Source organism: Enoplosus armatus, chromosome 21 (assembly GCF_043641665.1).
Source record: "Enoplosus armatus isolate fEnoArm2 chromosome 21, fEnoArm2.hap1, whole genome shotgun sequence".
In the NCBI taxonomy this organism is placed as follows: Eukaryota; Metazoa; Chordata; class Actinopteri; order Centrarchiformes; family Enoplosidae; genus Enoplosus; species Enoplosus armatus.
Window position 1 is genome coordinate 16,681,433 of NC_092200.1, and position 288,358 is coordinate 16,969,790.

The 288,358-nt window shown below is 44.3% G+C and overlaps 4 protein-coding genes across 6 annotated transcripts; 2 read left to right on the forward strand and 2 right to left on the reverse strand.

Moving 5' to 3' along the window:
* Positions 1-7,358: 7,358 nt before the first annotated feature.
* Positions 7,359-43,967, reverse strand: odad2 (outer dynein arm docking complex subunit 2). Of its 2 annotated transcripts, none has more exons than XM_070928404.1 (20): positions 43,744-43,967; positions 43,265-43,422; positions 42,659-42,866; positions 42,359-42,465; positions 41,795-41,931; positions 40,274-40,390; positions 35,902-36,119; positions 35,208-35,351; positions 34,061-34,214; positions 27,719-27,865; positions 27,179-27,388; positions 25,919-26,152; positions 25,276-25,386; positions 25,001-25,155; positions 20,379-20,559; positions 20,213-20,274; positions 17,682-17,796; positions 14,146-14,334; positions 13,688-13,909; positions 7,359-7,475 (listed from the first exon to the last, which is right to left on the reverse strand). In XM_070928404.1, the coding sequence occupies exons 1-20, from the start codon at positions 43,965-43,967 to the stop codon at positions 7,359-7,361; spliced, it is 3,210 nt and encodes a 1,069-aa protein (XP_070784505.1). The 2 variants fall into 2 exon arrangements, with proteins under 2 accessions (XP_070784505.1, XP_070784506.1); XM_070928405.1 differs by lacking the exon at positions 35,208-35,351 and adding an exon at positions 35,731-35,765 and having other exon boundaries at positions 35,883-36,119.
* Positions 43,968-60,065: 16,098 nt separating this feature from the next.
* mpp7a (MAGUK p55 scaffold protein 7a) lies at positions 60,066-183,650 on the reverse strand. Its single transcript, XM_070927967.1, has 17 exons — positions 183,563-183,650; positions 153,663-153,831; positions 140,386-140,504; positions 130,120-130,197; positions 121,745-121,825; positions 114,473-114,604; positions 100,270-100,351; positions 99,651-99,736; positions 98,928-99,002; positions 96,707-96,903; positions 95,951-96,015; positions 80,826-80,996; positions 74,344-74,424; positions 70,551-70,644; positions 67,991-68,099; positions 66,482-66,625; positions 60,066-60,428 (listed from the first exon to the last, which is right to left on the reverse strand). The coding sequence occupies exons 2-17, from the start codon at positions 153,697-153,699 to the stop codon at positions 60,249-60,251; spliced, it is 1,731 nt and encodes a 576-aa protein (XP_070784068.1). The 5' UTR covers positions 153,700-153,831; positions 183,563-183,650; the 3' UTR covers positions 60,066-60,248.
* A 2,813-nt stretch (positions 183,651-186,463) lies between these two features.
* Positions 186,464-201,248, forward strand: waca (WW domain containing adaptor with coiled-coil a). Of its 2 annotated transcripts, none has more exons than XM_070928188.1 (13): positions 186,464-186,614; positions 186,810-186,840; positions 187,701-187,893; positions 193,762-193,853; positions 194,240-194,355; positions 194,483-194,598; positions 197,114-197,368; positions 198,733-198,855; positions 199,117-199,268; positions 199,600-199,724; positions 200,573-200,768; positions 200,898-201,025; positions 201,141-201,248. In XM_070928188.1, the coding sequence occupies exons 1-13, from the start codon at positions 186,574-186,576 to the stop codon at positions 201,208-201,210; spliced, it is 1,638 nt and encodes a 545-aa protein (XP_070784289.1). In that variant the 5' UTR covers positions 186,464-186,573; the 3' UTR covers positions 201,211-201,248. The 2 variants fall into 2 exon arrangements, with proteins under 2 accessions (XP_070784289.1, XP_070784290.1); XM_070928189.1 differs by having other exon boundaries at positions 199,120-199,268.
* Positions 201,249-209,154: 7,906 nt separating this feature from the next.
* bambia (BMP and activin membrane-bound inhibitor (Xenopus laevis) homolog a) lies at positions 209,155-213,818 on the forward strand. Its single transcript, XM_070928098.1, has 3 exons — positions 209,155-209,690; positions 211,504-211,800; positions 212,681-213,818. The coding sequence occupies exons 1-3, from the start codon at positions 209,615-209,617 to the stop codon at positions 213,097-213,099; spliced, it is 792 nt and encodes a 263-aa protein (XP_070784199.1). The 5' UTR covers positions 209,155-209,614; the 3' UTR covers positions 213,100-213,818.
* Positions 213,819-288,358: the final 74,540 nt, after the last annotated feature.

Genomic DNA, 288,358 nt, shown 5'->3' on the forward strand with positions numbered 1-288,358 from the left:
AAATATTGTAGTAAGGAGGCAGCAGAGGGCCCACGGTAAAGATCCACATCGTACAGCCTCAAATGGAAGCCTTGTGTGTCTCTTTTGAAGCAGTGAATGTAAAATTGAAAAGCAGACATTCATTACACATCATGGATCCAGCCGGGAACACCCTGTTTTTTTTTTTGCTTTCGGGTACTTCATCATTCAATGTGTATTAAAGGATCTGGCTATGAAAGGTGGCCATTACTTGAAATCAGTGTTAGCTCAATGTCAACACCATACGCCATTACAATCCAAATTATTTTTTAAAACCCCAGCCTCTGCACCCATAATCTGCCCCTCATTTAAGATGATGTTTTCACTCCAGACTTGGACTTAATTTCGCCATGTAAACCAAGTTGGAATTACACACTGCAGCACACGGACTACTTGTAAAGCCACAGACATATTTGTACAATAGTTTGCCAGCTTTGGTGGAAAATATGACTGACGAGAAAATTTGCAGGTTGTTTAAAATGACCCAATTACTGTTTTCAGAGGGGTTTTAAACATTTGGGACACTAATCAGCCAGTTTAAACGTGTGCTGTCTGTCCCTGTCTACTGAAAGCAATCAAGAGTCCAAACCAAATGCCATTAGAAGTCACTGGGATTGCTCCTTGAAATTACAGTGCGGAATAATTGCAACTTGGAACACCCAATGCTCTTTAAAACCTCCCATCCTCTGTTGTGTCTCTAAATATGGCATTCCAGGAACACACAAATGGCTACTAAGTAGGCACATACAGGGAGGAGATGCCAGTTTAGTATCCAGTGTACATGGAGGTGATGGATACATCTGTCAAAGAACATGCTTTCATTGTGAACCGGACCCCCTGATTTTCTTGCATTGTCGATCCAAGTTGAATTAAGTCAGACAAAGCGTGCTCTTTGTGCGCCTAAGCCCTGCCAGAACTACTCACTCATGTTAGAATAACAAAGAGGCATATTTGGCCGTTTCATGTATAATGCCAGTGTGAAAACTTCAGTGAAACGTTTCGGTTATTCGAGCATCATCACGTCTATAATTCTGGTCATACTATCTTTGGTTGTTGAGCCTCCAGGTATTTTTCTTTCTGAGCAGACAGTTGCAAAGCTCTGAAGTATTTGGGAGTGCTTGGGCAGACTGACAGACAGCAGTGAGCTAGACTGGAACAGGGGGTTATTTATGCATCGCGCGGAGGGAAAGGACATTTATTAATGTCAAAATTGAAGCAGGACCAAAAAAAAAACCCCAAAAAAACATTGGAGTTGAGGGGCCAAATAGAAGAGAATGCCACATAAAAAGGATACAACACCACACCAAAGCCGAAAAATGCATTTTGAACATTTGCCTAATTGACCACTTTTACAAATATTACTCTTAATTCTGTGGAGAAACTCAAGCCGGCAGACAGCATGTCTCAAAGCGCGCAATCAGTTACAGATTTAAATAGGATGTTCTATAATGCCTTGCTGATGATTTGTTGATTTGGTGCTATTCCCCTCAGTTGCATGTCTTCCCCTCAGGTCCAGAGTTGTGATAGCTTGATGAAAAGACTGTGATGAAAACTCTGGGATAATATAATTTTTGGTGGGGTGCCATACGGAGCTCTCAGGTTGGTTCATGATCCAGCAAGGGAAAACCTGGCCGGGGCTTATGGTTCACAGCTGTGCAGCTGGGAGCGTGTGCCAACTCATCACTGTCTGCTGTGTGAGGCCATTTTTTTTTTTTTTTTTTGAAGCATCTTTACTTGACATTATCCTTTGTCTGCAAATGAATTTAACTGCATGCTGGCTATCAGTATCCTCTCCTCTCCAGTTTGGTGTAAGTGCAAGAAGAAAAGGTCCAGAAAGGCTTCGGGTCATGCAAAAAACGTCGGCGAACACAAAGCTGAAAAGCCCACCAAACATCATCATCACATGTCACATTACAAAGAAGGTTGCAGATTGAGAAAGACAGTAAATCAGTATACAAAAAAAAAGAACTGCTAACATGTTGTTCCTTAAAGAAAAGATGCAGTTACCTTTTGAGGCCAATCAGTGTGATTTTATTAAAGCTAGAGCCGTACCTTCCAAGTTTCATCAAATCAGAGCAGTGGTGTCTAAGATTTCATAATTTCCTCAATTTCAAGGTCAGGTACAGAAAAAAAAAAGCTATGATCTGTTAATGTAGTTGACAGGCATATCCTAAACCACAGGCCCCCCCTCCTTCTACCTTGCGCCGACTACAATAGACCGGCAGACATCAGATCCGGTGAGTAAAGACTGTTGCATTAGAAATGCTTAGATGTTGAGTGCCGTAACAGTTCAGGATGAGCCAGGATGACTAATCTAACAGGGGTCCTGCACAGAGCCTCCTCCAGTCTGCTCTGTAGTCTAGAACCTTAAAGGCCACAGTTCAGTCAGTATCACAGGGAGTGGCTGCAGAGTGCATCAAAGACGTGTCTAAAACCACATTTCTGACTGCAGAACGGGGGTACGCTGCGTCCAACACTTTTCAAAACCTTCCAAAACAGACAATTCCGCTAATCATGCCCACACCAATCATACAGAAACTCCCCAAATATCTTCAAGGTGAGATGGTCCAGAAGTGTGCACTGTTGTCCCCATGTAATGCACAGATTTGAGCACAGAAACGCAGAAAATGTACGCCAGTAATTAACACACACGACCAAAATCCACAGCTGTCAGGACCAATGACGGTATTATTAATATTTCTGAGACCTTTATGGAGACATTACGCCTCCAGCCTTGAAATCTGACCCAGACGCTGTGGTATTTGCCCACCCATTTCTCTGTTTATTTATTGTCATACCAGCTTGTTATTTACACTTTATGGAAGGGAATGTCAGGATTTATTAGTGCAGTGGAAGCCCTCTAACAAATGTTAAGAGGAGTATAGAATCGGGAGATCTTGTGAGCGACTGAAGGAAAGGAAGCGGATGCAGAGAGGCAGGCCGCTGAGCAAACAGCGGGTGGGCATGACACGCGAGGCTCCCTCCCGACAGACCTGGTGGTGTGAGCATGCTGTAACGATATAAAAGCGAATTTACGGATCGAGAAGAGAAGCTGTGTTCACCCCACGGCCCCTCGGCTACCAGAGAGCGCTGCTCTCTGTTTGGACGGAGCTCTGAGAGGCCGTTGTGTACACGCATGTTATTAATGGCAACATCGCAAGCAAACCACGCTGCTGCTGCTGCTGCTGCTGCTGCTGCTGCTGTGCAACAGTTTGTGATTTTATATTAAAAATGGTCCTTGGACACGGAAAGAGACGGAAAGCCACTTCTAATATTTGGAAAGAACTTTTACTGTTCATTAGTTTCTTTTATGAAATATTGCCGCAAAACGCCTGGGGAGATGTGGGATCTTTAAAAAAAAAAATTCAAAAGGGCAGTTCCATTTGAACACAATTGAGCTAGTATCACAATACACAGCACGCTCTCTGAAGGACTGCCTGACTATAAAAATAAGCGATATATATATTTATTACTCTGTCCACCCAAAATGCGGACAGACAAATTTCACGACTGCAGAGAGGATATTTCCACACATAAGTCTTGTGTAATGTGTAATAAAGTTCTCAAGTGTGGTTTGCATCCATCACCCTGACCCTATGGGAAACCTCTGCTGGAGTCTGGATAGGGGTGAAGGTCAGGCCAATGGTGAGACACACCAGTCGAGATACAGGGGTGTGGCAGATGCCGGGGCCCACATGTTCCCCTCAAAACAGGAGCAACATCATCAGGGATATCCCTCCACTATTTCCATCCCTTTCCGTGAAGCGATGAGTAGCATGGGATCTCGAATGGTGACCAGAGCGGCCAGAGCCGGACGTAATTGCTAACTCTGCCGAGGCGTGGAGGCATAACCTCTAATTTCCCGTGAATAATGTCCCTGTGCAGGACGGCGAGCCAAAGAAAGTGGCAGTTTCGTTTCTCAGAGGGTTTGTGGACTCGACTAATACACTCAACTGTGGCTTTATGACCAATGCGTCCTGAGGGCCAGGCTCCTGAAACCACCTCACTGCTTCCTCTCAGTCTCTCCCCTGTGCCCTGCAAGGTTTAACATCAGGTCCAGGGCGGAAAGCAAAGCGCTGTTCAAATATTGCAAATCAAGGCTCATCAAGGTCTGAAGACATGACGGGAAGCCAATGTGCAGAGGAAGAATCCATTGTTCTCTTTTTATTACTAAACATCTTGAGCTGTCCTGTCAACCCCAAAGCCAATTGCATGTATACAAAGGAAATCATGGCAAATAAATAAGCTGAAATGTCTGTGTGTTATCTACATTTTCTGTAATCCATCACCCCAATTACAGACACTGGGTTTCTTGTTTACATTACGTTTGCAAAATCAGGTTGCTGCAGAAAGCCAACAGTAATCCCGAATGACTAAAACGGAGTGGGATTGCACATCTCGTGAATTCTTCAACATGCACAGTTGGACATTTTGGGGAAGCTTTCTTTCCATGAGCGAGAGGAGAAAATCAACATTATCTCATGTTTGTGCATTAAGCATGGAGCTGGAGTAAGGCTGTGTTTACCCTAGCTTAGCATAAAGACTGGAAGCAGGGGGAAACAGCTAGCCTGGCTGTGTTACAAACTGAGAAAATATGCCTCCAAGCCTCTAAAGCTATAAATTTGCATTTTGTATTTAGATTTTTTTTTTTATTGTATCAAATGTACAAAAAGAAATGCAATCAAGACAAAGTGTGGTTTTAGAAGTGCTGGGTGGAAGGAGAAACAAGACAAGAAATAGTTCCAACACGTAACTTCCCCTAAAACCACAAAATGTTTTTTTTTTTTATGTTTGTGCACAGATAAACAAAGGAGATACAATGTGCTATTATGTTAGCTTTAGAGATGATGCTCGGTGTATATTTTCACTTTGGAGAGAGGGAGGCTAGCTGTTCAGTTCACGCTTTCAGTCTTCATGCTGAGCTAGCCTAAATACATCGATTCCAGCTGCGTACTTTACGCACAGATGTGAGATTGACATCGATTTTCTCTTCTCCATTCTGGAAAGTAAGCAAATAGGCTATTGCCCAAATGGTTGAACTATTCCTTTAAGTTATAAAAAGGAGAGCTAAAAAGGACAATGAACTCAAATTAAGAGAAAATAGAAAGCATGCAATAAAATCAGCATGAGAAAAGGAAAGCCTAAGCAGCCACACAAAAAGGGAGAAAAAAAAAAGAAAACAATATGTTTCCCTTTTTGTTTGTTGAAGTGACTAAATGCTTTTTTCTTGAGAATCAGTTTTGACACTGGGCATGCTGCAGAGGCCATGGGGCTTGCTAGCGTGGAATTAAAGAGCTCATTGTGAATTTATTTGCTCTGAATGCTTCTCGAGACAGTGGCTTCCTTCAGCTCCTAGTTTTTTCGGAGGAAGTTGCTTCTTCAGAGTAATAAGTTCAGTCATCTACTCTCCCCCATCCGTGCTCTTCCAGTGACCCCCGCCAACAGCTGGCAGCATTTAAACTTCAAAGGGTGACGCCGATTTTCAACCACATATTTTCAGTGTTTTGCTAATTTTCTATTTTAGCACGTGGCTGATATTAATGATGAAAGTCCTAGGAGATTTTGCGGCAGCCTCTGCGGTTGAGTGCTGAGCATCTCGGCTAACTGGGACCAGGACGGTTGGATCAGGGAGACGGGGAAGCTGACAGACATGCGAGGGAGGGCAGCAGTGGTGGAGGCCAACAGTCTTCCACTGAAATCTGCTGTGCAAAATGCTGTCAAGCCTGTCATGGCCTGTTTATAATAAACAAGAACAGAGGACAAAAGAATCAGCTCTCACACACACACACACACACACACACACACACACATTACTGCAGCAGTGTCTATATATGTACAGTACAGGAAAAGACTGCATTATAATTATGGAAATAGCCTTTTAAAAAACAGATATTCAGCAACAAAAACAACAAATAATAAGTACTTTTGGGAAAAAGCGGCGCAATTTGCTGCGTTTTCCCAAAAATCCTTCATTAGATTGTTTTATAGTTGGTTCCGTGCAAGTGCTTTGGTGCGGAGATGATCCCAACTGGCAAAACGTGGACAACATTTTTGCTTTTACTGACTGAAATAATGAGCTTGTTTGTAAAATATATTTTATTATTTGTAATAAATACCCCTACAAAAATCTGAAATTACTGTAAATAAATTGTGAGTAATGTGGAAAATCATGATTGAAATTCAGTCTTGTACATAATATCTGTGGTGGAGACAGGACTCACTATTGTATTCCTAATTGTTAGACATTTCTTACCCACTTATGATACCAGTTCTTGCGTTTAACGTGTTTATACTATTGTGTGGTACTTCAACAGAACATTTGTGCAGACTCTGGTGTGACATAACCAGCAGTGAGTTGTCTCACTGTGTGTTTTTCTGATTTTGGATGTGTTACAGATATTCATATTTGCACGTATCTGTGTAAGCGCAGAAGTATTCAGACTGTATAAGAGGAGGTTGAGCAACCCGAGCAGATGTGGGTCTTTGTTTAGATATTGCGGTCTCGTGCGGATTACTCAACGAATGAAAGAACGACTGCGGAGAACACAGCTTCAGACGGTGTTGGGCGCACATGAAAAAGAAGCTTCTTTTTTTTTTTTTAATTGATAAAAGTTTGCAGGAGCACAAATAAATACACACTCATCCATCAAGATAAAACATTTCATTTGAAACCTTTCTCAAACAATCTGAAACACTTGTGGAACTTTGTAACACTTTTCTCACACTTTCTATTTGAAACTATTTTCAAACACATCTGAAACAAACTCTGAAGTTAGTGTACAACAACACAGATGCTAAGGTTAATATTGCCAGCGCCGTCACAGCCGGCCAATTCGTACTTGTAAGGGACCGTATAAAAATGACTGAGGGTGGGATCAGAAAAGGGGGAGGGCTGTGTATTTTATTCTTTCATTTCGTTTTTATTTCTTGCCTTACTTTTATATATTATTTCTTCCCTTTCTTGCTAAATTTACGGTAAAAAAAAGAAACACTTATGTCAAAAACAAGTCTTTTGTGTGCGCCATGGATGAAAGCTGCACGCTGCCATATGCAGTTTTGAGAAACAGCAGATGTGGGTCATTACAGTTAATAGGGATTTAACATTTTTTCACTCGCCAACGGTGGCCTTCACTTTAGCATTGACAGAGAACAACAGTTACACTCATCATGCAAAGTTAACCCATAACATAGCACAAACCCAACCTGGTTCACTAATGGGCTAAAACGAATGAAAATGCTGCCGTGCTGCCTGTGCCACGCTCCCTTCCTCCCCCTTCACACCCAAGTCATTTGTGTACAGTCCCTATTTGATTCCCAGGGGTGCTGTGATCATTTGATTGTCAATAAAATAGCTGGGCCTTCCTATTAGCCAGGGCCAGTAGCCGGATGTTGCGCACACAGCCAGCAGCAGCTTCCTGGAGCATCTCGTCATCGGAGCCCATGATGTGGATAAGGGGCTGCGGGGAGTACAAAGGATGGGAGGTTACAGTTGGCAGCAGGAACAGATTCCCAAATAATCATTATTTTCCAACCCGCGTACAAACACACCTTTGGAAAAACGTTGAGCACCCAAACAGGTAGCTTGCCTGTAGTCACTGCACACGCTACCACTGGCGAGGGCTGCAAAGATTTACAGTGGCTGTGCAGCGACAGTCTCCGGCTGCACTGGCACGTGTCCCTGTGTGTGTGTGTGTGTGTGTGTGTGTGCGTATATTCAGTGCGTGTGTGTCCCCCTTTACCCTTCCAAACCATGCCTCAGCAAAGGGCTTACAGCTGCGTGCACACATGCTCCTGTAAGTTTGTTCAGATGAAAGTCGTGCGGGACAGGCTCGCCATTAAAAACCTGAGCATGAACCACACCACTTGACAGCCTTTCCGCCGTTCCAAAGGTCAGATTATATCCGACTATTAGTGGCTTGTGTAATGGATCTCGTTAGATCTTATTGCAGAACAAGGTTTTTGCGCTCTCCAGAAATCTCTGGCGTTCGAAGTTTTTTTTTCTTTGGGGTTACATAAAACTGAACATTTCAAAGATTTTCGAACGTTCAAAGAGTGGCGTTTTATGCAGAAATAAGCAAAAAGGAACACACTGGATATATGGAACACCACTGAGTGGCATGTGTTTTGGAGGGGGTGAGCTTATTTATTTTTTTTCTCTTATTTTATCTGCAGCAAAATCACTACATTATGTTTGTGGGCGGCTGTGGGGCGGAATCAAAATAAAAGTGAATGTAAGCACAAATACTCTGGTGCATTGGATGGATCTAAATTTGTTCAATGTGTGCTCGTTGGTAAAATCACAATGGTGCGCCACTGAGGTTTCCTAAGCCACACTTGCAATTATTCCGGATCGTCTTGTTTACATCCATAATGAACCAACGGCAGCATTACATCCCTCAACTAAGCACTTAAGGACTCCCTGCTCCTAAACATAATGACGCTTTGATAAATACAGCAACTGCTGAGATGCGCGAGGCACTTCTGAGCCCTGTATGTCGAGGCCTTCTCCTCCGCTGAATGAAAAAGAGGTTTTGAAAAAGATTTCTTTAACTGAGATCGTGCTGCAGCAGGCTTACAAGTGGTGTTTGAACATTGTTTCCCTGGTTTCAGTGCAGCAATGTTACATCCCTGTAGATCCTGAGCAACACAGAGGACAATATCTCGGCTGTCACTCTCAAGGGAAATGACCCAAGAGCTGAGCCTCTTTAAAACTTACATCCAGCCACTGACTTAGATGTAGTTTAAGGCAGCAGAAGGATTCTAAAAGCTACTCTCTAACCTCCCGTTTCTCAAATGTTCTCCTCTTGTCTCCCTCTCATCCTTTTCAGCACTGGCTCCACATATGGGATTCCTTCCTTGGTTTAACAAAAAATGATTATTGTTGTGTTCATAATGCATGTCAGAGCGGAGCTGAGGTTGATCCTGACCCACTCTCCATGTTACTATGCAAACTTAAAGAACCCAGCTCCGCAGCATTTGTGTGGTTAGCAAACAGCCAAAGAAGTCCCGGGAGCGACTGAATGGGCTGTGTGTGTGTGTGTGTGTGTGTGTGTGTGTGTGCACCTTCTTATAGTACAGACTATGCGCCACCTGTTGTGGGCCTTATAGCATGTTACCCGCCCCTTGGTTACATTCTGCTTATTGACACACCAATGTTTCTTGTGTTTTCCCGCACAATGCCTTTTTTTGCGAAAACAACGGTATCTACGTCATCCTCCTACTCCATGAGAGTGCGCCCCCTTTTTGCCTCAGAGCTCACTAACACTCCACGAATTCAGACACTTTTATTCATCATCATTTTTATCATGTTTGATTCAACGAAAACAACTGACTTCATGATACATTGGCGTATTCCTCAGGCGTCATCATGTGCACTGTGTCCTTGAGTTTTTCCATTCTCACTCACCATTATGTTTCAGCTATAATGAATGTAAAACCATCTTTAAAAGTGATTCAATCTTTATTTTATATAAAGATTGAATCTTTTAAAGATCATAATGCATAGCAAAAATATCCCACAATTCCCAGTGCAAAAGATCAACAGCGTGAGGAAAACAGATGAAAGACGAGGTGAGTGTGTGTATGTAGGCCTGCGAACCTACAGTGTAAGTCCAATTAAAAAAAAACGGAGAAAATAATATCCTTCCTCCTGATTAGAATCACATCATGTTGTGGGAAAGGGCACACAGCAGTACAGGATGTCAGCTCCTCTCAATGCACCAGTGTCGAAGGAGCATAGGTGAACGATTTTTAAATAGCGTCCAAAACACCTCCAAACTCGACATCCACGGGCTCCAGAAAACACGCAGCTCCCTAAACAAGTCTCTTTTGTGAGAAGAGAGGATGCCTGAGAAGTGCCAGAGGCAGCGTTTTTGCCAACCTCATAGCATGTTATTCAGACGCCGCCAAATAAGGTCTCCTGAAGCGCGCAGCTAGGCTAAGATAAGCGCGTCTCTCTTTGCTGCCATTTTTTTTCCTAGCTCGCTCTTTTCCCTCCCAGCTGGGATTCTCTGGGAATATAATACACCACTTGTTAGATATTCCCTGACTGCGGTAACGTGAACACTTGCCCCGCGTTTGAAAACTGAATCCAGAGTTTTTAAGGGGGGGGGGGGATTTTTTGCACTTCAGAGAGCTCCAGTGAGTCCTGACCTCCAAGAAGGGAGCTGGGGGAACATGCTGGCTGAGGAGGGGGGAGGGGGAGGTGTGCAGTCTGGGAGGGCTGGACATATAGTTGCATGTGTACACACACAACCTATCGCACATGGAGGTGTCATGGTGTTAAGTGCGCTCTGTTGGACTGCGTCTGCCTGCAGGGGTTCAGGTTTAAATCCCCCTCTGCCAGGTCTGACAGCCATTATGGCTCCATCAACCCCCCTCTCCATCCCAGCATCCCCATGTTTTAGACTCCGCCATGGAGGCAAACAGCACAAACAGACAGCAGTGTTTAGCTGGGCTGAGGGGAAGCTGGTGAGGGAAGTCAAGGTAAACAACATTCCCTGCAGCCTCCAGCGAGCCAGAGACTGTTAAGCTGCTTTTTCTGTGTCTCTGAAGAGGAAGAGGAAAAAGGAGGGAGGGCAGCTTTTTAAATCAATGACTTTAAGGACCAAAGTTTCAGCACGAACTAGAGGCCTGCTCAACCTGGAGAAGTGAGAGTGGCTTGGCATTTCTGGTCCAGGCGCGAGGGAGAGAGGGATAAGTCAAAAGCAAAAACACGGTAGTCATAACAGAGCAGGCAGCACACAGCGCCTGTATCATCTGCTCGCCACACCCTCGACCTGAAGTCATGTCACGGGCAAACCAACAGGAAACTGTAGAAGTAAACCTGCAATGCTCTGCTTGGTTTCTATTCCTTACCCTCACATTTGGTGTCATTTGTGCCCCCCCACAGCCTCCCTGCGCACTCTCACTCCTGAAGTCTGAATGTGTAAGACAGGAAAAAAAAAGTGAAAACAAACACTAACCGTGCCGGGGCAGAAGTTTGCTCATGGCAACAAAAGTGCAAACGTTTTTCTCATTTAGATTAGCAAAAGCCTAAAATACATACCAGGATCTGGCAAAAGCTACGCTCTGGAATACCTTCAGTTGGAAATTACCAATAATTACCATCCGCATTTTGTAATTTTCATCAATTTACTTCACAAAGCCTTTCTTATGAAAGAGCCTCTTTAATACAAATAGCTGGCTGAAGCTGTCTACAAGGATTTATGGTTTCAGCAAACAATCCCCAGTCCTTTTGGAAGCAAATGTAAAGCTTCAGGGGCGAGGCGTGTTGATTTTAGTACATGACAAAAATGGAGCGCATCCGTATAAAACTGCGAGATACCAAGAGTGGATGTCAAATCAAACGGCGAAGGGCCATTTGATTCATCTCTCGGGCTAGAATTCTCTTTGACCCTGGTATGCGGTTTTCCTGTGAGAGCGAGCACCTGAATCCCTTTTCTTGAGCGAAGGTCTGATCCGGATTCCAAGGAAAACATGCTGTAGGAAAACGTAGGCAACAAAATAGCAGAGACTAAAAGAAGTTGTGAATGGCAGCAGCTTGTGTCCAAAACAAATCAAAGTGTTTTACTGAAAGATGTTTAATACTTATATATTTACACTAAATAATCAAATTGACTCTGGACCAAATTGGAAGGCATAAAAGGGGTCAAATGAAAAGACTAAGACGGGTCACTAATGTGTTTTCCAGTGTGAAATACTTTCTTTTGCTTGTTATGCTTGATTTCCCCTGTGGATCTTCAGGGACTGGGCCGTACACCATTAAGTGTGCAAGAGAGGAAAGTTACTTTCGAAACCAACTTTGGAGAGAGAGAGAGACCTTCGCTCATTCGAAATCATATACTACACGTGGGTGAACATGTTTTGAGAGCTTCTCAACGGCACAGAAAAGCTCTCTGAAATACGGTTGCAATAATACAAGAGGCAGTCCAGAATTTCACACGGGCCCGTAAATTAGACGCGGGGCACTGTATCAATCCCCGATACAGAACCATTCAGAAATGCTGGAGATATTGTTTTAACACGTTCTCTCTGCCGGCTTGCTTGTATATCACGAAGCAGGAGCATTGCAGTGCGCGCGCTGACCGGAGGAGATTGACAAGCTCTCACACTGTAATGTTTCCTCCGGGGTCAGGCAGGTGAGTATCAGCCTCCCTCCCAGACTGGCTGAGACCGAGGCCAGACTGAACAATGAGGCTGCCTGTGTTGTGTATTTCCATGTCTGAGATTAAGAACAAACGCAACGCTGGGTTCAGTTACGCGGCCTTTGGTAATTAAGCTCTTTAAAAGTCCAAAAATACGCTATGGAGTAGTGTTGCAACTCTTAACTGGTACATTAATAAGGGCAAACACAGAGACAGATTAAAAAGGGTGGCATGTCTTGCATTTACCCACACACACAAACTCACACTAGAATTTCAAATATAGACACACACACACACACACGCACACAAACACTGAGAGCAAAAAAAGGGCTTGTCCAGTTTTTGTCGTGGCTCAAACTACAAAAAGCATTCAGCTTAACGACTTTTGCAAATTGGACATAACTCTTTCGGAACACCCAATGTTCAGTCCAGCTACCAATTATGGCTAGTGTTGAACCACATACACTGCAACAGCAGATCAAGCTAAAGTACACCATTTAATGAACATGGGAAAAAAATATCTGGCTGCAATGGCGTAACCACTTCATAATTTATATCGCAGTTGTTATTTAGGGGGGGAAAAAAGGGATTTAAACTCACTGTGGCCCACAAAAAAAGATTTCTCATGTGAAAGTCTTTCTTTCTGTGTGAAACATGATTGAATTAGAGTATAAGATAGCAGTGCTTTCCCAAAAAGAACCCTGAAATATGGGTACATGATCATCTGTGACAAGACATCAATTACAGCGTAATCTCAACATTAAAATCTCCACATCACTGACAGAGACAAACATAAACAGTCTCTGGAGCTGAGCATGGAAACAGCCCGACAGGCTCAAATGTTAGACAAAACAATGCTTGTTTCTTTTTTGGACGAGTGCTACACAACTGCAACGATGAAGAAAGCTGGCGGATGTAGCTTTACAGAGTTGCGGGAGAAAAACCCAAAACATTGTTTTCTTTTCGCCTTGAACAGCTCTGACCCCACTCTTTGGACTGAACCATATCGCTGCTGCATTCTACCCTGATGTCCAGGAACAGCCCTTAGCAACAGTTACCCCCAGCTACAGCCCTTTGACTTGTGTTGTAATGGCATCTAGGGTCTACCGGAGAAATGGCACTGCGCACACACTGAGCTGTTTGCTTTTCTGAATTCCCATGACGGCTAGAAAGCGGAGTCATGTTTCCGCCGCCGAATAAAAACCACTTTGTTTCTGCTCCATCGGTCAAAGGCTCTGAAAATAGTCGCAGCTTTTCAAAGTTTATTACTTTGTGTTTTTCACACATCGCTAAAACAAGGGCGGTGGGAGGCCAAAGCACATTTTCCTCAATGTAATTATGCCAGATTTAGTCTCAAAAGCACCAAATAAACCAGAGGAATAACTACTTTATCTCTTTCTATTATCTATATACATATATATACATATATATATATATATATATATATGTATATATATAGAAATACTATAAATTATCTTCAAAAAAGCAGAAGTAAGGAGTAATTCAACAGCACTACAACTGACCTTGACCACCCCTTTCCCATGCATGGTGATGCAATTGTTGGGGTCCTTGGACAGCTGGTACAGAGCCATAGCTGTGCTCTGGTGGACTGCCTTGTCTTTTGACTTGAGGTAGCGCACCAGGGGGGCCACGGCTCCGGCATCACCGAAGGACGACCTGTTGCTGCCCCACATGCAGCAGTGGCCGATGGCCTCAGCCAGGTGGCGACGGAGCCTGTCGTCAGTCTGTGGAGAGGAGAACCGGATGCTATTGGTCCCCAGAGACAAGTCTTTACAATGCAGAGAACAACAAGCTCTGCTGCAGCTCTGCAACAGACTCTTCTCATTAGCTGGATTTATGCTGCACTGAGTAGGAAAGGAAAGGGCCAAATAAAATCCATTGTACAGACCGTTATTTGTATTTTGACAGAAACTGCAATGTAAAACTTTGCTGTTTGTCTCCAGCAGTGAGGTGTACTCACTGTGTTAGTCAACTTGGCCAGCAATGGGACAACCCCGTGATCCGTAAGGACTGCCAGGTTCTCCTTGTCTTTGGCTATTTTGGCGATGGCGGCGCAAATGCTTGCCAGCACCTCGTTGTTTGTTGACTTCAGCAAATTAACAATCAGTTCCAATCCACCGACGAGGGAGCGCACCATTTCCCCTGCATCCTACAGTCAAAGAGTCTGTTATTAGCTGGTGCTCTGTCAAAGTGAACAAGGGGGATGATGAAGAGGGAGGTAGTGTAATGACTAAGGATAGAGGAGAGGAAGGCAGGGGCATTTGAGCAAGACAGACAAAACAAAGGACACTCAATAAGAAAAGACAAAAGTATTTTCATCAGGCAACAATCAAAGTCCCATCAGTGTGAACAAACCAGTAAACAACGGATGCTTTCAAAAATAACAATGGCCTCTCTCTCTACGGTAGAACTGTGCTGTGGATCTGGGCGAACAAGCAATAAGTTTGACGTGTTTGTCAACCTCTCCCGCTCTCACCCTAACTTGTCATAATGACAATGGCACATAGAATTTAGAGCTTAGAAGTTGCCCCTGGCTGACACACAGCGTAGACTCAAGGCTTCATGGTTTGAGTTCATGGCACCAGCTGGTACCACAGGACTCTCAGCCACTTATGGGGCAAAGCCTACCAAACCAAGACGGCTGGTAGGGAGCGCTGAGGGAACCACAGCGGAAGAGCTGGCAGAGACACTGGCTTAAGTATGGCTTGGCACATCAGGCCCGCTGTTTAAAATCACAACTCGCCGTATCGCCAGCCACGGGAGGATACATCAAGGTGGCCGAGTCTGTAATGTTCAGCGCTTTGAAAATAGAACCAAAATTTCCCCCCAGAAAGCATACAATTATGGATGACTAGATGCAAATCACAAAGCACGCTTAATTTGAGTCCATTTCAACATCAATCTACATGTCCGGAGCTGATGTATGGCACAGCACCGTGGAGTATAGTAATGACAGAATTTATTATGCGCTCTGCACTGTTGTTCTTCATTCCATAAATTAAGGGATTTCATCAAATTCAGCGCAGAGAAAAAGCAGTAGCTGATTTACAGTTTTAGTCTACTTGGGGGGAGCTGGCTGCACTGTTGTGTTCTCCTCTCTAACAGAGAGCTCACAGCTGAGATCAGGCCAGGGTGCGGTGTATGGGCCCTGTGATGCCGTGCCAGAGGATGAGCCATGTGTGCAGAGCAGGGCAGGGAGGGGGGGGGGGGGGGGTTTGCCGGGGCCAGGAGCTGACCCCCCGACACACAGGAAGCCCTTCCTCAGGAATACTGATGACGGCTGGCCGGGAGTCGCTGCGACAGAGGAAGCTCTCTCAAGCCACCAGCTGCGATAGACTAGAGCTAGAATCTCTTTCATGGCCTGGACGGGCCCCCAGATTTGAAAACCGCAAACATTATGAGGCTGCACACGGAAAGGCCTTTTTCTCGCTATCCTCCCTTTCTCTCTCTCTCTCTCTCTCTCTCTCCCCCCTCCTCTTACCCAGGATGAAATGAAATAGAAAACACATTATCTGCTGTGCGTGATCTCAAGCTGAGGGGAGCAAGCCAAGCTCAGAATGGCAGAAGCGTGCCCTGACCCCTTCTCTGGAGCAATCAGGCTTCTATAACATACACGGCTACCATGCAAAGGAAAAATAAATCAAGCATCTAAATGGGCCTCTGCGTCCAGGCAAATTAATGATACACCCCATTATTTGCGACTGGGAGGGTTCTACATCCTTTATTGGAGAAAAAAGATAATTGAATGGTTCCCTACTAAGTCTCTATAGTACTGGTATGGTACTAGGTCTGTTTAAGTTGTGGACCTGTGTCTGTGAAAGGGCAGCAGTACTATATGGAGCATCCAGCAGATTCATTTATACCACGGCTCTCTCATAAATCCACTATGGAACTGCTAACACAAACCACATGGGGTTTTTTTATCTAAATAACGGCTGCGCCGAAGCAGCTGTATCAGGTTCCTCAACTCGATGGGCAAAGAGCACTATTTAGGTCTTGTCATTGCCCCTGTCCCAAAAGAAAAAATCCCCCAAAAAGCATGTTCATGAATTTCCCTCAAAATTGGCAAACTGACGTTCAGACAAACATTGTCAAACTTTGTTAGCGCTCAACAGCGGGTCCACAGTCCCCCTCTCCCTCCATATGGTTGCCATGCATCGTTTTTGCTACACTGGGCCAGAGAAATTCCAGCCAGCAAAAAAAAAAAAAAAAGGGCTTCACCCCCAACACACCTGTCTGGGCCCAATATATCTGTTTAAACTTAACCAGCTTGTCCCACTGACAAGCTGTTTACCTTAATCACAGCGATAATCTAATAGAACAACATTACGTTTGGAGTTGGAGCTGATACTAGTGCTCAATGGATCAAAGGCCTGCTGATGTGTAACCGAAATTAGAGTTGACTGACAACACTGCTGTGCTTTAGTCTAGGCTAAAGGCCTGAGACGATGGGTAAAAGAACTAATAATGTCTTACTCCACCGATTTAGCCTTGCACTCCTATAACACTGCTCGACTCATGACGGACAGTTTTTAAAAAAAGTAGCAAAATCAATGCAGCAGAACCAGAGATTTTGTCTTAATTTACACCAAGTTTTTCTTATTCCTTGTCAAAAACCTGGCGCCTACATTACCCACAATGCAACTTGACCATTACGCTAGTAGCAGCTAATGTATCCTCGAGATGAGGAGCGGGCTACAGAGATCTGGTAAGCTCACTTCTTTCTAACTCTCGCACTCGCAGATTTTTTTCATTTTCAAACTTGTAGCCTTCAGTTCCAACCGACGCTGACTCAAGCCACATCACTTGAGGCCATTGATCAGACTTCACACAGCTCCCTCTGGAGACACAAAAAACTTTTACACATTATTTTTCACATATGCAGTTGTGCTCCCCAAGACCTATAAACAGACTTCGATGCGTAAAAGTTTGTCATGTTTATGGTATGCATAGTCATAACGTCAAGTCAAGTAGTATTCGTGAACATGTTGTGGGTTCTTATGCAAGCCATTTGTGCAGTGTTTTCATTAGAGAGGTGGGTTCACAGAAACCGTCTGGTACCCTATGCTCTATGCATGGATTGTGTGCCTCTGTAACTAGTAGCATGTTGAGGGAAGATTTTCAGCTGGGAAATCAGAAGCCATGCCACAGGATATTACTCAGTCTTTCTCCCTGCCTGCTTCCCAATTCACCAATCCCACTGTGCCAAGGAGGCTTCTCTGCTTCATATTAGCCCGAGGTTCATGTAAGCCTCCTCTGACACAGATCTGCCCCTGCTAACCTCCCAGCAGCAGCAGGTTGGAGGGAGAGCTTAGGAGACAAGCATGGTGATATAAGCAGGCTTCTGTTTGGTGAGTGGGATAACACTTTTATTCAGAAATGACACGAACTCTGCAGACCTCTTTGATTTAGAGGCAATTTATGTGCCTTTGGTGTGCTTAACTCGCACAGTCACAGGGCAGAGGCAGAAGACGAATGTACTTCACAGTGCTGTACCTTTGCATTCTTAATGCATGGACAAAGGGCCCATGCAGCGCTGGACTGAACATCTGCACTGGGGTTTTTCAATAAGGACCACACCAGGCGGACTCCATCAAGCTGGTCAATGATTCTGGAGGGAGAGAGAGACAGAAAAGCAGTGTGAGAAGGGAGAGTGGAGAAGAGGGAAAAGGGAGAAAGGAAAGAATAAACAATGCAGAAAAAAAACTGTTGTGATTTCAATCAGATCTTTCATTAAGCATCATTTTCTGCTTGAAAGATTTAAGAGTGTAACTTGTTTTGATCATGTTTGTTGTCAGAACTCTGGCTGCATCAGCCTGGCCAGCCAGCAGGCTCAACACAACTGCAGCCAAGTAGGATCAAAGCATCGATCGATTTTCAGCATTGGCCTCTCATCACATATTTCTTCGGTCCGGCACAGTTCCTCTCCGGGCCTGAAACCCACCCACTGTCTGCTCACTCAAATCGCTCTCCATGGAAAAGCTCGGCGACGCTAGGGCCAGAGGTTAACTTGCGTACATCTGTGTATAGTGCTTCATACATGGATTTATAAATAGAAACTGAGACAAACTTACACTTTATGTCGGTGGCTTGTTTTTCAACCAGAGCCAAAAAGACGACCTCTTTCCAAATCAAACAGAGCCAGAGACAGGTTGCTCTATATTTCATAAAGTCTGAGTGAAGTTTACTTAGGCATGAGCTGTATTTCATGTCGTATACATGACTGTAGTCAAAACTGCAGTCAGGGTCTGGGAACCCAAAGAATTACGCCACAGTGCCCCCGTTGTCTGGTATAAATAACATGTAACGTGTTCCCCATGTGTGCTTCCACCAACAAGGCCGACATTGAATGCTGTCATAATTACTTAAACACTCCCTAATCACAGTATCTCCGTGACTGGCAACGAGCGAACACTCATCAGGGACGTCCCCTGCGCCATCTGTCTTCCGTTTGCACATAAATCAGTCTAGAGGGATCATAACATCAGATTCCAGTCTGCGGGGCCTCTTAAATCCGGACCAAAAACAAAAGTGAGGCGTCATATCATCCGCCAAAACAACTCCGTCTTCTCATGAAACAGGTATGAAACAGATTAGCGACCAAGTCGCAGCTGACAGTGATGGATTAGAGGAGGCGACCACAAACCCTGGAGGCATTAAACAACGTGTGTTCACTCTTGTAGCTACACAGGATTCACTGGAGGAAGTGCTATGTCATTAACCACACACTGCCTACTGGTTGAGAATGAAAACAAACATATGAGTATTTCATGGAAAATTTGAAAGTGATCGGTGTTTGTTTTGGGCTTTCAGTAGTTGTGGATAACCTGCATCAGAATGATGATGAGAGAATGATTGCACTGATCAGCAGAAGGTGGTATTTGAGAAAAAAGCGTCTGTTGGTTGTAATTAAGTCATGTTAACTGACATGAATGTTGTAGTGAACTGTGTGGTATCATGCATACATCATCATCATATTTGTTAGCTCGCCAAACACCGTCTAATCACGGGGAAACAGCTTCGGCAGTGTTGGGTTGGAGCAGGAAACAATCAAATGTGAGTTATGTTAATTACTCAGCAAACTACTGTACACATACATGTCTCAAAATAAGCCATCGCCACAAAACATACAAAAAGTGGCTGTTGAAATAAGAACTTTCTGTTTACAGCGAAGTGTGAAGGCTGAAAAATTACAACGCCTGGCCTAAATATACACACCGTGAGAAAACATGGAGAACATGATGAACTGAGGTAAAACACTTCTCCTCTTGTGTGAAGTTCACCACAGTTAGTGGCTTTATTTTGACATGCTCCATGCTTTTTCCTCCAAACAAATGTAATAGGCTCATATGATAGCATTAACAGCTAACTAACAATTTAAAATCAGTCATTAAGTTGTATATGTGTCCAGTGCTAATTAAGACGGGTCTCATAGTCCATAACAGCCTTGTAAAAGCAACGAGGCACAGATGGAAGCTCCACAATGTTCTGCAGTATTGAGGGTGAGGTTAAATGAACACAGAACAAAGACTGCTCTGGACTGTGGTTCACTGTGTTTTCCCAGCCATGTAGTCTTGGACAGGGTAGGGATTTACGTATGTTTGTCTGACCAGCTCAAGTCCCGGCAGTGACCACAAAGCTATAGTAAAGCACTGGGAATTAAACCACAACCATATTTAACACAGCAGGTACAATAAACAAAGCTTTTAGAATCTGTCATTAAGCTGAGGATGAAAGAGAAAAGTACCTGCGTAATTACAAATCAGAAGAACATAGATTTCTCTAAGCATCAGCCCATGACAGGTTAATGATACATGTGTTTGGATCCTGGAATTGGTGTCATTCCCCTGTCAAAACATATGACATCAATACACGGCCAAGAATACGTGTTTGGAGCAAATTCAGTAATGACAGCGAGTAAACCGCTAATCACATTTTAAGAGACACCTCACATGGGGTTGTTTGCCTTGTATAAACTGTAAGACCATGTTAGCTGGTTGGATGCCCTGGAAGACACCAAGACTTACGCCATGTTATCCATATCTGTGGCACAGGCGCCCACTGCCTTGGTTACATTCACAAGCAGCGCCTGGAACAATGACAGACATAAAAAAAGAACATGCACGAATCAATATAAGAGCATGTTTTAAAGATGAGATGACCCTTTATGCAGCAAGAGAAAATTCAACATGCCTGGTTTGTTCCAGTGAGAAGGTTAACGAGTGACTTGATGCCTCCACACTTGCGGATGGTGGCCTTGTTGGCAGGTATCTGGGCAAATTCTCCCAGGGCTCCCACTACATTCACCAGCACTTCTTCAGGCTGATCGGTTAGGAGGCCAACCAGGGTCTCAAGGGCTTTGTACTCCTGAAACCTTTCAAGGTTGGAGAAGAGAGAGGAAGAGGAAGATTGTTTTGTTATATTTATTACAGCAACTGATAGAGAGATCAATGAACAACAAACATATGGATGAGGAGTCTGCAGCTCTGAGAGGCTGTGCTTAGGCACAGCATGCTAACATGCACACAATGACAATGCTGCTGTTGTTAAGCAGGTATAATGTATAGACTGTATAAAAGAAGTGGACGTAGCCACCGTGACATTACCCATTGGTTTATGGACTGCCGTTTTGAAGCCCCTGGTTTGGCATTCGCCATCGTTTTTTGGAACCAGAAGTGACCATATTTGGATGGGAGGGTAGGGTACACCTCCAGTGTGGCTAAAAATGCTGTAAGTCGTATAAGTGACAGGTAGCAGCTACAGTGCCCTCAGCCACATGGGCATAGATCTCTTACTGTAACCCAGCAGTACAGGCAGTTTTCCCACGACTGCTCACAGTTGTCCCTTGCACGTAGTTTGCATAACCAAAGCTTTGCTGTGGCTTGGAAAGCCTCCCTCCCTCTTTTGCTGTGATTTTGCCTTGTTTGCCAGTGCTATAGAGTGGTAAACTATAGTAAACATTTAAAAGGGATATAATGCGGTTGTGAAAAACCTCAACAAACCTCTGATGTACAGTTAAGTTCTACGACTGTTTTTATTCACAGTTACGGTTGCTGGCATCATGGTCCGTAAGCTATTGTAGATGGCCAAGGTCATTTGGTTTTGGTCAGGGTCCACCAACACACAGCCTATTCTTGCAAGTGAAAACACTGCTAATGAACAGAGGAGCTGCCAAAGTTAACTTCAGTGAAAATCACCATAAAGAAAAACAATGGTTTTCCTATCCCATCACTGAAGTGTCACCTGCAGTTGACTACAACGGAATTATCTTGTAATCACAGACATAACTTTTGATAAATGAACGGTAAGTCATGCCTATTTTTGTTAAGCAAATCCCAGCTGTAGTAATTACGTGATGGCAAGAGTAACATTACACAAGGCTGCCTGAAGCGGCTTCTACTGCAAACACGAGGCTCCACACAACGGGAAGCTTATTAAAGCCTGTCAGAAGACACAGTAACCACAGTGGGGCTTCTGTGCAGCAGATTTTTTATGATTGATGGCCTTCCTTTTCCTTTTCTCATTCTTCTACACTAGTCACACATTCAACTAAGTACAGAAAGCTTAAACGCTGCCTTTTATACTAATTAGCGTTTTTTGGGAGGGCCCAAGTGAAGGCAAGACATTTCAGGGACCCAGAGATGCTTCGTAATGACCATGAAGAGAGAGATAGGTGCATGTTCAACTTGAAATTTAACAGGTCTATTTAATTTGAAAGGAAACAGCAGAGCAGTGAAAAACTTGGGTGAGCACAGAAGGAGAAGTATCATTTGGAGGGGCAATTATGGTGTGCTCATCATAGGGCTGGAACAGAGGTAAGATGGAGGGGTAGTCAGTAATTGGAAGCGAACCCCACAATCTTGACCCAAACATTACAGAGCTGGCAAATACAGAGACTTGGCAGTTGTGACTTTCCATTGCAAAGTTATTCCCTCACTCTTTTGTTAAGGCTTTTTTACAGCATTTTTGAGTGTCCCTAACACCTCGGTATACAGGCTCAAGGGGCCACATATCGATGCATCCATAAATCTGCACAAAATAGCGTTTCAATGTTTCCTAGCATGGACTTTTGCAAAAGGCATTTTCCTAGTAACATATGGCCCATGTACAGCCCATCTCTGTAATATTGGGAGTCCTATGAAGAGCATAAGCTCATGTGATCTTTAAACAAACACACTTAAGTTATGAATGTAGTTATATTTTGCGGGCATCAATCATCTCTCATTTTGATGCATCATTAATCAGGGAAATGGCTAACACATGCCGCTACTTGTCTTGAGTGGAGGTCCCCCCGACCTCTATACTGTCCAGACCACGCAAATCATCAGTCACATAAAAGAAAAAATCATGCTGCTTGCAACAGGCCACAAGGTCTGCTTCAGTTGACCATGTACTTAATGAAAGAAAAGAGGAAAAAAAAATCCGCTCTCTGCCTGTCATTATTGCTGTAGCGAAAATATATTCCAAAATGATTTTCATTTCAGTACACCACTCAGCCTGTGATTGATTCTGAAATGAGCGCATGCCCTAAAACCCTGTTACCATTAGCAGCCTTTCCTTTTTGACAGTAATGGCTCGGTCACTTGCCTGACCTAGACATTTTAAGTGATTCAAATAAGCCAGAGAGAGTATGAAAAAAAACAGCACCACTTACACATTCAAGTGTGCATTAAAAACATTTGCTGTGTGCATCATGCTGGTTTCCTCCTGAAGAGGTGGCCAGATTTCACATTCATTCACAACCCAGCTGCCCACATCGTCCAAAATAAAACATAACACACACACACAGGAAAGAAACCACCAAATGAGAGCTCTATTAATATTATGGCCCTTTGGTAATCTCACTAAGATACCTTTGTGACGTGTTAAATTTAGAGTGAGGGCAACCAAAGTGTTTTTTTTAGTGTTTGTAAATGAAGTGTCACTAAATGTGGTTTACGTGTGATTAATGGCACCATTATAATTATTTCTATTATTGTTATTATCAGTAGTAATACAAGCATTTTACATAGCAACAGTGTGACAAGTCATTACATGTGGCAGAGAGCCTGTGCTGGCAGCAAGCGTATGAAGCTGCCACATTACTCATGACTAGTGCAGTTAACTTGTTTAATCATCATGCCAAGCTGTAGTCAAGAGGGTTCCCGATCTGTGCCAATTTTGTTGTTTATTTAAGACGTTTTTTTCTGTTAAAAAATGATTAAGAAGCCAGTTTAAACGCTTCATTTGTACCATGAAAACAGAAGTGTCTGTCTATAGAGAAACAGCCATGCCACTATCTTTATTCACTGAATGATAACAATCATTTGAATGCATTTAAATCAATTAAATTCCCTCCAAATGATTGGCTGTCACAACGTGGGTTAAATAGACACCGATCTGTCCATCTTGGTCTAAAAGAATGTTATTGTCATGCCTCTGCTCCTGTAAAGGAATCAGCGCTTAACTCGATGTGGCAGCAGACACTCAGTTCCAGTTGGGAGGACTTAACTTAGACTTTAAATGTAGGATATCATTCTGTCAGTTATGATATATGAAGTGAAGAAAGAGCCATGTGACTGCTACTGCTCCTTCTTCTTGTTATTTTTAGGATTCCACTGCAGTTTGAACTATACAGCCTGAGTCAGAAGAAAAGCATTTTCACATAATCTCACCTCAGTGAAAAGCCTTAAAACTTGAATTGTAAAAATGATTCAAAGACAATGTCTTATCAGTTTCTTGGCTACACTGGAGAGAATAGGTTTTGAATTGATTAATATGTTACCACGGAATTAAATTACAACATGTGGGATATATATTATGCCCCCCGGCCTCGAACTGAATAAGAAAATAAATACAGCTAAATCATTCTTTCAAGGGAGCACTAGTGGAAATGTATGGGGCTGCCAGGGCACGGTCTTTGGGCATTATTTATTTTAGAGGGAAAATTACTGACTTAAAAATCATCTGACACTAAAGTACAAGTCAAAAACCAGTCCAGAAATGTCACAGCTGAAGGATCCAGGCTAAATGACACTTAAATAAACCTCTGCCTTACATGACAAATGATTAAAGGCTGTGTCAGCCCGCGTCTTCTGACATTAGAAAATCGCCATCTCAAAGGCTGATTCTTTCAGTATGCCTACGTTTGGTTCAATACAAACAGGCCTTGACTAACACATCACTGGAGCCTATAAAATCAGCACATTGACTCAAGCCTTTGCTAACGGGGGGGGAAAGAATTGAATTCTAGCGTCAAACGCTCACATAAAAGATCAGAGCTTACAGAATCTGTGCAAAAACTTTACATTTTACGCAAATAATCACTTCAGCCAGACACAAGCGTAAAGGAAAGGGAAATATGACAACAGCATGTGAGTGGAAAAAGTGACACATCTAGTCGTGAATGAATTAGAGCCCCCCCCCCCCCCCCCCATAAAAGTAACATATGTGATGATGGCATGATGACCATAATGCACGCAAGTCAGCTGAACTCCTTATTGGTGTTCTGTATTCACCTAATGTAAGACTGCTGTTAACCACATTATCTTAGCAAACATATTTTACAAAAGTTACGGGCACATGTGAGTGAAATGCCTAATTGCTATCAACCCCCTTTTGCACTGAGACTCATTCAATTGCGGTTTCTATGTACAATGAGTGATTTATCAAAGTCCTGCTAATCTGTTACCACTAATTACAAGCACATAGTCATACATCCCAAAAGACATGGCTACAATGTGTTTCTGTATCTCTGGTATGTTAAGTTTGTGTGTGTGTGGGGGTCCATGTGTGTTAATGAGAGGTAATAAAGTGAGACCCTGAGTCCGGCATACTTAGCCACATTCTCCATGCTGATGGAACACTTCCAGATGGCTCCGGTGGCAGCGGCCAGGAGCTGCTTGTTGTCTGCCTTGCTCAGCAGCGAAACCAGCGGCTGCAGACCTTTGTACTTGCGCACCAGGTCGCGGGTTTGTTTGTCCTCCGCACACTGCAAAGCAAAAGAGAGGATCAAAATCTACATGAATTCCTCTAGAGGCTGGATTCCAATTCTGATAATTGTTCCACAGGCTATGCGCATGACAAGGGCAGAAGTGTGGAAAACAGGTACCTTGAAGATTGCACTGGCACAATGCATTTGTAGCTCATCATTGTCACTGCTTAGGTTTTTGACCAAATCCTTGATCATGCCCTCAGTCTGAATGGCAATCCTGTAGCTTTCCTGTGGAGACACATCAAATTAACAGACCGCATGAACAGCATGAACTAATCTTTAACTATGTCACATGTACTGGATCTTTTATTTTTCCAATGTTTCTCATCTGTTTCATATGGTGAGTATCATACTTTTACCTATTTTCTACCCTTAAATATTTCATAATTTTGTATATTTTTATGTTAAACACATGTTTAGGAGACAATTTGCCCCTTTACAGATTGTAAATCTTTACAAACAGGTCAATCTTAACAAATGCAGTTTAATTTTTTATGTCTGAGCATTTCTTAAAACAGCTGGGCGCTGTAGTTGGTAGCAATCGGGGATATAAAGTGCATTTGTTAGGAACTAATTTCACCTGCAGAGGAATACAAGTTTGGTGCTCTGGCGAGTATTTCCAGCAGCAGGACAGTGTATGTGATATATGCTCATTGACGTGTTTTTAGACAACCATGGAGCTCTATGGCACAGAGGAGTAAGACATAGCAGGCTTTGGAGTACAAATATAGTACAACATACAGTATGTGGACCCCCTCACCTCTGAGGCACACTCCTGCAGGGTGCCCACCACTGGAATAAGCATGTTCTCATGTGGGGACTTGAGCAGGCGTCCCAGCAGAGGGATACCCCCGGCCTTACGGATGGACTCCTTGTTCTTGGTGCTCTTGCTGCAGCTCCACAGCGCCAGGGCTCCACAGCGAGCCACCTCTACATCCTTCTCCTGGTTTGCAGTCAGGTTGGCCAAATTAGGGACGCAGTCCAGCAGCTTCACCTGAGCAGAGAGACAAGAGACCCAGGCTTACGCGTAGATAAACACAAACATGAAAATGTGTGCAAACAAGCGGGCAAGACCACACGTGTTTAAGCAGAAAACTTCCATACACGCATTTACACAAACTCGGTGAACTTGACATAAATTCGAGCACTCTGAAAAGTTGGAGTGATAATACATGGTTCCAGATGGGAATAGCAAGTTGTTGGCTGTGATTAAGGGTGTAATTAAAATTCTATTACCACTGGGTCTGCGAGGATGAAAAAGCCAGAGATGCTAAGAGTGGAAAACTGTCAGGATAGATGTTGATGTTAGGCCTGAAAAGCCCAGTGTGACGGTTTATGGCCATCATTCAGTGTTCTAATCCATAGTTCCTGGCCAGTGAGACAGAGCAGGCAAAGCTATTACACACAGCATAGTTCAAAGGTGGTCTCGTAGCGTAGCGTGAAATTAATCTGCCTCTGTGAGTGACTTGCACATGAGAACATCCGATTTGGGGCTGAGGAAAATATACAAGGCACGGAGACTTTAATCACAGGTTGCTCTGTCAACAAACATGAATGCAGGTCAGGGGATGTAGGGGACATTCTATCTGTTTTTACCCCAGCACCCACTCTGCTGTTTTCAAAGACTGGGTGGAAAAAGGATAGATGGGCCACTATCTGGCAATTGCATACAGTGTGAAAAGGGCATGAATGGGTGATTGATTTCAAATCATCAAAACGTAGCTCAGCAAAGTCTGGATATGTGTTTTACGCTTTAAACACAACAGTAAGGGTAATATGTGGATCACATCGGAATAAGGCACCATCCTGTTTTTCCAAAGGTTCCAAGGTGTCTGTGGTTTAGTGCAAAAACAGTTTGTATTAAATCACAAACTAGCTGACACATAAATAAACAGACGTGTTTTAATGGAAAATCTGCCACCATAGGACATAAAATGTTTTCATTAACGCCAGTACAGAATGATCAGGCTCTTTTTATGTTACACTAATCTGAATTTACACGTTTCTGTATTATACTCACCAGTTTTCTTATACCGCCATATTGCCTGACGGTTCTCCTTGCTCTGCGGAACCTGGCCACGTGGGCGACCGTCTCAGCAGCTAAAGCCTTGAGGTCCTTGACCGGGGAGCCCAGAATCTTCACGATGCTCTGCAGGCCTCCCATGTCAACGATGGTTCGACGGATTTGCACGTTGTGACTTATCTTTCTCAGGATTTTCAGAGATCCAATCTAAAAACACACACAATAAAGTTTGTTTTATGGAAACTGCTGACTATGCCAACATGAAGCCTCCATCTGCACTAAGAGTACATACAGCGAAATCTAGTAGCCAAACATCACCCACATTTCTACTAAAAATAGACAGGGCAAAAAGCCGTAATAAAATCAGGTTAAAAAGAACCCACATGTCATTAGGCACACTGGAGAATAATTGCTACCCTGTGTCTTTAAAGGCACGCTTCTATAGTGTTTCTGTAACTGAAACACAGGCTGGCACACACGGCCGGCTCTGTTTATGCCTGCAGGCCATCCAGGTCCAGCTTTGGCACAGCCACTCACTTTGCATTTGACTTCATCTGTATCCAGCAAGTTAATGAGGACTTCAAGGCCACCTACATCCCGGATGGCCAGTTGGCACGTCTCCTGCATCAAATTAAAGTCCATCATGGCGCACAAAGTGAGCACAGTGGCCGTCTGGTCCCCTCCCTGAAATGATAATGCCAAATGTGAATGAATGAAAAAGGAAAGACAAAAAAAGGAAGAAGAGGAGGAGAGAATGAAACATTAAGCAGACATTTGGAAAAAGGGAGGAGGATACAAACCTTCCCCCATTCCAACCACCCTCCCTCCCTCTCCTTCTGTTATTTCCTCCCATAATGACACTCCTGCTGGGGTTGTTTTGTTTCCCACAACATTGTAAGTGTTTAGCTTTGTGGTGGTAAGAAATTATTTGCTAACAGAGCACTGAGATCTGACAACAGCACCAACCCCAGAAACCATTAGACATTGCCCCTAAGACACTATCAGAACTGAAACCCTGAAACTAATGATGAGTTAGCATTTCAAAAGGAGAATATGTTTTGACAGTTGCTATATACACACATATCATTTTAGACCTGCAGCCCAGTGATTAGCAACTTAGTAACTACAACACTACTAAGTGCTTTGAGGGGAGGGGGGGTATCCACTCTTTGATTTAAATTCAAGCCCCTCTGCACACATGTGGCACACACAACTGATTGCCACTTCACTGCAACGTGTTCACTAAAAAAAAAAACAATACAAAAACAATGCAGAGATTTAAAATTAGGCATGTGTGGTCAAATCCTGACATGTGCGGCAGTGGCAGAACCAGACTCTATTTTACTGTTTTCCCCTAAATTTTGCATCCAAATACTTGTTGTTTGTCTTTTTTTTTTCAGATTCTCCACACACTGCATAAATCCACATAATGTGGACGGATGTTGACAGCATTATGGAACTTAAAATACCAGTCTTAGGGCTGGTGCTTTGAGATTGTTAAAATACCGTCCAGGAAGGCAGCAATGGTGTTTTTTTTTTTATATTACCATATTTAGTCTTTTTCATATGCAATTGCATAACAAACTTTGTTGACATGCAATGGTTTTGATCATGAGACGGGGAAAAAAAAATCAGTAGTCAGATAAAACAGAAGTTCATGGCACAAAAATGTTAACAGTTAGCTGCTGTAATACTAGACCTGCTACATGGCTTTGATGTGTGACACTGAAACACCCAGTCCAAAATCTCCTGGCAACTGAACAATCAAATATTATTCCTTTTTTTGCAGTGGTTTCAATGTGCCACAGATAGAATTCTCATTTAGGGGGTTCAAGGCCGCCTCTACCGTTCCAAGCTTCATAAGCCTTTATTAGTTGCACACCTCCCAAACAATGTGAGACTTCAGGGCCACCGTAAATAGATTATTTCAACCAAACATAAGAATGTAACATGCCCTGCTATCAGCTACTCATATAAGTAGAAAATAGCCTATCACTACATAGAAGGCTGGGGCAGTAATCTGTTTCATGCCGCTGTTGGAGGGGGCCGGCTCATCAGTGTAGGCCTATACCAGAGTCTCAAGTGGTGTTTGATCATATCTCCCTCACAAAGCAGTGCTCTGACACAGCGGGATAACGGCCACATGTGTTCTCCATATCATGATGCTAGCCTAAATGTGAACCATTTGCCCATTAACAGCAGTGGATCTACTGCTTCCTTTGTCTCCTCCATTCTCACTCTTCAAAGGATTCGGGCAGGCGAGCTTCGTACCTTGTAAAAACAACACCAAAAAAAAAAAAGCTATGTTTAGGAGTGATAGCTGGGAGAACAGAAAACAGATCATGTGCTTTCACTTTTGTTAGCTTTGGTCTTGAAGTATTGTCGACATTCTTTAAAACATTGACAACATCTGACAATCTTTTATGGTGAAAGATCTTTGACTCTCTGAGCATGATATGGGCAGATGCTCAAAAGTGGAACCAATTCAACCACTATTCGACCTCTGAACAAGAAAATCAAAGGGTAGTTTTAATATCTGTCCAGTGTCTTGGTGGAGATACTGTATATTACCTTTGCCTAGATACGGTATGCCATGATCGACTGGCTTGGCATTTCAATAATCAACATCAATACTAAGTTAAATTTCTTTTAACATACAAGGTATTAGGAAACATAACCTGTGATGTGTTCCATTTAGTCCTTGAACCAAATGAAATCTTTACGGGTCCGTTTCAGAAACCCTAGTGAGCTTCCACGGGTCGAGACATTTGCTAATGCTAACAGCAGTAATGAATGTCTTGGTAAACCTGAAGGCTAAGAGGCTGCAGTCACGCTAGCAGCTGGTGCTCCGTGCTCTGAGCTAAACGCTACCATCAGCATGCCAACATTCTCACAGTGACAACATGCTGGTGTTTAGCAGGTAATATTTACTAGGTTCGCCATCTTAGTTTAGCCTGTTAGCATGCTAACATTTGCTAATTAGCACAAACCACAAAGTGCAACTGAGGCTGCTGGGGATGTCATTAACTTTGCAGGGACAGAAAAAACAAATTATAGGGCAAATTGACATTAGCCTGTTGATGGAGCTGGATGAAAAGTCAAAGGATCATCAAAGGCAGCAGGATTCATCCTCTGGAAACCATGAATGACTGAACAGAATTGTGTACCAATCCAAATATCCCTAAATAGTAATACTTGCACCACTAGTCACCTCTACAATAACACATCCCATTAAGAGAATTTATAAGAGTACCACTCTGGAATTTGCAGCATGCTGTTAAGGTAGATAATAGTCATTAATCAGCAGTTTAATGGAAGCTCTTCTAGTAATGATTAAAGACAGCTGTATAAATACTTTATCCCTTTGTCTGATGGAATGACATAATCAAAAAAGGATTTTGAAGAGATTAAGCAGTATGAGGGATCAAATTCCATTCATGAGGTGAACTCAATTTCAGCCACTTAAAGATGCTTTACACATTTTGTCTCTTCCTTCACTGCAGGTGTCTCGGCCTGAGCCACTAAATGGCTGATGCGTTCACACTACTGAATGGAGGTTTTATTCTAGTCTGGTTCCTCTGTAGCAGCAGACTGGATTCTGCAGACACAGACTGCCCTGCCTGAGCCACTCCAGGCCTATAAATCAGAGCACTGAGCATGTGGTAGCAGGGACAGGGTTAATAGGGCTGTCAATGATACCCTGTTGACCTCAGGCCCTTTTCTTAACACTGTTTTGTTGCATATATTTTGTGCATGACTGTGCATAGTGAGTAGTGCTCAGTTTAAGAGAGAAGTCTTGGCACAGGTCGAGACATAGAGGATGCATGAGGTTTCATACTTCTCTGCAGTCTAGAGCAGACTTAGAGGGAAAGCTACTAATGACAAGAACAAACCCAAACTCCTGCTCTAGTATGGGAAAGGTACTGTAGGGACAGAATGAATGATTACTGGTTGATTCTTGCTTCACATTTGACATAGGATCTCCTATCTCCATAAAACTTGATCACTTAATAGGCCTTGCTGTCATAAAATGAGTGCAGTGAGCAAACGTCTAGTCAGGTCTTTGAATTGAAAAGTTACTTCATTCATGAGAATGAAATTATGCAGTTATTCTTGTAAGTACATTCTCCAGCTTAGACATCATGTAAATGCATTACAGGCAGTGAAAATGTATTAATTGAGTGCAGCAGTTGTTAAAAAAAAAAAAAAAGGCATCAAAAATGCTTAACTACTTAGAGCATAATTAGCTACAAAATCACTTCTGTTGAGAAAATGAGCTGATACTGGCTCGTGTACACCGGAGACAGGATTGATTTTAGTGTAGCAATTAGTAGAATGGTTCTCATGAGAGAAGAGCAGAGCGGCAGTACTGTGGCTGTCCAGCAGAGGGGGAGCAACCTTAATGAGGGCTGAAAACAATACCATGTGTCAAGGACCCAGCTCAGCTTGATAATCTTCAGCTCTTTTACACTTAAACTAAACTCATAGTCGTAGAAAAAAGCCATTTTAAAGCCATGGAGAAAGGCTGCACTAATAGTGACAATTTTTAAAAGCTGGTCCGGTGAATTATCCTTTCGTTGTGACTGCACAGAAAAGAAATTATGAATTTTATATAAAGTAAATTATGAAAATGTTTACAACACACAATATTGAAATGTTTATATGTTAACTAGTAACAGATTGTATATTAGACACAATATTTATATCTGTGAAAATATGAAAATTGTCTTATGTTTACAAAGCCACAGGCCAACCTAACTGATAGCAGCTGGTGAATTTTGTCTTCATTTAAACAAAGACAAATTATTTTATGGCTTAGCTGCTGAACTTAAATTATTCAGTCCTGACTAGTAAAACAACCCTTTGGTCTTTTTAGCAAAGTTGTTACTTAGCTTGTCTTGTTTCCTGTCTGGTTTCCATAATTTGCTGAAGCTCTATACGCTGTACATATAACTATATATATATATACAGATACATATATACAGAATACAGCCTTCAAATATATATATATGCTTAAATTTAAAGTATGATAAATGTCTGCTTATGCTGTCCCACTGAAGCATTACAGGCTGGAATAAGGAAGGCGAATTATGTTAAAACTCGTTTTCCATGTCAGCGTGCTACAGACTCCTACAGCACATACATACACCCGTACAAACACACACATGCTGTATAAACCCATGCTTGCAAGACACAAGACTTAAATCTGCATTCTGGATTTTGTGAGAGACCATGTAACCATTTTACGGGCACAGACCTCCAGTCATACGAGTATAAAAACAAACACATCGGAACCCCAGGCAAATATTACCTACGTAAATATCATTAAAACACAAAACAGAACATCCATGTGTCGCTTTATAAAAGTGTTCAACTTCCTCGAGTACAAACGGCTGTCTATAGTGCAAGGGAAATGAGGGGGGGGGGGGTGGGGAGAAAAAAGATCTCCTCCTAAAATAAAACAGATATTTAACTTGGCTCGTGGCAAGTTTCAGCGTCTGATGGTAATGATATTATAAAATGACTACTGGACAAACCCCATAAATAACTGTGCTGTGTGGTTTCCAGACAGATAGAACGCCGGGACATGGTTGGTTACTGCCGTGCTGCATCTCGTTGAAGCAGGAACACACACACACACACAAACCCTAAAGCTCACACCACAAACCCCGCTGAAAAGTATAAAATATACACACCAGTGAGGGGATTTTATATCTGAATTTGCCTCTTTCATATCATTTACATCTTCTCTTTTTTTTCTGTCTGGAAAGGAACAGCAGCCTGCTTTTAGAGTGGGAATTTCCTTCTATTATATTCTATTTTGCTAAGCTAAAAATATCTACCTACAGTTGAACTTTATAGCAGTGTTTTCTATAAAAGATTTAGTCCGGTTGCGCTGTGAACGATCTTATTTAGCACCAAACCCATAATCCCATACCGTGTTAAAATATGTAACGCCATTGCACATTGAAATAACATGAACTCATTTAATTTTCTTGAAGTTGAAGCGGCATTTAAGGTATTTTTGCTGTTAAATAGAAGGGGACAGGTTTGCAACGTGCAACAAAACAGATTCCTGTCAAAATAAAGTAACCACAGTCTGTTTTAATATAATCTGTCTGAATGATACTGTCCAGATAAATAGATAATAGGGGACCACTGAGTGAGGTAGGGCGATCTCTGAAGTCAAGTGGTCGGAGGTATTCCCAGCCAGTCTGGGTCACTGGCGTTTCTATCCTCTTTTCTTTTCCTTCCATGTTTTGACACATTAATATTCACCATATGCCCTGTCAGACCTATCACAGGCGCGCTTCATTTTTATGCTTCTGCGGTGTGGGCAAACAGTGCGTACAGCTGCTGCCGTCAGACAGCTCTTTCCCCTGTGTCTTGGCTCACATGTGCAACCAAACAGGCCCGTGTCAGAAACCAGGAATCCACGAGCCGAGCCAACCACTTCAATGAGCGTCTTCCTACAAAGCGCCGCTTTAAATGGGACCAATCCATACTTTATTTCATCTGACGTCCTCTTGTTTTGTACGGAGTGGCACCTTGATATGACTGAGGCAAAACAGACAGGTGGGATTATGTGATTGGAAAATGAGCGTTTGTGATACCAGCTATCCTCAGTTCTCCTACACCTCCATGACTAAATGTTATTTTCCAAGCATCGCAACGCTGAAGACATTTTTGAAATTCGAATACCGACTCAGGACAGCATCAAAATTCTTGTGTAGATGACAGGAAAAGAGCATGGACTTTGTTTCCTGTCAGTTGTGGCCTGCACTCACCTTCAGCAATACAGCAGTACAAGTCACTATTTTGGGTGGAAATCCATCAGAGGGAGTAAACAGTATGGTGTGCAGGGTAACGTTCCCATACCTTGAGGTACTTGACCAGTTTCTGAATCTGCCAGTATTCCGAAGGCAGGTCTGTGTTACTCTCTGGACGGCGCTCTGGCTGCTCCTCCTCCTCCTCACTCTCAGATGAACTCTCACTGAAAGCCTCCATAGCCATACCTCCTGCTGGGGTCTTACTGAACAAAAAACGGCAGATAAGAGTGCACTTTAGACCTCAGATAACAATCTACAAGGGTGTGGGACAGTGTAACAACTAGACAATACACAGCCAGAAAAAAAATGGATGGAATATAATATCATGAAATCTCTTCCTGCATTTTAAATGGCAAAAACAGCCTGCTCATCCCACACAAGGAGACACATTAAAGATTTTGAAATTCAAGTGTCACGTTTTAACTTCCTCGGGATCTAAGCAGCAGGAAAATAAGGATTGGAATAATGTCATGGGAGGACTGGAGTCGTCATCATATACAGAGCGAAGGCTCTTGCTAAGGCTATTGATGCAAACAGAAACGCAGATGGCTTTTTAAAGTTGCTCGGGCCACTTGGATAACTGTATCATGAAAATTGGGCACTGTGGAGCAATGAAATTTGGTACACATTCGAATGGGGCCGCTGAGAGACAGTTCCCATGTACGTACAAATAGCATTGCCAGGGGAGCGCATTATCCGAAGCAGCCGGATGACATGAGGGAGCGTTTTCCAGGAAGCAACATGATAAACAACGAACGAGACCTTCACAAAGCTGCCAGGCCGTACGCAGCATCCTGGGTGGTGTGCAGTCATGACTGTGACTGAGTGAATGCACCCTGGGGGTCTTTATTGCATGTACACGAACTGATGAGCAGTAAAGGATGCTATCAGTGAACAGTGGCGAGCATCAATTTATGATGCTAGCAGTCTGTATTCATTGGCAGCCGCAAGCATGTAGACAGCTGAGGAAGTATGGCTGCCAAGAGCTGAAGAAGGAAAAAGCTTTTACATAGGTTCTTGTTCGGTACAATGGCTATATATATATATATATTTGCAGGTCACACTTTTTCCCCAGTGGTAAAACAGCGCTCAGCTCCTCTTATCAGTTCCTAAATCTTGTATAGGTTTCTCCACCTGCAGAGAAAGGAAACAGTCCTTATAGACTCTAAGAAAGAGAAATCATTTGGGACACTTACATTTTCTGGGAGGACAGACGTCCAGGTAAAGAGGACACAGAGAACTCTGCTTTCATCTTGCTCTTGGCTCCCAGCTTTTTCTTCTGTATTTCACCAGACTTCTCCTCTCCAGAGCTCTTACTGGGGTTTTTTTCCTCTGCACTACTATAATGATGTGAAATAAGAGTCATTATGCCCGCTTCTATTTTGAAAACGGTTATTTTTCTAACATAATCATTATTTAACAATTTGAGACAAGGGTTCAGTGGGCATTTTTTTTAGCAATGGAGATACTTTTATCTTGAGCCAGTTTGTCCTCAAATGGGTATAGTTATCACAAGGTACAGCTGCAACAACTCAGCCCTTGCTAGATCTATTTATCAATCAAAGACCATATGTGATAGATCTTTTTGGGATTTTTTCCCAAGATTTCTGTCTGTAATTGGGCAGAAAGGGTTTCCACAATGTCAACGTATTTATTAACTCAGATCATTGTATAATCAGGAATATTTGCACATGCCCTAAAATTTATAAACCATATAACCATCTCTTTATAATGGGTGACTGCTGGCAGTCACACTAAGCACATGTGACGGAGGCTTGGCATCACTGTCATCTAAAGCTTATCTCCTCAAGGAGGGACCCCCGCCACGCACATTACGTGGCGGCCTGACAATATTTCAGGACACATCTTACGAGCGGAATTATCACATACCCACATGGAGACATGAGACCAAGATTCTTCCACCTCGGACATGGCTCATATTTCTTCTCGCCGCCTGCCTTGTTCGGCGTGTGCTGTTGTCTCGCCTTCTCATGCACATTCTTTTCCTGTTGCTCGTAAGACCTCTGGGGTTGGCCTTGTTCCTCCGCATCAACCGATTCCACATGCTGGATCTTTTGTGTTGATGGAAGTTCTTGAACTACAAAATCCTGTTGGTAAGTGGAAAAAGACAAAGGCTGGAGAGTGAGGAGAAAGGCCTCTTTCAGATCGCACCAAAGTTCCAGTGGTGAGATATACAATACATTTCATTTGTAAAACCGTATGTACTCGGGTCGTAAACTTCTCTGAATGATGCTTATTAAAACAAAATAGTCTGATGTTCACTTGTGCTTCTTGTGAAGCTGTGTGCCATATTTTCCACCCAGCTGACATGATGCCTCTCTCCTCATTATTTGAGACACATCACATGCTAATTTCTGACAACGTGTCGACCATTTCACTCCGAGAAGAGGCATATAAAATCTACAGAGCAGTATCAGTGGCACATGAAAAACAGCAAATGCACATAAAAGCCCTCTCTCAACAATTTGCAGACCTGCATAACAATTCAGTCTTTATTGAGGCAGTGGAATTAAATAACACTTTGCCAATGATTTACACAGAAGAGGTCCTCCTCTGTTGATTGGCTGAACAATATCAAAAAGTTTATTGTTTCTGTACATTCCTCCACCTAAAACCTTGCAGCTTGGCACAGACAAAGTAACGCCTTTGTGTCACTGTTATTCAGTTATGATTTTTTTTTTTTCTTTTTAAGTTTTGAAAGTCTTTATACCAAACTTTACAACCTACACACGAATGCCAATAAGACACATATGAATGGTGTGCAGGCAGGAGAGTTTTTAATCACAGACACCTGCTCTGCAGAAATAGCTCAGACTGTCATTGTTTGTTACGGGCTCAACATTTTTAAGGGCAGGGAAAAAGAATTAAGATGTATTTCTATGGCTTGTGTTCACGCACAAGCTGGAGCCAAGCATGCCCGATCACTTTTCCAAGGGCTTGTTTTCCATAAAACACAAAGTGACCTGCTATTGGAAACATACAAGTCAATTCACCCAACCACAGACCCACAGTCTGACTTTATTAGGCTAACCAAGCTTCTTTAATTCTATTATATGTGAAATGGACAAAGTCCATGTGCCTACACAGAAGGGAACACTCCAAATTCCTTGTTATGCGACAGTAAAAAGTCCTATTACAGGTGCCTTACTGCATCTGAAAACACTGCAGACCTGGAGACAAATGCTGCGTTAAGCAGGACTGACGCCTGCAGTTCTAAACTCAAAATTTGTTTTTTTATAGCAGGTGACATTCAATCATTAGCACTTTTCTTATTTCTTTATTTGTTTTCATTCCAAGCATTTGACTACTAAAACCTAAACTCCAACTATTTGCATGTGTTTGGGGTAGACTTATGTATGTAATTACTTGATCCACACCGATGGAAAACCGGCGGGGCAGCAAACTTGAAGCCACTGGCCATAAAACATCTGTCAGTGGCAAGATTCAAGCAGCCTCTACTGACTGATTATGACATTGAGGCAGTCTATATTATTTTCAGGATGTGAACAACGAAAACAAATCTATAACCCCGGGAGTTTTTTTGCTTTTCAGTGAGCGTCTTGTGCATGCAAATACACAGCATGTCCAATTTCCAATCACGCTGTGATGTCAAAACGAATCCACAACACGGAACAGAGAAGGCGAGTCTGCTTCCTCCCTGTGTTGCGGCCCTCGTCTCCTTTGGCTGCCTCCGCTCGTTTGATTGAGGCTGTCTAATCTAATAGAACTGTTAAAAAAGACCTGCTTCCTCGCATTGGAGAGGAGCAGATATGTTTGGAGATTAGGCGTTGTTATCTTTGGCTATCGCCTTCCAAGTTTTGGCCTGTCCGCGTTGCAATCAGGGAAGTCGGAGCTATGCGAGATTGTGTTTCTGACAGACACCACTGCTAAGGCTCTCTCAAATTAAAACAGGAATGGATCATGTCCACAAGAACAACTGCAATTACTTAATATCTCAGACATGGGATGCATATTGCACCGTTTGATTGCTGTCGTCAGCAATCAATCAAATGAATTTCAAAGCAAAGGGTTTTTTTTAAGCTGACCGCGTCATGTGAAGGTGATTAGCTCAAGCAGAGGCAGAGAGAAAATATTCAGCAGTGAGAGTGAAACTAAAGTTACAGGACATTGCGAGGCGCATATCAAAGGAGTTAAAGAATCCACAAGAATAAGACCTTGACAATGATTTGTGCCTCCACAAACTCGTTCACAGCAATTTTTACTGCCGCTGTCCATCATTTTTAGATCACTCAGACTCAAGGCATCACTCTTCACACAAGACTCATAAAACATAAAAGCCTCAATGTCTTTTTTTACACGGTTCAGCCTGGCACTACTCATTGGTTTACTAAAGTCTTCACTTCCAGCTTATCATAGCACATGTATGCTATACAGTACCGTCTTAGTATAATTTTATTTTAACAAGACTAAAGTTGTGTCCAAAAGCAAGAATTCAGCCAATCAAATAAAATAGTGGCGGGTAAATATAGTGCTCTATATAGTAAATGGGCCGTGATTTCGGACACAGTCTACAGCCATGAGAGCAGCGTTTTCAGCTAAATGCTAATGACAGCATGCTAACATACTAACAATGGCAATGCTGACATGCTGATGTTTACTAGGTATTGTGTTTTCCATGCTCACCATCTTAGTTTAGCATGTTAGCATGCTAACATTCTCTAATTAGCACTTCACACATAGCACAGCTGAAGCTGCCATTAGTCTTGCAGGTATTTGGCATGGATATATAATAAAACCTGGATAAAGTGCCCATAATTATAATGGTGGTCCCCATAGACCACCATTGTAAAAGAGACGTCTGTAAAACAGTAAAACTGCAAAACATTTTGGGCATATGCGCCAGGCAAGAAATTCTTATTGGACTGAATAGGCGCCATCTTTTGGTTCGGTATCCATTTCTTATAATACATCCATGGTATTTGGTCATAAACCAAAGTACTGGACAAATTAAAATTTTGACCTCGTAAAAGATGCCAAATGAAAAGTCAGGGGATCAACAGTTATTACAATTCCTCCAGAGGGAAACACAAATGTTTGTACCACATTTCACCCAATCTCCCTAGTAGATGTTGAGATATTTCACTGGATAAGTGGAAACTTGCTGGTCAGGAAATCAGTTGCTGGGATTCAACATCTGGGGACCATGACTGACTTTAAAACATTTTATGGCAATCCATCCAATAGCTGTTGAGATATTTCAGACTGGACCAAAGTGGTGGACCGACCGACCGACATTACCATCCATAGAGGTTGTTAGAGACAACATACAGCAATGTACAGCAGTGACTTTACAAATAAATCCAAACGTGGAAAATTCAACAAGCACTTTTGTTTTGTAAAAATATTTCTGTTGTCTTTTGTCCCGAAGGCACTTCACATGCAAGAATAGTTCTGCGACACCATCTGGCCCGTCAGAAGTCAAATAGCTTTGAAAAGTCAACTGAATGTCAATCCTATCTGTAAATTCCCTTACTCCGACAGTTGTACTTTTGATTCTTTCTTTGAGAGAAAGATTTGCACTGTGGGTAAAGCATATCATTCTGTATCATATTTACACTTTATTTAGCTGAGAATGACATCATCTTTTAAGAAACAGAACCGATGTCCATACAAAGCAGGCAGTGAGCAGTAAGTGGTGTTTAAAGGCTTTGATGAGCCTGTGATGATGCCACATTTTCCAATCCACATTTTCATGTGTGAGTGAGAAAAAAAGATCATACTCTTAAATGATTAACAGATTTTTGGGGCGCAGCTGGAATCTATTATTGAGGCGATTTGTTATGTCGTCAAATTACTAAAGCAGGAAATAGCACTACTGAATAAATCAAGCATATTTCAATGTCTGGATATGAGCATGTGTGTATGTGTGTGTGTGTGTGTGTGTGTGAGGGGGTGGGTGACGGGTGGGATGGGTCTGTGCTGTTTTGATGTTGGAGCACGGAGGAGGTGGATTCAGAAATTTTTCAACACAGTGACAACCAGACACTAGCTCACTAGAGTGGAAGAGCACAGGCACTGATTACACAATCCTAACTCTGTTTACGAATGTGAGTCACACGGCATCGGGGATCAAATCAGAGGTTTAGAGAGAGGGACCTTGTTCGTGGGACAAAGATGCATTTCAACACCCACACATCTTTGGCTTTGAGAGCTAAAATCCAAGGCTATAAAAGGGAGGTCTTAATGTGTTGATGATAATTGCATCTGATAATTACTGTACCTGCTCGTTTATGTTCTCAGCAAAATGCGGAGATCTGCTCTTCAGAAGTGTTACCAGGTCTGTGTACACATCGCTTGTTCGCTCATAACCACTCTCCTCCCCCTCCTGTTTTATGCACTGTGAAAACAAAGTGAAAAACAGCTTCATTAATTCTAAAAACCACAATTATAATGTGACCCACATGTCGGCTGGAATAGCTGAGGTTAGAAAGCTCAGAGTATCTCCAGGCAGCCTCGGAGAGGAAGTGTAAAACCGTGTAAACCCGCTAAATTAGGTTTAAGACACTGCTGCTCTTTGAGGTTTCATTTGCATCAGTGTCACCCTTTCGGTTTAAGGTTGTAGGGTTTTGTTTTGTTTTTCACCTTGGCCCGAACCATTTCCAGGTGAAGCAACAGAGGCAGGAAACCTATGGCTTGTCAGCAAAGTCAGGGGAAGAGTGAAAGGTGCTGCAGCATGCAAAATCCTGTCTTAGAAATGATTGCAAACACATTCACTGAGATTCCTGGCATTTTGCTAGTGTTTGGAAACTCTCTCTACAATAGTACACTTAGGGACAGATTTTTTTTGACCCTACAAATTTGAGGAATATTTACATAATTGAAAACGTCATAATTAAAAGCATAGGCCTGTTTTCCTCCTGCTACAAACATTAATTATGTTAAGAGACTTGTTGTCTAGAGACAGTCGATGTGGTGATCTGCTCTTAATGACTGCACATGCCCAGTGTCTAAAGATCTTGGATGCAGTGTACCACTGTGCTCGACGTTTTATTACTGGGTGTGGATCTCTTGTAGACAACTGGACTTCGCTTAAATACGCTGCCCCTTCCAGCTGGAACAATGTGCCGAGGGACTTAAAAAGGTCAGAAGTGATTACTCTTTGTGAACTCAAGTCAGTTTTAAATGACCTGGAAAATAGCACTCACTGGTGAATGCCTTTGCTACTAAATGCATTGTTTTCTACTTTATTTTGATAGTTTTGGAAAGTCGTAACTGTTGCATGCATCTTAACTGCATATTGTCTGCACTCCTTTGCAGCATGTGACAGTTGTCTTAGTCTGTTTTATTGTTTGATTGATGGCCAGGTCTCTCTTGAAAATGAGATTTTAATCTCAATGAAACTTTTACCTGGTTAAACAAAGAAGAAATGGAAAATGAGAAAAATGTTTGAGACCACTCAACCAAATAGAGAATGACAGCTGTTTCAAATGCTGTGTTTTGGATTTTGGTGGTCTGGATTTTGATGAAATCTGTTGATGGATAACTGAGATCATTTTACTGAACTGACAACTGTAATGTTCGGTATAAGATTGGTATTGTGACAGTTGTTGGGGAAGAGGATACACACAGTAACTAAACTCGGCTTACACTCAAGATTTATGACCAAAGAACAGTACTAAAGGAATTATTTGCCAGAAAGTAACCTCCCTGAACATTCTCTCACACAGGAAAAGAAAACAATATCATAACATTGACTGTTGCAGCTGATGTAGTCCACAGTCCTTTATCTTCCTAGTCTTACCCCATTGAGAAAAACTCCAGCGGTGCTGCAGGTGACGTAGAGGGTCTCCGTGTCACAAGGCTCAATAATAAGGTAACATATCTCACTGTGCACCTGTCTCCACGGAGGGGCGCGGCAGCCATTTGAAAATTCGTAATCTAAAAAGAAAAGCAAAAAAGGAGGATGACATAGTGCTCCAAGCAGCACAGGTTTGAGACATGAGCCCAGGCTAGAGCCATAGTTTCACTTGCGATATAAATCATTCACTAAAGAACAGTGCCTCACAATGATACGATCATATTTTAAGGCTGGTTGGGAGAGTAGTTTCATAGCAGGTGTCAATTCCTGAGAAAAGGGAACACCACTGCTAAATGCTATGTTAGGTCATGATAAATACACTGCAATGCAGCAAAAAAAAACATGTACTGACTAACGACTTGGTAAACTGGAATCTGACAGATATAATGACTTCCATGTCTTTTGTGGCGGCGGAACACAGACTTTTTATGCTTTGGAATATCCAGCATTAGTGTTAATAGCAATTGTTTTCCTTGCAAACCAGTGAAATGTGGAGATAATTCAAACCTGATGTGTATCGAACCGACTTCAACACCCTCTTTTCCCCTTCACTGCAGAACCGCTTCAGCAGCTCCACTTCATTTTTCACTGTGGTGCGGTCGGGCCCGACTTGTCTGTAATGAAAATGTCAAGAAAAAAAACAAAACAAAACAAACATCCAATTCATCTCGTTCAGTCATGGTTCCCTTTCTAAACCCACTGCCTATTCCAATCAAAAACAACCACATGTTGCAGTGAAAGCCGTGGCAGATGGATAAGATAATCCGATTGGATGCTGAGAGAGCTGGAGATAGAAGAAGCACCTACCCGGATATCTCTTCGAGGCACTTGCTGAGGAGCTGGTTGTCCATGTTTTGTAGCAAGTGGAACAGCTTGACCTTGACCTCAGAGTCCTTGCCGTGATCCTCCTCCTTCGCTTTGTCTACCAGGCTTAGCACATCGGCAAGGGTATTTTCTTTCTCCAGGATGCTGGCAAAGCTGGGACCGAGAATCTTAACCACGGGGTCTCTGTTTTCTGAAAAATAAAAGAGGTTAGCCCGGTGAGGCTGATCCCAGTGTTTCAGAAAATGCGAGATGGGTTAATTTTGAACTAACAATACAGCAGGCCTCATGTGTACTGTAATTTGTCTACACACATTTCTTTTCAAAAAACTAAGCCAACATTCCCTTCAACCATATTCATCATGTATTCTTCGGTCAGACAAATACATATCACCTTATCTCTTTTTGGCAGTGGACCTAAAGTAAATACATATCTGTTGGGAATTCCCAAGGGAAGCATAATTGTATGGTTGTAGAGAATAACTAGGAGGACAAACAAATTAAGTCTGTGGGTTATGGAGGTATGCTGGTGGCTGGACTACTTGGGATGCAAATTAGATTCAAATCTCATCCTGTGGTCATCACACTTACCTTCTAGACATTTTCGAACCTCCTCCAGCTTCTTATCATCTGCCAGATGTACTAGTTTAGAGAGCTGACTGAAGCTGCGCACACAAACAGTAGGAGGGGAGAGCTGCAACAACGGGTGCCCTCCGCTGTCTTTCTCATGGGACTGTACATCTGAGTCACTGAGGGGAAAACAAATCTTTAATGCTTTATCCCTTTTATGACAAGATCAGAGTGTGTTATTTTTGTTTTTGTGCTTCTCTGCTTCCCTGCTACGAGATGCAAAGCTAACTGCACGCTGAAAGAAGACCAGAACTTCTGATGAAATAAAATGGAATGTGCTCAGTCTAACTGAAGCTGAAAAACAAATTAATTATAGCCTACTCCTTCGAATATAGCCAAGGTAAAATACATTTGGACACCATGGTGACAGCATATCCTGCACAGACACGTAATGCTGAAACCACTGGCCAGCCAGCTGCCTGCCTCATGATTAGACCAACCTGATGTCATAGTCTGTTTTGAAATCAGATGCCACTAAAGTGGTACTCCACTGGAGCGGCTCCTCAAACGCATGCTCTGCCTCCTGTGGGTGTTGGGAGCTGAACTGCTCCACAAAGCGCAGGATTTCTTTCAACAAGGACTCATTCATTGGTGTGACCTCCAGTTTGCCAGTACCAGAGCTGGCCGTGGTCCACTGGGCTGCCCTGGTCAGTGACACCCCCATAGCACCGGTATGGATCTTCTGAAACTAAAAACGGTTAAAGGGTTATATAAGGGTTCAGCATGATGCTTCCCTTTATTCTAACTCACATTTGATCGACTTGGGGCCCCAAGTGGAGTTTTAAGAAAAGGCAATGTGAGATTTTTAAGACATTTGTTTGAGATGAAACAATTAGTCAATGAATTGATTGAACGATCAACAGAAAATTAATCTCTAACTACTTTGTTAGTAGATTGTCATTTTGACAGATTTAATGACAAACATGAACTAGTCGCAGCTTTTCAACTGTAGGGATTTGCTATTTTTCCTAGTCTTATGTGATCGTGAACTGAGTCTCTCTGCGTTTTGGACTGTTGCTCTGTCAAAACAAGCGATCTGAAGAGGTCACCTTGGGCTTAAGGGAATTGTGGCCATTATACACTATTTTCTGACATTTTATAGCTAAAATGATGAATTGATAATGAAAATAATTGCTAGTCGTTGCAATATATTTTCAGTCAAAATTAAACCAGCTATGCTTGGATTTATACTGAATCCATTTAATGTTTATTCCAACCCTTTAGAAATATAATTTCAAAGAGGTATGTCATAGGTTACTGATAGTCACGTGACACCTGAACAACTCTCTAAACGCTGCTAAGGTCATGAGGGGTTTGGAATATTTCGGCCATGAAAAGGTTTAGAAAAGTATATTGCCCTAACTCCTCGGTGCCCTTACCTGACTCAACTTTTTTTTTTTTAGCTTTGAGTAACGTCTGTCAGACAACAGACAATAGTGGACATGTCATTTTCTCAAGCAGCTCCACCACACCTGTTTGTTGAGGATATGTAGAGTTATCTAACGCTATATCACCCTGCATTGTCAGTCTAAACTAAAAAACCTATACAGCCATGTTGTGTCCTTGCTGCTGTAACTTTATCGAACCATTTCTAGTTGTAAAATACAAGTTTAAGTACTTGTACTCATACGTGTTGTGCTATTTGTCAAGTTTTCTTTACATTCATTTCGACGTTTAACTCGGTAGACGAAACACTGACGAGCGTAAACTACTAACGTTAACTACGAACGTTGACGCTGTAGCAAGCTAGCTAAGCTAGATCCATTAGAAAAGCGGATGTAGTCTTTAGCTAACGTTAGCCTAACTACAACCATTTTCAGCTTTTTCTCAGCAATGAAACGTGGAAACATGTTTCTACCATGGTTTGTTACGTCGAGACATGTACCTAAGAGCACACTTACCGTGTATTTCAAGTCTCTTTTCCTATTTCAAAACTTTTACTGACAGTTTGCTATCAACGGTGTCCATGGAAACCACACGCTCCCTCTCCCAGCCACATCCGCCCCCTTTGGTTGCTATGATACAGCCAAACACAACGGAACGTGAGTTGGCTCAAAAATCACCAAACTCAAACTTGAACCAAACATGACCACAGTTCCATGAAACACAATGAAGCACAGCCGCTCTACCATTAATATACTGCCTCAGTGTTTCTGTATTGATTCAAATTTTTATATGTCACATGCTCATACAATATGTGCAGCAAAATGCAGGGTGGCATATTCTTAAGGCTAACAATAAAAGTGGGCAATACGGGATAATAATCAGATCAGAAAAAAGGTATATAAAGAATAAAAAATATATAAATATCTGTTCACTAACAGCAGTTGCAATCTACCTGTGTGAAGTCTATCTTCGGATGTGCAAGTGTTGTGACTTGCATGGTCAAAGACTCTAAAATGTCAAGTCAAATGTTTTCACAATAATAAAATCCCTGTATGCTTTCCTTTTAGAGTGTTCACAAGACCGCATATTTGAGAGCCTATTTCCTCTCTCACTACTGGTTTGGCACTGTCCTGCAGACAAACATTGGCGAGTGAAAACAGTCTATTTGGGTGGACACTCTTTGTTTAGACACAGCAAATAAGTTCACCCAGTTCAGAGTTATAAGCCCATGAACACAGGTATGTATTCTTGACATGGAGATGCAAGTGGAAAAGCCACCCATTCTACTTTTAAATAGGCAATAACTCTGTTTCACATGTTAAATTAGCACAATATTCCCCCCCCCGTGTCAATTTTAGGTGGATGAGGACAGCCACTTTATATGGTGGTATATAATGACAATGATTTGCAAGTATGGCAAAGGCAATACTCAAGAAAGTCCTACTGTGGACCCTTTTTTATTGAGCACATTGAAACCACACTCACTCAAGAGTGATATGAGACGGAAACAGAAAGATATCTTCAGGCCCCACAGTATGGTGTATGAGTTCAAGCATGCTGCAGGGCACGATTCATAAATGAGTGCAGACGTGTTTTCATTCAATGTGATTCAACCCCTTAACTCTTATACACCAAATTTGTGTCCATGGCAATTTTGTGTTTGGCAGCACCCACCCCCCCGTTGATGTCCTAAGGCTGACTGAGAGAAGAGATATCTCATGGCCAATGAAACCACAGATTTCCTCTGGTGCTTGCCTTGTTTGCCGCGCTGTCTGCCAGGAGCGCCAATGGCACAGAGACCTATCCCTTTCAGGCTGGGGTGCACGGCGGCACAGCAGGTGGAACTACTTTGTCTCCTAAACCGTTTGGGTGAGTTGGACTGAGCCTGCATGTAAATCAATCACCAGGGATCCCCCGGGGGGAGAAGTAGTAGCTCATCTCTAGTATCAAGAGAGATCATTCTGGATATTGTTGTTGTTAGAAGAGTGGATTTATGAGCTTGCCTCCCCCTCCAGGTATTTTATTTGGAACAAGGGGAAAGCTGTCTAAATTAAGAAGCATTGAGAATCTGCAACGGGGTCCTGGAGCTGAAGGCAATGGAGCTCAGACACAACGGTGAGCAAACTCAGACAGAGCTGACGTAAAGTGTCTGCAACTTTGTGTCTTGAGTTTGCCTGACCGCGAAGCAGCGAGGAGAAAAAAACAAAGTGAAGACGGATGGAAGACTTAAAGAAAAAAAAAAAAAAGGGAAGAAAAGCAGGATAAACGAGGGTCTTAATACATCCAACCCAGGGTCTCATTAGCGAGCCTAATTGCTGTTGGTTAAAAGGGATTAAATGAATCGCTCTCCCCAGCCTGGGCCCTTTTGCAAAGTAAAACAAATACGCTTCGAGCTCAGAAGCACCTGCTCCCTCTTAGATGTTCTCTGACTAGAACTTAATACAGCATAATAAACACAACTGCTCCCCATGCTTTTTCTCCAATGCTTGAGTTCAGCCACTGATTGAACGGCATGGAAACTCGCTGATGACACACACACACACACACACACACACAGAAAGGTACCGCGGCCTGGACGCTTTACACATGGGCATCATGATTGCATCCGCTCGCAGTGTGTCCAACGTCCTCAGCACTCCAATAACACTCAGATTAAACACACAAAACAGAGATGTGCGTGAGTAACAAGAGTGATGATGAGGAGGTGCACGGACTACTGTTCCACTTCCTGGTCTGAAGGGAGCTGGAGAGCATATCTCCTGTATTTCTCCCCCCACCCCCCCTTTGCTTTCAGGCATGGATTCACATCCTCCAAAGGTTTCCTCTGATGTTTTTACAGGCTTCGTGTCAAATCCAGCTCAGCACCGCTCACGGCCGCGCGGTCAAAGCAAGAACGGAAAGGAGCGACACTGGTCGTTGTAATGAGCACCTGTGAGATGTGTCGCACTTATCCATGTGAGGTTCTGAAATAGAAAACAGTAAAAGGGATTCTAACAAGAGACTGTGACCACATCCCCTGGTTGTAAAAAGCTCCAGGATCCCGCCTGTCATTTCCCATAATCCCTCTGTGTTTTTAGGCACGGAGAATAAGGGGCAAAGTGCTTTTAAATGGGATTCAGTGCGGGTGACTTGTGATGGACAAGAAGCTTGAAGGCCTGTCATATAACTTTCTTCCACGGAACAGTTTATGGCACGCGTTACGCGGTACTCTGCAGTGTACTCTGGGTCACTGTCAACAGGGTTATCTTTGTTTTTCCTTTTTTTTTTCTCAACATGACAGACAACGATGAGATCATTCGGTCGTTATAAGTAATGTATAAACCTGGTTTATTGACTGTTTAAATAGGCACCAGTACAAGAGGCCATTGGAAAATGCATTAGGTCCTGCTCAAACTGTAAAAAGTGACACCGGAAGCAAAGACAGCTGCGCCGAAGAAAGCATAGAAGAAAACATAATTATTCTTAATACACAACTGCCTGAAGAACATCTCCATCATTGTCTTTGGTAACCCATCAAAATTAAAGCAAATGACTGTATTGTTTTTTCTAATAAAATGTGTCAAAGTCGGATGCACACTGCCCACTACATGGAAATTAATAAAAATCTCTTCTGAATGAGTCTCAGAAAACAAAACCTGATACTGCTGAGAATATTTTTTTCTGCAACAATATCATTGCTTGAGCTTCTTACGGACATAAACCTGCAATTGTGGTTTTCAAATACTGTGTACAGTATGTATTTCAAGTGGCGATCGCTTAGTGCCAGTGCTTTCTTTGGAGTGGATGGACGCTTGTCAAATATAGAAGTAACACAAGATTTATGGCCATGGGGCTTCTGGGGGAAAACCAATGACAAAGTCTACGGGACTTAAAACACATTTTGTTTGTTTAGGTTGCAATTCCGCGAGGCGACACTAGGCCCCTGGAAATCGTCAAGGCACTTTACAAGAGCTTCTATGTGTTTCCAGAAAAACTGAACGGGCACATGTGACCACAAAACACATCTTAGAGAAAATCATATCACCATAAACCTGCATATTCCCATCCCCTGGGAGTATGGCTGATATAGTGTTTTCTTTAAATCTGCAGGTTGTCATTTGCTGTAAAAATAGAAAAACAAACATGAAGCCATGTTAACAACATAGATGTCATGAGCAGCTTTAACACTGGGGCAGAAGGCTGTGTGCTGCTTCAATAAGGAATAGAACACATGCATGCATTTCACGTGTTTAATCAAAGGATTGTAACATTATTATATGTTGGTTGCATAGCCTGGTACACATAGCATGGGAGCACAATATAAATCTTAAATCTTAAAACTTCTTAAAACTAGATTTCTAGGGCCTCTCTGCAAGACAGGGCCACATGATTAGGAGCCACTTTAGTTGATATTGCACTTAAGGTGCGCAAATTCACTAAGAAAATTGCAATTAATCTTCGGGGTTAGGTCTGGGCCCCCAGGGCAGGTGCCTGCATTGCTGGCCTTGGGGTGTTAAGACACTGACCATGTACAGTAATTGCAACATTCCCAGTTCAAGTTCGGTCAGGGACCTTGGCTGCATGACATGTCTTCCCTCATTTCCTGTCACCTCTCTACTGTCCGCTGTCAAAATAAAAGGCGACAATGCCCGGACAATTACTTAAAAAAGCAAATGGAAAAGCTGTCTTTTGCCAGGTTCATGTGAGGATACGTCGGCCCCACCTTGACCTGTTTACCAGATAAAGGCCTCTAAATACCCTTGAGCTGGCAAAATCCGTTCTGCTAGACTGATCGCGTTGCCTCCGCTCCCCCTTCTCCTCACCCCGAAGATAGCAGCTGGTTCTACTCTTTCAAGACGTTCAGCACACTTAAATAAAAACACAGATCTTCCCTCTCTTTCTTTTCCTCCTCCCTTCACCTCCTTGCTCCTCTGTCTCCCTCGCTCCATCTCTTACGGGGTAATTATTATTTTGAAAGTGCGGTCTGAGAGGCCGTCCACGTTTGGCAGTGCCTCACTCGCTAATGCTCGGGGAGCTCTAATGCAATTTGACTTTTGCTTTATAACCTCTCCAGGAAGACATCAGGGGCCCTTTGTTCCTTCCCTCCCCTGTCTGGGGATGAAGGGAGAGCAGCAGAGGTAGCAGCTGAGAGCAGGAGAGGGGAGAGCGGGCAAGGAGTGAGAGGAGTGAGTGGTAGGCCTGTTTTTGGAGAGGGAGTGAAGAAGAACACGTGGAGGAGAAGAGCGCACGGAGATGAAGATGGATGTTGAGTGAAAGATGGAAATGGAAAAGGCGAGGGACGGGAAGAGAGAGTGCGAATAGGCAAAGAGGGTGACATGTTAAGTGTGCAGTGAGAGGTGAATGAGAGAAGAGGCTGGTCCGCTGTCCTCCCATCATTAGAGAGGAGGTGCTGCTTGAGACCTTTGTGTTGGTGCGGCTCCAGCGTTGGCGCCGCCGGGCCAATCAGAAAGAGACAGAAGACAGAGAGAAATATTGCTGCTTGGAAATAATGAGACGTCCTCGCGAAAGGCATGAAAAGAAAAAAAAAAAAGAGACTTCCCTGTGAACAGATGAATAGAATTTAGAGAGGACTTTGCCTGGAGACAACTCTGTTGTTCATCACATCATTTATTTCAAGCACAGAACAGTACACCTCTGCCATTGCTCTGTATACTCTTGGTTATCCTTTTGTTATTCTGAAGCAATCCAATTGAAGGAAGTTTAAGCTTTAACTCTCACTTCTTCACTTTTTTTGCATTGACATTTGTATCGGCAGTAGAAGTGGTACAGCAGTAGATAGATGTGATCGTAGCAATTACATTCTTCTTTTTTTTTCCCTCTCGTCTCACTCTCGGCATGAAAGTAAATTTACATATTTAATTGCAGTGTTTTTAGTCAGTTGTACAATGGGGAATGAAACATCATTTTAAAGTGTGAATGTTTAGGTTTGGGAGCCGCTATGAAACCTGTCTGAAGTTGAGTCGAGTTGCCCCATGCTGAATGCCTGCCTGTCTGTCCTTACTGTGATTAACAGGCACAGTAAGGGGCCACAGCAGGAGTATGTGGCGAGTTCGGCATCAGCTGGCTGCCAGGGTGGTCTGCAGTGTCACTGTGGATGACTGACGGCTATCAAAAGTCTTTGGTTGACCTGTGAGTCATTTGTGGAGAGATAATATAGACGTTGACCATAGATGTGAAATATCATGTTTTATTTCTGTGGGGCTGAGCGTGTCGCTACGCATGAAAAATTAACTGGCAAAAGGTAAAATGCAACTCTAAAATAGCAAATGTGTTCCAGTGTAATTAATCACGGTCAAATATGCAAGTCCGCTGCGTGAGGCATTTGTTTCGATTGAGCTTATGCCAAGGAGCTGCAGGTTTCAAGATAACAATATTTTATTCATTCACTGATTTTTGATTTTTTTTTTTACTAAAGTTGTTGCCAGTAGTATTTAGATAAAGTCTAGGTCATAGTAATACAAATGTACACTAAATGCCACATAGTCTACAAGCTATTTGAGCACTATTCATACACGACAGCACATTTTCAGGACCATTAAAAGCCTTGTATAACTCAAGCAACTATAAGCATTTTGGCTGACACATCCCTTTTCAGGCCTTCAGCAACAGTCAGGGGGGGGGAGTCATTTCAGAAGCAGGAAGGTACACAACGCAACAGGCATAGCTTGAGCGTCAGGTAATCGCTATCACTTGCCTATTGTTCCCAAACAGTAGCCTTTCCAGCGCTCAAAGAAAAGGACGGTTGCACTTAGGGAGTATCCCACTAGTCACTTTGAGGCTTAAGGATTTTGGAAATACAATGTTTCTCTACAGGTTTTCAACAAGCCAAGGAAAGGCAGTCTAAGTCCGTGCTGTTCCAATGTTAACAATGTAGTCTAATCACAAAGCTCCGAGGACTAATCAGTCTGTCTGTGGCCTGCGTGTGAGCTCCGCTGCTGCTCCGCTACACAGACTGGGAGGAGGAGGGGGGGGGGTTAGGTTCCTCCCCGCGGCGGGAGGCTCTCTGGAGGGCTGCAGAGCGGTCAGAGTGCCAGGCAGCCAGACTTTAGACTGTGGGCATTTCCTCCTTTCAGATGGCTTCAGTTAAAGGAGCGCTCCATTCCCTCAACCTCTGGCTGGCTGTACACCGGCCCCTGTGGAGCATCACTCATTAGGGCCTGTTGTCTGCAGCCAAAACCTCAACTGCTCCCCAGGCCACTAGCAACACCACTCCCCGCCATCAACACCTGCTAACACATGACACACAGGCTCCGGTGGACTGCTGGGAAGAACTCCCTTCTGCTCTCCCGCCTCTGAATTTTGACTAACAAGGCCCTCAGCATCTCTTTCTTTTCCGGACGCCTTGCTTGTCAGATGCCCCTTTCAGCTGCCATTTCTTTCTTGACCTAATACTGCGTTTCCTCAAAAACGCCTCAGAGTTCCGAAAGTCATCACACTCAAGTGTAAAACTAACTGTTATTAGTTGGCAAAAGTGAACCGCTTTATGGTTTGTTTGTCTTAGGGCCCTGTCACATGGTTTCTTTCATGCGACTCACGACTGCTTTGACAGTTTAACGCGTTGTGTGGAACAGACCTTTTCACAGATCTGTCCTCCGTCCACCAGGTCTGGCCTGGACGGGGCCTGGTAGCCCAGTCTCCTGTCTGCTCAACACATAATATATTGGCATCCTCGCTGGACCTATGGCTCTTTATTGGAAATTACATCACCTCGTAAAGGGACATGACCCATTACAAAATCCTGATGCTTCTTGTTATTCTTCCTTTGCAAAGAAGAGAGTCCCTCTCCCCTCTCTCATTTGGGCACCTTTTAATTATTTCCTCCTTGATTTTGTTTGTTTTTTATCTGTACCTTGGATCACGTGAGTTCCCATCATACCTCCCAGGAGGGCGGGCAGGCCATCAAGGCTGGACGAGTACTTGATTAGAAACACAAACAGCACAGGGTATGTGTGCAGCCACCCTGTGCTCTTCCTCATACCTAGCCATCCAAAAAAAAAAAAAAAAAGGATGACAACGTGTCAAAACATGGTGTGCGGAGTGAGAGTGTGTGTGTGTGTGTGTGTGTGTGTGTGTGTGTGTGTGTGTGTGTGGGTTCAGGGGCCAGGCCTCTGCTTTTAGGCTCTGGGAACAAGCTGAGCGATACATCTGTGATTGTCACGATCAGGGTTGAGCGCTGTCAGCCCCGCACGGTGTTGATACAGAGACGCCAAGAGCTCCTAACATGTCACCATGTTTCCCAGAACATGGCCATAACAACGTGACGTCTGCATGTCTGTTACAAGGTCTTTGCGTGCAGCGGGAACCCACATCAGCGAAAAGATATGCATTCTATCAACCTCTAGCGTTTCACGGGACCGCTTGTTACATTCATGAACATGGCTCGGTAATTGTACCTCTGTCTTCTCAAACGCAGGGATTCATTATTCGAGATTCGAGAACTTGATGAACTGTAATGATGTGTTGCCTCGTGGAACTACAGTGTTTGAAATCAAATGTTCTGTATGTCTATACATTTCTGTGGGGGAATCCAACATTTTCCTCCTATTAACTCACATATGTCCTGTACGGTCAAGACCACATGTTATATTTGGCAAACAAGGCTATTGTGCAAAAGTGATAAAGGCTGAACACCTGCACCAAGGACCAGATATCGTTGCAAAATAGGCAGCGCTAGAAGCTTGGTGACGTAGCGACTACTCACAGGGGTTGGTTGGTGAGTTTCTGTAGCTGGTGAGCTAATGGCTAACGCGCTGGTCAGCCGGGAGCATGCTAGCGCTAGCCAGTCACAAGCATGGTCACAATAGCTCTGCAAGCTAGCTGGCTTGCTCACCATGTCTCTTTTTGTGGGGAAGTTCATACTTATAAGGAGGGTTAAATCAAAGTGAAGGTGCAACATGGCTGCAGCACGATAGCTTCCTCCATTTTAGTATCTCTGTTCCCTTAACAATTCCTTTGTCAAAGTTCATCAAAGTTCAACTTGATGCAAAAGATTTGCTTGGATTTACTTACACTGTGCCGAGCCTTATAATCTTGCCATTCTAAATGTTGGTGTGACGGAGCCTCAGTGTTTCTGGAATGAGATGTTACAGTACTACTTAATCCAAATACAAAAAAATGTTATCCATGATCCCTCTTGATCTTTCTGAGGTCCTTTTCAGTTTCAGGGCACTGTCATCTCATCCGAGGGCCTGCACAGAGCAACGAGCATCTCAGGTATCTTGGAGGTCCTGGGCTCAGTCCCTGTGGTGTAGCTGCTGCCACATGGAGGTAACTCTAGCGGACTCAATATTAATGACCAGTGACCAGGGCCTCCTTGTAATCCACTTACCGTCATTACACAGGGTCAGCGTGGCTACTGCTGCTGGGCTCTCATACCCCAGCTGGACGCACTGCTACATTCCATTAGAGTGGTGTATAGTTTGGAAGATGGAGAAACACTGTTTTGCTACTTACATTTGCATGTATTGGGTTTTATAAAGTTGCACGAAGTTTGTTCAGATGAGAGCGCTGCTGGAAACCTATCAGGATAATACAGACTATTAAAAGAATGCTTTCACTGCTTCATGAAAACAGACATATCTGGAAAGCAGGTGATATTTTTCACCGTAACTACGGGGAAATCATGGCAGTGTTAAGACTAATTTGTAGTACACACAAGGAAGGTCCTGACCTCCAGAGCACTCCAACTTTAAAGATGACAGTTAAGAGTCTGTGTAATTAAAACTGCTTTGATAGAGGCCAACAAGACTCAGGGGAGGGCCACAGAGAAGGTTTAAGAAAATACAGGTGGACAGCTCAGAACTCCTCTAACATAGCCAGTGCCTTTGTGCAACCCTGGCCCCTGTACCCTGCTTTAGCTCCACATGTGTCAGAGGAATTTTCAGCGCTGAGGACCCTCCAGATGAACTTTTACCCCTTGGTCTCATTTTCAAACGCACACGCAGAATCGAGTTAACCTGCACAGCCCCAGCAGGCAGTGTATACATATGCCACCCTGCATTAATGACCAACTGCGCTACGGCTATTAGACTGAGCGTGTTGTTATGATTTCCACACACTCTCATCAGGGTGAAAAGGCGTTCTCAGGCCAAGCAGGAATGAAGGGCATCCCCTGTTCACTCCTTGCTCCCCACCCTCCTGTTTTTAAAGTTCTGTAATTGAGAAATACAGCTCAAGGTAACATGCCCTTTGCCTACAGACATGAGGTAATGGTGAGCCTAATTAGGTTGAGGAGACAGGGTGGGCAGAAGCTCCTGGCCTGAAGCCCCATTAGTCTTCAGAACAGTCTCCCTATGGTCAAGGGCATTTACTCCAGGATGAGGAAAACAGAGCGGCATCGCTGGCTGGCTCCTACGGTAAAGCCGTGGTGATGGACTGAGTAACCACATGAAAGGTTCTGCAAAGGCAGGACGCAGAACACCAGAAAAAGAGAGGCGAGAGACTCAGAAAGAATAGCTTATTCAAGACGAGCGCTTATGAAAAAGATGAGAAATCTCAGCAGGACCCTTAGTCCCCCTCCTTCTTACCCTGCCTCTGATGCTCATGATGTACAATTTGTCTTGTTGCAAAGGCAGGACTTATCACATTGAGCCCCCTTCAGGATATTGGCCCTGACGCTGTAATTTTAACACAGTAAATCAAAATGATTGCAGCGTACATCGTAACGCGAGACAGACATTTCGCTTTAATGGTTTCCGAAATGCGTCAAGGGGACGTCGCAGGAAGCCCTATGACATGTCGCTGGGCCCAGGACAGGACGGGCTTTCTGACTTTTCCACAGCTTAATCCCCCTTGTTCGTCTGCTCAGCCCACTTCTCCTCCTGCCTCCGCCCTGCTTGTCTGGCTCCGACCCTCCTCTCCTAAACAATGGGTTCAGTTAATGCATGGATTTATGGACATGAAAATAAATACATCAAAAGGGCAAGAAAGAGAGTGATTCATGAAACCTTACTGCAGTACAACATTAATCTCCGGGATCTGAGATAAAAGCTGAACTTTACTTACTATAAATCCTCAGATTCATAATGTGTTCTGTTAAACTATTATAGTCGTCGGACCGAAAGGGGAATAGACGTAGGGCAGGTCTTTGATTTGGTGAGCGCCAGTGTTCATGTCTGAGCTGGGGAAGCCATCTCTTGGCCTTTACTCACACGGCAGCTCCCTCTTCAAGGCATGACGGGGAAAGATGAATAAAGAGGAAGAGGGATTTGTTATCTTAAATCAGTCAGGGGCCGCAGGCTTTTATTCAACTATATGAAGATTTATGGAAGCTTTTTTTGCTACTACTTACCGTAGGGCAATGCCATTTACTGTTCCGTTTCTTCATCAAATACACAGACCCAAATGTACACACATAGTATTTTTCAGTATTACAGCATCACTCATCTAAAGTACCTTGGCATATGTGGCCGATTCCTGGCCCTTCGTTATCCATGTCAGGGGAAACCTAATCTGCGAACATGTGTTTCTGTCGTCCTCGGTTGAAAGCGAATAAAGCACGGCATCCGGGCCAATGCAGCGCTCCCATCACTCTGACAATGGCGTGGGATCCTTAAGGTGCAGGCTGATGACACGTCAAGGAACCAAGAAGCAAAACAGTATGTCCGTCACTACCTTCGATGAGACTGAATCAGGCGCTCATCATTTGTTACAGAAAAACATCTTGGGAGTCCAGAGAGCGTCAACCCCTTCTAGGGCAATTGGAGTGCTGTCAAAACATAGCTCGACACCTAAAGTCGGAGAGTCAAATAAACACATGGAATGAGATAATAGGTGAAAAAGTACATGGACTTGAGTATAATGGGTATGTGGAGTTACAAAAACCCTCAAGACTGGAGAGAGAAGAGGTGGCACCAGTTACATTGGCTCCTTCAAGTCTGAGACGGGGACACCTATACTCATGAGATCCTTGGTAAAAAAAAAGGCCCTGGTCCGCCTTTGGCATTACGATGTGACAGGAAATGGAGTCAATTTACACTCACTTAGAACCTCGAGAATGTCTGCGCCAGAATGTCCCTGTCCAAGCATTCCCTCAACTGCCAAACTACCCAGGACAATGCAGGGTGGCATTTGTCTTGTGTTAAACATGGTTCATTGAGCTTGATGACTTTTGGAAGGGGGAAAACTTTGTTCACTCACCTACTCACTCACTCAACCTGCCATAGCTCAGAGGGCATGGTGGGCCAGCGCCACGTTTCGGCCCCGTCACTGTTATCCTAATTAAGAAGAAAAACAGAGTGAGAGAAAGACATGAAGAGGTAGCAAGACATGGAATAACTGGTTCCTCCCTTCGTCCTAAGTGAGTGCCGTTACCTCCTCATGACCTTCCTTGCCACCTCCTCCTCGTCCTCCTCCACCTCACTGTGTCCTTATCCGCCTTGGCTGTAAACCCCCACCCCACCCTCCCCTGCTCCACATAGCCATCAAAGTGAGCACTGTGGAAAAGAGGAAATGCGAAGGCTAGGCAACCTGATTTGGACCGGTGGGGGCTTTTTTTTGGAACTTCATCAAGCGGAGGCCTGTTGAATCCTCCAGTGGGTTGCTGGTTGGAGGCTGGACTTCTCAAGAGCCCCCTTTTACCACCCCCACGACCCCCCCCCCGCCCCCTCGTTCACAGAGCCACTGTTTTCAAAGGTCCAGTGACATCTGAGTTAGTAATTTGGCACACAGCTGTAGCAGGACACTGGGGTTTAATTGGGCTGCACTGCTCTGGTGGTTTCAGCAGTCACTGGATTCAGGCCCTTTCCTTCAATCTTGATCCAACAAATCTTCAACGTCTTTTTTAGGAGCTCATACTGCATCCGGACGTCCAGGTGACAACTAAAAGTATGGCAAAACAATATGTCCGAAGACGTGGTCACTCGTCATGAGGACAAATAGTTTCCGAATACAATTACACGAAATACACAAGTTGTGTGAAAATCTTAATCAACAGATGACAGTTAACAGACAAATTAACATTTTAAACTTAATTAAAGGCGATTTTAGTGTGGGCAAAATGATATTGTCAAAGTCAAATTCAGCTGCAATGGCCCATAGGTGAGAAAAACAGCCAGTGATTGACATTTACTACTCTCTAGCGCAGTCTTTTACAAGATGGAAGGTGTCAGCTCTGTTTACACAACTGTGCACTCCGGCGCAAACTTCTGTGGGGCAGCTGAAAGATGTTGCTGGAATATTTTTCTCAAAACCGAACAAAGATAGATGTGATTGGCAGTCAAGGGCACAAATCCCAGAAACACTGGAATATTCTTCTCATGCCGTTCCACCTCACACATCACTGCTCTCAATCTTTGCCCAGTCGAAGACATGAATTGACACCTTGGAAATAGTTTAGTTGGATTTTCTTTAATATAAAATGTTGCAGTTATCAAGAATAATGTCAATTCATACAACTTGCCTTGTAAACAGCATTTAATTTACAGCAAGAAATTAAAAATATTTCCTGGAGACTGTACAAATCTGATGCTGATCAATAAAACAGATGACAGAGGCGTAAAATATGAAGAGGTGAACAAGTAAAATAATATATGAAAAAGGAATACTAAAATGATTTTTAAAAAATGGGGGCAAAGTGGAGGGTGGGGGTGTTTAAGTCCCTTTAAAATGTGTGTTATCATTACTAAACAGCATAAGCACTCATATTACCCTTTTTTTAAAATGGACAGAAGTCAAATATATAAATGTCATAGTAGGTGGAAAAGGTAAAGTTTGGGCAATGCAACCTGAGCTGGACATACAGCTAGTGTATGAGAGAAATCCAAAGAGGATTTGTACAGTATGGTGGCCAATTGTTCAAAGTAAAAAAAATCAAAAAGAATTATGGGAATAGTTTGACAGACTGGAAACTATTATTGGCTTTCTTGCCAAGAGTTAAATGAGAAGATTGATACCACTCTCGTGTCTGTATGTTAAGTGGGCTATGGAGCTAGAGTCCAGGAGCAATCAGGTTAGCTTAGCTTAGCATACAGACTGGAAGCAGGGGGAAACAACTGCTCTGGCTCTTTCTTTACTAGGCATATTTTTGAACTTTGGACAGAGCCAGGCTAGCTGTTACCCAGTTTCCAGTCTCTATGCTAGGCTAAGCTAATTGCCTCTCCATAATATATAGACATGAAAGTAAGACAGCAAACAAGAGGTCGAACTATTCCTTTAAAAGGAATATATTGCTCTTCATCAGGGTTTCACTGCATTAGCAGTGAAGAACTAAGGATCTACTGCGGCTGCAACATTGTAAATAATACAGCCAGGATTACTGACTGGCTGCTTTGAAAATCAATGTCCCAAAAGTTAAGTATCTCTATGATAGAAGCTTAAAAAAGAAAAGTACTGAGTAAAAGTAAGTTAGACTGGGAATGGGAGACTCAAATTAGCAATAAACTTCTAATGCTCATAAAGTCAGCAGCGGCTACTTAGCATTTCTTTGAGTTAAAATCCTGGAAGTGTGCTGTGGACCCTCTATTAGCAGCCTAGCTGAAGCCATTTTTATGTGAATAAAAATAAAGACTCCACCCTAATAAAACACAATTGTGAACATTTTCTTCTAGCAGACAGCCAAAAGTGTCCAGTTCTGGGACTTTAAATGGCAAAGCTGTTATGCTGGGCACCTTCATACGAGTGGTGGCTTTTCAAAATGCTCCTAAATGGAATATATAACACCTAAATAAAATGGCTCTCTATGTGCTTGGTAGGGGGAAAACTAGACTAGGGTGATGAAATCAAAACACTTGAATGAAAGAAGAGATGCCTCTGGTGTAAAAAGCTGTCGGAAAGGTGGCTACAGTTGAGATCAGGTTGCTCTTAAAGTCAAGATATGTATATAAAAGGTATGCAAAAAACACAACTGGAGGATATTAGAAAATATATTAATTTTTCTTAAATAAAATTACACTTACTGCCCTTTCTTGAGAGTGTACCTGACAATGTTTTGTTTGGAGTAACAGTCATGGAAGCATAAAGAAAAAGAAGCACAGAAATATAGTAAGACAGAAGGCAAATTAGTTTTCTTTCCTCCCCTTTTTACCCTCAGAGGTTGTGTTCTTTTACAGACATATGCATGTAAGTCGTCCACCAAGAAGAAATATGTCAATCCCTTTGGTTTCTAATGGTCTAATATTATAAACACACTAAAGACGGAGTCCTGGTTGGCGCGGTTGCTGATGTGCTGGCAGAACTGCTGGTGCTGCGATGGTCCAGGCTCGTTCCACGCTCTGGTTTGGACCAAAGGAGCTCCAACTCGTGGCCCTGGTTGTGTGACCCAGACTGAAACCCAGATCAATGTCCAAGGCTTGTATTCTGGACGGATGCCTTTAGCCTCAACCCTGTCAGATCTGGTCAGACCTGGAGATCCATGTCCAGGCCACAGCTGAGGTCTAAATCCAACCTGATCCCAGGCTAAAAGCTTATTTTTAGCTCCGTGCAGCCCAGGTATGGCGACACACTGTCTTGTTTTATTCCCGTTATCCCCCCCAACACCAGCCACAGCAGACATAGAAAGATAGAAACCTGCATATTTTTGTCAAAGCCCTTCCCTTTTCTCCTTTTACAGCCTGTGTGGACCTCAGGAGTGAGTCCAGCTGACTGGAACCCAGTGAGTCTCCATCTCTACTTTCTTTAGAGCCAACCGCAGCTCGCTGAAGGCGGCCGAGAGGTCATCGTTGACTATGACCTTCTCAAACAGGTGGCCATATTGAGTTTCCATCGTCTGGGCAGTTCTCACCATCTCCTGAAAGTCCTCCTCCTGCAGTGTGCGAGAGAACAGAGGGGAGAAGAAGACAGAGGTGAAAAAACAAACACAGAAAGCAGAGATATATGCACAAACCAAAGGTCAAACAGTTCATTTCAGGCTGTCTATCTGCTGCAAAGAGAAAACACTGGCCACAGTTAACAAGAGCGAAGATAAATTCACATACTGTAAACATAAATTACATGGCCTTGAACACGCAAATAAACAAAGTGGCCCGTACGGAGCCCGTTTTAACCTCACAGAGACATGGTACCCACACATGAACCCTGGCACAGACCACGCACTAAAACCTCTTCATACGACGACCTGACCTCAAGGAATTTTCATCATTTCCTCCGTCGGTTATCCAATTCACAAAGAAAATAAAATGTCCTCAAAGTAAGCAAGAGGACAAAACATAACCATCATTTCCCGAACACAGCCATGTAAAACATACATTACTGCCAGCCTGGATTTTATATGTGCGATGGAGAAATGACAGCCTGTGGCAAGGCTGTTGCCCTGTCAGGACCCAGACCGTGTGAACCTGCTGCACAGCAGCCTCAATCTACTGGAGTCGACACTGAAATGTCAAAAAGTGGATATGGTGCCGATGGAGCTTCAGCCCTGAAAACATTTCTCGAAGGCCGAGGTGCTCTGGAGTCAATAATCCAGAGTACCTGAAGGGGCAGAGTCGAAAGCGGGAACTCCAGTCACATGACTTTGACTTGAGACATTTAGACGGACGAAAATATGTCCAACAACAAAAATCTACCCAGACGGGGCCCAAACAGGCTTACAAGGCAGACTGTCGATTTCCATGTACATAAGTGTGAGACCCAATTACAGGAAAATATGAATAGTATATGTTGTATGCCTTCATACCTGACATGAATCAAATAAACTGATCTCATATTGTATGTGTGTATTATTCAGCCTAGTTTAAGTTATTTTCCAAGCTTCAGAAATAAAACTAGCCCATACTTTACCACTCAGTCCAACTTCAAAACCAAAACAATTCAGGATTTTTTAAGGTCTGGCTGAGACGGTCAGGGAGCTCGCCGAATTGTGCACTGCTATGTCCTGCAAAACCACACCCATCCCGGTGAAAAGTTTTTAGGGAGCTCCTCAGGCAGTGAGACACCCATTAAAAGATGATGTGTGCCTTATCAGCATCAGAGGGAGCTGCATAAAATGGTGAAACGGAGGCTTAAACGGGGGGTCCTCTGGGGGGGTGAAAAGTTTTCCAAGTAAATATGCAAATCAGCTGTCCAGTGTAAAGACTAAAAACCACGTGCTAACTGTGAGGAATAGCCAAATAGCATATTTTTATCAGGTTGGAAGTAAATATTGCCTATCTGGGCCTCCTGTATTCATAGATCCCAGGTATCTCTCCGCGGTGGTCCCTCTGAGGCTTTCTGGTTTCAGCTGTGTGGGCCCTGGCGGATCCCGACCTCAGTGCACCAGCAGGGCTGAAGTGGCTGCACTGATTTAGCCCTTATGTTTTTACTGGGAACACTCAACTTTAGATTTCTGGACAGATATGGTTTTATAGTGAACCCCTTTGCCAAACACACAATTATAAATACACACAGATGCACATTCATGCACAGAAACTCAAAACACACACACACACACACACATTCTCCCACACCCACAAACAGGCCGGATGAAGCTCAGTGTGTGCATACAATGTGTACGCACATAAACACGGCCTCGTTAAAAGTTTAAAACTCCTAAACGGCTCAATGTTTGGAGACGCTCCTTTCAGCCAGGACTTACTTCAGAATGTTTCTGGTGGTTTTCCGCTTCATAATGGATTAGCTGCGCGGGCTAAATATAAACACTCACTCGCTCTGAAACTCTTTTTTTTTTTTTTTGCTGGGCTGTCTCGCATGTATATACCTTAGAAAAAACCGTCCCACGCCCTCTCTCACTCTCTATTGTCTTTCGTGAGGAAGGTGTGATGGTTGAGACGAAAAGACGGCTCAGGGAGGGAGAGTTTGTTGGCCTGTGGAGAAATCAGCGGCACTGCATTCTCTGTCATCTGGACCGAAGCCCCCCGCAGGACTTCCACTGTTGCACCGGGACTAGATGACCACCGCCTCCAACGGCAGGAAGACAACCCCTCTGACATGTCAACTAAAAGAACCTGGGAGACTGTGCACCGTTTTGTGCCTGCATGATGTTTTCCAAGTCCACCAGCGAGTCTCGGCGTCTGTCTCTAGTTAGGCCATTCCAGGTAAAAGAACGTTAATCACAGCAGGAAGCCGCTTAAGCGATGGCGAGCTGGGTGAAGAGATGGAAAGAGTATCAAGAAACTAGGGAGAAAATAATAAGATAGATGTAGGATGAAATAAAAGGGGCAGAGAGATGAATATAATGAAGGTAAAAAGAGGCAAATGGAAAGCTGGGCAAAGTAAGGAGTGAGTGGATATTCTTTGGCGTCCAGTGATCCGTGCTGGATCGCTCTCCTCGGAGGGCAGTTTGAGCTGATGCCACTTCTGGAGGGCCAAACTCGAGGAAGAAAAGCACCGGGGACTCATTTATCCCCACTGCCATTAGATTGCTTAATTTCCACATGAAATGATGTAGCGTCTTGTGCCTGTTTAAGCACTTTGTTCTAGCACAGATAAATGGCAGTATTCATCGCACAATATGAGGCTTTTGAGTCTCAATTTGGTTTTTACCACTGGTGTGTTTCCGAGTTGCAGATTTTAATCGATGGGGTGTTTTTATGGCTGGTATTTTTTATTGTATTTATTATATTTGTGATTTGACTGTGTCTGTTTTACTGTAAATTCTGTCTAAAAAGGAACATTCACCTTATGGGACTGTAAACCTTGTCGACACTTAAGTGGCACAAAACAGCATGTGTCAGCCTCAGGTATCATCTTTTAAAACCACCACACACACACACACACACACACACACACACACGTTGTGTTCTCTGCAGGAAACCTGCTTTATTGATCCCAATAAAACACACCTGTCCTCTCTAAAAGCAAAGGGATCTTTAAAAATCTGTTTTAAATGATTGTGGCCATTTTCTGCACTAACCGCATTACAACCTGAATTATGCATTACATCAGCCTGTTTTTGCTTGTTTCTGCATCACAATCGGTTCTTTTTTTCTTTTTCTTTGACAACCTACTCTGAATCGTCTCCAGCTCAAACAATGGGGCTAAAGTCAGACTGCTCTGCTGAAACAATGAGACGACTGTTCCTCAGCCTTTATCATTAAAGCAGACCTGTCTCTCAGACATATTCTGCCCACCGCCGGCTGTATTTCTCTGTCAGAGACGACTCTCCCAACAACGGCGTCTCTTTCAGAGCCTTCAGTAGCAAATCGGAGGTGGCCCACGTCCTGTCACCGTGCATGAACATTTACACAGAACCTGGTTTGTTACCTGGCTGAAATATGCCTCCTTGTCACACTGTTTTATGGAGGTGTATTTGTATTACTTGAGAGAATAGCAGAGGCTAATAAAGGGACAGTGAGTAATAGCAGCAACAGCATGGATTGTTAGCAATCATCCTGTTTCTGACAACTGAAGCTCATTGTTCTCCGGACCCCTGCCGGGAAATGAGGAGCAGACGGAGGCCATAATATATTTCCCTGCTTGTCTGTACGGAGGTTTTAACAGGACAGTGAAGTAAAATATCTAAAATATCTGTGTTTGACTGAGCAGAACCAACACACTCAGGGAGAACTGTGTTGGTGGCCTGAACATACTGACTCGCCAATGTGACGACAGAAACGGTATATCAGCTTGTCAGTGTAAGAATAAGACGGAGAACCTATAATTTTATGCAATAGTTTAAGGGTGGCGTGGTAAGGTATTGTTACCCATCTTGTTAGGGTTGTCACAGGGGTTTTTAGTGTCCAATGATGAGGTTTATGCACTGTTTTAAGGTTCAATGAAATCACATCAGTATTTCCTCAATTTAATACAATTGTTGGGGCGGGACATTAGGCAGTGAGGGATCAATCACAGGATCAATCAAGGAGTCAATCAATCCCCCAGGTACTAGTATACGGGTCCACAATGAATCCAGTCTGATTGAGTGCAATCTCAGAATCCATCGTCCATGGACGATTTAGCCTCTGGGGCCAACGGCCAATGTTTCTGGGCTGTTTCAGATAACTACATTTTTCGGCCAATGAGTTCCACCTCTTTTGCTCTCTACGCGGATTGTTTTACCTGCAACCAAAGCCCGCTCAAACGGGATTGGTCAATACTACTTGAACTATAAACGGACTAAAAACAGAAACCAGAACCATACCAAAATCTGTCCCTTGCCTACAGATTCTGCATTCATATGCAGATATCTGTTTGTAGAGATTAGACCGGGTAAGGTCCTGTTGTGTTGCTGTGGGCCTGAGTTTGGATTGAGTCTGTCATTGGGTCTCTTATTTTGAAAATTAATTTATGCATGTCAGGTTTCGGTTTCCAACGGGTCCATTTTGGTTTGGGTCCAAAATAGACAGACACCTTCCCCACTAAGCCACCTACGGGCAGATTCATTGTGCTGTCAGTCAAAATACAGTTTGCTGTTGCTTCCACTGTTCTTTCTACTTCATCACACAGTAATACAGATCTGTGCATCTTTGGAGCTGCATCTTATTTGGAGTGTTATTTCAGGAGTCTCAATTAGTATTCATTTACAATAAATATATGACTGGGTCAATCTCAGGTGTGATTGTTTACCATCCCAATTTCTTTTTCAATCTCTTCCAGATCAGAGTGCATGTATTTGAACTGGGCCACGCTTACTGCCTGCCTGCCTCCCGCTGCAGTCTATCCCGTCAGAATGCAAAGTAAAACTGTCTTTCAACCTGATAAGATCTAGGTTTTAAAACGGGCAATCTTAGATTACATGTGAATCATTGAGACCTTGAGTATTTTTGTCATTTATGTCGAAGGACAATGGAGGGGAAAGTAAGTGGGAGGTGGGGAATATTAAAAGTTAATGTGGTAAATGTAAAATTTCAGTGGTCTGTGTTATTTGCATATGTTTTCAATAAAGACACCCCACCATGTTGGATTTACACCTGCAGACCCCAGTTCACACCACATCACCCCCTCCACTGTTCCCTTCCTTCACACATCCTCGTGGCGCTGGTTTGCGGTCAGCCAGTCTCCATCTCTTTGACAGCATTGTCTCTTTCTCAGCTTCCCTCTCTCCTCATGTTTCTTACCTCCGTCCCTGATGTGTTGCTGACCGGGATCTTGGCCTTAGCGCTGCCTGAGGCGAGCGTGACACGCGAGCGAGCGAGCAAACGCCCGGCCCGACGCGGCTGGGAAAACCATCATCCGCTCTTACCCGCCCCCTCCTCTGCTCCCCCGCCCGGCAACTTCACAGCAGCACCGAACACCAGCTAATTGGTTTCATCTGCGTCCCCGTTGGGCTGGGATAAAGGTGTGTAAGGGATGACCTCATCACTCACACACACGTACTGTACACACAGGGTCCAGATAGTGTTTCTGTTATTTCTTCTGCTGCTACTCTGTTAGGTGTGAAGCCATGTGTTTGTACACTATAACACCATCTCATCATTGGACTGTGTTCCCCAGCTACATCCTGATCTCCTTGCAACATCGACATCTTATACAGTCATTGCATATTCATAGTTTTTGACTGTAAAACTTGACAAAAAGCTAGATTTCCCTGTGTGCCTATGTTTGGACACGTTTGTATCTGTTGTAAATTTGCTCCCTGGCTGTATGGCTTTAATATCCCCCTTCATTCTTACTCAATGTATATCCTATTAGCTGTATCCTGTTATTTTCTGCTGTGGTGATCCAACTTCCTCACCAGGGGTCATTAAACTTTCATTTAACTTTCATTTAACTTGATCTAATCTGAATAGAATTTACAAAGACCATCCAGTTTGGTGTGCGTGGGTGTGAGCTACTCACTGACAAAGTATATTGATTTCCTGTGATTGTCTAAATCAACGCAAACCTGACCCATCTGGTACGTGAAGCGGTTTAAATGACTGTAAACAACATATGTTGATCAATGTCTGATTCAGTGTGAGAAACAAAACGTTCTCGTCTTACCGTGAATGGCTTGGCAGACCCCTTGTCGTCCTTGCCTGATATGATTTTGCCGTTCTGTCTGGTCTCCCTCAATCTCTCGACCATAGGAGGCTTCACGAACACTACAAAGGGTTTAAACTCTGCCGTCCGCAGGTGCTTTATAGTCTGAACAGAGTAAAAGGGAAGACAAATGTGAATGCAAAAGAAGAGTGCGAGGTGTTACCAGGACAGAGATAAAACTAGAATGCAAAAGCTATTTAATAAACATTCATCAATCTCAAAATCACAAGGTGGGTAAAGTGACACAAATCAGAAGCGTGTTCAATGCGGTGGCTTCAAAACTAGATATTGGGACTCCTCTTAGAAGTTGCATGTCAGGGGGTCACAAGATGATTACAGGAAGGAACCAAAATTGAACAGTTGACCGTTTTAAGGGGTCACAAGCCAAAAAGGTTGGGAACCACTGGTTTAATGTATGGGTGGGTGAAACAAACAACAGGCCTCGACTTGTCTAGTGCGTGTGGTTCTTTTAGAAGAACGTGGAGGATACGTTTCTGTCCACATCTGCTCAGCCTTCTTGACTGTATTTTTCCTGGTGACAATCGCATGAAACAACACCACGAATCTGGTTCTCGAGAGGTAGAAGAGAGGTCAGAGTTGGTTAGTGGTGGCGTCAGGCTTCAGGCTCTCCCCTGGTTCTGGCACTGTGATCGGGGCTTCCCACTGTGCTAATAGACAGTGGGTCCAAACCCACAACTGATAGGAAGATGGATAAAAACCCCAAGGAGGGGCAGGAGGAGAACCACTGGGAAGCATTCATCTTGGCTCTCATCGGCCGCTCACCAGGTCAGCATGGGAGCAATAGCATGCTTTGACACCGCTACTGATCTGATCCATGAGTCAAGTAGGAGAACTGACTCATGGTGGAGGTAAGAGGAATGACTATTACTTACACAACACCGCAAATGTATGGCAAAAAAATAAGTGTACATAAGTGAATGCACATACACCCACGTGAGCTTCCACAGACTTTAGCCGAAGGCTCTGGGGCTGACGTTGCTGCTCAGGCCGGGGTGGTTTTGAGAACACGCCAGGCTAATCTATATAATGGTGTATTTGTGCCTGGGTGTTGTTATCCACTGAGCAAAAACAAACGGAGAGGAGCTGGTGGGGCAGAGGCCGGACGATACAGGACCGGCCACGGATTAATGGGAATCGCGCTGAAGGGTTTGCATGGGCTCAGCGACAAGCCGGCCATTTGTATGGGGTCTCATCGCCACCACCCGAGACACATAAGCCAAAGAGGAAATCTTCAAATAGAGGAAATTAGCTGTAATTGCTCCCTCAAAATGCCCCCTTTAAAACCTGTTTTGGTAACCTAGTAAGCAACCAAGGCCTCGGGAGAGAGAGAGAGAGAGATCTGCTTCCGAGATAGGTAGGGGCAGAGGTTACAGAGGGCTAAAAACACAAGGGAAGTGAGGGATGGAAGGTGGTGAGATCAGAATGGTACGGAGAGGAAGGGTCACTCACGTGAGGCTGGACATCCAAGAGGCACACTTTGTTCTTGGACAGGACAGAGCGTATCGAGTCTAGGCTTGTTCCGTAGTAGTTCCCTTTGTACTCGCCATACTCGATGAACCTGAGAGGCGAGATGGAAAGAGGTTGAAAGAGAGAAGAGATGAGAAGATCGTTGAGCACCTTTTGTGATTGTTTTTTTTGTGCCGGGATTTGGATTTAATGCAAACGCTCCTGATGTCCCTTGGGAGTAACGGTAGAGTCTCGTCCTAATGTGGTCGACGGCGTCGGCACGCTCCTGAGACTCATGTTAGAAATAATGACGTATAAAAACCCTTCAAATCCACAGAGACAGGAGGATTACTCTTTCAAACCGCGGACAGACCTGAAGATAGCATTTCTCTAGCAGAACTTAAAAACCAGACCTTTTGGCCGAGATCGTTTTTATATAATCTCCTGCGCTACCCTTTTCAATCAGTTCACCTGTTTGTTCCAGGACGACCACAGAGCTCCTGAATGCCAAAACCTTGAATCCACAAGCATTTTTAGCCCTGCAAGCAATGTGCGTGATGCACAAGCAAACAAACACTTTTCCACCAGATAATCTTCCCCCCTTTCACACACATTAGTTGTCATGAAAAAAGAAAGCCACCAGTGTATTTTTAGCTGAAAACAAGGAGGGAAAAAAGGCAGCGGGGAGAGTAACGACGTGGAAAGAATTTGAAGCTAATAGGACTGCGTGGTATGCTCGCAGTCTGCTCTTGAAGAGTGTCGGACAGAATGACTGCCTCGCTGTGACTGATGCCATGTAAAAAAGAACGTTTTATGATAATTGCCCATGTAAGAAATTTTTACTCAGCATTTTCTTTTTTTAAAAGGAAGGGAGGCTTAAGTCTTTAACAAACCTCATATTTGGTTATGGGAAATTCATTGAAGAGCTTACAGTAGCCTGTGTTTAAAAAAAACCTCACACCTTACAGCATTCTGCGCCGTTTGTCGTCAGAGGAGAAGGTATATAGATTACAGGAAGGCATGCCAGCGGAGGTTTTGGCTATATCGAGAGCGATGGACTGTTGCCATTTTGACAGAGAACAGGGCTTCCCTTGGGAAAGTTGTTCAAGCTAAACACACGTTGTTGTGGCCCCAATTCAGAGACCTTTCATTTCTGCACGGGTGCATTGTTTCTGCTGCATGCAACGAGGCACAACGCAAACAAGTTCATCTCACTCCTCGTCTACTTTGCTGCCTTGTAATTTCAGCGTGGTAGTGTCCCACGCATCCACCCCACATCACAGCTCTGTCACTCACCCCTCCGACTCCCTGAAAAACATTGCATGCCTCGACCTACACCGCAACATGGCCTAAATATACTGCCCCCCCCCCCGCCTTCCCTTCTCCTCTCTGCATGCTCTGACACTCTATATGCACTCACCACCACAGGCTTCCCTCTATGTCATAAGCAGTAGATGCGTGTGTTTGCGTGTGTAAATGTTTTGCATGTGCACCCTACAGTATAACCCCCCCCCCCCCTTTCCAGCTCGTGTGAGACCAGCAGAATGGCATCAATCATTCTTATGACTATTACAACTTGCATTTCAATTTGTTGGCCGCAAATGTCAAGGCGGGCCCGTGGTGTGGCTGGATTCAGCGAGAGCGCCTAAGGAAAGGAGGAAGCGGAGACAGGAGACCTTGGGGCCACTGTCTGGAGATCCGTTACCAACACAGGGCCGGGCCCTGTCAACACCAGCTCATACTCGGTTTCAGAGACACACAGACGACAGCGGGGAGGATGTGTTTCAACAGTGGCAGCAAGTGCTGGAGCAGTCGGGCTGCTGCTGCTTTCACTGCTGCACTGCCTCTCAGTGGTCCAGAGCACAGATAGAGAGGGACTCTGTTGTTTCCATTAGGGTGAGGGGTCTCAAATCTCACACAGCAAAAAAAAAACCTACATTGAATATTGTATACATGTGAATGGAATACATGTAATTCCTTCAAATGTGATTAGAGCTGAAAGATTAGTCTATTAGCTGAGGTAGAAAGTTGATGCCAAACATTCGCCACTTCCACCTTCTCAAACGTGAGGATTTGCTGCTTCTCTATGTTAAATGTCATTGTAATTGAATTAACTCAACAATTAATCAATAAATAAAAAAAAACTAATACATTTGTAAAATCATTATTTGACTGACTGAAATTAGATTTTGAGAATAAAGGTCAAAACATTTTAAGAAAATGTAATGTTATGGGATAAAAGTCGTAGTTTTACAAGAAAACGTCATAATACCATGCCCCCTTTCCTCAAAAAAAATTGATATTTTGACTTTTTTCTCAAAACTACGACTTTGTTTTTAAAATATTAAGACTTTATTCTCATATTCTCCAATTGCTTTTCCTTAAACTTTGCTGTGTGCACCGTGTTTTAATTGGAAATGCATTGTGTCAGAGGCAGGTTTTATGCTTTTAAAGTTGTACACTGTACACTGTATAAAGTTTAGAATCCAAGAGTTGAACAGTTTGTTGGGTCTCTCATTAGTCTTTTATTTCATTTACTCATGCGAGACAGAGTTGCGCCTACTTGTTGTTGTGGATATCTGTCTCAAAGAGATGTTTGGAGATGAAGTGGTACTCCACGCCGTCGTTCTCCTGGTTCCTCTTGGCCCGACTGGTGTCTGAGAGAGAGAGAGAGAGAGAGAGAGAGAGAGAGAGAGAGAGAGAGAGAGAGAGAGAGAGAGAGAGAGAGAGAGAGAGAGAGAGAGGAGAGAGAAGCAGTGATTGCCTCAAACCCAGACTGTCTGACTCACTGTTGGGGCTGAAAGCATCTGAAGTGAGCCCCTTATTAACATCGCTGGAAGTCTGAAACGCAGCACGCTGGGCCATGCCAACCCTTGTATATATTATTGTGTAATAGCACCATAAAATACACAACCTGTAGTGCTGTAGCACTAAACTCAGACACTTAACTGACATTCAGCAGAGGTTTACTGTGTCTTATTAAATGTCTGTCTTGTAATGTGGCTGCAGTGCCTGCAGAAACAGAAGCCGTGGCGTTAGCCGCCAGTGTTAGCTGCTGTAAGGTAATTGAGTTTGGGAGCTCTCATTAACATCAAGTCTCTACATTTACTCGGCCATAAACTGTAAAGCCGCTGTAAAGTGGGCGGAGGGGGGGAGGCAACGTGGAGGGAACGTGAGCAGGCGGCGTTGGTGGATTTGTAAGGGTCAAGGGGTCGACTCGCACTCCGGCTCGTTTCAGGAGTGCTTGAAAAGGTCAGAGGGGAGAAGTGTACACCCGTCAGACACTCCGACCAGCTCCAAAACAAACTATTTAACTTTTATCACCTGCAACCAAAACTGCCTGTAAAGCTCTGCTTTGCTCTCCTCTGAGTTGTTCGTTTTCGTCAGCATGTGTTGAGGCTGTGCCCTGGTAGTGGACCAGTGCCTTTCCTTTTTATGGTCCAGACCGATCTACCGGGTTCATGGAAAACCAATGGTGTGATTTATACAACGTGTCACTTGCTTGAGAAGGAGAGACGGACATAAATCCAACTGTGGTGGAGAAGACACTGAGGAAGATCAATGTCTTTCTGTCATCAGCCCAAGACAACAGTAGGGGAAAAACACGAGCACAAGGCCAAAACAGCCTCGTCATAAGATAACATGTACTTATACCTCCCATTCAGAAACGTGTAAGACACAGTGCCAAGCAGCCCCACGGTAGTTCCACCGACACCATCCACTGTGCCTTATTTTGGCATCTGTTTTGTGGCACAGAAAATAATTATGGTGCAACAAAAGAATGTGCATCCGTTCAATCCCAAATCATGGAAAATATCAGTAAACTTGGACTGGAATCAAAATGTTTAACCCCCTACTCTAATGGCTTATTGCAATGCTCCTTGTGTTTCTTAAAAGGCTGGTTTACATTTTACAGCGACAAGCACAGGGAGAAAGAGAGGGAGAAGAAAAGCTTAACCGGGGCCACAAGCCGGTGGTCTCCAAAGCTCCGGTTTTCAAATTAACAAAAAGGGGTAACGCTTTTGGGCTTAATCCGAAACAACAGCAAGTGTTAAACACATCCATGTGTCCATTGGCAGCAATCAAACATTAAAAAAAAAAAAGAAAAAGAGGGAGACGAGATACTTTCCGAGTCTCTTTCCTCTCAATGAGAGCCAGGACTTGTGCCATACGTCTTCTATATGGGTCAGAATCAGGCTGTCTGGGCTCGATTAAACACAGCCTCGCAGGTCACATTTGAGAACAATTAACGTGCCTCGTGGAAACAAAAGCCCCATCGATGGGATTTTAATACCAGTGACATTTCAAGTGTCAGACTTCGACTGGGACGCATCCATTATGCCACACGGCATGAAACAAACACGGCAATTAATACCAGCGGTCCTCATATTTCCTCAAACTCATGTCGCAGTTTCCCTCCAAGCCCCAGATGGTAACTACGCAATTACTAACGCCATTGCCCTGCTTAAATGTATAAATCAAAAAGATTTATTTGTCCCAACATGCTGGCTTTGGGACATCTCAGAAGTGCAAAAAAAAAAAAAAAAAAAGTAAAAAAGCTTGCAAGGCTTGGAGGGCCAGACGTTTGCAGCTGAACTGGATGGTGTTCAGAATTATGGCAAGCTGTCGTTGGGTCCTTAAAGAAGGAGGAAAAAGGGAGGAGGCAGCAGAGGAAAGAGACAGAAAAAGACAGACAGAAAGTGAGAAATAAACTGAGAAAGAAAGGAGGGCGAGGAGCTTGGTGCCAATTCGTGAAGCAGTGGAATGGCATGTCTTCAGGAGGTAGAAAAACGGCAGTTTCCTCCATCACTCGGAGCTTGTCAGGCAGACTGTGAAAAGCTGACAATTACACAGGCAGAGGAACAACTGCCTGGGCCTTGAGAGGGCCGGCCGTGCTGCCTGAGAGTTGCCCTGGGTGTTACTCACTGCCAGACAGCTCCCTTTGTGTGTGTGTGTGTGTGTGTGTGTGTGTGTCTCAGACCGGACCATCGTTGCTCAAACAGCACAGGCTCACTCGCACACTGTGAAAACTAAACTGGAACAAGAAAGCTAAACATCCTTCACCTAAAGTGATTATTTTGATTTATTGCTAAAAAAGAAAAACTCACAGGGTGCACCGGGGGCGCTGTGTGGTCAGAATTTAATCTGGCATCTTGTGAGCTTACATTTCTCTCAGAATGTGTTTTCAATGTGTTTGTCTTGGTGTGCAGATGTACGAGAGGCTTCTTGGGCACAAATGGATTCAGAAGGGCAGAGAGGGAGGCAACAAATCACCATGACAACACAGCTGTTAGTGTCAGTTATTTACTGTTTGAGGAGGCTGCTTCCTCCAGAGAACCAACAGGTAACACTGATAAAGATAAATGCTGAAAACGCTGCAGACTTCTTTTTTTTTTTTTTAGTTTGAAGTGTCTTCTTCTCTTTTGCTTATTTTATCTTCCTGAGCATCTTTATGTTTACAGTAAGTTGTCCTGAGGTTACACTAGTTATACTGAGAGCTCACTTACGGCAAGACATGTTTGTTTTCAACTAGAGAGCGAGCCAAACTCCATTTACAGAATATAGAAATGAGGCTCAGTGATAAGAGTTTTTGCCTGGTGGCCAAGGGGTTGAGATGCATGCAACGTCCCTGGTTCAATTCCAGCTAGGGATCATTCAGTCTGTATCTCTACTCACTGTCAAAATAAAAGCAAAAATGCCCCCAAAAAGAAAATCTTGAAAAACGTATTCCTTTGCTGCAGTAAAAAGAAGCCAAAAAAACGTTTGTTTCTTGATCGTACCGTATACTCTGTTATATTCTGTTACATTTAAGATTAAAAAGAAAGAGGAAACATGGCGAGAATACGAGAATAAAAGCATTTTGGTTTGGGTGCTACTGATTCCCGATTGACTTTGAATTATCTTAAAACATTTAAACATTTTGAAATATTCAAAAGTTTTGTCAGCCTATTATACAATGTCATTTAAAGTATTTTTATTGTAGGTTGAACAGAATGTGCTGTTGCATTTATCTGATGTCCCGCAGTCCACCTGGCTTTCTTATAAGCTGCTGTGAATGCAGCCTGTGGAGAAAGCCAAACGGTGTCTTCATTCCCTTTAAAAGTTCCTTGCCAATGAATTGCAGATCTGAAACCACGGTCTGGTAAAAGGCTTGTGGCGGACACAATGTATAAAACACACCTTCACACATAAGACAAACACACACACACACAGATAAGAAAGTAGAAACACGCAGAGAGGAAAGATTGGAAGACAAATGGAATCTCCTGGAAGATTCTCAGCTAATGCTGGATTCGACCCCAGGCACACATGCAACAAAACGGGGGCCTGACCTAACCTTAGTGAGATGAACTTACGTGGGATGGTCACACTGAAGTGCTGGGGGTCAGAGATCAACAGTTTCCTCTTAAGCTCATTCAAGCCAACTCCCGTGGGTCCTGCACAAACACAAACACATCATTAATATGACAGAAGTCACAGAATCCATCACCGGCCCTCTTCCAGTGAGGCCAGAGACACTGCCATGCAAGTGTCTCCCCCCCTCTTCCCTTAATGTAGACAGCCACGGTTCATGTTATTAGTAACACCTGTACTTTTCCTACTTTGACAAGTCAAAATGTCTGCAGTGAAAAAGAACATGATACAATTTTTTTTATCCCAATACAGACTTTACAAATGATGTTTTTATATACCGATCACATAAAAGCATGACAGGCATGTAACAGATTTATCATGCAATATCAAAACATATCACTTCCATAAAGCTGAGGGACTCGAAAGAGACAAAAAGAAACCCAAAAGACACAAAATCAATAAAAAGAAAATAAATTGAAGCAGCAGAGGCAAAGATATCCCCACAAGTTCCAAAAACACTGGATCCTACACTTCCCATGATGCAACTTGACAGCATCTAGATAGATTTGTCCTCCGGCATCAATAATCAATAATCTCATCTTGTGCATTTTCATTTTCATGTAACAATTTTCTGTTACAGTGACTGTGCTTACTGTACTTCAAGACCAGTGTCGCTGTTTCTTTCCTCTAAGAAAGGGAAAAATCTGTTATGTAACATTAAATCAATTCACCTCGGTGTGAATTCAATTTCATACCCTATTAAAACACAATCAACGCAGTAAAGGTCTTCTTCGAGCAAAGACAATTGATTTAATATGACAACGCTACAGGAAGTCTACAGTTGCAGTTCGTTTTCAACGAGCTCCTGTCTCATTGCAGTTTGGCAGATCATTAAACCTCCAATATAGGTGCACAGTAGACGTAAGGAAGCCTTTTCTCGTGTTGTCACAAGTCAGCTGCATTTTCCATCCCGTCCCCAGTGGGGAAACTTGACGCAATAGCTTGGAGAGGGGAAGAGCAGGAGAAAATATCGGATTATTGACTGTTGATTCATCTGTGGCTGGAGCATCCCTCCAGCACTTAATAGCCAACTCTCCAACATGTGGAGATGGTAAAGTTCAATCAAACTCATTTAATTTAATTTTGATATTAAGGAACACCAACACAGTTCCCAAAGCTGCCATATTTTTTTTAACAGATATAAACATACAGTATATGGCCTTACGTTCATGCAGAAATGCAGTTAGTAGCTGCAGATGCAGAGATAAAGATGTTGTTTTTATCTAAGAGCCTTGTTTACACTGGTTTTAGTTTGTTGGAAGCCACCGAATCAATATCCAAATGTTCTCTCTTCTCTGACAGGCTCTCTCCTCTCCCTTCTCTGTCTCTGAAAGCCAGTTTCCAGTATTTTGGTGGTTGTTACCAGGGCGCTACATCATCCTAATTTGAACCGACTGGCATCAATGTCTCCGACGGGCTGGACAAGAAATCAGTTTTGGAGTTACAAGTGCACGGCTCGGCGTTTCAGTGTTTCTACCGCAGGCTCTGCACAGCACTGTGTGTGGACAGTTAGAGACGGCGCTTGATCTGGGCTTGAGATTCCTCGCATGCCTGGCGTTCTGGGCAGGCACTACAATCGCATCGAACTCTATTGGAAATTCGTTTCTCCAGGCAAATGTGTTTAGCAGGCCGCTCCTCTAAAACAAACGGACAATGAGTTCACTCAGCGATGCGGATTAGGTGGAAAGAGACGGAGAGGGAGGAGGAGGAGGAGGAGGAGAGAAAAAAAAAATGTTGAAAAGGACAAGCTCTGTATTTTTAAGAGAAAGAGTGCTCCTGTTTCCTCTCCGTGCTATCTGCGCTGTTCCTCTACATTTCATCTGGTGTGAGGCAGGAAGGTTTTGTGATCCACAACCTGATAAATAGGTGCGGACAACACGCTTCTTTTAAGCCTAATCTCTGAACACTGGCAGCCTTCACACACGGACAAATTCACACCCCACGCTTTCCCTTTGCTTCTGCACCCAGCAACACATGGTTTGGGTCCTATTGTGCGACCGCCGTAAGTGATAAAAGCTGTTTCCTCAGTGCGCTCACACACACTCTGCTGTGAATTTGAAAAAAAAGAAAATAGAGAAAAATACCCCCGGCCCTCTTTGGACGGACGGCGCGAGGCATTTTGTGGTTACCGTCTCGCATAAACAAGCACATGGCCAAGCGAAGACAGCAATCAATCTTAGGTGGGGAGAGGGAGTTTTTCAGCAAGGGGGGAGAAAAAAGTCAGGAGAACCTGGGGGTTGAAAGTGTGGGTGATTTATTAAGATGAGGAAATGGAGTTCATTTTGAATTTGTTTCGGGGAGCGCGGGAGGAATGCAGCGGCGCTGTTTGAACACGGCTGTGGAGCAGTGTTGTTATAGGTGCTGAAGGTGGCAGAGCGTGGTACATAGAGCCTCTTTTATGAGCCCTATCACAGTGGTGCAGACAGTCCTCCCGGCAGGCCACAAACCTCCACGCATGCTTGTTTGCTTGAATCTGAGTGTGGACATCAGGGCCTGGGCACGTGGGGTGGGGGTGGGGGGGGGCAACAAAGCCGCTTGCGCTACCCGTGGTATGACTAACGGCCCCACTTCTGCACGCTCGTAAAGCCATTTTCACCTTGTACATCACTCCCTCGCTTGCCACTTGTGATATCAATGATGCATGGCAGCAGGCCTTCATCAGAATAGCTTAGATGGCGATTAAAGTGTATTATAGCTGTGCCACCGCCTGCCAAGGGGGCCCAACATGCCCACCACCAGGTCTTTTACAAGCACAAGCAGTGCCCTGTGGTCCCGTTCCAGTGTCTGACCTTAAACACGCCACCTCTTTGTGCATTGTTTGTTTTAAACAATGCCCCGATACAACAGCAACATTATAAATCTGAACGGCACAATAAAAAAAGGCATAACTCTTCCAAATCGTCTGGACTAAGCTACAGTATTTACATTGTGTTTATGTGTTTTTCTCTCCTCTCCATTTGTCTCTCTCGCTGGCCCTCTTGTGGCACTCCTGGCCTCGCAGATCGCTGTGCCAGTAAAAGTGTCAGACTTCATTACCGCACTCATTAGAAAAGTTGCCTTTAATATCGCAGGCTTAATAACTTCCAGGCCAAGGGCGGAGCACATCGCAGCGCAGTTTGTGCCGAGAGGCCGAGGCCGGGCCCCACGAGGCCCGATGGGCCACAGAGGCTCAACCCAGCCTCAACCCTCCCAGCGTGCCTCACATCCAGGGTAGGGCATATTACAGCGCTGCACATAGTGCTGGCTTAGCTGCTACCACATTTAAAAGGATGACAGTGGTGCAGCGTGGTAACCACAGATCATTTACAATGCACTGCTACTACATTTTGAACAGGAGGGAAGTCTTCAAATAGAGTTCTAATTCTATATATTTGGATACCATGTAAACATTCACTTAGCCATCACTGTATTTGAAATAAGGCTAAACCACAAACTAAAAACGTTCAATTCATCAAAATCTCAGCGTGTCAAGTTACAAGGAAATGTGGAAATCAGCACAGCATTTTGTCAGGTTAAATAATCACATTTCTTTCAAAACCATCGGTGGTTTAGTCAAACTATGCATGCAGTATGTAAAAATCTATTTTTATTGGCTGATGTAAAATGTATAAAACCCCCCAGATAAGCATCTTGATTTGTCTTGAAACAGATCTCAACTCTGTGCTCCATTCATGTGCAAGAGGTGGGCAGCCGGTCATTCGTTAGCGGGTACCGTGGACCTGTGCGTCCACAGTAATGAAGAGACACCTTCAGGCATTCCTGAAAGGATTTCTCCACATGTTAAACAGGCTGAGATGTGAGAGCGATACTCGTGATTTAAATATCTGGAAAGTAGTCTTTTACTTTTCTAACCCAAAACACAAGAGCAGAAGGAATGGATTAAACAGTGTGTTTATCTGCTCTAGGATAAGTTGCAGTGGTCAGCAGGCTAACTAGCTTTCTACCTACAGTAGAAAAGAAGCTACTTCCAAGGCCAAGCAGCATATCATTAGCCAACTCTGTTATTATACGGGGTTACATGTTACGTGTTGTGGCGGCCGGTCCTGGATGCTATCAGAAAGTTTAGGGTAAATCAAGCAGCTCTGTTCTATAAATAAATAAACTAAGCAGCCAAACAGGGTTCTGTTGGAATGACACAACAGTCAGATCTTACACTAATACCAGGACTAACTAGCTCTACACTGCAATACTGGAACAATGCTGTTTCTTGATAGCATGATACCGCGTATGTATCCATCCCAGTGCATGTTTAAAGTCCCCCTCCACTCAAAAATCTGTTTTCCTTCTTGTTCCTACAGTTGGATGTTTGAGCTTCACTGTGCAGAACGATGTGAGTGCAGAGTTTGACACTACAGCAAGATTTGGTCCAATTTGCATCGTATACAAGTGTGACGTGGAAACTTGAAGCGGCCGGCCCACATACGCTGAGAATGGACTTTACAGGGAAGTAGGAGACATCTTGTGTCCAGCAGGAAAACTTGAACAAAATTTGCATATTCATAGTTTAGTCAAGCCAGTTGGGGTAGATGCTTTTTTTTTTTTTTTTTTAAGGATTTTAATGTGGAAATTATACTTTTTTTGTGGAAAAAAAAAACACCTTACCAGACACACATTACTGTTCCAAGAAGACGATTTGTATATATGTTTAAATAAGTGTCTGGAGGGGATCTTTAAAAGGCCCCTTTTACAGGATTTTCATTTTAATACAAATCAGCTGGAAACATTAAAAACTCAGCTAAAGACACGGAATTCAACCAACTGGTGGATTTAATGCTTCATTATCTAGCCGGCTACAGCTGATAAAATCTGTGACGGTTGTCATTTCAAGATCGACGATCAGTGGCTAGAAATGCGAGACAACCCATTGTTTCAAAAACAACTTTTTTTTTAGTGGTAAATCTGCCACCATTATTGTAAACTGAAAATGTGCTGTGAAACGTCAATTGCTGGGTTTGAAAAAGGGCGGAGTGCAGGCCAGGGGGAGTTTGCAGCCAGGACTCATAACTTGGGCTGAGTTTTTAAAACTAAACAACTCGCTCCGATAGATTAAATGAAGAGCAGATACTACTAGTGAAAAGTGATTTTCTCATGCCTTTACATTGAGGAATAAAATGTCTCACCCCTGGATAACATGAAAAGGGAAGAGCCGTTGGACAGAAAAGCGTTGAGGAGAAACAACCGAATAAGAAAAATCAAGAGACTCCGGGGAGAGGAAGAGAGGAGAGACGGAGGCCGAGAAACATAAAGCAGATCTCTCCTTGGCCCTCCGCTTCGTTACGTGTGAAATTGTCCATAGGTTGTCCTCCAAATTATGGAAGTTAATTGAAAATATTTACATTAGCATGACAGGTGGGAGCGGTTCAGCATCCTCTGTGTAAGGCTGTGACACGCTGGCAGGAAAATGGGCTCGCTAATTAGCCGCACGTCTGATGAAGTCCATGCTCTGTGGGGCGTATTTAAGTTAACCAAGGCCTGGTCAATCAGGCCAGGAGCACACCTCTACAGAGAGCATGCGTGAGGGGGGAAAAAAAAAAAAAAAGACCTTGAGACCTGTTCATTTCTAAATTAACCTCACAAATGTTTAAAAACTGTTATGGAATATGTGAAATGAAAAGAGTGGAACAGACTTTTGAGTTCTCATTCTTGATGAATGGAAATAGATTGGAAGGAATCACACAGAAAATTTAGGGAATGTTTTGTTCCATCTGTGTCTGGGACATTCTTGTCATTTTTTTGAGTAACAAACCTAAAAAGGGAAAACGTGGAAAAGCCTAGAACTCACCGATGGTACAGTTGGTCCTGAGAAAGATTTAAGTCTTTACTGTTGCACCTGGCTTAGCATTTTGTTCCACCGTTCACTGGCAGCGCTCGTCCTCCCAACCACAAATACAGAATGAGAAACCGCTAAATTCATTTCAAGACCTTGGCACATTATAAAGCTCTTTGGAGGGCTTTGCAATACCTGCTCCTCGGAGGCAAGTGTTAACAATTCCATCGGCTCGAAAAATTGAAAGGACATTGAGAGCGAGGTGCCGTGAATGAAAGCACTAAATGTGACTGATTAATATGAGCTCGGCTCCGTCGATTCCGCGGAGTGCTAAAAGTCTAAATTAAGGAGGCCCAGGTTGAACTGCGGGGGGGGGGAGTCCCAGCTCATTTCTGGGTTGGGGGTCGTGGGAGGGCAAGGCCAGGCCACCTGGGGCTTCTGGAGCTGCAAAACTCTGAGTCACACACTGTGATCTGTATTTGTCACCATGCTGGGAGGGGGGGGGGGGGGTTTATTAAAATCTATGGTGCCAAGTTTAACAGTAATAGAACCCCCCCCCCCCCCCCCGTGCGTGCACACACACACACACACAACAAAGTGTGAGCCAGTGACATCAGAGGCATTGTTTTTTTTGATAAAGTCCAGCTCTTTACTCACCTACGAGGACCACCAGCCTGTGTTTAGCACCGCTCTGCCTGCGGTGCGGGGTCACCTCCTCGTACGTGGGCACGTCGGCCATGTCGTACATTTCACTCTTCTTACACTCGTACATGGACTTGTTGGTCTTCTTGTCCCTCCTGCTGAGACGGAAGCTTCTCCTGAACCCAGCTGGAGGTCAGGAAGAGACAACAGACGAAAGGAAAAGGGGACAGAAAAAAGAAACACATCAATCTAAAATACACCCAAATAAAACTGTTTTGTGTGAGTACGTGTGTCTATGAGGGCCGTCTGAATTCCGACACAACTGTATGTGCACATAAGCCTGCAGCTGTGCAATGCAATTTACGGTCGTTTCAGTGTCTTGGCAAACACCTCTGCAGCTCGATGTCCAATACCTCATATTGTATTGTGCAGCTCCGTTTTATGACAGCTATCTTTGCTGTAGGTGAAAGAAGAACAGCGTGACGCTCTGCCAAACAGTTTGCCTGGATATCACCCTCAAACACTTGATTCACATTTTCCCCTGGTAACATGTAGTGGATTTAAATGTTCTCCTTTTTGTGCATACACATATATCTCTTGGAAACTGCGGTGAGGTTTTGAGGCTTTTGTGTAAAGCTACATAAAACACTATTGGATGTGTTCCCATCAACTATGTTTCCTTTTTAATCAAGGTAGGAATGACTCATCCTTGTTTTTTTGCTATATTTTTGTCTGGGATCTTGTGGCCTCTCGGGGCCAAATTTTTGCGCCAGAGTACATTGTGTGAAACGGAAGAAACTCTATGTTCTTTTCATGTAATCGACTGCTACAGGATGTGAATTTGTGCTAGTTTGTTAATGGTTGTTCACATAACTGTCAGGCTACGATTTGCAATTGATTCACATAGCAAATTTAGATAGTGGTGAGGTGTGTGTGCCACATAGGGCTCTTTGGCTGCCCGCGAAAGGAACAGTTGTCCTGTGTGTACGGGTCACTTTACAACAGCCGTCATCTCTGATTGGTTTATGCCGTACGCTGTGTCCCCGGACTGCCGCCACAAAGGCTTGTTAACATACCGATCCAAGAGTGCCTTGATCTGATGATCTATGACAGTATCAAAAGGAGACATTTACCCCTAATTTGAGAACTAAGGTTTCATATTTATGGCAGACGTTGGTTGAACCTAAGAAGAGGCAAACCTCCAGAACTCGGGACGTCTAATATCCTACTTCTGCTTACGGTCATGGGTTGTTTTCAGCCTTCTCTTTCATCATTTCAGTTTTTAATCAGTAATTAATGAACTCAAAAATATGATGCAAGATGCAGGCAGCATGAAAGTTATGGACTGAGAGAAGAATCGGGAGTTGATACGCCGCCCCCCTTAATACTTTCCACAACATTTTCAAACCACTGTGGGGCTGTGCAGACATGCAGCAGAGGGAGAGGGAGAGAGAGAGAGAGAGAGAGAGAGAGAGAGAGAGAGAGAGAGAGAGAGAGAGAGAGAGAGAGAGAGAGTCTGCATTCTTTTCCAAACAGTCCCTTAATAAGGGGACGAAGCTACGGACCTCTGCTGAGTTACAAATGAAACACACTGTAAGTCATTGGAGCAGAATAATAATGTTTTTGCATGAACTTGTGTATACATATGAGCGTACACTCGCACCCGAGTACTGAATATAGTGTTACACTGAACATCTAGGGCAGACTTTGTTCCACTGTGGGCAAGTTGCGGCTTACGTCGTCTGTGCCATTTCTCTTGTGGTTAATCTACTCATTCAGCACCCTCACCCCCTCCTACCCCCACCCAAGGAGTATTAGCCTCTGCCGCACAGTGGAAAACACACGCCGCTCATCTGCATTCCTCCTGTAAAGACATCAAACTGTAACCAATATCCACAAGGGTTTACATCATTACAATAAACATTAAAAGTATAATGTCAGTGATATCCTATTGAAAGCGAGCAGTCAAGTTCAAACCCAAAAACCCCAACTCTGGTCAATCATTATCACAATGTAAACACACTACAGGCTAATTAGGCTTTAAGTAATACTAGTAAAGCCATCTGTCTTAGAGTATGACAAACTGCCATCTCATGGGCTCAGGCCAAAGGCAATCTCTGCTACTTTCCACAGGAGAGGCAGGTGCACAGGGTTTCATTACGAGGCTCAACAGTTAATATAAATGGCCTCCCTCAGCTGAGGGGGGCCCTCGGTGATCTAGTGCCCCTCAAGATCCCTTAAACCTTTTTAGACCGCTTCATTCCAATAATGGGGAGAATTCTCCTGCCCTCCCCTTCAGCGCCGCCTAAGGTAAATACATTTCAGCCTCATGCAGCAGCGAGCAGCATCCCATCCCCTCACCAAAACCCCCCAACAATCGTCTCGTCCTCAGAACTGATGGAGACTGAATTTGACAGGAGGGGATGGAAATGAATCTGATCCAGAATTAAGGAATGACTCAAGTCCTGTTCAAGCGAAGAAAGCCTGTTTGTCATGAAAAGCCTTGGGTATGTTGGAACACCAACATGTTTGTCACAGGATGATCCAAGCACAAAGCTTACTAGTAGAAAAAGGAATGTATGATATGTCTGGCACCGAGATCCAATATCTCTTTTAATGTTTTGACAGGACAAATGAAGTTTGTTGACAACAGCTCTGTTTTGAATTTCCCTGGAATGAGTGGTGGCAATGTCCTGGTGTGTTTTTCTGCAAAAGAGCGCTCTGTGTCTTGGGGTATGGAGTTAAAGTTTCCTTGCTTAAGTCCCACACACACACACACGCACCTCCTAATGGTGTGCACCAGGCTGTGACTAGGTAATTGCCAAAACTGCAACTGAAAACGTGTGTGTACGCACACACACACACACAGTCTCTCACTCTTTCTCTCTAACACACACACACACACACTTTGATTCAAAGTTCTTTCAGTGAAACAGAAACATGAAAAAAAAGATGAGCATATTTAGCACAGTGTAAACACAAGCTGTGACTACGCACACACACACACACACACACACACACACACACACACAGACATACACACACAATTGTTTCAAAGTCGCCAGCAGTCCTTCAAGCCCATTTTCCACAGTGATAATATCTAACAGCCACGTAGGAAATTCAGCATGTGCGTAAAGAAAGCGCCCGGAGGCCTCTGCAAACTGTGAATACAAACTGCCCACTCGGACACTAACATCCTGTGAAGTGCTACAAACCCGCACCTGTAAAAGAAAGGAAAAAGCACAGTGCAGTAAGATGAATGTTCATAAAAAATAACAGATGACTCAAATAGACTCAAGTCATGCATTTGCCAACGGGCGTCTGAAAGAGGAGAAGCCTGAGAACAATACAAGCATCAGGTCTTCCAGACGTCACGCGTAGGCGATCGGCGAGATGACAACACGGCGAAGAATAAAAAATGACTGCCATTTTCCCTCCAATCAAACTTCATTTGGTGCAGAGAGGGAGAGAGGAAAAGGCTCATAGTGAAACCACCTGTTATGAGGCCCCAGTGCAATGGGGGCCGGCATCTGGGGCCCGTGGCCTAATTACAGGAGATTGTGCTGACAGCTCCAGTGCCATCCTGGCTGTCCCAGTGGGGGCCCTCTCTCCTCTGGACTAATGGAGACGGCATCTATGGAATTAACCAGGCATGGCAGCTGGAGATTAAGTGAGTAATACTCTCTCGGCTCGATGCCGCACGCTGCGGTTTAACGCTGCAACACTTAGTCCCGTTCGTGGGCACCAAATGTGGGAAGCATTACCGGCTCTCTCGGGCTCATTATGCGTGCCCATTACTGGCTTGGTTGGAAGGGATGAGAAAGGCTCATGGTAGGCAGCTAGGGAGGCGGAGGATGCTTTCCACACTGTCAGCCATTATTACCCCAACAGTGAATTAAAGGACGAGGAGTGTTGCCGCTCATAATGACAAAGAATACAAAAGCCTGGGGTAGACAGAGGGACTGTTCTGTTTCATTTATCACCAATTTGCTTTGCTTGCATAATCCAAGGAAGCATGCTAGACTGTTATGGCAAAACATGCCCAGATTTCTGTTGATTTGATTTGTAAAGACAGAAGTTGAGCCATGGAGAGAGGAATCAGGAGAGAGGAGGAGAGAGGAATCGGGAGGGGAAAGGAAAGGAATCAAGAGAGAAATCAGGAGAGGGGTGGAGAGGAGAATGCTAAAAGGACAACAAGTGGAAAGAAGGAAGTGGACATATCCAGACAGACAGACAGACAGACAGACAGACAGACAGACAGACATGTGTCCTTCAAGTGCTCCCTCCACACAACTGCTAACAGGCATCTGTGAAAGTGATTATGGTACAGTAGTTAAGTGGTCTCCGTGGCTGATCTTAGGAGTATTTGATTGTATCAAACGTCTATTTCTGGACGAGATCCCAATGGTGTATACATAAAGTTCCCGACCCAACCTCCGGACTTTAGGGACGTTAACAAGGGAGAGTTTCAGTCAAATTTCACTCTGCTAACAAACGCAATGAAAGCAAAAGGCTAAGTTCGTGGGTGTGACATTTGAAATATGTACGTGTAGAAGTCCTCGGTGGTGAACTCGTTAGAGTGTTATCTGGGGAGAACGCGCTCTGGGAGTAGTTTCCACAGCCCCCGCACTAAGCCTTTTGGAAAGTGGTACCCAACCCAAGTGTTACAGGCTAATACGGTGGAATAGGGCTCTAGACCTTTGGCTGCAAGAGGTCCATTTGTGTCCAGCGCTATTTGTTTTTCCTCTCCGTCTTATCCCACAGCTCTTTGGGCTCAGGAATGTCTCGTCTTAAAACGATGCCTGATGCCTTGTGTGTTGGCGAAAAAAAAGAAATAAATCCAAACATAAACACGAGTATTTCTGCTTCTACTAGAGTCCTTGAAGCCACTATCTAACTAACTAACATGCCAAAAGGGGCTTCTGAGGGCCAAAAGGACTGCGACTGAATGCCTGCTTTCCTGTTTGTCTCAACAGTTGGATGTCCAGACAGAGACGATGCTCTACAACAAAGCCACAGTCAAGGAAATTCCACCTCTTCTCCGACTCTCTAAACAACTGGAATGGTTGATTGCTAACGCTGATAAAAGCACACCGGTCAGGCCAGTGCGTATACCTGCTCTGATTTTATTCAAATGTTGGACGTCCAGCAATTATTAAATATTAATATTAAAATGCGTATAATTTCAATCTTATAAAGTAAGTTTTCTCCCTGTTTGGATCCAGATAGGGGGGGAAAAACTCACTAAGCCCAATGTATTGGCTCCTGCACGTCCACAACTATTAACCCTGCAGCCTGATGAACTCATCTCATTTTGGAAATGGAGCGTTTTTTATTTCAGTTTATAACACTTTTCCATTTTTTTTTCCAAAACTTGGACATAATTGGATTGTGAGGGGCTGATGGATATCCCAGCCCCCGTTTGTTCAGCTTGAACTTATTTGGACCTTCTTGCTCGCCTTCCATCCATCCATCCATCTGTCTTTTTCTCTGAATGTTCAGTGTGTGACTTTTGGGGTTTTGGGGATTATGCTGGTGATGTATGAAGTATCACTGTGGCTACGCAACCATATCACGGTGCAAGTGTATGGATTTTCTGGTTGTGACTCCATCTGAGTACACTGTTGGATCATCTGAAAAACTAATGTCTTGGTCCGTCTTCTGCACAAAAAAACATTAGCTCTGGGTGTCCAAACTCCTCTTTGATTCTCTGTATAGAAAGGAAAGTCTCCTAGCACTGCTTTCTAGAAAGGCCTGTTAAGAAGACATCATTGGATGCAGTTTTCTTCCTCGTGCTCGAGTAGTGCTCAAGGATCGCTTTTGGCATAGGACCTTACAGACGTTGCATCACTGAGAGAGGCATGAAGGGAAAACAAACCAAAAACTAAGGACAACAACTGCCTACCCCCTCCCACCGCCTCCTTTATTTCCCCATGCAACCTCAGTAGCATTGCAAAAGCATCTGTAAGTTCTAGGATTTCAAACTTTTAGGGACGGGCCAACTTTAAATCATACAACCACATCCAACAGGCTGAAAAGCCATGCAGCAAGTACTCTCATAGAGAAGATGTTATTATAACTCACTATTTTTTTTACTTCTCCTCCTCCTGAGGTTCTCTCATTTCAGTTAAACCTCGTTCTGGGCTGCTGGAGTCGAGAAATGCTGCTAACCCGCTAGAGTGCTGGATGTTGTTTGGGTACCAAGGAGGAAGAGGAGAGGCTGAGGTCATTGACCTCATGGAGGAGGCAGGGTGACTGTAAGGGCAAGCCTGAAGGGGACAGAGAGGAGTGGAAAAAAAATGGACTGGTGTTTGGCATAGTTCGGCCTTGGGAAGTGACCCTGATTGAGCTTGGCAGACATGGATCAAACTTATTATTTATAAACTCGCGTGTGCACTGGATATCCTGTGAAATCTTGAGTCTGAATGTTGTAGTGTGCAAGGAGAGCTCTGAGGCCAGTTCACCTCTTGACCTTAACATCTGAATATAGACAAAATGGGAAAGAGAGAGGAAGAGAGACAGAGAAAGAAATAAAGAGACAGAAATGAAAGAAAATGGGATATGGACAGACAGGATTTGTGTACGAGCCAGCTAGTATGGCCTGTGGTCCTCCAGAGGGACGATACCTTATGATTTGTCGGGAAAATGACAGTGGTAATAAAAACACGATGGGGAACATTTTCTGTACAAGGCAGAGAATTGGAAGCAGCTCTCTGGAAAGGGTTGCAGGACCAAAGCAGGCCACGGTAATTGTCATTAAACTGACCGGGACCACATCAACCAGACCAGCCCTCGTCCGGACCTCCAGAACAAAGCGGGGAAAACAAGCCGTCCCTTTAACCCAAATCCATCCAGAACCATTCTCAAAGATGTCTTCAGACCCACAGCACAGGCAGAACAGGATAACTACTACATTCTGCAAATCCATGACATGATCTGCCAGTGCACTCATGCTGTCAGCAAGGGAGCAGAAATAGCACACCGTAGGCTAGCGTACCACTACACAACTACTCTTTGCGTTTTTACATGGAAGTCCAAGATAAACCAGTTGTATCAAAATCACTCTGGGCTTTAAAATAATATGTCAAGCACATTATGGAAAACAGGTAACTATTTCTGAGAGCAACATGGCACGAACTACAAAGGGTGATCGATGAAGGAAGGGCTAGGGTCGGGGAAGCATTCATGGAAAATTGAGACATAGCTAATACAATCTTGGCCACTGTCTTCACTGCATCGATGAAACGGCCACATCAGGAGGGCAGAGGACAAAAGGAAGAGAAGAAGACAACATCTCTCACCTAGTTGGAATCCGCTACTATAGTCAGCGTCCTCTGGTGATGAGAAGAGAAAGAAAGAAGAAGCCAGAAGAGAGGCACAACATAATGTTAAGGAGAATAGTCAGACATGAGAACAAAAGGCACCTACCCCTTTAACCAAAGACTGGAAAGGTAACAGGACAAATCCATAGAAATACACAAGAAAAAACATACAGTTACAGTTAACATGTTGGTTTCTGTTAATTGTGTCCACTTTGTCCAAAGTGATAGCCATTGATGTAGTGATAAATAAGAAGAGAGGTTAACTATGACCTTCAGCTGAGGATCAACATTAGGCAAATGAGGACCAACATAAACAAAAATGTACTTCTTCATTTCTTCTCTATAAAAGTAATTCAAAGAATTAACTTTAACAAAACGCAGGCTACACAAAAGTGTGAATAAACGCTATTCTTCAAATAATAATGTGCATTAACTGAATTTAGGTTTACAATCCACCACATTCATGGCCATTGCTTTGGATGTTTTTTGAAAGTCTTTGAATAATTTAGTATTATGAGTGAGTTCAGTAGGCGCAAAATTACTGGACATGTGAAGGAATGATTCTCCAAACGATGTCCACTCTAATGAAAATGACAAGTTAGCTGGTGAATGATGAAGCTTTGTACAATGCAAGAGCAAATAACCTGGAAACTCTCCACAGTTTGGAAGAGGAGAAATTGACAGTGACGTCTGATGTTCCCCTTTAAGAGCGATTAGCTTTGACATGAGAAGATAGGCCAAATGAAAACAAGAAGGATGGAGAGCAGAGGTGAGAGGTAGACCTTTCATTACACACAAGAATCATGAAAGGCAACCAGTCACAAATGGTTTTACTGTTTGTGCATTGCGACACTGTCAGCCAGTGACCTTTCAGTAAAGGCCTATTCAGTGGAAAATGTCAGACAAGTAATACCTTCGATCTCCTCAGCTGGGAGTGCAATTGAAGCAAGGAATGGAAATGAGTCACAGTTAGGGAATATTTTGAATTACAAAAAGTAAATTGAGGGATGAGAAAGAGAGAATAAGAAGAAACCTACCAAACTCTACAGCCACATCATCTTAGAAAAGCAAAACAAGACAGACAAATGACAAAAACAAGAGTTAAAATCTGAATTTCTGTCTAATTTAAGCTACAGTAAAGTTGGTTTGTGTATCTGTGTTAGAAGCACACTAGTATACAACACTGTGACAAATCCATATGAATCCATAAATAAATAGTTTTGAGTTTAGTAATTTCTCATACAAAATTGAAATAGCTGATAATTCTATTTCATTGTGTAATGTTTGTGAAAAATTCTCAGCTCCACTGCTATACAAGTGCATGAATTACTCTGCGGTTATTGCTATTGTGTCTCAAAGTAAAATTACTATATTTATTTGGCAAGATAAACAAATCCTAACTCAAGGTCCACTAACTTGCTTTTTCCAAAGCTTTCGACTGCAACTAATGGTCTTCATCAGTGGGTGAAGTATGTTCAGTTGTCACTGAGATGGCTCAGTTGTTATCACATGAACCAAGTATGGAACTTCGGCGGGAGACGCCCAAGACGAAGTTGAGCTTGTAACTGGACCTCTTTGAGATGCGGTCGAACGCTCCAAAGAAAAGCTAGAAAATGGACCTTGAGAACTATTTTATCAAACTACTTTCACGTTCTACTACACAAAATTTCTACTGTTTCTAATTTGATAGAAGACACGTATATCCATTATTACCTAGTGAGACACAGCCTGCGGTACATGTCTGTGATGCATCCACTGTGACTTCACAGAAAGAAACATATTCAGAAAGGGCTACTTAATATTAATACATTACAAAATACTAAAGGGACCATTCTACTAAAGGGACAGTAAAGCAGTTCAATCTAATTTAAGGCAGCTTTTGAAAGGAGTCAAGAGTGCCATCCAAATAAGATGATGGTTTCAAATTGGTAGTGATGCTGCATCTGTGTGTGTGTGTGTTTGGTTTAAAATGCCTTGAACATTTGGAGGCACTTATGGATCCTTCCGCCCCTTCACGTGTTCCCATTTTTGCCAAACAAGGTTAAATCAAAACATACATAACACCATCTACCACTGCATGAGGCTCGCCTTACAGCACCGTGTTCATTTCCCAGAGCGCAACGCAGCTCAGGGAGATGTTGCGTCACAGCCAGAGTTAATGACTAGCCAAAACAGCAGTCAGGACCGATCACTGCGAAGCTTGTTTCGTGCTAGAAACATAAGGCCTGAGAGCGGTGATTGTTTTGAAGTATGGAGCCAAATGTGTCTGCCTTTATCTGACATCTTGTTTCACATGTTAGTGTTCACGGCAATGTTCCTACTGATTTTGCCCTCTTCCCGTTGTAACTTTAAGTTGAACCAGCACCTTGAGATGAGAGGCAATTGCAGAGGGGGAAGACAGAGGGAAACTTGAAAGAGGGAACGAGGATAATATGAGAATGATAGAGATATCTAAAATCACTCTGGAAGGCTTTCATCTGGTGCCTATCTGCCACAGGAATGGTTTGCATTGCCGAATGGCCTTGTAGCATTGTACACTTACATTCTTAGTCTAATGACACACCATGCGATAACACTGCAGAATGTAAATCGACAGGGCATGGCTGAGAATGCTTAAATGGTGGAAGCAAAACCTTGCCCTTTGCCTTTTCCGAGAGTGCATTTCACCCGCCTGCCCAAAGAAACATTTTGAGAGTGGTGAGAATGAGCTGAAGTCATGATCTGATGTGAGCATATGTGGATGGCCAGGCCTGCAGTGATGGTGGCAGCCAAGCCTATCATTTACTGTGCGCAGGGAGCCATGGCCGCCCAGATTGCGGCTGCTGACTTTCGCAGACATTCTCAGTGTGCAGTCATCCAGTGTACCAGTCAGCCAACCAGCCTTGCTGGATGCTTCATGGCAGACTCACCCCCTGGAAAGGGGCACACGCTTAGGGGTATATCACATGTCGCCCACATACCAAAGAATCACCACAGAGGATGACAGAAGGGGTGAGATGAGAAAATTGTTGGGGAAAAGGATGGATGAGTTAAAGGATAATTCCAGTTATAACTTGGGTCCTTGGGTTTTGTCATTTTGGCCGTCATTTTTATTGGTAATGATAACATTTTACACATCGCAGTAACGAGTAAAGACGAGAGTAAGTATGGTGCATCCAAGTCGTGTGTAAACTGTGATGGATATTCACAATAGTTTGGGTAATCATTTCACCGTTCATCTTCAGCTTCTCTTCCAAATAAATTTGATAGTGACATGAATTAGTTGGATTTTGCAGTTAGGGGCTAGAGTTATCTTGGGAAAATGTTGAATAGTAGGTCATCATCAAACCCATCCTTATTATTGTCATCATCACCACAAGAGCGTAAATGATCATCCAAGTTGGCAAACCCAAGGCAGATAAGTCATACTAGCCTTTAGAGTCACGTAACATTGTAGGTATCTTTACTCTCTGGAAAATACTTGGCTATGGAGCTGTATGGATTATGTCTGGCACAGTCAACAGCCCAGTAGAGTGTTAGCACTGCATGGCTGCAAGAAAATCTGTCAGCTATCTCCTTACAATGGAGGAAGAGACAAAGGAATAACCCCTAGTCAGCACCTTGTAAATGGCCCTGAGTTATGAGCTGATGTCACCCTTGCAGCCAGCCAGCATACAGATGGCCTTCTCCTTGAACAAACTGGACGCTGTCACTTTCTCTCTTGCTCACTATATCTCTCTCTTCTTTAAACAACCAACCTGAGACCAGTGGAATTTTCCAGATGACAAAGAATAAGATCTTTGTCATGCATCTTTCAGCCTTCAAATGTAGAGCTGATTATTCAAAGTTAGGATAAGGGCGTAAATGAAAGACAGCGCACAGCTGGTCTTAAAAAGATGACTTTGGACTTGGGAAAAAATAACAACTTGATCTATAAAACGTTAAGGGTGGTCTCCACGGGGTTATCTGGCCCTAACCTTTGAGAATAAAATGGAACTTTTCTTCAGCACCCATTGCGCTTCTAAATCTACTCCTGTGTCTGTAAGCGTTTAAGTTGAAAAATGAAATGGATGGATAAATTGAACACGGGGGCCAAGTTCAGGGCCACTTAAGACCAATCTCGGGCGCCATTTCAAAATGATTCAGTCGCTTGTTGGAGAGAGAGGGGGGGGGGGCAAGAGTAAGAGGGATAGCGCTGTAATGTATGGAGAGAGATGTAGAAAGACCCCAAGGTGAGCGATAAGTGTGTCCACGTGTTTGGCAGACTGCAAACCAAACCAAACAATCAGACAGTGGAGAGGACAGACATACTGTAAGAAAGCCCAGGGAGCCCTCAGTGTGTTCAGATAGAACAGATGGGGAAGCTGGAGGAGAGCCAGGTATCGATGAAAGGGCGGTGGGGGGTAAAAAGGGAGGAGGCGGGTAGGTCAGGTTGACAACTATGTCAAAAAGTTGATCTAACCCCTGTACCCGATTAATAATTGGCTTGAACGAGGCAACTGAGGGCGCTTTAAACATCAGTTTCATAACCAAGGAATGCATCCATGAAAGCGGCGAGAGCAACAGTGAGGAAAGGGATTATTTATATCTTGCAAATGTTAGGCGTAAATGGACACGGCTAAGCAATGCTCGCCGCAGCCCTTCGCCAAGACCAATATTGTTCCAGCCGACGGAGCTCCCGGGCTGGAAAGAGAGAGAGAGAGAAAGGGACCCCCTCCTCAATCACCACCTCTGTCCTCCGCTCGGTAACAGCGGGGTCTCCACAGCATCCTTCAATTAGGTTGTAGTTTATGGCCCCGGGGGCCATGCCGGTACGGGGCCAGGATCCAAGCTTTGTTTCCCTCCATCTCTCTTGACCCCGCCACCACCGCTCCACAGGGCCACATCTGCTACCGAATGTGACCCCTCCACTGCTTCTCTCTCCATCTATTCCATCTTTTCTGCATCTCTTCTTTTTCACTTTTCACTTCACTTTTATCCACTCAACTCGTTGCTTACACTCCGACTGTATCCAACATTTTTCCCTAATTGAGTTTTTTCATTTTGAACACCGGGAAATGAATGTGTGTGTGTGTGTGTGCGTCTCTGCAAGAACAGAGAGTGAACTGTTATCATTCCCCAGTTATTCATCTAGTCCTGACGGGGGCCATGTCAAGGGACTTCCTACTACTGCTGCTGCACACACAACTAATCCTTACAGTATGGATGACATTAGGAAGAAAGTATTGCTACAGTTAAAAACAGACTCATGTTCCTTTGGTAGGGGCTACAGCAGACTCTGCAACATTTTACACCTGCCCTCTGTGTATGTGGGGGAAGGTGGGGGGTTCCATAACTCATAAGAGGAACTGGGCCATTAAAAGGAAACAGTAAGGGAACAGTACAGCACTGTCTGTCTTTAACTTTTTAGCAGGCTATTTTTGGCCATCCTGCACCATGTATGCCAGTATGTGGTTGAACATAACCAGGAAATGACAACATCCATAATTCACCCGAGGGCTTGAATCTGAGGTAAAAGAGCCTAATGCTAAGTTTAGAGGTGGTCAGCGTAGCTCTGTTGGTTATTTCAGAGCTACATATTGAAAGAGTCACGTTACATTAAGGGCTCAACGCCATGTTGAGGGAAACAAGGAGCCAAATGGACATGTCCGTCTCAAAGTGGTAATCTACAGTGAAAAATAAGGCCAATAAGAACCAGCTTTGGGTTCAATGGGGTCATTGTGAGACCAGAGCTGGCCTATAAAGCCAAGTACAAGTGTAGTGTATTTTTCTGCCGGTTCATGTGTTTGGGAAATGCAGAAGGAAAAGAAAGTAAGAAGGCAAGCTGTACATTGCAGAGGAGAACCTATGTGATCTGATCAGGTCCAAATACAGTATGTGGTTATGAATATGAAGATATAAGAAAAGATATGAACCCAAAGAAAGGACAGGAAAGGTGTGTAGGAAGGAGTCATGTAGAGAGTTTTTTTGCAAATAAGCTTGTTGGTGATGTAAAGAACAGTGAGGTAACGCTTTCACTGTTGAGAAGTGGTACGTATACGTGGGATAACTTGTGATAAACACTATGACACATGGATAATGTCTTTGTTTTAACTTTGGTGTTAAAGCTGCACAAAAAAGTTGCATGAGGGACAATTTCTAAATTCATTTTTTCCCCCCCTTTTTTAAGTCGCAAAAAAACATCAAACATCAAGTAAAGTGCACAGTGTCGATAAACTGCAGACTTAAGTCTGCGTGGGGCAGGGCTGGCCCGCCAGTTCTGCAAGACCCACAGCAGATATTGGCAGCATGATTTCCTCCTCCATGGCTACAGGCAGGCACACGCAGTCATATTGTAATGCGCAGCCACGATGCCAGCTGGATAGCCTCCCATCCATGCACTGTAGCTCGCCATATACAAACAAAATTGCTATTTGGCAGCTGTTTGTAAATCGTAGCTAATGTCTTTGTCATTTTGAGACACTCATAGAGCTTTTCAGTCAGGTGCAGGAGAAGAAAGTTCTGCTGCTGTGGGCACAAACGGTTGTGGCATGAACAGCAGTCGGAGAAGGTAGGGACTAGTCTTAAAAAGCAAGGGCTGTGCAGACCTCTACTGCTCACTCCTCTGGGCTACATTTCTTTCCGGTGGCTGGTGGGAGTGGAGATGGCGAAGATGTTCAACCATTGTTGTTAAGTCGAAATTGTGTTGTTGATGGAGGCACAGTTGCAGGCTTTTATGTTTTAATGAGAAGGTAATGCATTTTCATTTGATTGATTCGTTTTTTCCTAAATGTTTGTAAAGATTTTACATTGATGATCCACGGTCTGCGGCATTCTTATCTGCATTTGAATTAAATCTTTTAAAATTGAATCTGTTACCAGTGGCACCATAAATCTCAAAACAGTGGACTTGGACAATAAAGTTCACTCACACTAATGCTACCAAAGCCCTGTTTGGAGCTGCCCTCTATTCAGAGATCTGATTCTCTTTTCCATTGTATTGGTGAGAGTATGAACCTCTTTTCAAGACTTTAACCTAAAACCAGGGTCTGCAGCCCATCCCTAATTGTTTCTGCTGCTGTCATTTTCTTGTGAAACATGGTTAATGTCTTCTGTCTTCATTATGGAGCAATCAACAATCTCTGATTTATAGGGGTAATTTGGTTTAATCCCCCCATTTCCTGATCCCCTACATCCCGGCTTGTTTCTGCACATTTCTGCTAAGTACTCCTGCTGATGCGTTCTCCCTAACTTTGCTGCGCCGACCGGCCAGGGTTGGGGTTACTGTGTGTCATAAAAGGTACATTAATGTGCTCCAGAGAGCAGCGTTGAGCCTCCATCACATCTGTAGGTCCAGCATCAGATCATTAATCCGTCATTATGCTCTCTGAGATGTGGAGAGGTGAGCTGGATGGGTAGGCTGGCTGGTGTTTTGGCTGGAAGGTGTAAAGGCTCAGTGAGGTTTTCCAGAGGGCAAATCTCCTCCTTCTTCGCATTAAAGGCCCTGCATGACTTAAGACCACATCAACACATGGAAAGGCAGAGGGGGACAGAGGCAAGAGAGTCTGGCAAGACACTGAAAGAGAGACTGAGAGAATGAAACATGGAGCAGACAGGAAAATACGAAGGAAGGTAAATCCAGTCACAACACTTCCTCTGATGACAGGCGTGAAGCAGCGAACTGTACGGCAGTGGCCTCAGAGTGCAGAGATGAGTCCTGAGCAACATCCCCTAACTATCATTCGTCTCTTAGCATCCCTGCCTCTGCATTGCCTCTCCGAAGCCCACCCACCTGCTGCAGTGTGTCATCACGTTCTGGTTTATTAGGGCCTATCACGGCAGCAGATAATATATGCTTACATGATCGTCGGCTCGAGGTCTTCTGGAACGGGAGAGTCACAACAGGTCGCGGCAGTGCAAATCTCCTGGAAGAAGAGAGAGGAGGACAGAGGAAGAGAGGAACAGAGAAAGAAAAGGCACAATAAAACCATCGGTTTTCATGACCGCTGAGGGAATAATAAACACTCCTTGCTACGCTACAGAGAACCCACTCTTCAATATCCACCAGTTTCACTCTGTCAGCTGAGATGGGTGAAAGAAAAGAGGGGAGACGAAGGAGGGAGGAGGTACAGGAAAACACACTTGCTGTTGAGAAAGCTGCGAGGTTAAAACTGAATGTTTGTGAAATGTTCTTTTGCTCTCCTCCCTCCCTCTTTTTGTGTGTGTGTGTGTGTTTTTTTTTTCCCTCCTCGGTTGCTCGTGGACGGTGCCAAGAAACTGCCCCGGCCTCCTGAGCTCTGTGTTGCACATCAAGTGCGGCCGTCCGAGCGCACACTGATGTGCGATTTTCCATCCACTTGCCGTCCAAAGTGGATCGGTACCAGCGCTATCATTTTCTGTCATTACTCATTTCGGGCCAGACATTGTGCGGAAATCCAGACTATTTTGGCAGTGTGAAGCAAGAAAAAAAAAAGAAGAAGAAGAAGAAGAAGGGGGAGAGAAAGAGAAAGAGAGTGAAACTTGTGTGACTGTGACAGCGGTAAAGACAGTTGGGCCAGCCTTGTTAAGAGGCAACGGTAGACAGGACAGACTGATCGAGCTGGGGTTGTTTCTTACCTCTCCTGGAACTGCTTGGATGGGATTAGGCCAGCACGGGGATTGGCGTCGCCCTCGTGTTTGGCCTGCCACCAGGTTGCATCATCTTGGCTCATGATCTGAAGGATGGAGCCCTTCTTGAACGCCAGTCCAGCCTCTTTACATGGGATGGCTTTGTCCTCCTTCGGGTCGTAGTCAAAGAGTGCCTTCACAAACACCTGGATGCACAGCAGAGGAGGGGAAGGGGAAGAAAACAAAGAGCCGGATTGAGGGCACAACAGGAAAAATGGTTCACTGTAAATCACTCCATTGCGTCGAGTGCACACTCGAAAGGCAAGCCATCATGGCAAACACAGAAGGTGCTTCACCAACGCTCAGGGTGATTATTGTAGAAAGGTCATTGCAATCACAAGTTGAAACCTGCTACTGCCAGCCAAGTTAGTCTCCATGTTGTTCCATCAACACTTAGGATGGACTAAGCCCCGTCACCATCTTCCAAGTGTGGCGAGACTTAACATCTCCTGAGTCAGAGACTCCAGTTGGAAGCGCTCTGTTCCACCCGTTGACGAATTCTAAACACCAACTAATATCAGGAATCTTTCCACATTAAAGAACAAACCAATACAGAAAAAAAAAGTTGTTTTCTTTCTTTCTTTCAGGAGTTTAGGGTCTAATTTGCTTTGGCAGCGGAGGGTGGGACACATCTCATCAACACAAAGGAGGCTGGACCTTATAGTGGAAAAGTCTCCGAAATCTTTTCCCGTTGTGGGCGGTGAGGTGCAACCTAAAGCACCTTGCTGCGTCTTCTGTCCAAATTGACTTTTGTCATGATGAGTTATCACTCCTAAGACACCTCAGTACATGTGGAAAGAGAAAAGAGGGAAGAAAAGTGTGTATGTGTGATAGACAGAGAAAACGAGGGAGACTTTACACTTTTCAATGTCCTATTGATTTAAAGAGTGCTTTGTGCCATGTAGTAAAATTATGTTTCAGACAGAGATGTTTTGTTTGGGTCATAACAGCTGCTTTGGCTGCTAACTCCTCCGGCAGAATACACTCATACATCTACACACTGAGATCTCATGATTCTCTTCCCCTTGGCTCAGTTTTTTTTTTGGCCTGTACATGTTCAGCCACTTAGCTGCCCTTTGATGCATCAACACTACCTGATGTAAGCACGCAGGCTATTTTCATGAAGGAGTGTTTGGCACTGGCGACCTATTTTTCAGATGGATTCCGCAAATGGCCAGACAATTTGAACCATTACAAGATGGCAAAGGGTGTAAGTGGCCCACCCTGTCCTGTGCACCTCTGTTACACATGCAGGGTGGGCTGCGTTTGTGAATGATGATAAACCGCCTTCGACCCTGGAGCTAAGAACCGGTGAGTGGATCCAGCCTCTGTCTGCTACTGATAGATGAGTGTGTGAGAAATGGTGTATCGACACCCCAGTGGGCAAGAATGACGGTATGCTGGTTGGAGTGACAGTTAAACCGCCCTCAAAATGGATGGCTACAAGCTATTGCCTACTGGTGCAGTCCACATGAATGAAGATGATCTTGTCCTACATATGGCTGGGTATCAAACCTCAATACTTTTTTTGGCACCAACAGAAATACGTCTTTAGCACTGAGTATTGAAAACTGTTGAGTACCGAAAGCTGGTGTGGAATGTCTGGACAGAGTCATAGTCTTGTGTTAGAGACTCATCGTCTTGTTACCGTGTATGAGGGTCATTTACATCCTTCGCACCACTCATTCACAGCCCCTATTCTGTCGCTTTCTATTGCCTCTACTACATCTGCCGAAGCCTCACTAAGCTAAGCTAGCAGGTCAAACAAGTTTGAACTACTGTCCGGGCTGTCAGTGAAGGTTGGAGAATCGTTTTTGACTTTCCATGTCATACGGTAAAACAAGACACTTTGGGGCGCACAATTGAAGACGTTGCTTGGACGGTGTACACATTAAAACTATGGTTCTAACCGAACCGTGGAAGCAGTGAGGTGGGGTAGTGATGCTGGGTTTGAATGCATTTGAATATGTGAAGGAGGCGTGTTCAAGCTAAAACAAGGTTTCTCTTTAACATCTGGAAAAAAAATGTTTCTGTAGAAAAACATGGTCTTCTTCCTCAAAATAAGGCATTGCAAAGAAAACGGTATCAAGCTGGGGCACAGAAGCTCTCTCTGTTTTTTAAAGTTGATGAATGTAACAATATATAACAATTAAGCCAGGACAAGACCTACCTTCGGCTCCTTGGTTGGCGCCTCCTCTTTGACAGCGGGGACAACTTTAAAGGTAATGGCTCCTTGCGACTGGGCCTGAATATTGGGAAAGACGAGAAAGATACAGTAGTTTAGGTACAAATGGAGTGAGTGGAAACACCAGTCATCTGTCCTGCAAATATTTCCCAAAGCACCTAATCCAATGAAAGTCACATAATGCAAAGCACTGTTTGATTTTTCAACAATGGGAGGGTTATTAGGATTGAATGACTCTGCTTGGCAGGGATAGAGTGTGTGTGGGGGGGTGTAAAAGGAGGAGTGTTGAGAGCTATCATCTGCTCTGGAGGCCTTTATGTCTGAGAAGGCCTCCGGAGTTTAAGAGACTCTCTCTTTCCTTTCCAGTTGTCCCCCTGGCAGAGTTCAGGCCCATGACAGAACTTATTTGAGGCCTGCGGCGGAGCCTGTTTGGAGGGACTACTGAGCATCAATCTCATCCAGGGGGACCGTGTGGCTCAATGCATGTGGTCTAAAGGCCAGGAAAGACTTGCAGAGAAAGGCCAGTGTTCGGTTTTCAGCACAGCAATGGGAGGCACGGCGTCCTGGATGAGTTAGGAGAGATGTTTGCCATCACAAACAAGGAATGTTATTTTCGCCAAGGGAGTGGAGCTGAAACACAGGAGAAACCCTTGGACAGCACACACACGGGGTAGGATGCAGTCACACACACGAACAGATGAGGCTTACCAGAATACGAATGATTTCCTCTGGTTTCTTGTCATCCACAGGGATTCCATTGACCTCCTTCAGTTCATCTCCAACATGAATCAGTCCTAGCACACACAAACCAATGCACAGTCACTCTACAGATATTCCACTGTTCTAATGTCCAAATAGAAGGGAGCTACTGTGTAAAAGTCCAGTGCTCACAAAGCCTGGGGATGTGTACAGCACAGCAGATTAATGTTTATTGTCGTGGTGGCATTTGAGATTGGAAAGAAATCAAAACGTTATTGTCGACACATGTGGAATATTGCCTTTGGCTTCACTGTGGCAGAGCTGAAAAACTGACTGGACACAATGAGTACAAAACAGAGAGAAAAGATGTGGACAACCTTCTCAGTATACTTGTCATTCATGTTCATGTTTACAAAGTGGAAAAGGACAATTTGTGGCCCAGAACCGGTAGATTGAGTTGCAAGGATAATTCCTGAATAGATCCCTTCTTTGTTGCATACTGGAGGCAACCTTGGTGTAATATAAATCACTTTCAGATTTGACTCCGCACTGCAGACTCGCATGAAAATGTTTTGGAACACAGAAACCCATACACGCATGGCAAGAGACAAAAAGGGGTGGGACTGACCACTTCTGTCGGCTGCCCCTCCCCTCATGATCCGGGCCACAAGGATGGCTCCCGTGTGTTCGTCGCGCATTATTGTTGCTCCCTGCAAAGGAAACACAGACAGTAAATGAAAAATTGGATGAGCTGCACTGTATTTCCACTCTGCGTAAAGTTGCATTGTTCAAATGTCAAATGGTGATAGCAAAAAATGACAATAAGAGGTATCTGGTTGAAATCCAAGGACGCAAACTGCATGCAGGATGCTCATTGTTAGCATAATGGCTGATTTAGTGATTACCTTATGTCTTCTAAACGACAAAGAGAACAAATCTATGGTGTCTTATTTCGGGGGGGGGCAGAAGCTTTGCAGGTGTATTTTAAGGATTTTTATGGACAGAATTATGGCGCAGGTAAAAGCAGTTGGTTCAGTTTACACACTACCCATTTCATTAAGAATAATGTGGATCTGACTGGAAAACAAAGACAGACTACTTGCCAAGCACTGCAGGCTACCAGTGACATGGCATTTCCACTTCTTTGCTCTGACATCAAATGGATTTGAAACTGGTTGTTGTGGTGGTGCATAACACATTATTTTAACCAATGGAATACAGCTCAACAACAAGGACAGAATATTGGCATGCTAAGTAACATTAAACAACAATTGCACACTGGATCTAACAGGATGGGTGGACCGTTACTGACAGTCTGACTCACTGCCCGTTGCTGCAGCAGTAGTGGCAGAATGCATGCATGTCTTTACAAAAAGAGCTGGCTTAGACAGAGAGGGATGAGGGCCTAGCAGGTATGAGGTAGTGGACTCAAAACACACACACACACACACACACACAAACACACACAGTTGCTCAAGATTTCCCTGAAGTCCTTAACGGGCTTGCTGCTCAGCCAGAAAGACACACGGAGAAGAGGATAGTGTTTCTACTTCCTTATTTGAAATGACAGTGTTCAGCGGTGATGCATTTACCAGTAAACCCAAATAAGCCTTTTCCCTTTACAATAAAACAATAGGCTTAATGGGTGCCAACCTGTCATAGCCCTCCCACAAACATCACTTAGGCACCAGCCTGGCTGGGATTTAGGATGGAATAGGAGAGCAAGCTGCAACCCAACGTGTGGTGTCATCCTCGCTTGGGCCTGAGGTCCTAAACCAGACAGAGTCAATACATAGTTTGTCGGGGCTGCGAATCATCCTTCCACCTCCTCCTAGCTGCTATTCCCATCATCATCCCAGAAGATTGTTTTTATTTCTGTTGTATCGCTCACCAGCCGTGCTTTATTTCAGCTGTCCTAATCCATTGCCGCCCGGGTCAACCGCTTGAGTGCAACAACAGCTCGCCATGTGCCACGCCGCTCCGGTTTGTGTCATTTTCCTGTTTGCCTTCCTTCGACTGGCCCAAAGTAGCTCTGGCTACTACCATCGAAGCACAGGAGTGAGAGGAGGAGTTATCAAAACTCCCCCCAGCTCCTCAAAGACCAAAGGAGCCTCTGGTTTGTGCCACTTCGCAGATGCCATTAGCATGTCATCTTGGTTGTTTTCACGACCTATTCACACCTAATGGTTTTCCTCCTAGATAATGGTTTCCTCAAGGCCTTTGGGGTGTGGAGATGGAAACAGGGAAGGACATCGGGATAAGACAGTGGTAGGGTCTGCAGAGAGTTGCAGACCTAATAGAAAAATTGGGCTAATTAAAGAAACCTGAGAGGTTGCAGTAGGAGAGAAATCAGTGGAGCAGGTCAGTAAGAGGGGAAGGCACTGTCAGACCCCCAAGTCAGGGTCACATATAACCCCTCAGTGTGACTTAAAGCAGCCGTCTGTGATGCAATGACCCCCAGACAGACAGAGAGGCTATTGTGTAAGTGTGTGTCTGAAAGAATAGAGCGCTGCAGGGAAAGAGACGGACTATGACAGACAAGAGGGTGAGATGGGGAGTCTGCAGGAAATCTCACCGGACAATTCAGACATGTGGTCATTAACTTTCTCTCTCTACTTTTTTTTCTTTCTGACGCTCCTTTTTTCGAGCTGGCTGATGGCCAGTGGTATGATGGATGTTTTTATTGCGTCCCCTGGGGTCCCTGGTGGCTGGTGGCAGTCTAAAGGCTCACTAAACAGAGGAGAGGCAGCCTTGGACGACAATAGGCTGTCTGCACAAACTCCACAGACATACTCTACACCGCCTGTCTACGGCCATCTTTGGAATCTGCTCACATATGGTGTGTAGATATAAATCGTGTTTTGACACATATGGCTTAAATCACATGTTGAAACCCTGATGCCATTTAGAAACACCACTTTTACGACTTTTACTGCAAGTGGCAACGCGGTGATTATAGAGCAGCACATTTAGCATGCAAACATGAACGGACGGGGTCATGAACCCAAATCTCTGTGCAGCAAGGAGACCATTTTATCCCCATTCAAACCACCATGCTTTATGTGTTTTTAGACCAGTAGAGAAACAAACTCTGGTATCAGTGGACACATTTGCCCATGCTCATTTTCCTTTTACACCTCACTGACTCTCTACTAGCAGTTATTTGAAACAGCAGTCATTTTAAAGCCTTTATTGTTTGCGATTCTCATCTGACCCACTGCCCTTCAACGTGATGGGCCTACATAGGCCAGCCAAGCCAGCAGCGAGGGAGTTGGGGATTTATGAAGGGAGGAGGGGAGCCTCAGCCCCAGTCTGAACTCAGTCCTGGTACGGTAGCCAAATGAGCTCTGTCTGATAAGAAAAGCTGAGAGAGGCCAAAACGCTCCAGTGGCAACTCGAGCGAGCCAGACTGGAGGGTAAGTGGAAGACCAGAGGAGAGTCGGGGGGTGGGGGGGGGGGGGGGGGGTGAAGGAGGTAGACAGTGGGTAAATGAGTGGGGGTCGGGGTTGAAAGTAAGAGTGGGTGTGAGTGAGAGACTTGGTGAGTGAATGAATAAAAAGAAAAAAGGGACATGATGAGAGATCAAGATAGACAGTGAGAAATAAAGAATTGGAGAGGAACTGAGAGCAACAAAGAAAAACACAAGAATACTTTAATATCCAACTCCAACTAATATCCATCTCAAGTCCTTTACCCTTGTATTACATATATCAGAACATTGCCTGTCATGCTGAGCTTTCCGATGCCAAACATCAAAGTAGTAGTAGTAGATGGTAGATTTATTTGTCAAAAAAGAATAAAGAGTACTTTTTACACAGACAGAATGTTCTCCGGGCTGCATGTAGGTGAACCTGTACAGGGGTAAACTTTTTCCTTCTCCGTTTCAAACCTGCCTCCCAGCAGGAGTTGGATCGACCAATTGGCTTGTTTGACTTTAGGTTTGTCTTCGCAGCGGCATAACACCAGCTTGAGGTGGAAAACAAAAGAGCAAGACAAAAAGTAGACGCAGAGAGGGAAAGCAGTAAAAAAAAGCAAACAGGTGTGAGAAAAAGCACAAGTCAGTTCACCTCAGTGAGGGCACTCAGATCCTCATTCCATGGCAAGAAAAGTAGGAGTAAAAAGTAGCTGAGTAAAGGACTATTGCTCAAACGACCTCAAACTGTTGGAATAATCAAAAACACCTCACATATTCACGTTTTTCTTTCACCATTACCAGTTCTGTAAGACCCCACTTTCCCCGATTCATGATTATTTCGAGTGCGCCACACTTCCCCTCCACCTCATTACAATCTGCAGTCAGCCTCCATTCTCACAATCCCCCAGGGGTGCATCAGCCTCTCCTGGAGGCCTGACGAATGCCTTGGAAGCACTGAGAGGCAGCTGGAACGAGGGGGGCAAATCCAACCTCCTGAACTCAGCATCACCTCCCCCTGTGCCTTGATACCCTATGGGTGCTATCATCAGCATCCAGCCATGCATGGCCACTAATGAGGAGTCCCTGCTCTGTTAAACAAATACATAAACAATCAGGCTAGAAGCTAAATAAGCGGCATGATGTGTGTGTGTGTGTGTGTGTGTGTGTGTGTGTGTGGTGGTGGTGGTGGGGGGGGGCATACACAAGCAAGAAACACAGTAGGTAAAGACCCTCAAGCACCAAGAAGGCCCTCCTGGTGTAGCAGCTAAGCATCAGCACGAACTGATGGTTAGGTTTACACCAAGCCTTCAACGCCTACTGGCACATGGAAGCCATTTCAGACGTTTCCTTGTGCATGGAAACAGTGCAGGAAGTCAGAAGGGGAATGTCTACGTCTGTCAAAGCACATGCACGCATGAGTGACAGCATGTGTAGGTGTGTTTTTGTGTGCGTGCAAGCGTGTCTGCGTGTGTGTTTCTATAAGAGCGGAGCTGTGGGATTCTACCTGAAGTCAGGCCAACCAGGCCTGAGGGAAACCTCAAAAGACTGGATGATTGATGCTGGACGGTCACTAAGCCTGATGAATGGGCTAACGCTATGTTAGCAATTAGAGACAAGGCGCCACTTAACCATCAAGTGGCTCAACTGCGCTAGTTGCATGGAAAAAGATAGCGAGACGGTGTGCACACAAAATGGTGAAAAAAAAGTGTGTTTTTAGGGACTGATTCTCTCTTCCTGTTGTCAACCCTTGCTGCAGTTTCCCCTTCAGAGGAGTATAAAAATACACTGAAATCTCTCTGAAATTAAACATTGAAGAGCAGAAGGCACAGAAATACACAGTCAAAAATAGAGATGGGGGGGGGGGGGGGGGGGGGGTCACCGTGGACTGAGGCGGGCCATGTAGCTGTGGTCAATTAGTCATCAGTAAGGCGATCCGAAGCCTCCACTCCTAACGTGATCAGCTCCATATGCAGCCGCTGCTCCCAGCTCTATTCCTCCATTTCTAACACATAAATGCCTCCGATTGTTATTGTTGGGCTGGCCAAAACGCAACGGCTTAGTCTCCGCTGTGCGATGAGGAGAACTGGAGCGACGCTTGTCCGTATCTAGCCATCACCCCTCCCAGCGCATGCACTGGAGCACAAATGCTGACATGGCAGCCACACTAAGTATGTGATGACAAATGGCTCACACCTCATACAGTGCAGAGAAAAAAAAAAAAGAGAGAGAGAGAGAGAGAGAGAGAATAGGGACTGAAATTTGGATCCCCTCATGTATGAGAGTGTGTGTTTATTAGAGGGAATGGAATGGAGGCGAGGTTGTCCAGGGATCTGTCAGCGCACAGTAGTGCCATGAAACTTCAGCAGATAAGAGGAGTAAGACAAGCTGAACGTTAGCTTGGCTGGGACTGGCCACAATGAGTTTCTGGCAAGTTAAGTCTTTACGGGGCAATTACAGTGCCCTCTGGCTGATGGAGTGGATGGATGGCTGGATGACATGATGGAAGCTGGCTGGCTTGTACGCTGGTTGTATGGATGACGAGAGGGCTGGCTAGTTGTCTTGGTCTGGCTCATCGCACGTCTCAGGGTCTAGGGCAGCCTATGTGTGGCCTGTGTGGTAAGTGCGCTGGTGGAAAAGAAGGATCCTAGCATCCCTTTACCTTAGCCACAGCTACAACTAAAGCCACTCCGCGATTCCCAGCCCGCCAGGGAAAACAAGCGCGGTGCTGCATTTCAAACACACGGCCCTCGGCCCGTAACGACCACTCAAAACATCACCCCGTGAACCGAACCGAGCGCTGCAGCATTTGACAAACATTATTTCTCCCTCCAAATTGAGAGCGACAAGGGAAAACAAACGCGAGTGGCCCGGGCAGCGAGGCCGACGTGTTTTGACATGATGTCACTTAACAGCAAAAGTGTAACAACGACAATAAACTCCTGCCGACTGCTGTGTTGACTGCTATGTTTAGAGGTATAAATACAAGTGTAGTGGAAACACATGCTGGCGTTCTTCACACCAGATGTCGACCATGGAAAAACCAAATACAAAGTGGGAATGGGCCTCCTGGACATTAAAATACAATTACCTCCAATCATATCTGGTGTTGGAGTGTGTCATTTCATCTTACCTCACCGAGATGGCATAGAGCCCCCCGCACATAACACACATGACCGTTCCACACACACCGAGCCCAGCACATTTTACGAGTTCTTACATACTTCCTCAAACGCCACAGTGCGGCTCAGAGAGAGTAAAATCATGTCATATTAGTGCATTCGGTCATGATCAGAAAATCCATTTAGTCTTATGGTCACCTATAAAGATTAATACAGCGCTGTAAAGGATTAGCAGGAGCCCAGATGAAAATCTACATTATTGTGGCAAAGAGGGAGGAAAAAAAAAAAGACAGAAGCCGCAGAGCAGTGAAAGGTGCTCGAGGTTTTATGTCAAATGATTTTTTTAAGGTGATGCAACAGAGCTGCCGCTGCAGGCCAGTCCCCTCTGGATGACCTGTTGCATGCCTTTCCACCTGTTTTATTAAATCACTTGCGATTGCAACTAATAAAAGCTACTCGCCTTGCCCTAGACTTCCTCCCTCATTCCTACTTTCCCTCTCGCACTAAACCAGGCTCTGGTTTCCCCTTTTTTTTTATTTCCTTAACCTCGTTCTTGACCTTCCAGTCACAATTAACAAGTACACTGAGAAAAAGGAAAATTGCGGGTCATTATTATGATAATTATGGTGAGCAGGAGAGATTCCAGGAGGAGCTGCCAGGTAATGTAATGCAGAGGGTCCTGTGACGGAACGGCTTACCTTCATTTGTCTTCCTCCACCCCCTCTTTCCTTTTCCTCCTCTGCCTCTTTAAACCTTAATGTTAGCGCAAGTCATTACCCAGTTGCTATGAAAACACACTTAGCAGCCCACCTCCGTACTTCAGACAGGTGTCGGTGAATTTGGGCGTGTGAATCCGTGTGTAAATGTGTGGCTATCGCACCAAATGTGGGTATTTGTTTCCACACTGTCGGCATGAATCACCATGTAGACTGAGTGGAATCGCCGTCTCTTCGCAATAAGCTGGACAGTGCCAGATATTTAGTCATTATGTACTGTATGTGTGTTTTGTCTGAGAGCCCTGCATGAGCAGCATGAGCGCATACAAAGAGACAGTTGTGTCACAGAGAGAGGTCTATCTCTGCTCTGGGATTGTTAAGTGTTTTCCCTGTCGTTATCCCGAGCAAAGAAAACAGCGCTTTCACATGTCACTTCTCATTTCCAAAGTGGGCCGGGAAGCAGGGCCGCCGAGGAGCACCCCGGCCCGCTGGGCAACAATGCCCGCATTCAGCCCCCCGAGCTCTCCGGCTCTCGGAACGCGGAGCGGAAAAGAGTAGGAATGCCGGGATGTGTGTCCACGTTTATGATTACACATGATGGTAGGAAGACGTTTTATTTAAGAGGGCCGTGAGATTAGGATCTGGGAATGCCTCAGATGTGGCTTTGGAAGCCGAGCGTGTTTTCACATTCACAACTCAACAGGCTGCGAGGGTGGTGTAACAGCCGCTGGACTGAGCGCTGTACAAGCACACACGTACGAACAAACACAGGGGCTTTTCCATGTCTGCTTTGTGAAATATTGTAATGTTTTTAATGATTTTTGCATCAATGTGATGAAGTATCTTGGTTTGTAAGGTATTCAGTTTGCTGGATTTGCCAAAAACCCACATCCCTATCTGGTAATTCAATCCATAAACAGTTTGTAATTTAATATTCTTTGTATGTATTAATATAATATTGATATAAACTTAATTCATTTATAATAACGTATACTGTCCCAAACATAGACGCATATATATATATATATATACACGCAATTGCTTTAAGCCACTTAATAACAATCACAAGCTGCAGCATGACGACCCAAAGCTGCCCCATGATAAGCTGTGATATCGCAGGTTATCATGGGGCAAGAATAATGAAATGTGATGCTCCCTGTTGCTTTTCTTGGGAATTTGGCAGTTTGCCTTTATTAGGTCAAGAAGGTGCAACAAAGATCTCCAGCCAGAATCGAAGTGTACTACCAGGCCAACAGGCACCCGTACTTGTAGGTCCGTCACCAGTGCCTCAGCTAACAATACATGAGCATTATTACACACATATGCATAAACACACAGGCTGTGCAAAAGAAAAGAAAGAAACAAATAACACAATCAACACTCCATAAAACAATACAAACACTCTAACAGAAAAGAATAGTGGGCACACACACATATGACACAGTGAGCCAGCCAACCCCAGCAGTGCTCTCCACTTGTCCTCATGTTTTAGAGCATGGTGCTCCATCTGCCTTTGTGGCGCTCCCAAGACACTGCGGCCTAATCCATCAAGTGAAAGATGTATTGCTTTTAAAGCACATGGGTCTATCTGTAAAACACTAGCATGTGTGTCTGCTCTAATCTCATTAGCTGCTCCATTAATTCCCAGCCAGTGTCATTACTTTCCCCTTGCTTTCCACGTTCCGATGTAAACAGGCAATAGAAAAGTCACTTTTAAAAAACAAAACACACATCTATCCAGTCTCTTCCTTTGAGAACTGTCTCAATTAAGAACTTCTTTCCAAAGGTTTTCAGCAATACTCAAACTCTATTCATCGTGTAAACCTGCGTTTGTATACATTCACACCAGCACAGCTTAAACACGTAATAATATGGATGGTGCTTAGACTCAGTTGTGAAGGAGTGCAACTATGTGAATGAATGCGTTTGTGAAGGCTTCCAGACAAACAGAATCGGGGCAGCCACGATCCGACCGTCCTACTTGTGTCAGAGAGGAGAGGAGGCCCGCCTGCCGCAGATGAGAAAAGCATGGCATGTCAAGTTGCCAACGGCGCATTCCAGCAACTGCCATTCATGGAAAACCGACTTCGTCACAAACCGAATCGATCACAAGACTTTCCTGTCTCGTCGCAATTATCAACTCCCTTATTAAGTGAAAAAAAATCCACAGACATCAATCATGCAGTTGGAGCTTTTACAATAATAATGTTGGACATGTCAGCTACATTTGTAAGTGCAGCAACTACTATAGCTCTGAAGTTGTGGGTCTATAATGAGAAGTCCAGCCAATCCACTGGTATCCAGAGGCCGGGGCGGCTGGGTGGCCGGGCCCAGTAGTGGTAGAGCTGTATTGATTGGTGCTAGCTGGTGCCAGGCAGGGTGCTATGTAGGGCTTTGCCAACTGGATGGCAGGGACCCTGCAGTCTACAGTTTCCATTTTGTTGCACCCGGTGACACCCAGTCATAATGGGAAAACCAATCCTGTGTGTGCAATAACACAGAGCAGAGAGAAAAAGGGAAGAGGAGTGGAAGGAGAGTGATAGAGCCTGACGTGGATCCTGTCACATTCCTGGCAGCAGGGGTTTTATGGCTGCTAATGAATCCTAACATTAGCAGCCATAAATGGAAGAACTGAGGGAGAAAGGATGGATAGAGAGTCAATTTTGCACCGAAATTTGCACAAATATGTGGAAATGTGGAAAGGTGCACAAACATCTATGGTCCTGAACAACAGGTGTCCATAAAAACATGGCACAGAAGGGAGAAGGGGTGAAATGAGTTTTAATTAAGTTGTAACCTCTTAAAAAGACTACTGCCTGAAACAAAAAAAGTGTTACCAAAGATTTGAATACGCAGGAATGACTGGAGAAATGGGCCTGATAGCAAAACCAGATGAAAGAAATGAATTAGAGAGTGGAAGCAAGCGAGACTCTGAGAAAGAGAAAGACGGCGTGCTAGTTGAAGGACGACCAAAGATGAACTGAGTGGGAGAAGTGAATGAACGGGACTCTGACAGCGAGGAGAGCCAGCGCCGACTGAGTGGCATTGAGCGAGCCGACAAGTGATGTATAAAACGAACACGAAAACAGCGGGGCATGCGCGGCGAGCATCTCCGAGTCTGCTATTTACATCTGCGTCACAGGGCTTCAAGAACATCCAAATGAGGCGAACAGAGCCGGCCGCAGCAGGCTTGTCAGCCTCTAATGTTCTCACATCATAGCGATGGTCACCCCGAGCAGCTGTGGTGTACCCTTCTGTGGGCGTTCTGCTACTCAACGCATTTTGTGTGTGTGAGGATTTGGATTTTCCAGAATGCTTTGGGATGACGCTGCGGCTCCTCCAGGATAAATAAATGCCAGTTAACAAGTTCCTTAATCATTAAATCATACAATGGTGATTGCAATTAGTCAAATACATGACATATCATTGCACTAGTACCAAAAAAATCTAGATACAGGTTTCATTAAGAAAAATGAAAGCTGGAACACTATTTAACTTTTCAAGGTGGACACTTCTGTAGCCCATGTTTTAGACCTCTCTCGATCCTCCAAGCTCCTGGGTCTTTTTCAGCTTTGGCTGGGGGACGTGAGTTGTGTAACACCAGTGCATTCAGTTCTCCTATTAGTCAGTCTGCACTCAAGCCCTTTATCACCGGAGGCAAACTTCACCAGTATATCAGCTACACCGCCACATACTCAGCCCTGACGCAACCCCCGTTAACGCTCAAATTTAGACCCCCACCAAAACTGTTCTGAAACCTCATCCAAAATAGCACATTCTTTCAATAAAAAGACACAGCTGAGCTGATGTTTCTGTATGCGCACACATGTTTGTGCCGCTATCCGAACCCAATTATTTCATTGTCCCGACACATGAGCCAATAAATCAGACGGACTGGGAGAGCAGCAGGAGAGCAGGGAGTACAACAGAAAGAGGGGGGGGAGAAGAAGAAGAGGGAGGTTGTCCTGGAAGATGGAGTTTTTACAGTTTCACTGAAATGTGGCATGAAGTCACGCTCTGAGAAATGATAGCAATTAATCAGAGCTACTGAATACAATCCACTCAACTAATCACAATTAACTGAATGGATGAGTCACAAGGAAAGGGGTCTGCAGTCTAACTCCAGCCCAGTCCCCACAATGTCCAGAATTACAGAATGAGACAAAGGGCAGACAGAGAAAAAGCGAATGAGAAAATAAAAGAGGGCAAAGTAAGGAGAGACGGACAGGAAATTCGATGTTGTTATGATGTCAAGTTTGAGAATTTCAGGCTGATTATATGAAATTGCAAGTTAAAGGGCACATCCAAATCAATTTGGGGCGGCAGTGAATGAGGACCCTGCTCAATTAGAGGGTTTTTTATTGGTTAGTGGAATGGCTGTGACTTCACCATGAGCATCTGACCTGCTGGCCGTTTCCTTAATGTACGATCTAACTGTTCATTAGGGTCAGTTTCCCTTTAAAGATGTACAGGATGACAACTGTTAAGGGACCAGAGGTGAATGCAGAACCTTCGAATTTACTGTCAAATTAGAGGCTCACAAAAAAACTAATAATTTCACCTCCGCAAATGACGAAGTAACATGAGTTATTTAGGACTATTGGGGCCATTTCACACTAAGTGCACAATTTTGACGTATGTCAATGCCATGTCAGCACATTTATGTGTGTATGTGGGTGTTACAAACTAAGGAGCTGTTGCGTTGGGAGACTGAACTCTATTTTCATTCAGAGCCAGTCGTATTTTTATGTTGTTCCTGTGTTAAAATCCTTAATGATCAATAAAAGATTTTACATAGCAGCCAATTGTGTGATGTATCCAAAAACAATAATTTATTGTCTAAAAGTCATATGAAAATAAGTTTCAGAAGAGGCTTTTTAAAAAAAAAAAACCTGGGGAGTGTGGCTTTCTTGAGTTTTAACTAAAATGTTGTCCAACCTTTCTTTTTTCCTTTGTTGCAGCGGAGGAGGTAAAAGATCGTTGAGGAGGGCTACATGATAAATGGCAGCAGCAAAAAAAAAAAGAGTTCAAAGAGTAAAGTATGTTCACAGGTTTCACTTCTTTCTGCTGCAAATCTTATTTGATAAAAGTTGCAACTGACTAGGTGTGAAAGGTTAATGCGCATAAAAATGACAAATTGCGGAGCATAAATTTGGTGTGAAAAGGCCTTTAGCTACACAGTAGTATATAGTAGTCACTCTACAAGTCCCACTTTTTTCCTGCAAGTTATATTCCTATAGCATTGCTCCATTCCCACAGGAACTATTTGATGAATGCACGTCTTACTCTCACGAGACATATTAATTATGCAGTGGTCACGAGACAGAGGAGAGTCATAGGTTCTGACTCGACGTGTGTGGATGCAAATAGAATACTGGAGGATGCAAGTGCAGCACAACACCTGCCCAAAAAGGGGCCAGAGTAGGGTCTCTTGTTCTAATCTTCTGAGGTTATTCACGTTGTCCTTCTCTTTATGCTCCCGGTACAATACGCACATGACATTTCTGAGATTGCTTTCAGCCACAATAGCAGCCCTTTGGTATTTATTGTTTTCTTTCATGCATAAACAGAAAAAAAAACTATGCCCTGCAGCAGAATGCCACTGTTGTCCACACCATGGTCAGGCCTAAATTATAGCCACAGGGGATTATGGGCAGCAGTTGTGCCCTGTGGGTCCAATGGGCAGTGAGAGGGCAGCTAAGACTTACAAAGAAGAAAATGCTCCACAGCAACGGGTTGACACTTTCTTCCCATTACTCCGACGTGCAAGATGTCATTATACAGTTTGTTTTTCTCGCTGCTGCGTAATTGGCTGCAATGGCAAATTTACTGGCTGTTACTATTACATTCGTGAATAAAATGTGTCTAATGCAAGTTGAAAGTTATCATGACTTGACTTCCTGCTATAAATCTAATTTTGTAGCCTGTTATGCAACAAAGCCTGTAGGGAGTGAACATAATTAAATATACTGGTAGAAAACTAAGCTGCCATTACAGCAATATTGCGGTGATACGGATGATATATTGCCTTCAAAGAGCCACATTAAATGAAACCTCTTTTAAATTGGAGGAGTATTTATAAAACGGACCTAGCGTTGACCCCTAAAAGAACACTGGAGGCACAGCACCTTCTCTATTTAGAGAGAGTCACTTTGAAACCCACAGTAACCAGTGTGCACCCTTAACCTATAAACTCAAACTGAGACACTATATTACTACAATATCACACATAGTAAATGTGTGTTTCAGATGTTCTCAGGAGCCAAATCACTGAGACAAAAAAGAATCAAGTCATGTAATGGAATAACACCAGCTAGGTGATTAAGCTGACCGGGACGGGTGTAAATCACATTATGGTTTTCAGGGAATGTGATCCAGCATCAGACTCTGGAGAGGCCGGAGCGCCCGCGACACTGTGTGTTGAGAGGCAGAGCGAGAATTCCTCTAAGCCACATTATTACGTTCCGCAACTCCAGAGAACATGCAACAGGCAGGAACCCAAAAATGGCTTAGGTGTGTTCTCCTTCCCCCAGGGTGTGGTGAGAGGAGTGCGCCGGCCTGGAGCCAAGACGGTGGTCATGGAGAAAACCACAAAGTGAAAATAGAGGCGGCCGGGGCCAAGACATGTCCGGCACAGATCAAAGATGGGCCGCGCCTCAATACACAACAAAGTGCTATGATGACAGGCCATCGAGGGCTTGAGTAGTTGAGTGTTTATGTGTTTCAGGAATCAAAGAATCACAACAGTGTCAGAACAAAGATAATCAGGTAATGTGGTTTTTTCAGCCAAAACCAAAGCCAATTAAGTTTGGTGGGGTTACAATCCCAAATGTGCCTGACAAGACCAGGGCAATGTGTGGAACGGCACATACAGACATCCAGGGTGCAGAGGGTTGGAGTGAAAATGACAAAAGCGGCCAAGATGTTGCTGCCGTAGAGTTGGGGCCTGAGGCCGAGACAGACGGGTGGTTGTTGATGTCTGGGACGATGTCTGAAGAGCATGGACGTGAGAACCATGTTACAATGAGAGAGCAACACTGACCAGGACAGAAAAGGAAGCTGTTTGCAGACAGCGAGCCTAGACTGGCTGAAAATACTCATGGCCAAGAGCAGGGTAATTGTGGTCGGTTTTGGTGTGCTTACAACTTCAAGGTTGTGGGTTGGATTCCCACAGTATGTATGGTATTGGCTTGACTTGTGGTGTGGATCCTGCCTTGATACAAGAGGTATTCAGAAATTCGGGGATTAGTGAACAAAGCCCAGACTGCATCTTACATAAAGATGGTAATAACAAATAATAAAGAACCTGATAAGTATTTTCATACCTTCACTGAAAGTTGACAGCAGAAGAGAAATGGACAACAACATGAAACAAGAGCTCCCTGGCTTCCCCGGACTCGATCCAGAGAGGTTGAGGCTTATGGTCAGTGCCCTTACACATAGGTCACTGGGGCACCCCAAGGACATAATTCTTTACAATCTGTTAACTTCCCAAAACTGTCAAATGTCTGGGGGATGCTGAAATCCACTGTGTACCAATCAAATACATCATTTCTCAGGATACCTGACAAAGTTACTTACGAGAGGTTCCTTGTTTTTGACGAGTCTTATGATTTTCACCGAATCCTCATCATCGTCAATGTCTTCAGGCAGAGGAGGTAGTTCGGGGTCATAACCCTTCTGGGCAACAGTGTCGTGGACCGACAGAAGGCTCTAGAAGGAGGGAGAGGGATAAAGGGATGGATGGGAGGAAAGAAACAAAAGGCAAGGGTTATCAGTCAAACCATAAAGGCCTTAGCTTTACCTCTGTCTAATTAGCCAAGTAAAGTATAGCAATACATGCTATTAAGAGTTCAATCAATCATTTCTTTCTTTAAGCAGGACAGAGAAAATGCAGAGACTGCAGGGAGGATGGTTATGAATTTGGGTGTCTACCTCAAGTGCTTGGTGATGGATTTGAAAGCATTCAGAGCCAAAACTTGTAGCTACATGCGTTAATTGCCATTAGGCCCATGCTCTCCCTCCATACATCTCTCTGATTAAAGGCAACAAGCACCCGCCCTGGACCATTGCTCACCAGGGACTGTGAGTGAAAGAGGGGGGGGCAACCTTGGCCACTGTTTTCAGTACTGATGCTTTCCAGGGCAAGGTGGTGAACACCCAGAGAAGCGATGTTCTGCACTGTTCGGCGGCAGGCTCAAAGTAATGAAGTTCTCAGTCGCCTCAGATATTTCACAAGTTCATGAGCAGACATAAAAAAGAGATGGGACGCAGACAAGAATGATGCCATTGAGACATTCATTTTTCAAACTATTTAACGACTCCATGTCCGGACCAAGATGCAGCTGGACGCGTGCTGCTTTTTCCGTGGTTGAGGAGGGAAGAGAAAAGTGAGAAAAACATCTTCCACCCCATGTGCCAGACAAAAGTAGAGAGAGTGAGAGAGAGAGAGAGAGAGAGAAAAGAGAGAGTCAGAGAGAAGGATATGGTGAGAAGAGGAGCAGTGTGTTTTATGACATGGGAGCATGCTGCAGTACAGCATTCAAGATGTTGCTAACTGGGAGCAGATGAGAGGAGGAGACACAACTGGAGCTCTGTGGCCAGGATCCACTGAGAGACAGGCTGACCAACACACCGAGTTTATCTTGTATACTTGTAAGGACTTGGTTCTATTTATTCCCTATAGTCCTATAAAGGGTGATTCCGGTTTATTACAACGTGGGTCTTGCTTTTGTAGTTTTTCATTCTACTCATGCACCCCAATGGCCGAGGGGTTAAGGATGCCGACCATGAATCGCAAAGTGCCAGGTTACCGAACTTTCCATTTTATTTCCATTTTAAAAATAAATACATTGCCTCAACCTCATCCTGTACTGATGCTGCCATTACATATTACTATTAAGAAACTAGCTGAGGAGACTGAAAAAGACTTCTCAAAGTTCATATGGCATGTCAAAAAATCCAGATTCAGCATGAAGCTTATGCAGCAACCTAAAGATAGAGGGTTATATATTATAATTGGGCCTGCCATAATCAAATTATTCATTAATGGGTTCACTGCTATCTTAAGGGAGGACCAGAACCTTTGGAGGCCTTGGGATGTGCTCCCTTTGTGTTATTAGGAAAGCTCACAAGTATCAAGAAACCATACTCTAGGCCAGTAGACAATCCAATACTTACAAATTCTATTAAGATTTGGCAGGAAATTATAAACTTTATCAACAGAAAGAATATTTCTTCTTATTTAACTCTGCTTAAAAATAACAGGATTATGATGTTCAAATGTCCTTTGAAATGGTCAAAATTACATGTGGAGTTCAACAGAAAGATTTCTTCAGCCTCGCCATTTTATTAGTACAAACACTAAGTTACCTCAGGATAAGACCTGTCATGTGATGTTTACTTATGTTTACTTATTTCAGGTGTGCTCACTTTTTCCCTCTACATTAAGTGGTTCAGATAATGTAGACTGTAGGCTTGTTAACAACCTGTCTGATCATTTGACTGTTTGTGTTTGCTTATCCTGACTTTGTGGTAGCAGTTATCGCTGTTTTCCCAGATCTTAGCAGATCCAAGTTGTAATTAACTTTAATTTTCCTTTAACTCACCTAACCTAATGCTTAAGTTCAGCTCTTCCCCAAAACCAAATCTGGATACGAACCCTTAATAAGGTTCTATCTCAAAACAAGCCCACTGGAACAGTGCAGACCAGACAAAATGACAAACCAAATTTTACTCAAATTCCCAGAAGAACACACATTTAATTCCATATTTTTCTCTTTCTCGTCTTTCCTCCCTGAATTTCCCTTGTTTTCTTGGTCGTCCTGTCCAAACTTCTCTCCAATGCAATTAATCCTCTCTCTCCTTTTTGTTTGCTCCTCTTCAGTTTTATCTTTCATGTATTTTTCCCCAACATGTTCCCAGCATCCGTTTGTTCATTTCTCAGAACAGGCCTAACAATGTGCTCCTGGCTTTCATCTGCACAGTACATAAACACACACTTTGTGTTGCATTGTATGTCTGGGGATGCAGTCATTATGGTATCGAAATATTCTCTCGGAACGCTGGAAACACAAACTGTTTGCAGATGAAGACAATAAAAGTAAACTGAGTGGGAAAGGGGTCCCAAACCTGTACTCGATACAACATTCGTAACACCATGTCAAGACATGGATGGAGAGTTTGCAGTGTTGCAGTGATGAGATGAGTAATGTTGCAGTCTGAGACTCTCAGCACCACACGAGCAGACATGACTTTATAATAGGGCTATAGCTAGTGAATGAAAGGAGCACTCCACTCAGAGCTGAATAAAATATCATAAGGCAAATATTTACAAAAGAATGCTTCTGACTTCTCGGTTTTCTTTACCTTCTTTTTCTCTGTTTTTTTTCTCCCACAGGGGGTATGCGAAAACTAATTTTAATTTGGCAATGTATCGAATTCCCAGAGCTCTCTGAAAACATCCTTTGGAGAAAGCAGGCCCATGCCGTGACAGTTAACCCACAGAAAAGGGAAGACTTTTTGAGTTTGAGGTTGGATACATGTGGTGTTGTGGCTCCCTTTATGGTGTTTGACTGTCAGTCACAGCACCTGATCTGGGTCGCGACAACATGTGGGTCAGCCAGGCGTCTATCAGCCTCTCAGCAGGGTGGGACGCCCATACGGGCCTAAACCCGAGAAGCAGAACTACAGTGTTTTGCTGACACTGCATTAGTCCCTAGAATGAGATTGGAGTAGTGCTGAAACAAATTGGCAAAATTGATGTCCAACAATTTTGCTAATTGATTAAGCCCATTTTGTGTTTTTCTCTTCCTGTACATTATTTTCCATCGCTAGTTGTATGTTATTTGTCTGAAATGTTTAATCGATGAACGCAAACAAAATGAGATTAAAAGGAAACTTGATTGTTGTAGTAGTAAATAAATGGTACAGAGAACTTCCATAGAAAACATTTATTGTGCTCTTTCACTCCCCACATCTTTCCTTCCTATGCTCACCTCAACCTTTCCTCCACTAACCTGCCAGTTGCTGTTTCCTCTGAACTCTATCCATCAAGCCTAATATCCTGACCTGTGAATGTCCTCTCATCGATGGCACTTCCTTAAATCTGGCATGGCTCCCCCACCGCCACATTCTCCCCATGGCCGTGCCTAACAACCCGTAACAGAGCCACAGCTAATTCCTTGTAAAAACTTTCTAGGACGTAGCAATAACAGCTGTATGCTAATAGATAGCACATGGTACATGCCCTGGCTGGTGACCGTTGACATGTGAGTACAACTACATAGGTACGAATGTTTTATACACGAAGAAGCTTTCTTTGTGGGCTGATATGAGTCAGTGGGTCTTGTTATGCCTCAGTGTCAGTGGATTAGCCGCCTAATCAAATCTAGAGTTATGTCCTTGTATAGGCCCTGCAGCTGAGGCCAGAGGAGGAAAGGAGTCAGGAGAGTGAGTGAGAGACAGAAAGACAGATGAAGGGAAGCGAAACCACCCTTGTTTTCCAGGCATCCCGTCCTTTCTTGGTTCGTGTGTTTGTGTTCATTAGGCATAATAGGGATCCTAGAAAAACAGATCACTGAGCTTGACTAAATAAACCCGCTCGTACATTCCTGGCATTTGCCTCTCATTAAAGGCCCCCGGTCCTGTCGCCGGCCCACTCGTTTTTCAGCTGGTGGTGCTGGATTGGTGCAGGGTGACTGCTCTCCCCGGGCGGGAAGGACCCCGCTGTGAGCGTTCTGCCTTGGAGGCGCTGCTGTAGGGCAGCTGGGATTTGACACTCATGCCCACCCGCTCTAAGCCTTGAACCTCAGCACACACTGCCCCGCGTCAAATACATTCTGCAAGCGTGTATACACACACACACACCTACACACCTACCTACCCACATACACGCCGGCGGAAACAGCCGGCCATCATAATTGGCACTTTCATCACTGTCAATATTAGTCTTGCTGAGGGGGGCTAATATGGGTGAAAGTTGTTTTTTCATGTGCAAATCGTAAAAGAGAAAGTTTCAGGCAGCGAGGGAAGGCAAGAAAGAGAAAGGAAGAGAGAGAGGGGAGTTTTAAAGAGCCTGATTTATATCCCCACCCTAGGAATGGATCATTTCAGCCATAATTAAGAGTGATACAGTTACTATCGTACAGAGACGCCATTCAAAGGCAGCAGCCATCTGCTTGTGTTTTACACCCCCGGCCCTGTGATTTACACTGGGGCTGGCTGGTACGGTATAAAGTGCCCTGGAGGACAGATGGAGACAGAAAGAGAGCAAAGTTTTAGTACTTTATTCTTGAAGCCCACATGCTGCCTACGGTTTGAGACACAATGTCAGGAAAATGCCAAGAGCCTCCCTACCTCAGTGTGTTACAGACAAAGCCCTCCCTCCACGCCAAGATGCTGGAACTAATCTATCGTTGACCGAGTGTTCCATGTGAAGCCAGCAGGAGCGTTTAGGGCCCAGGCGCTCAAAACTTGAACCAATACGCAAGAGCAGAGTTCTTGAAGTAGGTAGAGAAACTGTGTGCAAGTGTGTGAACATATGCGGATGTCAATAGCTCAACTTGACAACGCTTTCGGACATACTGCAGCTTGCGGTAACTCTCAGAAGTCAGAGGAAAGTTGTTGTTTTTTTATTATTATGGTTTAATGTAAAGGACCTCATTATAAAGAAATGATATAAAGCTTAAGTCATAGTAATAACAAGGAATTGTGAGTAGAGCTGTGTTTGATGTTTTGATGAACAGATTCTCATACTGTCCATGTGTGTTCTACTAGGTTTTTTTTTTTGTGGTATCCCACAGCCATGAAATGTTTGAAACAAATCTTTCAGGGATAAGTTGCTGCTGTGCTTCTGACAGTGCTGTCGGCCGGCAGTAAAGGAAAGCAGTAGCCGAATATTTTCCATTGTTTGGTGTGGAGTTGTTTGGCTGACCTCGTTCCGCACCGGAGCGGAGGTCGGTCGGGGGAACTGAGCGACAGCAGTGAGCAGGGAAAGCAGGGAAACGGACAAAGTGTGGCAACAAGTAAATATAAGTGAGGCTCTTCCAGGGTAGACAAAGCTGAAGTTGGAGAGAGGATTTTATAGAGGAGGCATTGTTTGCACTCGCACTAGTGAGTCATATTTATTTCATAACAGTTTTGTTGGGTGTATTCTTACAGGTTTAAATTCAGTTCGTGTTAAAGAAGAAGATTTACCATCAGATAACTTTATTTAGTAAGTGAGAGAAATCTACATCTAATATAGCAACAGCTAATCTATTCTAATAAAAGCAGTGTTACATTTTCCTCTCTGGTGGAAAGTTTCATGTCTGTTGACACACCCTGGACACATTGCTGCAGCAAAGGTGAGAAGTTAAACCCCAATTCAAGCTGGGTGGTCAGCCGGAGCTGGGGTACGGGCTTTGAGATCAGCTCCGGGCCCGAAGAGGCGGCCGTGGCAGTTGCAGTGAGAGTGTGTGCAGGCACTCAAAAGAAATGGCAATGACCTGAAATGTCTTTGTTTGTTTGGATCAAAGTCCAACTGGCAATACTTGATTCTTAATAGATTTATTTCCACATATGAATGTGACTCCAAACAGATCTAAAAATATCAGAATCCATGAATCACATAAATTTAGAGGGGATGGGACATTTCTATAGCTATAAAGACCTAAACCTAAAAAGGGATATAGGTGGTTTTACCTGCCACATCTATAAGCACATACACGAGAGGGCAGGATATTGTATTGGCCTGTGTGTGTGTGTGTGTGTGTGTGTGTGTGTGTGTGTGTGTGAGAACCTGGCCCACAGTCCCATCACCTCTCCTGACCCCATCAGCCGAAGTTGCCGAGCTTCCTAATCGATGACTTTCACGAGCCCCGAGTTTTTGATGGATTGACCCCTGCCACGCCAAATACCTCCACTGCAAGCGTAATTAAAATAATAAACGTGGGGTTTCTGACACAGGCATGCTTCGTGGCGAGCGCAGCGATCATTTGCCGGCGCATTTCACTTCGGGGTCGACGGAGACAAAGGAGATCACGGCGTCCCCACGTAGCAAAGCAGGAGAGCAAGGCTGTGATAGATTGCGATCATTTGTCTTCAGGATAGCGGCTGAGCGAGTATGTGTGTGTGTGTGTGTGTTGAGTGTGTATCCACCATCATATGTCTGTGTGTGTGTGTGTTGATTGCTGGTTAAGTATGATGAACTGACATATACATGGCCATATAATCTCACGCCTTATAACTATTGTTTTAATGTAAGAAATGAATCAATACATAACTCGCATAGACATTAAAAAAAAACGTTGATCTGACTTGTAAGCCTGATCCTTTTGGGAACCCCCCGTCTTTTTACAACCTTTGACACTGTGAGATATTAAATATTTGCAGGCACTGTACTGTGTGTGTGTGTGTGTGTGTGTGTTGTGGTGGGGAAGGGAAGGACTTCACACTGAGATGTTGTTTCTGGCACAGCCCAAATAAGCATGACGATTAAAAAAAGGAGCGCGTCCAGCTCTCCCTCTGTCCCGCCATCGTGAAGGCAGCTCTGTCTGGCTGAGACACCTGGCGGGCCTGATGGATGGCCACAGTTATGCATTAGAAAATAAAAACGTGTAAATTCATTTTGAGGCTGTCTGTGTCTGGCTAATGAGGCCAGCGGCCGCAGCGAGGGAGACAAGAAGAAGAAGCATGGCCTGGATCAAACCGCCATATTTTTTTGTGTGTGCGTACAGCATGATGATCGCAAGATAAGATTAAGATAATACTGTGGTCCTTCACAAAGAGGATAACATGTGCGTGTGGTTCCTCAACATCTGCAGAGCTTAATGATGAATAAACACTATAATGAAGTACAGGAGCCCAACTCACCTTCACGTGGGGTTTGGCCAGTAGTTGGAGAAGCTCTTTGATTTCTACATTTCCCGATTTCCCTTCCAGCTCCTCAGACAGCTAAAAAGGAGAAGACACAGATTGTTCACACAAATTCATTCATAATGTGATATATCAGGAACGGCTGTTAAACATGCTCATAAAAAAATAAAAAAATAAAAAAAATCCCACTGCCTTCTGTAGAGGTTCTCACAAATCATCACCATATTCGATGATTATTTATTCAGGGAAGTTTCCTTCTTTTCACTCAGCTACTCTGGATTTACACTTGACGCAAGGGTTCAACTGAAGTTCTGCCGTAAATACTAATGAAGTAGGTTCTGCATTTCAGCAGTTGATGGCTTGATGGCTAATATTGTCATTTAATTATATATGTTTACATTCTTTCTGCCTCGTCTTATTACTAAATAGGAGAAATAGGGCGTCTCAGTGGTGGTGAGGAGGATTGGGGAAAGCACTGCTCTTTAACTTTCTAACTGCCATGACTGCCTCAGGTTAGCAAAAAGCCTGATTCATCTATTTGTTCCAGACACCCTAACGTGACTCAGACCGCGTTCAATCTACCCTTACACTGCAAAAAAATCTTTAGTCACATACAAGCGCCAACCTCCGTGTCTGAAAAGTGAAGCCAATGCGGAAGTGCCTTCAACCTGCATTCTTTCTAATGGAGTCTGATTGTAGAGAAGTCAATGAGAAAATGACATTTCATGTTCATTTAGTAAATGATGGTCCCATCTAGAGCAAAATAGACGATAAAGCAGGGTATGCTTTAGGGTGGGGCTACCGTCACATATCTGTGTATAAACTTAGACTTATTTCAACTACTGACGTGAGTTAAAAAACTGTATTACTTGTGAAGATCATCAGAGAGAGATCTCTTCGAAAGTACTATACCCAGCAAGGGAGAGTGTAAAAGTGAAGTAACCCGCTCAAAAAGCATATGTAAGAAGTACAGCTGTATACTCAAGGGTACAGGCTGCGTTTGTACTTCCAGGCGACCTCAAACAACAGGGGCCCATCGGAGAGGATAGGTGATCTTAATGGGAGGCAAGGTCACACCTTGTCACCGGGCGCATAATTCGCACTTGTTGCCACCTTTCTCTTGATTGAAGTTACTATTCATTTTTTCAATGAGATTCCCAGGAACAAAAGAAAACAATGGGAGCTGTGAGTGCATCTCTGAGCAGTGTGGGACGGAGCTGGACCACATTCATGATGAATGTCTGGTAGCTCCGAGATGAGCGACTCTGCTTCTAAAGTCCAGGCCACGCTCCTCCGTCTGCGCTCTGATTTATGGATGATCCTCCTGGACGTGGTGCGAGTGTGGAGAGGAGAGGCGGGCCCGTCGCGCACACAAAGACCTGTTTGTGCTGAACCGGGATCAGGAGCTAATGTCTGACTACACAAGGAGGGCCAGCGGAGATCAGACTGGGTTGTGAAGGAAGAGCAGTGATAGATAAGAATCACACGCATGCACGCTCATGTTTCCTCTCTTGCATGTGTGGTGTGTGAGCTCGCATGTACAAACGGTATTATTTTAAGAATAATGAAATGTAGAGCTGAAATGATCAGTCAGAAAATGAATCGGCAACTGTTGTTAATAAATTACAGCTATTCTTCAAGCAAATTGTCATACATTCATTATTCAAAAATTAAATATCTTTTTGGACTGTTGCTCGGACAAACCTTTCACTATATCCTATGTTTTATAGCATAAATGAGTATAAACAAGAAAATAAGTGGTAGATTAATCAACAATGAATTATCATTAGTTTCAGCCCTAATACAAAACTTGAGGGAGATCTAGGTAATAATCATAACTAATGTCAAATCATTTTTTTTTGGTGGTGGGTATATAAAAAAACTGGCATAAAATAGAACGCAAAAAGAATGTATTGTTTTGACATTGTAGCCTGACTGACACTGGGCTTTGAAGGCCAATAGTCATACCGACATTTAAGAGTTTAACATATCAGCCAGTCGTCTAAAAACACAACATAAACCTACAAGGACCCCTGCATTTGGTTTTTTTTTCTTTTAAAGAATTGTTCTGAGCGGGACATTCTGCAGTTGAAAATTAGACTCAGTGCTCTCTGGTGACTCATCACGTTTCAAAACTTCCATCAACATACAGCATATTTGGAGTTTCCGTACTGACATTTCTTAAGTCAGCTGACATATACACGATATATGTGCAATACGCTAATACCGGTGATATATCTCCTCAGGCAATTTATCTTTCCAGCTCTACTTAATATTCGATGTTTTCTATTTTATCAAATTGTCTTTCCGTGTTTCCACGTTGTAATTCCAGTCCTGCTACTTCTGACTAATCTGTATGTATGCACGTCTGGGGATGTGGGATCCCTCCTCTTTCTGACGTGTCTCCTTTTTTCATTTTGCCCCTTCAGATGTCCTATTTTGTGCAAGACTGTAAAACCTTCTATTTGTGATTTTGAGTTACACAAATAAAATGCACTTGATGTAATAACAAAAGAAAAACTGATATAAAAGAATAGACAATCCAAACAAATCACAAAACAGTTGCTGCGTGCAGATTAATACACACTGTATATGTTAAAAGTCTAAGCATAAAGCACTGTAGCAAAGAAGCGTGAAGAGACACATGGATCATTTGGGTGCCTCTCTTGTCGTCACATAACAGATAAGCTGAACAGGGGAATCTCTCCAAACTGCAGTGTGCTCCTTTAAAGCAGATGATGACAGAGTTCGGGACAACCCACCGTTTGTTTGACTAACGACCCCTGTGGTGCGGGAATAAGGTAACAGAGGTGAGGCGGAGGTAAAGGCAGGGGGCCGAGGGTTAGACTGGGGTTAGGGAGGACGCTATGTCACTTTACCCAAAGACAGGAACATGTGCTTTTGGCTGGGGGGGGGGGGGTGGTGGTCTTTTCATTATTTCCATTTGCTTTGACGCCCCAAGGGAGAGAGACCTCACTAATGAATAGTCACAGTGGTCAAGGTTAGTCTCGCTGAACCCTCAGTCAACCCTGCATTACTTCACTTTATCAAACACACACAAAAAAAAACAGAAACTGAAAGGGTGAGGTTAGGAGGGAGAAGTGTGAGAAAAATGGAGACCAAAGTGTGAAATGGGACGAGCAAAAATAAGGAGATGAGAGAAGAAAAGACAAGAAAAACAGAGGAAGTGGGAGAAGAATCGAGGAGGCAGAGACAGAAGGGAGACGGGGCCGGGGTCTTTAGTGGGGAAAAATCTCTTGCCCTGATACACCGGCATCCATCATGTCATTGTCAAGCTGTTTGCAGGGAGACAAAGACAGACAGAAGAGTGTAAATTTCCAGTCCCTCATATTGTCCTATTAAAGCACCTTGTCCCATAACTCAGCGTGGAGGACAGACGGGACATGTTTGACAACACGCTCGGCGCTCTACCTTCATGCTTCCAGGGTAGAGTCACATTTTCCACCCTCAGACCTTCACAGAGAGTGAGGGAGGGGGCAAAAAGAAATGATGCCGGTCTCCTTTGAGACCATGTTTATTTCATTTGTTAAATGTCACGGCAGGCACTGCAGTGTTTAGATAAGTTTGATCCCAGCATGTCAGTTTATAGCTCTCTCTTGACCCCGAACGTCTGAGGGCTCACTGCTCTGATATATAGCTGCCAATATATCAAGCTGACCTTATTTTAAAGTGCTCCTATTAAAGCACATTAAAACTACTAACCTTTTATTTAATAAAAATCTGATTGCAGCCAGTCAGCTTCATCCATTTCACATGATGGATAAAAGGCACTTTGGCTTCTTGACTTACTGTGTAACTGATTGATACACCAGTTGACTACAGTAAGAATTGATCCTGAATTCATTCTCATGCAGCATTTTGAGTCCATTTTACAAAGTCATGCACAAAGATGTTTTCCTATTGTTATATTTTATAGGTTTCAATAAAAGTTTTAAAGTTTCACGGTCTAAATACCAGCTTTCACCCGCCTAGAAAAACAAAATTAAAAAGGAAATGATGAAGTTATGAATTTTTCTCATGCAAATAATCAAATTTGTATCAGAAGAAAAGTGACTGCAGTAATAACAACTAAAAAAGTTTTACGTAGGAATGTGTATGATCGACGCTGCACGTTGTGTGTGAGCCCTATGGAAAGCTCTCTTTGAAATGTGAGGATAAAAATGTGATGGACAGGATTAAAGGGAATTAAACGAAAACGAAAGCTTGGACCAACAAGGCGAAATGTTTGCAGGCTTTTATGAGTATATCATGAGTCTGTATCTTGGATAGTCGACCTTAATACTAGGGATGCATGACAAATCAGTGGCAGATATATTGTCCTCCCAAAAAATGGGGAGAACATTAAATCATTTTTATTGCTCTGATAAGGAGTTTCAGCTGATAATTGCGTCCCATAATGTGGAGGCTTTCATTATACTGGCGTGAGCACAATAAGGTCGCAGACAGGTGAATATGTTTACCCTGATAGAAGAGGAGAAAAAAAGAGTGTCGGGAAAAACGGCATTTCTTGTGTCTACTGTAATTGTTTTACAATTGTATTTACAGTGGGAAAACAAACTGGTCAATCTAAAAAGGTAAGCCTTTATTGCCCTCTTCACAATTTTGCAACTAAACTTATGTTACCAGTTATTACATCATAGTCGGCCACAACAAAAAGTAATTATTAGCCCCTGAATTCTTAGATGAAATACCTATCCAACAGTAACTGACATATTCTGATGGTCCATCTTTATGATGACCTACCAAAGGCTTGTGGAGCCACAATATGCTGTACAGTAAAAAAAAAAAAAAAAAAGACACTGAAGACCTACCTGGCATTGATGACGCCCCCCTCTCTCTCTCTGTTTGTCTGTCTCTTTCCCCTAACTAGTTCTAGGTTTGGACTGCAGACCAGTGCTCTCTGACGGCACCCAGTGGTCTTCCCAAGTAACAGCAGGTTATTTGGGTGAGTATAGAGATGTTGGGAAGTTGGCCAGAGAAAGGAAAAGGTGGCTTTTAGGGGAGAAGGACGCGAGTCAGCCACCAGGACATACTGTCTCACTTTGAGCGATGGACACTGATCTGGAACAAGAGGCTGGAACTCGGCTCGCCGTTGGGAGTGGCGTGTTTAGCTTTTTCGGCAAGACTGATAGAGACGGATTGGATTGAGAGACTGGAGCTTACATCGGGCTGGTTCACGTGTGAGGTTGATTTGCTCCTTTTGATTAATGTAATGCGGTCTTTTACATTCCACAATGAGGCAAGAGTGCTTCTATTTCAGTCTTAATGAGGGCTGGAGAGAAACTGTGTGCGCAGTAATAAATGTGCATGTACATCCATGAACGTGTGCGTGCGCAGTCACCCACCGACATGTCCTCATATGTATGTAATACGGTGCCTATTCCCTGGGCCCAGTATCGATCGTGTTTCAGGCGGCGTTGGCGGCGCTAGTTTGTTTGAGCAGTGGCAGTCACCTGCTGTGTGTGCTAGACAGTGCAGCCGGGGGCAGACGGGGGTTGAAGTGTCATTTTATGTTAGGCAATAAATTAAGCCTCCATTACCCGAAACCCAAGCCCGAAATGAATTTCATCTAACTGTAGATCTCTCCTATTGCACTTCAGTCCTCAGCCACCACTTCAATAGCATTCATTTGGAGCGGTGACACGGGTGAAAAACAATCCGCTTTAAAAATACACTGCAACGCTCGGGGTTAGGAGTTTTTCTTTTTCTTTTTTTTGTGACTGGCCAAGGAACGGGGGACTCAGGATTGCGGTGTGCTGTCAGACGCTTTGATACACCATCTCTGGGCTTTATTCTGATACCTGATAATCCCGGGGAGACGCTTTGCGGGGCATTTACCAGGAAGCATAAATTTGAAAGTCTGTAATTTGACAAAAAGAATGAGAAAGAAAATCTGTAAGGGAGGGGGGAGGGAAGATGGAGGCTGATAGTTGGGGGTCTCTTGAGCAGTCTATGGCCTCTTGCCACAACCTGGGGAGGGAGAGCAAAGACTTAGGAAAGAGAAACAGAAGCGATCCTTCACACTCTGCTGGCTGCTTTAATCTGGTGGAATTCTCCTTCTGGTGTTATCTGGTTAGCGGTGTCCTCTGCCAGGACTAACAGCAGGGTAGGACAAACACACAGAAAGAAAAAGCATAAAATGTCTATTTGAGAATATTGTCCCTGCAGATTCAAGCTAGGCCATCCCGGTTTGGTTAAGGGCCCTGGGTGGTTTGGGACTCCTGTCATCTGTATTGGTGCGTGTGAACCTTCCAGGGTGGATGACACTTGCGGCCTGTAAGGTCAGGAAAACCACTCTAGACCACAAGACAGCCTTTCTTCCGTGACAGTCTCAGGACTCTCTGGACTCTCTCCTCCTCGGCCTTCACCCCAACTGACTATAAAAACTTCAGCCCCTCTTTCTCTCGTCTTTCCCTTGACTCAGTACTAATTAGGATGATGTATGGCTGTGGGCTCTTTAGAAGGGGTGGAATAGTCGGAGGCACTTTGATTACAATAAACAGAGCTGGGGATTTCAAACCACACACCAGTAAAAGGGCTTTTTCCTCCTCTCCTTTCACCATGCCAAGCTGGTTCCTGGGTTTACACAGGTGTGTGTGTGTGTGTGTGTGTGTGTGTGTGTGTGTGTGTGTGTGGGTGTGTGTGTGTGTGCGCACATGTGGATGTGAGCGGGGTACTTGCATGCTTACAGTATGTGCACATGTGGCTTTCAATAAATATTGCAGATGAACAATACTGTAACAAATGTCAGGACACTGGACATTTACTGGATAAATCAGACTAAATATCTTTCACAGCTTGACGAGAGCAGCAGGGCCAGTGGAAGAAAATACTCATCAGTGGTCCTGTTGGTACTATTATTGTCTGTGTGATGACTTCTCATCTCTAACAGGTCAACTAATGAAGAGGGACTGCACGCCATAGGTGGTGCTTCAATGTGTTCTCTCTCCCCTCGAATTCTGTTTATACGATGCAACTCATTCCCTCCACAGTCATCTGTAGTTTGCTGCTATCGTCCATCATCCATCCTCAGCTTTCCTCTGAAGGAGCGGCCTTTCTATCCAGTTTCTGCCCTTGGAAAATGATCAGTTTGTCTTTGCAGGACTGCATTTTCTATTCCGTGGTGTACGGCTGGACGTTTGGGCAGAGAGCGGGCAGCAGGGTAGGCGGTGGGTGCAGAGAAGGGGCAGTGTAGTGTTACTGAACCAGACAGAGAGTCTAGAAAACCAAACCGAGAAGGGGACAGTTCCGAGTTCACTCCAGGGTAAGAGGTGAAAGAGGACAAACATTGCCAAGGCTACTGCACGCTACTGGAAAGGGTGTTGAGTGTATGAATGTGTGTGTTTGTGTGTGTGTGTGTGTGTGTGTGTGTGTGTGTGTGTGTGTGTGTGTGTGTGTGTGTGTTACAGACACATGATAAAGAGGAACTTAGCACTTGTGATCTGAAGTTTTTGAGTTCAATCTGCACAATATTTAACTGTTGTACTGCAGAACGAGACAAACTACAGACCTGCTTGCACTATGTCTTTGATTAAAAGCAAATCATGTTTGCTTGGTTTTCAACTTCAAACAGTAAGACAGGGCATGCAAGACAGAAAAGACGTGTGTGTGTGTGTAGACGGGTGACAAATTAAAGGAAAAATCTAGACAAATGAGACATAACAAAAGGCAGAGTGTTCCACGTAGGACACAAGCGCTGACGGAATCGTTTGAGGAGTATGAACACGATGAGAATCATAATGCTATGGCCTTCACAGTCACCAGACCTGAAGCCAGCTGAGCACCTATATATGTAGACAAGCCACCATTACTGCAGTGGCAACTCTCTTGTGAACTCGCTGTCCAGCAGATCCTTCAGAACTGGATATATATGTTGAATATATAGTCATGAAATAAAGGTTCACATCCACACTGTGGAAGTTGGATAAAAGCTGTACATTAATGTTATTTATTTTTCCCCAAAGCTGGTTTCATCTGCAGTTTCAGACTAGTGCTTTGAGCCTGAATGACGTCTACATTCACACAGACTACCTTCATCTGTCGGAGGGGGCGACTGCTGAGGGTGATTAGCCCAAACGTCTCTGCTTGCGCTGTCAGTGTAAATGTGCTCAGGTCCACTCTGCCACTGCAGTAATGGCTGCCGTGCTTGAGAGCGCAACACATAAATCAGCCGCCAGATTCGTCTGCAGGAAGTTTTTCAACCGTTACGTTGACCTAAACGAGGGAACCTTTTTTGAAAGAATGACGTTCATCCCCCTCAGGAGAGTTCCAGAGACTTGAATAATCTCAAGGAGGCCCAACACCTCACACAGATGCATCATGTTGTTTTTTTTTGTTTCATTTGAACTTACTTCATGGGCCAGAGCTGTAGCACTGTCCAGGACCGGGGCGGGTTTGCTCTCCTCGTAGTGCTGCAGCCGTTCATGGATCTGAAAGGACAGATTGTGTTCATCAGTAAGTGAGAGAGAGAGAGAGAGAGAGAGAGGAAGGAGGTCAATGTTGGGCTGCAGAGGCCACAGCGAGGCCTCCCTGAGCAAACACACACAAGTGTGCGCACAAAAACCCATGTGCACTGCGACAAGCACACATGTATGAAAACATGTACAGCCTCCATCCATACCATGTCATACTTATACGCACACACACACACACTCACAGCAGATCAAAACGACAAGCAATCACACTTTCACACAACTGAGCACAACAGAGTGCTTCTAAGTATTTCAGCTCGCTTAGCCACTGTACAAACAAGCCAGTTTTCCAGCATGCATTTTATATGCCCTAGTGGCCTGGTGAGGATTCCAAATCATTTCAACAGTCTGGTTAAATTGGCTAAACATTTCCTTATCAGCCCCAACGCTGCAACTGCACAATGTTGAGAGACAAAGCCGTATCTCTGGAGAGTCACTAAAATGGAAAGTCTGCCTGACTCGTGCGTTAACGTTTACTCATTTACACACACAAAAACACTTCATCACTCAAAAACTGATATGTGGAGCAGAGAAGGGATAATTTATACGCACGGCCACGCTTGTGCTCCAGCCCACGCACACACAGACACACACACACACACACACACAAAAAACACTACAGCCATCCCATTTGTGATTTAAAAGCAGCTGTGCAGGAATGCGTTGACAGCCTACAGGCTACAGTCAGGTCCCATCAGAGAACAGACAGGGACGACTATCCTCCCAGCAGCCACTCCTGAGTCTCTCCTCAGCCAAGCATGGTGAAGGGGAGCTAAGCCATGGGTCTGACTGATAGCTGGGCCCTGGTCCTGGAGCCTCCAGCTGGATGTCCCAGAAAGTATTCCAGCACAATGGAGGAACAGAAGGCTGGGGAGAGAGTGACAGAGAACGGGCCAACTCTGCACATGTGGGTGCACACACACACACACACACACAGATGGAGCCGTGTCAACTTGCGACAGAGAATGACTCAGTAGGACAAAAAAGCGACAAGAAAAGCAGTTTGTTTGCCGTCATATTGTGAGCAGCTACAGATGCTGCGTGCAATTAAAACATCTGTTTTAAGATTGTTAGACATAATATTTCCTCCTCACTACACAAACCATGTTTTTTTGTTTTTTTTTTACTCTACAGCATTCTACAGCAGCGTTACCGTGGATACTGTGAATGCTAGTGGGAGAGAGAGGTGACGATGAGGTGTTGTGACACAATCAGGATGGGATCTGTCCCTACTAATGTCTTTCCCCTGGGAAATGTGTTTCAGTATTTTAGCCCTAGGCCAGGAACTATGTGTGTGTGTTGGGGGGGGGGGGGGGTGTTCTGATTAGCAAAAATACATGCAACATGTTTAGATGAGTTCATTTGAATCTCTGCAAATTGTCATCCGTCTTTGATAACCACCAGAGAAAACTCCACAAAAAGGTCCACAATACAAAGACACTAATGTCAGCATTCCAAATGCACTTTTATGACTTTCTGGAGAGGAAAATGCAACTGAACAATGCGTTAAAATATCTTATGCATATGTACGGCCCTTTCTGCCCATGAAAACTTCATTCAACTGCTGGCCTTAAACAGGTACAGCCATTTCAGCTCGACTTATCCACACAGTCTCCCCATGATAAATCATGACCTGTTAGGGCCGTGTCTTAGCCAACAGAGCAGCCATGTTTCAAGGTCAGCTTAGAGGTTCAAATCCCTGCGTAAAGCCGACATTACTCGGCTATAAAACATGGTGCATTAGGCGTGTCGTGGATCTGTTGAAGGCCTGAGGGAGACAGATGGTGGCTCAGCTCAGCTGTGGAGTGCAAAAAACTTCGATTTGAGGACCCCAGAACAAGACAGACAAATGGTGGAGGAAAGAGCAAGCAATACATTAGGTTTGCAATGGCCTGGAGAGGCGCAGGAACTTTCAGAGAAGTGATACGACAAAGGACGGAGATGAAAATGAATATAAGCTTGGAGTGGTGCTAACATAAGCCTGAGTAGACTCCACCGTTTAAGTGGTACCGAGTTTAACTGCCATGTTTTATGGCATCAAATTTAAGACTGCCACTCCAGGGCAATTCCTGGAAATTTTCATCCTCATCTGTTTAATTTTACATAGCCACGTCATATTTGAACAGTTACTCTCTACTGTTCAGTCCCAACAACTCCACCCTGGGCTCTGACTCCTCTGTCTGTTCTTCTACAGTAGAAGGCCGTAAAAGGACAGGCAGGCAGCTCCGGTTACTTCATCTGTCCTGATCATCTTTGTAAGAAAACAGATGAAATAAATGAAAGAGGTTGCCAGTGTCTTCAGCGCTCCAACATACCACAGTCCCAGTGACATCTGCTTCTGTTGCTCCACCACCTCAGCTTACTTAGTTACTGTGGAATTTCTCCTCTGCTTGGTGAGCAAATGCGAGATTGAAATGCTTTTATTTACAGTTCAGGACACTTTCCAAGTGTCTGTCCATGACGTAGTAATGTATTTTAAAGTCATTACCCCGCTTTTTGCATGGCGCATTCTCTGTCCCCTTGGTGAGGCAGCAGTGCTCCTGGCAAAGGGGAGAGGTGGCCTGGTGGAATTTAAAAAAAAAGAACAGTGAGAGACAGTGTGCTACAGCCAAGGAGGGTTTAGTTCCAACCAGAGAGCGACTCCTGGACACACAACTGAATGAAAGATTCTGAAGCTTCTCCGATGAGAAATGTAGTGCTACTTCCATGTAAAATAAGGCAGAAGAATCCGAATCAAAATCCTTAAAACGTAGCGAGGAAAAGCCCCGATGATGAATGAATGTGCACCTTTACTGAAAGCTTAAAAAAGAAAAACATGCTACAAAAGGAGCAGTGTGTGTCCCGTCTCCACAGAGACCTCAGACTGAGTTGTGTTTGCTTCCAGAAATACCCCACGGGCTTAAAATATACACAGCAACACACGAGGAGGAAAAAATATGAAGAAAAACACTAACATGGGCTAAGAATTGATATGAAAAAGTTCCAACAAGGATGGACTGGAACAAAAACATAACATCCATCTTCTTCAGCAACCACTGCTAAGGATCACTGTTAAGGTTAAGGGTCAGACACCTTGGAGACCTTTCAAGAAACCTTGAGTGATAAAATTCAGTAATTCAAACTGTATTTATGTTCTCGTCATGATCAAAGCGCATGCAACAGCAAAAAGAACAATGACTGGTTTGAGCCTTGAATGTCAACGTGGACATATAGCCGAGGAAAAAAAGCCTGCCTTACATATACTAATCCAGACACACTACAGCAAGCAAAGTCTGGCACAGAAGAGAGCGTGCAAGAGAGCAAAAGCTTGATAGATGGAGAGGTGTGCTGATGGAAGGAGAAAGAGAGGTCTGGAGATCACAGGGCTGGATAGTGTTTCTGTTTCTGAGTCCTGCAAGGAGGCTCAAGGCCTCTGGTTAATGTCCACTGCCCAGAAAACTTCAGATTGGACCAGTTAGGGTTGACAATCTTTCTCCCACTGCTGTTTCTATATCTACCCACCGGAGCGGATCCAGTATCAGGCCTCCGCTAATCCAACCGGGTCCGATCTCTTGGTCTGATCCAGAACACCTTGTCAAGGCACCATGGCCTGGGGGGGGGGGGTTACAGACAGACGTACGGAGTTGCAACTGGAATAGCTGTGAAATGATATGTTTACTCAAAGAGCAGAAGGAGAGATGTTGAAATGTCCTTTTTCTTCTGTTACAGTAGGTCAGTTTACAAAGTGTTGGCTTTAGCCCTGGCATGATGGCATCAGGTCCTGGACATTGTGCTGATGGTTCATTAACAATCCTGCAGATGACAGTACCATTCTCCATCAGTTGTTGGGGTTACAAGTGGCCGATCCTACTAAATTTACACTGACCAAAATTAGATTCAACCTGGTGTCATCAAGGTGCAGATATTAGAAATGGCAGCATCCAGTCAACATTGCTATTAGTGGTCACCAAGTTTACACAAAGGGCAGCATATTTAACAATCTTTCATCATGGATCTACCAGCCCAAAAAACTTCATTTAGAAATATAAACAACACACCAGCAATGTCTTAATTGGTCAATACCAATTTCTGTTTTTTAACGAAATTTTGTTCAACTTTTCTACAATCCTTAATTGTCTAAGCCAATTAAAATTCTTCTTGTCCTGGAGGACAAGTCAACAACAGGGCATTGAGGGTCTAATCAACAAATTAATTGGCAAATACGCCAATGATTGGTGTTGTGCATCCTCACGTTGTTGAGTACAGAATTCAAACACAGACGCGGCACCTTTCCTTGACCAAGATCCCATACAGAGTGGTCTGGTGCCTGAGCTCTTCTCTCATTTGTAGTGGAAAAGACCTGAAGAATGTGACAGCTAATTAGGAACTAGCAGTAAATCCAATGGATGAGAGAGAGAGAGAGATAGACCAGGGCAGCTAGCCAACAATCGTGACAGCCAAATCATTTGGATACATTTCCTCCTGGAGATCCTGGAAAAAAGGAGTAGAGAGGCCCCTGACACACCTCCATAGACGCCATGTATCTTGTGGCACAGCTAAAATCCCCACTGCAAGTTTTCTGTTTGTTTCAGCCTCTAACTTTGCACAGTACAAAAACATCACCAGCCAACAACCAAGGGAAGTGGCATACGTTAATCAAGCAACATGTTCCTGTGATGTATAGCTGCTATTGTGTTAGGAAACTGTATCATGAATGATTGAGGGCAAAAAGCCAGGACAAATGCACTGACTTACTGAATCAGACTGATTTGAGTACTTTTGAGGGAGTCAATTCAATGCATACATGTTTTAAGACAATCTTTAAAAGCTCCAGGTGAGCCCATGATGTCTTCAGGCAGTTCTCGGGCCATCAGGGAACCATAAATACACAATATGGCACCATGAACCTCATTTTCCATATTTTGTGTATTGCTCCTATATTCCATGTCCTATTAAGATTGGCTTCGTATTGTGTAGACCTTCTGGTTTCACTTTAAATCCTTTTCCCCCCCTAAGGAATACAAAATCGGGGTCAACCAAAGTGACCTGGAATAATGGTTGAGGGATCACTCCTTTCCCTTGATTACCAATACAGACATTTGACTGATAGAATGGAGACCGGAGGATCTGTAGGCCCCTCGTTTTCACTGTCCCCCCAGTGCTCTAGACACAGTTCAAGTCAATGAGTTTTAAGGTTATTCAGTAACAGGCCATACTGCAGCCTGTCTGCTGTACTAAGGAGTTTCCCTCCTCCTTTCCCCTGTCCCTATCACAACCTTGCCTTTGGCTTCATCCATCGTCTATTCGTCTAGCTCTTCTGGCTCAATTCAGAGGCGCTTGTTTGTGGACATTGAGCATGATCTTTCGACTTCGTGCTGTAGTCGACCATTAAACTCCTATGAAAATATTTGGAAGGTAGCCTAAGCGCAGAGTATAGCATTGCAAGGAGGGGGATTTATTTTGGATTCAAGTGAGGTTTTCAAACCGTAAATAACCACCCAGCTTGTGTCAGAAAGAATAGCAACAAATGGCAAGTTGAATCACTGTAACCAAAGTCTGCACAAAGTTCCTTAATTTACAGTCACTACCATACGAAAGCCCCATGGTTTTTCAATAACGTTACAAGAATCTAGGTCAGGTCATCTCTTGGCCTGAAGGTCATCTCTTTTTAAGAATGGAAGCACCCTTCTCCAAAGCAGCCTGCACGCATTTGCTTAACTCCCCATGAGGGTTCCTGTTTCCCCAAAATAATAAATACAGACCTCAGAGGCGACCAGTGCACAGGACGTGCTGACCACAGACAGTGCGAGTGGATCTCTGAGGTGCTATAGGTTTACAGACAGAGTCCTGAACCAGAGACGATTAGCCAGGTTTTATTGCTGCATACGGCGTGTGGGGGTGTGAGTCTTCACACAGAGACTCACAGAGAGCTATAGCAGCAGAGTGAAAGCTTTAGAACAATTTCCTTTTCGTAATGGGGACCAGGAGCCACGTATGTTTTGAAGTGTGGAAAGGATAAGATAAGTGCCCAAAGGGCAGGTCTATGGTTGCTGTCAAGGAGTAGAGTTGATGGACATTACAGGGTAAGTCATAAACTTGGAGGGCTACCTAGAGCTCGATCCAGTTATTCATAGGATACCAAGTCTGGTACTCAAGTCCAGTTTGTCTGAAAATGAGCTCATTTGTCAAAAATAGCTGAAACTTTCCACTTGGGTACAAGCGTCAGCTGCAGCACCTTTACATGTCATTAAAGGCCTGTAGCACTGAAGAACAAACTGGCAAGCCCACATCAATATTGCTGTGTAACAACGATGCAAGTGCCAAGCCTATTAGCAACTAACAGGAGCAGAATTTAAGGGAAAACTGACTGACCACAAAATGAGGGATCTCAGGGCCTGCCTAAAGGCCTGCTGACAGAAACTTGGTCTTAAAGGAGAGCCCCACCTGAGGCAGGTGGAAATTGAATATTGTATTATATTTCCTGTGGCTTTTGGTGGAGCTGGAACTTGGCAGTGGAACAGTGAGTGTGGTGGAATTTATAGAAAGCACACTTGAGTAACTCCCTTTAATTGAAAAGAGGGGAACTGTCTGCGTCGTTTTAGCTATGCTAGCTATACGCGCCAGTGTTCACATTTCATGTCAGCTCTGATGCTGCACCGATGAAAAGCTTGCAAAATGAGACGATCTTGTAAGCCCCGGTCCCTGCTGCAAGATGACATTTGAAAATATTTGTTTCATCTCTGTGACATGGCTCAGGAGGGACGTGAGAGGCTGTCCCAACCATCTGATGAGGGTAGGTGAGGAGAGACAGAAAGAGCCTATGTCTGGTTTAAGTCTTTGTGTAGGCCTGAATTCTCCCTTATTCTTTCTTGTCTCTCTTTCCATCTTTGACACATCTTCCTCATGTCCTTCTCCCTCCAGACAGACAGACTGAGCAGTAACTGATGCTCCATAATTACCCAGGTGAGATTTGAGCATTTCCATACGAGCGACCTGGGTTGCCGAGCCTGTCAGATTAACATGATGTGTGTGTTTTCTCTCTGCTATTTAGCCATTCTCAAAGTATCCCCTTCACAGCCTCATAAAAGGTGGAATCTGTGGAGATTTGGTGGTGGGGCTTCAGAGGAAGGGGACAATTAAGGTTTTATTAATGGTGTGCCACTGACGTTAGCCATGTTCACCTGAATGTTGCTGGTCTCTGCTGTAAGGTGAGATGGTTGTTCTGTACTTCAGTCTGCCTGTCTGTCCATTTGGCTCACAAGCTGACAGGCTGGCTCACATCTCAGTACCAAGTAGAAAGCAGAGGAAACACATAGTTGTGCTTGTCTGGAGCAGGCCAGTTTTACACTCATGCCTCCACACTAACGATAAGAGACGCTAAAAGCAGCTCAGTTTCTCTCCATTGGATAAAAAGGGAGGAATAAGAAAACAGGCACATTTTGGTGAAGAAATAATGGGGCTCTTTGATGTTACACTGACGTATTTGATCATTTCGCGGCTGCGGTGGCAAGACTTGACTGACCATAACTGTATTGCAACAGTAGCAACAGCGAATTGATTCACATGGGCTTAGCCCCTAACTGATATTTACTTAATTGTACTGACATGGGTCCCAAAGTGAGAGCCACTCACTATCTTGCTGGCACAATGAACAAAGTGGAATTCAAATTTCATAAAAAATTTTAAAAAAAAAAGACAGGATGGAGAAAGAAGAAACTGCTTCCAATATCTCCCTGCTGTTTTGCCATTGGTGTGGTTGGTATTGCAGAGATCTCTTGTCCCTGTACATCCACCCATCTATCGCCACTTATCTGGTTAGGAGGCTATGCAAAGTCACCCAGACACTCCTTCTGCATAGCTACTTCCTCCAGCTCCACCTCTGGGATTCCAAGGCGATCTTAGGCCAGATGGGATATCTAAACCCCCACATTCTGGGTCTGGCCTGGGTCTCCTCCCAGATGGACGTGACTGGAATGCCTCTACAGGGAGGCATCCAGGGAGCATCCAATTAAGACACCTGAACAACCTCAACTGGCTCTTCTCAATGGAAAAGAGCAGCAGTTCCAGCTTGTCACCTCATCCCTAAAGGTGAGCCCAAAAAATACCATGCAGAGAAAAATACTTATGGTTGCTTATATCTACAATCTAATTATTTATACACAAAGCTCAAAGATTGAATGGTAAATCGAGAGCTTGCCCCTCATGCTCTCTCTTCACCACAACAGTCCAGTACAGTGCCTGATTTCTGCTGACACTGCACTGCTCCTCCTGATCCATCGTATCCATCTTGCCATAACCTCTATATGTCTTTTTAATTATAGTTTTTGTTGGGTTTTTTTTTTTTTTTACCACAAACCACTCGCTTTTTGTATCACAGACTATCTATTCAGTTACATCTTAATAAAGGAGAATTTGACTGCAGTGACGGAGGACATTGCAGAGAATAATTATCTACTTTGCTGACAATTTAAGGGCAAATTCTTTGAGTAATTGGCGCAAAGCTTTCTGCACTCCAGGTAAAGAGCCTGTGAGGATCTGACACTTTCTTCCTTTTGAGTACTTCTTGAAAGTTTAGCTAGGTATAATCAGGGGTGGTTAGGGTGAATTCTGGGAGCTCCACCCTTATGTCTGGCTAAATATCACAGAAACATAATGCCACCTTCATTAGCATCATTCTCTCTGCCCCACACTACGCAGTGTTTTCTTTGGGGCCGGCGAGAATGAGAGCCTGAACCTGCCCATCATTATCCATATTCAAGATGCCTTATTCTTTGGCCATCCATAACAATCCAGGCATCAAATGAAACCCTTCTGGTTTCCTCAAGTCCCGACATCAGGGTTTTACTTCAGCGTCTGAGGTATGCCATAATTCAGGCACTTTAACACGCTCATGTTGGCACGTTACAACCTTGGATCCTGAACAAACATGCTTACACAGAATAAAATTCTTAAAAGGGAGGGGACGAAAATTATGTCGATTTTTCTCTCTCAATCGTCTCTGTGACATAATGATTCTGGCTGGGGAGAGGGGGAGAGACCACCAAAGGGGGAAATATATCATGCCAGGACATGAAAACATTGTCGGACATTCTTTTAAAATGGAAACCATATACAAAGGATGCATTCAAATGTAGCTATAACAATTACAGTTTAGAGTTTTCTTAAATTGACCAGTGAAGTATTCTCAGATACATCAATAAACTAGAGAAGGTGCTGAAGCAGGTCTTACATATATTTTCTGGTTGTATAGTGACTGACTGACAATAGCGACTGGCAAAACCCCCACAATTCCCTTTCCAATAGCCGGAGATGAAGAAGGAGATTGGCTGCGGATTGCTGAGAACCATAAGTGAAGATGAGGTCAGGGCAGACAGATGACAATGTGTTACATTCATTACCTCTGTCTGTCTGCTAGTGTAAAGATATCAAGTGTGCTCATCTTCTCCCAAAATTCAGCAGCTATCTAGTTTAACAGGCAGTAACCGGACCACAAGCCCATTCACGCTGGCAGAGGGGGAGTTAGAAGATCTGGGTGGGTAGACTGTTGGAATGACAATAAACTTGTATGAATGAGACTGCAAGGAAGGAGGTTGAATAAAGAAGTGTTTTTATGTGAACTGGAGAGGTCGGCTCAGGGGTGGGGGTCGGGGGGGGGGGAGAGGTTTCAGATTCTGTCTCGTCCCACGAGAGGAAGGATGTGACTGTAAAGGGGGGAAACGTAGACACTGCGATAACTCCTCCTATTTCATATTTTTAGATTTATTATTGGGATTTTAAAAATGATATGCATGAAATCCACCTATCTGAACAAGGCACCTACCTTTTCCTTTTCTTTGCTCGGGGACTTTTGTCAGCTGTGTAAAGATTTGCAGATATTGTGGTGCGATTGTCAGTTATATCTAATTATTTGTGATTATAGAACTATAAAATGACATAACGTGTATAAATACATTTTAAAGAACACATGATTTGCAAGAACATGATTTTCTACAGCGCTGGAAATAAAAACTGCTGGTTTGATTTGATAGTATGCATCTAAAAGAAGACCTTGATGGATATGAACTTGGTCTTTGACACACATTTAAAATCTGAAAAATATCCTAACTGAACCACTGAGCAAAACCTGAACACATAATTCTAAAAAGAGAAGTGCTTTCCTTGTTTTACCTTGACCAGCGAGTGGAGGCTTCTCTCCCCAAACATGTCCTGGAGGAAGGTGTTGTCCTCAGGACGGCTGACATGGGGCTGCAGCTTGGAGGGCAGAGCCGCCAGCAGCTCATACAGGCCTGCAGACGGGGAGGAGGAAACAGAGGGTCGGTATGGCAGTGGGAGGTATGCGTGCATAGAAACAGATGTGCAGTTTAATTACCTTTAATAATACATATGAGAACAGGATGACATATACCAAACACACACACACAGTCAAGAAACAGGCAAGACAACACGTGCATTTGTAAACATATACATAAATGATTATACTAGAGCTTTTATAAGCTAAGTGACACACACACACACACACACACACACACACACACACACACTTCTCATCTGTGGATGCTCTCTCTGTTTCTTTCAACACCCCTGAAAATGCTACAAACTACAAAAAAAAAACAACGTCCCACTCTTCTGCTTGTCACTGGAAGGGAAAGGAAACATAGAAGCAATAAAGCATTTCCCCTGAGCCTCTACTTCCCGCTATTGTCCCGATCTTTCCTGTTGTTTGAGGACCGCTGCTGTCCCCAATCAGAAACGACTCCAAAAGCTCCACGTCGGGCAACTAGAAATGTCACTTTTTGATCAGCTGAAAAGTTCAATACTAACTTGCGTATGTGTTTGCGCAACAAAAAAGTGTGGCTGTTGTGCTGGATATGTCAATACTTTTTTTATTATGAAAGCCTAAAATGGAATTGAACTGTTCTGAAATAACCTTTTGCACTTAAAAGAATTGGATTTGAGGTCAGTGAAGAAACAGGCTTGGCCGTATACCAACTGACGTCATGAGCTCAAAAGGACAGTGGACATTTGCATTTATCCAGGCCTACGTGGCCCACATACAGGTCATCATCACCGTAGCATGAGCAAAGTTTGTTGGCGACAGTGAGAGAAACAGGATGCACGGATCAACAGTCCCATGGCTGAATCTGAATCCCTTCAGAACAACACAGGCCTTTCAGGGTTTACTAACCCGGCATTTAAAAAGGAATGAATATTTCAAATTCAATTTACAGGGAACCAGACTGGGGAGCTGATGGTTTCAAGCTTAAGCAGGGGGGGGGGGGGGGGGTGAAGCACTCGGAGGGAGAGAGCACAAAACCAGCGAGTGAGTGGGGTCCCTTCCAAGCACAACAGAGTCCTGGAGCACAACTGATGGAGAGTTGTAGCAGATACTTGTTTGCTGCCCTGTTCTGGTCTTCAGCGTGGCTGTGATCCACAAACCAGGGGATGCATTAAGGGTCAGGCCCATACAGAGTACAGTCAAGCTGGGTTATACGCATCAAAGACCCCTTCACGAATGTACCAGAAAAGGCCCCCCAGATTCAAACTCCTCAAACAGAACCGCACAGCGCTTGAAACCCTTTGAACTAACTCTAAACACATTCACGGTGGAGCCATCGAAACGTCAAAACAAACTGGAGCAGCTTGGCTACCTCTCTTAGAGTGTCTTTCATCAGAGGACGGAGCGAAAGAGAGGAAGGAGAGGAAAAAAAAAACCTCACCAGACGCAACTAGAGTAATTGGTAGCTGAAAATGATTGATTGAAAACAATGGTTGACGTCGTTGGCTGGATGAATGACGGACTGACTGAATTGGCGGGCTCTCTGACTGGGTTAGAGCAAGTGTGTGCTGGCAGCTCAGACCATTTGGCGGGAGAGCCACGGCTGACTAACTTAGCTCATGTCATGCACTGCTGCTGCTGCTGCTGCTGGGCAGTCAGATAGATGGAGTGTCATCTGCCACTCTCAACCCTCTGCTTTCCATTTGGAGGTGATTTGGGGGTTTGGGGGTCTCAGAGATCTTTGCACAGGATATATCAAGACGACATCCTGCCCTGTTCTTCAGCTCACACCCCGGATTCTGTGTAGTGTTAGCGCCTCATACCACACTGCTACAAAAGTTCTGCGGTAAAGAGAGTAATATAACAAAGGAGAGAAAAAGCCACTGAACAAGAGAGAGGTTTTACACACAACACATGTGCACCAGTCATTACAGCAACCCCCGTGGTTTCACTCAAGCTTGGTGTGAGACATTGTCCCCGGTATGTGATCATCCAATGCCTGGTTCTGTGGTCCTCATCATCAGAATCTTTCTAGATTTTTAGCTAACACAGGCCTGCCTGAGGGCAGCTGGCCCGCTCAATCATTTACAACTTGGAACTCCCGACAGAACATCTCACATAATATATTAAAAAAAAGATTTAAAGAGACATGGGGATGAAGTGAGGGGTGTAGGAAGGGCAGTGAGAGTATGGGGGAAGAGATATGGTAATGTCATTACTATTGGCAGTGCTGAGATACTGGTAGGAGGGGGATGAAGGAACGAGGGAGGGAAGGAGAGAGCGAGAGTCCCAAAGCATTTTTCTCCCCAGGTGCGAAGTCTCCCCTCCTGTCTACACTCTCAATGATTCAATTCTTGATTCCTTCTGACAACAATTCATCCCTATCCATGCTGGGAAAACCAAAACAGGCTGTGTGATGTGTGCTAATGGCACATTATGGGAAACACATCAACTCCATTAGCTGATCAGAAATTATAACATAATGGGGAAAAGACAAGCTGCCACTGCGCTTGCTGTCTGGGGTCACTATGTCAGGCTGAACCCCGTGAACCAGAGAGAACCCAGTTTCAAACAACAACAGAGAGAGCTGTGGATGAGCCAAGAGCTAAACAAGGACTCTGCAAAGCTGAAATTAAATATAAGAATGTATGGGTGGACAAGAGTGGAGGAGAAATTGAGGCAGAAAGAGAGAGGGGAAATGAGCCAAAAAACAACCACAGTGGTGGTACAATCATTGTGTGTGGACACTATAAAAAGTGGATAGAGAAATAAATCCAAGGCCAGATGCATGGACACATGTATAGATCTGTAATATCAGAAACCGTGTCCAACACAGACATTGAGAGACAAAATGAGAGAGGGGGAAAGAAGAAGAAGAAAGGAAACAAGATTGCGCCAAACCTTTACCACTAAAGGGTGGACTGACTTGTTTCTTGAAGGGCTGGTCTGGCTTCATTTGATTTGTTTTGGCCAGACTATTCTGGACCCTCTCGTGCGGCGGCTGCGTGTAGCAGACCTGGCAGTGTCTTATAGTAGACCACTAGGTTCTGTTGTGGCTAGTGTTGGGCCAGCCCAGCCCAGAGGTCCCGAAGACCAGCATGATGTTGCGCAGGATGGCCGAAACAGTCTTCAGAGAAAACGGAGAGGCCAGGGCCTCCGAGGCTTCCCGTACAGAGGAAGTGACCACTTTAACTGCCAAACAGCACTTCCCCTCTCACGCCCACACCTCCACAGCGGTTAAAGAAAATAACTGTGTTTCTTCACGATCTCTTTCATGTATAGCACAAATCCCAGACAATGAAATGCATTAAACATGATACACATTAGAGATGGGTCAGTTTTCGGTTTGGTCGGTCCGGTCCGCTGAACGAGCTTAAACAATGCAAACCGGCTGAACCAGCATTTGTCGTCGTGACACCTTCTGGCAAATTAAAAAGGAGCCTACACCAGCACTAATGCTAAATTCAACTTGTATTGCATTAGCAATAAGAATTATGACAACATGAATCACATAATATTATGTTAATAATATGACTAACAGAGCTGTGTGTAATTTACAGCAACATGAAGGAGATCAAATTTCAGTGTAGGTGGGAGGGGGGAAGATGCGCATGGCACACATTGTTTACAAGAACGTTCATGTGTTTTTTTGGGCGACGAGACATGGCAGAGTTCGTCTCAAAGAAAACTAAGACTGCGCCAATATGGCAACATTTTGGATTTGAAGCCGACGAAAGAGGTAAGCCAAAAAACATAGATGAGGCAACGTGTGACAAAAAAAAAAAAAAAGTCAGCTTAGAGGTGCACTCTCTTTCACGGGCTCTCTCAGTCTAGTTGTGTTCCGTTGGGAGCAGCTGCAGAGTCAAGTGTGGCACCTAGTGGTAAAATCCATGGCATGGAAAAATTACTTCAGCAAGTACAGTGGGCCGGTTCAGGTGCAATCAACGGTCACAGGTCCGGTCCGGTGTTTGGCTTAATATCAAACCGGTTTGCCATGTTTACACTGGCCCAACCCTAATATACATCAAATTGCTAGTCACACAGGGGTCCTGACGGGTCTTTCTAGAGCAGCGCAAGACAAGGAAATCACAGGGGCTAATCTAACAACACAGAGGTAGCATGGTTATAAATTATGACCCTCGCCAATAATTGTAACTTCGGCGCTGTTTACTTACATGCCACATGGGCTGCTGGGAGGCCCCACTTCCATCTTGTACGTGAACTACATACAGAAAAACAAACTGTCTGTCTGTGTGGTGAAAAAGAACTTGTTGAATACAGGAAATGAATGCTAGGTTTTGAGTCAATTTCCTCCCCCCTGCACTTTCTGCCAGGTGCTGAATGAGTTATTGACCTCCCTCATATGTCTTTCAGGAACATGTAGAGAGCACAATGTTCGTGAGGCTCATCAGACTGCTGGGGGAAGAGAACTGGGACAGCATGTGGGAGCTTTCTTAGCAGGTCAGTATTTCAAACACTGCCTTGTGAACATGATAGAGGGCCATTTGTACAGAAACATGGTGGCAGACAGGGGTGGCAGCAAGAGAAGCAGCTGCAGACTGTGTAGCCTAATCCACTCAGGGCTTGATTTACCTCTTTATTCTCCATCCGAGAGAGGAAAATATACTGCCTCAAGAATAGCAAATGAAGACAGAGACAGAGTGCAAGGAGGAAAATTAATTGAAGTAGGAATCAGCGAAGAAACCCAACATTTGAGATACACATAAGATAAATAACAACTGGTGAAAGCATGTGTTGCGAACAGAAGAAGAATGATGACACTAAGGACAAAGATGAGAAGGAACGAGCATGAAAGGACTGGGGAGTGATGGCTTTCTCCAACAGCAAGATATAACAATTACAGCCACGATGATTCCTGCACTAACGTAAACACGTTTTTGCCTGAAGGGAGAAACTCTAGACAGACAGTGGGTGGGAAGACGGATTTAACCTGAGTCAGGTGCCAAACAAAAGGAGAAGTGTTTAGGGCCCCTTGTTCACAGCCAAGACAGGACAGAATATGTCATCAGCCCACTGCCTTATGCAGCTTCTGTTCTGTCCTTAAGATTACCAGTGCCTGACCCCTTTTAAAACTTTCTTTCTACTAAAGTATACCGCAGGAGCATGGAATAGCAAATGGAGCATTGGTTGTCTGGATTAAGTGACCATTTGACTGGTATGGCATCACCTACCAGACATAAAATTATATAGTATTACAAGATGTATTAGCTGAGCAGACTTTAAACATAACTTACAATGAGTCCAGCAGCGTCCTACTTGGGATATAACAGTGGTAGACCGTGGAAGAGCGTGGAGAGAGGTAATATATAGGGCTGGCCCATGAACGTATCAGCAGGAGTCCGCGCTCCATTCAAGCCGAAAAGCCTCCTATTACCAGTTCCAGAGACCAAACCACTTCTCCACATTAAAAAAGGTCAGGGGACTGAGCCCTCCTATATCTTCTTCAGTGATATTTCAGTGTCACGGTCTCTGAATAACTCCACCATTTGGGAGGAAAAAAGAGAGAGCGGCTTTTGCAAGATGTTAGTTAGGGCTCCAAGGCATGGAAAAATGAATTCAGCAAGTACAGTGGGTCGGTCCAGGTGCAATCAACCGTCACTCTGATCATACACTATATCGACTGTTTCACTACCACAGGCTGAACTCTGGATATATGTCATTTCAGGGCCTACAAAGAATCCATGGCCCTTGCTGAGATCATGCCTCATTTGGGGGGGGGGGGAGCAAAAAGAATCAAGGGTGGATGAGATGGGTGAATAAGGACCTTATCAAAGTTGCATTTCAGAGCCAGGACAGCCCAAGCTTTTCAAAAAGGATTGACTTTATTTCATCTTATTTTCAACATGCCGTAGAATATCACGTAGCAAGTGCCTCATCCGCCCTCTGCTCCATGCTTCGTCACACCTTTGTGCTTCAAAGGGCTGTCAGCACATTGAAAACAGAGCTCAGGACAAAAGTACAAGTCTAATCAACATAATTGAATGCATATAGTCCGCAGGATCCGTCAGCAACCTGAAGAGCAAGTAATGTTTTCAGCTACAACAGCTTGAACAGTTGCACTGCAAGCGAGGCTTGAGCAGAAGCACCTACAACAGGACAGGAGTGAAGTAACTTATATGGAACTTGGCATCTTGTCCAGTTCTTAGTTAAACTTCCCTTCAACCCCACTTCCTGGAAACTCACAAATGGTATATACTGTAAGGAAAGATAGGGAGAGAAATTCAACATGGGGAAAAGAGGAAAGGTTAGGAATATCTGGGTAGACAAAAAGGTGATGACAGAGACAGTATCATGGATCGAGACAGATATATGAGACATGGAGGATAGAGCATATAGCAAAGTGCCAGCCCAGTGTTTGTTGGATGCTGGGATGGAAGGTCCTAAAGTCTGTGGAAAGGCTGTGCTTGGCAGTGGCCATCCAGGACTTCTCTTTCCCCAGATGGAGATGAAATGCCGCTGTTTGGCCCAGTCTAAGAGGGCTAAGCTTGGAGTTCACTCTAACATGGTAAGACAAAACACAGAAGCCACAACAAGCCGGCCAGTACCAAATGACCTGCCACCTCTGCTTATTGTGGCAATGGAACAGCAGCAGACTCTCTGGCACAGGCCTGCATGTTCTGTCCAAAGCTGTAGCCAGCTACTTATTTCTAGCAAGTCTTCCAAGGATATCAGAGGCAGACATGCCAATACTACCTGAAAGGCTTCATTTTGATGGTACATTAATGTAACTAAGCAGCACTTGTGAAAATTTGTACTTTAAATTTACACTTTAAATCTTTCGCTGTCTCAAGTCTCAAAGTTGCAGGCCATTACTCAACATCCCATGGCCTGGTTGTCAAACAGCACATGGTCTGTAAAGCTGTTTTCAGGTTCTTTCTAATGCAAGTGAGCATGTCCTGCCCGCCAATGACCGATTTAGTACCCTGTGTGCTTTGGAAGGGAACAGTGGAGGATGTCATCCTACCTCAACAAAAAGCAAAAGAATTCTTCGTATTCAAACAAATAAAAGTCATCATTCCTCATTTTCAGTCGCACTCACTTGATTTTTTTCTTTTACATCTGCTTCCTTTGACTGTGTTTTTATTTTTTTGCTAAAATGATGTGGAAATTTTAGTTCTGATGTAACTGGAAACAGGGAGCTCTTCCAGTGGCAACAAATCCTTGTGCTTCGGTACTGTATCACTGCGGCACAGAGCTGGCTACTGGCCAGGGACCACGACAAATGGCTGGAAGCTCCCAGAGGAACACTACCCCTCCCCGACATAGGCAAAGTCCTCCCCCAACCCTCCCCAATGTCTCCCACGAGTTGAAGCCGGCCAAGGCCAGATGCTCTGGATTCTTGACATCAGGATGGAAAAATTTACTGTTAACCTTGACAGAGGAAAAAAAACAATATGGCCATATTGTTATCATATCGCTCATATTATTCAGAGATTTGTGTTTCTATGCATTTGTCCTGAACAGGAGTATGTGTATATGGAAGAAATAATGCGATGAAGTCATAAAGTGCTCCATCACAGGAATATCTGCATCTCATTACTCATTATCAGTATAGAGCCGTCACCTTCTCCAACAGGGGGTGTTCAAGACTGGAGAGAATAAGATGGCTGGAATCGCTCATCTATCGCTCCCGCACAAACATGCACACATGCAGCCAGTAAGTTATTAGCGTGTCTGGTAAAAGCGTTGTCCCATCGAAAGATTTCCATGTGTAGTCTTTCATGCGAGTGTCGCCCACCTCCTCCGCAGCTGTGCATGGCTGAACCACCCTTATCTTTAAATGCTGTGCGGGGGCCGTAAACCTTGATAGAACACGCAGGTACGGCTTGGAATAACACAGTTAACTTTAATAAGGTTAATAAAAGGGCATCGGGGTCTTTAGAACTGCCTTTTCAAGAGTGTGTGCAAGGATTTGGGCTGGTCTCGGGTGTATGGTTTAAGGGGCACCATGCAGTGAGGGTAATGGCACATGGGGGGCTTGTCACCAAGCAGTTGACTCAGCAGCAGTATTGGGCAGGGCGGCCAGTTAAAACCAACCGATTTAAAACCACGACCAGTTAATCAATCAAACCAATTAGCGTCTCGTTCACTGAATCAAGTACAAGGTACAAGAGCAGTAATGGCCACAGTTTTATATATGTCATTCAATTAATAACCTAAATTTAATGTATTTTCTTGAGAGTTTAGTTCATTAAAATGAATGTAGCCAGTTATAACTAGATGTTATAGCCCGACCAATACCACATTTTTGAGGCTGGCACAAATCTAATAATTACATATTAGACGACTTTCTTTTAAATACACACATGACAAAAACAAACCTTGTTGATGTCTTAAATGAACTGCGACCAAAATATGTACTGAATTAAGTTTTTTACAGTTGGAGAAGAAACTTGTAAGTGCGCTCTTTGAATTCAAGATTCGACATTCTATGAGTGCAACCGACTCTTTGAAGTTGTAATCTAGCCTTGTGATATAGCAGAGGGTGCTCATCATATTCACTATCAGCTTGACCTATTGCATGCCCTAAATTAAGCTAATAAAGAAAAATCCAGGACAACACAAGCAAGCCAAGCCATGCTGATGGGATAATCCCCACACAGAGGCATCTGAAAAGTGTGTGCTAGGGTGTTTGCCCACTTGTCTGCCTTTCTCTTCAACAACAACAAATCCGAGGGCTCACGGGCTAGCTCGCCACCCAAGAGGCACCGGAGACACCAGAAAGGAGTGGAGCAACTGCGCGACCTGGTCTGGCTGCTGACTTTTCGCCACACTCAACCGCAGGAGCCATGCCAGAAGCCTCGTAAAAAGGCCATCACCGATAAGACAGAAAGATTCATATGTAAGGACATGCGGCCCATTGGCATTGTTTGAGGGTTGTTTCAAGGTTTTCAGGATAATGACAGATCTGGGGACACGATATAAAATTCCAAGTCGCACCACACTCTCAAGACACAAAGCGCAGTTGTATGACACCACATGGAAAAGAGTATAGGCTATAGGGTAAGACACTCTCTGACCACCAAAGGATAGACATCTCTGGGGGATGGGGGGTATATTACACTATATAGGCTGCTTTCTAATTAAAATGAATGATGCGTTAGTTCAAATTTGACTTTTTGAAAAAGTGACAGCCCTGATGCGCACCTGAGTAACGTAAGCACATCTTGTATTACAGCCATCATGTGAAACTAGAGATAGCAATGTATTGGCTACTACCATCTAAGAAAGTCCAGTTGTTCGCCTTTATCACCCCATTCTACCTCACAAATGAACCGCTCTACCACTAAACTGCAATCACATAACTGCAGAGGCAGGAAGGAAATGGGGCTACGAGGAGCAAACACCCACTCTCACTCCAGGAGGCTCACTGACCTCTGAATGGCATAAACCAGATGTTGTATGTCTGAGGGTCTCTGATGGGAGAGCCGAGACATTAGAAGCAATTGAGAAAGCTGCCCATCCGCAGACATCAAGCTGCCGTTACTGTACAACCCTCATCAAAAGATGGGGCATGTTATTACAGAACTGACTCCAAGTACCACACTACCACACATCACTACATACGGAGACATTTTGAGACACATATGTGGTACTGTATGCAGTAGATGGTAAATTTAATTCATTTTGAAATTAAATGCTACTGAAATTCAAGGTTCATTCCTATTTTCTAGATCAGTGTTGTTGGATCTCTGTGTATGCTTATGCGTCTCTTTAGCATGGAGGCGACAGTTTTGCGCTGACGTTCACTGGACATCCTGTGATGTTGTAACGGTAGAGATTTTTGCTAGGCCGCAATATAAATGCAGCAAAAGACCCACACCCACACGGTGTAAAAAAACAAAAAAAAACGAATCTAAATTTCTTGAAACTTGACCTTGCGGCTAATGGAGTTTAGTAGGGAGATAAATGGTGTGTAGCAGACAGAGGAGTGGGCTGGGTTTGTCTGTCTGAAGATCCCAGAGTGGGCGCTGAAATAAACTGGGACGAGCCGAGCCAAACTGAGCGGAGGCGTAACAGTTATCGGTCCCCGACTGAGCCTACAACAAAACTCCATCTTGGCTGAACAGGAGGAGAAATGACTAAACAGCGGCTATCTGGAGGAGAGAAAAGACCTGGAGAGCAGCTGCATAGCTTTGTTGTGGGGGGGGGGGGGGGTTACAGAGGTTAATCAGAGTTTTAACTTGTCACCTGAACATCTCTGTGGACATTATCAGCCCTGTGAAGTGTTTGCACAATTAAAAGCTAATTTTCTGTCTCTTCTTGGCCGCCTTGTTAGAATGTGAATGAATGTGTGTTTGTGCATTAGATCGCAGCAGCAGCAGCAGCAGCCAACAGAATGTCACATAACAGTGGCCTAAAGCACGGGGCAGGGCTTTCTGGATGTTGAAGGATGGAGAGTACGGGTTGGAGACGCTCAGACAAAATGCTTCAAAACACCAAGAGCAGGGCCGGCATCATGGACTAAAGCCCTGCCATTAATCTGCTTCATATAAAGCATTTATTAAAAATAAGCTAAAAGTCACACAGCGAAATGAGTCCACAGTAACCCAATCACCAGGACAGCCTCTCCAGCACTCCCCACGGTCATATTTTAAGGCCAGCTCTCCAACGCTTTATTGTTTTTCAAGTTTATTTTCTCACTTTTTGGTTTCATTTATTAGATTCTAATTCACACAGAGGCCTGTTGTTTATTTGGGCTGAGAGAGGCAAGATACTGACGTCTCTGTAATTATTGGCAGCCACCACATGTGGAAGAGCTGTTGTTTGTCTCTGTGGATTTACGCTCGTCTGCTGAGGTGTTGCTACCTACACGCCAACTCTCCAGGGCCACGTAGAGGGTCTTGATGTAGCTGATGTGGACGTCCTCTGAATTGAAACTAGCCATCAGTAACTGCATTTTTATATAGCACCATTCAAGAGCAGAACGTCACAAAGTGATTCACAAAAGAAATCAAAAAGGAGCGTCGGGCCGCTTCAAGCTCAAATTCTCCGTCGTGAATAAAAGGACGTAAACACAATCACTTCCAGTTGCATAATAAATTCACTGTGCTTTCAATCAAAATTCAACACATTAAATATTACACTATATCGTAAATCAACAGATGCACCATTGGCTTGACACCATTTCAACACATTCATATGTTTAATATTCTTCTCATTCTGCCTCTGATGGTTGTTTTGTTTTTGCGAAATACTTTCAGCAAACTGTGCCAGGTGTTTATTTCCAGACAAAACCTATATCATACATGAGGGACAATGGTGACTATTGGCTGAAACACTATCGGATGACGTATAGAGTCAAACATTTCCCTATAACCCGTACTTAATGTTGTGGCATTGTCCAGCAGTCAAGTCCTTCTGAACTGAAGTCATTAATTCAATATTAGTAATTATGGATATAAATCTCTCACTTTGTGTTGTTGTGGCTTAGCCGTTTTGGTGGCCAAGAGGAGGATTTTGTTCATAAGGCTGGGTTTTTCCAATAAATAACTGGTTACTTGAACTTCTTGGTATGTGGAGAATAGATAAAGTGTTATTAATTATGGTCATGGAGGGATTTGGGATCAGGAATTGCCTTTAGACATCACAAATGTGCATTTAAATCATTGATGACCAACACTTTGAGGCCCTCCCCTCAGCCAGGATAAGATAACATTTAAACCACATCAGAATATTACAGTAAACAAAATCCCATACATTGATTCATCATCCAGGAGTAACTACAAATAGTATTAAAATAGGGTTAAATAGCAGTATAACTAATAACAGAGAATTGGACTAATCTACTAATAGAGTAATAGTAGAGGAGGAGAGGTTCTTCAATAGTGAATTTTACTTTCAAGTCAGCAATCATTCCTTTTCTTTATTACACCGTTTAAAGCTGTAGTCTCGAGCGCTAACTGACCTGAGCAAGAACAGATGTAGCTGAAAGGTTTGTCTCTCGTAGCACACCATAAATACGACAGATTTTCCACCATTCTAACGGAGCTTCATCTCCTAAATCAACAGCATTATTATGATACCAAGCGTAATACTACCAGCATTCCGTGTAAACTTTGGTACAGTGCCGGGATCGCTCCCCGATGCCAGGCCAGCCACAAGTATTTGTGACTTCACCGGGCCTGGAGATCAGGGCCCTGACGTTCATCTCTAATGTTCATCGTGTTTCACCTGCACCCACAGCTTCACAGGACCATCAAGGGCGAAGCAGAGGAGATGGGCCGGAGGAGTCTTTACGTGTTTTATTTGGAAACCTGAGCCCTCGCCGGTAATTGCCCAAAATGACTCTAATCGTAATTGACGGTCTGGCTTTCTACTTTGTCTGCACAAATTTCCAGGACGACGGGGGCTACGGTAACTCTGTTAAAAGTCTGGACGCAGAAACGCACACACTTTTTATCCATCAGAGCGGGACTTAATGTCTGTCCCCCTTTTGTCCTTTTGCTATCCCGCACTTGTTGGGTCGAGTCCTCCGCATGTGTATGCATGTATGTGTGTGTGTGTGTGTGTGTGTGTGTGTGTGTGTGTGATGATGTAGCCGGCCATTAAGCCAGACTGAGAGGAGGATAGTGTTCCTGAGGGGGAAAGGTGGTGATTTTCTGGCAGCTGTCTCGGCGTTGACAAGCTTGACGTGTTCCTCTCTGACATCACTCGCCCATCCACATATACACACTCCTCAGAACAGAGCAGAGAAAACCAGAGAGATGGAGGAAGGTACGCGTCATTTTACATAATTTTTTTGCTCTCTGGTGTTAAACTGTAAATGTGCACGTTGTGAATATTTGCAATGGTGTGTTTTTCATTTGGTGTGGGCACAAAATGAAGTAATAATCAACTTTGGTTCATTTTCCAACCACAGTTTTAGACGGTCCACTCCAGTTGAGAAAAAGCAGCCTTAGATGAGTTAAGAGTAATTCATTTTTAATCTGAAATGAAATAGGTACCACTTAAACTACCAGGCTGTACTGACATTTAAATAAAGATCAAATTCTTCTGTTTATGCGCTGATGATAGATATAAAAATGTGAATCAAAGTAGCAAAAGACTTTTTGTAATTTTTGCTGGAAGACCCACACAAGTGTATTTGACTTTGCTTTCGTGTTTTTGTGTTTCAGATTGTGTTCCTGGCTGAAGGTGTCTGTACCTGGCTCGTGGCCGGCTCCGGTGGCCAGGGCAGGCATGGCTCCTGCCGGCTGCTTCCTGGTTCCCCTCAGGCTGTGGAAAATGGCAGCGGGGTGTCAGAGTAGTGAGCTCCTCGACAGCTCTCCCCAGGGACCAGCTGAATATGAGGACAGGCTTTATGCCATGGAGCCCTGCAAGAGAACAGGATTTTAGAGCCTACTTGTCAAAATGGCAGAATGGCCACATGCACGTGTGTGTCAGTCAGCTTCTATGTTGTGTGTGTGTGTGCGCATGTTTGAGTGTGTGTGTGTGTGATCTTGTGGCTACCCATAGCCATGAATATGAATATCTGCCATTACTCACATATATATGCATTTGTGTGTATGTGAGCCAACGATTGAAAGTGAATGACTCAATGAGTGTGTGTGTGTGTGTGTGTGTGTGTGTGTTGACAGTATGTTCACAGTTGACTCTGGGTGTTTACAACCCAACACTTTTTTCCTAAGCTGCTGAACATCCTGCTTTGTACATGAGCCAACATTACCTCATCTGGCGCCCATATATACACAGACACACACACAGCTATCCTACACTTTATTCAGCATCCAGCGGAAACTGGGGAAGCTTTATCCGCTAAGGGTAAGTAAGCAAGCGAATGCAATAGACCTGTGAAAAATCAAACAGGCGTGGAAAAGCATCGCTTCGTAAATAATGGCGCTGAACTGGAAAGCCAGACGGAGCAGGAACAAGAAAGTGGGTGTAGAACACAAATAAAACGCCTGTGGCTCATTGAAATCTCTCCCTGCAGCGGATGAACATGTGCGGACACACACAGTAGTGTACAATAAACCACTGTATCAACCTCAACAGGAGGGAAACAGCTAATATGTATTAATTTGGACAAGACAGCCTGATAGATGTAAGTGCAGACCAGATATGAAGACTTGAAACTTGGAGCTAAGACAGAAACATGAGGACATCATACTTAATTTAAACTTTAGACTGGACTGAGACGTTACTTGCTTTAGATTTGACTCCGTATAAACCCAACTTTACTTGAAACTTCCATTAAAGTCTTAAGTTTGGTGAATCCCCAGAACAAACAAAAATAATCAGGCAGGCCTTGCATGAGTCCTGCCACCAGCTTGAAGGCTTTATCTGCAAAAGGGAGAATGGAAAACAATTAGGTTTGAGCCTTCAGTTCTTGTAAGCGTGTAGCTTAATGATCCGTTATATGTCAGCTCCCATGTGCTGTGGCCCAGTCAAACTCAGTTACCTAAACTGTAGAGCCTTGGGGTTCTGTTAGTAGTTCACTTCACTGGAAGAAAATGGTCTAAATAAACACCAGCAGTGAGATAAGCTACATTATGTGTCTCCCATGTTGATAAGTGTTGTAAAAACTGGTTTTGGGCGGACACTGAGACACAATGGCTGACTCAGAACCACTTGGCTGGAGACATGGACAGCCAGGACACCTGCGCCCTTCCAGCTCATTGGGACCCCTATCAATGGTTTGGTGGTGTCAGCCACACAAACTTGGAAGTTTGAAATTGTGCGACTTCGCGTTCATCTCAGCGGGCCAAAGAGTGGACCGGAAATTCATTACAAATGTGTTTTCTGTGAAGAATCTCTCACTCAGCCCCCGCAGTGACAGCTGCGCAGGAGTGTCTATTTCCTGGCGTTTCGCCCTTCATGTGTATACAAAACACACGCAGAGGTCGGGGCTCACACCTGCCAAGACGGCAACCCACGTAGCAAAATGCTACCACGCCTGTCTGACACGCGATGTGAACTCACCTCGGGACCTAGCAGACCCCAGGTGGAGCCTTGTGGAAAAAGCATCTAGACAATACAGTCCAGAAGATGCCTGAGTGAGCAGGTAAGCAAGCCACTGAGAGCATATCAGAAAAAGAAGACTTTTCTTCTGGATTGAGATGTACAAAATGTGGTGCATTCATCAAACAGCACTTAAGAAAGGATCGATTTTCCAACAAGAGGAGATCTGGGGGACGAATTCAAAACCCTGCTACTATGTCACGCCAGCACCAATTTGTAGGCCAGATTTGTCAGTCGTTTGCATGAGCTTTGCATGAGCATAAAGCACAAACGAAAAACCTGGCGAAATCGGAGTTCAGTGCTGTTCAACCCTTTGCATGCTTCAATAAAATAGGTTAAGAGGACCAGCAGAGAAGGGCAGCGGCGCCTCAAGCAGTGACCACAAAATCTCTCCAGCAGGCCGGTTTGAACAGGGGACCGAAGCTAACAGCCACTGAGCTCATGCCAAGAGAACTGACCCATGCTAAATCAGTCCAGTGTTTCACAGAGAGGGCCACAGCACGGTTTTGTCATAAGACTTTGTGATTGGAATGACAGACTTAAGTAACAACGAGGGACATGAATACTCTTGAGGTATCCCATGTCGTTCGCCTTTTGTTGCATCCAAGGGGGAATGACCACATATTCCCTAATCTGAGGAAGGATCCATCTTTCCATTAGAGGAGCTTTCTGAGGGCCAGGAAGCATGTCGCAGAGCCGGGAACACCTGGGACTTTTTAGAACGCCCAAAAGGATCATAACAGACAGACTTAAAGAAACATTCCCCACTGTCAGAATGTTTCAGATCACACAATATCAGATTGGCATGGGCGAAGTGAAGGGACACTTTGCAATTAAGCGTATCCCACCTCTTGTCCACATGGCAATGAGATGTTCCACCCTCTACCCCTGTGAAGTCAGACATCTTCAAACAGCTCTGCCACCATCTAGTGGGAACTTCTTGTATTGCAGGGAGTATTCACCCTGAACACCCAGCTGAGACACAACCCGAAGCACCTCGCCCCAAGAAAGACCTGTATGTATGGATGTCAGGAAACGCTGTCTGTGTCCGCTTAGTGTTGCTCCGAGTGTGAAACCTGAGGTCGAATCAGTATTTAAAGAGAAAATAGCTCAGGGTGATGGATGGATAGGAGGAAGGATGGAAACAGGGAGGTGTAGAAGACTGTTATTCTTTCAATTTTGTTCAATTCAGTTCAAAAGACTTTATTGGCATGAAAGTTTCAAAAACACTGTTGCCAAAGCATCAAAATACAATTTGTCCAAATATTTGGACAGTACACAATAACAGTAATATGAGTATTAACACAACGTTAAGATTGACATATATTAATTATATATATATATACACACAGTGTATCCTATGAAATGAATCCCCAGTTAACAGTAATGTTATGGATCGTGTGGAGGAACAGAGTAATTCACTCAGTAACCATCTCTCCACTTACATTTCAGTGTCACAGTGTGATGTGATCTCACACTGTGACACTGTGTATGCGTGTGTGTGTGTGTGTGTGTGTGTGTGTGTGTGTGTGTTTTCTTCTCTTTTCAAAAGCAAGCCTGTCTGTCCTGGCGGGTGGGGGGGAAGACACGGGTGGAGCTGTCTGACTCTCAGCTGGATGTTAATGAAGTTCGTGTCAGTGTCAGGAGGTGAATGACTGACATTTTGTCATCAAGGGCCCATCAACAAATTGAAAGTATGCTTTGCATTTACGACTTTATATCGGTTTTACTGTTCAATCCTTTGCTTCACCCCCACCTCCTGAGAGTCGACTGGACTGTGGAAAGATCACAGTCCAAAGCAATTGGCCAAAAGACAGCAAGATCCGCGTCAGGAAAAGAAACGAGGAGAAAAACATGTCACGCTCCGAAGCGTTCACAGGGTTCACTCAGAGGAATGGTTCAGCATTCATGCTGCCTCCATCTGGACCTGGACAGGAAGTACTACAACAGGACACGACAGAGGTCAACTCTGCACCACTGAAACTTCCCCGAGGTGCTATTGGGGTGTTGGGTTTTTCTGTCCCGGACTGTCCCACATCAAGTGACAGGAAGGCCAGCTACTGGCCAGGGTTTTTACTGGGCCACCATGAATGACACTGATCCTCTTCAACGCATGACAGACGCCCCTCCAAAGTCACACCTGCTCCGGTTACAGCTCAAAGGACCAGTTTGCTCCAAAGCTATCCACCAGCTTCAACGTCTGCTGATCCGCTCCAATCTGATGAGTTTATCTACACCGGTCCTTGGTCAGATGATAGAAGATCTATTTGGCAGCCCACGTGACACCTGCTCAAGTTACCAATTCTGTACTGTCTGTTGCAACATTGTGAGGATTTGGTTCTGCACGTATCTTAGGCTTTTGTAAAAATGAAGGCGATCAGGCTTTATTGGCCAATGATCTGCTGCTTTTGTCATGAATCTCTCTAATCTTGACATAACACGAGGAGCTACTTTGCCCTCCCCAATCTGTCAGAAGTCACACTTTGTAAGGTCGGGGTATCATTCGAAAATGTCAAAACTAGAGCTGATGCAATACAGCATAATAATAATACATTTTATCTAAACACAAGCAGCCCTACAAGAACTTTGCCTAAATAATATACTTCATTTCAATAAGGGAGAATAAGCAAAGTAGATGCCAGCCTTTGATACTTGACACAATGCAATAAGATAGCCACATTTTGGTTGGTGGTGAAAACAATTTCAACACCCCACCTGCTGCACCTTGTAAAATAGATGACCCCCCAAAGAAATGTGCAAAAAGCAATGCTGCCACCGCCCACCTCCGACTATCACCTAAACACACCCTCGAAGACCAGTCCCTTTATCTGAGCCCACCGCCTACTTCACAATCCTGCACCATGGCAGCATCCAAGGCTACAGGCCTGCTGAGTTATTCAATGCACTGAGCATAATTAACAGCTGCATGGCGAAGGGTACACTATCTTGCTTTTGCATGTTCTTGTGTGCCCACATGAAGGTCAGCATTTGGTAGCAGAAAGCACACAGTCTTCCAGCTCACAAATATTTGAGCTGTGAGGCTGTTCAGAAAGAGAGAGGAGGAGTTTAATACGGCTGAAGAGACAGAAGAAGAGAGGTGCACTACCATGTGGATTTAAAAGATATAATATAGTTGTTCCTTTTATGGAAAAACTATGCTCTTTTACTTCAAGCCCCATTGGTGAGCTTCGGCTTCGGGGTATTGGTATAGGGTAGCTGTGAAGACAGATTGGATGTAAAATCAATTTGTATTTCAGCTACTCTACATCACATTGGCTTGTAGGAACCACAAAGTGCAAAGTCAGTCAGACAGAAGTAGATAGAGTTACAGCCACATGCACACGACCATACATGACACAATCATAAGAGTATAATTGCAGTGTATCCAACTGTGGTAAAGGCGAACATTCATTTACACACAGGCACACAGTGGGACTACATTTCAATGGGCTGTGCATAATTGCAGTGTATTAAACCGTGGTCGAGGGGGAATGTTCATCCACATGACATTTGGAAATTGAAATACCGTTTCAAGAAAACCCTCCCGATGCCAGCGCCGCTGAGGCAGCCCCCTTGCCTTTTCTGTTTCTTCTGTGGAAAAACACATTGTTGAGTAATGTCTTTCTCCTGCTTCGACGCGGGGCTGCCAAAATGTCACCACGTCGATTCCCATTAAGCAGGAGGCGTGTGACGCTGGCGGGACAGGGTTGTGTTTTCAGGCGTGTGCCATACGACGTCTCGTTAATAGCCGTTAGCTTTACGAGGGATTGGGGCTGCTTAAATTAAGACTCAGCGGTACCTGGCAGGGCAGGATGTTCCTGGAATGACTGACTGGCTGTGGCGGAGCAGTAATAACGATGAGCAATAGGAAGAAGTATATGCACGCAACTAGAAAGCATATGGAAACAGATTAGGGGAGCAAAATGTGGAATATCAATGAGCACTATTAACCCATGACGAAGAAAAGTCAACAAGAATGGCTTCATCCAAAGCGAGAGGTTAGCAGAGAAATGGGAAAAGTGAGCGCTCTTCTCCTGGTCTCAGGTGGGAATTTTTTTTTTTTTTTTTTTTTTGACAGTTCAGAATCAGCACTCTGCCACATGTTGCTCATAAGCGTCCAGTCTTTCCACATAAAATACATCTGCTTATGCGGATGTACATGTGTGTTGTTAGCACACACGCACAGGCACATACAGATATAAATCTGTGTTTAGGTCAACCCGTCTTTCCAGAGGCATGAAGTCATTCTCCCCTTTCAGCCACCTCGACACACAACTGGCTAGAGAATTTCATTGCACTTAAAAAACACACACACACACACACACACACACACACACACACACACACACACACACACACACACACACATTTAAGAGAGATCCATCTAATTTACAAGAGAAATGGAAAGATGCTTCAGGGCTCACTGATATGGAAGAATATGAGTAAAGGCAATCCAAGAAAATCAAAGGTGACACACTACGAGTCTCTGGTGTCATCAATATTTATTGCAGAATACTACAATGAATGTCTGGTGGATCTGTCAAACTAGCCTTAAGGTTTTACAACTGCGCCACCTCCTGACTCTCACACCGCCATGTTAGCTGTGCGGTTTCACTTGAGATAAGCCCATAACAACAGGGTTATTCGAGCATTATTTACGTTGCATGTGCTGTGTTTTCAGTTGTTAATCTAACCTACTAATTGGGTGAAATTGTAAAGCAACAAACAATAACAAATTGAGGGTCAAAGTCACTTTGTCCTTACAATATTCCTGTGACCACAGAAAGACCCATGCACCAATGATAAAGAAAGAGTGAGTAGAGCAGATGAGATCTCATCTAACAAATGAGGAAGATATACTGACAGATCATGAAAAACTACCAGGAGAAAAAAAAAAAAAAAGGCACAAAAGCTGTGCAGGGACTTACCAGGACACTTTTCTTCCTGCAACACAAACACAGCTTCACATGCAGCAGCCGGCACTCCCACTACACCATTACAGTGCACGCAAGCTAAATCCTCCCCACACAGGAAGAAACCCGCCCACCAGGTGTATCAGCTCACCTGAACAGACCTGAAACTCGAGTTTCTCTTCCTGCCTCAGGCTCACAACAATGCTCCACCCTTTTTTTTTTTTTTACCTCACACTACAACTCAATTGTAAACAGAAAGCAGGAGTAAACCAATGTGACCCTGAAAAAAAAAAAATAAATAAAATAATATCTGAAGGTATTGCTTCTTGCCAGTTGTTTATGTTGTTCTAAATATGAAATAAAAACTTTTTAAGGCTTCTATCTGACTAGAAGTATCCTTTTCTGATCGTGCCATACCACAATGAACTGAACATTTTTATTGCAAAATCCCTTAATATGCCACAACTTTGCCAGGAAACTTTCTTGACTTTGCCTCTGGTATGCACCTATGACAATGTCATTCCAGAAATGTCTATATATGGCGCATAAAGAAAAATTAGAATCGACTAAATACATTTTCATTTTCAGTGCAGTGAACTTTCAAAATGTAGTGACAACAAATGACCACTAGATGGACCAATCAGCTCACGAAATAACTCCAGTCTCCACATTGTGGAGAGAAAACTAATGTGGAAAATAGCAGTCAGTTTGAGTCTGCATGGTTGCTGCTATGCATGTGTGTGTGTGTATTTGTGTGCACAACTGTAGGTGTGTGTTTGTCTCTGTCCTCATCATGACCTAAGATGTGTCTCAGGGTGCCAGTAAAGACGGGCACCAGTAATCTCATCCACTGCCTGCCAGGGCCCCATTATAAACACACACACACACACACACACACACACACACACACACACACACACACATACACACACACACACACACACACACTAGCTTGTTTGTTTGATGTTGGTTTTGTTATTTTGGGCTGCACACAGACACAAAAAATTACGATAGATATTATAAAATCATGAAAAAGAAATAAAACGATTTTGTAGCACCTTTCTATCACATCAACACTTGCACATTGCAACTGCCTTCTCACTGACTTTTAATAAGCACCGTTCCACACTTTGCCAATTTCCCCGTTTGAGAGAGGAATTTAAACTGTACTGGCCTACGGAAAAATAACATGTTCTACTGGCACATGTGACATACAGTGCAGTAAATAGTGAAGTTCTTGAATGCCTCTCAGGTCCAATCTTACCTACCTAACAAGAGATAATGTATCTCAAGAGACTTCCTGTTTAAATAAGGTAATGTGAATAATACATTTGTAAAAAACAAAAGACTAAAACAACAACAACAACAACACAAGGACGGTGCAAAATAACAGGTCTTTATCACAGAAGATGTTTTATGAAATAAAACGATTACTCATAAAAACAATGAATGCATGAAACGAAAACACATCATCCTTAGCTGCAGACCCACATTGTTCTCTCAACTACTTCCTCGTCTTAACACCTCTTCCACCTCTTTGTCCTCCTCCCATCTCTGCCCTCTGGTTCCCATGCAGACACAACAGCTCTTTTGTCTCTCTCTGACCCACTAACAGGGAGAGGAGACCACAGCCACTATCAGCCGCCACTCACACATTCCACTGTCTCTCTCTCTCACACACACACACACACATTCACACCGTGCAGTGTCGCCGTGGAATTGTTAATGACCAATTCAATTAATCCTGGACATGAAATGGCAGAATTAATTATCCTATAAAGTCAACAGACGGACAGAAAGACGGAGGATGGATGGACTGGGGTTGGTGCGTGGTGCAGGCAACAGAGGGGCAGAACACACTTTGCTTAATCAAAAAATATCATCGATTTGAGTGCTTTACTGCTTTACTTAAGCCCTGCAGGAGCCAATGTGCCTGGATGAAATTATATTTATTTATAGGGAGAGGCCGATGCATTCATCTTCTTTACAAACATTATATATATATGTGTGCTCCACCTTCCGCTGACATTAATGAGATGATGACGGACTTTCAGATGAGTGATTTGAGCAGCAAATAGTAATGCACCTGCAATGAGAGGCACAGGGAGACAGAGAGAGAACAGCGGGCAGCCATAAGCCTCGCTAGTCCTTCTAAATGCCAGCGTTGCTGGGTAACCTACATCCTCACCAGATATTACTAGAGTGAATTACTCTACCTGGAGCGCTCGGGTGGGGGTGGGGGGGGGGGTGCACATAGAAACAGAAAGAGACAGCTGGTTTGACAGACGGACACACGGACAGATGGGATAAAACAGATAAGAAAGCGGTGATGCAACAGGCCAACAGGGTAAAGTCGGGTTCTCCTACACGTTTACACACACACACACACGCACACACACACACACACGCACACCTGCTGTGTGTGTTTACAGGACAAGTTAGCAGAGCTGCAGCGGGAAGTGGAAGTGAGCCCATTAACAGATGCATAATTGATGGAGCCAGTCAAAGGATATAGAGTGAGAGAGGAGAGAAAGAATAAGGTAAGAGGAAAGAAACAAAAGCAGGGTAAAAGGTGAAGGTAAGAGATGGTCAGGTGGGTAAAGATATATATATAAAAAAAGAGAGAGAGAGAGAGAGAGAGAGAGAGAGAGAGAGAGAGAGAGAGAGAGAGAGAGAGAGAGAGAGAGAGAGAGAGAGAGAGAGAGAGAGAGGGGGGAAAAAAGCGGTGTAGAAATGTACCATCAGTCCTTCTGTAAGCTGCACACACTCTAATGCTGTTTCGCCCACTTTGGGACAAAAATAACTCTATTTAAGTATTCACTCATCGCTGCCGCTAAAAATAATCCCAAATACTATCAACAAGCATTTGTGTTCAAATCTGTAGACGTGCAGCACAAAACTGGTCACGTCAGGCCAGCTTTCGAGCCGAGGCAGAGTCCTGAGTGGAACTGGGTATTATGTTTGGCAGCATATGTCGCCATTGCATAGTTTATCCAAAAGGCCGCACTGAAAAAGTTGATTTTTCAAGTGTAAAGAGGATCACCCAAAGTCACTGGAACACTACGTCAGAGGACCATGAATATCTGTTCATGCAAACGGAACTTTGTCTAAACTGACAAAAGTATATGATAGAAAACCCCAAATTCAATGCCAGCTTTTGCTATTTATACAATTACTGCAAAGTTCTTACACATTAACGACCATTTGAACTCACTTTAGTAATGAGGTTTCAGTCCTCTTTCGGCCCTCTATTTGAAGAACTCAGTTTGGGTTTTTACTTGACCTAAATTTCGAATAGATATGTCAGGGAGGTGCTGCTGGCGTCCTCCCTGTAGGTATGTTTTTGTACCAGTGTCTATATATATATCATTACTAAACTGAGAACAAGTGCATGGGATTTTAAGGTTTCCTTAACAGTTTTTATACTACAAACACATTGTGGCCGTTTCCAAGAAAGGTTAGAAGTTTCAATATGCAGCCTTTATCCTAGCGAGTGTCACGAGCAGGGCTTTGGTCAGGGAAAGTGGGGGGGTTGATGGGAGCTGGCAGAGCTAGTACCTCAGGACAGCCAGAGAGTAGATGAAGGAGGTCAAAGTCGGGCACCCGCTTAGGTTACACCAATGAAGACCCAAATATACATGCTATCATGCTCAGGAGACGGAAAGATAAACATTTAAGTGATAGTTTGAGACATGAGCTACCAACTCCGGCCCTAATCTACTCAGTGAGTCATTCTGAGGTTTAAATTTAAACCCAGGAACAGAGTAAAAGCCCAGGGCTCAATCCCAGCAAAAGCAAAAGCCAATGTGTGTCAAACAGCAGCCCTTGAAGCAGGTAGGCATCTGAATCAGCTGCTAGATTACGAAACTACCATCTAACTGGGAAAGAGCAATCTAAAAATAGTAATAATAATAATAATTATTATTATTATTATTATCTGCAGAGAGGTGGCTTCTTGGAAATGTTGCATTTTCCTACTGTCCTATGATGCAAAAAAATACGCTGAATTATTCAGGCTTGAATGTGTGAAGTGTAATGGGACCATTATGCACTCTGGGATGTTTCAATAAATACAGTAAATTTAATCAGGCGTCACTTTCCTGATGCCACAGCGATCTGCCATATTCTGTCAAAGCTAGTGTGAAGAAAATCCATTAAAAAGTTTATGTAAACATTTCCATTTTTCAAAAAGAAAATTAAGATACCGAGACTAAATTGACAATGTTCTAAAAAAAAAAAAACAGATTCGCGATTCAAAACCATAATGGCGATCGGTCTCCGTTTGGTTTGGAAAATAAGACGCAAGCCACCCCCTCCCGCTGAGACACAAAAAACATCACTTGTAGCGACTGATCGTCCTGGTGCTAAGCTGCTTATGATAGCAAACAAACAATTACTAGATGCCACCCAGCTGGTGGTGTGGCATCATTTTTTTTTGCCAAGGCAATAAACAGATGCCCTGCATTGAGACACTGGATTCCACATACTAGATTAAGAAAAGAAAGTTTTGGAATCATGCAGCTTAAAGCTTAAAGAGCATGGCTTTACTCCACTCTCAGTTAGCTTTATTTGCGCGTATAAGAAAAGCCACTTCTGAAGAATAAGTCAAACGGGAGAGAGGGACGTACACATTTGTGATTTTCTAGTGGAAAGTGGCTTTCCTCACAAACAAAGAAAAACAATTCACTATCTCCTCAAAAACAGGATGGAATGTGTTTTTAGCCACACAGTAACAGCCATTTTCATACCACATTTATCATGCAGCAATCAAATCCTGCCATTATCTCAGACTTGCCTCTCCGGGGGGAGAGCCACCCACTGTTGCCACTTCTTCCTCTGAGCCACCACACACAGGGCACAGTCCTGCCCCTCTGCCTCCTTCCTCTTGCCCGGGACGCAAACACAGGTGTAAATCAGCCGGGGCGACAGCTCTCCCATCCGCACGGTTACTCACTCTGGCAGGAGAATTCCGAACCACTGAGCATCCTCAATGCTGCCCCGTCCTCCCCATCACACTCCCTCACCCTCCCACACAGCGCCCAAAGGCGGCCGAGGCCTCTAAAGAAGCAGTTATGAAAGGGGCAGGTTTAAATGATGCCTGTGCTTGTGAATACGGGAGTAGTTATAAAAATAAAAAAAACAGCGAGAGAGTTTTGTTGAATACCAACGTTGTGGCCCAGGGACATTCCACAAAGTGCAAAACAGGCCGAGTGCTGCCTGCGCTCTGAAACACTCCCACCATTTTAGTGAGAATGCTGGAGTGTGAGATACACTGTTTGGAGCAGATACACTGGGAGCTGATATTAATGTTCCTGTAGCCATCCATTTCACATGTTGCTTCTCTTTGAACAGGATTCTCAACCCGAGGTGCTGATATAAAGACGAAACCCAGTTTCTTATGCATTTATTTCAACAGTGGCAAAATTGACCAAGAGCAAACTAAACAGTTAGTTAACCCAGTGTCTTTTCCTACACACAGACCAGGGTTTTGAGTCCTAGCATCTCCAGTCAACAAACACACTTCACCCCCCCCCCCCGCAGATGACGCCTCTACCACTCTGCCCACAAGGCTATTCTTCAGTTGTCCGTTCCCCACCCTATGTGGACATATGATCCCCCAGGGAGTAATGAAGCAAGTCCTCAAGGTGACCCAGACCTGACCCTGACCCAGGACACTCAAGACAGAGAGACAGATGGGAGCTGCAGCTACCAACAGCTGAGCCCCACACTGCGGCCTAATGACACATAGGAGGCTCAAGTGTATGTGCATGCGTCATACGCAGTCCTGCATAGTAAGCAAACTCACACGGCAGATACTTGTTCATAAATTGAGGAAAGCTAGAAAAACCAGACATCTTCTCCTATAAGGGGATGTTTCAGTGCAGTAATACCCGTGTTAGTAAATGGTTTTCATAGTGAGGTGACAAACCTACCGTGTTAACCAGAAAGTACATCAGGCGTGTTAGAGGACCACAGTAACATCAAGCACGCACTACAGCACAGTCAGCACAGTTTCGTTTTCTTAAAAGTCCTGCGACACACACACACACACACACACACACACACACACACACACACACACAATTACGTAACACCTTGCACAGCGCGAGCTCTGTAAAACACAGAGACGGTCGAGCACGAGAAGGCCGTGATGCAAATCCTTCCAGACATTTACATGAGTTTTACTACGACGGCTGTCGGCATGGAGACTATCGGAATAGCATGCATCGATAAACGTTCAAGCTCTGCAGGCTCAGCTCTGCCATGTGTGTGTGTGTGTGTGTGTGTATGTGTGTGTGTGTTATTCTTCTCGGAGCATTACATCATCAGATGAAACTCTACACGGGTGCAACAGTCCGCGGTGACACGAGAGGGTCTGCAGAGTAATGTGTGCATGTGAGTCTAACAACATCATTAGCAATTTATACTGTCAGCGTATGAGGAGAGAGAGCTTGTGAACATCAGACTACTAAGAGAGCATCACTGACAAGCAGGAACACGGAAAGGATCTGTGGATACCATCAGAGCGTTCCATGTTATACTTGCATGAACATGCTTCATTTAAAAGGTGCAGGACGCAACTTAACTGGCCTAGGATCAGTCTCCCCCTCGCAATCGACCACTCAACATGAAGCTAACTGCACATACTAGTGTATTTTACTATTTCTCTTAAAGTTAGGACACTTTGCACATCACATTATGTGCACTTGGTAGACTATGGCTTCTAGGGTTGAATGATAGGATGATGTAAATTTACTGTCGTCTATACTACAATAAGTCAATGGAGCCTTTTCTTATATTGATTACTAGGTGTAATTAGTGTGTTTGCAATACCTGTGCCATGATGAAGACTCCGTGAGGTTGAAACTGGTTGGTGTTTTAAACTAGGGAAGCACCAATCCAACTTCTTCTCTCCCCATACCATTTCCAATGGCTCGCATTTTCACTCATCCATACTCACTGTGTGGAACTCGGACGAAGAAACTGTATTTAATGTGGATTGGTCACATCCAATATCGATGCGGCACATCATCCTGCATCTATATTCTAAACCATTAATATTCCAGACTATATAAAGGATTCTTCTTTTAGGCGACCTTTGGTTTATTTATTTTTTTCTCCTGCAAAATGAATTCAGTGAAGTTGCGAGAGCAACCAAACATTATATTTTTATATATGTAATGTTGTTGATTTTGCAGACTGCAGTATCTCTCTTTAGTGCCATGTAACTTGTTCAACTTGAAAGCTGCTCATCACACACAGCTATATACAAACTGTTAACAGCAAACAACACAAAACAAACCTGTCTGCAACGAGGCAGCGGTAACTCTGTTGACGTCGACTCTGCCTTATTTCCAGCCAGATGGAGAAAGTCTGACTGAGCAGACGGAAAAAAGGTGGCGAGATAGTGTGTGGGCAGCTTTGCTGGTAGCAGATGCTTGCGCTAAAGCTGCTCCTCTGGGCACAACAAGACAACTGTCAGGCAGGCTGCTATGGTCAGCACAGCACCGGACAGGCACCGGAGCTGCCAGCCAACATGGGCCGAGACAGAGCAGAGGTAGTAATACCTCCATCCGTCCTTCGACTTCGACACAAGTGGTTTGCGTTTGTTTTATCGACCGCATTCTAATATATTTACCCAACATCAGACTGCGAGGGATAGAGTGATAAAGTCCTGGAAATATTTCCATCATTGTCAAGTGCGTGTTCGCCCAAACAGGGCTAACATGGTCCCATAGAAAAGGGCTGGGGAACGGCTGTGCGCTGCTCTTTAACAGAGGTGGGGCGGTTGACCAGAAGTACATTTGCCAAACAAAATAGTTCGTCTTCATCCTTAAAAGTCTTTTCTCTTGTACAACCCCAAAAATACTGTTTGTAGTTCTGAAAGAGCCGCTTCCCTGTGCTTTTCTATGGGACCTTCAGGCACTATCTCCCACGCAGTGGAAGAGGTGGTCTCAAATGGGGCTGTGTGAGTACCTCTGATAATCCTTTCAGCACATCACATAGTCAAGATTTTGGTTGGACATAGACACAAACACACACGCCTGTGAGCAGATGGGATGGATCTACAGAATCAATCCTGACAATTCAGAGTCATAACATATACAGACGGACAGCCTGACCTTGAAGACTGCAACACAGCGTTTTCCACAACGGAGCAGTGTCACACACACACACGCATACACACAGGCTGTCAGAATGGAAGTATCATCATAGCCGTCCCCTGGAACCGTGACAGCAGCCATAATGGAGTGTCAGCCATCAGCACCTCCCGAATTACCAACAGGCGGTGTGCCTGCAGCCTAATACTGTGTGTGTGTGTGTGTGTGTGTGTGTGTGTGTGTGTGTGTGTGTGTGTGTGTGTGTGTGTGTGTGCGCGCGCGTGGGGTACATGGGGGTGCCAAGCTTTCCGTCTTACCAAATCTCCCTCGCTGTGATCGCTCGCCCTGATAGAGACCCTCACAGCAGCCATTACAAAGTCATTAAACTCTGAGATTCTCCCTGTGATTAGACATGCATCGTACTCACAAACTCATACACCAGGTCTGTATGAAGCCATGCCAGCTGCAACAGGCTAATCCTGTTGTGACCCTCGTGTTCCTCGCCTCCTAGTCTGCCACCTCGAGTTCAGGTAGAGTTTTCTCAAATGTGTCCTGCAGAAAAGCATAATGAGTCCCAGGTTATCTCCTTCCAATTAAAGGGATTGAGGAGGCGAGGAGCGGGGCCCCATGGTGAGACTTAGGTCTGTTTTTAGATTCAGAGGGGCTTTAGAGTCGGGTTGCAGGGTAAAGGGGGTAATGCTAAAATGATGATGGGGTTGATGGTGGTGCTGTGACTCTGTATGCGTGTGTCCCTGTCTGGCCACAGATTCCTGCCCTCCTGGTTCTTGATTAGATAAGTGTTAAGCAGTAACTCTAGACGTTCGGGGGGGGGGGGGGGGGGACGGGTCGACAGAGCCTGTCAGAGCAAGAAAAAGGGGATTACAACGTGATCTGAACATCTATTTGAATTCATACTTTGACCCGAGATCAGACAGGAGGCATCGGTTGATGTTGCGTCACATCAACACGCGTCTGTTTCTGCAGGTTTTGTGAGCCTCTTGAAAATCAATTCATGATCTTTTTTTGGAAGCGGACTCACATAGTTCAGGTAATGGCTTGTAAAAACAGGCCTGTGTGCAGGAGGTTATAAAGGCCACAAAAATGTTTTAGTTGTAGAGCCTGCTGTGGGATAAAGGTTGATGTTAAAAATGAAGACATGAGATTCATTCCGTGACTCCGATCCCCTAAGGCACACAATATGCCATGCAGGGACACTAATTTTACATGTCATACACCTACTGATGTGTTGTTTTATTAGGGCTGCAACTATAACAATTATTTTCATTGTCATATTGGCCTTGTCAGACTGCATTTGGCACACACACACACTTTTGCTGTCATACAATAAGATCTTTTTTTTTTAAACCACCTATCCTATGTGTGCTTATGACCTTCTCAAGACAATAAACAACAATCCTTCAGTTTCTCATGAAATTATGACACCTATCCCAAGCAACCTAGTCACAGAAAACCAACATTTTGCTAAAGGTGTCTGTATACTTCAAACGAAGTGCTTGCCGGATCATTGAACGGTGCCTGAAACCACCTCCGCCTCCACATTTTCTGACATCGGACAGTTTTTGTACCAAAATCCAACACGCCTGCACGCTTTGGCAGCAGTTGGCCAGGTGAGCGGACGTGAGAAAGTATGCAGGGTGTGAGCTTCCACCTCGAGCTCTCTTTAACTGTAGTAATACAGTTTCCTGATGGACAGATAGCTTTACTTGTTTTAACTAACTGTAGCTACCAGGTCTGAACAGGGCCTGAAAGTGTTTGAAGGATTATCTCACCTTGCCCCTCTCTATGAAGTGTGGCTATAACCTTTGCCTTTAGACAGACGGCACTTTGTACTGACTAGTTTAGTTCAAGCTTTAGTGTTTCATTCTTGAATTCGTATTTGGTGAGCGGACCTCGTGCCGGGAGTTTGGGGCATTTTAGCCAACTTACTTAATAAATCTACCGGCAGAATTGGGCACTTGAAGGAGTGAGGCGTTTACTCACAGTTACTACCTCTCCGGATCACCAAGAGCTTTCATTAATGTCACAGACTAAAACAAAAACGTCGCTGCATGTTTCACCATAAGCCTTTCTCTCCTGCGTTTACACTGAATCCCTTGCTGCTGGTAATTCTACACTCCTGCGAATGAGAACAAAACCAACAACGGGCGAGTTATTACTTGCAATTAGCAGGTAGACGGTGAGACACTGAAGAGAAGTTAAGGGTGAAAGACAAACAGAGGTATTTACATAGAGACTGAGGTTCCACGTACAGTAAATTCGCTCAACTGCTTTGCGCTGCTGGGAAAGTGTGTGTGTTGAATTCACTCGAGGCGGGAACAGGATGATAAAGCATAAAAATGTCAGGAAATGAATGCTGAATTACTGTATCAGAGGGCCCCCTCCTTTATCTCTAAGTTAGCGCCACCAATTAACACATTCCTCCACCCCGCTATACAGTACGCCGGCATATTAGAGTGAAAACAAGGGTGTGTGTGTAACCCCATTTCCTGGTACCCCTAATCATTTTTCAAGGGCTTTTTGGTTGCTAGGAAGAGGAGAGTAGGCATGAAGTAGGAACAATGCCTCAATTGAGTATCCCAGTGGGCGCCCCCAAACTCCAAATGTGACTCACCTCATTTAAATATCATAAGTCTTTAAGTGACGGCCTAACAAAGCACTTAAAAGGGTCATCGAGGGACTTTACACCACAGTGGATCAACGTGTCACTAATGCGCGTGACTCTGCTCGAATTAAAGTTCCAGACTTTCTAGTCACTGTTCCTGTTATTGAGGTAATTGCCTGCAGATCCTTTCAGCCATGTGTTCCCTCCTCCGTCACTTCTGTCAGATGTTGGTGTGTCGCCCGAGCCAAAAGACATTCTGTCCGGCCATTAATGATCCCTATTGTCTACGACAGCCTTTTTAAGTGGCTAGGCTGCACCTGTCAGCAGCCTGACAGTAACACACACCTCTGCCTTAATTCTCCCTGCATCCCCACCTTCTTCATCACTCACTCTGAAGCGCTCTCATCTCCACTCTGCTCCACTCTCTGCTCCACATTCCACACACACACACACACACACACAATGACATACAGCCAGCACTTCCTCCTCCACTCCAGCGGAGAGGTATCACTTTCTACCACAGCCTGCCTCTCGTCTCACTGCTGCTTTGTCAGTGAAATCAGAGACATGGGGAGGCAGTTTGTTAAGCCTGGAATAAAACATAAAACTCTGTAATAAGGTAAAAAAAAAACAACAACAACGACATGAGTGTTTCAAAAGTTCATACAATGTACACAGTGAGGCAAAAGGCGAATTGTGTCATCAAGTGTGGGTAATTTCCACCCTTTAAATGCTTAATCAGGTGTAGTTGCAATGTTAGAAGGTTAAGTTCTGTGGAAGTGAACAACACAACAGAATTAGGAGGAACTACCATGATACACAATCCAACTACATCAGCTCCAGTAAAACATCAGGAGTCATTTTGGTCACAAATGCAACCAAAACTTCGCTGCTGTGTCACTGCTTTTCCTTGACCTTATCCAGTGCAGAAGCCTCACATCGCTGAAACCACTTTTGGGGGCTAACTGGGAAACTAGTGACTCTGCACAAATCAGGGAGGGAACAGCCCGGTTCATGAACTTGGCAGATGCTGAATAAACAACTCTTTCTGACTGGAACTAATCAACTCAAGCCGTTGATCAAGACTAAACTTTGCTACCCTATGAAAACATCAGGAGACGCACATATTTACCAATCCACGTTCCCCAGGTCTCCAAGTGCAAACAGGGAGTAGCCATCTCTGTAACACACTGAACCTTTCCTGGAAATAACCTCATCTTTTGGTTGAGAAAGCCCAGATAACTCCTGGTGAGTCAGTGGAGGAGTACCTGGCCGCTATCCTCAGTGAGAGTGATATCACGCCAGCGCTGAGAAGCGAGCACACAATTTCAATGTTCTGTTCAGAAGAAGGCCGGACAATAGACGAGAGTACATCGAGCAAGCTGACCCTTACCACACACCACCACTGTGCAAATACATGGATACATAGATTTACGTACACACACACACTCACACATAATAACGCAGCAAGCATTTCTGTCACGGTTGCTTAGACACATGTGTTTGTAGAGAACCTTTGTGTCTGCCAACTTTCCCACCTCGCTGAAGGCTTGAGATGGCTTTGTTGGCAAAGCTGAAGATCAGGGTTCATACAGCTTTTTAAGAGTAAAATTCAAGCACTTTTCAAGAACTTTCAAGGTACCTAAACCAAAAATGTCCAGACTCTATCGTCACGTCTAAATCGTTAGTATAAATACAATTGAGAAAAATACCGACAGCAACTAATGTATATTGTCATTTCAAATTTCAAAAGATTTTTGGTTTACATGAGTGATCATGTTGATGAAACACCAGATTATGTTGAAAAGCAAGCATTTTTCAAGGAGTATATTCAAATTCAAGCATATTCCTAACCTTGACAACATAACGCATGTAATGTAATCAAGCATTTTCCAAACTTTCAAGAGTATGTGCGAACTCTGTAAGATACTCATTGTTGTGTTGTCAGAAGTGGTAATATGTCCTACCCAGTCCTATCTATAATCTAAAGTCCTATCATTTTTTCTTTCAAATATGCTTTTGAACACTTAAAAAACATAAAATTACATCCAGTGTAGAGTTTTCCCAAATTAGATCCAGAATTTAAACTAAATTTGAGAGCGTTTCACAAAACCATTCAGTTTTTAATTCCCTGCCAAGAATTAGTGTAGCTATCAACGGGAGCTTCTTGCACGAGGGACAGCTTGGTTTAGCATGAAACCGCCCTACAAGATGGGAGATGCTTCACATTATGACAAAAATGCATTTGTGTGCCTTTACAGGGATGCAAATGTTATTGCTGGAGAATTATTATCACGTTAAAGCCACAAATGTCTCCCCAAATAAACCGACACCGGGCTGCTGTGTGAAACTTCGGCCTGAACCTTGGGCAGGATGAACATACCACATGAAATAACAAAGAAGCTAATTCAGCAGCATCAAGTAGTGTTAACTTTGTTATTGAGAACAGGAGACTCCACACACCAGTGAGGCAAAAACGCATGTGAGTGAATAAGAGATGTAAGGAGACCACCCATCACACTACAGGCTTTTTCTGTCACCACCTTCACTGACCTCACTTACTGTAGGATCTGATCATCCCTGTGACACATGAAAGCAGTGACATTGTGTCTATGTACACACTCACAAAAGACTGATGAGACTAACATCAAGTGCTGGAGATGTGGTTTTCATATCTCTCTTCTACCAACAAACTTTGTTTTCTCTTTTACACTCTGCAGTTATCTTTTCAATCCTGAACCGCCGGGTTTGCTTATAAAAGCCTCCCGTGTGAGGGTCACTGAACACACCCTTTTCTCAACACTCCAATATAAATACACAACTCCAAGCCAAAATCAATATCATTCATATCAAAATGTGACAATAATCTAAGAAATAATCTTGATTTTAAAGTGCATTACCATAGCAGAGCAACGTCTCTCACTGCTTCTATTAAAAAGACAAAGGAGAGGACAGAAATGGAAGGTTTACTCAGTCACTACAATCAACACTGTCAAAGAAGTAATTCTCAAAGCAACTGGAGGAATCCAAAATGTTGCCACAACAATAGAGTTGACAATGTTTCCTATGAGCAAAATGTTTTCATTGCTGTATTCAGGACACCCAATGCATTTGAAGACATCAGTAGCATCTAATAATCAGGGGGGAAATGTTATCCAATGTAGCAAATCCCTAAAAGGTTTACACCAACCAACCTGAGGTGACACTGGGACACTCCTCAGCACCATCTCATACTGGCTTCTCCTTTTGGAGGCGTGTCTCACCTGGCTGCTGGCTGATTGTGTCGGTTGTGTCAATTGGATTATGTTGCATGGATTAACCCAGCCAGATACAAGTCTGGGCTGTTGGCCGGTGATGAGAGAATCCATGCTTGCAACGTACCGGGGAGGGCCCGTCACTGTAGTCCTACAGGAGGACTGTCTGACTAAGCACTTTGAGATCAACCTTGACAAAAACCTATGAGGTCTAACAACATACAAGGGATGAAGTTTAGCAGGCTATGATGTAAAATCCTATAGGTCACTGTGGCCCAAGAGTATGTACGTGTATTTTTATTCCAAACACTAGAGCTGATCTCACTGTTTATGAGTTCCTCCCTCTGCCTGAAGTTGTGCTACTCAGCAAAATCAGCTGCTGCAGTGTTTGTTTGGAGTAACATGTGCACTGTGTTAGGTTGTGAAGTAGGCTAACACAGTAAAAACTGTTTGTAACCCAAGCCTAAGACAGCTAGCTGACATCTTGGCTTTAACTTTGACCCCTACCTAACCTCTTCCTTTACCAGCTGATTAGGCAAATTGAGGTATTCTTAAACTGTGTAGGAGCTTTCAGGCATGTGGAAGAACACCGGTGGGGTCCAGCAGGAAGGGTTTATTTTTAAGATTTAAGTAGTATATAGTAATGCTCCTGTTGGGGAAACTCCCTTATTAGGCAAACAAAATGACATTTATGTTTAATAAAGTTACACTTGGATTTCAGTACAGGCTGGTACAAGGGATCTTATGTTTATGCCTCCATGCAGTGTTTCACCTCTAGGTTGTTTTTGACATTTGTGAGATTTATAGTGCACACATATCTGACGCTGTGGTACTACTTCTCTCTGGTGACGGTAATATTGGCACCTAGGCTTAGGCCTACCTCGGGTAATATATATGTAATATATACACGCGTTTTTTCCAATAATATCAAATGTCCAGGCAAGAATAATGTCTTACCAATCAGATAAAGCGAGGCACTTCTTTAAACTCTTAATTCAGTCCAGGAAAAATACAGGTAATATGAAACCTAAGTTGATTAACAAAGCAACCTGGATCTATTTACTCTTCTTGAAAGGTTAACATGCACACTAATTCCTTCTCTTGTGGGGAATAGCAGCCTAAGCCTTTTTAAGTCACAGACAAAGACACACTGAGAGTCAAAGAGCTTAATTCTAAAATGCAATGAACTCATTTAGAGACGAAAGCAACTTTTTAACTGGTTATGAAACGGTCTCAATTTAATACTGATCCCTCTATATGACCTACATAAGCAAACGAGATCACAAGCTATTTCTATATAGTAATTCTTAATGCCTGTCACCGGATCCGATTCCCCGACAGAATCAGACAAAACGATTTATGAGAAAAAGAAAAGAATTGACCAACTAACAAAAAAAAAAAGAGATAAAAAGGGACAGTGATAGAGCACGGGTGAAAACACGAGTCAGCCTTGGTCGGTCTTTCCACAGATGGAGACAATTGCAGGAATTGAAAAGATTCAAAACTGATCCTGAATTTTCTTTATGCAATACATTGCAAGACATGGTTATACATCAATATATGAATTTACATTGGTGGCCAAAACAAAGCTAGCTAGAGCTTTGGCTTACGTTTGTTGAATGTAGCTAAATATTGCATATTTGTTAATATCCTTTGCCTGCAAATCTGATTTTGCAGTCCATTGGTACTGGGCATTTAGTTCTCAGGTGGATGATTGGTGAATGTATCCCTGGCAGATCTCCCCCACAAGATTTTGGAGCTTTAACACCACCTCCATCCTGTAAAGAAGCCGTCTGTTCCAGTGGCACATTGGCACACAATACTCCTCTGTTCACCGGATGCCAAATGGTCCAGTCATCACCCTTCATGCCACCCCTCCACCCCTCCCTTGCTATCTATCTCGGCCTTTTCTCTCTGTATCTGTCTTTCCCTGACCATGACAAGCGCTGCTGATGGTCAGTCAGATTAGCATGCAGCCGCTGAAGGGACAACTTCAAAACGGACAAAGAAAGAGCTGCTTTGTCTCTATCTGGGGCTGATGACCCCGGAAGTGACAGAGGAAACTGGGTGGACAGAAAAAGCATTGCAAGAGCAACTATAATGACCAACTGTGAGAGCCTGGGCTTGGAGTAGAACTAAGAAACTGGCGGCCTCTTGTTAGTTACTACGTCATGCATCACATCTGACCCCTGACAGTATCCTGGGTTTAATATATTAGCCTATACTGTGTTAGTGATCACTACTCAATTGGACTAACTGAAACACTTCTTAAAAAGTGCAAACCATTGCGTCACATTTGCTGTAGGTTTTAAGTTACACAGTAACATGTCAATCCATACAAACTTTAACATATTGTACTACGCACCATAAACAAACTCCGTGCCCCAGTGAACCTACAAACCAAACCCCAACTCCACCCTGCGGAGTCCATCTATTCAAACTCTATTCAAATCTAACAAACTGCACGATGTTGACTGCAGACAAAATAAACCACTCCTACACACACACTGCTGCATTAACACCATATGTCCTCTGTTATCAAGGCTTGACAATCCAAAGCAAACTATAAATATCACACTTTAATTTCACCAGAACCAAAAACCTCCGCTCACAGGCATTTCCATAAGGTTACTTAGCAATTAGTGGCGAGCTGAGGGATAAGTTCGCCGAGAAGCCTGTCCTTTGATATGAGGGCACCATATGATAGGCATCAGAGAGTGATTACAGCGGTTTAAGTCTCAGGATGCTTCTTAAATAAAAGGGCAAATACCAAATTACATCTTTGGCAAAGTTAGGCTCAAATTATGGCAGCCACTCGTGTTGGTTTTGTATTATCTAGGCTATCTGAAAGCAGCTTTTGGACATTTCACGTCCATTGTGGCAAAACTGATCAGCATAAACTGGCAGCTGGCAAACTACATGGTAGCATGTACTGGAGGAAATGTGCGTTACCTAAAATAAATATTAGCCAGCAGCAGTTCAGGTACAGTGGCTGAGAGAGCCCATCACACCACGACACGCGTAGGCAAATGGTTGAGAAATCAAGCAAATGAGGAAAATCTCTTGACCCAAATGTCACATTTAAATGAAACACAAATAAATACAACACACGCACACGTACGCAAGAAACATGTACGCGCCACAACGGAACGTGTTGCAAATAGACAACAGATGTTTCAAAAGGACAGCTGTGTAGGCTACAACTTGCCATGTTTCTGCGTATACTTCTATATTTTTACCACAGTTCTTTATGCTGCGTATTAGCTTTTGTTTTATGTATTTCATTTCATTTCTAATCTGCTGAATAGGTTCAGTTCCTCAGTTCCTCTGCTTGTGTTTTCTGCTTGTTTTAAGATGCAGTTTCTAAATCTGTCTGTCACCATAGCGGACATTATTAGGCTTACGGTCACATGTGTTTATGTGTGTCAATGTTTGACTGATAGGCCTAGAGTTACACCTGAATTAACTAGATGCCAGACCCGTCTGTTGACATTGGCACTCCCATTGGTTTAGATAGCTCACAATCCTATCCCCTTGTCCGCCATCATGCAGACTGAATAGTTTTAATCATGTGGACCAAGCCATCAAAGAGTGAGGATTGCATAGTTAATGGTTCTAATGGGCTGTTGTGAAGGGGTATTCACAGTTAAATTGCTGGGGGGGGGGCAACAAGTGTACAGAGCTCCAGCTGACACTACTTGAGATGTCACACACACAAAAGGGAGATTTAGACAATGAAAACCAGTGTTGCTGTCTGGAAAGAGTCCCTGTCAACTAAGAGAAAACAGGCAGCTAAAGAAAGCCCTCTTGGGCTAATCAGCACTATCCTGAAGGACTCAAGGCCTCTGCAAGACCCAACCCACCGTCACAAAGAAGCCAGCATACTAACTAACTCTCCCCTATTTCTTGCCCCTGTCTCCTACCAGTCATCAAATCAATGGTTATACTGCAGCAAGGTCAATGCTGGAATAGATATCTTGAGTGGCACCAGGTAATGAAACATGGTTTGGAGAGTAAATGTGGATACATGGCATTAGATTGAGAGGGAGAATACGATAAGAGAGCTAAGCGACACTGGGCCATCCATGCTTTCTCTCCTTATGACGTTTGATATCAATCATTGAAGGAGCAGGCCGCTTATATGGTTCAAAAAGCAAAAACAGCATCCAACGTTAGGTTCAACTCCTCTCATGAATGTTACTTTTAATGTGACATTACCCTCTAGAACCTTTGACCACTGGACCTCTAGAAAATTTAAATGCTTGTGAGACACAAATTTGTGCAATATAAGCAAAGTCTCTCACAGCAACAAGTACGGAGCAGATGGTGGTGGCATCAGCGGGTAATGTGTGCGTTACAACATAACTGCGTTCTCATTACCCTCACATGAATTACGATCGGCATGGTCAAGTTACTGTTGCTGTCATCTTTAGAGATCAAGGCAAGGAAGGAAAACATCAGTCACATGACCCGTGTATGGTAACCAAGCTACATGAATATTGCAACCTCATGGTCCACCAATCCAGTCCCGGATACTCATTGCTGACAGGTGGCACTGAACCTCTCAGGCTGATGGTGCAAACTTGGAGCTGAGGGGTCAAGTGGCAAAAATGGCACTTAGTACTTTAATGTATTGCACTTCTTTGCATACTCTATTAATTCAGAGAAGTCAATTTTCCATTAGCATGAGCATGCAATACCAAACATAAATACTAACTACTACCAACTACACAAATCCTCTGCGGCTGCAGTGATTTACTGGACAGAGCCAAAAACAAGTACACACTTTGGCCTATTTCGGTTCTGTTCGCTCCAAGTATGTTGAATTATTCACAGGGCAGCCATAAGGGGAATAGGCGTAGTAACGCTAGGCAGGGGCCACGCATGGAAAACCCTCATAAATAAAACAACATTTGACAAATAAGCTTGACATCAGTCAAGTGAAGCCTCACTATGTAAGTCTATAGCCTTCACCGACAGCTGACAAATTGGCTACAAGCTGTTACAGACTTGCAGTATGTCTCCACTTGGTTGTGGAACAATTCCTTTTTGAACAATTTCCTTTTAAACTGTGTTTTAGCTTTAAACAATGGGTTTACTAAAGCCTACAAACATCTAATTTGCAGGATTATGATCAAGGCATTTTGTGTATACAGTATTCCCACAGTGACAGCTCAGAGTACAAGTTCCTGTTGGCCCAAGGCTTTAAATACAAACCACAGAGTTAGGCTACAGATGTGGCTGAATAAGAAGACCACTGTACTTTGTAACTGGAGCTTTTCACTTCTTAATAGTGTATGCCTTAAAATGGGAATGAAACAGCGTCCCATAACAAAACACTGCACTTACAGACCACTAATGTCTAGACCTATATACAGTAACACATTATAGCATTACCTTCAGAGCTTGACTTGCTTTTCCACACCCAGTACTTTTATTAACGCTACCGCCGTTCACTCAGCCTCTCTGCTTTCTCCATCAAAAGATGGTCTGCATAGCATGCCTGCACAGTGAGCACAGCGCTGGAGCTGGAATATAACGAAGCCAACGCAGGTGTCTGATGGCTGGCATCTGCTGGGTGGGCTCATTCCAGCGCAGCACTGCAGAGGCTTAGGGGGTTTGCAGGGAGAAACCCTACACCTCTGTAGGGCAGGCAGGGGCAAAAAAAAACAACACAGCATCACTACTGAAGATGCTCAGCAACTGTGACCCTGTCAGAGACCCTGCCAAGTACATCACTATAATCTCTCCGTCCGGGATCAGCAGTGCGGCATGAGGCTCACAAGTCCACTGAGGAACGCGCAACAGAGATTGCGGATGGGCAACGGAGATTAGTGATACCATGGAGTAAGATGGTGATTATGCATGGATAGCAGGATGGATGGATAAATAGATGGATGAACAGAAAAAAATAGGTTTTTTTAGGAGGTTTAAGAGGTTTTTCCCCCACATTCGAACGAAAGTTTGATTTTTGGATAAAAAATGACAGCCCTAAAGGTTAGATGGACAGACAGATGTCCTGTCCTCTGAATATATGCTGCTCAATCCATCAGTCGTCGTGACAGCTGTGTTCCTCTATTTACTGAAAGTTTGCTTTCATAATCTTTTTAGCTGTCAATTTTACAACATGGACTTGTGGACTTGAAGTGCAATCATGGAAAATATGACCTAAAAATGAATAAGACCTCAGACAATGCATATGCAGTATAAAAGTGTTTTGGTTAAAGACTATAAGTGGATTAAGCTACTGCAACAACATACTTGTATTCATATTTCATATGATGCCGAGTTTAGCAGTGGCTGGTAGTAAAGTAGGTTCACCTCAAAATGTCAGGAGGCAGCGCTCAGAGACTGAACTGGGGAGCCACTCAACACTTGATGAAGAGAGAACTCGCTACATGCTAATGCCACTGAAACACAGTCACTACTAAGAGAGGACAAAACTATCTGACAACCTCTCTTTACATTCTCTGGCTGCTTTGGTCTTCACCTCAATACCAGAATGACTGCATTCCTGCAGGAACGGAAATTTCAAAATTGTTGTATTCCAGGAATTCACCATCACAACAGAGGAACTATTCAATCTGTGGAGGTGTTTTAGGGAATGGGTGAGAAGACAAGATGATTGAAGTAAAGGACGAGGTTTAAAATGACGACACGTCTCCTGAGACAAGGCAATTTCCTGTCATTCTGCGCGAGCTGATAGTGATCCAAACTAATGCTTGGATTAAGAGTCTTAAACCACTGTATCCTACCCACCCTTAAGCCGCAAGAAAATAGCCTTGCTGCTGACAAGCAGTTATGGAAGCCAAGTCTTGGCTTTGTCCCTGGCCATGAACAGCGCAGTGGACTGCTGACAGGTTTCTCATCAACACAGGCCGGGCTGTTGCAATGACAGGAAGCGTTTGTCTCAATCAGCAGGTTGCTCAAATGAATTCTGGGAGTTGAGCCCTTGCGCGCATAGCATTCTTAGTTCCCACACCCTCCTCCCCCCCCTACCCGGTGACCCTCTATGCCAGGAACAAAACTCTGGGAATGTGAGCTATGCAGCTCTGCAGCTCGGAGACACCTGTCCAGACAACCAAGACAGGGAAAAGCCTCCTACGCTGGGCCTCGTCTGGACCCGCTGCATCTGACCCCACCCTGACCTCGCCTGTCTCCATATACACACACTCCAGCACGGTGGCCACAAAAATCAAGAAGCAAGCGTTTATTTTCATGTCACAGGCACTCACACAGGCCAGGCCAGCCGAGACAACTTCCAGGTGGCAAACAGTGCAGCTCTTACGAACACTTGCCCCTTGTACTTATCCCTTCAAACACTTCATTAAAGAGTCTGTGAGCCCATTTACCACATAAAGCGAGGGCATAATGAAGCCATCACACACTTGTCATGACGCTAAGCTGTTGACCTCATAAACAGTACAAGCCAGAGTAATGAACTGGACTAAAATACTCATTCTCCTGAGTGACTTTCCCTGCCCAGCTGGAATACAAACTTAAAGGCCTCCCACCTTTTTGGAGGCAAGATTTAAAAGAAGAACTAGGCTATTCCCAGTGAGAGCAAGGGGGGTTGGGGGGGGGCTGGCCAAAACTGCAGACAAACCATTGAGGTTTCGGAGTTTACACAGAGAAATGTCGGCTCTCCAGAGATTCCCCTCAGTGGCATTCAAATACAAGGGAAAGAAGGCCATCCTCTTACTCTCTGCCTCTCTCTTTTTGTCCCAGCCAGAGCACAGGAGGACAGGGACGAGGAGACCAACAAAACACAACGTTAATAAATGATGGGACATGATGCAGACATTGTACCTGGCAAGCGAGCAGTGAGGTTTCTAATTAATGACGCTATCCACATTACTAGACACTGATCTGAAAGGAATGTGTTGAAAGCAATATGCTGTGCAACAATGAACGCAGCTCGGCGGTTCCTCGGTTTGAATTTGAACTGTAAGGATGCTCCTCTAACGGTTTAACATCTGAATGAACTTTTTTTTTTTTTTTTCCAGCGCCTAAACACCAAGTGCTGCACTTCTGCTGAATGACGGCCATGTGTGCATTCAAGAAGTATGCAGACTCTGTCCAGGGGAACAAATGACTCAATGGAATGCAAAATGATGGCATTTCCATTTTCAAGAAATCCCTGCTGAAGCCTTGAGTCTCCCTGAATCTTCACCACGCCGAGACACAGATGACTGACTGGCTTTTGCGAGGGTCACCGGGCATTTTCACGTTCAAGTAAAGACGCACAAGGGTCTCACCCACATCACACCCCAGAGCAATAATGGCTATGAAAGAATGGTGCGAGACAACACAGGTGGTGTCCCGCTTCGTGCTAATATACAAACTTAAAAGTATGCAAAAAAACAACAACAAATGGCTGAGTTGGGATGTAATGGAAGCCGGCCAAGTGCTGAGTCTGGCAGTGGGCTTGGCGCCGTCAGCCAGTGACAAGCTCCGTGTCACCACACTTGACTTTGCAGGGCAAACAAGGGCTGTGTATTCCCTCCGGCCATGCTGCACGGCGCACCGCACTTCCTGGAGAGTAGGAACCCCGTGCGTTTAGGGTGTGGGTGCGTGTTTTGGGGAAGTTGAGGGGGTCGTGTCACGAGGGCACTTTGATATAATGGTTCGTATACCTGTTAGCATAGTTTAGCTTTCGTACTTTTACTGTTACTATGACTATAACGGCTTATCGTCGTAATTACATGCGGAAACATCCCACAGGAGCAGATGTCAGGTGAAATTTCATTTAAGCTAATGCCACTATAAAGTCATACGAGTGAAGAATTGCCTTTGTATATGTCTATGTATACATTTGTATGAATGTTTTGTGTATGTAACGTTAGCGTGAAGGGGGGGGGGGGGTACAACTTTCCTTTCATAGTGTAACTGATGCCGAACAAACGTAGCTCGTGTCTTTATTATAATGTACGTAGCTATTAGCAACAACAGAAGCTCGCTGTCGGGTTACTTTAGCCTGAGTGCCACACGAACCAAGTGCAGTGATATCGCGCTGTCATTAGGTGAGTCGGTGGATGATAGCGATACCCTCGGTGTTGCCCATAAAGCCATAGCGACTATTTTCATTTCCAAATTCCCCACTGCAACTGCTTTTTTTTGTTTTGTTTTGTTTTCCTCGGCTTGACAATAGTGAAGAGAAGTTTTCATCTGGATACAATATGTTGGTTACTCACTTTGCATCGGAGGTCGGAGTTGAATGGTTTCTTGCCGGCCACGGCGTACTCCAATGGTTCCTTCGACAACAAAACTTTTCAGTTGTTTTATTTCCCACTTTAGATATCGCGAGGTGTTCCTTTAAAGACCTCCTCAACTCATGCCCGCTCTCTGTGGCTATATCTGCTGAACACAGCCTTTCAAAATGTTACGCCTCGGCTTGTGCCACTGTCCAAGACAGATAAAGTGGTCCGTCAAGGCGCTGATTTGGAAACGGTTTGTTTATTTAGACACAGCGTTAGCGGGCGGCTATGTCACAACGCAAAGCTGTTCAGAGATCTGTGCCGTGCAGGGCTTTCTCCACAGAGGCCGCCCACTCTGTTCGCTCATTGGTCAGTATCCTATTAAGGCGTGCTCAGTGGTTCAGTCTTGTATTTTTATTGGCTTTTGGCATTGTCAATCATCAGCTAATGCCTCCGCCTTAAATTCGCTTCTCCGCCGACTGGAGAAAACAAAACAATCGCACTTAGATAACGTAAATACTTCCGAAATAGTGTTTATAAACATATATAAGTATTTATAAACTGCAATTTACAAAACAAAAATGTTGACAAATGTATTTGCCTTCAGCTAAATCACTACAAGTAAGGCCAGTCATTTTCAACGACAATTACCGGTAGATCTGTCAAAATAATATGATTTATTTATTTTATAACTTTTGAGCCAGACAGCCCCTAATTCCAAACAGAATTTATAATTGCACTTGCACATATGTTGGAGTATTTATCGAGCGTTAGCCTTCTATATATCTGCTCCAAACTTGTAAAATCACTGACTACAAATAATTTATGCCAGATATCTTTTTTGCATTGAGGTGTTTCGATGCACCCATGCATCTAATATAATGTATTGTTTCATCTTGATGTGTTTTTTTAGGTTTTGTCGGCTGTTTTGTCAGTTTTTATGCCCTGGTCCTGAAAGAAACAATATTTCATTTATGCTTTTAATAGTTGGAATAAAGTGAACTTGAACGTGACTATATTTTTAAAGTGGATTTTATCTTATTTAGGAGTGGTCAGGTAATGCAAATGGGTATCACTAGGGTGAGTTTTGGTGCTTTAATACTGTTGATATAAAAGTGGTTTGACACCGCCCCCTACAGGTCATGTTTAGATGGAACGCAACAAGTAGTCAAATACCAGAAAAGGCACTTTGTACAGGATGTTAAGTTTATTCTGCCTAAAGATTGTAATGTATAAATAAATGAATGTGTTAAAATAGCTGATGTTAGACCAGTGTTTATCTAATCAAGTGTGTGTAATCCTACTGACCACTGATCCAGAGAAATCTTACACTTGTGGATTGTTTTTATTAAATAGCAAGCAAAACAAATAATTGGACACCTGAAGACAGACAGCCTCGTACATTATTGTAAGATTGAGCATACAGACTCACAAACAACTGTGTGTGTGTGTGTGTGTGTGTGTGTGTGTGTGTGTGTGTGTGTGTGTCCGTCTGTCTGTCTGTCTGTGTGTGAACAAGTTCCAGAAATGTGCTAACAATAGAGGCACCCCCTTTCGTGCCTCCTTGTCCCCACATTAAAGTGTGTTGTGTGCCAAAACGCTGAACCGCAGCTTCTTTTGTCCACAGCCGGGGATATGATGTGGGATATATTGTCTGAGAACAATGGGGCCCAGCAGCCCTGCTCTGACAGATACTCACTCTGGGCTATCAATACAACCTGGCCAAAGCCACAAAATGTGCAGAGACTGCTCTGCATGCATGTTTCATTTCAAAGGCCTACGTGCAAGATTTCTAAATGATCATTATATGTGTGTATGTATTATATGTTATATTTGTATCTCTCTAGTACAATATAACTGTTGTCTTTAACCACAATGGTGAGTGCAAAACTTTTTTCAGCTAATATTCAAATGTTTAAACACAACCAGGCCTCATTGTTACTTATAATGTGACAATGGGAATTGTGGTCTTACAAATATAACGACAGTTATCATGATATCATTTTGTTGGATGCTATCTTGTTACAAAGTTATCACAGCGAAGCCAGAAATCCCTCGGGAAATATCATGGGAGTATTCGTAGGGATCCATTGTTGTGGTGATTTCTAGATAAAAAACCTTGCCTGCGATGTCAAAGTATAACCACTAGATGTCAGGAGAGAACAAGTCACTGGCTGCTATATGCCTTTATTGGCCTATAAAACTTTATGATGTCTACAGCTCTTGATGGCAAATGGACTGCCTGGATAATTATTCTAATAGTCAAAATGCAATTGTGGATAGAAAATACAATTAATCGACGCAGCAGCACAAATAAGAGGGTTTACAAGTTTTTGAGACTGCACGACTCCAGCCACTGTGTGTCCCGGATGTTGCCATCGGAAGGGGGAGGTGGAGAATGGGGGTTGCAGTCAAGGTTGCCAGCTATGTACAATACCCACATTTGTCAGTCGTATTTGATGGTATTTCTGAAATTCTCAATTTCGTGGACTCACCATTGGCAAAATCACAATCCTGACACCTGAGTCTAGTAGTTTTTGATATTCGATTCCTCCCAAATGTGTGTGTTACAAACACTGTGCGGATTTAGCAAATTTGCTAATATTTTAGTATACGTAGTAGCTGACGGAAATAAGAAGAATATACATATATACCAACAAACAACAGCCCCTCTTGTTGGTTACATGCCATAATATGATTACGTGACACTTTTCCTGGTGCCATTTACTTATAAAGGCCTCCCCATACTGTTGAATGTCTAATATCTGGCAACCCTGCGCGCAGCTCCACTGCTACGTTTTCTCGGCAGATAGCGACACGGCTGTATGTGTCTGAGTGGGAGATGGACTGAGTGAGGGCGCTCTTCCGACCAGTGCTGCCGATAGCATTGAAATACTCACAAGCTAGGTTGAAATAATTGACGATTTCAGGTCGCTGAATCAACAAGAAAAATATAGTACCGTTATCAATCTTTCACATCCCACTCCAAACACACTAACACGGCATTGATGGTAATGTATGCAAGGAAACAACCGAGACTCGGCGATGGGTAAACATCTTTTTAACGTTACTTATTCAGATTTTCCTTTTCCTCGTAGCTACGCTTTGACAATCCGCCATTTTTATTGAAACCAAAATAAGTGTCTGGAAACTTGCACGTTCAGCTGTTGCAGCACTTTCAACTATTTCTCAACGCTGACATTACAAGCTTCATATTCACAGCTGTTTTCTTTTAAATTTGCAGGTGCGACCGAAGAGATTCTCAGCCCTATCAGGTACTTGTTAGCTAACCCTAGCTTGCTAGCACCAAATAAGATTAAAATGGACACTCTAGTTCAGGCTTCTGGCGAGCACAACAGGCCCCAGTCAGTGCGGAAAATAACGTGAAAAAGTAAACGATTTAGTTTGAAATTGCAATCTGAGCGCTGCAAATATTTCCTAACGTAAGTATTGTCAGGTAAAGATAACATAGGCTGAATGTATTCGTCGAATTCAGCTGTTTTGGAAAAGGTACAGGCGAGTTTTATTGCAGCTCAAAGCTAATGTTAGCCTGTTACTGTTAGCTAGCTTGCTAGCCAGTCCGATTAGGGCCTGACCGCAATCTGTCATTTTAAGGATATAGCTAGCTAAGCTTTCGAAACATCAAAGTGCTCTAAATATATATTGTAAACCAATATATTAACAATTAAATTCAAAATATATTGAATAAGCAACAACGGAGGCTAACACTAGTTTGTCTGATAAAATGGTCTGTTTACTTCGTCATTATCAGAAATTATTAACCTGTCAGTATATATAAATACATTGTTGCCAAGTGGGAAACTAGTACACAGCCATAGCTAATATGTCCACTTAGTAATGTTGCACTAGAAAGAATTGACAGAGATAAATCTGCTGCTATCAAATCATAAATAATTAGCTGCACGAATGGAGATCTGCTCTGCAAGTTAATTCCTGAAATATTAAAACTTTGATACACAAGTATTATGTCATTGTAGTACGTTGAACAGCCAAACATGGTGTTTAACAAGAGGGTAACACTGGTTTGAGAGACCTCCTGACGATGATGGAGGCATGAAATCATTGTAGGCGCTAGATACTAGATTGTAGTGAGGTGTTTGATTTGTGTCTACAGACTCTCAAATACTCGTCCAAGAGCCATCCAGGAGGGGACCACAGACATGAAAAGATGCGAGACTCCTCAGATGTCACTCCTCCCTGCAAAATGCTCAGGAGGTCTGACAGCCCTGACAACAAACACATCGACAGCACAGGGCACAGCAGAGCAAAGGCTGTCCACACACACCGGGCCAGAGACAGGGATGGAGGTGAGACCCAGTGGTTTTTAGAATAAAATGGGTGTAATGTTGTCATGTAAGCCAGAAAAAAGGGGCGGGGGGGTGGGGGGTAACAACAGAGAGCTTTTACACTGAAACTCTACAGCTGTGTAAATTATTTATTTTACCCTCCGACATAAGTATAGCCAGCTGTATGCTTAGTTTGGATCAAACACGCAGAAAATAGATACACTGTTGAACTTCAGTAGCAACCAAAACCAAACTTCTATTAAATCAAGAAGCATCTCATTTTTACCAGTTGAATAAAGCTCAGCTGTCAGCAGTAGGTTGAGCAGTAATTGTGGTTTCTGTAATAGTAACCACAAACCTAGATGTTTTGTGAAGGTATTTGAATTCTAATGCAGTGCCCCACACAATGCCCAAGCATTCAGGTGTTTATCTTGTGAGGGAATATCTTGTGAGGAGGGAATACGTCTTTTTAAATCGTTTTAGGGTTTATATCAGAATTTGTTCAGTAGCCAACCAAAAAATGTCACTGACATTCTGTCAGTGACATTTTTTTTAAGGTTTGAAAAGTGGATTTTCAGTGATTTTCCAGTGGAAACTCATATGGTTGGCAGTTTTAAATGTTGTGTGTAGTTTTGCAGTATTATTCTTCAGTGTTCTTTCCAAGATGATATAAACATAAGGAAAGAAAACATTCCTCTATTTCTCAAAACTTGATTGACAGTCAAGCTGTTTGATCCATGCATGCAGTATAATTTTGGTGTATGAGAAAGTATTTTTGCGATGTAGGGCATAATCTTAGTTAAACATCAGAGTACTGCGTTGAATTTGCAATCATAATATTTTGTGTAGCTGTTTTTTTCCCAAAGTGACTAATGTTGAACTGCAGCAGTCACTGCTCTGTGTGCAACATCTCTGTCTGCAGACGAGACTACAAAACAACTAGGATGTGCAGTATTACTGGGTTTCCCTCACTAACACAGAGGCCCCGTAGAGATGTTGCCAATGGGGTGGGTTACTTTGTAGATGAGTAGTTGAAAATATGACCCAGAGGAACACAAGTAAAGTAACTGGAATTTGTGTACATTTGAGTCAAGAGACACAGTGTTGCATTTTATTTTGAGATATATGACATTGAACTTGTGTCAAAGGCTTCAGACACTGGCTGTTAAAAAACAATACCAAAGAGCGAGCTTTCATCATTTCAACAGTCTTCTGCTATCAGGTAAAGGGTATTATTCTATTCTAGTATTAGATTTAATACTAGAATAGAATGGTGTATATAATAGAATCATGACTATCTGTAATGTGAAAAGTGTTTGTTGTGTTAAAGAACCCACAGATAATTATCGCCCAACTCTGCAGTCCCTCTCAGCTGGACAGAGCGTTTTTTGCATCTTCGGTGTTTCCTATAGGATCTTTTCAGGGGGGAAGGGTTTTGTTGTATCTAGGTGTTGGTCTCTAATTTGTTAATGCTAAGTACTAACATGTCAATAATCATAACTATTAATGCGTAACAATGAGTTCAGCATTTCAAAGTTTACTGTAGCATGTCCCACCCCATCCAGGCTGCGATTGGTCGGTTAACAAAAAGTGACAACGATAAGCGCGCTGACTTTATGAAAAGTTGAACTTGTTTCAACAAAAGGCACCTGATCAAGCTACATAGCCAGACAAACCCTGCTTATCTCATGGCTATGTTTTCTGTCTTAAGTCTTCTGCTACAAAACCTTGACTAACAGTTGAAGTGCTATTGAGGATGTTGAGGAGGATGTGGGCTGCTGCATTATCCAAAGTGGGCCGGCAACGCATCTCTTGTCTCGTTCGTTTTTGTATGATGGGCTGCTCAGGCGGCCCACGGAGCGACTGGCCCGGCTGTGCCCTGCCCTGTTTGTCACACTGCCTGAGGAGAAAATGCTGTATTCGCGCTGTTGTTTATTTGGTTGTCATGACTCCGCGAGTGATTGACGTCCTTGTCGCTGTTCCAGTTGCTCCTCATCATCAAAGAGAGCAGATGACCGTTCACTTGAGTTCAGTTGGGCCAACTGCTCCGCAGAGTCGTGTAATTGCAACTTGGTGACATTTCATTCATGAGCATTTAGCAGCTAAAGACCCGGCTAATCATTCTTAGGATAATAGCTCTTAACTGAGTCTTTCTAGTTGTAGCCGTTGAGAACAGTAGTCTGAATGTGCTGATCCAGGGAGCGAGATGATGAGCGAGATGTGAATTCCTAAATTGTTGTATTGGCGCTGGGAAATAGGACAGGTGCGTATTCTGACCCGCATAAAGATGACACCAGTGCAGACATACGTCGAAAACAATAACTGTGGGTCTTTTGACGCATATCATGCGCTACCAGTGTGTGCTGCCTATAAGAGCTCTGTTTACCGTTCAATTCTGTGGGATTTAAAATAAGAAAAAAAAGACAAATTAAAAGCTGTTGGGAAAGTTGAACCATGTAAGCTCATTAATCGCTCTGTAATTTCAGCTACAGGTGAGAGGTCTATATAGGTTGTTGGCTTCCTTCAAATAGCTGATTTTTAATTGTAGGCTGGGGAGTGTGTAGTCAATTATAAACCATATCTTGTAATTAAAATACCATCTGTGTAGTGGTGATGTTAAAATACTCATTGTGCCACAGAGGGCTTTGAAAGGGTGATTGGTGATTTATTTACAACTAGTCCTGTCTGGTTGACGGCGTGAGAACAGTTGAGTTGAATTGCAAGATTTAACTGCAGTTTTTTTGTGTTTGTAGTCTGATCAGAATGATTCCTTTTAGTAAAGCAATTTTGAATATGTTTCAGGGTTTCCCGTAGTAGTTTATAGTGTAGGAGCCCTACCACGGTTGAAATGCAGAGCACCTCTGCTTACATCAGAAGGAATTACTACATTTTTCAATTCATATATTTAAATCAGTCATCTAGTAACTACATTGATATGGTGGGTTCTGGTTAAGGTCAGAAACTAATGAATCTCTTATGATTTATGTCATCTCTTAGCAAAGAGCAATGTAGAAAATATTGAGGTAACGGCCTCTCGTATTTAGCTGGCCCTGACTGTTGTTTTTGCCGGTCCCATACTCTGCCCATTTCAGCTCTATATTTTGTATTCTGGGACTCCACTAGAGTAGCTTTGCATGATTCAGTTATGTAGTTATGCCCTTTCTGCAGCCCCTCAGTTCCCCCTCTGTCTGAAACAAGCCGTTTTAGACAAACTGAACAACCTCCAAAAACTTAGTCCTGAGCAGAGCGCTCCGATACCTCAGACAGACTGAGCGAGTGGATGAGCGTCCCTGTATTTCGTTGGTGTGCTGTGCCTGGAGCAGATGACCTGCCGGAGGCGTGGCTTTCACAGTATTTGTACAGCACCTAGACCTGCTTTATAATCAAACAAGACATGGAGATCTCACTTTCTACAATATGGGACCGTTAAACATGACAAACTTCACCGATCCGCTGTAGCCAATAGAAGTTAATTCCATACAGGCTAAAATGAGACTTTTGGCTGCTGTCAGGTTGATGTGCTCTCTGTAAGCTGGCATCTGTACTCAGCCGAGGATTGGTTCTGAGTGATGACGCATCACTCTTAAAATCCACAATGTGATTGCGAGAGGAGTTCAACAACACCAATAGAGTGGTGACTCTTGTCTCGAGAGATTGCCTAGCTAATCGCATCACATCAGTTTCAGGAGAATCTTCCAGTTAAACTTTAATGCATATCATGTCGATACTTAATGCACTGTACACTAACTTCATAGTTTTATATTGGGCTCTACAGTCAGTTGAGCAGTGACCGCCTCCTCAAACCAATTTCCTTGGGGGAACCCTGTGTTGGATAGCAGAGAGTCTGTTCAAATCACATCCGCAACTGATCCACAATAACAAAGTTCATTTTCATTTTTTTTTTGTGTCGCATGTTTATGCACACTGACATCAACCATTGAAACTGCTGGCTGCTGTTAGTCTTCGGTGCACTGTGGTTCACTTGCAGGTCACTCACTTACTGCACTGTGTGGTTGCAGTGTTTAAATGGAGCATAATAATGTTTTTGACAACTGGCATACACTGAGCAAAACATCCAGATCAGGAATCGGATCGGGCTTTATATAATTGATAACAGTCCTTAAAAAACTGCCCGAATTGTTCTGAGTTCTGATGTAAAAGATTGCCTCAGAACAACCCTTGTTATTTAATTCCCTGTCATTAAATGCAGGTGTGAGAGCCTGTAGGTGTCACGGAGGGAGTCAACACCCATTTATGTGCCACCCTAGCATACCCTGTTTCGGGACCATGAATTAAATGCATGTCCTTGGTGTTAAAGCTGTTAAACTAGCAGATGAAAATAACAAAGGTCAATAGGATCCAAAGGACAAAGAGCAGTATGGACTAGTATTAAAACAAAATTGTCAAACGCTTATTTTTTCTATGATAGCTGTCAGCTTTCATCTGTTGTATGCTGTATTTTTTATTGGCCAGCTACAGGTAAAATGCTCTATTATATGCCACAGTTTACAAACTGAAGCATGTATATTAGACTAATGGACATGCCACAGAGTGTTGCCGATCCTGTATGTGTACAGATTGCCATAGACCGCTCCGTATGGCCACAAGGACAGTGGTGCTCAGTGCATTCTTCCTCTGCTTCTGCCCTGTCACCAGAGGCCTTTATTTCAAGGGTGCCTTCCCTGCCATGGTCTGCCTCACTGATGTATATTTACACGCCCAAAGCTATTTAAAAAATGTTACAAATGTCAAAATATCCTGAAGTGCTTACACTTGTAGCATTGGGCAGAACTGAGAAGATAGGACGAGCAAATGCAGGTTCAGTCCTGCCATCTGATTGCTGCACTTGTTCTATTACCTGTTGTTGTGGTGTTGGCGGTGTGTTCAGATCTGAAGCTTACTGGGACAGACGTTTTTAAACTTGGGACGCTTTGTGAGGCAAACGGAAATGCTGTTACATTAATGAACTTGATGGTTTAGCTAAAGTTAAGGCCGACATATTACACTGCAGAGGTTTCCGTTTCAAAAAGAAGAGAGGAGTGATGACTTCACTTTGAATTTCTGAGAGAATCCTATAAGAACATGGTGAAATCTTTGATCGTCACTCCAAAACAGTGGTCCTGAATCTCATTGTGAGCCTCTACAGATAGCCGATTTAGAGCTTTTGGGTCTCAAAACAGCTTGCGTCAAAACTATGACAGTTTAGTACCAAAATCCCATAATGTGACTGCTGCTACTACAAACCAACAAATTAGGATAAGGAATAAAATGAACCAGAATGCACTTGGCAGGCAAGCATAATGATACTAGCTAAAAGACATAATTATCTCAAACTCACTGCAGAGGCAGTATTCCATGTTGCCCTTTTATCCCTGGCCACGACTGGCTTCACAGTCTCCTCCTCTTCCTCTGCTGAGGTTTTTCGATGTGCCAGTGCTATGACCAAAGCTTTTTTTTTTTTTTTTTTTATTGTTTTGCTTGAGTTGACACTGCTCAAAATTGGTATTGTACAGTCTGCCATAGTTTGTAACCAAGACTTTATTGGCCTCATTTTGCACATTGTGACATGCAATAAACTTGCAATCTGGTTGTTATCGCACAATCAATATGCACCATTAGAAGGTTTTGCATTACTGTAAATTTTGGACGACAGTATTATTTGTTGTCTTGGCACTTGACACAACAGGAATATTTATTGTTACTGAGCATTTTTCTTCTCTTTCCTCCTTTCTCACTTTCTTTCAGTGAGGATAGGTGGCCTTGGGCTGGTGTGTGTGTTTTGTTTTGTAGTTCTCAGCCAGGCTTTTTATAGTTATGTCTTGGTACGGTATTGTTATTGGCTGTTTTAATGAAGCTGTCTTTCCCTGTTCTTGTGTTTTGTCGTTGCAGGGACCAGTTATTCTCCACAAGAAAATTCTCACAACCACAGTTCCCTTCACAGCTCCAACTCACATTCTAACCCCAGCAAGACCTCAGACACAGTAAGTGTTGCCTCTGCCTTTTTTTGCCTTTAGCTATGCGTTTGCCTTACAATATTAACCTAAACAACATAATGAAAGTGACACATTATAATGTGATAGAAGCACTGGATTACAAAAGCTGTTTCACTTTGGTTACCTTAACAATGTTGAGCTGTCTCTGAAATAAGCCGTCCCTTCCACTTAGAAAGTGTGAAAACAGCCCAGCTATAGCTATCTGTCATCCCCAATATCTCTTGCACATTTCAGATTACATTACAAGCTCTTGCATCAGATCCCCCCCCCATCTCTCTCTCTCTCTCTCTCACACACACACACACACACACACACACACTTGGTTTCTGTCTGGCTGGCCTTGTGTTCCTAAATATTTGCTCTTTTCTTCTCAGCCTTATGAACCTGGTGACGACTGGTCAGAGCACATCAGCTCATCTGGAAAGAAATACTATTACAACTGCAGGACAGAGGTGTCCCAGTGGGAGAAGCCCAAAGAATGGCTGGAGAGGTAGCTATAATCCCTTTCCCCCAAACCACTTGGTTGCACACACTTTTTATTTTTAGTCGGTGTGACATGAAAGTTGGATACATGGCTAATATCTGTTTGCATGCGTACTTGTATCTGTGTTTCACAGAGAACAGAGGCAAAAAGAGGCAACAAAGACTGCGGTTGTCAACAGTTTCCCCAAAGACAGGGACTACAGAAGGGAGGCCATGCAAGCATCGGCAGCCCCTGGCTTTACTGGAGCTAGTAAGTGTCACATACACTATTACAACACACATTATCCTCACCAGCCTGCGATGACTGACGTTGATGAATTACATGTCTACATTTTGTTGCTTGGCTGGCCCAAAATATCAATGACTGTTTGCCACCTCTACCTGAAAGTCTTCAGCTGAAGCATTGTTGTTATTGGTTAGTCAATGATGACTGTTGTTGAGCTGACCTTTTTGGCTGATGAATGCTAAGGAACTGCTTACCAAAAGACTGAGACTACGAATGGCTCAACCGTACATGCTGATGTGGCTCTAAGCAATGTTCTGTGGCTGTGCACTAAAAGGAATCCAGTGGTCCAACTGATTGAACCACGTTGGACCAAATCCATTACAGTCTTGGCAAGTTAGTGTTGACAGTCGAAAGATAAAGTGATTGTGTGTGAGATGGTGGATTATTCTAATCAATTTTCTGCCGATCAAATCACTGCCTGTTGTTCTAATCAAGATAATTTCGTACATTTGTTTGTGGTTAGAATCAGGAGCATTGATCACATGTGTGAGCTGGAGAAGCAGTAATAAAAACAGTCTGAAAACAGCAAGCCAACAGTAAAATATGTGGTATGAGTTGACAGTTGTATTATAATCCAGTTCATGAGGTTTCCATGCGAAGCCACAGCTCAGCTGAAGTTCATCTCACTACTATGAAGTTCACTCACCTCCAGCTCTCTCTGCAGAGTTCTTGTTGCCCATGGCCCTTCATTCACAATTCATCCAAATTCAGCATTTGTCCTCAGTTTCTTTGTATCAAAACAGAAACGGACATCCATCAAAAACCGTTTGCCTCGCTAATGTATGATGCAGTTTGCAAGGAAAAGGCAGTCACATGAGAAATTCAGTTTTTACGCAACATTGTGGGGGATGCCTGGCAAACGCAATTCTAATTGTAGTCTGCATGTCATCCAAAGTGTTGTCCTCTGCGTTTACTTGTTTAGTATGTGCTTCTATCTGGCTGAAAAAATCAGTGTATCTGGGTGGAAGTAGCTGTCGTGTGTTAGGTGTCTGGTCTTTGTATGTTTCAACAATCTTATGGTCTGTGACGTATGTGCCAAACAGAACGTACTGAGCATTGCATCACAGTAATCACCTAAAATTAAAGATTCCCTCAGGTACAGCTGTCTTCTGTTGTTGTGATAAGAAAATCACCCAAGACTGCTAAAAGGCAATTCCAGGAGAAATGTTGCAGAATAGTTTCTACTCCGTGGCACTCCTCTATTAAGCGTCTTCTAAGTTACTCAAGCTACCATTGAATAGGTGTCATTTATCATGAATAACCTGTTCCTGAATACCTATTAACCACTCTCAAAACACAGCAAATGTGTGGGAATGTTTAGATGATTGCCTGACACAATTGCGTTCATGAATAAACGCTGCTGAAAGTTTGATACATACAAAGACACAAACCATCACAAAGTTTGGTGTTCCTGCCTCACTCATTTATTTGCGATGACCTCCCATCACCACAGCAATCAGCTGTCCGTATCATTCATTCACTTGTTACTATTTCCCAGCAGTCGTCACTCCAAAGTCACTGTCACAGCTGTTCATTTGTTGTGGAAAGCTAATGTTAATGTGTAATTAGCTACTACTGATAGCAACACAAGACTTGCTGCACCTATTTGTAATAAATTCTTGATTATGTGAAGGTAGGGCAGGTTTTTATGTAGGCTTGGCAAACCTCAAACTTTAGCATGTAGACAGTTTTATAAGGACACATGGAGGGCAGCTTGCCCATGGCATCAGCTCTGATCACAGCTGATCATAGCAGCTCAGCTCTGTTTTGTAAGGTAGCTGCACACATTACCCAGAAATCCTACAGCCGCAACTGTGTGTTGAATGTATTGGACAAGGTGAACAGGCTCATTTCTGTCCTCGGGTCTGGATGTTGTAACAAAACAAGCTTGTTTTCGTGTATGGACTGTATTCCCTACGCTTGGTCCTGTTCTTGTTCAGCCAAATACAACAAACATAGGAGCTCTTCTTCTTTCTGTCAGGAGGTCACCATCATTTTTTCATCAGATTTCTAGTGCCCATTTGTGGAATGATCGCTGTCACAACCTTCCTGCAGTATGATCAAGTCTTTAGTCTTGTGACAGAATTTCATGTGGGATCATAAACCTTTGAAGATGCTTCTTGGTTAGCCTGAAGTTCCAAGTATTCTGAAATATTGGATGTATTTTGCTTTGGGTATGCCGAAAGAATGCATAACAAGGCTGGCATATTCTTGGACAAGCCCATTTTTAAATTTTACAAACATCTTACAGGGATTTGGATGGGAAACCGCTGTCAGTCTGAAGGCAGCCTAAGAGTGTGATTGCAGTCCATAATGGAGTTGATGTTTGCGTGAGACTGTTAGCCACTTTCCTAGGCCGGTATAGATTAAATTAATATACATATTATCAACAAGGAAGTGCATTATCATTTGGAGAAAATGGATTTGTGAGGCAGCCCCTGTTGATGACATTACCTCCTCCTTTCTACTGTCTTCGCAGAGTCAGCCCAGGTGGAGAAGCCTGCAGCGACCCATGCCACCCAGTCCCAGTCATCATCCTCAGGATCGGGGAGCTTGAACCCCTCATCGGGGCCCCCTGGATCATCTGCCTCCACGGTGCCCGTATCCCCAGTCCTGCAGTCCCCTGCCCCTCCACTACTCCAGGACCCCACCCTGCTTCGCCAGCTTCTCCCAGCACTTCAGACTGCCCTGCAGCTCAACAATGCCAGCGTGGACATGGCGAAAATCAACGAAGGTAAGAAAAATGCAGATGATGCATTCAGCTAGCTGCAGTGACTGTGTTTGATGAGCGCTTGACACAGAAATCATATGCTGTACTGCTGTCGCCTTCTGATCTGACTGCTCAGTGTCAGAGGCTTTGACATTATATGATAATCTTTCCTGTTGGTCTGAGCACAGTGTTGAGTCCTATCTAACTTCCCCATAGTACTATGGTGTTATAATGTTTATCATTTTTAGCATACTGGCGGCTTCAGGCCGCTGTTTTCTGTGAGCTCCTTCAACTTGCCAGCCATGTGAGTGTCTAGCCTAACAGTCGGTGTTGTGCCAATTCTGAGTGGAAAACTTGGCTGACATTGTAGGGGGTCACCTCATGCATCCTTACGGTCTGAGTCTTGATTACATGATCCATCCGAAGGAGCGTACACATACATACACCTCTGCACCCGGTGTGGTTGGGAGAGAAGCTAGAGAATCAGGCTCAACTATGATCGTGATGATGTGTTGTTGGACAGTATTAATGACTTTTTAGCACTTTTATCATTTAGCAATTCTTCGTTGAGACACATTTCTGAGTGGGTGTTTTCTTATTTAAGCTATCTTAGGGCCTGAGGGCCAGCGTTTTGTCAATTGTTGCCAATGAGGAGAGAGCGTATGCAGGCGCTTGCGGCCACCTAGAGAAAAGGCAGTGCACCCGGCGTCTTTTTTCAGAGCGCTGCGCCTTTTTTGTGCAGCCACTCCGAGTTGAAAATCAGAGACGGAGACAGAAAAGCCCATTTGTAGGTGCAGATCGGTCGGAAACTGACTGTTGCTGGTGAGTGTGAGCGCTTTTATCCCCCTACACGTTGTTAGCTGGTTGTTAGCTGTGTAGTAACCTCCTTAACTTGTGTTAAGATATTCTCATAGAAACAAAACCGATGTACAGCGTTTTTTTTCTGTCACCCCAGCGTTCCACCTGCCAGAAAAAAAACCTTATGTGGACACAGGCCCTAACTTTTCACTGCCGAGGTTTAAACTGTAGTTTAGAATTAGACAGCGGACATAGCTGCATGCAGTTTGTCCAACAGGTGTGTGTGTATAGGCTCAGTGCTCTGCTGCTGTTGCCGGTATTTGTACACACATAATCATTGGTAAAGATGACTTCATCATAACAACTCCTTTTTTTTTTTTAACCATCCAAGTATTGTGGAAACATGCATGTCCAGTTTGTTTTTACTGTAGCCTGTTCAAGCTCAATGATGTTCTTATTGGACTTATTTATATAGCCACACATTACTGACTTTGACTGCCAAATTCACTGTGATGCAGTGCAGAGACCATGCTAGTAGCAGGACTTAATATATCAGGGGCTAACAGTGTGTTATGTTTGCCTCCCTCTAGTTCTCACAGCTGCTGTCACACAAGCTTCATTACAGTCGATGCTCCATAAGATCCTCACTGCTGGACCATCAGCTTTTAATATCACTACTATCCTCTCTCAAGCTGCTCAACTCTCCAACCAAGGTAAATGAAGTTGGTTATGTGTGTTGTGTGACTACTTTGGCTCGTGAAAAGAGAGAGTCCCTTCTGTGTTTCCTGTACGTTTCCTGTACGTTTCCTGTGATTTTTAAATAGTTCCGATCAAGGTGATAGCATCAGCTAACAGAAAATCAATTTCCTGATCATTTCACCGATAATCTATTTTGGTTTTCTTATTGGGTATTAAATGCAGTAGGTTTTATTGATCCCTTACAATGTCTATATTTTTGTTTGTGTACCTCCTAGCAGCTCAGCAATCGAACCAGTCACCCATGTCGTTAACATCAGACGCCTCATCGCCCAGGTCTTATGTTTCGCCAAGGATCAGCACACCACAGACCAACGCTGGCCCTCTTAAACCCCTCCTCAGCACGCAGACGGCCATCTCACAGCCAAAAGTAAGACACAAGAAATTCAGTGTGTTCAAAGTTTGTGCTGGATGAAATTTGGGACATTTCCCTGGGATTCCCAGTTGGATTAAATGAAGCAAATGTAAGAGAAAAGAATCATTCGGCATCTCAACCAGACTCTTGATATAAAATGAGAGGTTCATACTCTCTGGGAAGTATACCTAATCTCTCACTTGTATTTTAAGTGATGCATATTGTTGAGGAATGAGCGAGGCTCTGACGAGTGGCTGGACAAAATATGCTGTTAATATCCGTTAGTTTCTCGATCCCACGAGGAAGATTTGTTTTAATGTTGTGTTTCCGCTGTGCTGTATTTTAGGTGAGCACGCCATCAGCGAAGCAGGCATCTCATCCCCAGCCCACATCCCAGCAGCCCCTCTCCAGCGATAAGCAACACTGTCACGATGTCACCACAGCATCCCCGCGCACCCTCCAGCGCCAAGGGTAGGTACAACCACACAACTCGCTGAAGTTCAAGAAGAAGAAGTGGCATGAGAATTGAGGGGGTTGAGGGCGGTTTGCTAAACATGGGTCTTCATTGTTTGTGGGTCCTGAGATGGCCAAATCTGATACCATGGAATATATTTATTGTTGATTGTATAAGGTTTGCTGGGTTAGCTCAGTGCTGAATTATTCTTTGACCAGTCCGTGCAAGATCTCTTCCATCATTGTTTAAAGTAGACATGACATGAATCTGCGGAAATGCTGTTTCTGCCAAAATGCGGGGCGGCCCATTCACCTCAGCTCGTGAATGATCCGTGTTTTACCTCCACACAAGAAGTGAAGATGACTGTAGACAATCTTCATTGTGTAGTGTTGTGGCACCACCTGCTGGTCATCGATTGAACAAGGAGTGGCGGTTTCATTCGCGTCTCTTCATTCATTTTTGTGTAACAGTTTCCAAAAGGGAGCCAGTCTGTGGTCAGTTTTATCAGCCCTGTTCATTACTGCAAGCTAACACTTTTTGATCTGTGCGTAGGTTTTGGTAAAAGCAGACACACACCTGTTTACATAAATCTTTAATCACAGAAGGAAGGCTGATTTTAGTGTCAGCGTCAGTAATTTGATCAGAAGTTTGGCCAGAGAAGAACTCTGAGCTGCTGTATTCAGAGCCTTGATCAAATAGTTCTCGTCTTGCAGTTTCCTATTAACAGAGACCTGTATTGTAGTGGCTGTGTTGAAACTGTTGGAAGAGAGGAAGTTGGGTTCTTGACATTGCTGCTGAGAACAAGCCTCTTCTTCAACATAATGTCTCAGCGCTTACATGCTTCTTCAACCTGTGTTGACTGCAGCAGTCAGAGGAGTCCCTCCCCGGGTCCCAACCATGTCGCCTCCTGCAGCAGCAACGCCCCCAACTCTGCCTCCGCTCCCCCCGCCGCCTCAGCCGCCCGGCCCTGCTGCTCCTTCACCCCCACCCTCGCCGCCCACTTCAATGAGAATCTCATCAAACACGTGCAGGGTTGGCCTGCCGAGCACGCAGAGAAACAGGTATGCACCATCAACATGTCACCATCATTTCTATTGGTTGGTCATTTTGGCTGATTCTGGTTATTCATGGCAACACTCTTTCTTTTTTTTTTCTTTCTTTTTTTTTAATCTGACAAACAAATGATGAAGGCATCAAGACTACGTGAAGAGGCTCACACCATGGGGAGCATCTGTATGTCTGAGAACTGCACCGAGCTGAAAAACCTGCGCTCCTTGGTCAGAGTCTGTGAAATACAAGCGACATTGCGTGAGCAGAGGTGAGACTACATGCCAACAGATGCACGCTCCTAGACTAAAAATGTCAAGTAAACCCTGACCCAAGAACAAAAACAAATAAGTTTTGTTTTTTGTTTTGTTTTGTCGTCCCCACAGGATACTGTTTCTGAGACAGCAAATCAAAGAACTTGAAAAGTTGAAGAATCAGAATTCTTTCATGGTCTGAGAACTTCTGGTTGCAAGTTGAAGCGGGGCGTAGGTGGGGAGGGTGGTGGGGGAAAGGGGCGGGGGAAGACCCATTGCACATAGTTGGAAGCTGGAGGGAGAGCAGTTCAGTTCCTCTTGAGCCCAGTCTTAATACACACAGGAGCTGCAGTTGGTTGGGCTTTGGACCGTTTGGGCTGGGAAGAGCCAAGAGGGGGAAACATGAAGAGCTGTTGCGGGGGAGGGCGGGGGCGGTTTACAAGACTCGGTTTTGTAAAAAAAAAAACCCACAGCGGAAAAAAATGTAGATTTCTTGTAGATGTTATTATCTATGTTGTAAATATGTTTTGTAGATTGAAGCCATGGAAAGCCATGCCTATCAAAGCTTTTGACATCCAAACTAATCAACGCCTAGGCGGCTACATTCATTAGCTAGCCTTTCCTTCATGTTAACTCATCTGCAGACTTAAAGCTTCATTCTGTCAATTCATAGATCATTGAACCACGGAGCGGGCGTGACCTGCATGTAAACAGGAGGAGGATGTTTGAAGCCATTTATTTACACAGCATAAAGCATAACATACTGGTGTCCATGTAGTCCCCCCACCCCCCCACCCCCTCCAAATATTGGTGAACTCTAGATTCTCTTCCTGTGCCCTCTCTGGGTGAACTGTAACCTCTACTCAGGCGCGGTAAACATCCCCCCCTCTCTCTCTGCAGGTCTACCATACCTGCTCACAAGGGTTCAGTGATCTATTTGCAGCTTCTGGCGGCCCTGCATGTCCCAGTCTGAAAAAAAAAAAAAAGCGGAAAAAAAAAACAGTGCCTGGTGGTGTGGTGGAGTGAGTGATTTAGAAAAAGAAAAAAAAATGTAAGAGACGTGATGGCGTGCTGCTTTGGACCATTCCCACTACCCTCCCCTGGCCTCAGCCCTGCCCTGCCACACCCTCTCCTGAGACATCAACACTTCACACCCTCCTTGTAGTTTTTTTTTTTGTTTTGTTTTTCTCTGAGTTTTTGTTCTTCTTAACCCCACCCCTCCTCCCCCTCTCCTGGTTCATTCCTGTTGTACAGTAGCTAACATACAGCGGAGTTTTAAGAAGAGGACGCAGAATAAAAAAGGTTTTATTTATAAGAGTCGTAGCGATGAGCAGTAAATCCCAATGACACCCGCGCATTTTCATTTGCACCCGGTTTAGGGGGGCGGCATCACGGCTACAAGCGGGTCAGAGGTGGACGTGTGCGGATCGCCTCTTTGTGTCAGAGCAGGGCAACAAGAGGTCACAAGGTCAAATGTGAAATGTATGTATTGTAATAAACATGTTCAACTAAAGCAAGCACTGGTTATTTTATTGGAGCATCAGGTTTGGTTCACATGCTAGTGCCTTGTCGAAAGTCTTAAGTCTCACAGCCTCGTCTCACCTGCGGAGCCCCACGTTTTCTTTCTTCCCGTTTTTGACCAACACGAAAAGGATCTTCAACGAGCGTGTCATGCACGTCCCATCCCTCTCTTTATTTGTTTGTCCCCCACTGTTGAAGACCAGGGTCCTAAGCTGCAAAGGCCTGTTTTTTTTTTTTGCCCCCCCCCCCCCCCCCCCATACTATCTATTGAGTCTATAACTGAACACCACACATTCAGTAAAGGTGACCACATCATTGCTTTGTATATTGTTTCCTGAAGTATATTGACAAATGAAATAAAATATGCCTCTCCAGGGCCATGTTGTTCTTGGGTTTTTGATGGTCCCTTTTAGCTTTCACTTCCTGTCTTGTTTGGATGGTCTTAAACGGCGATTAGCGGTATGTCGTTTAGCAGGTTTGTTTCGGTCCCAAAAGGGATGCAGAGCAGGTGATGATCAATAACATATTTGATTTCAAAGTAAGGATTGGCTGCAAGATTTTCATAGGTCTTCCACAGCTATTGAGTGAACTCTCCTGCCCCCTGCTGGAGCTCTTGTTTCTCGCCCTGCAGACGGGGGGCTCGGACCACCTCTGTTTAGAACACTAGTGTTCTCACATCGAAGACTAGTGTGGTTCATCTTCCTGGTATGCGCTGCGCTAGTCTCACTTTTATTTTGGCTGTCAGAGCATCAAGACATGTTGGACATGACCGTGCACACTGAGACTCTCAGAGATGACATGGTTGGTTGGTATGCGAGTAGCTTTCTGTTGGTCTTATCTTAAAGTGGACTGGAAAGAAGGCCTTTAATCTCTAAATACATTTGCTTGAATTTCCAGCCACTTTTAATTTAAGTACAGGGCTCAGCCGGCAAAACCCAGCACAACACTACACTTTCAGTATTGCTAAATCGAAACATTTACACAAAATGTAAAATCACATGTTCAGTCCAGACAACAGATGCCTCATATTAGCCTCATTGCTAAATACTTAGCATGCAGATCATCAGAAACAATGCAAACTGTGTTTTCAAGCGTCCGTATGTACACATTACCCAGGTAAACGCCATAGCAACACAACTGCTAAAAAGACAAGAATTTCTTTTGATTACCATCGAAACCTTTTTGAGTGTTTGTTGTCGTGTGAACAGGTTTAATAAGATCCACTTTCCAGCACACAGCAGCCCATAGTTTTTTACATGACTGTGTAAACTCACAATTTTTTTTTTATTTACAGTGGTATACAAAGACTTTCAATGACCAAGATCCACAAACCAGTTGGGATTAAATCTATGGGGTTAGTTCGACAGTAATATTTTGAGTCATTATCACTGAAGATTTGTACATTTTTATAGGTGCCTGTGTTATTTTTACACAATTAACAAAATGATGAGTCAGGCTTATAGCTGAGTAAAGGATACCATGCATGTGGGGGGAGGACAGTTTAAATTGTGCCAAACAAAGACGCAAATAACTGCACAGAAAGTCTGCAAAAATTAAGCAAAAATGAGGCTGGACTAGAGCTTCTGCTCTGAATAGATCTATGCTACCTTCAGAGATGAGGGTTGTTATATTTTTCTCTCACTTCTTTAATTATAATTGTTTAATGATTCTTTTTCTGCATCTCTACATGTGTACGTTAGTACAGGAAGGAAAGTCCTCTCATTTTTAAGATACACTACTCACAAAAAGTTAGGGATATTCGGCTTTTGGATGAAATTTCAGAATGCACCTAAAATGCACTATAACCTTTACAGGTGAACTTAATTTGACCTCCTCTAAACTTTTGAATGTACATGTCCAACTGTCCAGTGTTTCAGTACTTATTGCATAACATGCTGTTCTCTAACAAGGTGATTCACCGCCAAAATCACAACAAGTGTCTGATCCATGAATCGACCACTAAATGTTCTGGTTCAATGACAATTTGTATTTAAACAGTCCTCTTCGTCACGCTGTTCACATTTTGACATCATGAGACCAAGACGACACCTAACAATCGATCAACAGTGACTGGCCATTGCGAGGCTTCAAACGGGATGTTCTCAGAGGGAAGTTGCCACTGAGCTTAGAGTTTTCACAGAGTGTCATCAGCAGGTTGCAACAGAGACACAGAGAGAGACTGGTAGAGTCACAGAAAGGCATAGAAGTGAACGTCCTTTGGCCACATCCCATTCTGATGACCGCTTCATTGTGAACAGTGCCCTGCGGAACCAGATGGTGAACGCCACTCAACTCCAGGCACGTTTAAGTGAGAGGTGAGAGGCACCCGAGTGTCACGTCAGACCATTCGAAACCGCTTACATCAGCATGGTCTGCGTGCTAGACGAGCTGCAAGGGTACCTGACCACACCACCAGGGACAGGCGTCGTCGTCTTGCGTGGGCCAGGGAGCATTTGCGCTGGATGAGGAACCAGTGGGCCTCAGTGCTGTTCTCTGATGAGAGTCGATTCACATTGAGCAGAAATGATGGCCGCCAACGCTGTTGGACACGTCAAGGAGAACGCTATGCATCAGCCACTGTTGTCACCAGACGAGCCTTTGGAGGTGGTGGTGTTACAGTCTGGGCAGGTGTGTCTAGTCAACACAGAACTGCCCTACGCCTTGTGAATGGTACTGTGACAAGCCGATACTACCTGAATAACATCATTAATCCAGTCATTGTGCCTCTGCATGAGCAACACAGGCCTGATTTCATCTCCATGGACGACAATGCCCCAGCTCATCGAGGTCGCATCATCAGGGAACGGCTGCTGGAGGCTGGGGTCCCTCAAATGGAGTGGCCCGCACTTTCTCCAGACCTGAATCCCATAGAAAACCAATGGGATCAGCTGAGTCGTCGTGTAGAGGGTCGTAACCCCGCACCCCAGAACCTCAATGACCTGAGGGCAGCCCTTCAAGAAGAGTAAAATGCCATGCCTCAGCAGACAATAAGTCGACTTGTGAACAGCATGAGACGTCGTTGTCAAGCTGTAATTGATGCTCAAGGAAAACATGACAAGTTATTGAGACATTGACATTTTTTGTTGTGGTATACCCACCACTGTTGTTAGCTTTTGTTTCAATAAATTGTTTGAGATGAAGAAATTACCATTGCATGCTTCTACTTAAATGGCCTACTTTCATGATATAATATCACTGTAGCATGAAGTTTTTACATTTTCCATAAATTTCACCCGAAAGTCAAATATCCCTAACTTTTTGTGAGTAGTGTACTTTACTACATGGACCCCAAAATGCGGAATCAGGATGAGGACGGCGCAATGTAGCATCACAGGGGCAGATCCTGATAAGCAAAGGTGCATCTTCCCCTGATGATCAAACGCAGATTATCTGTGAAGTCATCTCTGTGTGCCGATAAGAGAACAGAGTGATACTGAATTCATTCTCGGCATAAAACGAGTGAAAACAAAAAGGGGGGTGCCTCCAGTTTCCTGCCAGTAACCCAATCTGCAACATCAAAGCCGCTGTGAACAGTTTCCCCTGCGCAGCCACAGTATGTATCTACATAACTGCTCTGACGGCAGAGGCTGCTTGCTCCATTATCTTGAGGAAGAAATAAATAAAATAGATCACGGAGGATGGAGACAGTCTGCCCGTCTCTGATTCTTCAGAGATCCTTGATATGGCTCACATCAAAGAGGGGAGAGGAAGCTGGGAGGTGTCGGAGGAAGTGTGTCTGCCCTGGTGTGTGTGTGTGTGTCGGTGTGTAACACGGAGACGGCCAGCTTGAGGTTTAGATCTTCAAAGTGGGAGTATTTGTGTGAAATAAGGTCATTTTGGCCAGTTAGGACTCCTCCGAAGGGCTGGTTTAGAGCTGTTGCTTGTGTTTGAAGGTTAAATTTAAAATCCAGACATGCTCAGTAGTCTCAGTTAGACTTGACCTCCACACACCCCCCCCCCCCCCCACACACACACACACACACACACACCCCACCCCCCCTACCATCTCAGCAGCAGCCTAGCCATCGTTGCCCCAGCAGCAGGGGCTTTGCTTAACAAAAGCCCCCCTACTGTCTGTACCAGGTCACACCTATAAGTGTCTCCTAATGTGTGAAAGCAGACACAACCCGTGGGGTGTAACTGCGCCCTTAAAGGCCACTTACATGAAGAAACCCTGCCACCCCCCCCCCCCCCCCCCCCCCCCCGTGCTGAAAGCTTGTTGACGCTCATCCTCTCAGCATGAAAAGACACACGGTTTTGTTTCCTTACTGTTGGCCTTTCAAACATCATCCTTCCCCGTCTGGTAGTTGGGAGCAGGTATCAACCACGTGTCACGGTTTTTCTGGAGATTGTCATGTTTCGTCTTCTAAAGTCAGAAAAAAGGGGGGCCTTCCACTGATGTTATACATCAAGGTCAGTTTACTTGTTGCGAGGCCTGCTGTGGCTTTCAAACACCCCTTTAATGTTCGTTAGTGGGCCTGTCTGAAGGTCACAGAAGAATTGCATCGGCTGACCTATTTCCACAGTCCCAGAGCCAAAGAGCAGTCTGAGATTAAGCTATTTTGTACAAATAAAAAAAGCTCATACCAGTTTTGACCACCAGATGGTGATGTTTGTCTATCCACCATATTCAACCAAACAAAATCAAAATCAAAGTGTCAAATGTCTTAAATATCTTAATGCACTGATAATAGGAGCCGCGGTCATATCCAACTGAACATTATGCCATGGGGGTGGGGGGTGCTTTAAGACAGACAGTTACACCCAGTGTCACAGAAAATGATGAAGACCAAAGGTCTCCCCCAGAAAACTAGTATTATTTCTGTTGACTTCCACCCTCCCCACGCAGCTCTCAGTGTAGTCAGTCGCGGACTGGCGCCTCTGTGGAATTGCAGATAATTACGGTAATTGCAGTGAGCAGTTTTCTGTGTTCCCTGAAGCAGTCTCCTCATCCTGTTGTCTGTTGGCCGCAGTTACGGCCTGTAGAGGCTTCCCTTTACACCTAAGACTCCCTGCATTATGAGTTTACTGTAAAAACATTAAACATTTAAAAACAACATAAAAATTTTTTTTGAAAACGTGCAAAATATAGTTGTAGGGTCACTAACATTTATTTTTTGTATTTTTTTGGGACCTCCAAGAAGACAAAAAAAAGAAGCAGTTGTCTGTGCGGTGTGTGTGTGTGTGTGTGTATGTGTCGTCTCGGTGGCGCCATGTGCCTTTTTGGATTGCTAATTTCTCTGAGAGGCTGTCCGCTCCTCCCTGCAGCAGCAGCGGCAGCGGCAGCAGCAGCGGCGGCGGCAGCGGCGGCGGCAGTCTGGTAGCCTGAAGGGAAGCGGCTCAGCGCGGCGTCAACCTGGCTGCCAGCAGGATGTCACTGCAGGTAGCTGCTACCGGCCGGTCTGGCCTGAGTTACACAACAGTTACTCCAAATATGAAATGGAATGAATGCACCCGTGGATGACTACATACATACATACATACAGCTATAAATCCCTGCATTAATTACCTTAGAGGCACTTTTTAGCTCTGGGTAGTCCCGCTGGTTTAACATGTATTTCGTAGAGCTGTGTATTCCTTCACTTCCTATGTAAATGCACGAAGTGATTGAAAACACAAGGATGTAAAGTACACGCGTTTGTGCATAAAATGTCTACATGTGAAATATTTCAATGTTAAAATAATGAACAAATGACAATCAAACAATGTAATCAGGCGATAGTTTGTATCCGCAATGAGCAGTGTGTGGGACAGTGTGTTAACCTGGTGGAGTGACTGCTGCCCGGACCAATGGTATCCCATAATGACATATGGAATATGGTATTATGGAAATGAAGGACGATGAATGAAGGGATTGGGCCTGATTTTAGCCGTCAAGCCGGAGAGTGAGAGACAGAACAAGACCGGAAAATGGACGATTTGGCCTTTAAAATAAAAGCGTCACGTTGGCCAATAAATGATTGGAATGTACAGAACAATGAAGTAATGTTGAAAGAGAGGAATCGTTGCGTAAATATTAAGCAAAATTGCAGCAGGGACTTAAAAGAATGTATTTGCATTTCCTTTATTTGTCATCTATCAGTCTTTGCTCCACCTGTGCCCAAATAGAATGGCAACTATACTGGCTGAACATAAGGAAACAACAGAGTTATGCAAGACCAAGAATGTATTGATGTATGAGGTATTTATTGCAACTTTCAACTAAACATATCTAGTGTTTAAAGGCCACTTCACTGGATAGGTTTACTCATGGTATTTATTTATTATTTTATCATAATTGTTGTCTTTTTATGTGTCTCTTTTATTCTATTTTAATTGCTGTTATTTTTCCATTTTATACTGGTTTTTTTTTTTTATGTTTTTCTTATGCATTTCTTTGTCTTATGTAAAGCACTTTCACGGCCTCTGTGTTTGAATGGTGCTAGGATATACAAATGGACTTGCCTTGACTTATTTTGAAAAGAAGCGCCGGATACGACGTTGTTACGTTTTCCCGACTACCTTCTCTCGCGGTGGTCTGACCAATCAGATGGGAGGGGGCGGAGCTCTGACAGACCACAGCTATTTCTTCTGCTAAATCCTATCTGTCCGGAGTCTGCGTGCAGTCTTTGGTCCAGCGGGGTTGTCTGCCTTTTTTTTCCCAACATTTCTCCGTCCAGGAATACAAAAGTGATGCTTCTCCGTCACTCTCCGCTTACAGAAACAGCGGAGGACCGGCAGTGACAACTTTCTATCCCAGTACACTCTCTTCTAAGGAGTATATTTCTGTTTTTTTCCCCTCTCTTTCGGCTTGAAGAAGAAGACGCTGTGTTTAGCGTCCTCCAGTAATGTCGGACCGCTTTTAAAAACAAATTCGCTAACTTTTCTGTCTCCATGCGGGAGAGGAAACATTGCGGGAGTGTTTTTTTTTTCTACTTTTCTTCCCGTACGGATTGTGAACTGTCGTGTTTCAGCACGGGAATGCCCCATTTTTCGCCTTAGCTCCATGTAAATCTTTTTTTTTTTTGTCGTCCAGCTCTTCGCCCAGCGGACTCCGCTGCTGCTACTGGATATACGAGGACTGTTTTTTGCGTAATTTGGTGTAAATGGATCGCCAGTCCAGTTTCATTTCCATTTGGCTTCAACTGGAACTCTGTGCCATGGCTGTTCTTCTTACTAAAGGTATATGAAGCTTTAGCGGACAGTTTGTTAGCGTCTTTAAATCAGGCTAAACAATAATTTGGCAGTGATAAAACGAGACGGAACTCACCCTCCGCGGGCCTGAAGCTAACCAGTGTTTCTCAAAATATCACTTTTAGCATGTGAGTTAGCATTTAGCCCTTCAAATGAGTATTTTGGGAAACAAGGGAATAAACTACTGAGGAGGGTTGAAATAACTCCTCATGTTTCTGTTGAAAACTTCTTGCTAGTCGAATATCACCTGTAGTGATTTAGTGCTTGTTTTGTTCCCATTGACGTTCAACGTTACCTTTTTTTTTTTTTTTTTTTATTCTTAGATCAAATCCTCAAATAACTGTTAGTGGAAACAACTCCAATGATCCCAAACACAATTAAAGGCTTCTTTGGATAGAAGTGTTTCCTGGTAGCAGTCCATGCAGTAGTCTCAAAGTCCCATAAACATTGTTATTAATTCTCCACTACACATGGACACACAAATCACGCCTCATTTTTGGCTGGTATGCTTCACTTGGATAACCCATGTTTTAACTCCGTTTTGAAGCTGCCATTCATAGAAGCCTGAGAGCAGGGCTAACAAGCCTCAGTGCTGGGCCTGTTTCCCCCCCCTCCTCCTGTCAGCCCACAAAGGGGCCTCTCCTTTCTAATGAAATATTCTCCAAATGACCTGCCTGGGCCCTGCTACTCCAATCATTCACAGGGAAAACACTGATCTGATGAATGTGCTCCTGCACTGCAAGCTGGTGCGTTCAGAGAGGGCACTGCCACTGAGAGGAGCAGAGTTTTGTGCTTATGAGAGAGTTTTGTGCTTCTGTATTTGTAGCTCAGTTTTTAACTGTAGCAGACAGAAACACAATTTTATTGCCTTGTTAATGAGACAATTTCTAATGTGTTTTTTTTTAAAACCTTTTTTCACGCCAAATAGTCTCCAGCCCAGTGAAGAGCGTAGAAATCTACATACATGTTAAACAACATTCAGATGTATTGTCCTGTGAAAGTATTATAACTGCACCAGAAGACGTGAGGACAGCAAAAGCTCTCAAAGTACATTTTAAATGTATGTTTTTTGCTTTGTTAGGGCAGATCCTTGGCTTAGGTTTATGTTTTTAAAGAAGTATTTAAAAGAAGAAAAGTCAGAGATGAAGTAATGAGTGGGCCCGTGTAAAAGCAGGCAGTCATAATGATAAGGTTGCTGGAAGCTCTTTAGATGGGACCTCAGTGCACCCTGCCCCCCCAGGCACTCCTGACCACAAGTAAAGCCTTGCGTGCAAACGGGGGAAAGGAGACTCCTGCACTGCGCTCCGGCCCCCCCCCCCTCCCCCTTTATGAGTTTCCTATTGGGTTGAAAGAAATTGACTTTGGCAAACAAACCACTAATTATAAGCTACACGGTTCCACACGGTAATGCAGACAAAAAAGGGGCACATTTTGCATGAGAAGCTCTTAAATTAAGGCATATTTGCTGAATTGATGCAGAAGTGGAATATCTCCATGAGGTCTTTTAAAGTCACCTGGCTGTTTATTGCAGGGCGGAGCAGACACGGTGCGAACACTTTCAAAATGAAAGTATAATAGACTTCAATCTGACATAACAGTACTACAAGTAGGGAGAAAGTAGGGGAAAAAACGATTACCATTGAAGCCCTAAAAAACAGACTACGCTGCTAAGCTCAAGTTCAGGCCATGTTACATCCATGAAATGATGGGTGTCAAGCATTGCTTTAAAGCTACAAATGCATCTGATCTTGACAAAAGTTTCCCTAACCCTGTCTTTTTTCTTCCCTCCATGCGTTTCCAGGAGAAATAAGGTGTTACTGTGACGCTCCACACTGTGTGGCCACCGGATACATGTGCAAGTCAGAACTGAACGCCTGCTTCACCAAGGTCCTGGATCCGCTGAACGCAAACTCCCCCCTCACCCACGGGTGTTTAGACCCCATCGCCAACGCGGCGGACATCTGCAGCAGCAGCAGCAGCAGTTCGAGGGGCGCGGACGCCCTCAGCGGGACCTCGGCCGCGACACTGGAGTGCTGCCACGATGACATGTGCAACTACAGAGGCCTGCACGACCTGGCACACACCAGGGACTCAACAGGTAAAGAAGACAACCTCGCAGAGCTGAACCGCTGGCGGTCAGGGAGAAACTGAAATATGAAATCCTCTTTAACTGGTTTTAAAACGATTGGATTCTCTGGGGGTATTTTACAGTTCCTCCTCGGCAAATATTCAATATTTTTCTCTTTCCTGTTCCAGAAGCAATACGTTGAGCTGTAGGGTTCTTCAAACACTCTGCTGTTTATGGACATGCAGGCCACCCTTGCCCCCTCCTACTTTTTTTTCTACTTCCCAGCTTTACAGAACTTCAGTTTGACTTTTAATGGGCTCCAGCTCTGCGCCTGGGAAGGCAGGGAGCAGCCAGTTTACCTTAAGCACTTGGAAAGAGATCAGATATATTCTGTTTTTTTTTATTTTTATTATGTGTGCACCATGTAATTTTCCCACTGAGTAGGAATGTGCCTTGCAGAATGAATATCCCCTGACAAGTCTGCATGTTGGGCAGGAATACTAGCTCACAGAGTTATGAAAAGGTGCATAGAGAGACGGAGAGGAAGGGGAGCTGTCCGGAGGGGATTTTCTGTTGTGACCCCGACTAGAACAGACTATAGTTTATTAGCTCAAATTAATTTCTGGCTCTCAGTCGGGACAAGGTGACTCATTTGTTTTTACCCTTGCTGCCCTTTCTCACTTCCTCGCTCTCGTCTGTCTGTCTGACTTTCTCTCTCTGTGGTTACTGGCATGACTGATGGGCAGAAGCAGCTCTGTGAAAGCTTCTCATTGAGTTACAAACAGCTGCACATCTATTCAAAGATAATCATTTGCTTTAAAATGAGGCACTATGGTACATAAACCTGTATATGAAAGTGTGGAAACATGTGAGCGTGCAGTTAAACAGATGCTTATCTCTGTATGTGCAGATCATAGCCGGTACCAGCCGGACAGCAACAACAGGAACCTTGTGACCCGGGTTCAGGAGTTGGCCTCGGCCAAGGAGGTGTGGTTCCGGGCGGCGGTGATCGCGGTGCCCATCGCCGGCGGCCTCATCCTGGTGCTGCTCATCATGCTGGCGCTGCGAATGCTGCGCAGCGAGAACAAGCGGCTGCAGGACCAGCGGCAGCAGATGCTGTCGCGACTCCACTACAGCTTCCACGGCCACCACACCAAGAAGGGCCACGTGGCCAAGCTGGACCTGGAGTGCATGGTGCCCGTCACGGGCCACGAGAACTGTTGTCTGACCTGCGACAAGATGAGGCAGGCTGACCTGGGCAATGACAAGATCCTGTCTCTGGTGCACTGGGGGATGTACAGCGGCCACGGCAAGCTGGAGTTTGTATGATTCCTGTTGGGAACTAGGTGACCATCACCTCCCCACAAACAGCCAGGACTGCCCCTCAATCGTTGGCTTTTGCTCTTTTACTTTAAAAGACATTCCCATTTTCTTAGTCCAGTGGACTGCTGGGTTTGTATTTCAGTTTTAACCAGTGGCAAAAAGATACGAGACTGATCTCCTGCCGTGTGGTTTTTGCTAGAGGAGCACTTTACTTGAAAATGAAAGGCGAAGCAACAAGGAGCTGTATTTAAACTTGAGAGGGCGGGACTGAGGTGGAGTGAGAGCTCCGTCACTGCTCCGGAGGATCCTGGACTTTCACACTGAGCGCTGAAGGATTCCAAAATCTGTCTTATTTGCACATTTGTAAAAAAAAAACAAAAAAACAACAAACAAACAAACAAAAAAAGTTGTCGTTGCTTAAAACAAGAATTTTACACTGACACCAGGGTACAAGAAAGGACTGTTTGAGGAGTAAAAAAGTGTTTGACTGTAGGTGTGCACACTCCTCTGTGTATGTTTTCATGATTCAAGCTTATTGTAAAGATTTTAAATATATATATATACATATATATATATTTTTGTCTGATAAAACTGACTGTGTGTGTGTGTGTGTGTGTGTGTGTGTCTTGTTCTGGGTGAATGTCCAACATCTCTCTCTGTGATCAGACTATAAGCTTGATTGTGAGTGTGAAAGAAAAACTTCCATTAAAATGACCTTTTATTTATTTGACGATTCATTCGTGTGTTTTTACTGTATATTTTGCCTCTAAAACGGTGACCAGTCACAGGGGGGAAAGTACAATCCATGTACTTCACACTTTGCTGCTGAGGTTATGGCTGTTTGGCATACAAAGCGTTACATGGTGTTAAAATCAGGGATGCAGAGGTGTGTGTGTGTGTGTGTGTGTGTGACAGCAGCATCCTGCTTTGGCAGTGTGATGTTTCAAAGCTAGGTCGCAGTGTGGCCTTGGCATGCTCAGTGGGTGTGTGTAGCAGACCTGACAGTGAGGCCTTGTTTTACAGTAGAGCTGCTACATCTGTCAGTCGTTCTTGAGCCCTCTCCAGAGGTCAGGTTTCCAGCTTCAAATAACCCCCACCCCCGCCTTACTGGATTTACTCTGGAAGTAGTAGTGCTATTTATTTTATACTCACTCTAATTCCAGTAGGCACTCCTGCCTTTCTGGATGTCCGTGGAAACACAGTCCCCCCCCCCTGTGTTCAGCAGGGTGTCAGCGAGGAGGGATTTCAATATTATTTTGCTGTGAAGTCAGTGGTTTGGGAATTAATTCCTCTGCGTGTATTGCAGTAATTTGGAGAAGCCACACATCCCGTATTTGACATTTTAAAAGATATGGCTGGTGGTGTTGTATATCTTTTTGTATTGTCAATGAAAAGGCCAAACCAACAGTGAGTTGACCCTTCTACCACTGTGTTGCCAGAGCCTGATTTATTTATTTTTTATTATTTATTATTCCTCTGTGCCACTGTTGTCTGAAAACTATTATTATTTCTTTGGTGGAAAATGGTCCAAATGAAACAGGGTTGACAGTGTGTTCTGTGGATTACACGGAGTAAAATATGTTTTTGAACTGGCCCCTTTAAGGATAAAGGTCTGTTTTTGCAGAATAATGCTATTTGTTATGCTATATTGCCACACAGCACCGCCAATTACTGGAACAAAGTATTTCAGCCTCTCTGGCTGAATTACTGCGAAATGTGTGTGCAAACAGCAGCAATGGTGAAAAGCTTGATTTTGACAGTTTGTTTGGACTGGGGGGGGGGGGGGGGGTTAGGTTTCTCTCGTGCTCATTCGTGACGAGTTCCTAAACTCCAGCCGAGTATTTATATTTCACAGTAATCTCGACAGGACGGCGACAGTTGGTGTATTATGCACCGGCATGCGTCACACAAAGCAAGATGGGGACGCTTGGGTTGAAAAGTTCACACCCTACGGCCTCCCCAGTCACCATGGTAACCGCAAGTAAGACATCCTGTAAGTAGTTTAAAGTTGAGGTCCGCTCCACTGAAGAGTGTGTGTGTGTGTGTGTCTCTGTGCTGAGCGGTGACCCTTGTTTCTTTCCATTAGGAGGACAGGAAAACACTATTAGCAGCTAACCACTTAGCGGCAGCTTGCATTAGCGAGGCTCAGCCCAAGCTCAGGGCCTCCCCCAGGACTATTACCCTTGTAATAATAACAATGTCCTCTGCCTGGCCTGCCTAATGTGACTGCTGTTTTCTTTAGCCTGATTCCGCTTTGCTGGCTCACCCATGGGTGTCGGGTGGCCACGGGGAAGGTGAGGAAATCACCGCACATAAACCCCCAAAAGTTATTTTTATATGAGGAGATATCGGTTATATGTAAGCAAGGAGGCACAAGGACACACACTTTCCCTTTGTCTGGCTGCTTTGTGCAGTAATCGCACACCGTGCCAGAGTCTGCCGCCGAAGCCAGGCCTCCTCCCGCCTCGCCGACATCCAGCAGTCCCAGCCCGGCCTCGACAATAGCCGGAGCCGCCGCCGCCGGCACGGTCATTAGCATCGGCCATTTTGCGCAGCACTAGGCGGTCAAGCTGTTCGCATTCACATGCAAATTTAATGAGGTGGCTGACCAGCCTCCATCAAAAGAGCCCCAATTTGTTTTGAAGCGACGTCAAGCGGACCCCCACCACCAGTTTGAACAGTGCCAGCAGAAATCTCACAATCACATCATCTTTTTTTTTTTTTTTTTTTTTAACTTCTCCACCTTTACAACTTCAGCACCACCTCCGCCGCCTCCAGGCTGCAGGACCAACTGTGCTCCTTCCTCAGGTGGGTGACATTCCTGCAGCAGGGTTAACAACATGCATGTGATTTAAATCCTCGAGGTGCTGCCTCTGTGTTTCTGCCCTGCTACTCTCGCAATAACGCAGTAATAGTCCAGAAAGGCCTTGCACCCACTGTGGCGGCGGCAGCATGTGGAACAATATATGGAGTGTAAACACACATGGAACCTGTTAACACCTGAGCACAGTAATGGATGCACACCTCCCAGGGTAGCAACAGGCCTTTCTAAATCCTTGTATGTTTTTCTTGGTTTCCTTCCCTCCATGTTCTCACATTCTCCATGTTCCACCAAGCTCTCCCATTCCCCTGGTGGAACACACACACACACACACACACACACACTTGGAGTATGCATCGCTTTTTATTTGGTACAGTGATGAAACGATTAGCTGATCAACTGAAAACTAGCAGACAATCATTTTAATAGTCGATTAAGTCATTTTTCACATTCACATTAGCTGCTTCCAGCCTCTGAAATGTGGGGATTGGAGGACTTTTCTGTTTTTTATATTATTGTAAAGGCCTCAGTATGCTTCAGCAGTAGCAGTTCGTACAACATCTAAAGGCAAAAGTGTTGACAAATGTGACAAAGAAAGACTTGTTGACGAATGAGACAAGAGGGTTTGAGGGAGAAGTTCAAACCCCGCCTGCTTCCATACCTCTGGACAGTCGCTCTGCAGCTGACAAGAACCTCGACTTGACTTTAACATTAAAGCATGGTTAAGATTGTGGATATGGTCATTAAAAAAGGTTCTTTGCGGGTCTGTGATGGGGGGGTGTCTCGGAGAGTTGCGCCCTTTTGATCATGGGGGTGCACGTAAGAACGTGGTGCTGTGCTCACTCTTTAGCCCTCTTTGCATTTTCTATATAAACCTGGAGGAGAGTCGAAATATTATTTTTCATTTCAATTTTGAATGAAAATGCTTTGAGTGTGTTAACTCTGTTTAAAAACGAAACGTTTAATCAACTAATGGCAGATTAATTGATAATGGTAATAACCAAATAACCGCAGCCCTAATTTGATATCACACTGAGGCCTTGACAGAAGCTGCTGTAGCGGCCCCGGTGTGAAAACTGTCTCGGTCTAAATCATATCACTGATACTTGAAGGCTGTTTACCAGCTCCCAACCGCAAACAAATACAGACATACCAGAAAATAAACACAACTTGTCATTCCAGAAGACAAAAAAAGAAAAGGAGGATTTTTAATTGACAAATCTGCACGACTGCAGAGACAAATCATCCTCTGTGGTGACAGACATCTGCTGGAATAAGACGGGATCTAAATATTTAGCCAATTCATTTCCTTCCACTGGATAAAACTACGGCTTCAGTGCATGCGCTCATATACCCCCCCCCCACCCCCCCACTCCCCATCTAAACATTTACCCCAGTGTGTTGTTAACATTTAGATATAAATCTGCCCCAAAAGAAAAATAATAATGTTGGGAATGTTTACAGGACGGGCCGGGCTTCTTGAAGCTAAATGTCACCATCTGTAAATAGCAAAAAAAAAGGTTTGTTATGTTCCCTAAAAGAGGAGTTTCCAGCAAAGTCCAGAGAGAAAGTGCAAACCAAAGGGCTCACAGGCCTGTAGGCATCTCACACACACACACACACACACACACACACACACACACACACACTGTTGCACAGATGCAGGTCCACTTTCTGAGGAGCTTCGTGGATGACGTGGTGTCGCATGTCGTCCTCCTTGTGCCGCCAAGGGCACTCAGTGGCCCCCTATCTGTCACCTGAGGGCCGCGGGGGCCCCAGACAACAGATGGCAGAACAATGTCGCCCCCCCCCCCCCCCCCCGCCCTCACTGTCCTAAGAGGCAGACAGTCCCCCCAACCACTCATCCACTCACAGATGACATGAATAGGATCACGCACTGTACATGAGTGGTAGAGTTTCTTGTGTGTATGTGTCGCTCCATCAGTGCCATTGCCATAATGAAGACTGATTCTGTTTCTTTGCGTTTCTTCGACCTTCTCCTTCCTCTTAGTGATTACCCACCATGTTGAGCGGCTGATGGCTATCCCAGCCCTGCCCCCGTCGTTCCAGCTGCTACGCCTCGCTCGCTGGCTGACTCACGAATGTTAGCTCTGTGCCGCTAAAAGTTGAAGATGGGCGGATGTCATGATATAATTGGTTGAAATTGGTTGGTTCAAGCTTATGTAAGCACACGTCACATTTTGTTTAACAGGAAGAAAACACGGTTGGGTTTTGATGTAAGATTTTAAAATGTTTTATATTGTTATTAAATAGGTGCACAATATGCATCGGGATGTGATCTAAAAGGGTTAAAAAGGCATTTATTTTCAATTTTTAATGCATTTTTAGGTTTGATTATTAGAGCAGTGATGTCTGTAAACTAAGAGCTACCATGGCAACATGAATGAGCACTATAAAGGTGAATGTGTAGCAGGAGGAAGGGCACCCGGAGGTGTGGCGACCTCCTAAAGCTTGCGTTGCGTGCTGAGGACTGATGATAATGGCTCCCACAAAGCCATTTGGCTTGGCAGCAGGCCAGCCTTCTCTACCTAACAGAGATGTGCACCTTGAGCTGGCAGCGCAGGCCTTGGGACTTGATTCTAGCGGGCCGGCTCTGATGTGTGTTCATTGCGAGCGTAGATCCCAGGGATTACCGGGCTGAAAGCAGAGACGCTTGTGTCTTTCTGACAACGTCTCTGTGTGAGCGAGGCTGAAACCACTGGAAGAGTTTAGGAAGTGGTCTAAAATAACATGCGGTCGGCGAGACAGATTCTTCCAGACTTTGTACGTTGAAGCCGGTGTTACAGCTGAAAGTTTTACATCTAATCCCATACTGATACCAGAAATTACATTCCAGGATTTGAACTGTATCCCAGCTCCATCCTACATACCAATTCTGGCGTGCGGTGTGTTTACACTGGGAAAGTGACAAGAGTGCATTGTTATTACATTTTTTTTTGTGTTATTCTCCCACAATGCAATGCACAACGAAAAAGGAAAAAAATTAAAACTTTTTATTTTCTCATGGCTCCTAATTAAATATATAATAATGCCTGCAGATAATGACACTTCTGCCTTGTAGGTGCTTGCTGCCACACATGGTTGACGTCTGCTTTTCTGGTTAGAGGACGGTCTCCTTATCATAACTCCACTCTTGTTAGCACTGAGGTCTCAGCTTTGAGGAGAAGCTCAGATGAATGATTTTTAGCTGTTGTTAACATCCTGATTACAAGAATCCATACAGACTAAATACTGTGGGCTGACTGTGTAAAATATGTATCCATACATATTTCACTACTCCCTCTTCATCCACTGTTTGTTCTGGCTTTGTCGAGTGGAGCCGTCCAACATGTTGAGGAAAAAAAAAGACTGCTCTGGCGTGTATTTTGACAGAGAAGACCCACCACTTCACACCGCCAAAGGAATCTGCGAGTGATAAAAGCAAGTGGAGCGCTAAAATCCTCTCCGCCTGACAAAATGAATTTATCTATTTGTTTATGTTTGAGCGCTCGCTAACTGACGCAGCTACCACATGTTGAGTGTAGCGCCTCAGGGCGTGTAAAATATGACATTTAGGAGCTGCTGTACGTTGGGGAAGAGCTGGGTAATTATTCTCTTGCCGGAGCGCTTCACGACATTTCCTTGGGAATGTTAAACGCCGCAATTTGTTTTTGGGAAAATGTCTATATTAAGCATGAGAAATCAGGTTCACCAGTTTATATAGTAGGGTGCCGAGTGAGACGTCAGTGTGGCAGAATGCATGGAAAATAAACACGGGCAGGTTTTATTATGAACAGGAGAACCTGAATTGATGAATTATGAACATGAAAAGTGAGGTTTCTACGGACTGTTTTGTGCATTTCAGCGGTAAATGACGCCAACATCACCACCACCTTCTCCATCCGGATCAGCCGTGCTCCCTCGGGGGAATGACCGGATACTTATTAGCCAGTGATCCAGCACATGAGGCCCTTAACCTGAACCCCTGTAGCACAGACACTTAGGGGTCAATGCCTCCCCCCATCATGTCCTCATCTCCTTCCCCCAAAACATACTCACATACAGGCATGTGCACACACACACACACACACACACACACACACACACCTGATTAGAGCAGAGAATCACTGTCAGTGTGAACGGTTGATCCGAACTCCATTTAAACTCATCTGCTTCCAATGACTTAAGACACGTTTTTATCTCCGCTGTAAAAGACAAACTAAGGTTAAACTGACGTGATGGACATTGGAAACAAACATCGGACTGATATCAGCCTCACTGACCGCTGTTCACTCTCAGAGCACTGTATCAGATCTTGCTGCTCTGACCTTTCACATAATGCATCATTCAATTCTTTAGAAACACTGGTTTCTCACTAGAATACCTCCCAGCATGCATTGCATTCATGTTCAAATTCCTTTTAGACGTTTATGCTGCTCTCAAAAGACACATTCGGACACAAGTGGTCAATACAGAATATCTATCAGATGTCTTCCTCAGCCGAGAGCCTTGTCCACCTCTGAAGTGTACTTAGTCCATCGGTTGATCCCAGACCTGCCCCAGGCCTCCCTGTGCTCTAACAAGTCTGTGTCCTGTTTGGAAACTGGAGCGTGCAGAGAACTGCAGTGCCTTTCTGTCCCGGTATCCGAGGCAGCTGCCTTAGCTGCCTTCCAGGGTCAAACCGGCATCCAGGGGGGGGGGGGGGGGGGGCGGTGAGGCAGGACACGTTGTTTCTTTACTTTGTGGTGCGTTGGGTGTTTTTCTAGGCAGGTTTGGTGTGGCCGATGGTTTTAGTGTCAGGTGACCTCATCCTAACCTCTGTGTTTGAGGCTCTCAGCAGGAAGTTGCTCTCAGTGCCAATTTCAGTTTTCATACACAATCCAAATATTAGGATCAGCGAAGTTATGGTAACTATGCCAACTGCTCACTATGCACCATTGAGTGCCTGTCCTTCTTCCCTGATAGGAGAAAAGGGGGGGAGGTTGACGTCCAGACATAAATATGTCGAGACGTGGGCTTGTCTCCGGGGATCGCCTCTGAACAGGTCAAGCAAAACAAACAGGGGGCTTCCTCTGTCCGCTCCTCACTGAACGAGGACTCAGGAGGCCCCCGCTGTTGCTCACACAGCCTCACCAGCACCAAACTCCATGAGGGGTTTTTACGAGCGAAATGACAATATCAGGGATCAGACAACACAATGTTTTTGTCTTTCAAAATGGTCGCTGCGTGCGAGAGTCGTCCATTCCTGCAGCGAGCTGGCCGAGAGACATTTTCATTGAACCTTTATTTAAGCAGAGACTAAAGTTACTGAGTTACAGGCGAACAACATAACAACGAGTCCATTGGTTCCTACTGAGCACGTGGCATATAGTTCTGTTAATGAAAAGGGTTGCTGTAATGTCCTTAAAAAGCTGGGCGTTGCAGTTTTAAACATTGGAAATGCACTAGTGTGTGTTAGTGAAGGAACATGTCACCCAGCAATGTAGTTCATCGATGTCTTTTTAATACTTTTTGTACGACAATGGAGCTCGACGGCACAGAGGAATAAGATATATCAGGCTTTGGATGCTCAGACAATACTTGTTTGTTGGTATTAATCTTTTCATAGGATGTGTTCATAAAGAAAAAAAACACAATATTACATACAATACAAAGACAGCAGGTAAAGTTAGCTCCTTCACAATGTGCCTGTCGTCGCCAGGAGAAGCAGGGAGAAGGAGGGAGAGCACCGGGCCTCTCCTCGGTGCCCTGCCCAGCTCTGCTATTCATCATCAGGTGGGGAGACTGTTTACTGCCGAGGTCAAGGTCCCAGGCACATGTTTACGGGCTCTCTCAGATGAGCCATTGTTGTTAAAGCGCACCCCGTGCATGCAGCGGCCACACTGCAGATCATATCTAACAGGGCCCCTCTGCCCCGGGGCCAAAAGAAGCCCATTTTAACCAGATTCGTAAGATCAAGCCACAAGAGGACATATATGACCCATTTAGAGTTTGAGGATAAGACATCCGCCACGCTTGGTTATCTGTCTCCTGTGGCTGTTTCCCTTCTCCACCCTCGTTAATGTAAATCTCATTTTATTTGCCCTGAGACATGCTGAATGAAACATAACATTATATTTCCATGGCCACTCTATAATTCCATAACCTGCGCGCTGGAAGCAGGAGCTCTGGCTTTCATTTGCTCCTTCTTTTTTTTTTTTTCAGTGTGGGAGGTTATGTGACCGCTCTAACCTTTTTAACATTAAAGTTTTTCCCCCTCTCAAAAGATCTTTGTGATAATCCTACCCCCCCCCCCCCCCCCCCGCTCTTTTGATTCCCCTCTGGGGTGTACAGGAAAAAGCTTTTACTGCGGCCCTACTTCTCTGCTCTCCTCTTCGTCGCCCGTCGCTCCTCTCCTCTCCTTTCAAGCCCTGCAACACCAACACTGTTCCTAACCCAGAGCCCAGCGCAGGAGCCAGGAACGTCCTGTGTGGTTGGGCCGATGGCGGCGTCCCTCATCTGTGGAGCATTAAGAGTGAGAAGTAGATTAAGGCTGTCTCCCCAACACTGGGCAGACCTCTGCAGTCTGCAGCCAGAGTCAAAAGGGGTGGGGGCATGGTGGAAGTAACAAACTAAATGTACACACCTCTTTCGACTGAGGAGCAACTGCATCAAGCCTTCTTATTGAGTGACCAGATATGACAGTGGTGTTGATCTTCTTATCCGACTCGAGCGTGTAAGTGGAATCAGACACAAATTTGTGTGTTTTCACTTGAGCGAAGAAGCGTATGGGACTATAGCTAATGTCAGTACAGACTATACTCAGCAGTCCGGCAGTCAAATTTGCGCAGATAGCAAACATTTGCTTCCCGTTCTCTCTGACTCACCTTTAGACTGCTGAAGCCTCACGAATACAATTCATTTGCGCACAGCGATGACTCTAGACTCTGTCCCCTATTTCTTACCGTGGGTGTTCACGACCGCAGAGAGGCTGAATGGTCCTAGTCCGAATTCATCAGGTGTTGTATCAGGATGGACTTGGAAAAGCTAAAACCTATCCTTCAAGCTGATTTTCTAACCCAGTAATTTTACCTCCACTGTGGTGAATTGTCAGTGGTGTTCCATTATGTCTTTACTTGAACAGGGTATCTGGTACTCTTTCCAGCCATGCGCTGGGGGAGTAGTGACAGGGGGGAGAGGGATGTGGGAGGCATGGGGATGGTGATGGTGCGGGGAGGAGGGTGGAGGGGTTAGTGTGGCGGTCTGGGACAGACAGACATAATTTAGACCAGAGGTGGAACCTGAGAGCTCCGCAGTCTGACAGGAAGCACTGGCTTAACTCCTGTCCCGTTTAGATGACAGGAGGCCTGGTGCAGGTTGGCTTTGATGGGACCTGGGCTAGCCTTAGCTCAGACCAAACAAGACTCAACTGGACTGTTCAAAAAACTCCATTTGTACTTCTTATATTTTATATGGCACATATGTATGTATTTATGTGTATATGCTGTGTATAAAATGTTTTATTCAAGGTTGAAATTGAAATTCAAGGTTTTGATGAAAATAAACTTAGAATTTAGACGTTTTCTATTTGAAAGGATGAACTATGGTTACTGGGTGTCATTCGACATTTTATAATATAACTATCAAAAATGTCAAGACCCCAACTTGACACGAGAACCGAAACCATATCTTTGCTTTATTTCAACCAATACTGACTGCTACGCTCTCCCTCTCTCTCTCTCTCAAAAAAAGAGTCAAACCCACATGTTGTTGGGAGCCAGTCGCAGCCTCTCTGTGAAACACTGAGTGATTGACACCATCACTGATGTTCTTGTTAATAAGTCCATAAACACTGCAAGCTGGCTGACGAACAGACTGGTGCCGTGTTCGAGCCTCTGTCTGGCACAGTGGAAAAGAACATGAAGCCCGTTTAACCGTCTCTGCTTTTAATATGGCGTTGCAGGGAGAATCGGCTCCTATTAGAATAAAATGTTGCGCTTCAAGTCGAGCTGCGTCGAGTCGATAGAATCTACGGGCTAGCCTGGGAGCCCCCTGAGACGCAGGAGTCATGTGAAATCAGGTTTCCTTGAGTTTTAACAGGTGAGTGATCAAAGTATGGTGTTCGATTTTTATGTTTCATCAAATAAACACGAGGAAAAGTAAAGGCTAAAAACATACAAAAGCACGTCTAAAAGCACAGATATGCATATACAAACATGTGCAAACATCTCCTCACACCAGCAGAACTTCCCTCCCGACTTCCAGTCGCTTTGTTATACTTACGTAACGAATAAGTGAAAGAACTGCGTGTGTTTTAGCATTTTGGACACTTAGTCATTCACAGAGGAGGACTGCTGTGTGTGTGTGTGTGTGTGTGTGTGTGTGTGTGTGTGTGGATGAGAGAAAGACAGTGTGCCCCTACGAGTTGGATTAGTGTGTGTGTGTGTGTGTGTGTGTGTGTGTGTGTGAGAGAGACACATCCGCTGCTGGCAGGACCTTTCCGTTCTCACAGCAGCGTCCAGGAATTTTTCATCGTCCGTTTCCCTGTTTTCGTGACCAAGGGTGTGTGATGTCATCCCCATGAATTTCAAACACTATGACGGTTATTCCTCTGATTTCCCCTCTGGTGCTTTTTGCATGTAACTGTTCTGTAAAAAAAAAAAGAAAAAAAGAAAAAAAGAAAAAAAAGAAATCGAGTTCAACTGGCCGGGCTTAATCTCCATATTCGCCGCTTTTTAAAAGGATTATGCTGAAGTTGTTAACGCAGCTAATGCTAGCAGAGCTCCAGCCCTTTGTTTACATCTTATTTCATCCTAGCTGTGTCCAATTATGTGCAGCTGCAACAATCCAGCTCCACCACAAGGATCATTAAAGTTGCATCTAATCTCCCCCAAACTCAGTGAAGACCACGTTGTCACAGGAGGTCCTGCATGTGCGTTTGTTTTGGCTGCAGGGCTGCGGAAACTCCGCGACGGCGCGGCGTCCTGTTGTAGTGTCCACGGGCAAAAACCTGAGTTCACAAATGTGCGTGTTTGTGCAAATGAATATGTGAGTGGAGGGGCGGTGGGCCGGTGATGGTGGTGGTGGTGGGAAGCCATGAGCGAGCTGAGTGGGACATGGCAGCAGCCCCATAAAACTGCAAACAGGAACCAGATGAGGTGCGATTAGTGCTGACAGGCGGACGGGCGGGCTTCCCCTCTCTGCTGCTGCTGAGGAGAGAAGCGCTGTTCGGTCCGACCACAGACCCAAGACTGTCCCCGCAAGACGGTAACTTCACATCGGAGCTCCCCAGTGAGGATCATGTTCAGTGAGATTGGTTGACTGTGAGGTTAAATTGCGCCAGATCAGCTTCATACAAAGAAACAATCTCGTTATTGGACGCTGCGGAGGTCGGGATGTGTCAGAGCGAGAAAGGTTGCCCCGTGTATGAATGAAACTGTTGGATCCCGGCGGGATTATGGGCTGTAGAAGCAATTTGTCATTCATTTTGTAAGCATCTGCAGCATCACCGCTAGTCCAAGAGCTTTCCCTCATGCTGCATTCATTTGACTTTTGAAATAGAGCATCAGCAATTGGCCTAACATGAAATATGAATTCATGACCACACTCTGGATCAATTTCCACATTTTCTCTCAGTTCCCATGGCCTCGCTGCGGTGAGGTTTTTTTTTTCGGAACTCTCTCGCTGAACGGTGCAGCAGTTGTACAACGAGGGGAGCTGCAGTGCGGTCCAAGACGCCGGGCCCCGGGGCTGTACCGACAGCGAGAGCTCCCTCACAGCTAGTCTCTAATTAATTAGATTTGAGAAGGAGACACTGACACGGCCGGGATAGGACGGTTCTCACGACCTGCGGAGAACTCCTCAGCGACACGATCTGCTGGTGTATAATCAAATTTGGGATGTTATTACCCCTTCAAGAGACGAGGATGTGATTGGCATCAGTGAGCTGCAGCGGGTTTTCAATCCCGAGTGAAGCTGAGTGCTGGAAAGTAACTCCTTGGCCTTTTTGTTGGGATGTCCAGACTTATTCTTACGCTGGCCATGTGAGATCTATATATGGGATTTAAAGCATTTAACATAGGTAATGCTTTAGCCATGCTAGCGGCAGGGTCCTAGGAATGGCATTGTCGGTCAATGGTTCTGTCAATTAACTATTGGATAGCCGTGACATTTTTTGTACAGATATCCAAGGTGGTCCAGGTGATCCAATACTAACGACATTCCCATCAGCCTCAGCTTAGAGCTAATTAGCAAATATTAGCATGCTAACAAACCCCCCCCCCCCCAAGCCAGTTCCCCATGTCTGCTGGCTACAGCACACATCACGGCTTCTCATGAGGCACAGCAGCACGTATGGCCCCGGTCTTTCCTCTGCAGCGTATATTTTCCTGTTTCCTCGTTCTCGCCAACTGCAGGAGGAAGAAGAGGAAACGCTCCAGTAAGGGGAGGAGGGTGTCGTCCATGTCGACAAGTAGTAAAGTCTGCCGGGTGGGTGGGCCCCATGTGGAAGGTCATGGAAAAGACAACATCACTAAAAAAATACAGATCCTGACTAGTTGTTTGATCCAGTGGTATATACACATCTCTTACATTTCCTAAAGTGTCATTTTCTTACTATATATTGACGGAAGAATTTTCCTTCTACTGCCAGTCTAAAGCTTATTCACCCATTAAAGTTACTTATTTAAGTTCTTTTTTAAGATCCCAAAAACATTAATTCATGATCACAAGGAAGCAGTTTTTCTTATCACTCCATGATCTCAACTTAACAAGCTGTCGCTTACATCATTTTCTCATGATCGTTGAACAAATATCCAGTGTGTGCTGGCGATCATTATCAAGGTAATTATGTCACAACAACTGTAAAACAAAGCTTGTTATGTCAAGTGTAATACTGCAATCACTGTGTGATTGTGCAAAAAGTCGTTAATTTGTGATCGCGAGAAAACAACCTGTGAGACACAACTAACTGCACGCCTCCCATCGCTCACTGCGGGTCACTTGCTGTGCGAAGAGAAGCAACCGTAATGAAGCCGGACTGAAACCCGGAGCTCTGATCGCATCCGTGGCTACTGCTGCGGTTGTGGCAGCAGCTACTGCTTTGGCCGTGATTGTGACCAGCGGGCACAGTGGCAAACAGACCAACCTAGCTTATGTTAACTAATAAAATGAATGCTACCACATTACTATTATATATATTACGAATACATTTACCAGTAGGTTGATATTACAGCTAAACTGTAACTGTAACAGCTGTGCAGCAGTTGTGTTTTAGGACGGATGAGGCAGGTTTATTTTCACGCAAAAAGCGTTAAGAGCATGCATGAACTCACTTGTTACTGTTAGTGGAAGAGAAAAGAGGCAAATTGCAAAAAAAATATTTAAAAAAAAAAGAGTGAAACGAACGAAAAAACAAAGCGCTTGTAAAGAGAAGTGAGAGGAAGGCCAGCAGTGTGCTTGCTTCAGGTAGACTGGCTCAGGCAGAGCAGAGACAGGAAGAAATTCCCAGCGGGAGGGCCAGCTCATTATGATATCCTATTACAGCCTGGAGCAGCCTACCAGCTACAGTTTAGTAGAAGTTACAGACTCCCTCCCTCCCTCCCTCACCCCCCCCCTTTCTGCCTGCCTCTGTCCTGTGCTGGACAGTTGCAGGAACATTCATGCAAATGAGAGTGAGAAAGACGCAGAGGTCTCTCTTTGCTCATTTAAACATGTTAGCCTCTTTTTCAGGACAGTCTTGTTCCTTTTTTTTGTTGTCATTTTCCACCTTTTGCAAAGAGCTCTTCTCCGCTTTAAGACCCCCCCCCCCCCCCCCCCCCCGCCCCCTCACCTTCCTGACTAGTGTTCCTTCTCAGTTTTTATTGCACACAATGATTATACATCATTGAGGCTGCCTTACCTTTTCATTTCCATGGAACCAACTCCCAATTACACTCATCAAAGATGGGGAGTGGAGGAGGGAGGGTTGGGGCGGGGGGGGGCAGATTTGGTTACAGTTTCAAACGCCACTAGACTTCCTGTTGCTGAGAAAGAGAGCCATAGCAAAGCTGAAGGGATGTTTTCTTTTTCTCTTTTTTCTCCTCTCCCTCCGAATGATAAAAGCCAATGTTTTCCAGACATGCCACGCATCTTCAAAATGGCTGTTCAAAGAATGCCGTAAAAGTCTGAAACAGATGCATCGCAGTATGACTGAGCGCCGGGTTGTTTAGACAGACACACATCAAGGCCCGTTAAAAGCAGGCATTACGACATCGCCTCGCAGACAAAACATCTCCTTTAGGATCTCCGAAAAAAAAAAGCTCGACCTTTGATTACAGTCGGGGGGAAAAAACCCCCACCAGAACCTGATCGCGTTCTCCGCCTTATCCTGATACACGTCCAGATCCAAAGGCAATATTGATACACCACTAGCTTTTAATTATGAAGGTTCTGTCCTCCGGCGATGACTCACCAGCACTGTAGCTCGCTGCTTTCTTCACCCTTGACTCATAATCCCGTTGGCAGCTACTTCTGCCCCACCAGAAACAGTTGCAATTTTATGTTTGCCATTAGCAGAGGTGCTGAGAAGCCCGAAAATGTAACGAGTTTTTTTCGACGAAGCCGCAACTTTATGAGTTTTCAGGAGAAACATGTACCACACAGTGAGATGCAGAGATGGCAGTTGGAAGTTTACAGGGTTTTTTTTTTGTTTGTTTCAAGTGTTTGTGCGTAGCTCTGTGCATTTAGTGAATTTCGTATAAATTCCATGCCCTGATTTGTTACCACAGACGCCAAACCAAAGTGTAATTGCATGCAAGTTTATGAGATTCATTTGACATAGTGGGTGATTTGGCAAAATAAATGTGTGTGTGTGGGTGTGTGTGTGTGTGTGTGTGTCTGGGGGTCGGTATGGTACATAGAGATCCTCCTTTTCACAAACATACACTCACTCTCTCACACATGCACACACCCACAGACATATAGACATTAAATGAAAGGCTTACATTGTCTGCAGCTCGCCATGGTAATTCAGTAAAGGTTACGTGGGAGGCGTCAGAGCAGAGCAAGATTATGTCTGCGTTTTCCCTCATTTACTACCGAATTATGTGTAATGGTTCAGGGCTTCATTGAATCAAGTCATTATTTGGGTTTCGGTAAATGCCAACAGTCAGGAGGGAGAGAGCACCAGCAAAACCGACAATATATGGATTCAGTTTGTGGAGTCATGAAATCTGTTCATGTAAATAAACATTGGATCCTTGTATGAACTCAGCTAGCAGAGGACGGACGGTGCTGGAGTGGTCGGAGGTGCAGGGTTCTGACCGCATTGTGCTGTGACATCATGTGAGTCAGGGTGGGGTTCAGCAATCCCATCTGAAGGAGTCATACAGTGCTTTTCTCTCACTGTTTAAGGGGATGCCATGTCCTAAGCCTGTTTGTGTGGTTATAGACTGCATAAGATTGCAAGAGATTTGTACCTCCAACCCAATACACTGGAGGTGAATGGACTTAAGTTTGTGGTGCTTAAGCAGAATGAGTAAAAGGAGAGTACAGACCAAAATCAGAATAGAATAAAAAAAAAAAAAGATAGAAGGAAAGTTGGACAGCCGGTGGTTTCTTGTGGTATCAATCATAAGATACGACTGCCTCTCATTCAGGTACTGCTGGGAGGGCAAGTCTCAAAGACGGGAGCCCACATTCTGGGACATTTTCATGGGGGGGGGGCGGATATGCTTGTGACAGCTAAAAAAAGTGTTTTAGTATGAACTTTTACCATGCGATTATATCATGTTGAGGAAATTGTGTGCTCCTCTGTCCTCCTGCCCATCCTCTGTCTGTCAAATGCATATCTACAGTAATGTTTCTTTTTGACCAAATAGCCCCAGTTTCCAAAAATGAGCCGAACTCAGGAACTACAAGTCCCTTTTGCACATTCCTGTTTATCTGTCCACCCCATCTGAAAAACCTCAAAGATCAGGCAAAGTATGAGTTATGGACAGTTATTTTTGCATTAGCCGCATTGAATCAAATCGAAATGGAAGTTTTGTTTTTCTTGTTCCCTCGCTTGCAATCTTGGTCACTGTGTCCTTTGCGCACACTCTCTTTATCTCACTCTTTTTAAACTAGTCGGGCAGTTGAATTGTTTAACATCAATCAACATTACAGTATTGATTCCAGTGCCCAGTGCTTACTTCACTTACTCCAAGGAGTCTCAGGACTAAACTCAGAAACCAAATCAGGTTCTGAAAGTCTCTTTTTTTTTCATTTCCACCTTATCTAAAGAACCATCAAGATGAGGCAAACTGGTCCACAGTGTCAGATGAGATTCAATTTTCACACGAGGAAACAACACAGTGAAACCACAGGTCGCTCTGGACTATATGCCACAGCACGAGATATGACGTGTTAGTGAGCTGTAGAGGTGGTTGGATTTTGTTCCCTTTGGACAGAGCCAGTCGAATCAAAGGTAAGGTTCCTGAGTTCCTGAAAGGGTCCTTGGGCTTCTAGAAATGTGGAACCAGTGGACACAGGCCTCAAGTGTGGTCCACTTGGATCATGTGGATCAATAGTCACTAATAGACTAGTGTCCTTGGTGCTTGAGGGGTTTCAAGGTCTTGCTTGCAGGCTTCAGGTTGGACGTTGGAGACCTGATCTTCAGCTTGCTTTATTGACTATCTGGAAACAGTACAAGGTGCCCTGCTATAATATGAGCTTGTAAAAGGCCCAATCAAACATCTTGTAGTTTCTGACACCTCTGTTGGACACATTTCTCTCCCTGGTGTTGTTTTCCGTGGTACGCTGCCCGAGGCCCTTGTTGCTGTGATAATGTGGACCTCGCTCTGGCCTGGGAATGGTTTACCACGGTAATTAGTGTTTGTAAGCAGCACTGAAGAAATAAGAAGAAGCACCTGGGAAGACGAGGACGGAACAACTGTTTTTCAGTGCTGAGTTCAAAGTTTGGGCTGCATTTTTTTTTATTGTCTTCACAAACCCGATAGTAAACCAGGGATGAGAAAAGACCCGAGGAAGTACCTGCTCCGCACGCCCGCCACGCCTTCCAAAACATGAAGGCGTTTGAACAATGACAGTTCATTTCTGTCATCATTTCCCAGGAACAGAAGCTTTCGACCAAACAGTGTAATTCAAAGCAGCTCCAGGCCTGTCATTTAACCCCCGGAACTGGTTTCAACCAGCTCAACAGGACTTTCTGACTGCTCGGAGAGACAACGAAGAAACGCCGACTTAAAGCAGAAGCTCTGCCTTTTCATCTTGAGTTGCACTGGATTTGTCAACAGAACACTGTCCTCTACGAATACACTGTCAGGACGGTTGACATCAAAGCCTTTAAAGTGAATTTGTCTAAACTATAATGCAATGCAGCTATTGAGCATATATTTCTGGTTTTCATAGGATAATATATTCCACAAATGTTGGAAGTTCATTCAGGAGAATAATAAAACCAATAGGAAAGTTGAAGAGAAATGAAGAAGCTGGTTAGACCCCATCGTGTCTTATATATATATATATTTCGAGGGGGGTGGTGATACCATGAGCTGCGGCTGTAGATCTGGATGGATGAGGACGTGGAGTGGGACTTCTACTGGAAGTGATATAAGGAGCTATTTTTAGTGCCTGCACACGGATATTAAAATGCAAAATTTCAACTTCATAATTTTGATAATTACAATTTTAGCCCCCCCCAAAAAAAGTGATCCATGTCAAAACAAACACCCAGGATATGCTGACCATTTAAATTTGACTGAAGACAGAGAGAAGAGGGACAACTCTCAACACAGGACCCCGACGTTTACGCAGACAGAGGCCGACGTGCACATTTGCATACATGGTGCAGAGTGTTACGGTACAAGGAGGTTAAGTCTGAGAGTAGCCTGCAGGCCCTTTGTGATGTTTAAGGAAAAATGTCCTGGACCAGTACACTTGTTGAGGCCTTATTTAGGGTTTGAGAAGTGTCATTACTTGACATTATAAATCATTATGGGATTTGGGACTCCTTTTAGGCCGAGATCCACAGAAAGGGCTCTGTTCTCATGCTGTAATGCACAGATAGAGTTGGCACTGTCCACTCTAATTTCTGCAGACTTCAGTTTTTACTATTAACCAAGCCACGATCCCAGTTTGGCATGTACTGTGTCTAAGCATTAATAGTAATTTAGAGAATGACATACTGTACGTGCCAGTTATTCAGCCCATAGGAAGCTTTAGCATGTAGTGGGCGGTGACGTCGGTGCTCATAAGCTCACTGTTTCCACCTCAGCAGAGCCAACACCTTCTCACTCCCAACTCGCAGCTTTGTCAGTGGCCCTACGCTTCAAACTGTGCCCCCCCTTCGCGGTCCTCTGCGTACCCCTCCAGCGTCAAGTACGCAATAATAAGTATGCAATGTCCGGCTAGACTTTCAAAATAAAGCTGGCTGAGGAACAATTCACATTTTATGAGTTTGGGATGTGCAGGAAAAGACAAAGTCAGGTGACCTTCGTCGACGGTGGTAACAATAGTCAGGTGACCTTCGTCATTATGATAACATTATTAAACGCGTGCTTACCGTGGAAATGGTGAAACGGTCGCAGTTTGTTTAGGTTTAGGCACCAAAACTAAAAGATCATGGTTTGGGTTCAAATAAGTATGTTAGTTACATAAGTTAAGGGTTAAGGTCTGCGGGTGTGACACGCCTGCATGCACACATGCTAAAAATCCCAGGTTCCTCCACGTATTTTTCCCCAGGAAAGGGAAGTATTTTTTTTTTTTTTTATTAACAATTCTTCATATTTTGTAGACTTTGAATATATGCTGTATGTAAAACATTATTCTGCAATGTCCAGATAAATAGTACAAGTAATAGTAATACGTTGATATACAGCACTAGAGTACTACAGTACTATTTTTGTGTTTGATTCTCTTGTTTTCTTAGTTCGAGTGAAAGGATTACATGCTTTAGTGTCTCAAAAAATGTCCACAAAGTTTTGGCTGAAAAAGGGGTCTGTTTTGCTGATTTATGAAAAGCCACCTGATTAGACAACAGCACTTTATTACAAGGCCCATTAACAAGATGAAAGAAAACCTTTAGAGACCCCAAGTCGCAGCGAGTAAATCAGTGTCTTCATGATGTAAATAGGTGTAGTGTGCATTCAGCTGCTCCCTTCACAAAGCCCCGTGTGTGTGCGTGCGTCACTGATGCTCATCAGTGTGCGTGACATGTGTTTAAGCTTAACAAGCAGCTCTTTGATTGTTTACCCTCAGCGTTTTGTTTGTCCTGCCGGCTCCTTGCTTTATTTATTCTGTGTTTGCAGAAGGAGAGAAGGGAAGAGAACGAAGGAGGCCTGCGAAGAAGGGTGATGGTACTGGGAAGTGACTGCAGGGTGGGCGACAAATGCTCATGTCAGCAGAGGAGCCGACACAGTTAGAGGGCAAATATTTACCGCGCTGCCCCCGGTGGACTCCCGAGGAGGCCTGCTTAATGAAAGACGAGGGGTGTTTGGAGGAGGGCGCTGCCGTTCAATTAGCAGCTCCCGCCAGCATACAGTAGTTTGTGGACAGACACTCAGCTACTGAACTACTGGGGGGGGGGGGGTTGTGTATGTGAGCGTAGGTGTGTGTTTGTGAGAGTTAATTAAAGCATCTTGCACATTCCTTCATTTTGTTCTCAGGGTGGTGGGGCTGTGGCTTGTCGTAGGGGAAGGTATGTGCTGAAGTGTGTCTGGGGGTGGGTGGGGGAGGGTTGAGGGTCTTTCCAGCTCTTCATCTCTTCATTATGTAAACAGTGTTTATGTTGTCCACTGAGAACCCCCAAAGGGATGTTTAGACAGAGCCCTTCATCAACTAACGCTGAAGCCATTAGCAGCAGACACACACACACACACACACACACACACACACACACACACACACACACACAGAAGAAACACACTTTCATTCTTCCCTTCTTCTCAGGAGTTTCTGTTCAGCTGTTCATGACGATAAAGGAAGAAGACACACAAACGCACACTACTGCACAATTCAAGATGACCCTCATATCTGCCTGTGTGTGTGTTGGAGGGATTGAGGTGAGATGTTAACGCTATAAATTCTTTACCACACGTTTCTGTAAAAAAACAACAACTCCTCAGTGTCCTGAAAACGAACCGTAGGGCCGCGAGGGTCCCATCCAACAAACACGATACCGTTCTCTTTGTGTCACCGGGTGCCCCGCGTCAGCCAGCATACACAGCAGGCGCTGCATCCAGCTGTCATACATACATTTAATCAAAATCACACTCGCACAAAGCTCTACAAAAACAGGCATCGTCATAAAACATATAGCTATATAGTTTGGCCACTGTGATCACATGAATGCTGCGGGTGTACAGATGGCTAATTGGAACTGGCAGCAAATGAGCGAGCGTGAGCCAACGTTTTTTTTTTTTTTTTTTTTTGGAAAATAGGAATAAAGAGATTGGAGGAGGCACGTAATTACCCCGGAGGAGGGTCAGACATCACAGGACAGTTTTCCTCTTTGTGTTGCCCTGTTTGTTTTGTAACAGTTAATACGTTTAGCTGCGGCTGCTCCGACTGCGACAGGACGGGATTCAGCAAGCGTCACCTCTGACGGCAGCCTGAAGCTTTGTTTCTGGAACAACGAAACAATAGAAGGCGAAGTGAATAAAATAAACACTATTCAAAGTCAATCTTAAGAGTCCACGTAAAGTGCACCAAATAAAAACTAAATAGAGGCTGTGCGGGGAACCAAGCATTCTTTTTTTTTTTCTCCCCCCATTTAAAGTTACTCTAATTCATATATTTTATATAAACAATGGTTCAAACGCCTATGTGTAATGTGAAAGGGGTCATGGGAAGTTAGTCGGTCAGAAAATCATCACCCAACTCTGCAGTTCCCTTCAGCTCTATCAAGTTTTTTTAGCCCTTTACAACGCATTGTTCACCAGCGCCTCATCAGCTGCGTCTTCAGCTGCAGCAGCTACAGAACCAGATGTTTTTTCTCAGGGAGCTGTTTGCTAACAAGTTCATCATATCAACTCCATAAGGTGACAATGTTAATGTTCAATTAATGCAGCTTTTAAAAACATCTGGCTGATTGTTGTAAGAAACAACTGTCACTGTTTGTTTTTTTGTTAGAGGGACTCCTGACTTTCTATCACTGGGAGCATTTTCTGACCCTATTTACTGCGGCGATCCTCAGGAAACGACTTGCTTTTTGTGGAAATGGATTTGAAGCGGCCTGCTCCCCTCAATAACATCCAGATATTTTTCTGTTAAAATTGGTAATCACCAAAAGCAGTGAGAGCCTTTCGATATATAAATATGTTTCAAGCACGTAGTTTGGGATGGGGTGGCAGGTTTGCGTGCCGTGCCTGCGATGATGCATTAGATCACAACAGCAACAGCTGCGCGCGGCGCCGTCTGATTCAGATGCGGCACCTGTAGAAGAGAAGCGAACTGGACGTCCTGGGAGCGGGAAAAGTGTTCCTACCTAATCAAGCACTCAGTAAGGACCCCGCTCTTCCTCTTGTTGTGGTTTCTGTTGCTGCCTGGATCGCGTAAAAGCCTGAAGGGCCTGTGGAGTCTGTCACTGGCTCGGCCTGGAAGAGTTTATCGCATCCTTATCAGGAAACTCTTCCTCTTTCCTGCCCCTTAGTCTGCCACTTGACATAGGATGCCCACCACACTATGTTTAGAAAGGGGGTCTTAGAATGAGGCGACTGACTCACTGACTGATTTACTCACACAGCACACACACACACACACACACACATACAATGTCCAAGTGTGCAATCTGCAGCCCTCAGGTACTCTAAACACACACACACACACGCCATGTTGCGTGCTCTCCCTGTGTTTAGTCTTAAAAAGTCCAGGAAACGCCCCTCCTTTGAAGCTCCTAAGCAGCCCGAGCATGCCTTCCAGCGCCTCCCCTGCTCTGGGTTTAGAGCTGCTGTGGCACTATATGGATCCAGTTAGAGCCTCACTATAGGAACGTTCATATTTTGTCTTTATGGGCATGTAAAACATTCTGTTTATATTATAATGCACCGCAGAACGGTCTATTAGCCGTAATAGGCTCCTTGGCAAACCTCCAAATAATGAATAAAGTAAACAATGTGTGTATTCTTCCCAGTCCCAGAGAAACACTGAGACACGGGCGATAAAAGCGGTTTAAGAATAATCCAGTGTCTTGAATTGAATTAGCCGCATCGCCCCGAGCAGCGCGGAGAGTACACATAAAACATTTGTCAAGATTAGTCAAATGCATTTACTTTGCTGCCGGGACCGCTGGGTCTGAGGAGAATACAGAAGACGCGTTCTGTCTTTGACGGCACATTTTACATGTGTTACGTTGCCTTTCATTGTGTGCGAGAAAAAGCGATTTATTCTGCTTTGACGACTACAGGAATGCTCTTTTGTAGGCTATTAAACATCTAAATGACACCGATACGCTTGTGCACATTTGAATGCTAATTTTAAGCAGGATGTAACACCATAAGGCCTCTGGCGCTTGAGTTTTGGCTCTTTGATTTTGACTCAATTATCTTTTTTGCTGACGTTAACAGAATGATTTCCAATTGACAATACATTGTTGAAGATTAAACTCCTTAATCTTATTTCAACCAAACCTGAAGGTTCCTAATCAAAACCACTGTAGGATCTATTCTAGGAACCCAGGGACCTTTTCGGCAGCTTTGCTTTGGTTTTGTTGGCCTTATATTGATAGGTGACAGTGTAGCACTGGTGGTTTCAATATCCAATAGCTCTTAAGTAGAAACAGCCAGGCATACAACACTTTGGAGGCCATTTAAACACGACAGTCACACATCAGTAATCTACAGAGAACAGAGTCTCTTTGCGCTGTCCAAGGACGGGAATCGTGTCTCAAACAAAGCTGTGTTTGTTCAGTTCTCAGCTGATTTACCTAATCTTCATGGCTCTTCAGATGCAGCGGAAAAGCAAAAAGGAATGCACATCAGGGCCTTTAGGTGCGATTGAAAAAGAACTCAGTTTGGAGGTTCACGTGGGCAAAAACAAAAGAGAAGCGTTGACAGATGTCAGCAGGTTTAGTATTTATTGGCAGCGAACTGCAAATATGTTCAATAAAAACATTTTCACATTTGTGTTGACAAAAAAAAAAAAAAAAAAAAACCTGATTCAGGCAGCATTGCGTTTCCTAGAAAACATATCTGCTAATGCCTATTAGATGTTAGGAGACAGGGCTAAATGGGGACACAGAATAATACAATAATTAAACTCTCCAACCATTCACTGCACGTCGCCAAACCCAATTTTATAAACCAGTTCTGAGTTGGAGGCTTACTTGGGCCCTCTGTCGAGGAGCAACGGCACTAAGCTGTGTGACTGGGAGCAGCTCCATACCTATTCACACTGGACCCCAGACTCACAGAAGCTCTGCAGCGGGCCAAAGCAGGTGTTTTGTGATCTCAGGCTCTTTGTCCTTCACCACGAGGTGAAGGACGAATTCTCACGTCACCCAGCTGCTCTGTTTTCCAAAGCAGACTCACACTGAGGCAGACGTTACACACTATTATCCCTTAATTAGAGCTGGTATAAAGACAAGCTACGCCCATTGATTCAGTGTTTTTACCGCACCCATCAAACCCTCGGGTGCGTTGTGCTCTGTCTTTATTGCATACGGTATAATTAAGCCTTTGTCTCCATGTGTGGCTCCTCTTCTGAAACTGAAACAAGACGCAGAAAACATCCCTTGCATGGGGTCTTTTTCCCCCATCGGCACAGAGACAAACGAGGACAACCTCAGTGGTGTGCTACGTCCGCGCAGCCGAGCACTGATTGTGATACGCTGAGGGCATGCCGAGCCACCGGTGTGACCTCTCTCTCTCTCTCCGATGGCAGATAAGGCTTCTCCGCAGTGAGACAGACAGAGATACGAGAAGAGGACAAACCCCAGAGGAAGACGCACAGAAATAACCTGGACGAGAGACCACTCTGCACCATCAGATAAGCACAAAACGCGTAAACAGCAAAAGTACGCATGTGAATGTACTCGCGCAGGCAATCATGTGAGCGCACACACACACACACACACACACACACACATTGGTGGTGGGATAGTTCAGGTCAGTGTGTGTGTGTGTGAGGCGGACGGATAGGAGTGGTTGAGGATTGGGCAGCCGTTGCTCTGGTCTGTCTGGAGATAAGACCTTGAACACTCCCCCGAAAAAATCCCCCGTCTCTACACCCATCGCTTCCTATCTCTCCTCTCCTCAGAGCCCGTATTTATCAAGAATCACCTCCGACGAATTGCACTGAAAGTTAACCTCAGACCTCCTACACCCCCACCATGAAGTAGGACTTTATTTTGCGTTTTCATTTTATTTATACGCATATGAAGACTTCCAGGCTGACCCTCAGCAAAGACAATGACTATTCCTGGGAGAGAGTGTTGTTGTGGATGGTTTATGACACTCTCAGCCTCAAGTAGAAACTATAATGTTTTGTAGTTTCCCCCCCACAGTTGTATTATACAATAGTAAAATCTGAAACACAGACACACATATGTAGGCAAATAATACAGGCATCTAATGTATGCCAAAATATGGTTTCAAAAATGAATAGCAGAATGATATTCGGGAGAGAAAACAAACGTATCATTTAATGTGTCGCTGCCTCAACGCCAGCTCCTGCCTACTTTGGAGTCCTCCTAAATATCCGCTGAGATCGGAGTCACTCGCAAAGCTATGAAAGTTGATAAAATGCTTAAAAAAGAAAAGAAAAAAGAAAGTAATACCAGACTGTTTTGGCCAGTTAAGCGTGGTTTCCCCACTTTCAGACGATTGAGAAATACAGGCCCGGATGCCTGGGAGGGCGAAGGAAGGAATTTCATGAGGGCATCGGTTTGCTTTCATTTTTCATTCGAACACATTGTTGACAAGCGGCAGTGTGTGGAAAAAATCCACACACTGCATTTAGGCATTATTTTGTCTACATTGTAGTTTGCGTCAAACCTTTCAGCAGTTTAAGAATCTTGTTACTCGTCTTTCTGCGCAAAAATGCCAACTAGAGGAAAAGAATCCGAGTATAAACACCAGTGTAAAAGCCCACTGTGAAGAATGTAACCCCCCAACTGTTTGTTTAACTGATATGAAAGATAATTCCTCTTTACCCGGAGTGAAGTGGTTCACTTTGACTGTGTCTGAGTTGATGCACCATGACAAATTCCTTCATGTTTTGTCAGTTAGCGTGCGGCCTTCAGAAGGATGACCCCAGACTCACCTCTGTGCACAACGCTGGGCCCGGGGGAACCCACTCGGCCCCAATAATGAGATCATTACCAACAGTTAATTAAAAGCGATGCGTCTTCTAAAGCTTTGCCCCATATCGCAGTGTCCAAACAATTGCATCCCTTGTGGAACGCCCGAGGATGAAAGGGTGAGCCAAATGGAGGAGAACGCCCATTGTCCTTCTCCTGAGAAACTGTCTTCCCTCTCTTTTTGCCTTTCAATGAATTCTTTGTGTTCGCGCCGGGGTCCGGGGCAGTCCTCTCGGGTTCAGAGGGACAAGAGCTGTGCCGAGCCGAGCCGTACCCGGCCCCAGTGTCAGCGGGCCGGGGCTTGGGGATGGACAGAGGCCTGGTGAGGAAGAGCAGAGGGGCTCCCGCGGACAGAATGGTTACAGACCAATCTCTAGGACTGCATCATATAGATTAGATTTGGTTTTCTGCATTTTGCAGATTCAGGACAATAAATAGTGTCTGCCCCAGAGGTGCATTACTGTCAGCATGGAAAATCTACAGCTATGACAACTGACGCTAAAATGATTTTACAGTGGTGAGGAAATCTCTTTGAAGAATTGATTAACAAAAACCTACTTGCACATTTGAATGAATAAATAAAATATACAAAGGAAATAATTAAGTTTGGCGATTAGCTTTTGGTACAAATCCCACCAATAAAGTGTTTTTCTGCTTCACGTAAGCCACACTTATCTTCCACTTACAGGTGTTAACTTTTTTTTTAGTTCATCTAATCAAATTAGATCATCATAACTTGGTACATAACACGACTGGAGAATTAGCGCCACCAGCTGTTTATCCCGATGCAGCCAGCTCCAAATAGTCGCATAACAGTTGCGAATGGAATGCAAATTCAGATTTGACTCCTGTTAATAAAATGTCATAATCAGAGAATTATGCAGCTCAGTTCTTCTTTCTCCTTCAGCTGAACTGAATGATCTCTGTGTAGTCTCTGCATATCCAGCAGTTGATATTACCCTGCAAAATACACACTCGCTGTGTGATAATGTTTCGTCTGCAGACTCCCTTATAGTACAAAACAGCCCACCGATCATTTTCCCTTCTCTCTCTATCTGTCTGCATGATAACACTGGGGGACACATGTTCCATGGCCGGCGGCTCTCATTCGTTATCTGCTGCGCGCTTGCTGTTGTTCACCGAGAGGAACCTTTGGGAGAGGAACGAAGCTTCCAGACAAGTATGTCGAGGATATCTCCTGGTCCGGTGCCACTTTCTCCTATCGCTTAGACCATGTCTGTGTGACCCTGAGAGGACCCTGAGAGGACCCTGAGAGGACGCTATCTGTCCTGAGAGAAAGAGAGCGAGGCCCCTTAGAGATAAGCCCCAGAAACTGGAAAGGAAAAACATAAAGTTGCTGGGATGAAACAGCGCTTTATTATTGGACAAATAGTGAAGCGACTCTTGATCAAAGGCCGTACTGTACATGTCTGTTTGAAGTAGTCCAGGCTTTGAGACTTTATTTACACAAGCCCTAGATTAGGGGTTGAGGTATGTTACAAGTCATACCACACAAACGTAACCTTTTCTGTCTTTTCACTCGTTGCACATAAGGTCAGTGTCAAGATATTGGTGCCGGGGGGGGGGGGGGGGGGGGGGGGAGTGATATGAACACGGTACCAAACTCTGCAGAAAAAACATTACATTTTAGCTAAAGACAGAGAAACCTGACAGTTGACAAAATGACATGCTAGGTAGGGGAATGCGGCGCAGTGGACGCGAAGGAGGATCCACACTGTTTGATTAGTGGCTTGGTGACAGGCACAAACAACACTGCAGGAGTGTTTTACTGTCTGACGAACTTTGTGTCTGTCATTTCACACAACCTGTTCCTGTGGCCTGGCTGGGAGCAATGCGTGGAATGGCGAGGATCCCTCCTACCTGCCTCTTAACCTCTGCGAAAAGCTCCTTTCGGCCAGGTTCCTGTTGCAGAGCCTCTGTCATTCCTCACATTCTCCTCGGCTACATACACAGGCTTGAAGCTCACCTCGGCGCCTCGTCACCTCGAGCTGCCCCGCAGGCATGTAATTAGGCCTAACCTCTCCTGTTCAAACAGTGTAATGACATGATTTACACGCATTGCAGAGGCCCCCGCAAATGCTGCGCCATCACAATCATGCGGATGGTACATGACAGGGAATCAGGTTGAAGGTTCCGAGGGTGCCATATACGGAGCCCAAACCTGTTCAATATTAAATAAATAAGTAATAAAAAAAAAAACATCACATGAATAAAGTGTGAAAATATAAAATACACTTTAACTGAACTAAAAAAAATGCGAAACAGTTTAAGCTAACCAGCTAGGCTGGGTTACTCAGCATAAACATGAAGACCCAGTGCTAACAGCAGTAGCTAATGTTAGCGGCATCATTTATCCTCAGGTAAAGGCACACAACTCTGACAGTCTTTCTTTGTGTTCATGCTCGTTCACTTTCATCCTTTGTAAATAACACAAACTCACAACCTAGCCAAGCCAAGCTAGTTAGCTGGCTAGGTAGGTAGCATGTGCAGCCTTGTTGAGCTGAATGAAAAAAGAGGTTAGTTACTGTTTCTGTGTCCATTACTTTCACACAGCAAAGCCTCTAGTTAGTTAGTTCAAAATGACTTACTTACTAGCTGATAGAGGAGGGGGCATGTGATAGCTGAAAGGAGATTGGGCAGTGACTGGCAACAACACCATGAAAAAGGGGTCATGGAAAATACGACCTTTTAAAAAGGGCTTTTTGAAGTGTAAAATTCTACAATGACATAAAAATGAGCTCTTTGAATAATAATTTCAAAATAATGAGGTTGAGTTTTAATGATTTCTTCAGTCATTTCAAATTTTCTTGTTTTTTTTTAAAAATTTATTCATATGAACAGTGATCAACATCTAATATTGATCACTTTGGGGCTCCATAGGCAAGTACAATCTCATTCCCTGTCATGTACCACTACAAGTACACAAGTTTTTTTTCCTCCATTGTGTCTCCATGGGATGCGGCTAAAGCAGGTCCACTCCCAAAGCCTGTTACCTGCAAGCCTTTCACCTCTCTATCACTGGGGGAAAGGATGACGTAAGCTGCTGTGCATGTTATTTGGAGGTGTATTTCCAGGTGGGGAGTGGCAGCAAGGAAAGGTCTTTCAACGTGCCTCAAGCTAGTTGTTGAAAGCTGAGAAACTCCCGAACCCATATTTAGTGAAGAAAGAAAGAGAAGTGAAAAACACTATTTGTGGCGGTTAGAACACAGTAACCATAGTGTGGAGTTTTTTTTTAGGGATTTAAATCAAATGTTCAGCACAGTCACAGTATCAAAGTATCAAAAGGACATTCAGCATCTTGCATCGTCTGCAAGAGGAGTCTGACTAAAATCACCATATCTAAACCAAAATGGAATGAGTCTTCTCGAGACAGAGGCCTTGAAAAGCTCCCCGTGAATCCTATTAAAAGAAATATCATATAATTCAATTCTTTCTTTCTTTTTTTTTGTTTTTGTTACCAGTGGGGCCCATGTGAACAAAACAGTGCTCCAAACATCTTCGTGCAACATCTGTTTGTAATGCCTTCAGATTCTGGGCACTGGGGCAACCAAGAGGAGGAAAAGGAAGACAGTGCTTTTCGTCATCGGATACAATTTAATTTGCACACAACAAAGCAAGGAGGACATAAATCCTAAGTCCTTGACATTGGGAGTTCAGATATATTTATATTGTATTTCCATCAAGATGACTCAGCGATGTGCTTGGGGTGTAGCTTTCTGACCTTTTGTACAACGGCTTTATTCGAAGCTGTAAAGTTTGCCTTTGATTTTTCTTTTTCGCATGCTTTTGTTTCATTCAATAGCGTTCCTGGTCTCGATTGAAACCTCCGTTTTCAAAGAGGCCACAGAGACTTACTGAACGATTTTGTTTAACTTTCCAATTAAGTCATTCCTTTTTGTTGTTGTTGTTGTTGGGGATTTTTTTTTTTTTGTCTTTTTTAGAGGACACATCCGTTTTCCATTACCTTACTCCACAACATCCCTAATTGGACAAAGGACAGTGTGCCCGCGAGTCAGGAATATGATGTCACATGGTTCTATAACGTCCAAAGCACGACAAGATGGCGTTCTTTACTGGCGAACACATGTCTACCGAGACCCTCCTCCATTTGTTATGTCTTCGGCCTGTTTTCACAGCTCTAATCATTAGAAGACATTAGAGATCAGCCGTGTAAACAGACAGCGAGATGTTGTGTAAATGTTATGCTCTCGGTGACTCACCTCACACCATGTGTTGTGTTATTAGATTACATATTAATTACAGTAAGAGCCTATGAAGCATAAACGCCCTCTGTTGTAATGACAGAGCAGTTTGTTTTCATTTGGACAGTGAATTGTCCCCCAGTAAGACATGTCCAATATTAGTTACAGCGCAGGGCACTTTGAAGTTAAACTATAACCTTGTCCTCAGTATCTGGGAGTCCGCCTGTCTGTCTGCATGTGGGAAAAATGATAAACACAGACAGACGGTAGGACTGCCGACTGCAGTCGGGGGAAAACAGGTATGAGTAGAGCATGTGTGCAGCAGGGGTGGGGTTAATAGGTGAACACACAACCCACTTTTACCTCTAGCCCAGAAAACCTCTAGTTTGGGCTACAAGATGGCTAACTACAGTACAGAATGACAACACTGATGGCTAAGCTAATCTTGTGTCGGCGTGATTGATCTGGAGAGGCACGGCAGACAGCTCCAGCTGGAGATCAAAGGAAAGCCTCTCCTGTGCAGAAGAAGAGGAGGGAGGGAGGTTGGAGGTGCGTCCCCCCCCCCCCCCCCCGTCCACCAGTGCCAGATGTTCTTCTCTCTCCGTGTCCCATCATGCTTGATAATTGCACGCCGCACCGTAGGCTCCGCCCATGCCCCCTTGACATTAAAGCGCAGCGCCTGGCGGGGCGCTGGTCTCAGCAGAGCTTTGAATTAGTCCTGGATGCAGCAGTTACACAGGCTTCAGGACCACAGAACTTCATGCTGCGCACACACACACACACACACACACACACACACACACACACACGTACACACATCTCCACGTACCTCCATAACCCCAGAGAGGCCCTGAGTGGGCTGCTGGTCCCCAGGCTAAGGGGTATGATCCTCAGCCAATTATGGATCAGCAGAGTGGCAGCCGGTGGGATTAGAGGTGGAGGCAGTGGTTTGCGTGTGTACATGTGTGTTTACACCACATGCAACCTCTCATTTCCCGCCGTGTCTTGCATCTGAAAGTCCAGCTAGGTTGCGTGCTCATCCCTCCTTGTTATAGTGTGAGTCACCACCGCGGCTGGCCCCGGGGCCTGTTCCACTGGCACCAGCCCTCCTCTCTGCATTTGCCATCATTATAGGTGTCCCAGGGAGCCATGGGGGCTGAAATTAGGGCATGCAGGGACAGATAATGACAAGGTAGAGATGCTGCAGACATGACACTAGCTTTTAGCAAGGCAAACTGGCTCCATGTGTCCATAGTCAGTCCCGCTGTCTCCTCCCTCCAGCCTCCACCCCCTCCCCCTCTGACCCCCCCATCCTCCCTGGTCACTGTGCCCCAGAGAGAGGCTCCCCCCTCGCTGAGCTGTCTGGGTGAGTCAGGTGCCTCCTCCGTCTGTCCTCCAGGGGCCAGATGGGAGATGATAAGTGGCTGCCGGCTGCAGGTGGTGCAACGGCTGCACACACACACACACACACACACACACACACACACACACTCAGCTGTTGGTATCTCTGTCCACACAAACTCCCTCGCTAGCTCTTCTATCACCACTAGCCTTGGCCAGATCCAGACAGTATCTCCTGCCCCTCAGCCTTAACCCCAGTGCACCTGTACTGCTGAGGATACACCCAGAGACAGACGCGGCCTTTGCTTTTATTTGTTCATTCATTAAAGCCCTGGTTCGTCTCACACGGGGAGGCTGCAGTGTGCCGTTTGAACAGTAAGACCATTGAGAATGTTTTGGTGAATGGATCCAGATGTGGCTGGATAGGGAGGCAGCTGCTCAGTGCGCACCGGGTTTAATACATTTTGTTTTTTGTCGGTTTGTATTAAAAATATTGTGTTTATATTGTGTGTACAGTTTTATCTTACATTGCCATGAAAAAGCATGTTATTTTTAACATCATTCTAAGCTCGCTAAAGCTAAAATGCGGTGCAATAGTAAATTTACAACTTCTACTCGACTAACGCTGCGCAGTGCACCTCCTGCAGTTCTACCATGTGCTCACCTTCAACACATAACCATTACCCGACTGTCGATAAATTACGCCAACAGTGTGAGCAGGATGTGTTTACATAACCTACAGTGTTGCTCTACCAGAGTTTTGTTTTGATTTTTCCCATATTGCTCCGCATTGTTTCCAAACCCCAGTTTCCCCAAGGTCGTGTACCCTGTTAAATCACTAACAGAGGCCACAGCCTGTCTCACTTCCAGAGAGAGAGAGAGAGGGAGTGTGGGGGGGGGGGGGGGGGGGAGTGAATGGAAGCTTGAGCCGTTTTCTGCCAACTCTTGGCACGTCCCTCCCTTCAAACTCATGAATGAACACCAATATAATATAAAGACTATGTAACGCCCCTCCCATCACTCCCACCCACCTTTTCCCGGTCTTGTGCTGCAGCGTTCGCCCTGGAGCCTGCCTGACACGCAGAGGTGTGAGGGAGCTAAGCGGGAGCCGGCGGCTGGAGTCGGGCCGTAAAGCTCCCGTCTCCTTGGAGATCCCTCCGAGGCTTTGATGCCGTTTCGATGTTAATGCCCCCTCTGCTCAAAGCGCAGCGAGCCGGCAGGCACTGTAAATGGGGGTCATTGTGCAGGGACACTGTGGCCGTGTGTGTGGTGCACTGCAGGAAGGAGGTGTATGATCAGCAGAGTGTCCCACCGTGGATAACATGCGAGATTGAATAATATACTATCATAAAACATTGGTGGGGAAATTCTGAACATATTACATCTACTGTGCGGACGGCAAATATGAGGAACATGAGGAAAGAGTATGGATGGAAATACAGTATGGACAGGAGGAATAATTACAGTCTTTCAGCATACGTATTGCATGGCAATAATGTAAGAGCATCAGGCTCCCTCCCTAAACGTTCAAACTTTAATTCATGCCAACTGCTTTAATGTGCCAATTGTGAACTGGGAATTATATTTGTTACCTACAAATATGTGGGCGGGTGTGTAATGTTAAACAGCTTGTTGGCCTCAAATTCACTTGTGCTTTTTCCTCTCTCTGCCTCAACATACAACAGTGAAATACAGACAGTTGACAAGCTTTTTTTTGGTGTGTGTGACGCACGAGGTCGGCCTCATTCCTGAGTTGAAGCCCGCTAATATTCCTTCAGAATTCAGCACAAACTTTCCCTTTGGCTTCTTGTCAGAAGTAAGAGCTCAACAGGCTAAAACACTGTAGCATGATGAGGAGGATGATGAATACCGCTACAACATGCAGAGTCTTCTGTTATCTTTACTTCTTTGTTTTAGAAATTCCCACACCATCCCGACATCTGGACTTCCGCAAGATCAGAATGAACTCTGGTGATTCTTCGCTGTTATTGGATCTTTTCTGTAACTTTAAATAGTTTCAGTTCCTTTAAATGAGAGTCACAACCTCATGTCTTTCATTCTCATGCTTGTGTGGTGTTAGACTATATAATATATGTAGCAAATGTTTACGCTATTCTCTGGCTACTAAGCGATTGATTGGTGAGAACAAGTCTTAGGGGATTCACTAGTGAGAAGCGGGGGCGAAGGTTACTCAGGCACTCACCGTGGTCATTCATTAACCTTCAGCTGCAGGAATAAGTTTTAAAATCTGTGAGAGAACTGTCTTCTTCATGTTTGAATAGGGCCACTATGGAACATAGACATAGTAGAGACCTTTGTTTGAAGGTCCAAAAGCCATTAGTTTGACAAAGCCAGGAACTTTACAGATTCCATGTTTGAGGGCTTCACAGTAGAAGGTAAGAAATATTCCTGCCTACTATCCATATTGCTTTTTTGTACATCACATTTAGCCACATATCACATCCAAGCCGACTCCTTTTTGATCCAATGAGCACACACTGGCTCCCTTGTTCTTTGCTTGTTAGGATTCCATACACCGCGGCGTCTACCGCTCTGCTGTCATATGTGACCGGTGGCTTGTGGAGCTTGTGGTGCGACTCAGTGTTTTTGAACCAAGGGGAGCGATAGGATCTGGGCTCTGATCTCCCCATAATCGCATTAGTGCTGTTTGAACTTTGTTTTTCCTTCTCCTCCCAGGGATTCGCTCTGGACAAATAAACTTATATGAAATGTATTTACAGAAGATCACAAACTGATGGACAGCAGATAGAATGTCACCAACCCACCCACCCACCCACCACCACCACCACCTTTGTCTTTCCTTTCTTTCTTTTATGTTAGTTTCTATTCTTCTCATCCCTCCAACACCACCACCACACTCCTATCTGTCTGCCTCTATTTTCCCTGGCTTTGCCATTTCTCCTCCTTCCTCTCTGTCTATCCTCTCTGCAGGTTATCAGGTCAAAGTGAAGTGCATGCCACTGAGTACACTGGCCTTTCCCCTGGAGACAGGACAGACTGTTCCTCTAATTAGAAATGGAAGGGAAACTTTACTCCTTTGTTAATTATATATTTATTTTGTTAATAATAATGTCTGCAATCTCAGCTCTTCACTCCCCTGCAATCAAACAGCAAGAATTGTGACAATACAGCTATACTGTTGGATATATTTCATTTCATATATTACACTTCTTATTTGCATCATCTAAAGCACGATGGGAACCCAGGTGGTAAAATCTCAAAATATATTAATAGCAAATGGAAGTAAGGGAAAGAAAACAGCAGGTATGGAAAAGGTCCATGAAAATGTATTTTACTGGACAGTATCAGTGGATTTTTAACAGTAATGATGCGCATCATATCTCATCAACATGGTTCTCTATGGTTCTATTTGCTGTTTTTACTTACAGGCAAAAAAGCCCCCATTGATTTCAAATGTAAAACTTCTTTTTTTATTAAGAAACTACTCTAATACATGGCACGTCTAGCCATAGGCGTGTAGTAACTATGCCTTAAGCCTGTGAAGGGAAGGGTTAAGGATTTCACGAGCTGGACACTATAGCTGGAACAATTTTGTGGCAGGGAGTCGTTCATTTGTCGAGGAACATTTGAGGATCCATTGTCAGAAAGCAAAACTCATTGCTAAGTAAAGCGTTTTTTGTCTTTAATTTTAAACTGAATGACAGATTGACTTGGAGCTTGGAAAAGTCAGCTTGAGAGCTGGAGCCCATGTCCCCCCCCCCCCCCCCTAAAATGTGAACCCATCTTTTTTTATAAGGCGCTCGAAATAGTGCAAGATAAAATATCAAAAGGCGACTCAGCGAAAGGGGAACGTCTGCACAGTTATAATTTAGCCTTCAGAACAAGCCCAAATGGAGCTTCTCTCCCACTTTATTTAAGAAGGAGAGGAGGGAAAAAAAATAAAGGAGTCAGGAAGCCAAACCATCTCTGAATGATTTAGAAGGCTCTCTGCTTGGTGTAGCCATAATTATGGCTATGCAAGATTGAAGGGTAGGAGGAGATGCTGGAGCCCAAGCCAAGATTATAGTCTGTCCTGTAAAGAGAGAGACTGTATGAGGCACAGAGTGAGCAAGAGTGGGCCTGGAAGATAGATAGAGGGGAAAGAAAGGAGTCAGATATGAAAAGGTGTCAGAGAAAGGATGAGAGAATTTGACAAAGTAAGAATAGTTAGCAAGAGAGTATTAGCACGAAACAAGCTAACACTCTCTCTGTTAGCAAGAAACAAGCTAACACTCTCTCTGTTAGCCAGAAAGTAATACAAAGAAACAAACTAACACGAGCTGTCTCTGCTAGCGAGACAGTAATACGAAGAGACGAGCTAACACGAGCTGTCTCTGTTAGCAAGAGAGCATTAGCACGAAACAAGCTAACACTCTCTCTGTTAGTAAGAGAGTATTAGCAAGAAATGAGCTAACACTCTTGGTTACCAAGTAAGTAAGGGAAGAGGCGAGCTAACACTCTCTGTTAGCAAGAAAGTATTAGTAAGAAACGAGCTAACACCCTCTTAGTTAGCAAGAAAGTAATAGGAAGAAATGAGCTAACACTGTGCACTCACTGTTAGCAAGACATGACCAGAAGCAAGCTAAATAAGCACCAGGATACTAAAAAAGAGAATTGAAACAGTCTACAGTCTGATCTCTCTGAAATACTTGTCTATGTGTGGCGTGACGGCGTGCTGCCGCATATCATATGAATTTGGATCTCTGCCCTCCTCCTGTATCCTGTCATAGGACATCCATCAAGATTCCACCACACTTCCAAATCCACCAGCACGGGAGGCACAGAGGCAGGGAGGGAACTTTTTTTTTTTTTTTTCATCCATGAATCCGGTCAGAAATAGCTTGAAACAGGCAGCACATCAGGCTGCGGCTCCCCCCGCAAATGATTTCTCCATATTGGATTGAAATGAACTGGTATATTGTGCCAAGCCAAAGCTGTCAGGGAATATTGGAGGGATGTTAGCTGTTTGAGGGCACTTTGTCTCTCTATCTGCACATTCCTGTTCTAAAATTATGTTCAGTTACTTACGGCTATGTTACATCAATTAGAAAGAAATATGTTGAATGAATGAATGTAAGAGAAAGACAGCGTGACACCCACACAAAGACACACTATAAATACTCCAAAAGTAGAACTTGCACACTCACCCACGCTGATTAAACCCATTCTCTCCAGGGTCATGTTGTGATTGCTCGGGTGGAGAGCAGGATTTTTTGGTCAAGGGGGGGGGGGACTACACTCTGATATGGCCTCCTAATGAGTCCAAGTACAAACAGGGAATGGATACAGGCACACACACATCCCACCCTCCCTTTTAAGGAGGGCAAACATAATTTATGAAACCCTAGAACTTTCCCTGACTGAGTTTCCTGCAACGAGGAGGGAAAAAGGAGATTCTCAGTGACTTTGATGAAAGCCAGGGAGGCCACTTGACTCTGAGGGGTCCGGCGCTGTTTAGGCCTGGTTTTGTCGGAAGACAGTGACTAATTGAACTTATCAAGCGGTCAAGCGCTGAGGAGAGGATCCAGGGAGGGCATGTACCAGCAAGCTGAGGGGGAGACTTTTGACAAATGTGAGAGAAGATCATCCTCAGATAACACACTTCCTGCCAGAGTCCATGCAAAATGCTTATATGAATGCATGTATTACTTGGACACATTTATTTAATTTCCATGCACGATGAGAGTTGAGAGTTGAATCGTAATAGAAACGTAGCAGTTAGTGTTGACTGTACCCTTAAACTTCAAAGTCAAAGTTACATTCAGTTGGTGTACCAGTCTGTTGAAGTTTCCACTTTCCCATACGCCTGATATACTGAAAAATGCACCAAATCACTTGTGTGTTGTGTTGCTTTTCTGCAAATCTTAACATTTAGGCCCATTTCAGCACGACCTTTGACCTTTTGACCTGCGTCGTCAAAGTACATCAGGGCGAGCGTCAACTATTAAAATTGGAAAAAGGCGTGGAAAGCACAATGCAAACGCAGACACCTGCATACACACAAACACACAGACACACACAAACAAACACACATATTGCATCACCCAGCAACAGAGGCCAGTAGGCGTCTGGATGACACCACAACTGAGTGACAGCTTGACGCCTGTTTGTCTATGGAAGCAGCGTTCACATTGTTTTCTCCAAATCGGCGTCTCCATGAACACAATGGTGGCTAATGTTTCCCCCCCAGCCTGCCGCTCTAACTCCCATGCTACTCAGCTCCAGGATCCTATCATTTGGTGGGTGGCAGTTTCTGGTGGCTTTTGTGGTTAGATGACTGAGTCAGTACCTTCATGATAATATTACACTGGGAAACGAAGACGGAAGAGGGAGTGGATTACCTAGAAATGACACAGGATGTGTCATCCTGTGTCATACTGTGCCAATGATACTCAAGTAGTGAAACACAGTTAACTATAACCGGCAATTAAATTAAAACCTGTTATTCTTTTTGAGAGATACTTATTTAAAGCATATTTGAGTTTGAAGAGTTTGACAGGACCATTCCGGAGTTTTTCATGGTGTTTGCAGGTATCTTTTACTTTACAGCGCACTAAGAAGGTTTGGTTAGGTCACTTTTCTTTTATTGTTGACACCTTGACGCCAGACAAATGAGAATAAGCGTATTTCCCAAAATGTTGAACTATTTCCAAGTCTAAAATCAATGCGTGCTTCTTCAGAACTTGAGAACGAATTCTTAAATTGCCATGAGATAATCGCGAAGGGGTGCATGTCTGACAGGGGCTTCAGATTAAGACTAAAAACAAGACTACTAAAACTCACGTGGACCTTTGATATCAAGACTAAGGCTACTACAAAGTCAGTAAAAATATAGGAGACAAAGTTAACACTGTGTGTGAACCTAAAAAAAGCAAGGCAAAGTGGGTTTCACGGGATTCAACCTCCACCACCTGCCTGGTGATAATGCAGTTACCATTTTATGATTGATGTGGGCCTGCATCACAGCAGTGAGATTAGATATCACCTACACACACACATTAAAAACAAACCTCATTCCCGGGTGATTGTGACGCGAGCGCTGTATTTTTCAAGGGAGGTCAAGCTGTTTTAACGCCAGCAACAAACAAACACACCTTGCAAAGCCCTCATTCGCCTCTCTTGCTACTTGCGCAGCCCTTCGCCACACCCGCATTGTGCTGCTGAATGGCTGCTGTGGATAATAAACTGTTCAGGTTACTGAAGGAGAAAAGCTCTTAAGTCAAGAGAAAGGCCAACAAAGGGAGTTGTTGTCGAAAGGCCCTGGGCTGTGGAGCTGCTGCTGCCGCTCTGCTCTGTGTTTTACATCAGAATGACAGTGACAGATTCACAGTGGGCACACACACACACACACACACACACACACACACACACACACACACACACTTCAACATAGGTGCTAACACATTTATGTGCCTAGACCTCTATGATAAAACCACATATGCACACATTCACAGCCTCTTTATGTGTACAGGTAAACTAACACACAGCCACAAAGATGCTCCAACACACACACACACACACACACACACACACTAGAAGAATCTGTTAAGTGGGGGGGTCAGCAGGTCCCAAAACAAAGCTTCAGTCAGACACAAGTATGCAGCCGACCGTGGAATCAGCTACTGCTGACAGACCTGCCCAACGCCAGCAGAGACAGAGAGAGAATAAGATCAGAGGAGTGAGAGAGGCAGAAGGAGAGGGGGGAAAAGGGGAGGAAGGAAGACAGCGAGAGATAAAGGGAGACAGAGGGTGAATGGGTCCGGGGCGAGCCAGGCTGAGACAGTGGAATTAGCAGATTGTGAAAACCAGAGAGCCCCCGCAGGTTGTTCGGTGTGTTTTTTTGTCAGCCATTATGGCCCATTAGTGCTGTGTGTGGCTCTAGTTTCTGGCTGAGATTAAAGTCTTAGCTGAGGGATACCTGAGAGACAGCTCTAAGCTCTCCCAAGACAGAGGGCCATCACAGCACAGAGGGGAATGGGCCTGGGGGTAAAGGAGAAACCCTCTTCCTCACATTTTGTGTCGTTGTTTTCTGAAGTCCCTTCTCCTTTAAACAACTGCCATTTGAGTTTTTAGCATCCAGGAAAAAGTCTGATCCCTTGAAAAATGATACGTGATTCATATTTTTATTCTAACGATGGATCAAATGACTACTTGCGTATGAAACAGAAATCCCCCCACTCTGTGCAATGTGTGAAAGAGCATGTTTTCATGGCTGTGTCAGCATGCATTCGCACATACAATCTGCAAACCTGCACATAGCAGTTCCTGTGTGTACGTTCAACTGTCTTTACGTGTGCATAGGTGTGTACAGTATGTACATCTGTGGATATATAGTATGTAAATGCATTTACACATAACAGATAGGTCACATAGATAAGATTGTGGGACAGAAGGAGGGGGTAGAATGTGTGTGTGTGTGTGTGTGTGTAAATGTGAGTGTACGAGTGTGTAAACAGTGTGACTGCTGAAATGGGTAGGAGTAAAGGTCTATATGTTGAATTAGTCCAGATGGCCTGTTAGTGGTCATTAGATATGCATGAGTGGACGACATAGACAGATGACAGAGGCAGCCCCCCCCCCCCTCCTCTGTCTCTCTGTCTCTCTCTGTCTCTCTCAGACCAGGTTGAGTGAGTGAACGAGTGAGACAGAGACAGAGAGAGAGATGGCAATAGCTGATAGGCTGGTGACTGATATATAAACATGCATGTAAACCCTCCACACTCAGTCTGCCGCACGCAAATACACACACACACACACACACACACACACACACACACAACGCTTTCAGTTCGCACCTGGAAAGAAGGTGTAATTGTGCCACACACACACACACACACACACACACACACACACACACACACAGTACAGTCATGTGCATGCTTGGATGCAAAAGCACATAAACACACACAAAACAGTACATAAAACAAAGGTTCATCTGAACAAAAGATCTGATCTAACTGACTTCATCTACACCACACACACATCTACACACACACACACACACACACACACACACACACAAAGAAGCCCTTCATCTGTGCTAAGCCTACAGTAAGACAGTAGCGTGGTGTGGTGCAGAGGTGTAATTAGACTGTCTGCCTGCACTCCCCCACGCGAAAGACAGGCTTCTGTTAGACTACAAACATCTCATCTGGAGACCTCCTCTCTAACTCCATCATTATGCCTGTGTGTGTGTGTATGTGTGAGCAGACAACGCTGTTTGTACATATCATTCAGTTCAAAATGGCAGAAATATTCCCGTCCATTGCAGACTTTTCAACCGGTCCTGAGTGCTTTTGTAGCCACAAAATTCTTTTTTTTGTGTACATTCATGTGTCTTTTCTGTTCTTCAGAACCCCCCCCCCCTCTCTCTCTCTACAGTAGAGCAGGTTCATCTAATCCCCTCAGTCTTATTTGGGGCCCCATGAAATCCGTGCACCATTACCAATGGGACAGGTATGAAAATTACCCCCACTACCCCATGATGCCGCCCTTCTTCTCCCCTGGGCTTCCAAAGGGGGCTCATCTCTTTTCTTTTACACACACACACACACACACAAACACACACACACACACACACACACACAGTCAGGGTGGGGCACGGTTGTTGAGAACTAATGCATAGTAATGCACACCGAGAAAATGAAGTTGTATCTTCAGCTCTTGACATTTAGTAAACACACAGTAGTGTACTAAAGCACACCTGTAACTTTCCATAACTTTCACATACTGTCCATTCATATATACACATGGATGGACAAAACATGTTGCGTCCCACTGTCGCTCACACATCCACACACAAACAGAGGCCTTGGTTCATTTAATGTCTGCTATTGGTTCATTTAACGTCTGCCAGTGAGCACCCCCCCCCCCCCCCCCCCGACTCCTCCTATTAATGGAAAACATCCCTCTGTTAACCAGGAGGCCAGAATGAGTTTTTTCCACCAAATGATCTTTAGTGATGGTTGCAGTTACGGCTTTAATTGGACTCCCACTTTGGCTTGCTGTTTGATGGCTTACATAAGAAGAGCCGTGGAGAACTCGTGTTGACATTTTCAGGGAACACTTGAGGTGGCGAGACATCTCCTTGGGAAAATTGTGGCGAAGACAGGATGGGAAATTATACCTTCATCTTCCAGTACTGAATATGAACCAGTACTGACGAGATATATGATGTCACTCATAAAAATGCATAAAAGTTTAAAAAAAAATAAAAAATAAAATAAAAAAGTGTCATATGGCCTAAAATAGAAAGATGTTCTTCAGCCTGGATACAAGCCTGTCCTGCTGAGCCATCATTAAAGGAGTATTCCTGCATGGTATTGAACGCCCGTAAAGTTGGGAGACTTGCGAGAGACAGGGTGAACAAAAAGAATGAAATGAGTCTACAGCCTCACTGGCGGCTCTGTGAGACTGTACTTGGGCACAGTGGTACTTTGAGCAAAATGCTAATGCCAGTGTGGGAACACACAAGGCTCACAAAGATACTATAAACATGCATATGATAAGCAGGTAATGTCCACTGTCTTCACCATCTTAGCTCGGCATGCTAACATTGCTAATTAGCTGGTATTTCTTGCACATGTGGTCGATGATGGCGCTAGATGAAAAGTCAGGGGATCACCAAAGTTCTAACATTTCATCCTGTGGGGAACATGCGTACCAAATTCCACGGCACTCAAGTAGTGGAGATTTTTCGCTAAATTTCAACCCGCTGGTGGCACTAGAGGAAAACTAGGAATCACAAAACTCATTAGTATACATCATCTGGGAATCATGAATATCTGTTAAACGATTGAAAAATTAAAACCAAACCGAACAAACCAACTTATTTAGGTGTCTGGTAAAAAGTTCATAAATTTGTTGACACAGTGAAAGAATGCCACTGTCTGATTTCACATGAGTGTCATGTAGAAAATGGTTCTCTGTTGGAGTCCATGTAGCCACATAGTTTTGAGATGGCTGTTTTTTTGTCTGACAACAGTGTGTGTGATGTGTGTTGCCCCAGAGACTGTGGTGAGGCCCTGTGTGTGTGTGTATTGTCCCCAGACAATAGAACTGTATGGAGGACCGTATGGGGCTGTGCTGACCACCGTGACCTGAAGCTGTGGCACATCAGACTGTGAGCCAAGTAACTGCTGCCACTGTTGGCTGAAGCCCACGGTACATCTACTCTGTTCCAGTGCTGAGAGAGTGAACCAGGCAGATTTCTCAGCATTATCATGGTTGTCAATTCAGAGGACTTTGCTCCCTTGTAATTAGCCAAAACAAATAAAGTGCAGATACCATTAGCAGTTTCCTTGTTGTATTAATACATCAGCAACATCTGCTCCCTCTCCACTCCTTCGTTTGAAGTGCACAGAGCTTTAAAACGGCGGCTAATAGACCCAGTGTGCTCCACATTAATCTGGCATAAAAAGAAACACGGCAGCTCCATACATGTATAGATTTATTTTTAGCTGTAACTTGGTTTAAGGGGACAGGGATCCATGTTTTAAGAATTTCAAACCCACAATGGGATTATGGTTGCCTAATGATCCTGAGGAATTTAATGTTATGGGGAGAGAGGATTTGCCAATACGTTACTCCACGCTTAACTAGATGTGGGTTTGGGGATAGCGTTGGTGTTGCACTGGGAGATGCTTTTGGATGTTGGTGGGGATATGAGTGCTGGTCGGTGTCAGACTAAGTCAGTAGCTGGGAAGCAGATCACTTTCAGATGTTGTATGAGTACATGACTTTTTTTGCGGTCTACTACCACTCAAGAGTGTCAGAACTTTAGAACGTCATCCTGCTGCGTAATCTCTGTGCCTCCCATTTATCGGTTGGATCCTGTCCTAATCAGCTAATGCCGGAGGAGTTGGACATCAGCCACTTCTTTGTATTGTCCTATTTGCTGTGACGTGTGTAAACACATATACAGTCAGACAGTCTGCCTGTTCATTTACTATCAACAAATCCAAGTGTTTTTTGCAGCACGGCTCAAGGGTTTGCCATATTGGTCGGCCAGTTGGTCCACCGCTTTGGTTCGGACTGAAATGTCTCGTCAAATGTTGAATGGATTGCCATGAACTTTGGTACAGATATTCAAGGTCCTCAGAGGATGAATCCTAATGATAATGGCAACAACATTTTGTACAGACATTCCAGGTTCTTACGCAAATTATCCTAATGACTGTGGTGATCCCCTGACTTTTTTTTTTTTGTCTATTGCCGCCAGCAGGTTGAAAGTCTTTGATTCTGATTGAAATGTCTCAACAAATATTGGATGCCGAGGTGGAACAAAGTTCTTTTGTAAGTCACAAGTAAGTCTCAGGTGCTGGCTGTAAAGTCTAGAGTCAAGTCCCACGTCAACTCCAAGTCCTAAATGTTGTGTTTTTTTGTGTTTCAAGTCGTAAACAGGGCTGCCAAACATCTCCAGCTATGAAATAAGGAGTTTTTTTGCACACTTTTCTCATAATATAATCTTAAATCTCTGGGCTTGGGGAGAAGTCATTGCAAGTCAACAGAGTCGTGAGTCATTGGTACTGAAGTCAAAGTTGAATTGCAGATATTTCGTGGTGTTGCTCGTCAAGTGATCCATTGCCTTTTAATGTAGCTCAAAGCACCACTATACCTAAGTACAGCCTTACAGAGCTGCTAGCACGGCTGTAGACTTCCCTTCACAACACAATGTGTTGCATTTTATACATGCTCTACCCCGTCAGTGATGATGAAAAATGGAGATTATCAGTGAGTGCCTGAAACCTTGATTTACCACTCACTTTAGAGTAAACTACTATTATAAAGGGAGTATTGAATGAGTGAAGGAGGGAGTGATTTCGGACACAGCTTTAGTGTTGTTGTGCAATTGTAAATGAATAAATAAATGTCAAAATCTGACACAAAGACGACATCATGAACGCTTTTATATTCACTGTTCTAAACATTTCTGGAAGGACTTTCCTGGAGAAAATCTCTTCCTGCAGAGGGAGTCGTGCGCTTTACACTTTTGCAGCCTGTACAATAGAAGAATTGTGAGGATTGCCACGTTTAATGACAAACGCATAAACTCATACAGTACATGCTGCATGAGCATCAGTCATTAATGGAACCTTATCAGCACCAGTGACGCTCCCTCCTGATGTCTAATAGAGGTGGACTTGGAACAGCAGGCCCCATTTTTTTTTTCCCTGATTAGATCAAACCGACATATCTATCTCTTTAAACCCTTCTGTTTTCTACCTTATCTCACCCCTTTCACCACACAGGAATCAAACTACACTCTTACCTTTAGCCATGAATGATAAAGGCAGTTGACAACAGTGGCCTCTGTATTCACTACACACACATACCTAGAGTTCCCTATCCATACCTTCCTGTCAATGCAGCATTCCTTTCCAAGACTTTTGGCCTTGCCAGGTATCCCAGCCTCTACGTTCCACATTCCCAGCTGTACGTCTGCCCACAATGAAGCCATAACACTGTTGTCTCCGCAGCCAGTTAGCGGTGGGAATGCTGCCTGTGTGTGGCTGGGTGAAATGCTGTGTGTGTGTGTGTGTGTGTGTGTGTGTGGGAATATGTGTGCATCCGTATCCAAACTCTCCTGCGTGTGTGTTGATGACTTCATCCTCACCCCAGTCCCAGGCGTCAGGGCATATTTTTAACAACGTGTGCATGTGTGTGTAAGACTTGTGAATGAGATCTGCTGTTACGGAGCCCGATGCTGTTTCACATTACAGGGAAGCTGGGGTTAATTTCCTGTTGATGGACGCGGCTGGCTTGCAGATAGAAACTGGTTTAACAGGGGGGGGGATTAGGCAGCCGCTGTAGCACTCAGCTGTTTAGGAGGTGAGACTGGTAGGTGAAGTGTAGCATTAAATCTGAGGTATTAGGCCAATACATACAGGTAGTGCAGGGAGAGAGTGGAAGTGTTGAGAGGAGTTTTATATTGTAACATTGTGGTTTAGATTGCGATTGCTTGGGGACAGGTTTGCATAAATCAAAGCTGCTTAGCTTTTCTCGGGTCATGAGGCAAAAGACAAAGTCAGTTTTGTCACTCTTATGATGTTTACCCAGTGTTGGAAGCTACAGGAAAGAGACCCAAGATGCATATATATTGAAGGATTTTCAAACTCTTACTTATTAGATTTGCTCTGCTGAAATGGTTGAAATAGACATCTCTCAGTTTGACAGTATGTTTATGGAAGTTAAGTTTATGGAAGGAAGTGCGTGATTACATGCACTCTAGTAAAACCCGGTAATCAGGTCTGTCAAAACATGATCTGCTTCTCAAACGTATGGATCTGCTAGCTTTCTCAGTTTTACGTAATTGCCAATTGAGTTCATTTGAGTTTTGGACTGTTGATCATATAAAACAAGCCACATTGAAATCATCTGCTTTGCACTCACATGCTTCAATATTAGATTGTAAAAGTGATGTATAGTTTTCTGGTATGGGGAGAGTAGGGGAGCAAAGAAAAGCCTAATTACACTGTGGTCGGTGACTGTCTCCAGTCCAAACCGAATAACCCAGAATAACTCATGTATCATGCGGGCCTTGCTCAGAGGCTGATTCAAAGGCAAAGACTACCCAATCAGAAAACAACTCACGTCCCTGAACATCATTCATGGTAGATTTCAAGTCTTCCTCCAACAGACAGATTGATAGATACAGTAGAAGTATATATTAGCGGTCCCACTCCCTGCCCCAACAACCCCTCAAGCCCCTCAAGGGACCCTATAGGAAACCCATCCCTCATTTTCCCCTCTTAACAAGGGGCAGCATTTTATATGGCTGTGACAGAAGGTTTGTGTTAGCATCGTTAGTGATAGCCACAGTCGAGTCGCCACCACAACCACCCTACCCCTCCTCTGAGGGACACCTGGGACTCATTCTGACCCAGCAGGCCACGCCTTCACTGGGGTTGTGCCTGGCCTGGCCTGGACTGGGTCCCGGCTCTGGTGCCCTGAAAGCTCCTTCATGAAGCTGTGGATTACACCCCTCCATACATTCAAAGTGGCTGAGTGGGAATACAGGCAGTAACTGCTGTGTTGCCTGAATGCTGACTCATGTGTTTACATGTTGGAGGCTCCTGCAGTATGGACGGATGCCTGATTGGATTTAGATGGATGCTTTTGTCCACTGGGACGCAGGAGAAAAAAAGCTGGAAGAGGAAGTGGGATGGCAACAGAAGTCTGAGGGAAAGTTCAAATACCATGAGGGAAATGAATGTGTAATGCACTACATGTGTGCTGTATAGTCATAATATGAAAGCATACACACACAAACACGCATATACAGACAGAACGAGAAGCTTTCACAGCGGTTGAGCGATCCTCTGTTTTCTTTAGTGTGCTCCAGCAACCATTCATCTCCCTCTGTCTCAGACACAGGCGTGTATTGGGTTTGTATTTGTGTTTTCCTGTTCAAATATGTGTCTATGCATTTACAACACAAGATTTATTTAGATTCCACCATAGTTTGCTGTCTTACCGGGAATTTCGTCCAAGAATCACCTCGTTTTGTTCCATGTTCGGGAGGATGCGCGAGCCCCGCAGTTTCACTGAGGGCCAGACTGTCACCGAAGCTAAGCTAGTTGTTGATGTTAAGCCACAATGTCTTTGCTTGACATCGCCAGGCCAATTCACGAATGCAAATTAGTCTTTAGAACATCTCAGTTCATTTTCAATGAATTTTTACAAGGGGGCGCACACCAAAATGCCTCTGGACGCAGCAAAACCAGTCAGAGCTACGAAACGTGTGACGTAGCAGAAGGCTGCCAGGCTAGGTAGCTAGTTCCAACCGGGGGGGGGGCCCTGACGGATCTGCCAGAGCAAATAAAACAAGTTGCAGCTGAATCAAATGACATCAAGTTGTGTATCATTGCACATTTATCTGTATCGGACTGTGGACCATATATTTAGATTCCGAAATGTCTGAGAGGGATAGACATACACCCCCTACTCTGCAGTAGGCTATGTAACTGCCTGTCTGTCTGGATCTCATGACTTTGACGTTTCACAAAGGATGTTCATTCATTCATGTGGCTGTGTGTAAGTGTGTGTGTGTGTGTGTCTTTACATGACAGAGTACGTGTGAAGGCCCTGTCTCCATCCCCCTTGTAATGTCAACCCACAGTCTCCACCGCAGTTGGCCCAAAGTCTGCCAGCCCCCTCCTCATATTTATTCCATGATCACACCCGCCCCCATCCCCTCCCCTCTACTTCCCTATCCTTCAGCCTGCTCCCCTTCCTCCACTTCCCCCTACATTCCTGCATTTCACTGCCATAAACAACTATTAACTTAATGGTTACAAAAATCATTAAAGAAGAAACATCTGTGCGCCTGCCGCAGCCAATCAGGGGAGGCAGAGAGCAGCTGAGCCCGGGAAGCAAGACTGTGGTTGGCTGCCTGAAGTGCTTGCACCTTGTCGAGTCCCTCCCACTGCCATGCATGCTCTTTATAGTCTGTTTAGCGAGGGGAAGAAGCAGCGGGACGCGGCCGAGAAAAAAAAGCGAAGGCGGGTTGGGGGGATTTAGCAAAGACACACAGACACATGGAAATGGTTAGCATCTCGGTGGTGGCAGGCAGCTCTCTCTCGCTCTCTCTCTCTCTGTTCTTTCTCTTTTTCATTTTCGATCTTTTTACGTCCCAAAATAGGAACCAGATTGCCACAGCGGCCGCTTAATTTGAGCTCCTTTGCTCTTTAAGGATGGAACTGGAAATTGAGGTGGAAAAATTTGAAAAAAAAAAAAGAAAAAAAAAAGGAATAGGTAGCGGTGGGCGTATAAATCTCATAATTACAGGCGTAAAAGCAGCTTGAGCTTTTTGAATTAAGTCTCGGCCTGCACAGCTACCACTTTAATAATGCCATTTTAAGCTACGAGGGCACGCTGGAAGAGTGTTGTGTGGCAGACCATCAAAATCGTATTAATCAAGCGCTATTAGATCTAAGTGTGTATGGTAAGCAAATGCTCTGTTAGCCTCGTGGCCACCCTTTCGAGCTCTGTGAGAACAGGGACCAAAGCAACAGGGGAAGCGTAAAATAAATGAACAGAAATCTCGGGCAGGCCTGGGACAAGCTTGCCCGTGCATGAGCGCCTGTGGCCACCGCTGCTCTCCCTCAGCCCGAGATCGAGTGTGACTCGCGTCAGGCGCAGACCCCCGTCTCCACTCTCCGCGCGTCTCCACAGCCGAGAGGGCAGCGCCACAGCGGAACCCCGCCGCGAGATCAAAGCATTTTCCCACCGTGCATAATGTGCATGAAAATAATACGCGCATTGTGTAATCATGGCACCGAAAGGCCAGAAATACACGCCGCATGTACAAAGGGGCTGTTATGCTGTTTGGTTTACTGTGTGGGCCCCCGGAGCCAAGTGCGAGAGACATGGTGAAAGGCTCGGAGTCGCCTTGTGAACTGAATTAAAACGCCGGCGAGGTGTTTCCTCGCACGCTACCCCGGGCCAAGGTGGATATGGAAATGGTGTTCATTTTAGCGACTGCTTTTTTTATGACGTGACAAAGTTATTGCTGCAGGTGAGGACAGCGCAGGGGGACGCGGGGGCGGAAGAGTGGTGGTGTGAGTGTTTGTGTCTGGCTGCGTGAACGTGGGTGCGCCTGTGTATATGTGTGTGTGTGTAAAGTCAGACAATTTCGCCGGCACCCATGGCTGGTTTCTATGTTCCCACGCTGCTGAATCCAGAGTTTCCTGATGTGTCCAATGGGAGGGTGGTAGTGGTGGTGGTGGTGGTGGTGGGGGGGGGGTAGAGAATTCAAAACTGAAGGGGGGCTAGAAAATGGCCGCTGCTTTGACTAACATAAACAGATCATAAAAAAGGCTCTTCAGTCTGACTGTGGGAGCCGAGTGGAGCTCCAGACTCCCAGTTAATAGATTTGGGTTGGAGCAGGCATCACTTCAGCTGTGTCCTCTCTGATTTGGGTCACATCCAAGAGTTGGAAGGGCCGCGCTTCGGTCTGTTTAGACGTTACAGATCTGCATTCACTTTATAAAACCTACACTCACACTCACATTTGATATACCGTGCAAAAACCGCAGCGCAAGTTAATTGAATGCGAGGAAATTCACCGGGTCACTGCAACAGGGAGGCCTTCCAGGACGTATTACATCAGCTCAGGACTCACAGTTCCCTGTGTTTAAGTCTCACATGTCGAGTTAGAAATGTTGGCTGTTCCCAGAAAGTTACACGCAGTCTCCTCCCAGCATGGCAGAGGTGTTGGCACCCGTATCGCGAGCTCGGCGACAGGTCTCCAGCTGACCTCGGTCTCGCCTCGCATAAATATTATGAAGGTCTGTCTTCTTAATAAACGAATTCTTCATAAATGTTGTTGTGAGTTCACAGCGTGCGCCCTGGAAGTGAGCGCAGTGTGGTTTGGAGGCCTCGGCTATTGACGCTGGCACAGCGAGGTGTAAAAGTTATGCAGTCACACCGCAGAATCGTATTCACTTGTGACTTTCATAGAACTTCCTTGTGCAGTGTGCCACCGTTTTTCTGAGCCTGTGTGTGAAATACGGCAATTTGGCAAAGTGTGTAAGACTTATGGGAATTACAGGGGCTAGACAGAATAACATGAACACTGAAAAAGGAGTTTAAAGCGAGACAATGTTGCTTTTGAAAGAAGAAATAATAAATGACAATAAAGTCTTCTTCTTGCAATTGAAAAGTTGAATTTATGAGCATGCTCAATTCAATAAACTGAGAGATTTTACTGTTACAGCCTTACTTGGTCTGGTGTGACCAGTAGCTCATGGTGGCAAATGTTAACTATCTTTGGATGGATACTGCCGTGGGCTACTGTTACATTATAAGTTTAGGATCAGCAAAAGTTACCTAGCCTCACTAAAACTCGAAATCAAAAATGACCATTGCATGTCTTGCTTCAAAAGTCAATTAACAAATATGTGTCAAACCTCTAACTTTATACTGTATATGTCCTTTATGCCCATGTTGCCGAGTTTAAAACTTCTGACTGCTATTGCGCAGTGTTGTTCGACAGATCCACCTGTAGTTTGCGCACAAATGATATGAATCTTTTGAGCTCGGATAATTGTTTACGTGCATATCTAAGTGCTGTCCCGTCTTCGTCGCAGTCTTTGTAACAGTTAATAAGTTACTTAAGAGTTCAGTCTTTTACCACTTTGTCTATCCGCTATCTATTCCATATGGTCCAAAGCCACTGTTCCAGCTTTGGGTATTATCTGAGGAAGTGGCTGCCTGGTACACAGACAGAGCAGGCTGGTTTATAATTATTAGTTTAAGGCCCCGGCCCGCCATGTTCTGCCATCTCCTCTCGGCAGCGGGGGTCAGAGGAGCAATAAAACATGATTAAGTGAGAGAGCCGTGGCTGTAAAGTTCCAGCCGCTCACGGATGAAAAATGACAGTGAAATCAGTCGCAGCATGGGAACATGTCTGGGGCTCTCTGTAATGATTAAACCCCTGCTCTGGATAACCAGTAGCAGACAGACACATACGTCGAGCCATGATAACTAGGAGGGCAGAAACATCTGCAGTGTACTCAGTATCACATAATGGGCTTCACAGTGGATGATTTAGGGTATGTAGCGTGTAGCACAATGTGAGTTATGTGCCAATTATCAACGCTGCTACACTGCACTAACATAGCATTACAGGACATGGAACATGTTGTCACGCTTACCTTAATAATCAGTGGAATGAAATAGGAAGAGTCTGAAAAGGGATTTTCACAATAAATAATTTGGTGTCACTTTCAAGTAAGGCACCACTTATAAAGCATGTTTAAGCTGTAGTTAAAGGTATAAGTATTTCTCTATACCATTAAAAATTCACGACTAAAAAAAGCAACAATCAAAGTTAAAGTTTGGGTAAAGAAAACATTTTTTTGTTTTTACAGCGAAAGCAGTAATGAATACTTTCCATGTTAGTCTTGAAGTTTTACAACAGCTTATTTACATGCTCTTCCTCTCCGTGACTTTCCAGAGAAGGACTGTAACATCCTCAGCCTCCCTGATCAAACAGGCAGGAAGGTAGCGTCTTTTGTTAGCGTTAGCTGTGTGGGGCTGACGCTGCCAGGAGTAATTACGGGTAATTGGCGGGACAATAAGGCGATGACAGCTGTGGAACCGTTGCAACATAAGGGCAAGGCTCGGCCCAACCCGCGATCCGGGCAGCACCCTTACCTCACTCCCCACCACCGTCACAATCCACTGGACGCAATTAAGCCACACAATAACCTTTTTGTGGGACTCTGTCCGGCACATATCAACATCACATCAGGGAGTTCATTTTTTTCCTTTTCTTTTTTTTTTTTTTCTTTTTTCCTTCCGTGTCTCACCCTGGAGAAGCATTTATTTTAATCAAAGAAAAAGAAAGGCAAATAAACGTGGTAGAGGGAACGCTGATGAACCTAAATCTAAATGAACCTTTGAGAGGTATAAGAAAATGTCCTGGCTTTTATGATAATAGCCAGAATGAGGAGTTATTGCATGACTCTTCAGCACGTATATTATCCCTCTCATTTTGTGTGATAGCTTGTTTCTGTGGAAAAACAACAACAACAACAACAACAAAAAAGACCCCAGAAAACCTGAAACCATCAGTTAATTCACTTGTCGGTTTTGGCAGCGGAGCAGTTTCCTTCCTCTCCTCCCTCAAGTCAAATGAGGGGTTTGGTGGCGAGAAAAAAAAAAAGGGAATAGATTGTCTTTGGGAATTTCCTGTCAAATTCGCTGAGAGAGCTGCTTTTGCTCAACAACACATTAACCTCTGTTTGCTTGTGGGAACTACTGAAGTGAGGACCTCTGCACAGTGACGGAGGGTCAGGAACAGAAAGCCTGAAGCCATTTTAAACTCAAGTACTACTCACAAGGTTCTATTCATGGTAAACTCATGCCTGCTATGCTTACACCACACAGCAAAGCGTTGTCTGTTCAGAGTTTGTCTTTACTTGGAATGTATTTAATCTCCAAGATGATTTAGAGAGGGGGTGCTGGGGAAAGTTTACAGAAAATCCCACGTTATGACAACTTATTCTTGTAAGTTTGGCCATCATTTCGTGCCAGATGCGGGTTCATTGCACACTGCGCCAGGCACCGGCCCAGATCTGCGACTCGTCACCTGCTTGTTTGTTCGGTTTCGTTTGATTGTTTTACTGCATTTTTTTCATTGTTCTCAAGCTTGTTCACTAAACCGCCACAACATGTTGGCGATAAATGATTCGTTGTGGGGATTGTTTTGGCCAAGTACGCTTCATGGAGACCTGGTCGACGGACCGGACCGGTTGTGGACTACCTCACATCTAGACCCAGAACGTGAAGCTTGGCGGTGAGGTATCCAATACCATTGTTACCAACACAAGCACGCTCCAAGGCACCGTTTTTTTCCCCCCATTCTTACTCACTTTATGTACCTTATATACCATTAAAAAGAGAGTGACCAGTTTGCTGGGGAGAACATAAGGAAAGACACTGACAGTGAGCGTTGAGAGGGGGAGAGTCATGAGACAATAAACAGACTAGATAGAAACTAATCCACACAGAAAGGTTTGCTCCTTAAGTTCAAATGGTAATATCACAGCACTCATCATTCGTGTTTTGAATCTAATAGAAGTACATATTTCTAATCAGCATAGTTTAATGAGGCTCTGCCTGATAGCCAATGGCAAGGCAATTAACTTTGGTCAAACAAATGCACAAAGCCCCCTTTAAACTTCTGCCTCACAGATAAAACATAATGCTGATAGATGGCTTAATATCAAGACAGAAAGTTTGAAGGCTGTTGTTTGCCGGAGGGAAAACCCCAGCGTGATATCAAATGATGAAATACCTTCCGCAGAACACATCCAGCGAATGAAATGAGGGGTCGCACTGGGAATGAAAAGGCTTGACAGACAGCGTGGAAGCCAGAAATCCCCCTGAATATCACCTTTACATCGATGACACCTACTTACCAAAGCAGACTCCACATGGCACCTGGGTGCCAAAGAGCTAACAAGGACATCATGGAGCCTCTTTCATGGGTCTGTTTGTAACAACCTGCCCCAGGTTAAATGACATTCAGCTTTCTATATAAGCAGATACCCGTTTAATAATGATAACTAACTTATCATTTATCAACTGTATCACCTTTCATACTTAACCCTCTAATGGCATTTCTTAGTTACTTTGCGCAGTAACAGGCAGCTAAAAATAATTTCCAGCTTACCACTCAGTTTGTTTTTTAAATATGAGTCTCTACCAGACAGCTGGGATATCTATGGTCTTTCACTTAAAAGACAGTTGCTCTAAACTTTTCACCCAGTTGCATTTTACTGTAAAAAGTCAGCGTCAGGTCAAAAAAAAAATCCAAATGGCGTGAACACACTGAACAACCGCCAACCCTGATGGCACTGGCTATGGATCACTGCAGCCACGGAGACAGACAGGCAGGGAGACATCGCTGCCATCAGTGTTTGCTCTTTAGTGTCCTACATCAACACACACACACACACACACACACACACACACACACACACAGGGCCCTATCTCCACTATCAGTGCTGGCCCTGCAGTGTGCGTCCCCTCAGTGCAGGACATGGAGCTGGAAGGTCACAGTGTGTTGCTGCTGTCGCCAGTGAAATGTCACCAGGCCACTCCTGCTCTGTCCAGCCTGTCTGTCTCTCATGTGAAGTCTCCCTGAACAATAAGCTACAGTTTCACTGCTGAGGTGCGTGAAAAACATCAAACCTCCTACTCAGACAGAGGTGAACACGCCTTGGACAATGCTCCTGTTTATGTAATGGCGCACATCGCGCCATGTGAGGGAATAAAAAAGCACTGTAACCGATCTCTTTTATTGTCGAGCTTTGTTTACTGAAGTCGGCGCCTGGATGTTACACAAAAAGCTCTCTTGTTTGAGTCCTCTTTTCTTTTTTTTTCTTCTGTCTTTGCCGCAAACAATACACATTTTTGGGGTAAATGAGAATGAAAACAGGGAATGAATGGGGGGCCTGTGGAGAGTTGTGTCAGAATGTGCTGATGATAAGCTTGGCATGGCTAATATTGAACACATCGAGACAGAGCGCGGGCTATCTGCGCCGCGCATTCGGAGTCGTCTGTGGGAAAGAGACAGGCCTCAGTGTGGGAAACGGCCTTCTTTTTGATACGGAGCTGAAGATCAACAGTCTGCTATCATCTGCCATGGAAAAAGTTCAGCGTGGTTTAAAGAGGGCAAATGCAGAAAGAGGGTTTTTGTCCAGTGCTCTGACCCTGTGTCATCCCCATGGGCTCAAGCTAATGAGCGGAGCCTTTGAGGACGCTTGATAAATTGTGCAGATAAGTGGTTTGATACAAATCTTCAGCCACCAAACTTGGCTCTATTAGATTGAAAATTAAGCTGATAAATGTGAGTAATGTTGCCACTCATGAAATCAAGCCTCTCTCTGTCCGCCCCCCCCCCCCCCCCCCCACCGCCTCCCCCCCGTCTGTCTGTCTGTCTCTAGTCCTCTTGGCTCCAGGCCTTGAGTTGTATGGTTGAGTGATCAAGTCGGGGTGTTGAGGCGAGCTCAGTGGGTGAAGCGCAGGAGCTCCGACGGGTTGCTGCTGGGGCTGAAATCAGTCTAAGTAGGCCGGGCCCAACACAAACACACCTCGCCTCCACTCCCTGCCTCCCCTTTCTCTGTCTCTCCTTCCACCAATCCTCCCGTTTTCCTCTGACATCCACCCTGGCTCGACTCGGCCGCAGGGTTCACTGTGTCCACAGGCTCACCCCTCTGCTCTCACACCAGCATGGGTGGATGGGTGGATGGGGTGGACAAATAGAAATCGCATACTGGGCTAGTTTCATTCTCAGAACGAAGGTTGTCTTTGACTAAGTTGTATTGTTGATATATGATAAAAAAAATATGATGCTTTAAAGTCGAACTGAAGTTAAAATTCATTTTTTGCATTTGTGTACTTGTGATTACCAAAAAAGACCAAATTGAAGTTTTCTTTATTTTTCTGCCTTGATCCACCCCCCCACATTACCCTGTGACTCTGTACAGTACTATATTGTGTGTCATGTGAGTGTACAGGTGCTGCTGGTGACTTAGTGGGTGTTGTTATACAGTCGGCATTTCTTTCATCAGCCTTCCTGAAAAAAGTTAGCATGTTCTTTCCCTGTTCTTAGTCCTGCTGTTATTACAGACACGCCTGAACTAGCCCAGCCCCTCGACTTGCCCACGGACTCGCCTCTTTAGCCGAGCCATGGATTTTGACCTGCAATGGTCTAGGGTTACCACACAACACACTGTTGAATAATAAGTTCCGGTTTCACTTCAGCTCTCTATAACGTGAACGAAAGGTAACGTCTAGTGGGAATACACGCTAGGCTAACTAGCTCTGAACGGAACTAACTTCCACTTTCCAAATGGAAACTTTTTACTCGCTGGCTAGCTTCCGTTTTCTGAGAGAAATACAAACTCAACAGTACAGAAGTGCTGAATGCTGTAGAAGTCCTGTGTCCATGCGCAATAGATGCAATATCATTATAGTTTATATTATATTACCTTACGCAAAAAGTCCGAATTAAATTTTCAGTTCGGTTTGTCCTCCCTCCGAAGAGGTCAGAGGTCAGAGGTCAGGAACAGTTACAGTAAAGCAGCCAAAAAGCTGTTGGGGTTCCGAGAAAAGCGTCACTTCACAATCACTTCGGGAGAATCTGACACTTTCTACTTTGAACAACAGGAATCCATCACGGGGAATCAGCACACTTTGGAAACACCTGCTGGAGATCTTTTTTTTTTCACCAGGGAAGGAAGAGAGGAAGGGTGGAGGAAGGAAATAGAGGATAGAGGGGGGGAAAAGGGTGAATTCTTGGGCTGCCCCTAACCCATCCACCCCCACCCCATTCCAGGCTCATTAACTCAATTCATAATCGTCCCTTTTCGCCCCCTCCTCTCACCCCTACTGGCGGGGTAGGTAGGCGGGGGGAGGTAGCAGAGCTCATTAGGCCAAGGACCGTCGCTCCCTTCACTCTTAAAATAACCACTGCTGCAAAATAAAAACCTCATGGCCGTGAGCATGTTCAAGTTTCCACAGTTTAGTGTTGAGAAAATGCTTCGGTGGCTGACGGACTTTCTCTCCTCTATGTCTATTTCTTGTCTTTCTTTTGACGTCTTTCGTGTTTTTTCCTTTTCTTCCCCCCCCCCCCTTCCCCGTCCAGGCAGCTTGAAGCAGAACCACTAAATGGGGATAATTGGGGGGAAAGTGGCTGGCCCTTGTCTGACCAATCTTCTCACACAACAATCAGCAGATTGTTCCTGGGTCCCGGTGACACAACAACCTCCTAGTGTAGATTTGGGCAGTAATTAGCAAGCAGCCACCGACATGCATGTCAGATGCGGTTATATGTAGCGAATCGCTTGAAAACTCCCTCCCTTGCTTGTTTTCCCAACAACCCAGCCTTTCATCCCTCCGACCCGTCCTTTTTCTTTTTTGGATTGCTTTGAGCGTCGGCGGGTGCTGTCCTGGATCGATGCTGAGGTTGAGGTTTGTTTGCTGTCTCTGGAGATGAGACGGATGGTCAGTCGGAGGGGCCCGTTTTTTTGTGTGCCTGCCCGGACGCTGGTTAACCATCTAATGAGGGCAGAGGGAACGTGTCCGCAGAGCCAGAGCAGCAGGACCTCTCTCTGTCTGTTTCTCCCTCTTCACATACTGTCTTCTCACACACACACACACACACACACACACGCAAGGATGAACTTTTTTTGACACGTGCTTGGTGTATACTCAAACATACACAGCGTCAGGGAATGTTTGTCTTCCTTTTAAATTCTTAATCCTCGGCTTCTTTTGTTTACCTATGTGTGCATAATCTTCTGCATGATCTCTGATCACACACACACACACACACACAGCCTGAAGGGTTCACAGAGTACTCACAGTTACTGGTTGCGGTGTTTGTTTGCTTTACAGGCAACATGCAGCATGGTGGACCAGATAAGAAGTCGCCCTTTCTCCACTTACTATTTGTGTGGACTAAAGTTTTCACATAACAATTGCTGGCGAGCGACTCGCTCCGCCTAGATTCATGAGACGTGAAATTCAAATAGTGTCTCTGTGTGCATGAAAAACAAATATGCTCCAGACCAGCACACAGGACTGGACCACCTGCTCTCTGTGACCACCTGAACTGTATTTTAACACAGCCGATCTCATCATTTGGTTGTCGTCATTCACTCATCTTTTCCGTTTCTGTTTATAGAAAACAAAACAAGTATAAATACAAGTGACAATATCTGCACTGTGTGATCAGCCATATAGATGGTTAAGATGAGAGACGTGCCGCAGCAGGGTGGCAGAATTTCATTTAGCTGCTTCAGTTTCAGGGTCCTGGTCTATCAGGGTAGAGCGGGTTGGGGTTGTTCGGTTCCCGGCTCCCCCCGTCCACATGTTGAAGTGTCCTTGAGCAAGACACTGAACCCTAAGTTGTTCCACATATGTTATGGTTGATGAGGGCTATATAAGTGAAGTCTATTTACCGTTACCATTCAACTATGAACGGGCAGGCGTCATCATTTTACAAAGCTCCTTTTTCCCTGCAAACACTAATTGCCAAGACAGCCTTTTAATATCTTAAGACTGGAAAACGCATATGTGAAAGTTGTATAAAGCCTTTCGCGTCTCCAGAGGGAGCTGTGTGAAATCTGATGAATGTCCTCAAGTGACGTCGCTTGAGTCAGCGTGTTGGGGCTGAAGGCTAATTAAGGGCCTGAGAGCAATGGCTGGAGATCTGGATGGGTGTGATGTGGAGTGGGACTGCTGATGAGCTGGGCCGTGATGGGAAGTGGAGGTGAATGGGGTGGAGGACACACTGAAATGACAGCTGACAGCAGCAGAGAAAAGACCAGTTTTAAAGTTGGATGACAACGCTGTGATTGGCTTAGAGAGGTCGGGGCAAAATCGAATTGGTTGAACTGAAGGAGTGAACGCTAACCCTTTTGACCAGGAAAAAGAAAGACAATATCTCTGGTTCTACTACATCAATTTTGATCCCTTTAAAAAAGAAAGTCTATTATGTGACAAATGCATTTCGCATTCACAATCTATGTCCAACTACCTTCACTTCTGTCTTCATCAACAAAGACACCGTGCAGCGTGTGCTGGCGCCACTATTTATGCTAACTATTTTACCCATTTGTAAGAGAAATAGTGGGTCATTGCAACAGAGCTCAAGACATAAATAGTGGTTGTTTTGTGCTTCCCTAATGAGCGACATGGAAACATTCACATCCTTTACACAAAACATTCAAACAGACTGGATACGTTGAAAAAGGTCACACAAGGCCGTAACCCGGAGCCGTCCCTTTATGAGAATTAGAAGACGTCTTTTATCATCGCGTGTCACAGAGACAGAGCGCAGGCATGGACGGCTGCTAGATAGCCATCGCTGTGTGTAAGCGATACTGCTGAGCGGGGAGTGGGTCATCCTCGTGGCCTGTAAGTGATGACAAACAAGATGAGTGATGGTCTGGGAGACCTCTTCCCACTCCGAAGTCTTCCACACACTCTGAGGGGAAACCATGGAAATAATTGGCCTACAAGTAAGAGCTGATGACCGCTGTGCATGTGTGCTCTGGCTCCGTCCTCCGTGCTTTCGGCTGAGTAAATTACATTAGCGACGTGTGTTGCAGGTGATATGAGGTCAGCGTTGTGTTTGTGTATTTATGTATGTGTGCGAATTATGTGTGTGTGTGTGTGTGTGTGTTTGTTTTGAGTTTTGAGTAGTGAGTAGGGGAAGTCAAAATATCAAAGGGCTAAATGTCGCCGCGTTTGGCGGTGCAGGAAGCCTGACGTGAAAATCAAACATCCCATTAAGTTGTCAGAGGCAGCCAAGTGCAATAACGCACCAGCTGGGCCTCGTCCGTCCACAGACGGGCAGATAGACAGGCAGACGGATAGACAGGCGGACGCAGGGCGTGCAAACACAGCACTGTTTACAGGGCTGGCTGTGCACAAGTCCAGAGCAGACCAAATTAGGATTCTTTTTTCAGACTTTCTTGTAATCTTTTGCTGTGTGAATTACTTAATAATTTTACTTTTAATAATTATTCCATAAAACAAGGGGAAAAAAAGCCACCACTATGGTTCAACTAGTGACAGTCAGTACACAAATGCAACCCGTGAAGAGGGGTCTCCAGCAGACATGGCATCGTTTTAAGGCGTCACAAGCTAAAAAGGTTGGGAACCACTGTTCTATAACATGCTGCGAAAAGTGTTGTTTTGTGAATTGCAGTGATTTGTTTGCTTTTGCTGTAATATTTGACCACCATATTATATGTTTAGTATGTGCTGCTCAGTTTTGTCTTCACACGTCAGTTTTCTTTGTTGCAAAGTGACGCGTGTTCTGTTCTTGATGTTTCCCGGGTTTCTGTTTCAAAGCCATGAGCGAGCACTTCTGAAACCAGGCTCGGCTCGGCCCGACCGCGTCGGTTTCCTTTGTTTCACAATAGGCCCTGCTTTTCTGAGCCACCTTCATGAAACTCCCCTCAGTCTGGGGAAAGTGATTGTGTTTCAGACCAGACTGTGGCGATTTCCCATAAGCACCTATACTTACTCGTAATGGATCAGTTCACATATAATGTATTCATTTACATAAAAGTAACATTCAAAATATGTCACTTTTACAGATGTCTAAAATCAGTCATTTTTTGATTGGAGTCTGCTAAAGAGGATATTTTGGAAAAATAGAAGTGTGATTGTGGTAAACCGGGTAATAATGGGCGATCCACATAAAAAGCCATTAAATCGGCCACTAGAAAAAAAAAGTAATCCGTTCCAACCTCCTCCCCTCTCCATACCTGACACCTCTGGGGCTTCGGTCGCTCCCTTCCAGGAGGGCTGATGGGAGTCAAGCCCGGTGGATGGACACTGTGAGCCAGAACACTTGCGGGGTCAATTCCGCATGTGACCGGTGTTTCGCATTTAATGAGAGCTGCTGTCACTTTGACTCAGGGCAGTCAGCGGAGAGGGAGAGGAGGAGAAGGAAAGAGTATAAAGGGGGTAAGAAATGTCTGAACGGTAATACAGACAGAGTTTGGGAGAAGACTTTAAGAGAACATTTGTATGTGCTAAAGTTAGGGCATCAACTATGGAGCTCTTCTTTTAGGACACCGCACAATACAAAAATGTCCACCTCACAAGTTAAAACAAACAGCAAAGTGACATAACTATAGTCCCACCCCTTCCACTGTGCACCTCTCCGATACCCCCCCCCCCCCCCCCCCCCCTCACTTGGAGGCCTGGCCCACACTGGACCCTCATTAGGTCATGTGTACTCAATCCTGTTGTTCCTGCGTCCCTTAATTTCCACTGTTATGGGGACAAAGGGAGGCACAAAGCGCATCGCAGCCCCGGGTCCTTGCACTCGACCTCATTCGCTCATTACTGTCGCCATAGAAACTCGCTCCCCTCATCACCTCCAGGCGACCCCTCCCTGTGTAGATGAGTGGAATTTTTTTTACATCCATTTAGAAGTGATGGGAGCGATAGGAAGGTGTGCGTCTGTGAGTGTGTGTGGGCTGAATCTTCTGATAACAGTACTACACAACTACTGTGTGACTTGACGATTACTCCAGTGTTTGTGGCAGTGAATGTGTGTGTGTGTGTGTGTGTGTGTGTGTGTGTGAGCTGGGGTGTGTGATATTAAGTGTGACGTTCCAAGACCTTTTCCTCTCTGAAATCTTGGGATCTGGCGGACGCAGAAAAGCGAGGGTGTGGATCAGGTTTCTTGACTCTGGAACAGCTCCGGGCAATACAATAATACAAATAATAAATGAATTATACAATAAAAAAAAAAATCTTCATGATCTTTATGAAGGCAGAAAAAAGCCTCGCTCAGTGGATCAGCAAACACAGCAAGTCCATTATTTTTGATTAATCTGGCCACTGGTATTTGCCATGTCAAAGACGTGTGATGAATGTGTATGTTTTACATATTAAGCGCAGGGTTGGCCAAAGGTTCCCGCTCTGTAGTGTCTGGGAGAGATGTTTTCTTTCTCAGGCATCACTGTGGTTGAGGTTTTCTTTTTTTGAAAAGGGAGCCGTGCAGTCATGAAGCTGTGTCTCCTGAAAGCTGTAATTTCTCTTTTTGTGAACATGTCCTACTCTGGATCCCTGCCAGGAGGCCTTTATAGCTTCATTTTCAAAATGTTTAAAAAAAAAAGTGTGAATTGAAGAGTCCAGGTTTCCCAAGAAACGCATTGATGACTGCATTCAGGGAACACGTGCTGGTGTTGTTTTCCCTCGAACACACCCTCAACTGTAAGCTGTCTATAGCCACACATACAGTATGCATGGATGCACACACACACACACACACACACACACACACACACATACATGGAAGAAAGGGCTCCCTCTGCTGAGCCCAAAATCCATAGCTCCCTCCAGCCCCCACCCCTCTCCTCTCCTCTGCCTGACCACCTCATCAACACTCACCTGAAGCCGCAGCCTGTGGTAAGCTCTTCTTCTTGCACCGTCACCTCCATTCATCATCAAGGATTAGATCATTTCCACTGCTTTGTTCTCCTTGCAGCCTTCGCAAGCAGCTTCAACGAGCCCATAGATAAAACATGTATCCCTTTTGAACGACGACTATAAACGCGAAACACGACGTGAACACCCAAAAACATCGCCGTCAAATTGTTGTTTCAATAGCAGAAAATATTTAGGATTTTTAAATCTGTATGTGGCATCGCATCACCATCAAAAATGTGTCGCTCCTTCCCTGATCAGGGTCTATCTTTAAACCAGATTTCACTCGAGTCTGTCAACATGCTCAGATGTCCTGAACAAACAAACAAACGGACAATATAAATAGCTACCCTTTGCCAGGGCTGTAGCCAGCACTTGAGAAATACTGACACCAAAAAGTTGTAAAAAAAAAAAAAGATATTTTGATTCTTTTTCTTAACTTTTAATTGAAAACAAATAAATAATGTAGTCTCTTAAATGTACTGCTTAATTACACTGGTTAATTCTATTTTCTGTACATTTTCAGAAGGTAGAGCTGGTCCTCCATTTATTGCAGGGTTGACCCTTTTTTTATATGTTGGCCTTGAAAGTAGTCTGTCTTTTTATCTTTTATATATACTGCTGTTGTATGTTAGCAAGCTCGGTAACCGTTATTTAGCAGGCTCGACCAAATTCACGGTTTATTCAAAAGACGCGTTGTTACCGTCAACTCCTGTCTCAAAAGTGTTTGCAGTTTGTTCCCCTTTTGTGGAATGATTTTAAACTCAGACTCTGACACAAAGCTAATACGCTACGATAGCTTCCTCCATTTTGGACCCTCTGGCTTAAAGGTCAGCACTGTGTGGACGGCTTGCTATAAATAATGTAATTTGCCCGTCAAAGTATGCCAGAGTTCAACATTCATGCGGATCTACTTCATCTCAGCAAGCGAATCCACCGATTGCGGCGATTCCCTTGGAGTGAATTGATTTGGCCATGAAATTCTGCAGAATTCGGTTAGAATGAGAGAGCACACGGTAAAAGGCTGTATGCGTGCAGCAGGGAGAGGCCAGGCAGGCTGGGTATATCAGTGCATCACATGGTGAGGTTGGTCTCCCTGCTGTCTGCTGTGATAGAAGCAGGCCTGTACAGACTCGCCCTGCAGTCCCTGGGTGAGCCTACGGTCCTCAGCTCATACTCATTATTATCTCTCCCGAAAGAATTCCACCCAAGTCAGATGGAGAAACTGCAATTTGAACAAGAATGCAGAAAATGGTCCAAAAGAAGTGCTGCGTGTTGTGTGAAAACAGGCGAACATGAGGGGTGTCCAAGTGCATCCTTTCTTGGAGCCTCTCTCACACATCAGGTTTGACAAGTTGCAAAGCAACCTGTGCCAAAACAGCCCGAGTAGCTGCAGAAAAACACCATTCTGCACGTGCACGAGGAAGAGAAAAGGAGTCGAACGCCGATTCACAGGAAGAAGGATCTGCCCCTCTGTTCCTCATCATGACACAGCAGAATAGGAGAAGGAGGGAGGTGGGGGGCAGAGATTCAGTGAAAGTAAATGAAAAGAGTAAAAGAGATCAATGTAATTTGGATGCGATGTATTTTTAATGAGGCTCCAGTCATGGAGGGGTTAGAGAGCAGGCTGATCTGGAGAGCAGCGAATTCGGGGGGGGGGGGGGGGGGGGGAGCGGAGACAAGGCAGTCGGGCTGCTATTGATCAAAGGGCTGGTGGAGGTAGGCTGGCACCATGACTGGGCCAGGGTGACCTGCGCTGCCGTACAGTGCAGAGGCTCAGACAGGGAAACAAGAAGTATTAGCTGGACTGAGGCCTCACCTCATGCCCCCTCCCTTCATGAGACTCAGGTACATAAGACTGAAGCTTTGCTAATGCACTATAGTCGTTTTAGGAATGGGCCTTTCAAACTCCACATTATGCATCCATTCTGGGATTTTTTTAACTTTTAAATCCCATTCACATGTTTTACAATATTCAACCTTATTTTAGTTCAGTTATAATGGAAGTGAATGAGGAAAACCTTCAAACCCACTCGTCTTCAACCGCTGACCTCTCATTTACACTCACATAGAAAAATATATTCAAACTTGAAATCGGTCATGACACTTGGGACTTAACAGTTTAAGTCCTGAAAAACAAAGCTACAACAAGTCCTACCCTATTACGTGTAAAATATTTGGTACTACTTCCTACTTACAAGATTTCAAGACATGAGACGGAGGTAGAGGGAGAGGGTTGGAGCGACTCAGCGACTGTCTTACCACTCAGGGTTCACGTTCACTCTGTGCTGAACATGCACTGTTCCCTCGCACTTGTGTGTGTGTGTGTGTGTGTGTGTGTAACGTTACATGTTAGCCTATAATATCAGTCCGGATAATGACATATATATCTGCAACCCAAATCAGCAGCGTATTTGCTGTCTTGAACACACCCATTCCCCCTGCGAGCGAGTGACTTTGAGTCACTCAGTGAGTGCGTGTGTCCCTGCATGTTTGCTCACAACTGGCCGACAGCTGACCGAATTGACTGAGAAATGAATGGATCGTTCCAGGAGGTGATTCAGTTCACTTCGTTCGCCCACGAGATTTGTTCAAGCCTTATCTACTTACTCGCAGGTTCAGCTAAAAACTCTTCAGACCTTCAAATGTTACACATCTTTCATACATTATGAGTTCGTTCAACTTTTAAATCACCTTTCATACGAAATACAACCATTTCCCACCTTTCCAACGCTTCACTTCTTCACTTCTTCACTTCAGATGACAGATGAAGGGGGGGGGCAAAAGCTGTGACAATGTGAGCCGGAGCTAGCTAGGTGTCTCTGCAGGTGTGATCAGGACTTTCATCAAGGACTCCAGTGGAGACGTCTAACAGCACATCAGCACAGTGACAATGGTCGGTGTAACGAGGACAGTGGCAGTAAAGCGCCTCGGGGCAGATTCTTGGCTTGTGTGACTCCGGGGAGGGTGTCACATCCTGCTTTAATCATTAAAGAAGCAGGAAGACCCCCACCTATCAACCACCATTACCATTTAACCCCCCCCACCCCACCCCACCCCCTCGGCCTGTCTCTCCATGTAGCCCCCAGCCATATAAGCTCCTCAGCAAACCAGCCCAGCCTTCCTCCCACCAGTGGAGACAGACCAGTGGCTCCACAGCGCCTGATAATCAATGTCTGCCCCTCAGCACCCTGAGGCCCAGGCCTGCCTCTCCAGCTCCTATAAAGATGCCTGATACACACACACACACACACACACACACACACACAGGCAAAAAGTATGCATTCATGTGTATGCGCACTTACGTATGCATAGAATAAGTACATTCAGACACACAACGGTCCCCTGACCCCAGTAAGGTAAGAGGGGTGCATTAATGCTGCCCACTCCCTGTGTGTCTCCATCCCTCCCTCCCTCTGTGCAGACACAGACATTGACTGCTGGATCACAACCCCTTTACCTGAGTCAATAAAGTCCCTGCATAGAATTGATTTGGCAGGGGAAGAGAGTGGAAGTGGGGACAGGAGGGGAGAGGGGGGAGGGGGGGCGACGAGCAACAGGACTCTGAAATCCATAGATGGATTTTTGACTCTCTGTGGCCGGCGTTGTCAGTCATCCTCTTTTGTGTGCTGAGAAACCGAAGGGAGAGACTGACTCGACGGGAGACGGAGCAGACAAGCGATATCTGTCGCAGACTGATCATGCAGGACGTCTGGCTTTTCGTGCACTAAAAAGCATAGATGAAGAAGAAACAGCGCAAACTTTTTAAGGTTCCCCTCCGTTAGATGTAACCAAATAAACACACTCCTGCTTTGTGTTGCTTGTCTTGTACTTTTTTTTTTAGGCTGTCCATAAACTGGTTGAGTGATGAGCGAAGGGAACAAGGTAAGGGACAGTCAGTCACCAGATGTGCACCACCTCCTCACCCCGCTCTCACGTGGCCTCGACCCCTTTTGCAGCTCCGACAGCACTGTTGGGGTATCTGGGGGAATAACTGAACGGTGGTCTGCGCAGGAATCAAAAACTAACGTGACCCCTAAATTACTGGTGATTAATGCTTTGAGCACTTTGTCCTGCTTCTGCATTTTGTACTGCAGAAATACACAGCAGCAAATCTACAGCTGCAGAATGTGTCCAAGACGCGGCCAGATTTCAGCAAAGAAACTAGCTGGAAACACTGGTACTCATTACGCCAGTACTCATTAGCCCATTCACTCCTACTGGAGACTGCTGCTGGGCACTTCAGTCTTTCGCAAACATTACTCAAACAGGAGGGAACAGTGCATTCGTTGGAGGCTGTTTCCAGCTGCGGCAGTAGCGCATATTTGGTGCTCTAGTGCAGCATTCATTTCCTCAATGAAAAACTACGACATAACTTTTTTTTTTGTCATGATGATAATATGAGTCAAAATAAATAAAAAAGCAGCCTTCGGAAACCAAAGCAATGACGGCATGTCATTTTTGTCAGTGAATACAAACCAAATGATATTGTGAATAAATGATGAATGGATAAATGCACTAATAACTCCTATTAAACACTCCAATATTTAAAAAAAAAGTGTTCTTTTGAAAGTGTATTTAGCCATTTGACTGCAGTAATCAGCAGCATCTTCCTTCAGTAATGCCTCTGCAAAGTAATATTTCAGCAAATTTCGAAAAAGGCAAGCTAACGATAACGTAACATTATCAAGGGCTGTGGATGTAACGTCAACAGCTCTTTCAGTGGGCTACCTTTTGTGTTTAAAGGCTATCGGCTGGCAGGATAATGACTGTCAACCACCTAAATCCTCCTCTAGATGTTTGCTGCATTAACGCCAGCCAACGTCTGAGCTGCTTGCCAGCTCGCTGAATCCACACAGACAGTTTTTTTACTGCGATTGAATGCAACTTCGGAATGGTGAGAGTTTGGAAATTGCGTGAGTCCATTGTATTACATCAGAGGTCTAAATCAAAATCAGGTGCCAAAGTGAATGAAGGAACGTGTCACGCCTAACCCAACGGCGTGTCTCATTGATGTGTTTTTAGTGGGTTTTGGATAACACAGGGGCTCTCCGGCACAGAGGACTTGTTAATAGGATGCATTCAATGCTGGTTTGGGTCTTTTCGTGGGATTTATTGACAATGAACATATGGAATATCACCAGACTTACCCTTTAAACTTGTGTGTGGATCAAAAAAAACTATCACCACAGTACATCACCTGCTACCGCTCGCATCCAGGTCTTGTTTTATTAGTGTCAACATGATAGCTCAGAGTATGTACAGTCCACATAGACAGGCTCTGTCCCCCACACTCCCAGCATGCAACCTATGACATGACTTCATGAGTGGCGACAGCTTATCTCTCCCTGCGGACGGGATCAATAGACTGGCGCTCTGCCGTTCCTCGTTGGGAGGCCGGGCTATCATGTGCACTGTAGTCCGCCTGCTTTGGGTAAACACGGGCCACATCTCTCAAGTTCCCTGCCTCCCCCTCCCCCCCCGTACGTCAGGGAGGTTACTGGGACCGAGACGTGGGCTGCTTCCTTACACGTTTCATACATAGAAATGTTGTCATGCTGAGGTGGCGGTTGTGTGGTGAGGACTGGGGAGGTGTGAGGACATGCAGTCTCTGCTATCAGTCCATCTCAGAGACAACCTATTGTGTAAACAGCAGGAACAACCTGTTGGCTGCAGGCGGCTTGTCCTCTTGTAGTAACTGGACCAGCAGCTCCTACGGGTGACGATGATGGTGACGATGTCACTTTGGTTTACGGTGATGTCAGTTTGCGTGCTGGAGCCATACAAGTACAGGGGCCAAAGACCTGCTGGGTTTTTCAGTGGAACACTGGTGCTGGTTATTTCACCACAATGCAATATTGACACAACTGAAATAGATTGGGACGCATTGCAACATATTTTGTTCACTATCTGGTAACAGTGTTGGCCAGTAGAACCGCTTAGTTTTTCATTTAGGGATTGTTCGAAAATGATTGGATTGGAGAGGGGGCTGAAGTCAGCGTTATTAATATTGTCTTTGGACTCTCCCCTCGACTTTGAAAAAAAACACCCTCCACCCCCCTAAGACCTCTAAATAATGTAACAGTACTGTCATGGTGAAGCTCCCTTAACCATGAATGACTAAAGGAGGAAAATAATTTACGATAATGTACTAAAACTTAAATATTTTATACCTTAATACCTAAAATTGCCAATTTTACGGCAAACAAATAATGTGTTCCAAAAAAATTTGCTGAAAGTTGCATGCTCCCAAACTTTTTTACTGATGCAAAGTTTCGACCTACAAGTCATGCAACAACCATGTGGGTCAGCTCTGAAGCGGTAACATTTCTGCCTGACCCTCAGATTACATACAATAAAACTAAATTACATCAGAGTGCTCAGAACTGCACAGAAAAAATAAATCAGAAAATGAAGTTCTGATGCAAAGAAAAGGTTTAAGTGTCTTGGTTATAGAAAAAAAGAAAAACGTAACATTTAAGGGGGAAAACTCTTTAATTTAAATATTAAAATGGTAAAGTTGATGATGGCCCAGTGTGTTGGCACGCTATGGAATATTTCAGTATATATAATGTAAAGTTAATGTACATGTGTCACACTGTTGCAAAGGATTCACAGAGGACAGTTAAGCCTCTTCATTGTAAAGATAACGTTCACTACGCTCCACGCGTGTTTACTCCAAATGAACAATAGTTACTTGTTTGATGTTGTGATGATGGAACATGAGTTAACTGTATCAGAATACCTGAACTGGCAAAACTGTGCTCGAATGCATGAAACTGCACAAAGAAAGTTCCCAGACGGGGGGGTTTTGGGAAAAGCTGTTGTGAAATCCTGACACCCTCCAGCAGCGGAGCTTTCGCCACCTAACTGCAGCCCAATTCCGGGGCCCTTTGAGTAAAGTGAGAAGACCTGCTGAAATCCTGAAGAAAAATTATATCATAATTACTCTGGCCGCATTGAAGGAGAGAGGCTCGCCTTCGGATCCTGTATGCTGGCCTCTCACAATAGGTGGCCACTCTGCCCGTCTGAGAGGGATCCATATCACACGGACCATTGTGGGAGTCCGCACAAAAGCCGCGGTGAGAGATACTTCGTCACTCGAGTGCTCGCAGATCAGTTTCTTTTGTCGACTTTTGCCCGCCACCATTTTACACTATGCTGGGGGGGGGGGATTTTTCACCTTTGACAAGTGAATTTGGTCAGAACCCCTTGACCTGACTGAATGTACGCTGAAGTAGCCGTGTCTGTTTACCCAGACGTACATATGCCAACACCCTGCGTAAACACACACAGAGAGGGAGAAGCTCCTCTGTCTATATGCAGAGCATTTTAACGACGCTCGCAGATGTCAACCAGAGTTTAACAGTTTGGGTGAGTGCTTACTAATTTATGCGAGCACTCTGTGATTATGTTGGGCCTGTGCTTTCTTTGACTGCGGATTTGGACGAGGAATAGATTTGGATGGAGGACACACTCGAGGATGTTTTGGACTGTTTATCTTTTGGATGGCGTTCTTGGCTCTTTCATGTCAAAACAGCCTCTCTCGCTGTCTTTAAATCTCCCCCGGTTTCTTGCCGACACGGAAAGCCGGGGGTCGAGTTGGGGGAAATATCTGTCTTGGCGACTTGGTTTCTTTGCAACCATGCTTGTTCATAATGAAAGTGGTGGTGAACACGGAGCCCCCTCCTCAAAGATCTGGATAAAACTGAGATATGGCAAACAAAGGTGTGCACTCCGCATTCACAGTAATACTGTCTGAAACACTCCTTATCTGTCACTGGGAGGAGAGAGCTACTGATTCTGGCAGTTTTCCTTGCTGGCTGCACCAAACAGCGGCAACTTTGCCGTAGAGCCCTCCGTGTTTTTGGTTCTGATTGCAGTTATCATTGCTCTATCACTGCTATTTTTTTTTTTGAGGCAGAGCAACTGAACTTTAGTGCAGGAGAAGCGCACCTGTTTCCTCTTACGAGTATATCAGTGTGGATGGGATAACCTAACCAAAGAACATTATTCATTAAAGGCTTAAAACCAAGTGTCATATCTACCTGCACTTCAGAATTGGCAGTCATGTCAGCAACAAGGATTTCTGACAGATATGACCAGTAAAGGTATCTGAAATTCGGACACCACTGGTATTTTTGGCCACAATATTTTAGAAAAATTAGAAAGCCGCTGTGTAATCCTATCTGATGCAGATCAGCGCGCATACCAGACTCAAAATACATGTGACCAGTTAGCATGTGATAAACCACAACCCAGGTAATCTTTGTGAATATATTTCAGATTGCCCGTCACATATCCATGGCTGGAGACCACACACGTTTATTTTAGTCACAGCTGCGTGTGCGTGTCTTCAGTGTGAAAGGTGTATTGGCAAAGAATGTGTTACTAAAAGGTTTAAAAACTACATATGAGATCTTTTTTTTTTGTCTTCCCAGAGCTTTTAGAAACCTGATTTCAAACTGAATTGCCTTTACACACCTCAGACCTGCTGTCTATCCCCTCGTCCCGCTGAGCGCTGTGCATTCCTGCACAGTTCAGCCTCTCATCCTGCTCCCACATCCTCCCTGGGAGATCCGCAGAAAGGGAGGGGGAGACGGAGCAGAGAGAGCGGATCATATTGACGATTATTTCTGTGCGGCTGGCTCCAGGCAAATTAGATTGAACGGGCTGGAAAACAAGTTACATCAGTCCAATTAGGTTATGATCAGTCGCTGCTGTTTGGGCAGCGGAGGCCACAGCGTGGGCCTCCTCTGCACCGTACGGCAGATAGAGACAGGCACAGAGAGGAGACGGAGTCTAAGGCGAGAGACAGGCCTGGTGCTAATGTTGGCTCTAACTCAATAGAGAGGCTGCCTCGCTGCTTTGGCCGGCTGCTCTCACTCTGTCTGATTGACCACTCCATTAAAACTGCACTGACATGACCACTGTGTGTGTGTGTGTGTGTGTGTGTGTGTGTGTGTGTGTGTGTGTGTGTGGGAGGGTTATCCTTTAGAGATCAGACAGACCAAATTCATTCTGCAGCTGGGCCTCACATCAATCTATCTTAATCATTTCAATCCCACATTAAACAAGCAGAAACGGCAATGACATTTGCAGCAGCTTCGACTGAGCGCTGCATGTGTGTGTCTGTGTGTGTGTGTGTGTGTGTGTGTGTCGCAGCATACTCGGGGAATGCACGGTTTGCATGTCTGACATTCTGCTCCTGAACTCCCTGCTGGACTCTGGGTGAAGCTGGGGTGCCCTCTGCCCCACTGTCTCTCTCTCCACCAGTGGGATGTGAATAATGGAGTAATTACAGGAAGCAAGGCTCGACCGCTAAACATTTTCCTAACCAGAGGATCTGGGAGAGGGATTCTCCGTTTGGAGAGAGGGAGGAAAAAGGAAAGAGAGAGAGAGAGAGCGTCCGGAAAAGGAATCTGCCTCTAATTTTCAGTATCTGGATTAAAGATTAGCTACTCCTCCAACAGTTTGTATCGTATCAGATTGATAGACTGTGTGTTTCTGTCTGTGTGCACAGTTACAGTGCGATTGCATGCATATGGATGACCCCCCCCAAAAAACCCAAAGAAAAACAGCAGCGGAGAGGGAGGTCTTGTTGCACCAAGGTCACTTCAAATCCCGGGTTTTTTTCGGGCTCCGACATGTCAAAGGGGATCATTACATCCGAACACCACTGCAGCCGTGTACGGAGCCACAGGAGGACGCCTTCACTGAGACCTGATCCGGAGGAAATGTTGATTCATGAAAGAGTAAAAGGCAAAGATAAATGAGGTGAGAGACGCAAAGGCGAGCAGGGGCCGCACTGAACTGTAAGATTATCTGCTTCTCATGGGGCTTAATGAGAGCGTATCAGCTGGAAACGGACAGTGAGATCAAATGATGTGGGGATGTATTCAACACGGACAGAAACACAAGAAACAGAATGGACAAGATGTGCAAATTCACAAAACAGTGGCGGAGTACTCAAGTACTGTACTTATGTCTTTACAGAGGGATCCAGCTAGCTATGTCATAAATCGTACCCTCATGAAGATTGTAATATTCCGTTTTTTTGCCCTGCAGCTGTACAAAAACCTCAAGTATTTCCATTTCTGCACATTTGAATGTTTGAATTAAATGTCAAACTGGGTCCAAATTGTCTTTAACAGGGGTCAACAGGGTCAAGTACAACCTTGAGGTACTTCTTTAATTGTATGCTAGTTTGTACTTTATACTACTCCACTGCATTTGAGGTGGCATTTCAGCTTATATAATAGCAAAATAGTTCAAATTAGCTTAGCCTCAACCAGCTACAGGGGTCAGAGTCAGGGAGACTGAATCCCTTATGTGCTTTTTCCAAGTGCCAAATCTGCCCTCCGAATTTGTTAAGAAGAAAGTTCAACATTGCTCTTTAAATAAGGGGTCCGAATACATCCACTACTGCTCTAAAACACACACACACTCGGAAGATAACGCAATGAAGTAAAGGCATTGCCAGCACAGAATAGAAATGAAAATGTATTCTATCTCTTGGCCCTCTCACAGCAACTCACCCAGGGCCCTAAGACGTTAAATATCTATAGCTCAGGGGGCCTCTGTCCAGCTCAGCCCCCACCGAATCTTTCACATACGCACACTGAAGGCTCGTGCTCTCTGACCCTGGCTGTGGCGTCCCGCAGGGCCTGCGGGTCAGACCCCGTGTGTCCCTGTCGGTGTGACTCTGGATGGGTCAGGAAGCACTGGACTGCTCCCTCTCTGCTCCCCAACGACCTCTGAGGACCCCGAGGTGGCATTTCCCCTCCGATTAGAGTTAAAAATACTGAGGCTGCACAGAGAGCGGCGGCCCCTGGGTGATCATGATGGAGGGAGGAAGGAAGCAGCTTTTCCTGCCTTCCTCTCTCCTCGTAAGTCATTTGCCCCCCCCACCTTTCTCCTTCATTCTGTCTCTCAACTTATTTACCCACGATGTTTTCGCTGATGGAAAACTTTTCTGGACGAGCAAAAAAACCATGAACCCACTTCACCTCTGCCAGGACAGGAACAACCCTGACATGGAAAACTCTTTGAAACCAACGGTGCAACAAATGCCATTTGAACTGACAGTAAACAAGACCATAAAAGCGGGCTGGAGGGGCTGCTTCAACCCCTGGATCAGACTTGAGCTAATGTGCCATTAATGCCCAGACACACTCATATAAACACAGCATTAGCGAGCTTGTTGCCTGGTCCAAAAAGGAAGAAAAAAAAGGGAAGGGCTTAAAGGGAGAAAACAAAGAGCGAGTAGGTAAGCAAAACATGATTCAAACAAAAAATGAGATGTGATTGTGCATACTTTTGGGGAAGCATTTATTTGGAGGACATGACAAAAACATCCTTTTGTATAAAAGATTACCACCCCCGATTGGATTGCTTGTAAAATATAAAAATACAGCATTTATTGGCAGAAATTTGGGCTCTTTAGTTTGAATAAATGTTTGCAAATCCTATTTCCTTAAGTGGAAATGCTTGAGTAATATGCTCAGTGTTGAAAATAACAAAGTAACTTTTATTGAGGCAATTTATCTCACTGGCGCGCGCACACTCAACCCCCCCCCCCCCCCCCCCCCCCATAAAGAAAGCCCTCTGCCATGAAATAATAATGGACATCTTAGTAGCTTTATTCTGAAGCCATGCACGCAAGAGCTGTTGAAGTGAGTGAAAGGCAGGGATTAGCAGCGTGATTTGATTGACATGTTTACAATACAGTGATTGATTTAATTCAGCGTCCACGCCCATAGTTGGACTGGCCATTGAACCGACCAATCACAGCCTGGATGGGCCGCCGGTCCCAAAGTAACAACTTTTCCAAACTGTCAGGATGTTGGACACTTTGAACGGCGCAGCACATAATGCAAGGAAGGATGTCAACCAATCAGGAGAGGGCTGTTTAATGTGGTCAAATGCTTTAGGAACATGCTTTATTTCTATAGAACCTTTCAAAACAGAGCCGCAAAATGCTTTCACTCAAAATCGAAATTAGCTAAACAGATTATAAATACTCAACAATACAATTTGATACAAAGGGTGAAATAAACAAAAAGAACAGATGAAAAGAGAAAATACAATAGGGATAACATAAATAAAGGCTGACAAATATTTTGAGAAGTGGTGAATCTGTCATCTGCTGCTGAATTTGAAAGCCTCAGATCCTCAGGCAGGGAGTTCCCAAGGTGATGGACTTTGGTTATTTTCATTTCGCTGGAGAAGGGTTTGGGACACCCAGAGACAAGATATTACGTAATGCCAGTGGGCTACTTCACTGGTTTTAGATCTTAGATCTTTTGGATCTTAGTGTTGTCCACATAACAATGGCAATGAATGTCTTTTGTTTGTGGATAATATGTCCTGGTGGAATCATGTAAACAGACAGACAAAAGGGCACCAAGGATGGAGCCTTGGGGAACACCGCGGTTCAGGCGGGCCACCGGAGAGGAGGCATCAGCAACAACTACTGAAAAAGTTTGCCGAAAAGGATTCAAACCATTGACGGTCCAGACAGGAATGTTTGACTTAAATGCTGAATAATCAAGATAGAGGTGATCAAAAAGCACTTAAAGCAGCAAGTGTATGACACAAAAACATAAAAGGTCCTGCAAGAGGCCAAAGTACTGAGCAAACAGTCATGTTCCTACTGCTCAGAGTTTGAATATAAAAATCTCACAATGATGCTGAAATCATAATAATTATGGCTTTGGTTATACTAAGCTGCCCTCTGACTCATTTTCACATATGTGATATTTCTCTTTTAAGACCTTGTTAATACCTATGAGTCATATTTCCAGTTCTTCAACCAACTGAAAGCTTGCTTTGTCAGAAAATGAAAGTTGAACGTACAGTAGGCTCCTCTGTAGACTGACTTGTGACTGCAGAGATGACTTTGACGGGCCAAGTTCAGGGCAAAAGGGGTTGTTTTTGAAGTCAAAACTTTAGCCTAAAGGTGGCTCCTATTATGGCTGGGGCAGGGATGGAGAGGAAGAGGAGGAGGGGGGAAAAAAAAAGGACTGAATCTTGGCTCCTTGGAATATAAATTAACGTTTACTGCTTGGCTGTCTTTCCATACAAGCTCTCTCTGTCTGCCACTTCCTTGTTTGCACTCTTGCTTTTTCT

Bases quoted from the DNA above. Each gene is read 5' to 3' on its own strand.
- odad2 (XM_070928404.1), bottom strand. From the start codon at position 43,967: ATGGGGGTGTCACTGACCAGGGCAGCCCAGTGGACCACGGCCAGCTCT. The intron at 34,215-35,207 runs GTAAGTGTCCCA...TTTTTTGTTCAG, and splicing joins CGTCTGTCCTCCCAGAAAAT to TAAGACCCCAGCAGGAGGTA. The intron at 7,476-13,687 runs GTCAGTTGTAGT...TACTCCCCGCAG, and splicing joins ATGGGAAAGGGGTGGTCAAG to CCCCTTATCCACATCATGGG.
- mpp7a (XM_070927967.1), bottom strand. From the start codon at position 153,699: ATGCCTGCCCTGGCCACCGGAGCCGGCCACGAGCCAG. The intron at 130,198-140,385 runs GTAAAACAAGGA...CTGTCCTTTCAG, and splicing joins GCCTCCACTCGCTGGTCAAG to ATCCATGAACGGCTGCAGCA. The intron at 99,003-99,650 runs GTAAGCCTCATC...CCCAATATTCAG, and splicing joins AGGAAATCATTCGTATTCTG to GCCCAGTCGCAAGGAGCCAT.
- waca (XM_070928188.1), top strand. From the start codon at position 186,574: ATGGTAATGTATGCAAGGAAACAACCGAGACTCGGCGATGG. The intron at 187,894-193,761 runs GTGAGACCCAGT...TTGTCGTTGCAG, and splicing joins GGCCAGAGACAGGGATGGAG to GGACCAGTTATTCTCCACAA. The intron at 198,856-199,116 runs GTAAATGAAGTT...TGTACCTCCTAG, and splicing joins TGCTCAACTCTCCAACCAAG to CAGCTCAGCAATCGAACCAG.
- bambia (XM_070928098.1), top strand. From the start codon at position 209,615: ATGGATCGCCAGTCCAGTTTCATTTCCATTTGGCTTCAACTGGAACTC. The intron at 209,691-211,503 runs GTATATGAAGCT...ATGCGTTTCCAG, and splicing joins GGCTGTTCTTCTTACTAAAG to GAGAAATAAGGTGTTACTGT. The intron at 211,801-212,680 runs GTAAAGAAGACA...CTGTATGTGCAG, and splicing joins ACACACCAGGGACTCAACAG to ATCATAGCCGGTACCAGCCG.